At 40.3% G+C, this 252,457-nt stretch overlaps 5 protein-coding genes and 2 long non-coding RNA genes across 11 annotated transcripts; 5 read left to right on the forward strand and 2 right to left on the reverse strand.

Moving 5' to 3' along the window:
- Window positions 1-5,550: 5,550 nt before the first annotated feature.
- Window positions 5,551-35,187, reverse strand: LOC134751614 (zinc finger protein 300-like). The gene is made up of 11 exons (XM_063687092.1): window positions 34,948-35,187; window positions 34,772-34,875; window positions 29,820-29,967; window positions 28,974-29,156; window positions 26,786-26,979; window positions 24,421-24,532; window positions 23,817-23,937; window positions 13,766-13,853; window positions 11,661-11,910; window positions 9,105-9,235; window positions 5,551-8,565 (listed from the first exon to the last, which is right to left on the reverse strand). Exons 1-11 carry the CDS (start codon window positions 35,053-35,055, stop codon window positions 8,475-8,477), a joined length of 1,530 nt encoding a protein of 509 aa, XP_063543162.1. The 5' UTR covers window positions 35,056-35,187; the 3' UTR covers window positions 5,551-8,474.
- A 7,445-nt stretch (window positions 35,188-42,632) lies between these two features.
- Window positions 42,633-44,330, forward strand: LOC134751529 (uncharacterized). The gene is made up of 2 exons (XR_010128671.1): window positions 42,633-43,219; window positions 43,788-44,330. It is a non-coding gene; the product is annotated as an uncharacterized LOC134751529 (long non-coding RNA).
- Window positions 44,331-44,542: 212 nt separating this feature from the next.
- Window positions 44,543-104,883, forward strand: LOC134751507 (trithorax group protein osa). Of its 4 annotated transcripts, XM_063686928.1 has the most exons (20): window positions 44,543-44,898; window positions 67,691-68,374; window positions 82,845-82,986; window positions 90,629-90,760; window positions 90,928-91,059; window positions 91,525-91,623; window positions 91,911-92,104; window positions 93,136-93,363; window positions 95,704-95,773; window positions 96,665-96,794; window positions 97,116-97,336; window positions 97,798-98,010; window positions 98,211-98,618; window positions 98,957-99,167; window positions 99,429-99,504; window positions 99,713-99,804; window positions 100,144-100,483; window positions 101,411-101,639; window positions 102,101-102,172; window positions 104,086-104,203. In XM_063686928.1, the coding sequence occupies exons 1-19, from the start codon at window positions 44,858-44,860 to the stop codon at window positions 102,131-102,133; spliced, it is 3,675 nt and encodes a 1,224-aa protein (XP_063542998.1). In that variant the 5' UTR covers window positions 44,543-44,857; the 3' UTR covers window positions 102,134-102,172; window positions 104,086-104,203. The 4 variants fall into 4 exon arrangements, with proteins under 4 accessions (XP_063542998.1, XP_063542995.1, XP_063542997.1 ...); XM_063686925.1 differs by lacking the exon at window positions 102,101-102,172 and having other exon boundaries at window positions 104,086-104,883; XM_063686927.1 differs by lacking the exon at window positions 102,101-102,172 and having other exon boundaries at window positions 100,144-100,423; window positions 104,086-104,883.
- An 8,526-nt stretch (window positions 104,884-113,409) lies between these two features.
- On the forward strand, window positions 113,410-152,153 carry LOC134751519 (transcriptional activator protein Pur-alpha). Of its 2 annotated transcripts, none has more exons than XM_063686956.1 (10): window positions 113,410-113,550; window positions 124,155-124,202; window positions 133,070-133,182; window positions 135,739-135,903; window positions 136,469-136,647; window positions 137,803-137,926; window positions 140,041-140,157; window positions 140,942-140,992; window positions 141,868-148,332; window positions 148,446-152,153. In XM_063686956.1, exons 1-9 carry the CDS (start codon window positions 113,508-113,510, stop codon window positions 141,889-141,891), a joined length of 864 nt encoding a protein of 287 aa, XP_063543026.1. In that variant the 5' UTR covers window positions 113,410-113,507; the 3' UTR covers window positions 141,892-148,332; window positions 148,446-152,153. The 2 variants fall into 2 exon arrangements, with proteins under 2 accessions (XP_063543026.1, XP_063543027.1); XM_063686957.1 differs by having other exon boundaries at window positions 137,821-137,926.
- On the reverse strand, window positions 118,917-119,280 carry LOC134751531 (uncharacterized). The gene is made up of 2 exons (XR_010128673.1): window positions 119,074-119,280; window positions 118,917-119,011 (listed from the first exon to the last, which is right to left on the reverse strand). It is a non-coding gene; the product is annotated as an uncharacterized LOC134751531 (long non-coding RNA).
- A 9,153-nt stretch (window positions 152,154-161,306) lies between the features above and the next one.
- Window positions 161,307-189,028, forward strand: LOC134751487 (fez family zinc finger protein erm-like). The gene is made up of 2 exons (XM_063686905.1): window positions 161,307-161,411; window positions 186,908-189,028. Exon 2 carries the CDS (start codon window positions 186,924-186,926, stop codon window positions 188,016-188,018), a length of 1,095 nt encoding a protein of 364 aa, XP_063542975.1. The 5' UTR covers window positions 161,307-161,411; window positions 186,908-186,923; the 3' UTR covers window positions 188,019-189,028.
- A 39,393-nt stretch (window positions 189,029-228,421) lies between these two features.
- On the forward strand, window positions 228,422-233,462 carry LOC134751582 (zinc finger protein 271-like). The gene is made up of 3 exons (XM_063687057.1): window positions 228,422-228,837; window positions 229,610-229,798; window positions 231,637-233,462. The coding sequence occupies exons 1-3, from the start codon at window positions 228,762-228,764 to the stop codon at window positions 232,365-232,367; spliced, it is 996 nt and encodes a 331-aa protein (XP_063543127.1). The 5' UTR covers window positions 228,422-228,761; the 3' UTR covers window positions 232,368-233,462.
- Window positions 233,463-252,457: the final 18,995 nt, after the last annotated feature.

The raw sequence follows: 252,457 nt of genomic DNA on the forward strand, positions 1-252,457 counted from the left end.
ACGAACGTTTCCCAGAAAATACGATGGAAAACAAAAGATTAAGATAATTCAAGTAGGCATATTACAATGCGCTTATGAACGTCAAATAAAGCCACACCGACTCTAACTCTACACCTCTGCCCCGAGAAGATTTAAATCCCCCCTCAATTGGAGGAGGGTATCTCAATATGGGACCGGCAACAAACTCGGCGGGACACATCTTTTCAAAACATTACATCTTATAATTAACATGCATTACGAGTAAATAAGAAAAAATACAATAGAATTCATGCAATGCATACAGTAGGTACTTTTCTTTATAGAAAATTTTAAACATCAAATCAAGTATCTCTTTCAGAAAATATATATTTTTTTTGTAAAAGGAAAAGAAAATAAAATTAATAAAATTAATGAGAGAATATATTATATAAATGTTATGAAATACCTACATAAAATATTTGATGTGCTTTCTTACCCGAGCTGTGTCACCTATAACTCTAATACACATAATACAATTATTTTGATTGCTATTTGTTTTTATTAGTTTCTGCTTTGGACCATGCATGTTTTGTCTATCAAGTACTCGTCCTCGACTGTAATAAGCCTTCAAAATCAATGACTTTTTTAAATAATTCCAAGTAATTCTTAAGAGCTGGAAAGGGTAATCTTAAGAGCCCATCACTGTGCACACTAGCGCCACTGCTAAATAATTGTGATTATTTAAATTTAACGACAGATACTTAAAAAAGGAGGCCACTACGTACTGTATTTTGTATTTAAGTACCTTTTGAATACATTTTAATAGTTTTAACGTTGCTAGATTCGTCAATCTATGCGCCCAAAGTTAAAACGGCCGTTTTTGTTTTGAGTTCATAGATCGACGAATCCAGCAACATAAAAACTAGTTTGATGTATTCAAAAGATACTTAAATACAAAATACAGTACGTACGTAGCGGCCCCCCTTTACACCTACCTTTACAGTGATGGGCTCTTAAAGTATCGTAATTATGCACTACATCCGTACTGGCGTTGTGATGCTGCTCAAAGGTCTGATACAGTTATAAATTATTTACAGATTAATTAAGCAGGAGTTGAGAGAGAGAGTTAATTGTGTCTAATTAATTTCGACACAACATCGCAAGCCTCGCTACTGCTTAACTATTGTATTGTATATTGTGTGTATTATTTGTATGGAGGAAGTAGGTACATCACATACCTAATAAAAGCATTTTTTGTAGTTTTTTTATTACTTTCTTTTTTCCAAGTAATGGATTCAAAAATATACAATTATTAGCATGTAATAATCAATTATGTTCAGTATTTTCTCGTTATTTCAAAGTTTGCAAATTTTTATGAAGATTTACAAAGATTTTTCCACTTAGATGATCTCTTTCCAAAAGTAAATAAAACACACATTTGTTGGTGAAAGTTATATTTACGTGATAAAACATATCACAACATGAGGCACTTTACGGTATTCACACTATTTACATACTAAACACTAAACCATTTAAAAACAAACATAAGAATCTTAAGCTTTTAGGTATTTAATTCTTAAATAAGTGAAGTATATTAATTAACTTATTATTGACTTCGAACAACGGAGAGGTTACATAATGTGTCTGTTGCCGACTGTCGTAAAACTTTTTTTTTAATTTCTTACATTGACAAAATAAAAGGCGTGACCACGCTAACTTTGCACAAACTTGGCAGTAAGAATGCACACACATCCCTGTAAGCTTGACGTAGCACTTGGCATGAAAACTTAGCGTGGCCCGACTCTGTGTGACATTGTCAACCTAAAGGAACCACATTGACCACATTATCAGATATATCGATGTTTCATATTGTCAAATACCATTGTTGACAGAAAAATCAATTCTAATCATAGCCCGTTAGAGCGCTTTCACATTGTCAGATCCGATATCGGATGTAGGATCCGACATCCGCTAGGTCAGGCCGCGGGGGCGCGTCCGGTCCGGGCGCCGTCTATAGCGGTCACGCACACTACAACAAGCATTATGCCTACACATACGCACACAAACAAATAGTATCGGTCCGACAGCTGACGGGGGGCTCCGACATGGCTGAATTTATCGGAAGCGCCTTTCCGATATCGGATGTCGGAAGGCGCCTATGACAAAAACGGTTGCAGGATTGCCATTGGCATTAAGTCCGCCTTTTTTGCGTTATTTATCGTTTTTAGGGTTCCGTACCCAAAGGGTAAAAACGGGACTCTATTACTAAGACGTTCCGCTGTCCGTCCGTCTGTCTGTCTGAGTCCGTCTGTCACCAGGCTCTATTTCATGAACCGTGATAGCTAGGCACTTGAAATTTTCACAGACGATGTATTTCTGTTGCCGCTATAACAACAAATATTAAAAAGAGAATAAAATAAATATTTAAGTGGGACTCCCATACAACAAACGTGATTTTTATGCCATTTTTTGCGTAATGGTACGGAACCCTTAATAAGTAATAATGATTTATTCAATGCAGAAATAAATACAGAGAAACACATATCTTATATTTTACTTCCTTCCGACATCCGATATCGAATCGGACAATGTGAAAACGCTCTATCCGAGCGCGGCGTAAAATATTCACACATATTCACAAATATTTACACATCTATCCACACTGTTGCTTATAATTTCGATAACGACTGTTGTGGACCTTATCTAGTTGCGATAAGGTTGTATTTTTAGTGACCTGATATAGTAAAATGGTACGTACGCATATTAATTATTAAACTCGTGAAGGTCGTGCGATTATAACTTACATAATTTAACGTCTTTAGTGCGTTTTTTGTGTTTAGAAACAAACAATGTATTTACGATACACGTAACCAGTAACAGTATTTTTCGTATAGAATCTTAATCTTTTTGAAAGTCGGTAAAAAACCGTAGACTGTATCCTATATCAGTCGAGACTTAAAACAAATCGATTTATCTTACTCATCAAAATCAACTCGGTAGCAGGGGTCGGAAACCGGTATTTGCTCCATACAAAAATACCGTTATTATTACGTTCTTTTTCGTTCTTTTGTTTATAATTTCATTTTTAATGGGACATTTTAATAATGCAAAATTGTTTTCTAAATACGTGATTCAGTCCTACGTAATGAGCATAAAATAATTCAAAATATTGGCTTATTTCAGGGTTTTTTAAAAAAACCGGTTCCGAGCCCTGCTCGGTAGTTTCAATAGTTGGGGAGACTTGGTCACCTAAATTATAAAATAAATAAAATAGTCAAATAACTATCCTAAAAGAAAATAATCGCTATTATGTTCTGATTTTGACAACTTAGAAGACAGGGTCGGTTGCACCAAACCATCTGTCACCGTTTTACCGTTTGCTACATTTTATTGTATGGAAAGTTTCATAGTTCTCTGCTGCTTAACGTTAATCAGTATTTTAATTATGGTTGGTGCAACTGGCCCTTAGAATTGCTATTTTAGATCTATTTTAAAAATTTAACTTATGTAACTTTATAATAGGGAATATTACGGAAAACTCTGCGTAGAGGACGTCACTAGCACAATCACAGGGCTTACCGCGAAACACGAAAATCGAAATTTCGGTTTCTGCCTCTCTATCAGTCTTGCTTATTCGATTGATAGAGAAATTTCGATTTTCGCTTTTCGCGGTAGGCCACCTGTAAACAAACCGCCGTGATGCATCAATGTCATTAGTGAAAACTAGCCAAAAAACTGTTTTAGGCCTAGTATGTATAAGTTACTCTATGTTTAGGTGTGTGCACTGGTGCTGCACTCTGGCGGCAGAACATTGCAGTAATACTCCCCATTGAGGGGACCAAGCACAGATTTAATATATACGTTAGATGACGCAAATACCACGATTTGTATTGAAACCAAGCGTGCCGACTTTTTCATACAAAATTTACGCAAAATATAATTTTAAAATGACTTATCTGAGGAAATATGTTCTTGCCTTTGGGTGCTCGCAATTTTTGGGTTGTTGCAGTTAATTATCATGCAACGAAGCATTTTTGAAGTTTTCACGGACGTTCGGCTGCAACAACTGACGCGCGTGGACTGTAAAAAAAAACCGGCCAAGTGCGAATCGGACTCGCGCACGAAGGGTTCCGTACCATTACGAAAAAAAACAGCAAAAAAATCACGTTTGTTGTATGGGAGCCCCATTTAAATATTTACAGTACATATGGTGCTACTTTCTCGGACTAGTGCGTAAGAGAGCACTTTTCGTGCATATGTCGAAAGTTTAAAGGGCCATATGTACTGTAAAACGTTGTACGATACACGTGCGAATAGGTAATTCGCAACTCGTGTCGATTTAAAACACTCCCTGCGGTCGTGTTTTAATTTATCGCCACTCGTTTGGAATTTCCTCTTTTCTGCACTTGTATCGTAAATAACTATTATATTATTCTGTTTTTAGTATTTGTTGTTATAGCGGCAACAGAAATACATCATCTGTGAAAATTTCAACTGTCTAGCTATCACGGTTCATAGCGGTTCATGGCCTGGTGACAGACAGACAGACGGACAGACGGACGGACAGACGCACAGCGGAGTCTTAGTAATAGGGTCGCGTTTTACCCTTTGGGTACGGAACCCTAAAAAGCGACAGTCAACCTCGACGCTTGGTCGGGGTTCGGACACGCGAAGTAGATGCATTTGCGTCTTCTGTGGGACCAAGTCTCCCCTACGGTGGATCACACAACATAAGCATACACTACTATGTATGTAATACTGTACAGTCAGCAACAGAAGTTGCTAAGCGGGCGAGGTATTCAAAATGATCTCGACGCGACTTTATTGTTAAGAGAATAAGAGCGTGTCGGGGTAATTTTGAACACCTCGCCCGCTTAGCAACTTCTGCTGCTGACTGTTTGTACATACACATATACAATGGATAAAACTTCTTAATAAAAGGCCTCTGGTACAATAAAATTACAGTTAAAGGAAACGTAAAATCATAATTCATTTAGCTTAAACAAGTAAATAATTCATTAGACCCTTCCTGACTTGTCCATAGAACGCAGCAGTTTCTAAGTCAGGAAAATTCTTAAACACCTAATTAGTAACAAAATTCCTAAAATAATTTACAGTCATTATATGCGTCATTTTCAACCAAAAGGGTACTTATTGTCGGTTTGTCAATGAGGCGCTATTTCAATATAGTTTCAATTTGAACCCGGGTTTTGGTTTTGGACCCGGGTATGTCCTTAAACTACGTCCAAAAGAGAGGCATGGGCACTGTGAATGACCTCTCGCTTTGTGTGGTAGGGCACAGGACAGCGGATGTCATTCCAGATCTAGAGCAGAGCCCAACTGGGGAGGTACCTCCACCTTACAGAAAACCGCAGCCAAATAACACTAGACCCTACTAATAGTGTTGTGTTCCTGCCGGTGAGTAAGGTTGCCAGAGCTCGAGGGAGAGGAGTGTTAGGGTCGGCAACGCGCATGTAACTCCTCTGGAGTTGCAGGCGTACATAGGCTACGGAGACTGCTTAACATCAGGCGGGCCGTATGCTTGTTTGCCACCGACGTAGTATAAAAAAAAAACCTTATCGACAAGCGACAATGTGGTACCTTTTGCTTGAAAACGTCACGTTATACATAAAAATCGTAATATCACAATAAGTTTTTACAGTATTTACAAAACCATATTCAGTTTTAGTTGTATTATTAACATTATCATTCATTGAATGAATTCATTCATCAATTTACATTCAAACATGTAGTTTTACGTGTCGAGTTATTTTACTTATTTTTCTTATCATGTGAAAGCTAGGAGTATATAACCAAACGGAGTAGCCATTAACAGGCATTCCCCTCTGTCGAAAATAGTCGGCCAATGGTCATACACAATGTATGGACTGAAGTTTATCTGACATGGCTATTTTTACGTTACGTATACATTTGACGTTCCCATCCCCCGCAAAAATCGGCAGACTTTTTTGTACAGCAAATTACAGACTCCGGAGGCAGTCTCACAGTGTAGCAGTGTGGAAGTTTCACATGATAAGAAATATAAGTGAAAGTTTCACTTATTATTCGTTTGCGATTGGTTTCACAGTGTAACCAATTGCAAACGAAAAGCCAGACTAGTGTTCACTTTTGGACCGTTAGCTAATTTTTTCATCTTATCTAAACCTAAGGGTGGTATTGCATCTGTCCAATATTTTTGTCCAACGTGTATTTGCGTCTCACATTTTGCTTAGTGAGAGAGTGAGATGCAATGCACACTTGACCAAGAAATTGACCAGGTGAAATATCAACGTAACAAACGGTTCCGATAATTAAAAAAAAAATTACAATTGAAATTGAATTGAATTAAACGAATCTACAGACTCAACAATTGTGGTTGAACTGAGCAATGCAATTGTTGTAATAAAATATGTCAAACTAATTAGCTTACTAGTTACATTAGTGTTATTGTGATTAACCCCATTTTAAGTGTTGTCCCTATTCACCCCAGCCATCCCTATTCGCCCCGGTTGACGGTACTACGTTGATTCTCAACTCAATGATTAGTCTATAGTATTTTGTGATTTCCGTTGGTTACTCCAACAAATTGTTCTGTCTGTAGATTCCATAGTTTGCGGGTACTTTTATCTTTTATAAGTACCTCAAGGAACATTGTCAGAATTAGCTCCATGCATGAATTTATTTTTATTTTTGGATTCATAATTTATATCGTTGGAACACCGGAAATGATAAAAATACTTTTGTAAACCTTAACATTATTTTATTAAAAAATATTTAAAATGTTGAAAATTTTTGAGCGGTTGAAACGCTCATAATTTTTGGCGCGAATTCGACAGAGCGTGATGACGTCACACGTTGGGCGGCCCAACTGACGTTTGCTACTAATGACACTAATCTGTCGAACGCGTGACGTCACGTGGCGTTTCGAGCGTTTCGCTCACTAGCTTGTCGCGGGCAAATTTTTGTACTTTTTATTTATAATTTTAAGTGATTAAATGGTAATTTAAAAACTGAAATGCATTTGTAACAAACATCCGAATAAAACATATTTCGTTCAAATATAAACTTCATGCATGAGGCTCATTGTGACAACACGTATCGAAAATATTAAAATTGGGTTTATTTCATTCCGTGTAAAAGGATTTATTAACTCTTTATTTTCAGCGTGCAGTTAAATTAATACAAGATTGATATGTATTGACACACTTACACACTACATCATTGTTAATATTAATATATAGCCACACACAGCTTTGGAACCATCATACCAAAAACATAGAAAATATTATACAAACTGAGATATACCAGTCACATGGAGACCCACGCCTAAACTCAGTTATATATTTTTTTAATTAAAGGAAAATGGAAAATATTACCGCTTCTGGCAAGATTTGAACTTGCGACCTTTTGTAACACCGGTCCAATCGTCATAACTAACTGAAGCTTACCAGAAGAGTGTGAATTTGTCCATTTCGTCCTTGTTGTTTACCCACCTTAGTGAATACATAAAATAGAGGCGAAATACCTGTTTTATATCTTATTAGAATGACAGTCAGATTGCTGACTCTACTACAAATACGTAAAGTCTAAGAAAAAAAGTGTGTGTCCCCCTAGTTTGACATCCAAAATAGATGGCGCTGTACTGCGTCATATGTTTTATGGTCACTTAAGTCAAACTCCAACTTTTGACAATCAAACAGATGGCGCTGTACTGCGTCATATGTTTTGTGGTCACTTAAGTCAAACTCCAACTTTTGACAATCAAACAGATGGCGCTGTACTGCGTCATATGTTTTGTGGTCACTTAAGTCAAACTCCAACTTTTGACAATCAAACAGATGGCGCTGTACTGCGTCATATGTTTTGTGGTCACTTAAGTCAAACTCCAACTTTTGACAATCAAAAAGATGGCGCTGTACTGCGTCATATGTTTTGTGGTCACTTAAGTCAAACTCCAACTTTTGACAATCAAACAGATGGCGCTGTACTGCGTCATATGTTTTGTGGTCACTTAAGTCAAACTCCAACTTTTGACAATCAAACAGATGGCGCTGTACTGCGTCATATGTTTTGTGGTCACTTAAGTCAAATTCCAACTTTTGACAATCAAACAGATGGCGCTGTACTGCGTCATATGTTTTGTGGTCACTTAAGTCAAACGCCAACTTTTGCCAATCAGAGTACTGTGAGCAGCAATAGTTGTTAAGCGGGCGAGGTGTTCAAAATGATCTCGACGCGACTTTATTGTTAAGATAATAAGAGCGTGTAGGGGTAATTTTGAACACCTCGCCAGCCTAGCTACTTCTGTTGCTGACTGTAGAGCGCCATCTCGATTACCTGTCAAATTCGAAGCACGAAATTGTCTTAGATTTTACACATGTTAATCAATGTATCTTTGGTGTCTAGTTTTTTTCAGTCAGCTCATCTTGGCCTAATCGCCGTCAGATGGCGTGTCGTGTGGCGTGTGGCGTGCGGCGTGTGGCGTGTGTCGTGTGGCGTGTGGCGTGTCGCTCGTGCTAGATGCAGGTGGTCTTGAGATGCATGGAGAGCAGCCCCTTGGCCACGAAGCCGCGGCCGCACAGCGCGCACGAGTAGGGCCGCGCGCCGCTGACAATCAAACATTCATTACGCATACGTTTGCGCTTGTTCTGCCATCTTGTGGCCTAAATTCGAAACTTAACATTCAACTTGACATTCGCCAATAAATAGGGCTTCGATGCCGCCCGCTACGATTCATACACACGCTAGTTGACGCCGTACGGTGTCGAATTCGGTGAAAAAATATCAAGAAACTACGAGTACTCCCATTAAAACGAGCGGTGCTGCCGATGCTGCCCGTGTATTAAGGGCGATAAACAAGAATTTACGACCGAGTGTGAAATGAAGCCCGAAGCCTAAGGCGAGGGCTTAATAAACACGAGTTCATAATTCCTGTACCGCACACAATGTTTTTCATCATACTTGTGAGGAAAAAAAGGGAAATAAATAAAACTTCTGCCTAATTTCGTACGTACGTTCCAGCCCGAGGTCGAAATTTAGGATTTACAGACCGCGTCGTCGGAACGTGTAATAACACCTTTTACGAGCAAGTGTGATGCAAACGACTAGTTAGGGTGCAACGGAGCAATTGTGGAGCGTGGCCTTACCTGTGATATCGTTCGTGTATGACGAGTGTGGAGCGCTGACTGAACGCCTTCCCGCAGTGACTGCATACATGAGGTTTTTCACCGGAGTGCACGCGTTCGTGTAGAGTCAAGTTGCATTTCTTTACAAAACCCTGCAAGGAGCGATAATTAATTTTTCAACACACTTGCTCAAAACAACGTTTTTCTACTCGTCGATTATAATCTGTGTATTACAACTTCACATGCAACACTACAACCTTACACTTTTCAACGTTGGATAGTCTATGGCACTTCCGACTTAAGCATAAGAATTTTATCGATACAGTTTACTTAATTATAAAAATTTTGAAAATAGAACTTCATACATTTCCATAAAATATTTATTGTTTAAGGAGACTCGATTCAATGCAAATTAGTCTACTTAAACACGCTGCTGCGTCGCATTTGCTTTGTGATTGGTTGGCCAACAAAAACATTTTATTTTATGTTGTAGTACAAACAATTGCTTCAAAAGTTAGAAACGCGCATGTGACACCCTTCATATAGCAACATCCATACCCTACGAAAACCGCTTAGCGTTGCTTGTTAGTCTCCATAGGCTACGGTGGCCAAAATCAAGAAAAAAACTGTTTTAAAATTGAATTTTGCGCGGTTCAGGTACCAGGGCCTCATGAGTTACGAGGAGGAGTCGTTGACCAACCCGCCGGGGGCGCCGGGCCCGCGGCGGCCGCGGCCGGGGCGCGTACGAGTATGAAGGTATCGCGGGCCGCGGCAGCTCGCGTATCTTAGCTGTAGATATACTTTTGGTTTGTTTACCTATATGATTCTACTAGTTGAAAGTATTATTTTTTTGTCTCGTAGAAAAAGTATTGTATACAATAGTGATATAATCAAGCTTTTCAATCTCGTACCTTAACTTAAGCAACTCAGCAAGCTTCGTTGCTTAAACACGGTACTCGACTGAAAAGCTCTCTATTATATCACGATTGTATAAAATACTATTTTATTCCACCGATTTTTGGCTCATAATCCTAGATATTAAACACGCGTGCTCTTTCAGTGTATTATTCCACTCGTGCTTTTTCATAATATTATCCGACTGAGTTAAAAAGCTAACTGATTGCTAATCATATGCATGGAAAGGGAGCCTTCTTTAATTGGTCGGACTGGCGGGCACGGGCGGCCGGGGCGAGGGCCGGCCGGCAGTACGAGTATGACAGATGCAACACACAATACTAACTGTAAAAACTATTAAAATTTGATTAATATGAGTTGCTTTTTTTTCTCGCAAGTGTGTTGAAAAACGTCGTATGAAACGCGTGTGCATCGGTCATTACACACATCGGCTTATTTATTGCGCGCTCGCTTACAGCTCGCGCGCACAATATCGCCTCGTGTATGATGACCAACTTAGCACACTTGTATCATAATGTACTATTAAACGAAACTTCAGAGGCATTTTAAAAGACAACGCTTTCCCACAAATAGAAAGCTCCCTTTCCCACTATTCCCGCGCAGACGCCTACGGAGTAAATCATTTTTCATTTCATTTATTTATTTAAGAAACAAACAGTCTTCTATAGTTATACATAACACTGGAAATTTTCTTAAAGCTAGACTTACAGTTTCCTTAATGAGAATATTTTAACATCATGTTTAAGAGGCCGGTGTCGATTTTAGTCGCAAAAATGTAAAATTGATAGATTTTGTCGATGAAATTGTATACCTTTTGTTACCAAATTGAAATAACAAGTACTGGTTTCTATTAGCACGTCTTCTTATCTTGCCTTTTATCAGATCATTTTTTTGAAAACAGACTCACTAAATTAGTAATGATTTTTTTTCTGAAGGACGCTTAGATAAACGCGCGTAAAGCACTGATTTTGTCGCTCTTATTTGTAAATTTCGTAAAGTTTGGACTGCTGAAAATGGTAAATTTGTATTACACATATTCTGTACTTGACTTTTATCAGATTACTTTTTTGTTATATGACTTAGAGTTCGAGGAAATGAAAGTTAAACGAATTCAATTTTCTCCAGAAATTACTTCAAAACAAGTGACAATTTCTCCGAAAATCTACTTAATTTCAATGTAATTTTGATACCTAAACAATCTACAACATTTGCTGAAACTATTCTTATACATCAATTTGTATAATTTACCACCATAATTTTTTGATGAATTTTTAAAAACTGCCCCTTCTCTTCATATATTACCGGTGACGCACGCTCGCGACCTCATTATTAAAAGGCATGATGAGAAAACGTGCTAATAGAAACCAATACTTGTTATTTAGATATTACGTAACAAAACGTGTATAATTTCAACGACTAAATCTATCAATTTTAAATTTTTGCTCCAAAATCGACTACGGCCTCTTAATAAAGTTTCTACAGAGTAAAACAGAGCTATTTGTGCAAACAAGAACAAAAACAATAACAACAATAATGAAAAAAAAATGCAAGAGTATCAGGGTGTTAACAATTAAATTGTATATAAACTGAATAATAAAAAGGTTTTATTATTCTTATTACTACTATTAATCGGTAGTTACGTAGGAGGAGGAAGTACGGTACCTTGCCACAGGTCCCGCACACGTTGGGCTTGTACCCCGCATGTATCCGGAGATGGAACTTGAGATGCTCCCTGGAGGAGAGCGCCTTCCCGCACACGGAGCACAGGAAGTTCCTCTCCCCGCTGTGCGCGCGCAGATGTCTGCGCAGGGAGTTGAGGTGCGCGAACTCGCGCGCGCACGTCGCGCAGCGCAGCGCCAGCGCGCGCGCCGCCGCCTCCGGGTGCGCGCGCGTGCGGTGCGCCAGCAGGTACCTGCGCGTGCGCATACCGGTCACAATCTGTTTATCACCTCCTTAAACCGCCACCGATGACGTCCCTAGGTCCCTACCTATACCTAGCTATGGCGCCATGCGCGTGCGCGCCGCTATAGCTCCGCTTGCGGCGAGCGGACGTCTCCGGAATCTCATCTATCGAAGGGTCGCGTGAGCCATATCTTTTGTTATTGAGAGAAGTGATTAATAGTGAAGAAATAGGCAATCGTTGTGACGATTCAATTTCGTAGCTAAATATAATTTGTTTTTAATGTGCATTTGTCGTCAAAATCATTGGTAGTATTTAATTAAACGGTTATCTTGTTCAAACTTATTTTTAGTTCATGCAATCCTGTCTTTTACCTTATACTATTATATCTACTTACTACAAAAAAAGAAAACCGACTTCAAAACGGATGAAATAAAATATTACTTAAAAAGTATTTTTTTTTAAGTATACCGTCAATCGGGGGTGAATAGGGATAGCCGGAGTGAATAGCGACAAAACTTAAAATAGTAGATAGTTATTACGAAATTGTCAGGTTAATGACATTTTATGTTTTGTCCCTTTTCACCCCAGCCCGCCCTATTCACCCCGGTTGACGGTATGCGTTCCCAATTGATATGTTTGAAGTCGGTGCCGAGCCAAATTTTGAAGCATACCATGATTTTGATGCGATTCGATAAGGATGCGGCTATATAAGTATGTACGTAGGATTGCCTTACGCGACGACAAAGAAAATGAACGTACTAGAATACACCTCCGAGCACACGGTCGAACCTTCTTGGCGCAGTAGTGTAAATCCAATGCGTTTTATTTGCCATCGTAGATATTTCTAAAAGAGCATTTTTTAGGGTTCCGTACCCAAAGGGTAAAAACGGAACCCTATTACTAAAACTCCGCTGTCCGTCCGTCTGTTTGTCTGTCACCAGGCTGTATCTCATGAACCGTGATAGCTAGACAGTTGAAATTTTCACAGATGATGTATTTCCGTTGCCGCTATAACAACAAATACTAAAAACAGAATAATATAAATATTTAAATGGGGCTCCCATACAACAAACGTGATTTTTTTGCTGTTTTTTTTTTCGTAATGGTACGGAACCCTTCGTGCGCGAGTCTGTCTCGCACTTGGCCGGTTTTTACAAATTTCCGAACAGTCCATAGCACGCAAGTGTGAGTTTGGGACCGAGTTATTTCCCGTCCTTTATCCAGCGGATGTATTTCAAAATATAAAACAATTCAAAAAATTTACCATCATGCCAAATTTCACCTAAAGCAATTAAGTTGTTTAGCCATGAGAAGGTAACAAAGAGGCAGACAGAATTACTTTCACTTTTATGATAGGTATTAGTGCAATTGTAATGGGATTTATAGACATTTACTACTACTGGCATTAAGTCTGCCATTTGTACATTGTTGTATATATTTTGTGCAATAAAGTTTAACTAAATAAATAAAAAAATAACCTTATCTATCAATATTAACACGGTAGTCGACTGAAAGGCTGTCCATTATATCACGATTGTATAAAATACTATTAAAAACACGCGGAAAAAATAATCCTTTATCAAATATTCTAATTATGTATGCACGGACATACCTCAAGTTTGAGAACAAATCAAATTATTTTTATCAAATATTTTGATTTGTGATTTGTGTGTTTTTAACATCCTACTAATTCTATACTTATAAATGATGGAACGGAGATGGCGGGACGACTTAGACACCTTCATTGGTGGCCGGAAAAAGCGCAACAGCGGGAGTTGTGGAGATCAAGGGGAGAGGCCTTTGCCCAGCAGTGGGACACTTTAACGGGCTATAAAAATATATATACTATATATATAAATGGTACCTCATATAGACGAAGCCCTCGGGGCACAGATCGCACACGAAGCGCTTCCCCGGCGTCGCGCCCTCCGCCTCGCCCTTGTGCGTGAGCCCTGAAATCACACAAACGTCCAATTTACTATAGCTTTATTCCGTTTTTTTTTTTCAGATTAGAATTTTTCTAACCTCAAAAGTGTGTTTTTTTTCCAAAATGCTAAGATTTCTATGAGCGCAATGTTAGATGCGCTACAATAATATATAAACGTCAATATAATTCAGCGAATAGTTATTCAGATTTAATTTTGGAGGAAATAAGTCACCACTACTTTTGAGGTTATAACATTTCTAATTTGAATAAAACGGGGTATACTTATTCCATTTTATATCAACAATTGCCACAACAGTGCAATAACAATGATAAACTGACAATATATAAGATCTCTAACGGTTTTTTCATCACTGTGACGAGAAACGAAATGGTATATAAAACAAATTCCAGACAAACATTAGCCAGATACAATCTTGAATCTCTTTCCTTAAGACGCTCCTGTACCGATTTAATTTTCTTATTCAAAATTTTCAATAATTTAGTAGATGCCCCTGAACTTTTGCAAAATATAGATTTACGCGTACCCCGCAGAACAGAACGTAGTTGTCGCAATAAAATGTTATTTAGCATCAAAAGCAGCAGAACTAAACATGCGCAGCACTCATACATTAAACGCACATGTAGGTTGTACAATGAAAAGTGCCAAAACGTGGACATATTTAGCAGCTCATTGAGATTGTTTAAGAAATTAGCTTATTCTTCTTTGAGATAAAAATACCCGATTCTAAATTTAAGAATTTTTTTTTTTTTTTTTTTTTTATGTGATGTTCAGCAAACGAGCAGACGAGCCGCCTGATGGGAAGCAGTCATCGTCGCCCATGGACGTAAGCAACATCACAGGAGCCACTTAAGCATTGCCGACCCTTGAGAACCCTAAATACCCGCTTCTTGAAGAATCCCATGTCGTAGCACAAAGGAAATACCTCAGGAGGCAACTCATTCCACATTCTGCACGTTCTGGGAAGAAACGAGCGGGATGCCCGCTTATTCATGGTGTGCCATGTGTCTAAGAAGTGAGGATGAGCTTTGCTCCTTTGGCGGGAGGTGCGGTGATAGAAACGAGACGATGGCACCAGATCAAAAAGTTCTTCGGAACATTCCCCATTGTACAGACGGTAGAACATGCAAAGAGAGCCAACGTCTCTCCGAAGACTAAGAGGTTCTAAGCCGTCAGTAAGTTCGGAATTGCCGACAATACGAACTGCCCGACGTTGGATGGAGTCAAGGGGAAGGAGCTGGTATTGTGGAGCGCCAGACCAGAGATGAGAACAGTACTCCATATGGGGTCGAACCTGCGCTTTATATAACAAAAGTCGGTGACCCGGTGTGAAGTACTGTTTGGCTCTGTTAAGCACCCCAAGCTTTTTGGAGGCCAGTTTGGCTTTTTGTTCCAGATGACTACGAAACTGGACTTCGTTCGTAATGTCGACACCAAGTATCCCGATACTTTTAGCGGTGGTAAGGGGAATGCCCTGAAACTTTGGCGCCGTGACAAATGGGGTTTTTTTGGCGGAGAACGCGCAGACTTGTGTCTTACTGGGGTTGAACTGGACGAGGTTACGTCTACCCCATTCGGAGACCTGTTCAAGGGACGTCTCGATCTCAGACACAGGTCGCATCCTGCACTCCGACACCTGCTCAGGGGGGGCGTTTGCACGACCTGTATAACAGCTATCGCCAGTGCTGTCGTCTGCATAGCAATGAATATTGTTAGTTAATAACATATCATTGATATGCAGAAGGAACAGGGTAGGCGATAGTACAGATCCTTGGGGTACTCCAGCGTTTATAGGTTTATAATCCGAGCATATTCCGTCAGTGACGACTGAAATGCTACGCCCAGATAGAAAGCTGGAGACCCATGTGCACAACCCCTTAGGAAGCCCGTACGAGGGAAGTTTGGAAAGAAGTGCCTTATGCCAAACCCTATCGAAGGCCTTTGCGATATCCAGGCTAACAGCCAGTGCCTCTCCCTTGCTCTCTATGGCGGTGGCCCATCGGTGAGTGAGGTAAACAAGAAGGTCTCCCGCGCCGCGACCACGGCGAAACCCGTATTGCCGGTCGCTAATTAGCTGGTGGTCTTCGAGGTACTTAAGGAGCTGGTTGTTTACCACACGCTCCATTACTTTAGAGAGCAGGGAGGTGATCGCAATAGGCCGATAGTTGGAAGGGTCGGTACGGTCACCCTTTTTTGGTATAGGGTGAACCCAGGCAATCTTCCAGGAAGACGGGAAGATTTCGTCATATATCTCGTCACACATGTGGTGCGGCATGAAATAGTAAAAATTAAATTAAATTAAACTAAAAAAAAATGAATAAAAAAAAGTACTAAATTGTTGCCATCTTCTTCTTCTTAATAATTTTCTACAATTTCTTCTCGGACTATATCTACAATATGCATGTCTTTTGTACTTAGTAATAAGTTTTTATTAATATTTGTTTACATATAGGAAACTATAGGTCTATTACTAGAAAAATGTTACTTTATAAACTCATCTGTTTTGTAAGACTGTTTGTTTCTTCATAATAAATAATAATAAAAAAATGAAAAAAAAATCCTTGACTACATCAGGGATGTTGCGAATATTCGCATCCGCATCCGCAACCGCGGAACTTCCGCATTATTTTCAACATCCGCATCCGCATAAAATCGATGCGGAGCTTAATGCGGATGCGGATGTGGAACAGGTAGGTACAGGACGTCTTAGCGGCAGCGTAAGTGCTAGGTAATTTCGTCATTAGCCACTAGGAAAGGAATCTCGTTTTGTTTTTGTGATTCGTCGATCGTTTAGCCTATGACGGACAGCGATGAGAAGTGAATAATTTGTTTTATTTGGACTTTAGTATATTAATGCGATTGTGGAGCACCTATATTCATGTTCAAATGCTAAAAGTTTTTTTTTTTTTTTAAATAAAAATTACTAAAGTTTAAAGTTTAATTTGACGTTTTTTATGTGCCTAATCTCGACATCCGCGTCCGCGGATGTCAGCCTTCAAAAATCCGCGTCCGCATTCGCGGATGTCAAAAAATCGGCATCCGCAACATCCCTGCTCCACATCGCTATACCGTTTAACTGACAAACTCGGGGGCACAATATTTTCTCAAAATTAAAATTTTATTGATTGTATATATCAATGAATTTTTGCGTTTCCTAAGCCACTGTTTTTGAGTTTATTGCAGTTGTAAATAGTACAAGATTTTGGTGTCGCCATATAATAAAGATAGGTTTTACCATACACCGTAATAGATGTCATATATTAAAGAAAAAAGTGACGAAGCCCTCCAGTGGGGAAGGTCGGCCGGAGTGGTGGGTTTTGGTGTTACCGTGTTTGAGTATCTGGTGGTGGTCGCGGAAGGTCTTCTCGCAGCGCGCGCAGCGGTAGGGGCGGCGGTCGCGCTCCCAGTGCCGCAGCCAGTGCGCCGCCCAGGCGTCCGCCTCCATTATCTGTGCAGCGGAGCGGTGGGTGGGTGGGTGGGTGGTGTTACCGTGTTTGAGTATCTGGTGGTGGTCGCGGAAGGTCTTCTCGCAGCGCGCGCAGCGGTAGGGGCGGCGGTCGCGCTCCCAGTGCCGCAGCCAGTGCGCCGCCCAGGCGTCCGCCTCCATTATCTGTGCAGCGGAGCGGTGGGTGGGTGGGTGGGTGGTGTTACCGTGTTTGAGTATCTGGTGGTGGTCGCGGAAGGTCTTCTCGCAGCGCGCGCAGCGGTAGGGGCGGCGGTCGCGCTCCCAGTGCCGCAGCCAGTGCGCCGCCCAGGCGTCCGCCTCCATTATCTGTGCAGCGGAGCGGTGGGTGGGTGGGTGGGTGGTGTTACCGTGTTTGAGTATCTGGTGGTGGTCGCGGAAGGTCTTCTCGCAGCGCGCGCAGCGGTAGGGGCGGCGGTCGCGCTCCCAGTGCCGCAGCCAGTGCGCCGCCCAGGCGTCCGCCTCCATTATCTGTGCAGCGGAGCGGTGGGTGGGTGGGTGGGTGGTGTTACCGTGTTTGAGTATCTGGTGGTGGTCGCGGAAGGTCTTCTCGCAGCGCGCGCAGCGGTAGGGGCGGCGGTCGCGCTCCCAGTGCCGCAGCCAGTGCGCCGCCCAGGCGTCCGCCTCCATTATCTGTGCAGCGGAGCGGTGGGTGGGTGGGTGGGTGGTGTTACCGTGTTTGAGTATCTGGTGGTGGTCGCGGAAGGTCTTCTCGCAGCGCGCGCAGCGGTAGGGGCGGCGGTCGCGCTCCCAGTGCCGCAGCCAGTGCGCCGCCCAGGCGTCCGCCTCCATTATCTGTGCAGCGGAGCGGTGGGTGGGTGGGTGGGTGGTGTTACCGTGTTTGAGTATCTGGTGGTGGTCGCGGAAGGTCTTCTCGCAGCGCGCGCAGCGGTAGGGGCGGCGGTCGCGCTCCCAGTGCCGCAGCCAGTGCGCCGCCCAGGCGTCCGCCTCCATTATCTGTGCAGCGGAGCGGTGGGTGGGTGGGTGGGTGGTGTTACCGTGTTTGAGTATCTGGTGGTGGTCGCGGAAGGTCTTCTCGCAGCGCGCGCAGCGGTAGGGGCGGCGGTCGCGCTCCCAGTGCCGCAGCCAGTGCGCCGCCCAGGCGTCCGCCTCCATTATCTGTGCAGCGGAGCGGTGGGTGGGTGGGTGGGTGGTGTTACCGTGTTTGAGTATCTGGTGGTGGTCGCGGAAGGTCTTCTCGCAGCGCGCGCAGCGGTAGGGGCGGCGGTCGCGCTCCCAGTGCCGCAGCCAGTGCGCCGCCCAGGCGTCCGCCTCCATTATCTGTGCAGCGGAGCGGTGGGTGGGTGGGTGGGTGGTGTTACCGTGTTTGAGTATCTGGTGGTGGTCGCGGAAGGTCTTCTCGCAGCGCGCGCAGCGGTAGGGGCGGCGGTCGCGCTCCCAGTGCCGCAGCCAGTGCGCCGCCCAGGCGTCCGCCTCCATTATCTGTGCAGCGGAGCGGTGGGTGGGTGGGTGGGTGGTGTTACCGTGTTTGAGTATCTGGTGGTGGTCGCGGAAGGTCTTCTCGCAGCGCGCGCAGCGGTAGGGGCGGCGGTCGCGCTCCCAGTGCCGCAGCCAGTGCGCCGCCCAGGCGTCCGCCTCCATTATCTGTGCAGCGGAGCGGTGGGTGGGTGGGTGGGTGGTGTTACCGTGTTTGAGTATCTGGTGGTGGTCGCGGAAGGTCTTCTCGCAGCGCGCGCAGCGGTAGGGGCGGCGGTCGCGCTCCCAGTGCCGCAGCCAGTGCGCCGCCCAGGCGTCCGCCTCCATTATCTGTGCAGCGGAGCGGTGGGTGGGTGGGTGGGTGGTGTTACCGTGTTTGAGTATCTGGTGGTGGTCGCGGAAGGTCTTCTCGCAGCGCGCGCAGCGGTAGGGGCGGCGGTCGCGCTCCCAGTGCCGCAGCCAGTGCGCCGCCCAGGCGTCCGCCTCCATTATCTGTGCAGCGGAGCGGTGGGTGGGTGGGTGGGTGGTGTTACCGTGTTTGAGTATCTGGTGGTGGTCGCGGAAGGTCTTCTCGCAGCGCGCGCAGCGGTAGGGGCGGCGGTCGCGCTCCCAGTGCCGCAGCCAGTGCGCCGCCCAGGCGTCCGCCTCCATTATCTGTGCAGCGGAGCGGTGGGTGGGTGGGTGGGTGGTGTTACCGTGTTTGAGTATCTGGTGGTGGTCGCGGAAGGTCTTCTCGCAGCGCGCGCAGCGGTAGGGGCGGCGGTCGCGCTCCCAGTGCCGCAGCCAGTGCGCCGCCCAGGCGTCCGCCTCCATTATCTGTGCAGCGGAGCGGTGGGTGGGTGGGTGGGTGGTGTTACCGTGTTTGAGTATCTGGTGGTGGTCGCGGAAGGTCTTCTCGCAGCGCGCGCAGCGGTAGGGGCGGCGGTCGCGCTCCCAGTGCCGCAGCCAGTGCGCCGCCCAGGCGTCCGCCTCCATTATCTGTGCAGCGGAGCGGTGGGTGGGTGGGTGGGTGGTGTTACCGTGTTTGAGTATCTGGTGGTGGTCGCGGAAGGTCTTCTCGCAGCGCGCGCAGCGGTAGGGGCGGCGGTCGCGCTCCCAGTGCCGCAGCCAGTGCGCCGCCCAGGCGTCCGCCTCCATTATCTGTGCAGCGGAGCGGTGGGTGGGTGGGTGGGTGGTGTTACCGTGTTTGAGTATCTGGTGGTGGTCGCGGAAGGTCTTCTCGCAGCGCGCGCAGCGGTAGGGGCGGCGGTCGCGCTCCCAGTGCCGCAGCCAGTGCGCCGCCCAGGCGTCCGCCTCCATTATCTGTGCAGCGGAGCGGTGGGTGGGTGGGTGGGTGGTGTTACCGTGTTTGAGTATCTGGTGGTGGTCGCGGAAGGTCTTCTCGCAGCGCGCGCAGCGGTAGGGGCGGCGGTCGCGCTCCCAGTGCCGCAGCCAGTGCGCCGCCCAGGCGTCCGCCTCCATTATCTGTGCAGCGGAGCGGTGGGTGGGTGGGTGGGTGGTGTTACCGTGTTTGAGTATCTGGTGGTGGTCGCGGAAGGTCTTCTCGCAGCGCGCGCAGCGGTAGGGGCGGCGGTCGCGCTCCCAGTGCCGCAGCCAGTGCGCCGCCCAGGCGTCCGCCTCCATTATCTGTGCAGCGGAGCGGTGGGTGGGTGGGTGGGTGGTGTTACCGTGTTTGAGTATCTGGTGGTGGTCGCGGAAGGTCTTCTCGCAGCGCGCGCAGCGGTAGGGGCGGCGGTCGCGCTCCCAGTGCCGCAGCCAGTGCGCCGCCCAGGCGTCCGCCTCCATTATCTGTGCAGCGGAGCGGTGGGTGGGTGGGTGGGTGGTGTTACCGTGTTTGAGTATCTGGTGGTGGTCGCGGAAGGTCTTCTCGCAGCGCGCGCAGCGGTAGGGGCGGCGGTCGCGCTCCCAGTGCCGCAGCCAGTGCGCCGCCCAGGCGTCCGCCTCCATTATCTGTGCAGCGGAGCGGTGGGTGGGTGGGTGGGTGGTGTTACCGTGTTTGAGTATCTGGTGGTGGTCGCGGAAGGTCTTCTCGCAGCGCGCGCAGCGGTAGGGGCGGCGGTCGCGCTCCCAGTGCCGCAGCCAGTGCGCCGCCCAGGCGTCCGCCTCCATTATCTGTGCAGCGGAGCGGTGGGTGGGTGGGTGGGTGGTGTTACCGTGTTTGAGTATCTGGTGGTGGTCGCGGAAGGTCTTCTCGCAGCGCGCGCAGCGGTAGGGGCGGCGGTCGCGCTCCCAGTGCCGCAGCCAGTGCGCCGCCCAGGCGTCCGCCTCCATTATCTGTGCAGCGGAGCGGTGGGTGGGTGGGTGGGTGGTGTTACCGTGTTTGAGTATCTGGTGGTGGTCGCGGAAGGTCTTCTCGCAGCGCGCGCAGCGGTAGGGGCGGCGGTCGCGCTCCCAGTGCCGCAGCCAGTGCGCCGCCCAGGCGTCCGCCTCCATTATCTGTGCAGCGGAGCGGTGGGTGGGTGGGTGGGTGGTGTTACCGTGTTTGAGTATCTGGTGGTGGTCGCGGAAGGTCTTCTCGCAGCGCGCGCAGCGGTAGGGGCGGCGGTCGCGCTCCCAGTGCCGCAGCCAGTGCGCCGCCCAGGCGTCCGCCTCCATTATCTGTGCAGCGGTGCGGTGGGTGGGTGGGTGGGTGGTGTTACCGTGTTTGAGTATCTGGTGGTGGTCGCGGAAGGTCTTCTCGCAGCGCGCGCAGCGGTAGGGGCGGCGGTCGCGCTCCCAGTGCCGCAGCCAGTGCGCCGCCCAGGCGTCCGCCTCCATTATCTGTGCAGCGGAGCGGTGGGTGGGTGGGTGGGTGGTGTTACCGTGTTTGAGTATCTGGTGGTGGTCGCGGAAGGTCTTCTCGCAGCGCGCGCAGCGGTAGGGGCGGCGGTCGCGCTCCCAGTGCCGCAGCCAGTGCGCCGCCCAGGCGTCCGCCTCCATTATCTGTGCAGCGGAGCGGTGGGTGGGTGGGTGGGTGGTGTTACCGTGTTTGAGTATCTGGTGGTGGTCGCGGAAGGTCTTCTCGCAGCGCGCGCAGCGGTAGGGGCGGCGGTCGCGCTCCCAGTGCCGCAGCCAGTGCGCCGCCCAGGCGTCCGCCTCCATTATCTGTGCAGCGGAGCGGTGGGTGGGTGGGTGGGTGGTGTTACCGTGTTTGAGTATCTGGTGGTGGTCGCGGAAGGTCTTCTCGCAGCGCGCGCAGCGGTAGGGGCGGCGGTCGCGCTCCCAGTGCCGCAGCCAGTGCGCCGCCCAGGCGTCCGCCTCCATTATCTGTGCAGCGGAGCGGTGGGTGGGTGGGTGGGTGGTGTTACCGTGTTTGAGTATCTGGTGGTGGTCGCGGAAGGTCTTCTCGCAGCGCGCGCAGCGGTAGGGGCGGCGGTCGCGCTCCCAGTGCCGCAGCCAGTGCGCCGCCCAGGCGTCCGCCTCCATTATCTGTGCAGCGGAGCGGTGGGTGGGTGGGTGGGTGGTGTTACCGTGTTTGAGTATCTGGTGGTGGTCGCGGAAGGTCTTCTCGCAGCGCGCGCAGCGGTAGGGGCGGCGGTCGCGCTCCCAGTGCCGCAGCCAGTGCGCCGCCCAGGCGTCCGCCTCCATTATCTGTGCAGCGGAGCGGTGGGTGGGTGGGTGGGTGGTGTTACCGTGTTTGAGTATCTGGTGGTGGTCGCGGAAGGTCTTCTCGCAGCGCGCGCAGCGGTAGGGGCGGCGGTCGCGCTCCCAGTGCCGCAGCCAGTGCGCCGCCCAGGCGTCCGCCTCCATTATCTGTGCAGCGGAGCGGTGGGTGGGTGGGTGGGTGGTGTTACCGTGTTTGAGTATCTGGTGGTGGTCGCGGAAGGTCTTCTCGCAGCGCGCGCAGCGGTAGGGGCGGCGGTCGCGCTCCCAGTGCCGCAGCCAGTGCGCCGCCCAGGCGTCCGCCTCCATTATCTGTGCAGCGGAGCGGTGGGTGGGTGGGTGGGTGGTGTTACCGTGTTTGAGTATCTGGTGGTGGTCGCGGAAGGTCTTCTCGCAGCGCGCGCAGCGGTAGGGGCGGCGGTCGCGCTCCCAGTGCCGCAGCCAGTGCGCCGCCCAGGCGTCCGCCTCCATTATCTGTGCAGCGGAGCGGTGGGTGGGTGGGTGGGTGGTGTTACCGTGTTTGAGTATCTGGTGGTGGTCGCGGAAGGTCTTCTCGCAGCGCGCGCAGCGGTAGGGGCGGCGGTCGCGCTCCCAGTGCCGCAGCCAGTGCGCCGCCCAGGCGTCCGCCTCCATTATCTGTGCAGCGGAGCGGTGGGTGGGTGGGTGGGTGGTGTTACCGTGTTTGAGTATCTGGTGGTGGTCGCGGAAGGTCTTCTCGCAGCGCGCGCAGCGGTAGGGGCGGCGGTCGCGCTCCCAGTGCCGCAGCCAGTGCGCCGCCCAGGCGTCCGCCTCCATTATCTGTGCAGCGGAGCGGTGGGTGGGTGGGTGGGTGGTGTTACCGTGTTTGAGTATCTGGTGGTGGTCGCGGAAGGTCTTCTCGCAGCGCGCGCAGCGGTAGGGGCGGCGGTCGCGCTCCCAGTGCCGCAGCCAGTGCGCCGCCCAGGCGTCCGCCTCCATTATCTGTGCAGCGGAGCGGTGGGTGGGTGGGTGGGTGGTGTTACCGTGTTTGAGTATCTGGTGGTGGTCGCGGAAGGTCTTCTCGCAGCGCGCGCAGCGGTAGGGGCGGCGGTCGCGCTCCCAGTGCCGCAGCCAGTGCGCCGCCCAGGCGTCCGCCTCCATTATCTGTGCAGCGGAGCGGTGGGTGGGTGGGTGGGTGGTGTTACCGTGTTTGAGTATCTGGTGGTGGTCGCGGAAGGTCTTCTCGCAGCGCGCGCAGCGGTAGGGGCGGCGGTCGCGCTCCCAGTGCCGCAGCCAGTGCGCCGCCCAGGCGTCCGCCTCCATTATCTGTGCAGCGGAGCGGTGGGTGGGTGGGTGGGTGGTGTTACCGTGTTTGAGTATCTGGTGGTGGTCGCGGAAGGTCTTCTCGCAGCGCGCGCAGCGGTAGGGGCGGCGGTCGCGCTCCCAGTGCCGCAGCCAGTGCGCCGCCCAGGCGTCCGCCTCCATTATCTGTGCAGCGGAGCGGTGGGTGGGTGGGTGGGTGGTGTTACCGTGTTTGAGTATCTGGTGGTGGTCGCGGAAGGTCTTCTCGCAGCGCGCGCAGCGGTAGGGGCGGCGGTCGCGCTCCCAGTGCCGCAGCCAGTGCGCCGCCCAGGCGTCCGCCTCCATTATCTGTGCAGCGGAGCGGAACGCTTATTTTATATATTTTCTATCTAATTAGGCGGAAATGAAACCAAAGCTAAACATTTGTTTTAAAAACCTACATTTAAGTATCTAAAGTATTATGGAGTATGGAATAAAATATGTATTGAATTTAATTGATATAAGTACTACTAAGGTGCGTCGGGATAAGATTGAACGGGTTTTTCATGAGGGGTAAGACAAACAATCGTCCGTATGCCGAAGCATTACGGGCGACTTTCCATCTTACTTCGCATGAAAAACCCTTTCAATCTTACCCCAACACATCTTAGTAAATAAATAATAAAAAATATAAATATCTTATCCAATTCTTCATATAAATGCTCAAGAAATTATAATTTGAAGTATATTTTTCCAGAGATAATCGGACACGTCCCCGGAGGTGGGGAAAAGAATAACGAACATAGCAACAAGACGGGGTGTTGTAACAGTGTTGGTGTGTGTAGTATGTACCTTGGAGCACCGGGGACACCGCAGCGGGCTCGTGTTGGGCGCGGGGGGTGCGGGGGGCGGGGCGGGCGGGGCGGGGGCGGGCGCCTCCAGGCTCGCCGCCGCGCCGTGCTGCCTGCGACACCACACAAGTACAACGGTGACGGTGACGGTGACGGTGACGGTGACGGTGATCAACGCATGAACGCACCACATCACTACTGAGGGTCTCCCGCGAAATATAAAAATACAAATTCTGTCTCTCTATCGCACTTTCATATTCGTGCGATAGAATAACATGTAACGAAATTTCGAAGTTCGTTTTCGGCGGGAGCGCCTCTAATGACAATAAATGACTTTTTATTTTTTAATGTCCCGCTGCAAAGTTTCCAAACCTGCGATATTTATACAAAGGAGAATATGGGAAACTTCTCATATTTTGCATGAAAATTGAACATTTCCATTTCTAAAATAAAACCTGCATAAAAATTATCCAAAATAATTTAAAAACTTCTCGCACACCTGTAATGCTGAAACATACACCGGCCCTGTCCGACTGTCCCGTAGAAACTTGAACATACTAGTATACCGGCAAAATATTTGAACCGTTATCATCGATTCGACGTAAAACGTTTGTTTAATTTTAAAAATCGTTATTCAATTCAATTTTCTTTATTTCAATTTAGGCATTAACATAATGCACCTATGAAAGTCAAAAAAGAACAGTTGTACAAAATTAAAATTAAACATTCATCCAAATAATCACAAATCACAACATACATTACAATTTACATACTTAGAAAATACAGAATTAATTACCTATTTAACAAATTATTAGTTATTTTTACTTCTGCCGGTTCCTCCGCCTCCTGTAGGCCGAGCACATGATTGGCGCGACAGTATCTCGCCGCGAGATAAACTACCCGTCTTTTACTAACTGTATCAATTAAAGGGGGACGGGTAGTCTATGTCGCGGCGAGATACTCTCGCGCCAATCATGTGCTAGCCCGGCTGGTTGCCCATCATCAATTTTATCCGTTATTAACCTACATGTAGTTTTTAATCTCAATTCGACTCAATTCGTAAAAATTACACTCTCTACTCATTTTAATAAGTAGTAGCCAATGTAGTAGCGGATTTTTTCCAATGCAATGGATCGAAAACGGCCTAGACATATGTGGGCTAAAGGCAGCCCCCATAGGCAACACTTAGCCATACTTCACAAGGTACATACATAATAAAAATAAATCATTTTTAACTGAAATAAATGTCATATACGAAGGAAAATATGACCAAAGCCTCTAGTGTCAAGAGCTGGAATCGAACCAGCGTCCCCCGTTTACCGGACAGGTGCCTGAACCGCTCAGCTATCCGGTCACGGTGGCATGGGTCGAAATTTCTAAGTATATGACAATGGGGTTGGCAACTGTCAAAGGTTTGCAGAGATGGCGCCATCATAGCTTGCCCCTTTTTCTATGAGATTTGGCTTAAAAGGCTGGCATCCAGGGCATTAAAAAAACAAAAAATTGACACAATTCTAGGGACTGACAGGGCAAGCTATGCTAGCGCCATCTGCTAATTATTTTGACCGGCCAACCATTTCCCGAAGGCTTGTGGCACCCCCTGGCCATCTCTAAGGTGACACAGTGAAAGTATTCTATAGTGGTAGAATATTTTCATAGAAAATAATTTAATTTGTTCTTAGAGTAAATCATTTTTCCTATAAAACATATCCCGAAATCGCGCATAAAAAATGTGGTAATAAAATATGTCGATATTTTCAGAGACAGCCTATTTTTGTGTTCCGTACAAAACTTTGTTGACGAAACACTTACGGGATCAGTTCGGTCTTAGAAATTATGGGAAAGATCAGATCACTTAGTAAAAATTTTTCAGTATAACCTCAAAATCCACCGAATATTTGAAAAACCGGCCAAGTGCGAGTCGGACTCGCGCACTAAGGGTTCCGTACCAATACGCAAAAAAAACGGCAAAAAAATCACGTTTGTTATATAACAACCACATGCCCCCATATGCGAGCCCCACTTAAATATTTATAATATTCTGTTTCAAGTATTTGTTGTTATATCGGTAACAGAAATACATCATCTGTGAAAATTTCAACTGTCTAGGTATCAAGGTTCATGAGATACAGCCTGGTGACGGACGGACCGACGGGCGAACAGTGGAGTCTTAGTAATAGGGTTCCGTTTTTACCCTTTGGGTACAGAACCCCAAAAAAACACCCCAGATAAAGCACAACGAACCTATAATGCTACAACATATCCCCGCGACTGGTCCCACAGTAAAAGTTGTTCAAATCAGCCAAACAGCGCAAAGCTAAGGAAAACACCAACTAAGATTATTAGTTAAATGATATGTAACAAACCTGTAATGTTGCAGCATCTCCCCGCGACTGCAGCACTGCGCGAAGCAGATGCAGCAGTCGAACTTGTCGTCGTCCGGTTCACGCTTGACCACCACATCTCCTGGTATATCCTCTGGCTCCTGTTTCACCACCACCGGCTCTAGGGAGAGCTCCGGTGGCAGCTCAGGCAGCTGGCCCATCAGCAGGTTCCATTCCTGGAGAATATAGAATATTTTAATAGTCACACAACATATTGCACACAAGTTTATTAAAAAAAAAAAAAAAATATATATATATATAAATGTTTATTTTTTTATAAAGATCAAGAATTACAACATTCCTAGCTCCAATCTTATATTTTTAAGATTATATGGGCTAAGGGATATGGGGATGCAACCCCTGCTTACATTATTAAATTTTAATTAAATATTTTACACATTTATACATTTATGTTTATCAGCGCTTTTTTAACAATAGCCTTAATATTACTAGGTTTCTTGATTATATCTTCAATTACATCTCTGGGAAAGCTGTTTAGAGTTTTTGGCACGTATGAGGACCAAGTCCTATTACCATATACATTATTATTCTTAGTAGTCATGAAATTAGGTTCATTGGGTAAACTGCGAAGGTTATTTTGTCTACTATATCTATTCAGCTCTCCCAAACGATGCTTGTATTCCAGGATTACAGCCAGTTTAGCCTTATCATACACACTTAGTACCCTGCACTAATTAAACAAGTTTTCATAATTATTTATATATTGTTGTTTTATTTTTAGCGGAACTATAGTTTTTAATATTCTAATCTGAAGTTTATGGATTCTTAGTAAATAAGTTTTATAGGTTCGCCCATAGCTGGATATGCCATAGTTAATTATGGAATCGGCCAGAGCAATATACAATAATCGGAGAATGTTATATGGCATTTTATGTTTAATTATACAAAGATTGCTGAGGATTTTAAAGCTCTGTAACCGTAATGGCAAAAACGAAACAGTGGCTAATTACTAACCAATTATACCATTATGCCCGATTCACATCTATTACAGTGGCATTCCAGTCCAGGGATGCTGCGAATATTCGCATCCGCATCCGCAACCGCGGAACTTCCGCATTATTTTCAACATCCGCATCCGAATAAAATCGATGCGGAGCTTAATGCGGATGCGGATATGGAACAGGTAGGTACAGGAACGTCTTAGCGGCGACGTAAGTGCTAGGTAATTTCGTCATTAGCCACTAGGAAAGGAATCTCGTTTCGTTTTTGTGATTCGTCGATCGAGCACTTTAGCCTATGACGGACAGCGACAAGAAGTGAAAAGTTTGTTTTATTTGGACTTTAGTATAGTAATGCGATTGTGGGGCACCTATATTCTAGTTCAAATAATGTTTCGTTTTTTTTTTAATAAGAATTACTAAAGTGTAATATTTGACGATTTTTATGTGCCTAATCTCGACATCCGCATCCGCATCCGCGGAAGTGAACCTTTAAAAATCCGCATCCGCGGATGTCAAAAAATCGGCATCCGCAACATCCCTGTTCCAGTCCACTGATCGAATCCAGCGCTGGAATGCTACTGGAATAATGTGAACCGGCACTGGAATATAATCATTCCAATCATCATTCCAGTCCAGCGACTGTTCTACTTTTGATTCTCGTCCAATCCAGCACCACTGGAATAATGTAGACCGTCAATCCAGTGCTGGATTAAACGTTAAATAGTGAAAACATATTGTTTTTTTGGCAACAGTCTCCATAAATTCACTGGATGACGAAAATGATTGGATTTAATGTAAACGATAACGACTATATAAGCTGTCACTTATGTTATGTTAGACATTATAGATCTATACTCAAAGCAAGTAGTTTCATATAACGTCCAACAGTACATGGCGACCCTGCCAGGATGACTGGAATGATACTGGAATGTCTGGAGTAAATGTGAACGGGGCATTAGTACCAATTTGTCAGACTTAGTGCCAGTTGCACCAAACCGCCTGTCACCGTTAAAACGTTTGTAAAATTTTATTGTATGGGAAGTTTCATAGTTTACAACTGAGTGACGTTGATCAGTCTGTCAAAATGTGGTTGGTGCAACTGGCTCTTACAGTCGTGTTTGCCGCTCTCGCATTGGCTTTGAAAACATCTCTCTGACACTTTGTACTTATAATATGTAATAGACTCAAAAACCCATTGATAATGATACCTTCAGTTGTTTTTTCCTTTTCCGCCCCCGTTTCTCCGCGCCTTGGACCTCCTGCTTAACTTTTTTCTTCTTCTTCAGGTTGACTAGAGACAAGTCGTCGCTGTTGTCTGAGGGCACGCACGCGCCGTCCTCGTACACATGATCATCTACTTCTACCTTTACTTGCGTTTCCAACTCTGGCTCCTGTAAGAACATCAATATTGTACGAATACTTATCTTAAATCGTACGTAAATGGTAAATTTCATACTTAAGGTTTGTATTGTGGGTAATGTATGTACGTATAGTGACGGCCAAAGTGGCAAAATATCTTTATTTGATGCTGATTGTACCTGACGACGACATATTTTTGAAGTACAAAGATAAAGGTTTAATACAGAGTTTTAAATCAGCCTATTTCCTGTGGTGCCAAAGTTAAGGCTAATATTGAAGATGGCGCTGTACGGCCCTGTATTGTACAGTACAAGCGTCATCTCTTAAGGCCACCCTACACTAGCGTCTTTTGAGCGTCAGCGTGCAGTCAGCGCTATGGAAAATAGCGTTGCTGTGCAGTTGCGCCAACGTTGCGTCGAGCAGCAGCCATAGAGTTGACTAGACGCTGACGCTCGGGAGACGCTAGTGTAGGTGGCACTTATAGCAGCCGAACTATAGGAGGATTTTTTCTTAGACTTCCATCTCTTACAATCAATAACACTTTGGTTGGACGCATAATCAGCATTAAAAGGCGTTCTCTTACCCAACCCCGCTTGCGGCGGTGGGGGGAGAGGCTCGGTCCGCGTGGATGATTGGTAAAGTCATTCTAGGTCGTCCACGCAGACTTATCGATAAAGGCGTTGGCGGTGTCTTACCCTTTTGACGGGGGGGTTGAGGGGTGTTTGCGGCGGTGGGGGGAGGGGCTCGGTCTGCGTGGATGCCTCGCAGCGAGGGCTGTCCTTGCCGAGCGTCAGGTCAATGTCATCCACTGGTAGACCAGAGGACTGCAAGATGGCGCGCAGCCTGAAACACGAGTTACATATATCAAACTTATTTTATGCAACTTGCATTCGTTAAAAACTATTTATTGTAAGTCATCATCATCATTCATCATGTGTTGCTAGTTTTTTACGTATTATATTTATATTTATAGTCGCTATAGATGATGATCAAGTAGCGGAACTGTAGGAGTTGAAAATAGAGTTCCGGTTACTCTGGTTATAATATTAGCTGAAAATCGTTGAGCATTAGACTTTACGTTTGCCGCTACATCAGCGTAGCAGTACTGAAAGTTCCGCTACTTGACGCTAGATGTCGTTACGAAATAAGGCGCGTTTTGGTAAGAAAACTGATGTATGGAGTTACCACTCTTCCTTTACTTATATTTCTCTATGGTCCAGAGAGGGAGAAGCTGCAGGTATTGGGGTGCCCCTGCCCATAGATGAGAACAGCATTCCATGTGTGGGCGAACCTGCGCCTTATAAAGCTGTAGGCGGTGGGCCGGTGTGAAATACTGTCTAGAACTGTGTCGAGCACACCGAGCTTTTTTGAGGCTAATTTGCTAGTAAAAATTAACGTGTAAAGTAAAGACGATTACCACAAGGAATTTCGTACATTAACCCGCCTGTTCCTTTCTCTATCGCACGCGCGTAATTATATCGCTGTACCGCTCGCACAGTGTCATTGACCGCCGGACAATATGCGCGTGCGATAGAGAAAGGAGCGGGCAGGTATGTACGAAATTCCTTGTGGTAAGCGTTCTTTTTCTTTACGTGCATGAATGGCATATGTTAATAGAATATTAAACTTAACTAACATAGCGGTTTCACTCACGTGTTTTTAGCGCATAACATGTGGCGCGAGTGACTAAAAACACGTGAGTGAAACCGCTATGTTAGTTAAGTTAATATGTCTCACGATAGTTTAAATTCGAGAATATTAAACCATCAGAACATTCAGACTATAAAGTCTGGTACTGAGGCCAAAAGGTTAATCATGTGAATGGCTAATTTTCCGCATACACAATAGGACTTAAGGAAACCTAAGCATTACTTTTTTAATTTTCTACAATGTTTGCTTGTTTGTCTATCAGTTGCCAATGTCGGTTTTAGCTGAAATTTATACCTTCATAATTATTGTTTTTGGCAAAGGTCAGTTGGACAGAGAAGAAAACAAATGAAGAGGTTTTACGCATGGTAGAAGAGAAGAGGAGTTTGTTGAGAACCATAGAAAATAGAAGAGGAAAGATGCTTGGACACCTGCACGACATGACGAATTTATCAGAAACATAATTAAAGGGAGAGTTGAGGCAAGGAGACAGAGGGGAAGATCAAGGAGAACGTACATAGATCAAGTAAAGGAAAAACTCAACATCGTGTCGTATCAGGCTGTCAAGGAGAAGGCAGAGTACCGACACACATGGAAATCGCTCCACCGACAAGAGTCTAACTCATAAAATGTGAACGCAACCATATTAAATGTATATGAAACCGATATGCATGACGATACGTCAGACAAATGTGAACCGGGCTTTACACAAATCAACCTAACCATGCAGTAAGCTCAGGCTTGTGTTATGGGTACTTTACATAAATAAATAGAATACATTCGTAACACAGGAACTATGATACCAATTTTATGAATTATGATACCATAAAGCTGATTTGATGATGGGGACCAGGTCTTAGAACTCACTAGCTAGCCGCCCCATATCAAAACATGCCAGGACAAATGCAATTTTGATTTGAGAATCTAAAGAGTCAAAATACAATGGAATGAAAGGCCTTTTTAGGCTTTTTATACGTCTTTGGGCAGCTAGAGGATATACAATTCAACTCTTTCAATTAGAGATTTAGAGCTAGTTACAATGAGGGCTAACGCGTATGAATTCGCCGCTAGGGGCGCTAGTGTAGATGGTGGTCTTTTCCATAGTTTGAAATGTCAAATGTCACTTGTCACTTCAATGACTGACAGCTGTTCTTTAGTCTTTTGGACCACCATCAACAGAGGCGCCAACTGGTGAGCAAAAAAACAATAGCCCTCATTAATTAATGTCGTTAAGAGGCCGTAGTCGATTTTGGAGCAAAAATTTTAAATTGATAGATTAAGTCGTTGAAATTATACACGTTTTGTTACGTAATATCTAAATAACAAGTATTGGTTTCTATTAGCACGAGAGCAATAAAAATATATAATAAGCTACCTACAGAAATAAAAAATACACAAAAAAATCACTTATTTACAAATAAACTCAAGTCCCTTCTATTAAAAAAACCATACTATACCATCGAAGAATTTATGCAGGATGATCTATTATGATAGTAAACAAAGTTCCTATACTTAGAAAATATTAAAAAGCAATAATATAACGTTAAGAAGTGTTATCTGTAAGTACTAAATGTTATATTTAATTTATTTAGTATTTAGTTAATGTAGTTTTAAGGATAATAGTCATACCCTACCAGGGTGCCATGTGATCTTTTTTAATTGTAACATCTATTGTATTGTTTTTTTTTTTATTTTTTCAATTTCAATTTATTTATTTCCTTTAAGTACAATTTTAATTTACATCATGTTGTTCATAAGAGCAGGAAACGATTCCTCCGTACTAGTAAAAACTGTATGACGGCAGGAAGCACCACCTCTCCCGGATCACATTTAATCTTATCTAGCAGTAGGTATACATGTATTTGCGCAGTACTAGATATATATATACATATATATATGTAATATTGTATAAAGATGACAAGAAAATGAAAAAATAAAACAGGTTGCAACGAAAAAAAAAAACAAAGCAAATAGCATTGGAAATAAGTGTTTGTGTATGTGCGCGCGTGTGAGTGTATTGTACCATGGTTTGCAATAAACGACTTACTTATACTTACTAATGAGGTCGCGAGCGTGCGTCACCGGTAATATATGAAAAGAAGGGCCAGTTTTTAAAAATTCATCAAAATGGTGGTAAATTATACAAATTGATGTATAAGAATAGTTTCAGCAAATGTTGTAGATTGTTTAAGTATCAAAATTTAGTTGAAATTAAGTCGATTTTCAGAGAAATTGTCACTTGTTTTGAAGTAATTTCTGGAGAAAATTGATTTCGTCTAACTTTCATTTACACTACTTCAAAGTCATAATAATAAAAATGTAGTCTGATAAACGTCAAGTACAGGATATGTGTAATAAAAAATTACCATGTTTAGCCGTCCAAACTTTACGAAATTTACAAATAAGAGCGACAAAATCAGTGCTTTACGCGCGTTTACCTAAACGTCCATCAGAAAAGCAAACATTACTAATTTAGTAGAAACCAGTACTTGTTATTTCAATTAGGTAACAAAAGGTGTATTTTACCGACTAAATCTATCAATTTTACATTTTTGCGACTAAAATCGACACCGGCCTCTTCACTTGAATTTTATAATTGATGTCATAATAATTTAAATTTATTTATTTAAGACAACACTGGCCCATAATGGTTAGTAACAATTAAGATTAAAAACTAAGTGTTAGTGAAACAAAGAACAGAAAGCGACAAAACAAGAACAGACAGCAATAACATTCTACAACTATCACCTAATAGAGGTTATCACACACTCAAAATGTAATAATAAATTTGAAAATGGTGTTTATAATTTATTACATAAAATGGACTGTAAGGTGACTTATTACACTCTTCACATCACAGAAACATGTTATGAATTCTTGTAATGACTATAATGAGAACAGTCATAATAATGGCCAGATCAATAACTATTTATAATGCGATGTACAGTGCAGACCAAAACAATAGTGTAGCCAAAAACTAATAAGTTTAAATTTACATATGTAACTCGACAGTTTTACCCCTGCAAGTACTTATAATTTTAGCCAGAGATTCCTGAACAACATAAAGTTGATATCTCAGTACATAGGGAACTGGTATACTTCATCCTACAAGGGAGTTGGCATATTTTTTTTTTATTATTTTACAGGACCTTTATACTGTTGTACATATCGGCCCTATTAAGTCCGCTTCTTATAGTTTCAGAACTTACAACCACAGAATCCATATGCTTAAGTAAATATTAAAATGATTATAACTTCAGCCAGCCAAAAATTTAATAAATGAAAAAAAAAATATTGAGAACCCCTGGGAAGCTATTAATGGAATACTTTCAATCTTAGCCTTTTTTTTATTTTAAATATCACAAAAAATATATGGGACATTATTACACTAAGCAAACTATTCCCACAGTTAGCTCAGAAGGGTTGTGTTGTTGGTACATAATATATAAAACTCTATAGATGAGTCAGGAACCCAAATGCCCACCGCACAAAAAAATATTCTTACCAGAATTTGGACGTAGGACAGTTACAAGCTGGAGAGCTTATGCAACTATGCTACAGGTGTTAAAATAAAGTTTTTAGGTGTCATGCTCTCAACTCTCAAGTCATTAAATTAAAAGTACTTAAACCTTAAAGGATTTGAAACACTGGATGCGTTCTGCGGTCAGCGATCAGGTCAAACCCGCATTATGTATGAACAACATTGACAGCAACCTTTGAAGTTGGAGGTTGACCTGACCGCTGCCCGAAAACGCATCCAGTGTGGCAAATCCTTAAGACCAATAAATTAGTATTCTTAATGCAGCTTGGAAAATAAAAAGGCTAATAAAGAATGGCTTGGTTGCAGAAAGCCATTTAATTGTACAAAAAATTATGAGGTATTTGGTTTTGTCAGTTAAGGAACTGACCAACATTAAGTTACTAGTTCCTGAGGGATATCGCTGTACCTGAAGAACGTCAGTAATATAACATGAGCATTCTGTAGCAAAACTGCACTTACCTATGCTGCACCTCGATTGTCTCATTGCAGAACTGGTACAGGTCGTTGACCCTGCAGCTGCAGCGGTCGCACACCCGCTGCGGCAGCCGATCGCTCCGCACCACCTGCACATCACAACTCGCAGGTTAAGCATTAACATTCACATAAAAATAACACGAACCGACCAAACTATTTACCTTTATCGGCAAGAAAAGAGACATTTTTAAGTACAAAGCGTTTTCCTCGTCAAATAAATGATTGTTTACGAATTTTGTAGAGCAGCATAATCTACATATTTCATCCATTGTTTAATATAAAAATATAAACGGCTCGTAATGTTTATTCCTTCGAAAAGAAAGTGACAGATTGTCTTGCACGGCCATTTGTCAAATATTGACCTTCAAAGGCCGATGTTGCCAGCGTACGTAGAAGTATTAATCGAGACCCTCACTTCTATTACGAGCGTACCTATTCATATATTATGATGTTGTAGTTAGATATATAAAATAAAGTAGGAGGAGATGGCGGCGCGACGATGGGACGCTGCGCCAAACTTTTGATTAATGAACAGAATGTTTGTGAAGTTCAACGTGGATAACAAAATATTCAAGACAATGTTTCTGTTTTCGCTTATAAATCTAATACAAATCAATTTCAACCTTTTTTTTTAAATCTCATCACATATAGTTTGTAAAAGGACTGTCTCATTTTAAACATAGACATAGAGAATCATACTATCTTTGTCTTACACTAGTACTAGCACTGTGTGTTCTTATTTACTGACAATTTGGTTTGACCAACTATAGTTTTCAATTAATGCTACTTATTTAGAACACGATGTATTAAATTAGAGGATTAAATAGAGCTAGACAAACTGTTGACATTTTAGCACTAACTTTGTTTTTATTAAGCCCAAATATATACTAATTTGGTTTACTTTTTCATATTTAGACTAGTGTATTGTATGTAAATAAATTATATATTTATTATTAAAAGTATTAAAACATATGGATACCATACCATACATAACGTAGAATATTTGTCTGTTTTTTTACTTATTTATTTATTGAATGTGTTCGTTTTCGCATCAAACTGAGTACTTAAAGGTAGATAAGATAAGATAATTTTTATTATCTGTATTACAATACAATACATAGATATTCCTGAGCGACAAATCATTCGCTTTACTTATCAAAAAATTTTTTTTTTGTTTTCCAAAAGAAGAAAAAGATCCTTAAAATTTGTGGAACCGTTTAGATGGTTTATTTTCTTAAATAAATAATAAAAAAGCCTTTTATTTCGAGTCCAAGTTTACATGGCATTACATTAAAACCCCCTCCCTCCTTCCCTTCCCCCTCCCTCTTCCGCCCTGTTGTTATTTTTCTTAGGCACCTAGGCTTTGAACTTGGATAGGTTTTATGACAAAAATCTTCTATTTGCTCATACAAACTCCTAATATGCTCACAAAAAGATTGTACATCAAGTAAACTTTGGCCCGTTATTTTCTTATCACCTATTTCCTTCTGTAACCCTTCATAAACTTGAAGATACTCAGAATATATTAAGAATGCTTCCTCTAACTTTAAATTAAGAACCTCTGGCGTCCTTCTCTCATAGCTGAGTTTAACTAAATTCTCTTTAATGTGTTTTAAATCACTAAATAATTCTTGTTGTTCTATTACAGTTTATAATTCTTGTAACTTAATTAACATGTCAAACATTTACTACAAATTATTCTGTATTTTAATATTTCTTTATCTTAGCTTGATCCTTAAAATATATCAATTAAAAATAGTTATGACTTATGATTTTAAGTAAAATAGCATTACGCACTAAGTAGTTACCTTAAGTCGGATTTTTTACATACTAAAATATGCACATAGTAGCCTTTAACTTTACCGAATACGCGCACTTCACTGTTAACACTGTAATCGCCTTAAAGTCCTGAAGCTGGTCCTGGTCCTGGTGCTACGTCACTCTTTGTCCTTTCCCGCTGTATAGGAAACACCTCGAGCAGGGCCGTAGTGATGGCAGTGAGTCTCACGGATATCACAATTAAAAGACCGGCGAAGATTGTATCGGATGATCATATCTCTTGACCATCTGTCATGGCATTTTTTGTATATTTTGTAGCAGGCGTAAAGTATTCCAATGGCTAACAACGAGCAAATAAATTTTCTCTCTCTCTCTCTCAAATCACGATCATAACTATGCTGATCGATGACAAGTGATTCTTCATCTCATGAAATGTAGATTGTAGCATCATTGCTTGATTTTCCTGCTGCGTTTTGGCTGATGATTACATTTTCCTTCTCTACCCTTGAGTTTCACATCGTGAGAAATTATTTATAACAAAATAAACACGATATAGGAGAGTGTCGGCAAACGTCCTTTAATGCACTCCGCACTCGCGGCGGCGCCCGAACCCAACACCTCACGTGGCAGGGTCGCCATGTGATACGGGAAGTTGGTAGAACAAGTAAACAACGTGAATGCTGAATAAAGACTAACTATTTATTGAATAAACAGGATATTTTATAGTATTACAAAATACTAAGGTTGCAATATTACTTAGGTATATACTTAAGTACTAACTCCTCACAATATCACTGATTGTTATAGTTTAGCGTTTATATAATTGAAGTAGGTATGTCATTTTGTATTATTTCTTACAGCGTTATAATTTTATTTCAAAGCAGCAGTACTGTAATTAACTGTTACGACTTAAATTGGGTAAAAATAAACCTATAAATTACTAATTTCGTCATCATCATCATTATGATTATTAATTTATAACCTTGAAATGGACCTGTACAATCATTATTAGAACAAAATAGGTATGTTGTAAGTTCTTGGAGCAAGCATTTTGCACGATAGTAGGCGATAAAGGCGTCGACTACCACTTATCTTTATCTTTATCGTGCGCCTTCAACAAATAAAGTGTAAAACGAGATAAGGGCAAGGTACCTCTGTGACTGATGTGATACCAACGCTCGATTCTCACAATTCTAGCCACCTAAATATTCGAAATATGATAAATATCTAAAAACTAAAATTTACATATGGGCCAAATTTTTTGGTTTCGAAGTTACACATATTTCTAGTAAATATGTAATAAATGTATGATTCCGTATTTATACACCATTGATTTTAGATTGGGCCTGTGATGATTGCACTGACTGACTTACAAATCTAGAAAATGACTTAAGACATGTAAACTGACTATGGCAACATAGTATATATTTTTACTTACATAGGGTAGGTGTGTCAGATTACGTCCTCTTATAGGCAGGCATCGTAAACTGCGAGCGAAATCTATTGAAGTCCTAGGCTTGTTACTTAGTCAAGTCAAGTCAAAGTACGTCATTTCAATGGATTTCGCTCGCAGTTTACGATGCCTGCTTATAGGAGATGCCAACTTTGAAATGCGAGAAAAAATCTTTAAGTACTCTTTATTAAATGTGTTATATACGGAAGAAACAATATGGAATATGTTGAAGACTTCACATACCTGGGACAACTAGTTTTCTTCAAAAACAGACTCGACAAGGAAGTAGACTACAGGATTAGTAGAGCGTGGCGAAAATATTGGTCTCTAAAATCAATCCTGAAGAGTGATATGGCAACGGCCATAAAGAAAAAGGTATTTGATACTGCTGTCCTACCTACCTTAACTTACGGTGCCCAAACCTGGAGCCCCATTGAGAAACATAGCCATAAACTGAAAATCTGTCAAAGAGCTATGGAACGGTCAATGTTAAAAATTAAAATTAAGGACAGAATCAGAAACGAAGTCATAAGAGAGAAAACTGGAGTAAAAGATATAATATACGCAATAAAAAAGAGCAAATGGGCCTGGGCTGGCCATATATGTCGAACAACGGATAACCGGTGGACTAAACGTGTCACAGAATGGTCACCAATAGGAATAGCAAGAAAGCAAAAAATACCAAATAAAAGATGGAGAGACGAGCTAGTGAACTTCGACAGATACTGGTGGAGAACAGCACAGGATAGGAAGGAATGGGAGAAACTGGGGGAGGCCTTTTCCGCACAAGCGACATGCAAATAATAAACCAATATGAAATTTTATGTAATTGTAAAAAAGAAGCATGAAATAAAGGCTATTACTATTACTATTACTATTGGTTTGTATTGCCCATATTGTCTATTTAGGTTAATATTACTTAATCTTAAATAATATTTAAGGTTTATTTTATAGAAAATATCATTTGAAACAGTAGTGTTATTTTAGTTTCCGTCCACCTATGAGCTAGTTTTCGTCCACGTATGAGCAAGTTTTCGGCCACTGCATTATTGAGTTGAATTATTAGTTGGTTTTATAGCTTCTGCCCTCGACTTTGACCACGTATAATGATTATTTTCGTGATAAACCTAACCTATATCCTCCCTCGAGACTTGAGCCATTTTCATACCAAATTCAACAATCTGTGGGACTTCTATTTTTGGTATAAATTAATTTAAATCGGTCCAGAATCAATGGTACAAAATACGCCAAGCTCCATCCGTGGACGAAAACTAAATATGTAATTCATAAAATTAGTAGGTTCTCGTCTCTCTTCTCTAACATTTCTTTAAAAAAACATCATAAAACTGATTAATTTTGGTTTAATTATACTTCTAAGTATACATATGTGCTAAAAAAATATAAACCTTTTTTTTTTTTGTTTTATGGCCTCTGAAATACGAAGCTGCAACTATGTAGGTAATATGTTTTTTTTTAATTCACTAATTGCGAAATATCATTTTTATGCAGATAGATCTATTGTTTAGACATTAGGGATTGTGCTAAGGTAAGTTTATATTCAAATTATACGCAATTCTTTGTAGCAACTCCGCCAAGTGGACGGAAAGTTTCCGTCCACTTGGCGGAGTTCCGTCGGAAACTAGCACTGGACGGAGTGGACGGCAAACTAAAGCAATTACCCTATGTAACATAACATACTTGGATTATTAAGTGCACCAACACAGTTACGTCGGCTATTTTATTTGCTTTCATGAAACTGCTTATCTAATGACACAGCAGGTAGTAAATAATTTAGAAAAAATCGGCCAAGTGCAAGTCGGACTCGCGTTCCAAGGGTTCTGTGCGTGTACATTACACAATTTTTAACAATGTACATTTTATTTAATGTGAAAAGTGAGATGTCTAAAAAATCCGTAGGGGTCAGATCAAAAACTAAGTAATTAAGTCCGACACGCTTGACTGCACATTTCTAATCCTGTGATCTATAGGTAAAGAGCTATTTTGTATAATTTTTTTTTAAATTTTAGACCTAGTAGTTTCGGAGATAAAGGGGGAATGGTCTTTTTTGGCTATTTTCTTAAATAACTTCTAAACTATTTACTTTAAAATATTGTTTTCGGTTACCGCGATAGTTACTCATGAAATAAAACTATGAAAACGGATTATATCGCGTATATTGAATTTATAATACATCCCGACGTTTCGAACCCTTTACAGCATTCGTAGTCAACGGGTGACGGGGTAATATACGCGATATAATCCGTTTTCATAGTTTTATTTCATATTTACTTTAAAATTACAAAAAAAAATTGAAATTCTCATAACGAGCTCTTTCATTTCATATGTAACACGATATAGTTTTAAAAACTTTATTTTTAAATTCTCTCATTTACCCTCTAAAAGTAGCCCCCATGTTAAACATTTATTTGTTTACGTTACTTGTCCGTCTTTGGGTCACAAACTTACGTATGTATGTGTACCAAATTTCAACTTAATTGGTCCAGTAGTTTCGGAGAAAATAGGCTGTGACAGACGGACAGACAGACAGACGCACGAGTGATCTTATAAGGGTTCTGTTTTTTCCTTTTGAGATACGGAAGCCTAAAAACATAGGTATAGTATGTATATGTATAGTATGCATACATACTAAAAATATTTACTTTAGTAGTATTTCATAAACTTAGTAAAACTATGAGCGTTAATAGTAATACTTATCTTAGTTTAAATTGGTTAGTTATAATAAGAGAAGTCTGCAACGATCTTGATAGCACACGCAGTGCAAGTGTTATTTTAAACGTCAAACTTCTATGAAATTATGACTTAGAAATAACACTTGCACTGCGTGTGCTATCAAAATCGTTGCAGACTTCTCTTAGTCTAACTCTAAGTTGTTACAACTATTTCGAACACACACGAATGTTGTATCGTAATATTCGTAATATGTGAAACGAATGTTTACATAATTTTAACCAAAATAGTCTGGTCCGTATGTCTGATTAGAACAAAACTAAGTACCTACTTGGTTTAAATAAAAATAAATCTTTATTACATCTAGGTCATTCGAAAACATTCTTGCTATTTTTATGTGATAAAATATCAAGACCTGTTCATATGATAAGGACTCTAAAATATGGGTTCAGGTGTGCCGGGTATCACTGATAGCGCGGGTCATCGATACTTCAGCCGCACCTACTCCTGATATTTCGTGGGTTTAGGCGGTGATTCATTATAAACAAATTATTATTACTTTAGCATTGTCAAAATTTCTAAAACCATATCGGGTAGTCGTCGAGCCTGTCTTTTTATCTCATTGCCTCGAACGGCCCCTGAAGCAGGTCAAAGCAGGAAACCTTGAAACATTTGATAAACACAAGATGGAAATCGATTTTCCGAACTTGAGTCAACTTTGCAATTGAGCAAAACGAGCGGCACATACGCTCACTTCACGCCGGTGAACTCTGGCTTAACTTTAACCCACATAACAAAGTTGAATGTAAACACAATACGGCAGAAGTTTCCGAAGTTCCAGTTCACGGCCGCGAGGCGCCGCGGCCCCCGGCGGCCCCTGCCCCGGCTCCAGCCTGTGCCGCGCCCCGCGCACGTCCGCCCGCGGCCGCGCTGTCCACCCCCGCGACTCGCGCATCGCTCGTCACCCCCTCGCTGAACTTGCAAAGTCGTTATTTCTACCACCCTTTTCTTCAGCACAGTCTATAAGCTTCATTGAACAATAATTTTTAATTGATAACGATTAACGATGAACCAATTAAATTTGTTTTACAGTTTTAATACTTTGGTCACGCTCACGCACATACATATGTACATTGTACATCCTTCAATCCAAGACTACGATCCCTAGAAAAGTAGGGTATTCGAATTTGCACGTGCAGGGATTTCTTTAAGATCTAGATTCGGAAAGCAAGGAGATATTGTTGGAAAAAGTTGTGTGAAGTTTACCGATCTGTTATTTAACATAATTATGTTACAAAAAATAAAACATTCATCCAAAACAAGTTGTTGAAAATGTATTTACTTACCTATTTTGCTTGAAAATTTCAATTTGAAATGAATCTAATTTATTACATTTAATGTAATACATTTTTTTAGACCAACAGGCAATGCCTTAACTTGGATGTGTGTTTCAGTTACACATTTGTGGAGATTTATGATCGTTACCTGTCGTGGTTAACTAATAGTTAAATAAATAAAAAATACTGAAAAATCCAGTGGGAATTTAAAATTTTAAAATTTCATAAATATTTCCTAAGAACGTGCTGCAAATGAGCACACCTGTCTTACGCGTCCCAGAAAGCGCGCACCTCGTGCCTTATCAAATGACACCGTTTGATACGCGTCTTACTACCTTATCTAACATGTCGAAATTCTTTCACGTACCACACATCCTAATAGTAACACGGCTAAATTTCAGTTAATACTATAATTTTGAATACATATAATATATCTAGAACGACTAGAACCCAGCACTTTATACTGAATAGGTATATAAAGATAAAAGTCCAGAGTAAAAAGCATGACTCATGGCTGCCGAATTTATTGATAGGATAGATTATATTTTTAGATAAGGCTTTTTATGATACGTGACTACATTGCCAGGGATTACTTTTAAAAGTACTACATGTAACTTTGTGACTAGAAAGGTAAGCAAATTATCTGTTGACTGTTAGATATAACGTAATAAACGTGTATCTCCAGCGTAAACACGGCACTAGTCATTGCGACATTTGCGAAGAAGCCGCCGCCGTGAGCAGATAGCGGGCTCTCGGCTTTGGTCCCGGACGCTGCTTGCTACAGCTTCCTGCTTGCGCCTGGCCAGTGCCAACTCCAGCGCCGCTCACGGCCCCGGCTGTAGCGTGCGCAGTCCTGATCGTTATAGATAGATAACGTATAGCTATTGCAACGAGGCTTATCATCGATACCTTACTTATTGGTGGACTGAAGTGTTTGCGCGACTGATACGGCTGGCGAGGACCAATCGATTCCCTCGATTCATCGAATCTTATCACGATCATGGTGAACATTCGTACCTCGTGTCAATTCCCCGATATCGTATCAAAGATATCGTAAATGTATAAATATGGGCCCATCGATCGATCCGGTCTCTGTCCAAGTACAAGCTGTGTAACGTCTGCCTGTCAGGAATAGCTAAGTGTAGTGTCCCGGTTTGGAGTCCTGCGCGTCTCCTGGTAAAAAGTGTTTCTGTAATAAGTGTCGTTTCATTTTTCTTAACATATTTTTCTAAAGTGGGCAAAATACTCTATTTCCACGTTAAAATATACTTCCACCCTCGTGGCCGCAGCTGAAATTTGTACAACATTTGGTCGTTCCCAGTTATTCCTCACGGCGAGTAGGTACTTAAAAATGTTAATTGAAATGGTAGTCACATAATTAAGCTCTGAATTAGTTTCAATGTATAACAAAACGATTACGTAACAACATATGGTGGTCCAATGGCACATGTGTTTGCTCATTCCGCACGTCTTGTCGTGCTGAATATGGTGTATGTATGTATTATTAACAATACTTTACAATTTAAATGCTTTAATTATAAAATCGCGAATACATTCACTATGGAGCTACGTAGGACCGCCGACGCGACAGGAAAAAAATAGGTGTTCTTATCAGAGAACGTTAGCCGCACCTTTTCAAGCGGTGATAGCGGGCGCGCGCTTCGAATCGAGCGCTCACTCCGATTGTCACATCAGTCTCATACGCTGCATAGTGCCAAGGTCTAATAGTTTCTCATGTTTGCAGTTTCTAGCAGAACCGCCGGCTTCACGTCTGAGTTGGACAGGGGATCTAGACAGTTTGACGTGGAATGCTGCCAGATCTATCTTTCCAGCTCACGCGTGGAGCCGCGAGAAGTCTGCTGCGTCTCACCGCATCAAACTCTGAGGACAACGCGCAAGAAGTTGAGCGAGTGAAGGGTTAAGTGGAGGTGTGATCTCTTCACTTTTTTTGGTTAAAGTGAGATTCAACTCCTCCAACTTAACCCTGGCTTGCACGATCTGCACGGACGAGGCGGACCAAGTTATGAAGACCAATTTTATTGATAATTATATTTTTCGTCGCAATTCTTGACAGTTTTTTCATGCATTTTGTAATTTTTGTTTTATGAGTGATTTGAAATGTGTTTGTAAAAAAAAACTTATTTGATACGTAGTTTATTTGTGTATGATTAAACTTAACGATAACAAACCGCACCATATTATTATAATTACATATCGTTAATAAAAATTCTTATAATAATTGTTATTAAAATATCCTAATTTATTTTAAATATGACATGACATTTAATTGACACTTGTTTTATTTTATTATTTTAACCTTAAGATACAACACTCAATAAGGAGTCCATTTTACTGGTAGTAGCACATTATTGAAACTTTGGCGCCACTGTGCGCGCTTGAGTATTATTCGAGACCCAACGCCCTGTAGACTAGTCTGAAGTGTATCACAAATCACTAGAAAAAAATCACAACACCCAAAACAAAAAATGGGCAAAAAAACGTTGGTAACACCGGTGCGCTAAAAAAGCTTGCAAACTTCACGCACCTAACCTGCGCTGGACATCGACTCGTCCGTATTCTCTAAACTCTGGGAAAATGTATATTGATTTTTCAAAGAAAAGTCAACCGATGTAACAAAACACCGTTCGCGGAGTGTTTATACGCGTTTAGAAGCGTCGCGGTCGATGTGCTGTGTCGTCGAGATGGTGCGACGGTGTATCTCGGCGCGTTCCCAGTGAGATCGGAGTGTGTTGCGTCGCGCGGCCGACGGCCCGACGGCCCGGAGCCCGGCCGCGGCCAGGGCCTGGGCGCGCCATGGACGCCGGCGCTGCGGACCCGCTGCGAGCGGCCAGGCCGTGAGTATCAGAGCCGTGTGCCCAGTGCTGAGGCACTTGTGCCGATGTTGCGAACCACACCGCCGCGCGGATTATTTCGGTCGCCGCGAGCCCATCCGAGGTTGCGAAACATCCCGTGCGCTTTCCGCGGTCCGCGCTCGCCTCTCGACTCTCGTCGCAGCGAGCGGCGGAGTCGCGGGGCTACATTCTCTCGCTCGGAGTGCGTCGTCACGGCCTCCGTGGCGTTGCGCCATTTCGAAACGCTCGCGTCTGTCCTCCGTCCTCCGCCGCGGCCGCGTTCCGAGGAGCGAGGACACGGAGCCGCAGGGCTGATAGCGATCGGGCAGCGCGGCAACCGAGCGTGACCGCGCGCGCTCATGCCCGGCGCCCGACATGAATGAGCGGCCCAGCGGCTCGCCACCGCTGGGTAAACATCGTAAATCAGAGCCGTGTTTACAGTTTTTGCTCGCCCCGTCTTTGTCCGGCGCGGGCGGCGCCGCGCGGCGAGCTAGTGCGCGCTAGCCCGCCGAGCGCCCGTGTCGCCCGCGGCACGTCCGAGTGAATTATGGCTAGGTGCATATACGCCGTGCACTACACTACACTACACATACCTACACCGCACGCATAGCTATAGCTGTGTGCAGCGAAGGCTGTACCTACCTACTCAAACAAAGCATTTCGCCCACAAATCCATAGTGCGGGGCTCCCGCGCCGGACCTCGCCAGTCGCACAACCGCGCGCCGCTCCCGACCCCGGTCCCGGTGATGTCACGCGATATTACTGAGTTTTCCAACATCTGTGACTGTCAATTGTTAATTTTAGTCTGCATTTTGAGGTTAGGTTGTGATTTGTGCCATTAATGCGAGTCTCGCTCGTGTCGGGGCCGTGAACCGGGGCCAGGGCCGCGTGCGGAGCCCTGTTGGCTCGGGGGCGCAGCCTCGCGGCACGCGGGCGTGGAGTGTGCAGTGTTGGTGCATTTTTTAGTGTGCAGTGATGGCAGTGAGAACATAGTGCAGTGACAAGTGCTTTTAGTGCCGGATACCACAACATCAGTGTGGAGACTTTGGGGGCCCATGTAATACAGGCCGTCCTAATGCTCAGGTGAAGTTGTAGCTTGTCTGCCAGCGGTCCCCGACCGTGTCAGGCCACTCCCTGCTAATACAGCTAAGTTGTGATACTAACCAAAAGAAAAAGCTCATAAACACAGTTGCAAAGTGATTACATCACCTAGTTCTTGCTAAAATCCATTCTTTCTCTCTTAGGCGTATGTTTATATATACCTAACAAAATCCTAATCTCATGATAAAACTTGAATCACTTGAATAGAAAAGACAAAAACATAAATATTTTCCGATAAAGTTATCACTTGTTACTGGTTCCAACAATATCCACAAGGAAAACAAATGCCTTTTATAATAACATTTAATGTAATTACTTCCTTACAAAGTGGGCAAGTGGGAACCTAATATGACAGGACTTTACTAGGAAAGAAACAGGACTGATATCAATATATTTATTGTACAAATGACACATTCTATTATTTACTATAATAACTTTATTCAGCATTGACCAGTGATTTTGGTTAAATTGTTCATACTAGTACAAGCCATTAGCTATGTTGAGTATACACCCAGCTACCTTCAGTAATTGTGGGAACACTGTCATTTTCATTTAGCAGCATAGGCATGGCATGTGAAAGTGATAGCAATACTGAGCATTGTTATGTCACAGTCACACATAAATGAAGCTTTTATTGACCCAGGTAATTTGAGTTTTTCTGTTGTGATTTTTATTTAAACAATTTACAAACATTTAGTCTCTTAAAATTGCTTTTTGCATCTATTATTACAATAAGTTTTGCCTGAATATCATCCAGAAATTGGCCATTTTTAAAGTTGTTTTTGTATTTATCCATTAGACACATTTTATGTACCTTTTTAGGGTTCCGTACCCAAAGGGTAAAAACGGGACCCTATTACTAAGACTCTGCTGTCCATCTGTCCGTCTGTCACCAGGCTGTATCTCATGAACCGTGATAGCTAGACAGTTGAAATTTTCACAGATGGTGTATTTCTGTTGCCGCTAAAACAACAAATACTAAAAACAGAATAATGTAAATATTTAAATGGGGCTCCCATACAACAAATGTGATTTTTTTGCTGTTTTTTCCGTAATGGTACGGAACCCTTCGTGCGCGTCCGACGACCGGCTTTGTTTTGTTACAATATAAGTACCTATCATTCTTTATGAAAATTTAAGTTTACTGCTCTGTTCCTATAATAGTTATTAGTTTAGGTTATGTAGTACAGTTCTCTACTTTCTAGGTGTAAACTTTGTTTTTAAATGCCAGATAGTAAAATCACAATTCAATTGGCTGAGCTGTTTACCCGATCTGCCAAATCCAACTGTAATTTTAGTTCAAAACCAGACAGATTGGATAGTAGATTAAGAAATAAAACTGTTGTCAGTATCTGTGAAAACAGAGCTTAAATAATTATAAAACATACTAGTAAATAGTATGTTAATAATAACTAAAAAATACTAGGTATATTTAATTTTTCAACAGCAATATACGTATATTTAGTAACAGCAATATTCATACATACACAAGTGATTTAATGCGACTATTATATGATATATATGATAAAATATGAGCAGGCAGCATGTCATATGACCCATTAGAAGTTTTCAATTGCATGTAACACAACACTATTCAAAACAGTCATGAATGTAACATCACTTAAGCCAATTACTTGGGCATAAAATGGTTGTTTACAAACATTGATTAAACCACTGGACTGTCTGGCGAGTGTCTGTGGACTATTATCTTTTTTTATCGGTGTCACCGTACCTTTGAGCAGGTTATGTATGGATTTAAGTTGGTCGTTTGTGGGCTAGTGCTTATGGTCATTAGTGCTTTAGGGCCACCCGCAGGGGTCTTATAATAATGAATTGGAATTGTCTATGGATTGGTCCGACAAACTTATTTTGTCAGTATAGTGGGATAAAAAAAGACTATACTCATCATCACTCTTTTTAGGGTTAATAATGTTATAATATTAGCATAAGAAACTGGGTGACATGCAATTCTTTCCTAACTACATATTATGATAATTGTTGTTAAACAATAACCACAGACCATAAACAAAAACTGGACAAGAGTCGGACTCGCCCAATGAGGGTTCCATACTTTTTAGTATTTGTTGTTAAAGCGGCAACAGAAATACATCATCTGTGAAAATTTCAACGTGTCTAGCTATTACGGTTGATGAGATACAGCCTGGTGATAGACGGACAGAGAAGTCTTAGTAATAGGGTCCTCTTTTTACTGTTTGGGTACGGAACCCTAAAAATCAGTGGCCACATCACCATACTGAGAAAGAATAGGTATTTCTGTTAATCATGAGATTCATGAGAGTAAAGCTGGTAGCTCTAAAATAACCTAACATTTACTCTTCTTGTGTTGTATATACATAAGAGTAGATACTCTTCTTATACATCTATAGTTTCTGGTTTTATTGTCATGTTACCTACATAATGATTTTTATTAATTTCGTTATATCATTTTGTAGATAAAGATAAGGTTCATTGAACTTTTTTATTTAATTTTAATGACTTGTTTAATTTACATAAATTTAAGACAGTTGCAATTTGCAATAATAAAGATACTGACACAACACACAGGCAAACAGTTCCTTGAAATTTGAAACAGATTCTTCAAATATTGTAGGGCTCTAACGAAAAAGGACTTTTTGATAATCGACTCCTATAAGTTTTTAACAACTACCTATATGGAGTTAGTCGCAAACGAAGGCTAGTATAGAATAAAAGTAAGAAAACATAAAGCTCCCATTGCCACATAAAGCACATTACTCATAAGCATAACAATAAAAATAAACAATGAGGCCATACACAAACAATCATACTTATCTCTCACAGATAAGGCTGTATTGATAATACTTATTAATGTGTACCATGTTGCTCAGCTTTTGCTTTGTCCATGAGTTGCCAGCTTGATGTGGGCAAAAAGCTTTTAAATATGCTAGCTTTTGTTTCTACAAATACAATTCAGAATCAGAATCAAATATTTTATTGGTGTTAAACTTAAAACTAAAATTACATACAAAAGTATAACTAAAATCTAAGCATACATGAAATAGGTAAGAGTTAAAGTTTAGTTTAAGTATAATAGATATAGTTATCTCTTCTTCTTTTTCTTCCTATAAGGTTAGGAAGAAGAAGAAGAAGACGTTATGTGGGGTCGGCACAACATGTTTTGTCTCTTCCATTCTCCTCTATCTTTCGTCACCTCAGCACTCACTCCTTTCTTTCTCATATCCTCTTCCACACAATCCATCCATCGCTTTTTGGGTCTACCATACGCTCTCCGTCCATCAACAATCATCCCTAACATTCTTTTGCCTATATGGCATTCATCCCTCCTCATCACATGCCCATACCACGCTAACCTACTACTTCTTATCTTCTCCGTTACTGGTGCTACTTTCAAACTTCCCCTAATATACTCATTCTTAATCCGATCCTTCCTTGTCACTCCACACATCCATCTCAACATTCTCATTTCCGCTGCGTGCACTCTTCTTTCATCCGTCACTTTCGTCGCCCTCGCCCAGCATTCTGATCCATACATTACAACAGGTCTCACGATCGTCCTGTAAATTTTCCCCTTAAGTTTAAGAGGCATTCGTGGATCGTGGATATAGTTATCTGGTTTTTCTTAATCTATGATAACCGATTCTCCACTCTTCCTTATTTTGCACTAATCTGGTCTATGTTTTAGTCCTTCCAGCCATGTCTGTGATTTCATCGGACCATCATTTAAATTGCCCACCTCTTTTTCTTTTTTGTCCTCTAGGGTGCCATAGTGTTACAATTATGCTCCGTTTATCTCCTCCTCTAATAGTATGTCCAGCCCACTTCCATTTCAGTTGTTTTGTTTTGTATGTAATATCAGTAAAGCCTGTTTTGTCTCTTAATTTCTTGCTACTTATTTTGTCAATTCTTCTTTTCTTTAAGATGCTTCTTTCCATGCCTTACCACAGTTTGAACCCAGTACCTAAGGCTTCATAGGCAGGGTCACTACCAACTAGTCTAGGAGGGCATTTCTGGAAGACTGACATCAAATATTTGTGCCATTTTCAACCAAAAGGGTACTTATTGTCGCTTGTCAGTAAGGCGCTTTTTCCATATAGCTTCAATTAGAAATCAACCTTATCAACAAGCGACAATTTGGTACCTTTTGGTTGAAAACGTCACATTTCTCTATTTCTCCACCAAAAGGTATTCTATCCTTTTCTTTCTCCGAATATTTCCTATTTTGGAGCCTTGGGGCTACACAGCTTTTTTATTTTGGCAAAACCCAAACATTTTTTTGTGAGGAAAATAACAATTTTGTTCATATTTATATCTCGCTCTAGCATATAGCTGTCTCCTGCTCTTGCAGGCCTGTAATAAGGACTGAGCAGGTTCTAGGTTTAACATTCTTGCTAAATGTTACCTAAAGACCACACATTGACATTCATTTATTCAACTTGCAACATGCATGACATGGCGAGTTGAATAACAATAATACAAATTATTTAGGTACAATAAGTTTGTTTTCACAAAATCATAAAATAACAAATACATTGTTCAATTAAAGGAGTTGGTTTTACGTGAGATTTTGCAAATGTTCAACATGATGTAACAAGTCCCAGTTCCAATATACTACTGAGAATTAATATCTTGTGAAGCAAGTAAACTCAACGTCAAAGATACGCATACTCTTTTGTATAGTATTTTTCAAACTCAATGGGTATGTTGACAGATGTCATCTCAATACTATTTTGCGCATAGACATAGTATAGTAGTTATAGACATGAAACCGAGCGACCAGGGGTAAAAGAAAGACATATTCATGTATTGACAGGTTAATGTATGGCAGCTTAATCCTTTTTCTCTTTCAATCTTATAAATTTCGATATTTCGCCATCGCCTCCTACCTATGCTGCCATAACCCGACCATGAAAAAAAACCCGGTCGGTGATAAGGACAAAGGCACTATTTTCTCTTTCCTCTTATAGGAATCGCAATAAGACTATCTTTCTCTATCAAAGAGTGTCAGGCCCTTGATTTTGCGAGATTTGGCGTTTTTAGGTTATAAATTATACGGAGATGACACCTGTCACCCTACGCATCGAGTTTGAAAAATACTATAATAAGGTAAAAATTTTAAACACATAATATTGTCTTCGGTTACCGCGATAGTTAATCATGAAATAAAACTATGAAAACGGATTATATCGCGTATATTGAAATTATAATACATCCCGACGTTTCGAACCCTTTACAGCGTTCATGTTAATTTAAACACATAGCTTTGATATCAACTGTACAGTTGAGTTCATAAACAACTTGTAGGCCTTGTAGCAAACATTCCAAAAATATATGTACACGCCTCTATTAACACACTACACCATTAAATAATAATAAATAAATTTTATAGGACATTCTTACACAGATTGACTAAGTCCCACGGTAAGCCCAAGGAGGCTTGTGTTATGGGTACTCAGACAACGATATATATAATATATAAATACTTAAATACATAGAAAACACCCATGACTCGGGAACAAATATCTGTGCTCATCACACAAAATAAATGCCCTTACCGGGATTCGAACCCAGGACCATCGGCTTCACAGGCAGGGTCACTACCCACTAGGCCAGACCGGTCGTCGATTGACAATAATGTCGTGTGAATATATTTTTTGGACTTGTTAGAGTACTATTAGTTATTCTGTGTTGTTAGCTACTACTCCATCTTGATACTTAAAACTTGACCTATCAGTTATGAGTTTTATCAATACTATAGCTGTTAATACACACATAATAAACCATTTTAATTTGCCAAGTAATTTTTATAACATAAAAAGATTGCAGATTATGGATGGTATAGAAAGGATCGCAATCTCTTATGGCAGAATTGTTGTAAAAGTGACCGCGTTAAGCTTTAAATAATAGTTCTTAATCTCTCCGTTGGCGCTAGTTAGGCTCTGGGACATGAGTATAACATGAACCATATAAGGCAACAAATAACCCGACCAAATTACGTAGGTTGTTTTTGGTAGTATTTCGGTGTATGGTGGCGCCGCCTAATTACTGTTTTTTGATGGACACTTTTCATACATAGAGATTTGGCTCCTTTATACAGTCTCCATGTTGCAGATGATAAACCGACAGCTGTAAACTCAAATAAATATGACAGCAGTACCTATATTATCCGTCAATGGCTGGTTCTTTGCCCGTGCGGACTGCTGTAGTTTCGTACTCAAAGGGTAAAACTATTACTACACTGTCCGTCTGTCTGTCTGTCATCAGGCTGTATCTCATGAACCGTGATAGCTAGACAGTTGAAATTTTCATAGATGATGTATATCTGTTGCCGGTAGGCGAGTCCGACTCGCACTTTTCCGGTTTTTGACAGTTTACAGCTGTCGAATGCCAGTTCACATTATTCCCACGGCGTGCGTTGTCGCTTGTATTCTCCCCACCATGTACTCACGTAGCAGTGATATTAACTTAAAGCACATGTGACGATTGTACAGTTTACTCTATGCCATTGGACTTTAACACTAGTCCTATCTTTTTTACTTAGGTATTCTTTTAATTATGCAGTCTCTTTTGCATATGTAGGTGTATGTAAACAATAAACATATTGTGAGCTGCCGTGACGTTGGAAGCATTTTTTCGTTTGTTATGTTGGGGTATGCCATGTCTATAGTTATAATACAAATTGGCACGTAGCTAATATCTCCCCGCGTTCCCTTGCGCCGTGACCCCGACCCCGAGCAGGTATCGCTCACAATGTTACATGTATACCTATTCCATGCCGTATTTAAATATGACATTTCTTTAACAAAATACTCAAAATGCACAATGCGATTATCATGTAAATTGAAAACGCATATTTTTGTAGGTATGTACCATACAAGTCTAGCTTACTCTGCACCGACATTGACAGAACAATGTGTGTATAAACCGCTTGTTCTAACTGGATTCAACTCTAGTAAGTATCTAATCTAAACTCTGATTTATAATTAAATTTCAATAATCTAACCTCACTCTTTCTCTTTTCCGTATATTTTAAGAAACTAAACAAAGCTAAATACATCTATATTTATTTTAAATGCTAGAGTATGCAAAAGGGAAATTTGAGTTAACTTCTTTACATATTTTCCATTATTACGAAAGAAAAAGGATCTGAGTGAGGTTAGTTTTTTGGAAATTAATTACAAATCAGAGTATATGTAGGGTCAATGAATTTAATCTCAGTACCATTTGGTACCTTCTCACTTTGTCACAGTGACAATAGTAAGGTCCCTAGCGACTTTCATTTCATATTCATTGTTACTGTGACCTAAGGTACGAAATGGTACTGAAATTAAATTAATTGACTGTACAATATATAGCTCTATGATCACATCACAACTCGTAATGTACGATTTCCACCGACCGGCTGAAGTCGGGCCGCGCCGGAGCGCATTTTTAATGTGCCTGTAAGGTACGCTCGCACACCGAATTCCCGCGACCTTCACCAGGTCGTCGCTCCATCTCGTTGGAGGCCTACCGGCAGTTCGTCTTCCGGTACGCGGACGCCACTCCAGAACCTTACGGCCCCACCGGCCATCAGTTCTGCGAGCAATGTGCCCCGCCCACTGCCACACACTGCGGCACAGGATCGGTCGGAGTGGCGAGCCTTGGGGGAGGCCTATGTCCAGCAGTGGACGTCTATCGGCTGACATGATGATGATGATGATGATGAAGGTACGCTCGCTACCGTGCAAACGATTGATATTTTGGCTAGGCACCCTGATAGCACATATGTGACGTTTCATGGGTAAAGGTACCTTATAGCGGTTGGCGCTTAGGCTATTATTAAGGCCGTTCCATCGGTTTGCCGTTGTCTCTGTCAAATTTCGCAAGAAAGAACGGGAAAGAGCATGCGCGCCAAGTGTCCATTTTGATCGAATTTTGTCGATTTTTATTTATTTTAAAAACGTTACCCTACAATTTCGAAATTCGAAAGCTATGAAGTTACTATTTAAGTTAAGATAACTTTTTTTTTGTTTATAGTATCACATAATAAATAACCGAGTAAAGTTGGATTAAAAGTCCGAGTTAGCGGTTACTTTGGGAATTAATTGTATCGAGCCAAGTGTCATAATTCGTGTATCGGAAGCTATGATATTAAAGATAATATAGTCAAGAACTACATATATTTTTTTTCACGTCTACGAATATCAACGCCTCTTAGAAAAACATGATCATATAAGGAGATTGTTCGCCTTCTGGCTCAGGGAACCGCCTTAAGGGGCCCACTGACTATCAGTCCGCCGGACGATATCGGCCTGTCAGTTGTTCGGAACTGTAAATTTTTTGTTCTAACTGACAGGCCGATATCGTCCGGCGGACTGATAGTCAGTGGGCCCCTTTAACGACGCTCCAATCCTAAAGCTGGCCATACACACACACTGGGGTATGCCTGCGTAGTTTTGCTAACTGCACAGGTAAAACGTAGCGTGTGTGCCATTCGCCTGCGCAGTTTTCTAACCAGCTTTACCGGTGCAGTTGCCGCTGTAAAGTGCCTTTACACGTGGTACGTCACATATAAATAAACATAACTTTCATAATACCGATTGATCGCGCATTCACTCAAATAGCAAATCTAATCGCTGACAGCGCCGCGAACCGCGAAACATCTGCCCTTGACATTTCTCACGTGACATATGACGTATTAGTACCTATACTATACATGACTGATGTATACTATAGTATTGCAATTGATCGATAGGTTGATATTTCAATTCGGACCCATTGTGCAGATTTCAAAAGAAAGTGCTTTTTTTATTACGTAAGTAGGAAAGTTGACCAACAAGCATTATGACTAAGCGAGCGAAGCAACTTCAGAGATGTAACATGCGCGTTGCCGACCCTTCTCATACAACGGAGTTTCGTTCTCATTTTAAAACTACTTGTTGGATAGTAATAAAACTTTGCACATACAATGAAATGAGGTATATCTAGGTCTGTAATTAGTTTATATAGCTCTAGTATATAAAATAAACGAAATAGAGCAAAAACAAGTTTTGTATTAAACACTTAAATTCGCTGTTTTTCCCCGTTCCGTTTTTCCCAAAGGGTAAAAACGGAACCCTATTACTAAGACTCCGCTGTCCGTCTGTCACCAGGCTGTATCTCATGAACCGTGATAGCTAGACAGTTGAAATTTTCACAGATGATTTATTATGTTGCCGCTATAACAATAAATACTAAAAAGTACGGAACCCTCGATGGCCGAGTCCGACTCGCACTTGGCCGGTTTTTTATTCTGTTGTTTGTGGCTGTCTTCTGCCACATTAAAGGTTGCTGTCATAAAAACTCTTCAAATGTTTACATGCCTACCATACCCTCTACACTACACACACGGCATATTAAACTTTATCTCGTAGCGATAGAACACAGCACGGCCGGTCGAAGGTAGCGGGCCGAAGTTTGTAACATCTAACAATGTTTACTCCCGTAATGTCTGTTAAGGAGTTTGACCTAGTTGCAGGACTTACACTTGCATAGCCCTGACAGAACAGAACCTCTTTCGCTTTAGAAGAAAATCTAAGAAAACTATTTTAATGCGTTTTTTTGTCACAAAATTTCATCTTTGATACAAGCTTTTGTCGTTGACTGTACTTTTCTTACAGCAGGCAGCTAATACTAAACGAGACAATTTTAATAAACCCATATCGCAGAGGTCCCATGGCCACCTCCTGTTTCCATCATCTCCATGTCATCATAATATTGCATTGTCATCCGATTAACATATGTATGCAAAATTTCGCTTTAACAATTAGCTTCCAAGATTTGACCCGCACTAACTGACATGCATAATTGCATACTAACAGGGCAAGTTAAATAAAAGCTTGTAATCAGCCATCCAGCTCGCGAGCAAGTCCTTTGTGCAGATAATCCTTAAGCCCAGTCAACGCACGCGCAGGTTATCAGTGTATCTGCGCCGTTATCTGCGCAAGTAGGTCGCTCGCTTGCGACACTGCAGCGGGTCGCTGTAGGTATAGGTATGCTTGTTGCATGCTTGCAGCGAGGCGTGGGATCGATGGAACTTAAATGCTAATTTGTGGTGTGTCTATGACCTCATTAGTGAATTCGAACAAGTCCATGATCCTATCAAAGCTTTTATTTTCAGTTGATATATCGTTACCTTGCATACCATAAAGGAACATGTTGGAACCCGGCGACGTGTCGCGACTGCAGACAGAGTATTGCCTCTCTCACTCGGAACCAACCGCGTATGGCGCTACCGTTCGGCAGTCGGAGTCGAAATTTTAACATTTGTAAGGCTTTATTTTCAGTTGATATATCGTTACCTTGCATACCATAAAGGAACATGTTGGAACCCGGCGACGTGTCGCGACTGCAGACAGAGTATTGCCTCTCACTCTCACTCGGAACCAACCGCGTATGGCGCTACCGTTCGGCAGTCGGAGTCGAAATTTTAACATTTGTAAGGCTTTATTTTCAGTTGATATATCGTTACCTTGCATACCATAAAGGAACATGTTGGAACCCGGCGACGTGTCGCGACTGCAGACAGAGTATTGCCTCTCTCACTCTCACTCGGAACCAACCGCGTATGGCGCTACCGTTCGGCAGTCGGGGTCGAAATTTTAACATTTATAAGGCTTAGAACGCACTGCGGTTTTTTTCTTGCGATTTCAGTATTTTAAGTGCGTGCGCTTATGAAGCATGCCGTACGTTACACTTTTTGCGGTTTTGAAACCGCAAAAAAATAATCGCAGTGCGTTCTCTATTACAGCGACAGACGCGGCGACGTTAGCGACAGCGACGACACGTCGCCGGGTTCCAACTTGTACTTTAACAGTATATTTTGGTATATATATTATATATTCAGAGTAATAAAGATAAACAGGTAGAAACCCGCGCGACGGCCATATTTCCGTCGCAAGTTTCGCGCGGTGCGCCATATCCTTTGTATCCTTCTAATCTGGTTTTACGCCCTCTCCTGCTTGCTTTTAGTAGAACGTTGCGCGCGAACAGGCACCGAGCCCTAGGCAAGGGTTTGTTCGAGGTCCGAGCCTGGGCGTAGGGTTACCACGTCAACAATTTTGTAGGTTTTGTCTAAATACTACTAGCAGTAAAGAAAATAGTCATAATTCTCCGTTAACTTTTCAGGATTTTCCTCGGGTTATCCTATAGATAGGTTAGGTTAGGTTTGTTTTATGGCAATCCTGAAAAGTTACGCGTTTCTGAGTAAAACCAAATCATGACTAATGATAATATGACAATCATTACATTATGACTTTCAATAATTATGTCAAATAATAGAGACCCTCATATCGCATCTCCAGCCCTATGTACCCTTTTTATTACATAACATGTGGTGTGAAAATTTAGCGTAGTCAGACTCTTCAATACGTCTCAATTAGCTGATTATATCCGTAACAACAACGTATTCATTTACTGCTCATAGGGCGTCCGCTAGTTGACGCGGGTACACGGAGCGGGCCGTAATCACGCGGGTGATTAAAAAAAAAACCGGCCAAGTGCGAGTCGGACTCGCGCACGAAGGGTTCCGTACCATTACGGAAAAAAACAGCAAAAAAATCACGTTTGTTGTATGGTATTATTCTGTTTTTAGTATTTGTTGTTATAGCGGCAACAGAAATAGGTACATCATCTGTGAAAATTTCAACTGTCTAGCTATCACTGTTCATGAGATACAACCTGGTGACAGACAGACAGACGGACAGCGGAGTCTTAGTAATATGGTCCCGTTTTTACCCTTTGGGTACGGAACCCTAAAAAGTTAAGTTATTAATTTAAGTAGGATTGTAGGTAAAATCCGTCGCACGCGTCCGCGCCAGTTAGCGTTGCTCATACTAGTTTTCGTAAACCCGCTCACACGCTACGTGCAACCGCGCCACCTAGCGGACGCTTATACATATAGGAGCTTAGTGAGACTACTCGAACGGAAGACTTTTTAGGTTTGCTTGACGGATGAGGAAAAGTCCTAAAATCCTGACGAGTGATGGACACCCTACTGGACGGCTGCATCGATCGATGCTAGGTTTTCTCTTTAGTTTTTGGTTTGCTTTGACGGATGAGGACAAGTCCTAAAATCCTGACGTGAGGTAGACACCCTACTGGACGGCTGCATCGATCGATGCTAGGTTTTTCCCCCCTCAGCTAGCCGTCACTTTGTTTGTTCTTGTACATGCTTTCTTGTAGTTAACTAACATGCAAGCGATAAAGACAGAATATAAAAAATAGTATACTTGTATCGCTCCAACCTAACAAACATTCTATATTAAATACAAGTAAATTTTTGAAATAATAACCCAACCCAAGCGACTACGTTTAGTCGCAAAAAAACTCTTTTTTAATACAGTTGCTCAAAAAGTGCTACTTTTCGTGGCTGTTTAGCGTGCGGAAAGTTGGTTTTCGCGAACTAGTGCTTTTTACTTTTCCAATTTTTTTAAATTTATACTTGTTCCAATTCATGACTACTTATTGATTAGTTTCCTTTAAACGTTGTAATCACCATAAAAACCTACTGTTAATGTAAAGGGGCCCACTGACTATCAGTCCTCCGGACGATATCGGCCTGTCAGTTGTTCGGAACTGTCAAATTAGATACACAAATAATCGTAAATAACGATATTTAGGTAATAATAGTACAATGTTTTAATATTTACAATTGTTTCTGTCTTATAGAACATGCATTTGAAAAAATAACTTTCATTGAAGTGGGTTCAATAATAATAACAAAATTTATTCTGGTCGAATATAAGCTAGAAAAACACCTCTTCATAATGTCAATGTCAATGATGTCACAGAATTAATAATATAAAAAGTTTCGAATTCAATTCCTTAATACTTGTTGCTTTTCTTATTTTTTCGCAACTGTATTAAAAACGTCGTTCGATACACATGCGGATATGTCATTCTTCACTTCATTTCGGTACTCGTGAAGTAATGACATACTTTCCGCACTAGCATCGAAATGTACTATTTTAGGGTTCCGTTAGTAAACTATTAGTTTCATAGTACTTAGTAGGTTTAGCCTTTGTCACTGGCGGCTACAAGCTTTTATCTCTGACTGTACTTTTCTTTCCACGGGCAACTAATACTAATCGAGACAATTCTAACAACCCCAAACACAATTAGGTTGCATTGCGTAAATAAAAGCTTGTAAAACTAGAGCCTCGAGGGGCCCCCGCGTGTGCCCTTGGAGGCCCAGACCAGACCCTTGTCATGTTAATTTCTTGAAGGCACCCTTAACCACGTGACACCAGTTTGTACCTCCGTTGAAAACTATAAATAAATGTGTACCATCGTCCACTATATAAGGACAGTGTCCTTAGGACACAGCTGAAAGGTCTCGAGGTCGAGGCTTGTCAGTTTTTTATACTGTTATCAACTTTGATTAGGGTAGCCGATTTTTTTTAAACTACCTGATGTATGTAGTATTTTCGATAATATGATGTGAATAATGACAAAAATGTTTTAAAACGCATTGCTCATAACAATTTGTGATAATCCTCCTCAACACCTCACCGACTTAACTTATGCTGCTGACTTTACAGTATTGTCCGACCGAACCGTTTAGGTTTCGGCATAAAATTCATGTTTCGGCCAAAAAAATTCGAACCTTTCGTCCGCGCCAAACTGCATCTCCGCTAGTGTCTGGCCGAAGTTCTGTCGGTATCGGTTTAGGCATAAAAATCATGTTTCGTCCGAAACTAGAACAAAACCGAATCCTCGGTTTCGGCAAAAATCCGGTTTCACACATACCACATTTAAAATAAAATCATTTCAAATAAATTTATTCGAAGATAAATTCAATCACAAATAGTGCGTTGACAATTTTTTTATTTAGATAAATTATCTAGATGAAGATAACTTCGACATGCTGCGCCGACCCCAAATATATGGGATAAGGGCAAGCGAATGATGATGATGATCTAGATGAAGATAACTGGCCTCGTTTGTTATTGAAGTAAGCTTATAATCATGGAGACTATATAAAGGAGCCAAATCTCTATGTATGAAAAGTGTCCATCAAAAAACAGTAATTAGGCGGCGCCACCATACACCGAAATACTACCAAAAACAACTTACGTAATTTGGTCGGGTTATTTTTTGCCTTATATTATGGTTCATGTTATACTCATGTCCCAGAGCCTAACTAGCGCCACCGGAGAGATTAGGAACTATTATTTAAAGCTGAAAGCGGTCACTTTTGCAACAATTCTTCCATAAGAGATTGGCATCGTTTCTATACCATCCATACTTATAATAATAAATTTATAGAATGTCACGTCGTGTCAAACCGTCACACTGACACTGTACTACTGACATTCATCTTTTATTTAAAATCCCAACTAATTTATCTAGATAAAAAAATGAAACTAATTTAGATAAATTCGAAATAACAATTAAATGACGGATTATTTAGTTATTTAAAATAAAGATGATTTAGTTATCTTCCCGGTTATTAGTAAATAGATAATTTTTGACCAACTCTTGGGTAAGAGAAACATAGTTTATGTTGCTCGGACCAAGAGAGACAGTATGAGGATTGCCTACAAGTGTTTCTCTATCCCATCCCCATCTAACCTTAACACGTTCTTGTGTCAGATATTTTTGCGCGCTTCGTTTCGCAAGATTATCGCAGGTGACTAAGACGACCGTTCAAGTGTTCAGACTAGACTGCATGCAAATATTGACCTAGAAAAGCTTTTAAATTGAGTTATTACTTAATTGAATGATTGAATCACTTTCGCCCGGCGCGGTACCGACACTACCGACACCATCACAACTGATCCGAGTTGAACCCGTGGCTTTGTAATAAGGTCGAATTGTAAGTTAACAGTTGACGATGATAACAGATTACTTAACAACGATTACGTGATGATTTACTCGCCATCCTTTCCGTAGAGAACTTGTCAGTTGCGTTGCAGAATTTGCAGATTTAAGGAAATTTTCCAAAGCTTATTTTATCATACTGATAAAGTGATAACCGGTACTCTTTATATATCTCACACACAATATTTTACTCTATTCTTCTCGCGTCGAATGAACTATGACAGTTCATTTTTAGGCTTCCGTACCCAAAGGGTAAATACGGGACCCTATTACAAAGACTCCGCTATCCGTCTGTCTGTCACCAGGCTGTCTCATGAACCGTGATACCTAGAGAGTTAAAATTTTCACAGATGATGCATTTCTGCCGTTGCCGCTATAACAACAAATACTGAAAACAGAATAAAATTAATATTTAAGTGGGGCTCCCATACAACAAACGTGATTTTTTTGCCGTTTTTTTTTAATGGTACGAAACCCTTTGTGCGCAAGTCCGACTCGCACTTGGCCGGTTTTTGTGTGTAGCAGCTGTCACGTGAACGTGGACCCATGACCTACCAAATGGGTAAATTAAATTTTCAGGGTTCCTTTTAATTTTGGCTTTTTAATATGTTTGAATATCCTGGCGAAAATAATGGTGAGAGCACTGCAATGCACTGCCAAATGTTTATTAGTACACGCGAGCGGTGAGAGCGGCTGAGGGTGGCGCGGTAGGGGGGAGGGGGGGGGGGGTTTCAGCAGAAATCGACTTTCCCGCGCCCGGAGCCCCCACTGCACTCTGGCTGTACCATTGTGAACCTTTTCACGGTGGAATAAGATCCTCTAGACCGGGCAAAAGGACTTAATGCGTTTTGATAAGAAACTCTATGCTGTAGAATATTCTGAGAGTTGAAACTTTATTGCGTTGAAATAAAAACGGAATTAGAACTTGAAGGTGACGGGTACGTTTAGCAGTTATGGCACTAATGTACTCTGCATGGAACCATGGCAAAATAAAAAGATGTGGGGAAATGTCTATATAATGATCTCATTTGGACTTCACATTGACGTACAATCACAGACTTTAATTGTTGACCCATCTCAGGTTCAAGCTAATTTGGTTGTCAATACTAACGGTATGAAATGTCCAATGTAAAGTGAACCCTAAATGGTTCAACAATTAAAGTCCGTGACTGTAAGTACTTCGCTCAGACACAGTCAGAAAGGAAGAGCTTTGCTCCTTCTGGTCCATCGACCTTCTGTAAGTGGAGTATGTGTACAAACAAACGCAAGAGTTACTGTTATATCTATATACGAGCTGGCAACTCAAGCAGTCTCCCGCCAATATGGAGGGAACTGTCAATGACATCAAGCGGTATCGAACCTTTAAGTCTAAGGAGAGACTTCGCCTCCTTGTGTGTGTTCTACCGCTTGTACAATGGGCTGTGCTCTGAAGAATTGTTTGACATGATGCCAACGGCCGCTTTCTATCACCGCACCGCTCGCCATCGGCAGGGTGTTCATCCTCACACCCTAGCACCTAAATGGTCGCGTACTGTGCGGTTTAAGAGGAATTTCCTCCCGCGTACGCTTCGGCTGTGGAATGAGCTCCCTGCCGAGGTTTTCCCGAGGGGCTACAGTATGGGGTTCTTCAAAAAAGGAGTGTACAGGTTTTTAAAGGGTCGGCAACGCGCGTGTAATATCTCCGGTGTTGCAGGCGTTCATAGGCTACGGTAACTGCTTACCATCAGGCGGGCCGTGTGCTTGATTGCCACCGACGTGGTATAAAAAAAAAAAAAAACATCTCTCTGTTTTCGTGTGATATAAAATAAAGCATTGTATATGAAATATTATCTGGTCGTATTAATTAATTACACCAAGTTAATTAGAGATATAACAGTTACAATCGACGAAAGAGCATCTAGACCAGTGGTTCCTAACCTTTTTAGTACTGTGACCCCTTTGACTAACTATTAGAAAACTCCATTTTACCTCTCCATAATTATTAATATTTTTTCTTATAGATAGGTACCCCCGTACCGTAAAATGCCAGTTTTACCCCCACATGATAGACGGTCTTCTCCACAGCATTGATCTTACTTTATATTAATTATCACAATTCCATATAATCCATATTACATTAAATACTATGAAGTAAGGATAAAACTGATATGGGAATAAACGTCGCTTAAACCAATTTTTATATTAATCATACTCAAATAGTATTTTTTTTACCTAAAAATCAATATACGCTTAGGTAAAAGAAAATAATGTAATCGAGCGTGTCTTTTTTGTTTTGCCATTTTTGTGTTATTTCTACTCAGAATCACGAGCTCTTTCGATCCTAATGGGATAAAAATGTCCCAAGGTTTTTTCCTATTGTATTACCATTTCCCCATATATTCCGTATGACGGTAACACAAAGGAAAGTTTGAAAAATGTATGGAAATTTTGGGACACTTTTTTTTCTCCGATAACGATGAAAAGGGCTCGTGATCCTGACTAGAAATAACACAAAAGTGGCAAAAAAGTTCACATAAAAAATGGCAAAAAAAAGAAACGCTCAATCTATCCAATAACGTAAAAAAAGTAAAAGTGACGCGTCAGAGGAGCGTCTCGCGGCGGGCACATTATAATTAAATTATAGGTACATAAATGGAGCGCTTGAATGGAATCATAGCGTAGTTATTACTTACTAACATTACATAGTACGATCGGGCCCATTTATTGTTATATTAGTCTAATATTATTAGTGTGTTGCCCTGAATGCCCTGGTAACCCATACGACTTGACAGTTCGTGGACTAATAATATTGGTTCGAGAAATGGGCCCCAGATGTTACTCTTACGGACATGGCTACATGTTTGTTTTATAATGTATTCTATGTAAACTGAACCGTCGAAACATACCTAAATATAGTCTCATCCAATTAAGAGAGAAATAATTGAATCTATTGAATAAGAATGTAAAAATGAATAAAATCTAATGTAAAAATAACAGATTTGCAAGAAGTCATCCCATAAATGCTTCGTGAATAAATTTTTGTACGGAGCGTCTTGCGGCGGGCACGTTAGAATCAATGGGGTTGGCAGGTCGAAATATTTCGCAGATGGCGCCAGCATAGCTTGCCCTGTCAATCCCTAGAATTGTGTCAAATTTTTGTTTTTTTAAAGGAATTTTATGCCGGGCAAGCTATGATGGCGCCATCTATGCAAACCTTTGACAGTTGCTAACCCCATTGGAGCGCTTGAATTGAATGGAATCATGCAGCGCGGCTATTACTACCATTACATAAGTAATATAGTACAATCATCTGTTATTCTTACCGGTATTATGGTTACCTACATGTTTGTTTTATAATGTATTTAATGTAAACTGAACCGCCGAAACGTACTTACCTAAATACAGTTTCATTCAATAGAGAGAAAGAATGGAATAAAAAAAAAACTAAATCTAATGAAAAAAAGTCAACACGTCAAAGGAGCGTCTCGCGGCGGCCATATTAGAATTAATTGGAGCGCTTGAATGAAATCGTTCAGCGCGGTTATTACTAGTATTACTACCATTACATACATAGTAGTCATAGTACGATCAGCTGTTACACTTGCATGGCTACCTGTTTGTTTTAATATACTGCTACTATTTTATGTAAGCCGCGCATCGTTTACAACAGTTTTCGTGGAAGAATGGATGGAGAGCGTGTAGAGTCCGAATAAGCTTACTTTGCATCGACTTGCAGAACAAAATGAGGGAGTGCCGTTATAAACGACATAAATAAATACAATGACAAAACGGGACAGAGGACGATTGTGGAGGCCTATGGTGTTGGCGGAGGATGCTAAGGATTAGCTGGACGGAAAGAAAGACGTATATACGAAGGGGTACTGAGCATGACAGGAGCAGGGTTCGAAAGGATAATTGTCAATGATAGTTATCTTGATAATTATCGTGATTTTTATGTCTGATAAATAAACTACTAAAGTACTAAAGAATTCAAAGAAAAAAATATAGCACCTGGGATAATTATCCGATATTTATCGACGACGACGACGACGATCCGATATTTATCGACGACGACGGAAAGAGGCCCGACGGAATGACCCTTATTCCCTGGCGGATGGGACGGCCACTTATCTGGGATGCAACTTGTGTGGATACTCTGGCGCCGTCCCATTTAGCCGCTACTTCATTGAGGCCTGGCGGAGCGGCGGCAGCAGCTGAAGCTCTAAAGCGCCGCAAATATGCTGGACTATCGAGCAATCACTTATTTGCGGCGTTTGCGGTGGAGACTCTGGGACCTTGGGGTCAGGAGGCACTAAGTTTATTTAAATATTTGAAGAAGATGCTCCTAGACACCACCAGAGATCCTAGAGCTGGCTCATTCCTTGGCCAAGGGATCGGAATTGCACCCTTATGGGCACCCTTCCGCAAGGATCAGATCTGGAGGACTTTTTTAGTTAGTTCTAATTTAGTTGTAATTTATTTTATAAGGTTTTAGTTTTATTTTAATTTAAGATTAGTTATTGTATTTTAAATGTAATTTGTATGTGATGTAATTGTTATTGTGGAAATTAAATCTAAAAATAATTAATATATTATCGGATATATATATCGCGATAATTATCAGACTATAATTATCTGGATAATTCCGAACCCTGGGCAGAAGAGAAGTGATGCCTGTTAGACACAATAGCTAATAGAAGGGGCAAGATGGTTGGCCACCTGATACGGCACGCACGATAGATTTTTTTTAAACATCCTGGAGGGCAAGATTAAGGGGAAAAGACGCAGAGGAAGGCCCAGGCTCACATATCTCAGCCAAATAAAAGATAGTTTCTGTCGTGTCGTACGAGGGAGTTAAAAGGCTGACCCAGCTAAGAGAAGTGACGATTACTCCACCGACAAGAGCATAGCTCTTATTGATGATCTTGATTAAATAAATAAAATATCTGTATGTGCTGATCTAAGTAACAACAGTTTTTTTTACATAAAAAAATATTCCTTTTGTCCCCACTATTTATGTCCGTGTATCTTGTTTGTTATAAATGTCATAATACCTATATGTCAACCGCAAGTGGCAACAGCTCAATTATAAAACTGGTACCAACCCAGAACGGGACAATTTATTATTAACGTCGCAACGCTTCGCTCCCACGCTGCTAGGTGCTAGGGACAGGGACACCTAGCTAGGGGGAGAAAAAGACGATCCCACTCTGATGTCGGCGCGGCGTTAGGTAAAACCTGCACCTTTGGTAATAACCTTTGTTGCAACCTGCAAACTTGATTGAAATGTTTCGAGTAAAGTTCGAGTGTTATAAGGTAGGAGAGAAATGCTATGGTAATTAAAATGCCAAGACCGTGCTGATCTAATGGTTCTTGTTATTGTAAACGCTGCAAGAATCAAACTATGAGAAAGGATTTCAACAATTGTTTGCTGAGGATGCACTAAGACTGAAGATACGAGCATATATACTGAATGCGGAGAAATTTCAAAAAATATTTGAATTCATCGCGGACGATCGGCTCAAAAACATGAAGAACTGGGCTCTTTTCGCTCTTATTCATCTGACGTCTCGTTTCGCCATTCTCCGATTTAGGTCGGTTTTTTTGCCGAGACTCCCGACGAGAGGCACTTAACGAGTGTGTACACTGTACAGACGGCATTATGGTGGATCTTGTCAGTAAACAGCGTGGACACTGGTAATTGAAAGATACCGATTATAATAGCAATAAAGTAATCATGGTATGAATAAAACGACGATAAAACGCTCGAAGAATTACCCCTCTTATTAAAATTACGCTTCCATTAAACGAAAGTGATCACATGTTACTTCGTCATTATTGAGTATCTTGACATGTAAATGATTTTAATTCTTATGCTGTTGATGTTTCCAAAATTTGCATGCCAAATGGCAGTAGTTATTGTTACTCACTATATTTGTAAGGACACCTTTCTACATATTACATATTCTTGCGAATAAATTATTCTATTCTATTCATCAATATTCCATTCATACAATGTGTACCATCGTGTCGTTGACACAATTTTACCATTTGTCGCCCTTATTTCAAAGGCATACGGTCTACAGACGTTCATTTAATGGTTTCGATACTGCCAGAATGAATGTCAGTAGAATAGCCGATGCCCATCGTCTTAAAACGTGTAAATAATAGTCTACAGTACATCTGGTGCTACATTACGACACCATGTGCTATAATAAGCACATTATGTAATTACGTGGAAATTTAAAGGGCCATAATGTAAGTACTGTAAAACGTTGCTACGATACACGTGCGAATAGGTAATTCGCAACTCGCGTCGATTTAAAACACTCCCTTCGGTCGTGTTCTAAAATTCCCCATTCGTTGCGAATTTCGCACTTGTATCGTAAATAACTATTAATAAGCAGGTACTTTTATCAATAATAAACGACGCGACGTGTATGTTTGTTTGTTTACATTAAAGGCTGTTCAACTCGTGTCGTGTTTTATTTTTAATCTTATTGATATTCCATAGGTGTAATACGGCGCTATATTTAGAGCCGAATGTGTGTCTGATTTTACGGGCTTAGAATCTGGGTCGGCTGATGTACATAAGCGAAAGTGTGTCATCTCATCGATAGCTACATTAGCAACCTAACCTAGGATTCGGCAAGCTTTGAAGAGAGCCAACTGCAGTAAAAATCATCAATATACGAAAGAAAAAGGTTTCTAATTTTCTATAGAATGCGAATAATTTTATGAAGAGTCACATAAAGTTGTGTCATCATTTTTAGAGGCAGAAATCATTGTCAGTTTTTTGTACACCTTGCTTAGCTATTTCTGCTGCTCACTCGAGTGAAGTAATTATACTAAAGCTGCAATCTTGTGTTTACAGGGAGGAGGGCTCAGAGAAGAAGGGCTCGGAGGGGCAGGACGATGGCTACGAGACGAGCAACAGCGGCGAGGCGCGCCGCAAGCCCTCCAGCGCCGAGGGCTCCCCCGCGCCCGTCGCCCCCGCGCCACCCGTCCCACACGACCCTTCCCCCGCCCCACCCACCCCGCACAACCCCTCCCCCGAGCAAGAGCTCGAGCCGGAACCCGAGCATGAGCCAGAACCTTACGAGCTGATGCAACGCCACTACCCTTACAGACATTTCGAGCAGCCCCAACCGCAGCCCGATTACCCATTCTTCCCTAAATACTCGGACCCTTACGGGTTCAAGCGCGAGCCTGACGCGCCGTACGACATGTCACATCACGGCCACCACTACCAGCCGCAGCCACATCCACACCAACACCCTCATCAACAACACCATAAAAGAGATGAAGACATGTATAATGGTGTTAAACGTGAATGCGACGACCCTTACTCGTTCGTGGAAGAGGACGCGATGTGCGCGATGCTCGGCGCCCCGCAGCACCACACGCTGGAGCCGCACCAGCACCACCAGCAGATGCACCAGCACCCGCACGCGATGCATCCGCAGCATCCGCAGCACCACATGCAGATGCATCCGCAGATGATGCTCAACCAGCCGAAGAAGAGAGGGCGGAAGAAGAAGATTAAGGACGAGAATGGGTGAGTTTGTAGTTTAAGGTAGTAAACGATTCTGGTGGCGGGGTGGCCATTAAACTCGGTCCCCACTGGCTTGCCTAATTTTAAGGCGGTCGAGCACTGGATTAAAAAAAACGAGAGCCACATTAGCTCCAGATTGCCCTTATCATACTAATGTTATTTTATTGACGCGCCGCCACTGAACTACAAATTTACAGTCTAGGTTAGGCTAGGGTAATAGGGTTTATTTTTTAAATTTCTCAATTTACGCGAGACACCATCTTATTGTAGTAGAAGTAGGGTGTCCAGCGGGAGATTTCCGATTTCAAAATACAAAAACTAAATTTTACATGCACGTCCCAGATTACCACTTCACGATGTCGCATCGTATCGTAACATTATAGTCTTTAGGTGCGTCAAAATCTATAGTACCTAGCCGCAATACCAACTGACGACTGAGGTCATGTCATAATGCCATCTCTTTCACTCACAAGGGTCACTCACAGGAGATAGCAATACAACCTCGTAAACCTCGTTCGCCAGTTGGTATTGCGGTAGCGAACGCACCGCGAGTGCGCACGCATGTTTGCTTCAGATTGCGCGCCTAATTAGCACAACCCAACCCATGCAAGGTTCGCTAATCGCGTAATCTACAGCAAACATGCGTTGCGTGCGCAGTGCGTGTTCGCTAGATCTGGACATGCATTTATTTTACTATAGTAAGTACCTATATACTTACCTGGAGCGGAAGCGCTGGTGGCCTAGCGGTAAGAGCGTGCGACTTTCAATCCGGAGGTCGCGGGTTCATACCTCGGCTCGTACCAATGAGTTTTTCGGAACTTATGTACGAAATATCATTTGATATTTACCAGTCGCTTTTTGGTGAAGGACTAATCCTAACAAGGCCTAGTTCCCCCTCTGGGTTGGAAGGTCAGATGGCAGTCGCTTTCGTAAAAACTAGTGCCTACGTCAATTCTTAGGATTAGTTGTCAAGCGGACCCCATGCAGGCTCCCATGAGCCGTGGCAAAATGCCGGGATAACGCGAGGAAGAAGAAGAAGAGTAGGTTTACTTACCTACCTGACTGTAGATACATAGTGTTGGTCTCAGTCTAAATTTTAAGATCGCGACTGCGCTAAAAAAAAATTTAAGATCGCGACTCTGCGCTAAAAAAAAACTTTAGTACTTCAGTTCAGTTTTGTAAGTTCCGAGTAGTCCTTAAGAGCCTACGATAACGTCATACGATTGTTCGTTCCAAATTATAAATACGAGAAATTCGTACCGTATAAATGAGCCTTGAACTTGCCACGTCAGTTTTACAAGCTTTTATTTTGTTTCACCTGTGTCCCGTTGTCTGTCTGTAATAAAATCTTGCAAGTTAAATTTGACCCCCTTCCCGGTTTCCGATGAAGGTGAAAATTTGCATTCCTATGTAAGTTGGGTGGCAATGCAATATTATGATACCATCGAGCTGATCTGATGATGGAGACAAGAGGTGGCATAGGAACTCTGTGATAAAACAACGCGAATCTGGCGAATCGGTATCTGGTCTAATTGGGTTTGGGGTTATTAAAATTGGCTCGAAGAGTATTAGCTGCCTGTTGAAAGAAAATTACAGTCAGCGATAAAAGCTTGTACCAAAAATGAAATTTTTGCCGAAAACTCATTTACTTTAAGTTCACTCAAAGTTAATCTGAAAAAGCTTTGGCTTTCCTACGAACTGTGATTTGGTTGAGTGCTAATATATATATTTTATTTATATATTATATATATATTTATTTATTTAATATTTATTTAGTACTATATATTTATGTATGCTAGTACATATTTATTTTATTGCATAATGCTATTGATGTATTTTAGTTATTCGTAGACGTTAATATTGTAGTTTTCCTTTTTAAATATTATTGTACGTTCTGTAAGTTTGTCTATCTATCTAATTCGAATTTTCCACTCATTTACTCTAAGGTTAGCTGGAAGAAATCCCTTATAGGGATAAGCTCGCCTTTGTACCTAAATTTATATGAATTTCATGTTAACAATTTTTGTTTTGTACAGTAAAGTGATTTACTACTACTACTACTACTACTTTAACTACCAAACTCGTAAAGAACATAAATTATAATTACATCAATATTCCGTAGTTCTGTAACTTCTGTCGCGTTCGCGTTAGGTTCAGAAAGCGGAAGGATTATAGGCGGTCGTTATCTGTCGGCCTCGCCGCGTCACGTTCACATTCACACTTGACGTGTCGACTATCATCACGTAAATTTATACCTTTTTCTTACAGTAATAAGGTTCAAATTCGAGTAACACACCGTCAGACAATAGGGCGTTTTTCGTAAAGCTGTGCGTTTTCCTCGTCGCATCCTCGGTATCTGGGCTTGTTATTCGCAATGAGCGAGCATACGTCTCTGAACGTGAACAGAGCTATCTAGGAATTCGAAGTTCTATCGTCATCTCTATCGCTCTATGTAGAACAAGACTCTTGACAGGTACTTTACAACACGAATGGTATACAGATATATCTCGATGTGGAAAATAATTAATAACAAGACAGCCAGATACATTAGGAGCGTTGTGTTATCCGCTACTTATTGACGCTGACTGTACAATCGTCCACAGTTAACTGACAATTCTTAACCTTAACATTAAATCATTTTACGGTTTAGACTCACTTGTCATAATAATATAACATGTCGCGCGAGTGACTAAAACAAGGGAGTCTAAACCGTAAAATGATTTAATGTTAGTATGTCTCACAACAGTTTAAATTCGATTAATTCTTAAGCTTATTGCATTTGCATAAGGTCTATCGATGATCTAAAGGGGCCCACCGACTATCAGTCCGCCGGACGATATTGGCCTGTCAGTTGTTCGGAACTGTCAACTTTTTGTTCTAACTGACAGGCCGATATCGTCCGGCGGACTGATAGTCTGTGGGCCCCTTAAGTGTTTATGTTGCTACGACGTTAAACGGAGACTAAGCACTTAACTATTTGATGAGCATTGTGTTCGTGAAGCGATCGTAACATGTCTGTTGTTGCTCCGTGCAATATAACTATAACCTGTACCTTATAGCAAGGACTATATACCTACGTGTTACGTACGTATCTATTGTATTAGCAAAAAGGCCTCTGAAGCCAGGATCGATAAACGTGCTCTAACTCCCGTACTGTAGTCCCTATTTCAAAATGATCTTGATTCATTTTGAAATACGTGTCTGGCCCTCTTATAATAGAATCTGGTCACAAAATTTGTGACCAGATTCTATTATGCATGGGTTAAGAATTGCGACCTGTAGAGGAGAACATCCGCGGACATACGAAAGCAAAATGCCCGAGTTAAAACTAAAACGGAGACCTTTGTTAACAAAATGTATCGGCATCAGATCGGCATTGAGTCCGCCATTTGTACATTGTATTTATTTTGTGCAATAAAGTTTAAATAAATAAATAAAATGTACCTTACTAACTTAATAATATAAATATGTATATGTACCTCTTAATAATTTAACTAGTATGTTGTTTGTTACAAATTTGACGTGTTAAATGTTTATTTTATGAATAAAACATTGAAATTGAAAACGCTACGGTCATTACGCTCAATAAATGCAGTTTGTTTTCATAGATTCAGTTCATCGGTTTCAGATAGTATAGTCAGACAACAAAACCGTTGTACTGTCAATATTTTCAAAATACTTAATCAAAAATCTATAAAGCTTATAAAAAAAAGTCCCCCGTCGCGTCTGTCTGGGTTTTTTAAGGTTTTGGGTAACCCGTGCGAAGCGAAAAATGCGCGACATTGCAACAAAGCAAAATCTTAAAACCCCCGAGTTTAAACGGCGAACTAAATTCCCAGATTCCGCATACCAAAGACAATACTATTTATAGTCAAAGAAACTTGCCAACGTTCCCCGAAATCCAGGCGTTACCATTAGTCCTTAGTGCTCACAGTTAGTTTAGTATCAAAGTTGGCCTGAGAATGTTCGCAAATTAGCTCAGCTGATCGCTGTCAATTCGCAAATTGTAACTTGCGGGTCAATTCGAACGTGCAACTGACATCAAACCCATATTTGAATCATATTAGAATCATATTAGAGGGCCTACCGCGAAAAACGACATTTCGTTAACTGCCTCTCTATCACTCTTGTATATTTTAGCGAAAGACAGGCAGATAACGAAATTTTAATTTTCGATTTTCGCGGTAGACCTATCGCTTACGCTCCGGAACGATCGGATCGAAACACAACTGTCACTGTCGCACTAAAGGCTGGCGTCCACTAGACTCGCCGAGGCGAATCGAATCGCAATAATTCGCCTTCTATACATTTACTATGAATGGTAAATTCGATTCGACGCGCCGCGGCTCTTCGTCAATAGACGCAGTTTCATAGTAAATGTATAGAAGGCGAATTATTGCGATTCGCCTCGGCGAGCCTAGTGGACGCCAGCCTTAATATGGAAGAGTGATAGAGATACACAAAGCGTTTTGTTGTCGTAGCGATAGCGATTGTCACCCTGGCTAGGTCGGCAGCTGTCATTCGAGCGTTCATTTCGTACTGACTTGTATTAATGCGAGCGAGACGCCCGTGCGAATGACATCTAACTGACATGATTCCAATATCGGTATGAAGCTAGATGCACGTCCGAATTGGCCTGTAAAAGTTTGAAACTCGCTGCCGCTGGGACTGAAACGTCGTATAAAAGTTGTACGAGAAGTGTTTATGTTGCTTTAAGTTCGGAAAACTGGCACGTGGCGTGAAGGTGTTTGTGTTGGAAATTTCACAGATTATCTAATTTAATCTTTTGTGACAGCGACAGACTACGGAAGTAGATGGTGTATAAAACATAATGAGATAGCGAAAGAAGATGCAATCGCTCTATTGGTCTTAATATTAATACCTATATGTAACTAAGAATTCAAGGGCGGGGATCTGTGTGAAAAATATGTGACACGCACTTATGGCTCTACACTACTATGACTCTACAAATAAGAACGTGTCAGATATTTTGCGCCCTTCGTTGTGTAACATACTATTGCAGGGACCAGTTTTTCAAAAGCTTGTCACTTGTAATACAAGCGGATGTCACTTTTTGACAGCTTTTGTTAGAAAGGGACTTCCACTTGTATTACAAGCTACAAGCTTTTGAGAAACGGGCCCCAGGTGACTGTATACTCGTCACAAGTTATGTGCTTCAATTTTAGAGTACTTACAGTAGTACAACGCGCTTAAGACAATTCTGAGGGGACCTAACAAAAAAAGCGTCTTAAACGGAAAATCGTATTAAACGTAAATAGAAAAACTAGTATTATTCATGTAATTTGTTTATTTAGAATGGAAGACACAACAAAGATTATAAATCGACATTAGGGTACTTAACATAATTTTACCTACATAATTGTAGTATTTTTGTGAGATAAATAAATTCTGTTTATGTTGGTATTAAATAACAATAAGTTCTGTTTTACTTAAAGTAATTATTTATTTTAGTTTGACGTAGAGATTTCGATGCATTTGCTATAACAAGATTTTTAATATAATTTAATTTATGGATCGCGTCTTCGCTATTAGCCATAGACGATACAGTATAACGTCTTAAAGCGGCCACAACTGAACCACAGAATAACTAATAGTACTGACAACATTTGACAAAATTGGAGGTGTTACCTCCTGTTCATGAGCTTCGTCATCATCACTAACGGCCCGGCCACGCCATCGCGCGGCGGCGGCAGCGGCGAGCGGCGGCCATAGGTGGGAACGAAAGGTCCGATCGCTTGTCTCGCTCCAACCTATGGCCGCCGCTCGCCGCTGCCGCCGCCGCGCGATGTCGTGGCCGGGCCGTTAGGGTTGCGTTTTGGGAAGAATGTGTTGCACTCCGTGGTCCATAACGGTCAAACAGATGGCATCATACTCACGCCGATAAGGACCCAACAAAAGATATTAGACAAAACAAAAAACCCGAGGCAATAAACACATTAAAAAATATTGCATAACGGCGTATTGCATAACAATACGATGGTTGTGTCAATAACAGAAACGTGCAGATGGTCCACCCGCATACATAAGGTCGACATTAATGCAAGGTGAATAATATATACTAATAATATAATTTTAGATGGTGTATTAAGTGGGACGTGAGTCGTATTAAGTACTTCCTTCATCTCCTTCACGCACTAGGCAAAATTGCAATAGGATGAATATATCTTATTTAAACTTATAGCGACGGCAGTAAACTGTAATTGTCTTTTCCCCTCACTAGCTCGGAAAGTTGTCGTTCATCCTTCAATACAAGCGGGGAAAAACGCGTTTTATCCACTAGTGAGGAAAGTAATTTGACCTTGGATGGAGCGTGTTTAAGTAGCTTAACAGATAACGAAACGTAAAACGCTCATGATAATGGTTCGTTCGATATTAATTATCATTAAATAAATGGTTTGAGAATCTAATAAAAAATACCAAATTTAGCTTTATTTAATGATTTTAAGTCATAAACCTTAAAATTCTATAAGAAACGTTTGTTTTTTTTATAATGATGTTAAATATAATTCTGAACGGACAAGTTGAGTCGATGCAATTTCAAAACGCATCGTTGACATTTCATACATCAGAAATGTCAACATTGTCAACAATTTTTTTACTTAAAACCTTTTCTCATTCACTTGCGTAAAAATACACAACTTCCAGAGTTTTCTGTTATAATATCGTAAAAAAATGAGTGATTCCAGTGATGAAGATGATCTAACGCCTGTGGATGTGGCACTTTCCTCGCTATAGTGAGGTGAAAAGTTTTGTGTTACACACGGGCGCAAATGTATTTTACTGCTCTTGTTTTAATTTTACACTCGCGGGTAAAATACAACTTTGCACCCTTGTATAACAAATAACAATTTTTTTCTCATTATTTGTTTGTTGTTTTGTTTTTTCTCTCATTGTTTGTTTGTTGTTACGTTAATGTTAGTCTTAAGTTAGTTATACGCTAGGTCCCTACCGAAAATCAGCGCTGCGGCCAGCCGTGGCATTACGCTGAGTGGAGGTCCTTTTTTTGTCCGCTCCTTTTATACACTCTCTTAATATGTAACCTACCATCATGTGACGTTAATAAACGTATTCTATTCTATTAAAAAATGTATGAAAACAGGCCTAAAGTTGCCGGGACCGGCGTATAATGGCGTATTATGCTGGAAATCGTATAAAGTACAAAAATTTGTTTCTGCAATTAAGAGCAAATGAACAAATAATATAATATAACTCTGCTACTATTAGGGCAAATAATATAATTGATTTTGATAGTTTACTATTGTAAAATTAAGTTATATTAATGCATGTCACGTTTGTGGTTTCAAATTCGCATTGTTTAGTTCTTTAGCACTAGATCTAGAGATAGTTTAACAAACAAGTCTTGTCTGAGCAACCATAATTATCTAATTTCAGTAGTGGAAACTGTTTTGGCTTATGTATGTATTTAAGTGTAATTATCTATATGTGTCATTTTTCGCTGTTTGTTTCCCATTATCAATAAATAAAAAAAAAAAAAAGCGGGTTCTACTGTAAATACCTATAGTTATAATATCATTGATAGTAATAAATAATAATGTAAAGCGACGTTGGTACTGCAACCGGTCCATTCATCCACCTGTGGCCCGGCTATAAATATACAGGCGCGGAAATCGCGAAATTCACGAACCGATGTTCCCGTTCCGATGAACAGGGGTGAGGGTCGACATTTCCAGAACTATGCCTTACTTTCAACTCTTTCAAGCTAACAATTATATTATCTGTACGATGTAACTTGTCTAAATCAAGTTATTTGTAAAGGAGACTCGATATTTTCGAACTAAAACAGATGCGCTCACTCAAAATATTTATAATATTAATATTTTAATACGGTTTTAAGATATTATTCTGTAAGATTCCGTAAAACTAATACCCATACCCAAGTATATAGGTAATCCAAAAGCTCCCAATTATGGTCCAAATTATCTTCGTTCAAGTGTAGTGGGATTTCTGAATGTCGTAGTCGTAGTTCTATGGCAAAATTCATACTAATATTATAAATGCGAGTATGTCTGTCTGTGTGTTACTTCTTCACGCTTAAACCGCTGAACCGATTTAGTTGAAATTTGGCATAGAGATAGTTTGAGTCCCGGGGAAGGACATAGGATAGTTTTTATGTCGGAAGTCATGAAGTCAATGAAGTCATGAAATAAAACTATGAAAACGGATTATATCGCGTATATTGAATTTATAATACATCCCGACGTTTCGAACTCTTTACAGCGTTCGTGGTCAACGGGTGACTGAGGAAAAATTACAAAATGCAAAAATACCCACATACTAAAATAATGAACAATCATAGACTACAAACTCAGTTTGTTGCCGGTCCCATATTGGGATACCCTCCTACAATTTAGGAGGGAATTAAATCTTCTCGGGTCCGTGGTGTAGGGTTGGAGCCGGCATAGTTTATTTTTATCGCGTATATATATATATCTTTACTTGAAAAATAATTATAGTGTATAACTAGCCTTATGAACCGATTTTGCATGTACAACCAGCCTTAAAGTTTGTAGTCTATGATTGTTCATTATTTTAGTATGTGGGTATTTTTGCATTTTGTAATTTTTCCTCAGTCACCCGTTGACCACGAACGCTGTAAAGAGTTCGAAACGTCGGGATGTATTATAAATTCAATATACGCGATATAATCCGTTTTCATAGTTTTATTTCATGAGTAACTATCGCGGTAACCGAAGTCAATGAAGTCAATTGAGATATTTAATGAATTGCCTGAAAATGGCTGTCAAGCAATTAAGCTTATGCTCAAATAGAATTATTGCTATTACACTTTATCCAGGCGATAAACTTACTCTAGCTGCTGTTATTGATTCCACGTAAGACGAAGTCGCGGGCAAAAGCTAGTAACTTTATAAATTGAAGAATTTCCTCCCGCGGACGCTTCGGCTGTGGAATGACTGGAATGAGCTCCCTGCCGAGGTTTTCCCGAGGGGCTACAGTATGGGGTTCTTCAATAAAGGAGTGTACAGGTTTTTAAAGGGTCGGCAACACGCATGTAATATATCTGGTGTTGCAGGCGTCCATAGGCTACGGTGACTGCTTACCATCAGGCGGGCCGTATGCTTGTTTGCCACCATCGTGGTATAAAAAAAAACAGACAAAGCCAAAAAGAACATTGGTATTTCGTATTGATACTTAATTTCGTATTGAACTTGTGGGTGGACCATGGTTGTAGTACGGGACTATACTCTACTAGCTTTTGCCCGTGACTTCGTCTGCGTGGACTTAGTAACCGCAGCTAGAGTAAGAATAGCGCCTGGAAAAAATCTCATAGCAATCTAAATTTGAGCATATTATGCACACAAATTAGCAGGCACTTCGTTAATTATCTCAATTCCACCCCGCTTTTCACTTTCTTAAGGGATGATTTTCGGGATAAAAACTATCCTATGTCCTTCTCAGGGACTCAACCTATTTCTATGCCAAATTTCATCTAAATCGATTCAGCGGTTTAAGCGTGAAGAGCCACACAGACAGACAGACTTTCGCATTTATAATATTAGTATGGATAGTATGGATAGTTGGGTAGTTTACCGGCTCTGTTAGAAAACTTACAAGATTCGTCATTCGATCCCAACACGATCTCCAGAGAGTGCCGTATCGTGGAGTGGGTTTGTGTAGGGCTCTCGGGTCGCGGGGTCACCGCCCCAGACTAATTGTGTCACCCGGAGCACCCCGCAAGGTCGACGAGAGCTATTTCATTTTTTAAACTTTAAAAACTGGACGCTGGGTGTTTATAGAGTACCTAGGTAGTGTGTCTAATAAATTACATAGGCTACGGAGACTGCTTAACATCAGGCGGGCCGTATGCTTGTTTGCCACCGACGTAGTATAAAATAAAATATGCACCACATTCGCTTGACAATTATGACGCCTACTATAAACTTCATATTTCATAGGATTTTGAAGTGTATGGCGTCACTTCCAGTTTCCACACTATCGCTTTTTGTATGATAAAGGAGGCAAACGAGCAGACGAACCGCCTTATGGTTAGTAATTACTGTCGCCCATGGACACCTATAGCACCAGGAGGGTTGCAAGTGAGTTGCCGGCCTTTAAGGTGGGAGTACGCTCTTTTCTTTAAGGACTGCGCACTGTTGAGGACTGTCAACCATCTAGTGGTGGTGGTTGCAGACTTAGCCCAGACAGACATTCTATGGCGGCAAAATTATAACACCGCTGTCAAGAAAAATATCGCTAGTGTATCACAATTAGGTCATGTCACGGAAATGATCGGTTTCAAAGATAATCACTATTGAAATACTTTCTCTTTCTATAAGTCTAAACCACGAGTTATGTGAGGCGACGTTTGTTCATATCTTTAAAAAAGGACTAGTTCCTAACAAGATACAACAGAGTACAAACAACTTTGAGTAGTAGTCTTATGCTGACTCCAAGGTCTCCAACAAATTGTATAGAGCTCAGCTTAAAGATCCGAGTCTAGACCAGAAGAAACTGCCGAAGGTATCGGGATTGTCTCAGGAGTAGGAGTATTTGAACGTTTCTGCCTTTCTGGTCATGTTAATCAATCAATCTTTAGGTAGTATGGCTCCATCGATACTGTCGATGATTTTGCCAACGTCAAAGTGGGATCCACGTGGGATCGAATTAATATTTCAGCCAGTGTACGGTAAATAATAAAATAATGGGCCTCTAGGGCTCTAGCCAGACACGGTTAGAGGTAGGAATACCAAATGCTCTTAGAGCACGACGTTGTTCGGTAGTTATTATTTGTAGTTGACTCGTAAAACCGATAGCTGGATTTTACGAGAAGCACGTGGACTACCGGCCGTTGACTCCAAAATGGTGGTTAAACACGCTTTGAGATTAATTCTCCATTCACTGCACACTACTACATTAGATTACTGTATAATAAAGCTATCGATATTACACTTTAAACAATATTAATGAGCAAAAAACAAAGTAATTAATCACGAGGCTACTATCAAGATGGCGTTCGAACCCGAAGTCTCTGGTCATGTTAAATAGCATCAGTTGTCACTGTTGTCAGATCTTATGGCTTCATTGACAGGTTTAAGCTATATTGTTAACCGACAGTGAACCTGCATGGCGTCACACTCTTGGATAAGATCCTTAATGAGTACATTAGGGGAAGCAAGTAAAAATAATAAAAATAATCTGATTAGTTCTCTAAGTATGTTTCGCTCGTTATATTCTACGGGCCCAGTCGACTTCACCAAGGGATCCCTACACTATAATCTAGCCGGATCGATACATAGAGCTCGCGATCCCTTGACGGAACCACTAGACTCTACTAAGGGATCCCTACACTACACCCTACTCCCTCGCTAGCCCGATCGATACCTAGAGCTCGCTACGCTAGAAAAGGTTTTCTGCTACGCTTCGTACCTACCAAAAACAATACGAAAACGGAGCACATTTCGACAATACTTGGTTTTAGAATAAACCGGACCAGTGCGAGTCGGACTCGCCCACCGAGGGTTCCGTACCCAAAGGGTAAAAACGGCCCTATTACTAAGACTCCGCTGTCCATCTGTCTGTCTGTCACCAGGCTGTATCTCATAAACCGTGATAGCTAGACAGTTGAAATTTTCACAGATGATGTATTTCTGTTGCCGGCTTGCCGCTATAACAACAAATACTAAAAAGTACGGAACCCTCGGTGCGCGAGTCCGACTCGCATTTGGCCGGTTTTTTAATATTTGTTATTATAGCTGAAACAGAAATACATCATCTGTGAAAATGTCAACTGTGTAGCTATCACGGTTCATAGATACAGCCTGGTGACAGACAGACGGACAGTGGAATCTTAGTAATAGGGTCCCGTTTTTACCCTTTGGGTACGGAACCCTAAAAACCGGCGGCGAAGTTATTTGCAAAGCTAAAAAATCATAGATTATTGCGTAAATGCGTACTTAAGGAGGTTCCCTTCCCTGAGCCAGAAGGCGAAAAATCTCCTTATATGATCAATATGATCATATTGTTCTAAGAGACGTCGATATTCGTAGACGTGGAAAAAATATATGATAATAAGTATAGTTCTTGATTATATTATTTTTAATGTATAAGCTTCCGATACACGAATTATGAGTATTCGCTCGATGCAATTAATTCCTAAGATAACCTCTAACTAGGACTTTTAATCCAACTTTACACGGTTTTATGTGACATAAACAAAAAAAAGAAGAAAAAACAATCTTAACTTAAATAGTAATTTTACCGCTTTCGAATTTCGATATTGTAAGGCAACGTTTTTAAAATAAATAAAAATCGACAAAATCGATCATAATTGACACTTGGCGCGCATGGTCTTTCCCGTTCTTTCTTGCGAAATGTGACAGTGATAGCGGCAAACAGATGTAACGGCCTGAAAGGCCGAAACACACGAGATGCATGTACGGCGATGGTCACCTGCGTAGAGCGCGAGCACAAACCATTTGTAATGTTTAGAATGATATGTCAGCTGTCACATTGCTTGACAGCTAACAAATAATGCCAAACATCAAAGTCGGCTTGTGCTTGGGCCTCAACTTCTTTCTTAGAACTTTGATTATTAGTAACGATAATTAAATTGAAATAGCTATCATAAATCAAACACATCAAAATAAACATAAAACCTTCCACAACCGCGTTTTTAAATCACAATACACGCTCCCCTTTCGATCTTAATTCTAAACGTATGTCCCCTTTACCCACGTAACCGATGTTGCGTCTCGCTTGCGCGCGTCCCACGCCCGCGATTGCGAGGGAGATAGACGCCGCGGTGTTTACGAGATATTTCTGTCCGTGCCACGTGGATACTGCTATTAACAGATACGTTGGATGCTGATTAAAATATTGACTAGAATCCGTTTTTCGCTTAGAAGGAGAAAAATTCCGTTTTCACCCCTTAGTGCAGGGGCTTCAAACTTTTTGTCCCGAGGTCCCAGGCTAGGTCCCCGCTTTCTTTTAAATTCTATGGAATTTGTCTTTTAGCGGGCCATAGCTTGAAGACCCCGGTTTGGAGTTAGTAGAACTTTCCAACTTTTGAAAGAAGGCTTTCAAGTTTCTAAATCTAAGTTTAGAATATGTATTATCTGTGTCAATATCTATGTAACGGGACTCGTTTAAAGTTTTTTATCTGGTGTTTCCCTTGAGATTCGTGCAATCGAGGATTCGCTGGATTCTTGTAGAGAGAGTCCAGAAATGGTACATCTCAACTCAAGACAATCATATACAATTGACCCACTCCCGAAGTTTACCTTGTGCGTGTCGTCATCTCTAATCGTTCTATTTTAGCCTGCGGCACAGAATACGTGATAATACATACTATGTACGTACCCACAGAATTCTCACTGTCTAATGGCTTTACAGACGTTGCAATAAATCGCATGCGATTTTTGATACATTGCCGACTAAGTAGGTGTAAATGAATTCAATCGATCGAACAAACGCCGCAACTCATAAAAAATCGCATGCGATTTGTTGCAAGAGATTGCAAGTTGAAACACAAGTGCAGTCCTTAACAAAACCTATGAGTGACAGTAAATCAGTTGTCCCTCGAATCACCAGTCTTAGCTATCTTATACAATAGATGATTATATTGGTCTAAGTTCTTAGAGCTCGTTCCCACTATGTCGGATGTCGAGACGACTTTTAATCGGGTGTCGGCGCCTCTGTTCACACTAGTCGGCTGTCGGGACGATTTTTAATCGGGTGTCGGTGCCTCTGTTCACACTAGTCGGCTGTCGGCCACGACCGCAGCTGGTGCCATTTGAGGTTCTCATTTGACGTGCGGGAGGCGCAGGGGGTGCGGCGCGGGCGGGGTCGGTCCTACATCCGACATCATGTGAACAGCGCCGCCGACACGATTTTTTTCCGGACGGAGGGCTGACAACACGATATTTTATGTCGGATCCGACACAAAATCGTTGTCGTTCGTGTGTGAACAGCTTTATATAAAATGTTCTGCCGCTACGACACCCGGTTAAAAATCGGACCGACATCCGACATAGTGGGAACGGGCTCTTAAGTGTACATTTTTTGGCGGTCTTGAAGTCACAATTGCAGGATCCAAATTCCTAAGAGCATAGTGTCTCCTATCCTATAGAAGGCAAAAACTATACACGTGATGGGCCCCTCTGTGTATAATAATATTAATAATCTATGCATCCATAATAACAGACGCACCTAGTTAATCTTCAAAAAGAAAGTTTGGCTTGTTGAGCGGTCGTTCTATAATATTGAAGAATTTCTGTCTGCGAAATTTTAATGAAAATATAAACCTTCGCAATTAGCCAATGTATTTTAATGAATGTGTTATAATATTAATTTTTAATGTTATTTGAACTAGAAGTTGACATGTAATTATATATACCAATAAAGAATGAGTATGAGTATAAAGGCTTAAGTATTCATTTATGAGGATTATAATAACGCATGTGTTTGTTTTCAGGATGGAGATAAAACTAGAGGGCCAAGAGGTCCGACCGGTGAAGGAGCGCAAGAAGCACGACCGTTTCAACGGCATGAGCGAGGAGGAGGTGGCGCGCCGCACGCTGCCAGACCACCTCGCCGAGAACCTCGACATCATCATTGTGAGTACGATCGCCAACACACAAGAATATACCTGCCGACACACACACACACACACACACACACACGCACGCACGCACGCACGCACGCACGCACACACACATCAAACACACACCAACACTGAGGGGGAGACGAGCGAAGATTGGAAGAATCAACTAATAGCATTGGTTATAATTCATCGGAGCGGAGAAGATATGTGGATTACAGCGATTGCTATTGGTTGGTCCTCTCATCTCCGCTCCTCTCCGCCTCAGTTGAAAAGAAGCCTTTGATGACCTTTCCGCGCCAAAGCTAGAAGATCCATACCACCTATAACATACACATTATAATGGAATAAATTATATGATATGAATGATATGATGTCCACCGCGCCGCTGTGTAAGCTTTTAACACGCTTTGACACTCGTAGCTTTGATCTATGTATAATTGTTTAGCGTATACGGATCCCAATAATGCCAACATACCATTCGCATCTTTATAGACCATTTTGATCTTTGTACAGTCTCCATCAGATATATCGGAGCGGCCGAGGCGTTCACAAATATCTGAACGCTCCTCTATTGTTTGGGCGTTAGAGCGCGTGTTCAGATATTGTGAACACCTTGGCCGCTCCGATATATCTGATGGCGACTGTACACGGAGAACTAGCGCCGGCAAAAATAGTTTTGGGCGCAACAACCATACCTCTTAGTTTGACACCCAAAATTGATGCTACGTTACATTTCGTGAGAGAGTGCAATCATACAGTAGTTCACTTAATACCGTAAGGTTGCCAAGCTAGCGATATTGTGTTCATGCGGCGAATGACTCGATGTGATTACCTACCTACTACAACTTATGAAAACGTGTGACAGATCGAGAGCTTCCCTTTTGATGTTCAAGCCCCAATTACTCCCATTAGTAACTCGTGTTACATGCCGTGTTGCACTTGAAAGTTTAATCAAATAGTTCAGTAGTAAAATGATACCGATTAGGGGTGGCGCTGTTTAATCTCAACGCCGAAATCACCGCGAGTTGTCACATCACACGTCACACCTTTAAAGAAGCAACTAAATACTATTAGTGGCTGTGTGAGCTGTAGAGCTCGCGATATGCTTCATAAGCTTAAAAAAATAAAATACCGGCTAATATGCGAGTCGGACTCGCGCACGAAGGGTTTCGTACCATTACGCAAAAAAACGGCAAAAAAATCACGTTTGTTGTATGGGCACCTCACTTAAATATTTATTTTATTTAGCTTTTAGTATTTGTTATTATAGCGGCAACAGAAATACATCATCTGTGAAAATTTCAACTGTCTAGCTATCACGGTTCATGAGATACAGCCTGGTGACAGACGGACGGACAGCGGAGTCTTAGTAATAGGGTTTTTCCCCTTTGGGTACGGAACCCTAAAAATACTTACGAGCCATTACCACATCGAAGTCACAATCGTCTTAAGTGCCATAAACCCTGCTGGCACTTAAGTCCTTTATGCTTATTTCCGCCATTTTGAACATTTTCCAAATAACGAAACGACAGAAAAATTCCATCTAATTACCGACATTGCTCACAAAGTACCATATGACCCGGATTGGACCCGGGTATGTCCTTAAACTACATCCAAAAGAGAGGTATGGGCACTGTGAATGACATCTCGCTTTGTGTGGTAGGGCACAGGACAGCGGATGTCATTCCAGATCTAGAGCAGAGCCCAACTGGGGAAGTACCTCCACCTTACAGAAAACCGCAGCCAAATAACACTAGACCCTACTAATAGTGTTGTGTTCCTGCCGGTGAGTATGGTTGCCAGAGCTCGAGGGAGAGGAGTGTTAGGGTCGGCAACGCGCATGTAACTCCTCTGGAGTTGCAGGCGTACATAAGCTACGGAGACTGCTTAACATCAGGCGGGCCGTATGCTTGTTTGCCACCGACGTAATATAAAAAAAAATATGACAATGACATGCATGTCGCAGAGTATGGCTAACCATTTGGTTTACCATTACCACGCGATTTTAGCAGCTAGACCTTGTGCGGTAGGTCATACTATCGTCATCAGTGTCATCACTGACGAACGTGTACCTAATATACCTATTCGTATTCTTATTTTATGATATCGTCAATTGTAAAACAACATTTTGGTGCTACTTTACCGCACTAGTGCGATAATAAGCTCATTACGCAACTATGTCGAAAATTTAAAGGCCCATAATCCATTTGGGGCATTTTCTATGAAAAGGGACCTTATCGTCGATGGCGCTTACGCCGCACAGCTTCGCGCGGCATTGTAAATATTTATATCGGAGCATCGTTTATAATGGCGTAAGCGACATCGACAATAAGGCCCCTTTTTATAGAAAATACCACATATGTACTAAAACGTTTTACGATACATGTGCGAATAGGTAATTCGCAACTCGTGTCGACTTAAAACACTTTGGTCGTGTTTTAATTTATTGCCACTCGTTGCGAATTTCCTATTTTTCGCACTAAGTAACGTAAAGTACTATAAATGTTTTAATGTCTAAGTGTTTGTGGTTTTGGTTTAGGACTGTATACTTGCATGTGGTTTTAAATAAATTAATTTAAATCTGAATAAATCTAAACATTAGCCTGATATACCTTATCTCTTTGCAATCTTCTTCTTCTTTTCATCCTGTTACCCTCAGCTAGGGTTAGGAGTTTCTTTGCAGTAGGGTTTATGAATGAACCATCGTAGGTTCGTAGAATGAGCAGTAGTTTCTTTTTGAAGATGCTGCTGTCAGTCCAATAGTTAAAGTTGTTCAGTGACTAATTGTGACATTTTCAACCAAAAGGTACCACATTGTCGGTTGTTAAGGCGCTATTTCCATATAGCTTCAATTCGAAATCAACCTTATCGGCAAGCGACAATGTGGTACCTTTTGGTTGAAAACGTCACAATTCATAAGCAATTTTTGAAGCGGTAATATAAGCTTACAGTATTTAGGGCAAAGTTAATTTTCCCCACTATGCGGAATTAGAGATTATTTGTGCCATTTTCAACCAAAATGGTACTTATTGTCGCTTGTCAGTAAGGCGCTATTTCCATATAGCTTCAATTAGAAATCAACCTTATCGATAAGCGACAATGTGGTACCTTTTGGTTGAAAACGTCACAATTTTACAGTCAACGTCACAGTATTTAGGGCAAAGTTAATTTTCCCCACTATGCGGCATTAGAGATTATTTTATTGATTTGTCTGAGAGAAAACTTAGACACGCACGTGGCCTCTTCTTAAGGTGCAATACTTACCTGTTTACATTCAGGACCTTGTGTATAAACATACCCGTTTGGAATTCACGCCATTGTACCTACGAAAGTTCACGGAAAATTTAAATAATATGTAAACATGCGTTACAGTGTTACCGAAACGCGGAGTAAAAAAACCTAACCAGAGTAACGAAACCTGTGTACTCGCTCGTGCCAGTCGAGAACTGCGAAAGTAAAGTAGGTAAATATCGTTTATTGCACCACAAATTCAGAAACAAATTTACTATGTAAAAATACTCTTAAGGGGTAAATGAAATGAAATGAAATGAAATGCGTTTATTTGCTTAACATTATGTACAGATAAGATGGTAGAGTCAAAAGTATTATGTCCAGATAATGTCAATACCTTATAATAGGCATGCAAAAAAAATTAAAACTTAAAACCTATTAACATTATATTACATTATATTACATATTTACACAATCAATTACATTAATTTATTAAACATTTACATTTACAAATTGATGGTATGTATATATACTTAAATAGCCCTTAAAAATATTGTCATTTTATAAGATTTATACAAAAAAAAAAAATGGCGAAGCCTGTTGCAGATATCATCATTGGTATATTTGTGACGAAGCATGTCGCCGATTTGTATTTATAACCACCGGACGAAACCTGCGTTGCGGATTTCTTAAGGGGCCCACTACCTACTATTCTTTAAAAAAATAAAGTCATTGTCATAATATGTTGTATGTCATTATTGTATGTCATATTATGTCATAATATGTTGTATGTCATTGTCATAATAAGTTTTGTATTCTAGCCAAAGTAAAACTGTACGACAAACCCCCTGGTTTCCCGTACAGTTTTAGTCTGTATAGTAGGGCGGCGGAACAGGTTTTAGATTACTTTCCGTTCATGTCATTTCGGATATGGGTAAGTATGGTATTAATGCATTCAGTATAATGTCCTGAACACAAATATATGAGATGACAAGCGCGAAAGTGGTGGGGGTAGTTACTGTGATGTCATAAAGTCGACAGTACAAAGTTTCTTCTTTTTTTAACATACTAAGTGGGGTACCAAATGAAAGGGCTTTGTGAGTAGATTACAAATATATAACATACTATGATATTTCACTACTTGGTCTAACAAATTAACAGGGTTGACGTTTGAAATGCTTTAAATTGGAAATGAATAAATGGATTATTTCAAATTATATACCTAAAAATAATTAACCGCATATATCAGAAAATTAAGAAAAATACATCAAGTTGAAAAACACTATTTATTTCTGTTACATTGAACTGTAACTTTTATTAAAGCAAACAAAAAACCCGAATGTTTACATATATTTTAGAAATGGTCTTTTCACTAGCTTTCGTTTGGTACCCATATGCACAGTGCCACTTGTAGCGTTAGGTATCTAGGGCAGATGAGTGACAAGGCCTAGGCTACAAAAATAGTGTTTTATTAGGGCTTAAACGCGTGGGTCGTTAGCCTTTTTGGTGACGGCACTTGGATCGGTGTGTAGCTGGATGTTACTGTCCTGGCCTGGCGTTCCTGGCGTAGTGGCAGCCCGGCGTTTAGCGCTGGACAGCGAGAGGAGCACAGGCGCGGAGGTTGAACGATCAATTAGCCGTAGGGTAGACCCTGGAATTGTATTCCACTGTGTATATATCTATAGTACGAAAAAAAAAACATTCCCGCCCTCCACAAACGCTTTGCGCCAAAGAGAAGAAATTTCGCCAGTGACCAGTGAGGAGCTGAGGAGTACATATTTGTGTTCAGGACACTGAATGCACTGAGACCAAATATACCCATATCCGAGATGACATGAGCGAAAATCTAGATTTTTCGAGAAAATGCCAATCCACTACTAGAGGCGTTCTTGAGTCTAGGACGCCCACATTGAAACGGGATACAGTACAGTATTCGCAGTTCAAATTTGACACTTTTCGGTTGGGTGTTACTCTGGTTAAGACTTGCTTCATTAGTCGCATCCATATTCATTTTTCACTTAATCCTCAAGGTCACAGCGATTGTTATAAGGTCACCAGTGAACCATGTTCTACGTTCGAAGGAGCGATAATATACCCAAATATATCTTATAGCAAGGCATCTTACGATATATTTTACGTATTATTTGACAGAGCACACACAAAGCTGTATAATATGTATTTTGGTATATTACGATATAGCAATGCATCTTAAGATACCTTAAGATGTTATATAGCTCGGTATATTACGATATAGCAATGCATCTTAACATACCTTAAGATGTTATATAGCTCGGTATATTATGATATATTTTGGTATACTTCGTCTTTCTCACAATGTAGGTGCTAGACAGACACCGATATATATTTCGGTATCGTTGTCGTGTGTGGTGCTTAGCTTTACTATAAGATGATGTCGGTATCTTACGGTATATTAATATATATTATCGTTCCGTCTGTGACGAACTTAACTGCGTGGCAAAGCACATGTCCTGCTCGTAATAATAATAATACAAGCTTTGCTTACTTTAGATCTATGTAAAGTCGCCATCTGATATATCGGCTAGTGTTAAAGCCTTGGCCGCTCCTATAGGTATATCTAATGGCGACTGTAAAATTGTTCTAGAATATATGTTTATATATTTATTGAAGGCTAGGCTAGGGGTCATATTATACCAGAGCTATGAGACTATAGAAATCTGTATAGAATAGGGCCTGCGAATGTTACCTCCCGCGACCTCTCGCCCAGACGCCCTTTGCTGTCACGTCCGCGCCTCACGGCCCGGCCCTAGCCTATACCTATACTTCGGGTTTAGGGTTCCGTTGTCCGTACTCGCGGAACCCTGTTAATAGACTCCACTGTCGGTCTGTTAGCGTATCTAAAGAACCGTAATGTGTTTTCTATTGCCGCGATAACAAAGTAGTAAAAATGATTAAATAGTAAGAAATTAAAAGTAGCTTATTTTGAGTTTAAAATAACCTGCCTTCTCTTAGTATAATACTTATTTTCATTCCATGGAATTTCTCGCCCGCTTAGTAACATTTTCTGCTGACTTTACCGAAAGAATATTAGCCTCTTCTTTCAACCATCTTCGTCTCTTTCGTAAAACTATTCTTTCCTTGCCAAGTAAAACTTTTATCGAAAATATCACTATTAAAAGAAACATTTCAATTTAGTTATTAACACTAAGCCACAGATGTGAACGTTTACACGCTATAGTCGAGGTAGGTGTCTCCAGTACTAACAACAACACGAGTACTAAGAAACCTTAACTCATTGCAATAACGGTCACGAATGTTCAACTATAGGTCGATGATGACACCAACGCTTCGGCTCGACTTATTACTAGCGCAATAAGGTCGAATATTGATGAATTGAGCGTGAGAACATGACATGTCGCCATGTTCTTATACGGAGGCGACACGTGGTGTATCAACCCTTCGGCAGGTGGCGTAATTGTTAAGCTGTATTAGATCTATAAGGGTTTATTATGTATATTGAGAGTTGTCCAGGATGAAGATTAAAAAAAAAAGATAGTGGAAAAAGAAGTAATGCACTTATGAACGTCAAATAAAGCTACGCCGGCTTTAACTCTACACCTCTGACCCGAGAAGATTTAAATACCTCTAATAGAACTAAGAAGATTACCACCGGCTAATCAAATTTGAGGATTGCTCATCTTATTCTACGTTATATAAGAAAAATCTTGTCAAATTGATGTGTTTGAAGCGCTGTTACTTAAAGTCTCCGAAGACTTACACGGTGCGAGTTTCATCACATTGCGGTATTTGATAAATCGATTCGAATGGTTTGTTTGGAGCTTCCGTCTATCTTATTAAAGTAATTAGTACTGTAGATAGGACCTTGGGCTTTAACAGACCTGCTAGCATGAGTTGCGTTCTCGCGCGCGACATCTAGCGCAACTTCAAGTATGATCTCGCGCGCGAGAACGTGACTTCTAGCCGGTTTAATTCAAATAACAATTCATATAACCTAAGTGTTTCCACCCACCTGGCTTCGTATGTTTCAAACCGATCGTGATAACCTCTGCGTTCTCACGAAAGGGCAAGCCGTTTCTATCGCACTGCTATCGCCCTTATTTCGGGACAAATCCATAACCGTGGGTATCGGACGTGTGACAGATCGGCCCACATATATACGTGAAATGTATTGGCTACGCAGTACGGTGACGCAATACTGACGCAGGTAATGCGTTATCCAATGTGCTAGGTACAAGATGAAAAGAACGACATTTATATGATTTGGAAACATCCATCCATCGTCACTACCTTCTGGTCCCTCACAGTCTCGAAACATCATAAAGACGAGAGATATGAATTCACCAAAATTTCCTTCTGTTCTCTTATAATTTCCTCCTATTTAAGTTTTTATTGTGAATAATATAACGGTTTTTGTATCATTGCAGATCGGCATCAACCCCGGGTTGTTCGCGGCGTACAAGGGGCACCACTACGCGGGCCCCGGCAACCATTTCTGGAAGTGTCTCTATCTCTCCGGGTTGACTCGGGAACAGATGAGCGCCGACGAGGACTACAAGGTACTATCCCTGGGTCGTCACAAGGGGCACTACCCCCTAGATATACCCAGACAACCATTTCTGGAACAGACAGCTTTTCAGTCCTCCTAAACCATTTTTTCATTGTCATTAAATCCATAAACGTTTAGGTTTTCATTCGAAGAGTAATATTATGTTTCGTTTTACAGTTGCTGAACTTCGGCATCGGGTTCACGAACATGGTGGGTCGCGCGACCAAGGGGTCCGCCGACCTCACGCGGCGGGAGATCAAAGAAGGCTCTGCAGCTTTACTGGATAAACTGCGCGCCTTCCGCCCCAAGGTACAGTACAACATGAGTGAGAATTCCTTCCTTACTCATCCATGCTTTTGAGGAAGATTTTTTTTCATGTTTATTGTTGATCAGCGGGTAAGATGAGCGCAGAAGTTTTGAAATGAAATGTACGAAAACTCATTAAAAAAAAACAAGATGAAACTTTACACTTTCAAATATTTGTAAATAACAAAAACTCACTAAAAGCCAAAAATCCACCTGGGTTTCATTATGAAATCACAGAATGAGTCCCGATATTCCATATACGTAAACAAATATTTTTCATGTTTCACAAAGAGTTGACTAGTTAGTTCACTATCTCGCCATGTAGAGCAGAGCAAAACAAAGAGGCACGGCCGTACCATCCTTTTCTCGAAGCCACTTAGGCCATTTTCAACATACTGTAATTTTGTGATTGTATTGTCTGGCTCTGGCTTGTGAATGTTTATTTAATGTGTGCGTGCGTCGTTGCAGGTGGCGGTGTTCAACGGCAAGCTGATCTACGAGGTGTTCTCGGGCAAGAAGGACTTCTGCTTCGGCAAGCAGCCCGACACCATCGCCGGCACCAACACGGTAACACAACCTTTGTGCACAACATAAATGTGGTGTATTCCTTAATCTAGCCATTTTCATATTACAATGCGCTTATTAATGTCAAGCAGGAAAACTACCAACGGTTGTATTCTCTCTGATCCAAGGAGATACCAGCGCAAGAAACTCACTGCGACTGTGAAGCAAGCAAGCTTGTAAAGTTATTTGTCGGCGTTTTGGCTCGACTTAAGAGGGGACGCGACTAAACCTACTTCGTCCAACTTGTCAGGGCTCATAATATGCGTTAGTAACCTGTAGTTTTTCCGCAGTACATGTGGGTGATGCCGTCATCTTCGGCACGCTGCGCGCAACTCCCTAGAGCGGCCGACAAAGTACCCTTCTACGCGGCGCTCAAGAAGTTCCGCGACTACCTCAACGGCCTCGTGCCTCACATCGACGAGGCCGAGCTCATCTTCCCCGACAACACCTCCCGCCGCCCGCAGGAGGAGATGGAGATACGCAGGTAATTAACACGAGGCCACTAGCCCGCAGTACAGCGCCATCCGTTTTGGATGTCAAACTACGGGGCACGTTTTTTTCTTCTTAGAGTTTACCTCTCTGTTACAATGAATTCTCTTTGATTTTAGTAAATATAAATAGAATTGTAGCTAAATTTTTGCACCATTTAAACTGTTTTTTTTTTCTACTCTTCGACTGTAATTATTTAATTAAGATTTAGTATACCAAACTGTAATTGGGTACTTTTCATGTATGGGCTCCCAACTCAATTATAATATTCATTCCGAAACGGTTTAGTCAACTATAATGAAATTGACCAATCATAGCTCGCCGTGGTCAAGAGGACGAAACAATAGCTCAAATTATTTATTTATTTTAGGTTGTATAGTGGAAACAATTGCTTCATATGTCAGAAACGCGCATGTGACACCCTTATTATAGCAACATTCATAGACTACCAAAACCGCTTAGCGTTGCTTGTTAGTCTCCATAGTCTACGGTGGGCAGAATCGAGAAAAAAACTGTCAAACAAATTGAATTTAGCTTGAGCAAGTACCAGGGCCTCATGAGTTACGAGGAGGTGTCGCTGACCAACGCGCCGGGCTCCGGCGGCCGGGGCGCGTACGAGTATGAAGGTATCGCGGCTGCCCACGTATCTTGGCTGTATACTCTTGGTTCGTTTACCTATATGATAATTATTTTTGTCGACTCGTATAAAAAGTATTTTATACAATAGCGATATAATCAAGCTTTTGAATCTCGTACCCGAGAATGCGACTCGGCAAACTTCGGGGCCTTAACACGGCACTCGACCGAAAAGCTCTCCATTATATCACGATTGTATAAAATACTATTGTTTATTTAACTTTTATTACATAATAAAAAAACCCTTCCGGAAGGCATTATATTCTATCGGCGCAAGCATTACAGTAAGCATCGGCGGTTTTCGTAGAAACGTAGTTACGTAGCACAAACCTTTCCCCGATGCACCGAATTTGACAGAAAAAAAAACTATACACAAAGAAACGCCCTCAGACTCACCATGGAGCCCGAGCCCGGGGACACCATCATCCTGGAGGACGGCACGGAGGTCCCGCTGAAGAAGAAGCGCGGCCGCCCCAAGAAGGTGAAGCTCGAGAACGGCGAGGTGGCGCCGCCGCAGCCGCGCCAGCCCCGCCAGCCGCGCCAGCCCGCGCCGCCGCACGACCCCGCCGCCGGCGACCTGCCGCCCAAGAAGAAGAGGGGGCGGCCCAAGAAGATCAGGTACGGACGTCTACTTCCACGCTCACACTCAAACATTACTTCCAACCTAAACTTAAACAGTATTAACCAAGGGAATTCAGCTTCGGCGCAGAAGCTGAATTCCCCCCGCGCCTCGTTTCATCGCATCAGTTTTGGGATCACTTCGGTCTTGCAAATCAGTTTAAAGGCTCATTTAGACGGTGCGAAAACTCGCTGCGAGTTTCATTACATTGCGGTATTTGATCGGTCGGCTGAATAGGGTGTAAGCTCAATAGTCCGCAGTGTAACTAAAATCGCATGCGAGTTCGCGCGCCGTCTAAATGAGCCTTAATGCGTTTTTCTAGGGGAACGAATGACGTAAAGACCTAAAATTTGGCACAGTTATAGCAAACTAACTATAGTGGGTCAAGAGCAAATCTTGTCAGTAGCAATGTAAAGCAAACTAAAGTGGGGCAACACTCAAAGAGCAGTATTCATGCAGTATTGCGCTAAGAAAAGCGGCAATGTACATCGAACCAAAAAACTGTTTTTTTTTTCCCGCTGAGCGCGCTCTTCGTACGTCAACTCAAATTGCCGATCGCGGTTTAGACTTTATTGAAACATTTTGAAATGGTTATTATTATGGAGTAAAAACGATGATAATATTGTTAATCAATAGGTGATTAACAAGTTTGACAAGATCAAAAAATATGTAGAAACGGATTATGTTGGGAAAAAAGAATGTGAAACAAATCATTGCTTCCGCAGGTACATATCCTACTGGATTTTAATATTTTAGCTTACTGGGCGGTTCCATCCCCTTAGATCATTTTGTAAAACTAATTTATTAAATAAAGAATTTTGTATTTGTATAAACCACTGAGCAGCCACCGGTAGGGTATCACTGTAACTATTCCTCTCACGATTACAGGACTTATTAAATATCAAATATATGGACTATTTACATTTTGATATGATTTTGTTTTAGTAAACTTAGAAAACATAGATAGGGAGCAAACAGAATATCATTGCGATAGGGGGCTGTTTTGGACGCCAGTTCAGAAACTGAAGAAGCTCGAAGATAATAAATATGCCACTTGTTAATGTAAATAATTGTACTTTTCCTGAAGAATGTCACATACCTTTGTAAATTTTTTATATGGTTGTATATTATACATATTAAAAATAAAAACAAACAATTGTTGTTTTGGTGTTTATTTCTTTTAAAGGTAAACAATATATACCTAACTTTAGCTTACACTATAATTCAGGTCATTCATTGAAATAATATTATTAAGTTACCAATATTACAAGAATAATCATACCCGTAACCATTGCTCTCAATATTTTTGTTAAATTTCAAATAATAAGTTTATTTTTCGCCTTGGTTGCGTTGTACACGTACATAAACCGCGTTGTCTAAAGAGAAAATACTACGAACGCCTTATATTGGGCGAGTTTTAATCCTGCAACAAAATATGTGAGGATTAGATTGATGTTGCGAATGAAAGGCGATATATTCAAGGTTCTTAATACTGCTTAAAAAGTTTACCTTTGTAAAAAGTCGAATCAGTCGCTGAAAATATTAGACATGCCCATATGTGGACGATTTTCAGAACTCCATTTGTGGTCTTATTGGATATATTTAGGCATACTTTTAAATTTTATTTATGCCTTTTAACCCTAAAACAAAAAAAACAGCACATAATCTTAAAAGTTCAGTTCTTCCCAAGTTCTTCCAATGTTCTTCCAGTAATTATCATAACCTCAAATTTTAGAAATGTTTACCATCAATGAGCATTATACATTATAGGCACCTTAACTTCATTCACATTTGCACAATCTTATTTAATATATTGGTACTTAATGGTGACAACAAAAATTCTCTTATAAAATAGAGACGATTCAGAATATAAACAAACAAGATGGCGATCCACATTCCACAGATAAGACACAGATGACACGCGATTTTGGAATTATTCGAACACAGTGTTGCTAACCCACGATTTTTGAAATTTGCCGCCTTTTTCTACTGACAAGATTTATGTGACCTACTATACTACTACTAACACCGTGAATAAGTCAAAACGGCATGTTTATGGTCATACCAGCGAAGCGTCCCGCCCCGTCGTCGCACGGGATACACAAAACCTTAACAAATTATGACGGATGCGGCAGGGGACTATGTTTTATAAGGTGTATGTAGCAGTGTTGGCCGAACGTTAATTGCAATTAACCATTAACCAGTACAAATTGACCGGACGGTTTGCATTAACGTTTCGGCCAACACTGGTATGTAGTGTAAAGCTTGTTTCCATACATTTGGCCTGGGGTGTCCATGACTTCTTTTCGAATACGCACCAATGTAATATTTGTCATTAGGCCCGAGGAGCAACAGTTCCTGCTGCAACAGCAGCAGCAACAACAACAGCAACAACAACAGCAGCAACAGGTTAGTGATCTTGTGTTGACGGAGAGTGCCTGTCAGGAACACGCATCCTCCAAAGTCCCAGTCATTTTTGCAGTTTTGAATTTGGAACCTTTTATTCCAATGTAGTTCAAAATACGATTTAATTTTGTCAGTCCCTTTAAAAAGGGACATCGGACTTCGGAGGATACAGAATAACTAACCTGACTGAATGAGGATAAAAATGCGCAATCGTTTGGATTTCATGATCCGTGTGAACAAGTTTGAGGTTCGATATAAAAAAAAAGTGCAGTGTGCGTGTAATCTTTACGCTCGATTGAAGTAAAATTTCTTCGACGTTTACGATACATATCACTGAAATAGTTAAACTTCAACTTAATATAACAAGTAAATATCATATTATAATTGTATTTATTATTCATATCCTTTACAAAAATGATATGATGTTATATTCATATTATTCATTAAAAATAGGTATTTGAATGTCATCATATTTTTTTATGTATGAAATTATAGGTTTATGGTAAGGTAACTGAAATGTAAAACGTTTTCTCTAAATTTTCAAATTTTTTGAAAATCAGCACCTATCGTTGTACCGAAACGCGTTGTTGATTGAAGTGGAAAAGTATTTATTAATTTATAGTATTTTGGTATTTACTTTTATGCGATTACTAATAAATTGTAATAAAAACTAAAAATGTTTGATAAATCAAAGGCTTTTTTACTCGAAATACAAAATTTGAAAGATCACACGTGAGATTATCGGTCGAGACATCTCACCGGGGAGTTCAAAAAATCGTCACATAATTAATGGGCAGCCCCTTCTCTCGTAGACAAAAGCAACCGTCATTCTGCCTAACGGCATGCGTTTGTTTGTAGGTGTATGATATGTTAAAGGAATGTTTGCCCGGGCAGGGCATGCTGCCGCAGATGGCGGGCGCGCTGCAGGACCAGTTCCCCGCCGCGCCGCAGCCGCAGCCCCAGCCCCAGCCGCAGAACCCCGACATGGACATGATGTCCGACTACCCGCCCTACTTCCAGCACGGTAAGCTCCACCGGAACGTTTACGAGTCAAGAGGAAAGGGGACTAAAGGGGCCCACTGACTATCAGTTCGCCGGACGATATCGGCCTGTCAGTTGTTCGGAACTCGGAACTGTCAAATTTTTGTTCTAACTGACAGGCCGATATCGTCCGGCGGACTGATAAGTCAGTGGGCCCCTTTAGACACGTCACGCTTCTCCTTTCAAAAGTAGTCCCCAGTTTCATTTCTGGAACATTACTTACACAAAATATGCCAACCCCATTGTCACATTTGTCAGCGTGGTGAATCAGGGCGGGAGTGTTGACGTGTTATTTTGGTCGCAGGCGGCAACATGGAGTCCGGGATGGAAGTCGCGGCGCCGCTCGGTCTGGCGCGCTACTCGTCGCCGGGGCCGGGCGGGGGTGCGGGTGGTGCGGGGGGCGGCGGCGGGTTCCCGGCGGCCTCGCCGCGCGGCGTGTACGCGTCGCCGCGCTCCGCCGGGTACTCGCCGGGGCCGCCGGGGCCGCCGGGGCCGCAGCGGCAGCAGGGCACGCCGCAGCCGCAGGTCAATACCGAGTTCCCTCCCTACCGACACACGATCCTCGACCACCGTTTGTTCATACAAACGGAGTCCCCATTTTCCTCCCTATCCTTATATCCCTATCATTTTCTTCTTATAAAAGTTAGAATCTGGTCAAACGAAAGTAAAAAGTAAATCGTCCGAATCATATCGGAAGTCGACATTATTGATTGCATAGTCCGGTCGACCCAATTTTTCATAGATATTTAAATCCGCTCCTCCTGCTCTACTCTGTTATTATTTGCATTCGAGTCTCATAGGAAGGAGTTTTATAGAGACCCCCCCCCCTAGCGTCTTTTCAGCGTCGGCGTCTAATCAACGCTATGGAAAATGGCGTCTCTGCGCAGTTGCGCTAACGTTGCGTCGAGCAGCAGCCGTAGAGTTGATTAGACGCTAGTGTGGGTAACCCTAATAGTGTAATAGTAACGTGTAACGTTTCTGCGCAGTACCCGTCGTCGCCGGCCGCGTTCTCGGCGCCGTCGCCGCCGCGCAGCAACCCGTACGGGTCGCCGGCGCGCGGCGGCGTGGTGGGCGGCGTGTACCCGGGCCGCAGCCCGCTGTACGCCGCCAGTCCGGCGCCCTACAGCCACGCGGCCGGCTCCCCGCACGTGCGCCTCGAGGACGGCTACGACCACCGCCAGCCCGAGCCGCAGTCGCAGGTACGAGACTCTACCGACGACACCGGCACCAGGCCACGGAATGCACGCCCTCTCGCGTGCACGCGCGACACTCATATAGTTTTGATACTGAATAAAATTACTTGTTTAATTAGACTTACTTCACTCCTTTCACCGTTTAGGTATCGTCGGATAAAGAAGCTTTATTACTCCCGACATTGACGAGCTGTATTTGTCCACAGACCCCGCGGCCGTACTCGCGCTCGCCCGCGCCCCTCGCCGCGGGCGCCGCCTTCCCCGCGGCCTCCCCCGCCGCGCACTCGTACACCCCCTCCCCCGCGCACACCCCCTACAGCCAGCACTCCTCCCCCGCGCCGCGCACGCCCAACGCCGCCTACCCCTCGCACCCCTCCCCCGCCCCGCTCCCGCCCCTCCCGCACCGCTCTACGGGCAGCGCCGGATCGTTCGCCGGGGAGTTGTCCAGCGATATCGGCGCGGCGATATCTTCACCGAACGCCTCGCCGGGACTCACGTTGGACTTCGAGCCGCCGCACGCCGGGGATAGTGGCGAACGGGAGCGATCGCCGCTCGGATCTACCGACATGCATCCGGGCAGCGGCAGTGATGAGTCGCTACAGGATTATAACAAGGTCGGTTCGCTGAAACACGCATAACGGTATTTATTTTTCATATCGCTATACGATATCACTAAATGGTTTATTCACTTGTGAAATAGCCTTTTAGACAGACTCGAGGAATACATTTTTTAATTTTGGTATACGATAAAGAACTCTAGACTATACTAGAAGATCACCGCGCAAGTAATTCAGCAATAGTCTAAGATAAGTTGTAGAACCTGGTGTTGGTTTTACTACCTGACCGGCGCCGGCGCACTACCGGCCGAACTGCATATCCTGGGCACGGCACCAAATTGTAACGATCCCCTTTAAAATTTCCGATGTTGAACCTTTATGTTATCTCTCAACAGACGAATTCCGGCGTGAGCGAGATGTCGCCGGGTGGCGGCGGCGGCGGCGTCAGCAACGTCGGCGGCGGCGGCGGCGTGGCGGCGAGCTCGTTCGGCGCGGGGCTGTACGACGGCGCCGAGCGCCTCGCCTACCCCCACCCCCACCCCCACCACGCGCCGCACGCGCTGCACGACCCCGCACATAAAGACCATTACCACTACCGTGACCAAGGTACGATTTACATTAACTGCTCCTGTCACTTCTTTCCCGATAACAAATTAACAATTATAACAGGGATAATTTCAGTACCGCATTGCAATCTACGTCATCTACCTCACTTCTCAATTTACGCGGACCGGTGAAAGCAAAGTTTGTTACGAGTATATCAATCATCGACAGATGTATTAGATCGTGTGAATTATGATACTCTTGTGAAGGTAGTATCAGTTGTTCCGTTGTACTAAAATTAAAATTGTATTTATTCCGTTTTAGGAAGCAACATGGGTGACAGTCCACGATTAGACCACTTACAACAGCATCCCTCCATGTACTCTAGCAATTTTAATAGGTAAGATTTAGTTTATAATAAAATTATGCCATCATTATTATTAATGACACTACGTCGATTTGAAGTTTAGATACTTTGAGAATGTGATATTCCGTTTTGTGTTTTAGGATTTTTTGTAAATGGGTAAAACGAAATAAAGGCGCAATGAAACCGAAGCCTTTAAACTGATTCTACGAAACATGTGTGATTGATACCATTCTGTGTTCAGATCGACGCCGGAGGGCGGAGGTGAAGGACCGTTCTCTCCACACGCGCCCGCTTTCCGCCCGCCAGAACACACGTCGCACTCGCGACCACCCGGTATGTATTTACTATGAACATTTGAGGACCACACGTTTCACTTACATCGAGCGACTTAACCCCTATTTTAGTAGCTGTAAGTCTAAAGATGGTTTAATGGATATAAGTGGACGAGTATAACTGTTGTACTATAAGGCAAAGCCGCGCGCATAACTTAAATTGTCATATCATCGGTCCCGATCGCCTTCGAAAAGTGCGATCCAGATTAGGCATCGTACAAGCGAGTCTGTATAAAGACACAGCACCAGCATATGCGCAAAAAAGCGACGATCGTCTATCTTCACCCACCGTTCATTAACACGACCATCTCGATATACTATAACAGTGTAATTTTCCCAGGATCGCCGGGCGAGTTCGCGAGCGGCGCCAAGCCGAAGCCGCAAGACGTCGCGTCCAAGTCCCTCTCGGGGCTCGAGTCGCTCGTGGACCAGATCCCGTCCATCGCGGAGGGTGCGGGGGTGGGGGGTGCGGCCGGTGTGGGGGGTGTCGGGGGTCCCGGGGGCCCCGCCGGCCCCGCCCCCGCGCCCGAGCCCGCCGCGCCCGTGGCCTCGCTGCCGGAGTACGCGCCCGCGCTCTACCCGCCCTACGGCTACGGCTCGCCCGCCTACGCCAACAACGGGTCAGTATCGCCCCGCCCCGCCCCGCAGCAGCAACTCTACTACGGCTCCTACAACAACGGGTCAGTCCCCCGTCCCCCGTCCCCCGTGTGGTGCGCTTCTAGCCCGAGGGCCATGGAACGCATGCTCGCTAAAGCTGACCAATATATGTGTGGCGGTCGGCGTCGAGCGAGCGTGCGTTTCGTGGCCGAGGTGTCGGGGCTTCTAACTTTAATAGCATGACGCCGAGTGAGGTATGGTGTATGGTGGATTTGTGGTCTACGCCTGATATGGTTTTATTTAAATTCTTTAGAGTTTTTTTCTACTACGGCTCCTACAATTACGGAATTACGTTACGGATTAGTTTAACTGACGGGTTGACCAACTTGAGCTTCTAACCTTAATCGCATGCCAATTGCCAAAATATGGTGAATGATGGGTTGGTGGGTTTGTGTCAACAAATTAGATTTAATTGCATTTTTGTGTTAAGTATGTGTTTCTAATAAATAATTGGCGCCCTTGCGCAGAATGTACAATGTACATATAACAATGCGGTTCATATTATTCTAGTCTAACGAATAAAAACATGTAAAGAACACATTATGTCGCATGCACTAAGACCGAAGCGAGACTCGTATTTCGCTTACGTCCCGTTATTGCTACCGACACTATACTGACTTGTGTGGCATTCAAAAACATCAATAGACGATATCGTGGTCACGGCACCAAATTGAATCAATTTCTATTATGTTTTATTGAAAAAATATATCATAAACTGATAAAAACATGAAAACAATTATGAAAGTTTATAGTAACATTATTCCTTTCTTTAATTACAAGTCAAATAAGAACCTTAAACACAATCACTAATCACAAAAAATAGTCTAGTAATAAATGTATGTAATTAACGGTGTTTGTATTGTTAGAAATGAAACAGCAGTAATTAGCTTCGTATCGTATTGACCTACTCGTAACTCGTAACGTGATGTGGTATGTGGGTATGGTTGCAGGTACGGCGCGCCGTTCGTGGGGTACGGCGGCGGCTGGGGCGGGCAGCTGATGCGGCCCACGCCCGGCTACCTGTCCGAGTGGCAGTACGGCTACTCCGGCGTGCCGGGCGTGCCGGGCGTGCCGGGCGTGGCGTCCGTGGCGTCCGTGGCGTCCGTGGCGGGCAGCTACGCGCCCTACAACGCGCCCTACTATAATGGATACGCGCCGCCCCCCGCGCATCATCAGCAGGTGAGTGTCGACGCCATTATTGTTTTTTTAATGTTATTCTTAGAAGTCTGTAGATATTTTGGAATGCTTTTTTGTTTGATCACATTTGAGATTAGGATCGAATTAGGTTAATATATATACACGCACATTACATACATGCATACATTTAATTTTAAATAAATAATTATTTTATTTTATTTTATTACATTACAAGATAAATACAGTAGCGGCAAAATCTATCATAACTGTTGATTTTATATATCTATTCACGATAACGGCATCAGCTATTCCGACTTATGAAGATGAAAATTTAAATCAACAAATTTTTTGATAAGTAACTTCAATGACACATACATAAAAATGTCCTTAAATGGATTGTCCTATTCAGAAATATTTAAAGCATAACTATAGGTAGCAAGTAAAGGTTGTGGGCCACACACGCAGTTTAGCATCTCCCAATGTGACGTTTAACTACATTCCAGTCTCTCGCGGCGCACTTCCCCGGCACACAGTAACTGCTCGTTTCTGCTCAAGTTTTATTTGCAAACCAGGAGGTATGTATAGTACAAGTATTAGGGTCATATACGGATTGAACACGGTTATGGCACTGACACGGATCGGCACGGCTCTCCGGCGAGTGAGCGAGGCAGCGCGTATCACACGTATTAGCATCCCGCTCGCACACCGGAGCGGCTTGCGGATTCATATGCAATGTGAAGACCGCCTACAGATGTAGTGCTTAATTAGTTACCATCATATTTTTACGGAAACTTACGAATGTGTCTTGCTATTTCAGTCAGTCTCGGTACAAAAAGTACTGACATTGACTGAACTAGCAAGACCAATGTAAACGTTTCCGAGAAAATACGATGGAAAACATTTATGCACTACATCTGTAACTCATTTGTCTTTTTTATTCCTGAAAGTTGAAGGTTAAAAATTCCCGAAAGCTATGATAGAGCAATTTTTGTGTAAGACTTTCCTTATACCTGCTAAAACAGCATTGCTTTGCTATTGCGCTAAAAAACGAAATTATTTAACGCAATAGCAAAGTAATATTGTTTTATCAATTAAAAATGAGGGTCCTGTATCCATAGATTTCTTAACAATCGGGAACAGAGGAGACAGTTTTTGTTCTTACGTCTGATATGATCCATAAAGCAGTTTATACCTACTAACATTTTTATGGTTGGGGATTATTCTTATGGCATCGGTTGTTATACTGAAAGGTATTGTTATATCAAATCTGTAGATGCTTTCTTCAGCTCGGCTAAAGGTCAATTAGACAGATCGAGTTAAGGCGATAGTGGAGGACCCGCGCGAAATCGCCTTTTCAGACAAACGTAGTCCTCATGTTCCTCTCTGGATATTAACATTATTGAAAATATTTTGACGCAATTCGTTGTATATCAACCACAGCTATTCCCCTACGTTTGATTGTTTTCCAATTTTCATTTATTATAAGAGTTAGGACATCAAATTATGTAAAAATATTTCCCATAATATCAATATCCAGAAAGCAAAATGGGGACTACGTTTGCGTATGGAGAAGCGGCCGTCCCCTTTCCTCTTAATATTTCCAGTTTGTTCTCCTTATACGTAGTTAATTAAATGGTCTAACGGATTTTTGTAAAACCTAGCCGTAGAAACTCTTTTAACCCCTTTAAGTATGGAATATGTTACGAAACAGAAGTGTTGTCTGACATATTTACGCTACCGACAAAATTGTTTTTCGCAAGCGGCAGCTTTGTATTTAAACGAAGGAAAGAGAACGGAACATTCCAATATTTCCAATAGTATCGCTTACGGAACTGTTTCTATTAAATGTTTACTGCATCATAATTATAGAGCTTGCCTTTTATAAATTACTTATAGCTGCTATCATTGCCATATGAGTTACGTAAGCGACATTTTGGTGGAATTCATCCATGATAGAAAATAGTGTTTAAATTATGCTTCTTAGAGTAGTTACATTATTAAGCGAGGCGCTATGCTAAATTATATGCATATATAAGCTGTGCACTGTGGGACGACGCTATACTTGTGGTTGGACACGAGAATTGCTGCTGCTTTTCGAGCTGTTTTTCAATGATTACTTTTTATGGTGTTGACAAAGAAATAAAAAAATCGTAAAATTTGGCAGGGACGTCCAGGCCGCGTAGCCAACATGCCAATCGCTTACACTCCGTAGCGAACGAAACGCAACTGTTACTGTTGCACTAATATGGAAGAGTGAAAGAGACACAAAGCGTTTCGTTGTCGAAGCGCAAGCGATTGTCACCTTGGCTAGGCCGGCTGAACACAGACCAAATCCTTACTAAATTTCATAGATTTTTGTTAGGACAAAAAAGGTTATCGTCGAAAAATAGTAAGTTCTCATGTCCAACCACGTGTGTGGCGTTAATAGGCCCTAACTCGTGACAGTTGTGAAGGAAACCGTTATATGTGATATGTATGGTTGTTGCAGGCGCACTACCTGTCGCCGCCGTCGCTGATGGAGCTGCACAAGAGCGGCGACGCGCCCGCGCCCGTGCCCGCCGTGCCGTCCGTGCCGTCCGTCGGCTTCGGCGGCTTCTGCTAGCCGCGTCCGGCGCCACGCCGGCGCCGGCCCGGCACGGACACGGACACGCATCCGGCACGGAGAGAGCTTCATTTTGACGGAGCGGATATGATGTAGCAAAAATTAAATGTCATTTGGGAGAGGATTTTATCGACGTTTTTATGCATCGATCAATAATTTGATCGTGACTTGAATATTACTGATTGATCTGTGATTATAGACATATTCGCTTGGGTCGTAAAAACCTAGTAAAGTGCACGGTCAACGAAAATATTACACATGTAATAATAAACGATACAATTTAGTGTCACTCGTAATTTCGTTAGTTTTACCAGACATAATGCCAATGTGTTTAGATCTGATATTATCATATTACAATCACTAGAATTTTTGAATATAATTTACGTGCGGGATAAGTTTTCAACTATCGAGACTGTGTTGATTAAAACTAAAGACAATAGAGTTTCGGATGTATAATATAACAGTCGATAGAGTTCTTGCTCTTCCTTGTGAAGTTTAATATTTGCGACATCCGCGCTCCGTTCATAGCCCTTATTTGTAAATATTGTATCTTTTGTCCATCACATTTTGTATTAGGTAGATTGTTTTCGGTCGTTCGCCGGCGGGGCGGCGTTGCACTGTAAGGGGATATTCGGAGTCTTGCCAGTGAAGTTTCGCGTTCTAGTCACTTACTAATTCGTGTGGGCTAGTCAAATTTGGAAATAATGTCATCGCCTCCCCGCGGGCAGCCGAGCTCGGCCTATGATGCGTATACTTTATTTTATTTAGTTTAGTTTCCGCGTCGGCGGTATTTATAAAGCGATTTTAGCATTTTTATATACAACGGAATATATTTTTACTGTCGCCGCTTGTCGGCCATTTTGTCGTCGCGGTCGGTGACCTCTCGTGTACACTTATTAATTAGTGTCTTTTTTTGAAATCTCAACGTTATATGTACTTTTAATTATCATCAGTTGTTTATGCGATGATGTGCGATTTCTATACCGCCTTTAAAAATTAAGTATAATGAAAATATTTTTTATTTATTTATTTTATTTATATAATGTATTACTCGCGCCTCGCGACAGTTGCTCGATTACAAGGTTTAAGTCTAGAGGTGACCGACCGGACAGAGAAGTTACCGTCCGCCGCCGCGCCGGACCGTGCGGGACCGTACCGCGCCGTACCGGGCCGTACCGGATCGTGTCGGACGGCGGACTCGGGGCGTCACAACTCTTGTACAAAATTCTTAACTTAGTGAAATGAAGTCTTTTCTTTGCACAAACTATTAAAGTCTTAAGTATAAGGTAAAAACGAAATAACATACGTAAGAAAGACATATACGTTAATGATAGGTTACCGGGAGGTACATATAAGAGGGCGCCGAGCGGCCGCGCGCCGCGGCGCCGAGCGAATGTTCGCGCCCGAACATGTTCGCGAGCCGCTCGCTCCGGGGCACGGTCGGAGCCGTGAGACTTGACATGACAGTTTTTGTATGAAATTAGGGTAAATATTTACCTGTAAGGGGCGCTATTCTGTGAGACCCGCTGCGTTGATCGACAGTGTACAGTGTACACTGTGTGATGTACGATGTACTGATGTGTGTCGATGTACGCGACGTTGTCGAATGTTTAGAGAATACCGAGTTAGTATTAAGGAGTCGGGGCGAGCGCGACCGAACATTCGCGACGCACACGTCAAAAGGGAAATATTGTTTTTTTTACATGAAATCAACAGGGTATTTAAGATTGCTTAAGGTTTATAATTTTATATTTATTATTTGGTGCGCGCGTTAGTGTTATCCGCCATGTTGTTTGTTCTCGAATAGTCGTGGTGTATCGACGGATACCATTATTTTTCATTTATTAATATTTACGCCATAAACATTTGAGTACATTTTACCAAGGCCCCGTCGCCGTCCCCGCGGCCGCTAGAAGAGTTAAGTACATAATCGCGTTCTCAATATTTGAGGTCACATAGTTAAGGAACTAGTCTGTAGGAGCGCTGACAGACGAGCGGCGGCGAGGCCTCTGTACATAACGAGTGCTTTATTACGCTTTTTTGATATTATATTTTTAAATATTAATTTTGTATTTGTATACGTTTGCTTTTGTACAATAACAATTTAGTTGTATTTCGTGTATGCGGTCGCCGCGCACGTCGGCCATTGCTCTCAATTAAAAACTAGCTTACGTTTTCGTTGCAAATCCTTTTTTTTTTATCAATCCTTGTGCTTGACAAAAAAACTAGATTGCTTCATAAAAAAACTAGTTAAACACCAAGACAGGCGAACTGCGTTTCAACTGCAAGTTGTACGAGATTGTACCTGGTTATGCGGTTCTGTGGCTGGCTAAAAGCTCTCGTATTTACAATTAAAATAGACAAGTTAAAACTAATAGCAAAAGTAGTATTCAATAAAAGTTTGTAACGAAAACGTGATCGAGTTTAACCGTAAAATAAGGCCAGTCGCAAACGGACAGTATTAGCGCGGCCGGCACCGCATCGTCTGCCGGTGTGGTTGCACCTTTATATAACAGTTGTCACATATGCCAGCTGGCAAGGCGTTTCGGTATTACTGTCAAATTGCAATCTTTATAGTATTTTTTTTACTAATATCTTACATTTTTTTCTTATGTATCACTAGCTAGATAATTTAATAGGATTAGGTTGTGAAAGCTTTCTATTAGAATTTGCCCAATGTGGTATTCAACGTATTTTGAGTAATAACTGCAATTTGACAGTATTGCCGTTTTGACAGAAGGCCTATAGCGATGCTGCCATCTTTCTAGTTTGGTGCTAGAGTTTCGTCGAGAGACCCCTCTACGTTCACATCTCACATTATCACACAAATTGTCTTGTAAAAAAAAACCACAACCGAATACAGAACGTTCTTGGAATTGAAGTCTGTTAAAAATCGTTAGAATTTACTTTAAACAAAGCCAAACCTGACAGGGAAATCAGTATAATTATTTAGATTACAAATCATTATTTTATTTTATTGATTCAAAAAATTTACACAACATTACAGCGAACTTACACTGTGACATTTATTAAAGACATTTTTATTTATTTATTACGAGCCTATTGTGTCCCACTGCTGGGCAAAGGCCTCCCCCCTCTTCTTCCACTCCTCCCGGTTTTGAGCTACATCTGGCCAGTCGCTCAAAAAGGAGTCCAAGTTATCCCGCCATCGCCGACGAGGTCTGCCGGATCCCCGGTTTGACTCATGGGGCACCCACTCTGTGGTTATTTTGGCCCACAAGTCATTCGGCATGCGGCAGACATGACCAGCCCAGTCCCACTTTAACTTGTCCGCTTTCCGAGCTACATCTATTATTTGGGTATTTATTAAAACTACAGTATTTATTAAAACTAGGAACATGATAACATGATACAGTCTAGCCAGGACAAACATAACAAATGTAGAAAAGAAAAACTAATACAAGACAGAAGATTCACGCTAATACATTTTATGTTAAAGCACTTTTACAAGGTTTACTTTTATTAGAAAGTAAACCTTGTGCATTCGTAGGGCGGGTCTCTCGACGTCGGCTTTTCAAAACCCTCGAATAGTTTGTGATCGTTGTATTATGAATTCACAGGATAGAAAAAACTTTATATTTTTGCATGTTTTCTTAAGGGGCTTGTCAATGTAAAAAAATATTACAAACTTATTGCAAATTGTTGAGCGTGGACGCGGCTACGTTGTACCTCTCGCGTCGAGATTGACATTTCCTTTAAGTCTCGTAATAAATATGTTTATACCGAAATTTTATTACTTAAATGCTGCATTTCCAAATAAATTAATGAGCTAAATAAAGTTCTAGAAATATCTATAAACATTTTACGTGATAGCTACTCCATATAAAAACGAACTGTCATAGAGACATCTTGCGGCGCGAGTGGTATAAATTAAATTATGAGAACTATATTGTTTTCGTTTTAACTGTAGCACGCAATTAGTCCATTTTTAGCGCAAGTTTCTAATCCATTAAACCGCGCAAAAGGATCTGCACGCTTGTTTAGATTGTTTTGATTTTATGATGTTAAATTATTACTTTTGTAAATCCCTTTGAAACCCACAGGTCTACTTAGGCGGTCGGTAAAGTCGCGCGTTGACTTACTAGGAGAAGGTAGCTCAGTATAAGGATTAAAACTATCCGAATCGGCTTCATGCAGCCGAGCCTCCTGTCCGTCGCTTACCGTAATAACATGCCAACCGCCTCAGTTATACGATACAGCTATGGGCGCTATAGGTAGCAGGAATTGTTGGTACTTACGGCCGTTGGAAGGGTTCGGTCCTTCGCCGCGGCGCAGAGGGACTACCGCGAATACCGAAGTTCGCCAATTGCGGGCATCTTTCTCTGACACTCGGATTATGCCTTAATTGGAGTAAAAGGGAAAGATGCCCGCAATTTGCGATCTTCGATGTTCGCAGGAGGCCCTCAGGTAATTACGACATAATACAAGTCCGAGCTTCGACGTGTGGAGTCTGTTTAGTGGTCGTCGGGTTATCGGGTAGCCGTAAGTCTGTCAACGAGTTAGCGTTAGGGCGCTTCACTATTTGTACAGTGTGTATATTTTTGTAAAATTCAATCTTAAACTTGTGGCAATATATTAAAACTTAATCTTTAATATTAAAAGTTAGTACAATTGTTATCCGGGGGCGCGGGCGGTTGTGAGTAGTGCTCCCGCGCCGTGCCAAACGACGAGCAATATGCGACGCTGAAGCAATACGAGTGCGACTGAGTGCGTTGCGTTTCCAAATTACCTTCATAATCTCTTTGGTACTAGTCGAATGTCAGTGATCAGGATCACACGTAGCCATAACGCATTTCGCTTCGCTGTAACACGGGACAGGGGCGGTCGCCGCGGCTCGGTGGCTTATCCACTTTTATCGCCGTAGATAACTATCAAAAATATGTATTTTTGGGTCCTTTTTTCAAGTTACTAATTCTAATCTAAACCGACATTGTTGATAAGGTCTCTCATTCATCGAGCACATCTCAATATTAGTGTTGCCGGCTATAAAAAATAAAGGCTTGATTTCAATTTCATTTATTTATTATCTCACGTAAGTTTATAGTAACATAATATAGTGTGACATAAAATAATAGAAATTAAATAAAATAGAACTAAAAAAATTCCTTACTAAATTGTTGCCATGTTTAAGCATTTTACATAAAAAAATGTGACAGTTACGTAGGAAGTGGCGCCCTCAATAATTTTCTCCAATTTCTTGTCGGTCTATACACGGTAAATATTAGATGCATAATTAACAAATTCAAAATTCTGACACCACATAACACCATTGATGGTGAAGGACAATATTTTTTCAAGCTGTCACCTGAGCCTATGCAGATTTGACTACGTTCTTTTCGTTCAAGTTCAGACCTTTCATGAATGAAAGTCGGTTATGTTTAGGGCGATAAAAGTGAAGATGGCGCCGCGGCGACCGCAGCTTGTAGGTATAAGTTACCGCCACCGGCCAGACCGGTGCGGGGTTCGATTCTAGCTCAATTTTATTGATACTTAATTATTGTAACGTTTATTGTATTTGCTTGTTATACACCGTTAATTATTACCTGTAAGGGGCCGCCTGAGCGTTACATGAAGTCAAGTGGTTTTACGCCATTTTGATAATGGTTTTTACCAGCGAATCTTAAGGTCGTAACACACCGTCGCACCGCACCAAGAAATTGTGCGACGTACCCATAAGTAAGAACGAGAAAGAGATATCACTTTCTCGCTCTTACTTATGGATGCGTCGCACAATGGCCGTATGCTTGTTTGCCTCCGACGTAGTATAAAAAAAATTACCTTGGTGCGGTGCGATGGTGTGGTACGCCCATTATAATCGCTGGTCAGAATGTCAGAGTGAAAATTGGTTAACGCCGGGAGCGTTAGGTACTTAATAAATAATCATGAAATGCTCAGAAGGTTCTATAGTTTGCAACGCAGGCTAACTTACTGTTTTATAATTTACTCTCCCTTTGAACACAGACTGCCGTGTTGTGTATGTTTAGTAGTTCTGTTATGTCGGCGACGACTGTTTACTCGTTTACTCGCATTTCTGACGGTGCTTGTGTTTACGCGGAGGGTCCTGAGGCCGTGAGGCTCTACCACGAAAATCGAAATTAGTTTATCTGCCTCTATCGCTCGAATACGCAAGAACGATAGAGAGGCAGATATTTCACGGTAGACCCCCTGGTTCTGCCCGGATGGACCCCGCCGCACGGACCGCGCGGCGCGACTATAAAAGGCGCCAATTGTCTCTTTTTGTAAGGATTACTCCGAAAATTAGCCTAAGCAGGTCAACTAAAATGCCGCTTATCTTGTGAACGTAATAGGTTGATTTAATTATAAGATTCCTGTCTACTAATTTAGTACTTAATTTATACATTTTTATTTGTAATGAACTTACACTAGAGATTGAAAACGGGTCTTTTTTATAGAAATTCCTATACAAAGAGACCCGCTTTGATTCTTTTGAGTGTATGATAAGATGGTGCTACACCCTCCAAGCGAACTAGACGGTCGACTAAGGCCTTTCTACACTTAAGTTTCTCACCACCGATACTTCGGGATTTTGTAGAAGAATCACTGATAATAAAAGTGTAAATTACCTTTAGTCGGCGCCTCGTGTCCGCATTTTCCTATGTTGCGATACTTTGTCAATTATCAGGACAATCTCGGTGTCGTAGGAGTACGATGTACGAGTAGGAGCAGTGCGTATGCGTATAATATAATAGTAGATATGTCGCGGCGCGCGGTCCCGTCCGTCGCAACGTTTCGCTAGGTAACATAAAATACGTTTGTACAGTTTTAACTATACTTCTCGTAGTGAACTAAGCAAGAAATATTTTTAGTATAATAAGATCTAATCGAATTACATTTTAGTGTATCATATGAAGTACTCGAGGTTTTTCAAAATTACTTTTAACTTTGTATGGTCCTTCGTGAGTTTACTTTAAATAAATATTAATGTCTCATCTGAAACTGACTCCGTGGAATTTAAAATTAGAAATTAAACTGAAAGAATTTTAAATAATGTAATACAATATTAATAATGGTTAAGTAATGTATTATAAATAGTGATAAGGTAAAAAGTTATTAACATTGTATGGAAAAATTGTGACAAAATTATAGTCATTTGTAATATTCATTGTTGTTTCATTCCTAACAATAATGTGATTTGTTAGCTCCCTTCCATTCCTGTAAACTAAAATCATCCTAAAAGGCCTAAAAATTAAGATTCTGGCAAACAATATACCTTCAAGCTTTTATTGCCCATTATACTTTTTTGACAATCAAGACGATTCCAACGAGCGCTAAGCTAATATACTTACTATACTCTTTGGCTCTAAAGCCTCGTTCGGACTACGTTATAGTAATTTAGTCGAGTGGCGAGTGTTTGTGACTGCATGCTCCATGTGCATGCAGATTGCAGACCCTTTAGGCATGCAAAGTCACAAACACTCGCCACCACTAAATTACTAACGCAGTCCGGACGGCTTTAGGGTGCGTTCCCTTATTACAGAGCTAACATAACATAGCAACCCCCTAGTGTCTGGCTTGATAATAGGCAATAAAACTCTCTCTGTAACTACGAGTAACTATTACATAATTATTAGTTACGTAGTTGTGCTCATTCAATCAGAAACAGGAATTTAGGTCAAACACGACTTACACAACACAATCATGAAACGAGTTATAGTTAGTTGGCTCAATAGAAAAAATCACGAATACATCTCATTTTCATTTATTTTCAGATGTATATCATGTGTATATCGTTACCAGTAGGGCTAAGATGGTCGGCTCTAAAGTCTTTATCATTTGTCACCATGCCTGAGATGCCTGTCACGTTCTTACAAATATGTAAGTGCAAAAGTGACGCATGGCATGACAGGTGATAAAAATGCGATCATGATACTTATGGATGGTATAGAAACTATAGAGCGATGGCGAGAAAGAGATATCGCTTTCTCGCTCTTACTTATGGGTGCGTCGCACACGCAACGCTTTTTAAGCTCTCGTGCTAATGGGGCCTAAATCGCGGATTTCAAACCGTAGCTATTTGTGGTGGGCTGGTGGGCAAGCTGTGTATGTGTGTGTAAAAATGTGTATGGGTTTGGGTTTTTAAGGATGTAGACTTGTCGATTTTAATCATGTTATATATCGATAATCTCCAGACAGCGATTAATTGAAGCCTCGATATCTCGACTAAAAATAAACATCATAGAATTGCTAATGGACAACGAATACTTTATTATATACATATATGTATAACAAAATAACTAAATTATTGCGGAAAACATATTTTAGTTGGCGTTAGGCCCCATACGCAACGCTTTTAAAGCTCTCGTGCGTATGGGGCCTTAATGTAACTTAATACATATTTCCGCTGTTGATTATTGTAATATCAAATTCACAAAAACATATTGGTTGATGAGAATATATAAAGTTGAGTTATAATGGTTATCTGTTCATTTTAGGTGGGTAGTTTAAATCCTTTCAAGTATTTTTTTAAATGCCGATAGTTCATCTTTAGGAATATTATATCTATGGGCCAACCAACCCCATTTCAAGCCGTTCTCTAGGGCCCTCCACACTCGTGCGCGAATCGCGGCGCGAAGCCGCGTAGTCTGGAGCATATCATTTTTCTGAGGGAGCGGTCTTCTGGGTTAAGGGAGGTATTCCATCCGTCCAATTTCTTGGTCCAATGTGTATTTGCGTCTCACATTTTGCTTAATAAGAGAGTGAGACGCAATGCACATTGGACAAAGAAATTGGACGGTAGAATACCACTAAGAAAAATAAATTGTCTATGGTTTCTTTGTTTCAAAATAAAATTGTATTTAATCTAATTTTAGCTCCGAAATATGTAATTTTGTTTATAAAAGGCACAAAAACTACTTTTAGTAGGAATTTATATTTAAAAAAGAAACTTTTTAACAAGTAATGACAAAGGATGTCACAACCGCAAAATGTAAATTCAGCTTTTGAATGCATCGTCTAGGCTCTTTATAGAGTCGCAGATACTGTACACGAACAAAATCCTTTATTTTTCTTTCATAATTAAAGCAAAACTGAAAACAAGTAAAACTATAGCAATATTGAATTAAATCTAGAATATTTCGGGCATATTTCATGTTATTATTATGTATTTTGACTTATTTTGTTAAAATATAAAGAGCATCACTTCTTGACGTAAAGTTGCCACTATAAAGAACCTAAGTTTGATGGCTTCGAAAGCATAGACAATTCCAGTTGACCGAGAGCGATCCGAAAAGATCGCGGATTGCCTGTAGAATTCGGTGTGGATTGAGATGTCGGATATCGGCAGCGGCGACGAGGGGCTTTCTAGTCAGAGTACGTATATATTTACAGCGGCGCAGCGTTCGGGACGCACCCCGTTTCGCGCCGTTTCCGTAATTCGCCCGGGCAGATATTCTTCCCTGTCCCGTCGTTCAAAAGTAAATATTTCATTGTTCCCGTTTCAAAATGGCGAATTCGGGTCTTCAAGCCGTCTGGCACTAAGGGTCTCGGGGGCCGAGCAGGCTGCGGGGCCGCAGAGCCCGCGGGAGGCGCGGGGCTCGGCCGGGGACCGGCTGGGCTACCGCCGTCTGAGGTTGACGACCTATCGATTTTTTTGTCTGCGACCTCTCGCCGTCGGACGGCAGCGGCTGACGGCTGGCGGCCGGGCGGGCTCGGTGGCGGCCGGGAGGCTGGCGGGGCGGGCCGAGCCCGGTCCGGGGGCCCGCGGCGCCGACCACGCCGCGGCCCTTTGTGTGCGCAGCCGAGCGGTCAGCTGACGGCGCGCGCCACGCTAGGTCAGTGCCCGCCGAGCCCCCGTCTCCCGTCTGGAGCCCCATCTGACCATCGTCAACATCGCGCCAGACCCGATCCCACTTTTTCCAATAAGAATCTGATTAGACCGGAGGTGTATTTCTAAGTGTTGTGTAGTGACATTGTGTGAATTACAGCAAGTGCCAAGTGAAGTGAATTGAAGTGATAGTGAGGTGTGAAGCCAGCAGGTCTTTGTTCTAAGTGAGGTTACCTGCCCTACCTGCTGTGACATTGAGGTATTGAGGACACAGTCCATTGCGCAATAGTGAAAGTGTGTTGCTAGGCAGAGCCTCCACGGTTCATGAACTGGAGCGGAGGGAGTGGCCTCTTGGCAACAAGCTGTTGATCCTGTGCACACCACGAGTTCCACACAGGGAGTACCGGGTCCTAGGTGTACTTATATTAACCTAGATGCGTCTGCTTGGTGACTATAACCTAAATTTTTAAGTAAAAAAGTAAAAAAAGTAGTGCCAAATGACAGTTCCAATCATCATTAAAGGCAAGTAAACAATGGAGTGCTTTACAAATTGTTGCACAACACACAGTAATTATTATTTGGGGGCACAATTTATTTATTACTTATTAGTGGCAGATACTGCAGATATCAGAAACCAAAAATTCCAAATCTAACCTAGTAATGCAGTAAGAATTTGAGACAAAAGCAAGTTTCATCAATAAAAGTTAACAGTGATAGGTGATCTATTTCTTCCTAGTTGTGATATTAGCAATTCAAACTATTATATTATATTATTATATACGAATGCACAGGCAGCTTAAAATAGCTGATACGTGCATATCAATGTCCTGCACTTGTGCTATTAATTCAGATAATTAATGCTATCACTAATCCATACTAATATTATAAATGCGAAAGTGTGTCTGTCTGTCTGTTACCTCTTCACGCTTAAACCGCTGAACCAATTTAGTTGAAATTGGTATCGACTTCCGGGGAGGGACATAGGGGAGTGGCGGCCTCAGGACAGAAAGTGGGCCCGCAAACGCCCAGTACACACCTGGAGGCGGAGCATAGAGAACGAGCTGCAAGCCGTGGGACTGAGCTGGAGCGAGGCCAAGAAGTTGTGGAGGCCCTATGCATATGGGGTGCCCTAGGACATACAACAACAACATAGGGTCCGTAGTTTTTATCCCAGAAGTCATATGCATACTCCTCATCCTTTAAGGGCGTGAAAAGGGGGGGTGGAAGTTTGTATGCGGAATCAATAAAAAGCAGATTGGATAAAAAATAAGCTACCTAAATTACTAACACCACGCAGACGAAGTCACGGGCAAAAGCTAGTGTGCTACCACACGATTCGGCAAGAAGTGTTTCCTAGGGTTGCTAGCACACGGGGGTTTGACAAGTTTCTTAGAGTGTCCTTCTCAACTTTAGATTCTGGCTTGATATGTATAGGTCTTTAATATTTGGAACATTGTAGTGTTATATCATATAACATTGTAGTATTATATCCTCTTTGGTACCAGGTTTCATTCATCAGATCTGTGTCATCACCAAAGGCCGGAATTCTGGTGGCAGTTTGAATTGTCATTAGGGAGGGAGTTCTTATTTATCAACTTTCCATATACCTATATAGATACAATTTAGATTACAACATATTAAAAAAGATTAAAAGTAGATGTAAATAATTTAAATTTAAATAATGTTTATTACTTCAGTGGTGGCAGCATGGTGGCATTCTTATCGCCTGTCACTATGCCTGTCACTTTTTAGGGTTCCATACCCAAAGGGTAAACACGGGACCCTATTACTAAGACTCCACTGTCCGTCTGTCCGTCTGTCTGTCTGTCTGTCACCAGGCTGTATCTCATGAACCGTAATAGCTAGACAGTTGAAATTTTCACAGATGATGTATTTATGTTGCCGCTATAACAACAAATACTAAAAACAGAATAATATAAATATTTAAATGGGGCTCCCATACAACAAACTTGATTTTTTTGCTGTTTTTTTCTGTAATGGTACGGAACCCTTCGTGCGCGAGTCCGACTCACACTTGGCCGGTTTTTTCACTTACATACTTGTTAGAGTTAGAACCTTAGAATGTGACAGGCGATAAAAATGCGACCACGCTTAGCCTGCAGTTCCCTTTATTTTAAACTAGCTTTTGCCCGCGACTTCGTCTGCGTGGACTTAGTAACAGTAGCTAAAGTAAGTGTAGCACCTGGAAAAAATCTCATAGCAATCATTAAAATTAAAAATTAAAAATTAAAAATTGATTAATTTTGTCCTTCGCTGCCTGAAACACAGGAACTCCTAGTTCAGGCATTCGTAAACCACTTTCCTCTACTAACAACTCTTAGTCTTTAAGATGAACCTCTGTACAATACTTTTTTCAATAAATTATTTGTATTTGTATTCAATTTGAGCATATTATGCACACAAATTAGCAGGCACTTTATTAATTATCTCAATTCCACCCCGCTTTATACTTTCTTAAGGGATGATTTTCGGGATAAAAACTATCCTATGTCCTTCTCAGGGACTCAACCTATCTCTATGCCAAATTTCATCTAAATGGATTCAGCGGTTTAAGCGTGAAGAGGGAACACACAGATAGACAGACAGACTTTCGCATTTATAATATTAGTATGGATTTCACATTCATAGTAGTACTAGTAGTAGTAGTAATCACTTTATTGTACACAACACAGGTTTACAAAAATAAATTATAGTAATGGAAGTACAAAGGCGAACTTATCCCTATAAGGTATAGGTACTTATCCCCATAGTCTGTTTTAGAGCTAACAAATATTCCATTAGTTTCTTTATAAAAGAAAAAAGTAGTCATCTTTTTTTATATTACTTCTTTTACGGTCAAATATCCATTAACTGTTGTTGTTCAGAACGACATGGAAATCCATGAAAGAGGCATATGTTCATCAGTGGACGCAAATGTTCTGAGAAGAAGAAGAGATCCATTAACTATAATAACTTTATAATATTGTATCAATATATGTGCCATTTTCAACCAAAAGGGTACTTATTGTCGGTTGTCAATAAGGCGCTATTGCCATACAGCTTCAATTTGAAATCAACCTTACCGACAAGCGACAATGTGGTACCTTTTGGTTGTAAACGTCACATATGTGTATCGGAGGTTGATAAATGAGAACTCCCTATGACAGTTCAAAAATACCACAATAATTCCGGTCTCTGGTCACCACCATTCTAGCAACACCAATATTTTAACTGTTCAATTTTAGCTCTCAAATTAATAATAATAAAAAGGTTCAAAAATAATAAATACAAGTTGTAATACAAACATACTCATGCATTTTCTTGTAAAACATAAAAAAGGATAAATAATCAATAAATTGAAGCTCAAAGATTCTATATTGACTAGAAACAGTTGGCCAACATGTGTTTCAGTCTACGGTTGAGTTGAGACTAAAGTCTGCAAAAAACAGGTTTGACGTTTTTTTGGCGTCTGGCGGCGGTCTGTAATGGGATTGTCTGCTGTCTGCTGTCAACGACCCACCTTGAACTACTTACATAACCACATTACTGGCCACCAAGCCTCTTTTCGCAAATTATTTTCAAGTTATACTTTTCCTACTTTTGAATATTACTTAGTTAATTTTAGGAAGTTTTATTACCAAAGAAATCGTAATTGTTTTTCTTTAGGATGTTTTACAAAACAGGTTATGTTGGTTTTCCCTGAGACAACTATTAGAAAATATGTAGATTTTTATTCTTTTGTTTTGTGTTTTATCCACAGACCTAAAATTTATGCTGTGGTTTTATCAATATTTGTTTTTGTTGTCTGCCTCTGGCTGACTTCCTGACTGACTTTTAGAGTTTGTAATTGTTTGGTTATAAATGTTATGATCAGATGTTGTGTTTTTTTTTTCATTATTTTGGGGATGATAACAGATGTTCAGTATGGCATTGAATTGAATTTAATTTATTTACTTAAACCTTATTGCTAAGTAAAAATTGTACAAAAGGTGAACTTAATGTCGGAACCTTCTAGTTCCCAGAGAATGAAATATGTTTAAAAACACCTTTTATACCTGCCTATATAGGTGCATGTCTATAGACAATGGTTCCCCTTCTTCTTTCTTTGGCATATTTTTTTTTGTAATAATTTTATATTGCATAATAACTTTAGGCATAATATACTGTTAGCATTATCTCACTTGGTATTGGATAGTTCCGCATACGTAATACGTACTCTACGGATAATTTTTATTGATCAAAGTATCTTTTGGCATAAAATTAATTTTCGAATCGAGACCTGGCATCTGTTTCATTTTGCATAATTTTATTTGTAATAATTTATTTTTGCATAATTCGCTATTAAGCATAAAGTACTACAAGCATAAAATCTTATGGCATAGAAAAGTTTTGCATTCATACTTGCAAGACTCGTATATGTTTGTAGGCCGAATATTTTTTGGCGGAAATGAATTTGCCAAATCTTTCGCAGTATTGAATTCGCATAAGTTTTCGAAGTATCTTTTTACAGTTCTAACCTTACCTAACCCACTTTTCTGGCAACTGTTCGTTTTCTTGGGGACGCCGTTTTCACCTAACCCACTTTCCTGGCAACAGTTTGTTTTCGTGGGGTCCCAGTTCTAACCTTATCTAACCCATTTTCTGACAACAGTTTTTTTTCGTGGGGTTGTATTTCTAACATCCCACTTTTTTGGTACCAGTTTGTTTTCGTGGTGTCGCAGTTCTAACCTTACCTAACCCACTTTTCTGGCAACAGTTTTTTTTTCATGGGTTCACAGTTCTAGTCTAACCTAACCCACTTTTCTGGTAACAGTTTGTTTTCGTAGGGTCGCAGTTCTAACCTAACCTAACCCACTTTTCTAGTAGCAGTTTGTTTCTGTAAAGGTCGCAGTTCTAACCTAACCTAACCCACTTTTATAGCAGCAGTTGGTTTCTGTGAAGGTCGCAGTTCTAACCTAACCTAACCCACTTTTCTAGTAGCAGTTTGTTTCTGTAAAGGTCGCAGTTCTAACCTAACCTAACCCACTTTTATAGCAGCAGTTGGTTTCTGTGAAGGTCGCAGTTCTAACCTAACCTAACCCACTTTTCTAGTAGCAGTTAGTGTCAAACAAGTAATCATCGAATTAAATGCACGCACATTATTGGCTGCTCGTGTCACGTGGACTGATTTCGCTCCGCCTGCAACTCTGCCGATTTTTCAAATCAAACGTAATCCACCTTAATCAGATTACCATTCCTTTAATATGCATACCTCTCAATTAAACTGCTTAAAGACATGTTTTTTTCTACCAACCAATTATTAAATCTTGCTGTCTAAGTAATTATTTTGCAGCTCGACTATTTATTAAGCAGATAAATTATAACATTTACAACTGAAGCAAATCAATTTTAGTTATAAATATAATGTTGACCGTTTGTGAATTGTTTGCTGAACAAGAGTTGTACTTCGATTTTTATTTATTGCCAGCCAGCAAAATGATTTAATGGCAATTTTTTTTGCAAATCAGTTTTAAAAACGGCTGGTCAAATAATTACTTTCCAATAATTCGACTATACAAACTACAAACCGACACTTTCTTTAATTTTAACATTCGTTACGACAGCGGACAGATGCGTAACGAATGCGGTCATAGAAGTTATGCCAAATAGAGGGAATCGAAATACGTTTTCTGCAATGTAAACATTCGCCTAAAACCTATCATGCTAAACAGATTACGTCAATCACGTTTCGGACAATTGAACAAACGCAAAATAAAAGTATTCGTATCAAATTCGTAAAAAGACTAGGACATGTAACTTTTATAATACCTTTTAAGTAAAATCATTTTTATGTGCAAATAAATGATTAAGATTATGATTTAAAGTAGGCCAAGATAATAATAGTCTATTTAAGATTCGGACTCGCAAACATTCAGGGTATTGTATATTATACAAACTGAAGCTTTCAGCAAACATTCGTCAAAAAACAGTTCTGTCAAATAGGTTATGCCAGATGCGTTTCGGGTCACGGAAGTTATGCCAAATGGACGGAGCCCATAGATAACATAATATCAGTGATGGATATATGACCAGAATGAGATTTAATTCATTATCATAAAAAGCAGAGAGAGTAGTATGGCAACAGATTTTGCCAGATCTGGAGATAAACACTAGTTGGCTGCTGTTTTTGGGGTCACCTACATCATTATCTCGATTATAAATTCCTGAAGTCTAAAGTTAGCATTTTTCTAGGTCACTACATTTCACATAGATTAGACCAATGTCACATCCTAGTCCTACTACTCGTACCACTACTCTTCAACATATTTTAGTTCTTTATAAATAGAATAGAAAAGAAATAGAAATAGTTTATTCGTGGCACATTATAACACAAGAAGAACCAAAAGCGAACTTACACATAACATTATAACACATATTTAACATTACATTACATGACATGACCGATATTAGCCACGACATGGTCCCGACTCAGCATGGTGTTAGCCTGGATAGGCCAACAACTGGATAGGCAAATGGGTTACTCAATTTTAAATAATAACATTGGCTAATATTTTTAGAAGTAAATAGTACTGCCAGAAGAAGCTAGGCAGGCGAGGCATTCAAAACTTTGTTGAGAAATAAGATAGTGACCCTCCCCGGGTTCACCCGGGTCGCTCAACTACACTTCAGAATGCCTTCATGAAGTTGACCGCCCCAAATCAAGTGCCCGCAAATGGCATATCTATAACGTTAGTTCATCCCCTGAGCTCCCTGCCGAGGTTTTTCCGAGGGGCTACAGTATGGGGTTCTTCAAAAAAGGAGTGTACAGGTTTTTAAAGGATCGGCAACGCGCGTGTAATATCTCCGGTGTTGCAGGCGTCCATAGGCTACGGTAACTGCTTACCATCAGGCGGGCCGTATGCTTGATTTCCACCGACGTGGTATAAAAAAAACCTTAGTTCACGTTAGTTCAGTATATTAAATCGTTAGGATCCGATACTAATTTTTTTATTCGTGGGGCAGACCACAGAGGCAGCTACTATTGATGCTGACTTGACTGTACCTTTCATAGTTATTTAACGAACAAATGATTAAACGTTTGGGCAATGATGCGAGGATGCGCGTGCGCGGTTATTACGAGGCGCCTAGCAATTAGTGCGGGGCATTGCGTGCACGCGCACCTGCATCACTTGCTGCATTTTTAGGCGCGGACTTAAATATGCAATTATGATAGTATTAGCACCACCAGGGGCGGTTATCAAACACACTCTTAGAGCTTAAAAATAACTATATCTTTCCCATCGTAAGGACCCATCGAAATATAGTTGTTTTGTGTACTATATATGTGGTTTTCCATGCTTATGCTTATCAGAATTTCTATTGAAATTTCAGATGAAATCGTCCTTATTGCACAAGCATAAGGACCCTTCTGTGTGGAAAGCCACATAATATCTTAATTAAAAGTATTTAGCACACTAGGTCAAAATAAAGTATGTACATACTATATAAATATATAATATACTTAGGTTGGCAACCCTATTAGAGATTACTGTCAAAGTCGTAAGACGGGCATAGCCATTCATATATGGATGGTATAGAAAGGATCGCAATCTCTTATGACAGAATTGTTGTAAAAGTGACCGCGTTAAGCTTTAAATAATAGTTCCTAATCTCTCCGGTGGCGCTAGTTAGGCTCTGGGACATTAGTATAACATGAACCATATAAGGCAACAAATAACCCGACCAAATTACGTAGGTTGTTTTTGGTAGTATTTCGGTGTATGGTGGCGCCGCCTAATTACTGTTTGTTGATGGACACTTTTCATACATAGAGATTTGGCTCCTTTATACAGTCTCCATGCATTCATACACTCCAGAATGGAGGGTATTGAATGAAAGTTAACATCTCAGTGCAGCAGGCGACCTTATGCAGCGAGACAGCAATACTGCCGGTGTCGCAATACAATCGCGTGGCTGTTTAAACGCGCGTTTGAAGCGATGCATAAAGTCGCAATGTGTGTAAAGGCCCTAAGGCGAAAGATCGCTTACCATCGGGTGATCCGTCTGCTCGTTTGCCTCCTATTTCATAAAAAAAAAGATGTATAGTTATCTTTGATGTGAACTGTTGGAACACGTCACAGTATCGCGGCTATATGTAGAACGTGTCATTGAACTTGTTAGATTTGCCTCTCGAGGCCGTTCCGAGTTAGTTTACTCTACGAATCCAGTGTTAACTAGTAGAAGCAATTCTTGGGTTGATTAGGAAGAAAAGTTCATATACTGTACAGGCGATATCAATATCATAATTAAAATAAAATAACTATACCTATGTTAAGGCTGTCAATGCTGTCATATATATATTGTATAACTGGGTGATTTTGGGGTCGTGATCCTGAATGTCAATAATGTATCAAAAAGGTCATACTGAAAAAGGTTTCACATGGGACTAATAAGAAAATCGTGAAAAAAATATTCCTATGGACGGGTATATGTTAAATCTACTTAGAGCTCTCAAGGTTTGGTTTTTCGCAAGTTTGTGGTTAGTTCAGAGGTTTATAATAAGAGTTTTTATTAATAAGTCTTAGAATTTTTGATAAAATAGTTCGTTCTCCGACTTTTTTTTATCAAATACATTATGGAATGAAAACACCTAAGCGAAACAAGTTCGTGGTTGTTTGAATCGGACTTGTAACTTCGAAATGGTTCTACTAATTTTGTCGTGGTAATTAGGTCGTGTATACATATTTTTGTTACGTTGCCCGTGTCGATAAAGTCCAGAATTAATGGCCATGTCACCAGACAGACGCTACAAGGTTATTACTGTTATTGGTAATAAATAATAGTCTCGCTAAATAAAGCGATTCAGCTTGGAATTGTTACAAAATGTATTGTTGTTGCCAGTTTATTAAACATGTGTCCTTTACATTCAAGCGTTTTATTTATTTCCCCTTTCTTTTGTTTTATTTTGTCCCATAAGAAATCACACATACATATTTGATCTGACGCAAATTTACGAAATGTATGATTTCAAAACATTATTTTTCCGGATTTCTTAGTTTGTCCCATAACAAAAGGTGGTTTTTTATGACCCCACATACTAAACAAATTCTGACCCCACAACCCAAACATGTGATCTGAGGCTTTCCTATTTACTGCCCTAGGTTTGCATACTATTTTTCTGTTCGACGGGGCCGGAAAACATAACTTCGTTTACCACAGCGGGTCGAAAGTTGACGCTTTCCGGCTGGAGGGCAGAAAAAGTTGTTACATGCTTACTCAACGATAAAAGTGTGTTCAGTTCATTATGAACACCTTACCCGCTTAGCAGCTGTTACTTCCTGTACTTGACGGTACCCGGATTACGTTTTTCCCATACAAAATGGGGAATGTTACCGGGAACGGCACAACTCTAGTTACTGTCCGCGCGCCAATTCCTTGCATTCGGAGGTCGAGGAAGTGGAGAGGTGTGCGCCGCGCCCGTACGTACAAAATGACACCACTCTGTCATGACGCCCAACATTCCTAACATTCCTCAGCCGTGCAACGAATTCGCGCGCGGACAGTACGTTACAAGTTACAAGCCGTAAATAGCAATTGCGTGCACATCAATGTAAAACAGCTTATACTTGATACGAAGACGAATACGCGCTTATTTAAAGCCAAAGTGACTTAATTCCTTTAGATTAAGTTCGTTGACCTCGCCAATTGATTGCCAATTGGAACGACTATTCAGTTGTCACCTCAATGGACAACACTATATAATGCTATGACATAAGGGCCAACTACACACTGGTCTTAAATTAAGGATCTGATTTCTCTATGGCATCGTTTTTGTTACTTTTCATTTCTTGCTATCAAATGTGACATGTAAGTTGGGTGACAATGCAGTAATTATGCTACCATCGAGCTGATCTGATGATGGAGACAGGAGGTGGCTACAGGAACTCTGTGATAAAACAACTCAATTGTGTTTGGGATTGTTAGAATTGTCTTGATGAGTACTGTTACTGTTGCCTTTTGAAAGAAAAGTACGGTCAGCAATAAAAGCATCTAACAAAAATGAAAATTTGATCGTATTTTTTGTAAAATAGGTATGTTTGTATAGCACAAAAGACGGAAATGAGAATCAAGCTCAAATGATTAAAATTAAGTATTTTTTTTTTCATTTCAGAATATCATGGTCAAGGCATGGACGCGGGAGGGAACAATTTTGACTCCGGTGAGTGTTTTAACTTTTCTATTAACACGCCTGATACAGGTCACACTGAGAACGCGTTAACGCACTGAGCGATATCGCTCCGCTCATCGCAACAGATACAGGTGTATGTGTGTGGATCTCCTGTGCACGTGCAGTGTGCAACTGTTACTTGTGTTAGCCAATTTAAAATACTGTTAGTACGAAATTTCTAAACCCCTGACATACCTATTTAAGTTTGCAAGCGATTTTGAGGCATAAATAGAAAACCTCAAGAAAAGAGCGTAGGTACTCCCATCTTAAAGGCCGACAACGCACTTACTACTCCTTTGGTATTCATGGGTGACGGTAATCGCTTACCATCAGTCGTTTCGTCTACTCGTTTGCCACCTATATCATATAAGAGGTTATTAGCAACATTAGTTTTAAATAAATTAGAATGTACTTTTCCCCTTACTCGTGGAAGGCAAAATCAATAACATCTGGTCGCTCCCTTTGATAGCGCATAGATTACCCCTTACAGACTATGCGTTATGGTTCCTCTACACGATGCATCATCATACTGTAATGGCCCGCTAAGATGGGCTAGCGTGTAATAGAGAGGGTAGTGGTGTCGGATGGCTTATGGTGCGGCGGAATGGCGATGGGATGGCCGCGGTGTCGGTTTTTCGTCCGCACATTAAAGGTAATGGGCCAGCGATGGCGCGTACGCATCTACACGTGGCTCATTCCATAGTGCGTGCTCTCAACCATCGCATGGCTATCTCACTGGCCCAGCGCTGGGCCATCGAGTAGAGGACCCATTATGGAGTTTAAAAAGACCGCCGGCCGGAAAGTTTGTCAGCTTTCTACAGATGACAGACAGCTGCGTTCGCCATTTTTAACTTAATTCAGTTAAATTCAGGGGTCCCCAAATTTTTCGACCCGAGGCACATGGTCAGGTATACGCATCCTTTTCGCGGGCCGTATCGTATGGAATTTGTCTGCATTCGCGAGCCGGATGGGCAGGCTCACGGGCTGGATTCAGCCTGCTTAATTAGCATTAAATCATAATTAATTATGTTATAAATTGTATCGTGGGCGTTCAATAATTCAAGATACGGAATAAGTTTTAGTATAAATTTTCATAATAATAAAAAAATCGAACTTGGGTGGGTGGGTGGCAAAATTAAGTAATTCTAGATTTCTTTTTTTACTTTAAAGCTACTTTTACCTAGCTCTATTTATTGTGAATTTTATAGATATGTTCTTGGTTAAATTATTATTTTACTTGGACGAGACGAAGTTGGGCACCAGCGGTGAAATTAGGGTTCTCTACAATAGATAGTTTTGCCAACCCTTATTTTCAATTAATTTCGACATTGATAACGGGGTTTTGTGGAAGGCGAGTCGTCTTACATTCATGCTCCGTCTGTTAAGGAAGTGATCTGTGGGTGGGAAAACTCAGGCTGAAGCGTGCTCAGTGCGAAATAAAAGCCTTACACGTTTTCACATTCATTTATAATGCTTAAATTATCTTTGAGTTTTGAAGTCCTGCAGAAATATGGTTTGGCAAAATTTTCATTTTTGGTACAAGCTTTTATCGTTGATTGTACTTTACTTACCATATAGTGCACAGGCAACTAATACTCGTCGAGACAAAACCCCAAACACAATTAGGTTAAAAAAAAACTGTTTATTTCATAAGAGGTTAGGTACAAACACTCGTCAGTTACAATCTATATATTTTGAGATGTTTTGTTGCGTTGTTTCATCACAGTTCCTATGGCCACGTCCTGTTTCCATCATCAGATCAGCTCGAGGGTACCATAATATTGCATTGTCAGTTGCCTGTGAAAAGAAAAGTACAGTCAGCGATAAAAGCTTCTATACGAAAAATGATACCATTGGAAAAAGTTGAGAAGTTTCCAAGACTTCCAAGTGGAGAACATCACAATATTGGAAGCATTCCGTCGGCACATTAGTGTTTGGTATTATAAATACAGTCCATATGAAACTTTTTGCCTGGAATCGGATACCGGTATTTTTTGTATGGGAACGAAAACGGTATTTTTTCGTTCTTTGTTAATTACTCCATTTCTAATTGGGAAATCTAATAATACGAAGTCATTACCTAAAAATACAACTGAGTCCTACATTTCGAGTATAAAATAGTTCGAAGAATATGGCTATTTCGTAGTTTTTGCTAAAAACCGGTTCCGATGCCTGCTTTTTGCACTGAAATGCGATGAGCATGCAGTGATGCAAGTTGTATGTAATGTAATCGATCGCGATTTCTAATTGTCCGTTATACTCATTGTTTGTTTCGATCCCATTCGGTTATGAGTGTGGCAAAAACCTTGGCCGTTTCCGCTCTAGAGATCAAGCTCTAATAGCTGTAAGGGCGTGCTGCCACTTTCAATCCGGACGGAGGTCGCGCGTATCAAACCTCGGCTCGTACAAATGAATTCCGTATAGACACGAATTTTCTGAAGATTTGCAGGTATAAGAGTTTCCTTTTCTATGACAAATGGTCAAAAATAGGCACTGAAAAAGAATCGCCTCTTTAAACCTTCTCGACGCCGTGTCAAACAAAAAAGCTGTCACTCGGACGCCACGCCACCGAAGTGTCAAAACTGAAATTGAACTTTAAGCGAATGCACGTAGACATGTTGCTCTGTGTTCTGTGACGGATTAATCGGTCTTTGGCGTTGGACCTGCGCTGCCGATATATCTGTCATTGGCGTCCAAAAGGTTAAATGCCGAAAAAAAGTAGCAACACAGGAAATAAAATGCGTCTGTACGGGCCAGGCCGTGGAATGCTCCAAATGGGATTGTTTGCTAAGGTCGGACGGACATGGACATGGACACCCTGTATTCTCTGGTTGTACAGTCAGCATTCAACAGTAGCGGATGAAACAACGCGCCAAAAGTATCTAGCATCCCAGATAACTTTTACTAATATAGATACATTTCTAAAATTTTCCTTCAAAAGTATATCTTTTACAGAGTGTTTTCATTGACAATCATTACATTTCGACTTTCAATAATTATGTCAAACAATAGAGACCCGTTTTACAGTCTTAATTGTTCTATATATTATAAAGTCATCACTTTTTGTTAATTTACAATCAACGTGTGTGTGTGTGTGTGTGTGTGTGTGTGTGTGTGTGTGTGTGTGACAAGCGCGATTAAAATAGGCATCTAGAAACATATTATAATGCCAATATAATACACCTGTTATCAGACAAAAGGTACCTTGTCGGTTCAGTCGGTTGTCTTTAAGGATGATTCAAAATTACATTCTGACAGTCGACAAAGGTGCCGTCTATTAATTGCGTGAGGTGTCTGAGGATTTTTTGATCTCCCTCCCCGTTTGGTGAGATGTCTTGAGATCTGCCTCGACTCGCTCCCTCCCACTCCTATCTCACGTGAGATCTTACAAAAATTGAATGTAGGGTATAACTCTTAATTTGCATTTTTATTTTTGTTAAGAGTAGTGGAGGGTTGTGTCAGATTTCACCATATTTTAGTCAAGAAACATATTATGCTAATTTAATTTAATTTTTGCCAGAAAAAAAATACGTGATGTTTACCGAGACCCTCGACCGAGACGTGATATTCGGCTTGACCCGCCCTGAACACCTCAAGTAATGATAAGTAATTACCTTTTGCCTGAAAATGCCACATATTTTTGCGTGCGTCAGCGTATATAATTCGTAGACGACTGTACAAGACCTGAACCCGAGTTCATTGACCTGTCCCATGACCAGCGCTCCCATTGGTCGCTCCGCCTTAAACTCCAGACGGTGCGAACGTTTATTGCTCTTCGCCATCAGCATCGTTCAAGCATTGACAATTATTATATCTTATTGCCAAAATATAGTCCATCACCGATGTTCAATGAATCAATGTTGACTAACCTCCTCACTTCCTCAGTCCCGATTTTCTTGTAAAGGGGCAAAATCAAATCCAATTTAAAACTATAATGAATGAAAGAAGTTTTCAAATTCCAAACTGCAAAAATGACTCATTGATTGTATAAGGTGTGTAAAATCTAAGAAAAAGATCTGCCTCGAGTTTAAAGTGGCCCACTGATTAACAGTACGCCGGACAATATCAGCCTGTTAGTTGTTCGGAACTATCAACTTTTTGTTCTAACTGACTGGCTGATATCGTCCGGCGGACTGATAATCAGTGGGCCCCTTAATACCTGTAGATGGCGCCGTATGGTGCCATATGTTTTGCGAGGACTGAACTGTCATATGTCAACTTTTGACAACCAGAGTGACCGCATAGTGTACGGACGGACGGAGTCGAACAGTACAGTGGCATTTAGGGAACATACCTATACTATACCGTGTCACATTTTTAGGGTTCCGTACCCAAAGAGTAAAAACGGGACCCTATTACTAAAACTCCGCTGTCCGTCTGTCCGTCTGTTTGTCACCAGGCTGTATCTCATGAACCGTGATAGCTAGACAGTTGAAATTTTCACAGATGATGTATTTCTGTTGCCGCTATAAGTACAAACACTAAAAAATACGGAACCCTCTGTGCGCCAGTCCGACTCGCGCTTGGCCGGTTTTTTAAACCCCTTCCACCCCTCGGTGACCGCTATGTCCGTGTCTGTGAACCTCGCAAAATTTGGCTAAGGATTGACAAAATCCTGTACATACCTAAATTGTGCCCCTTATCACATAATAAACGCAAACATAGCAGGCCCTAGTGACGAAATTTGACGTATTGAATAATCTCACAGCGGGCGTTGATCCCATCTAATTTTAACCTGAGTACGCGTCAGCCTTGTGTCATTGCCACAAGGCTTGATCTTGCCTGTACAACGGTATAAAGTTTCACCCGTGCAAGCGTACTAAAAGCGCTTAGGCGGTTTTCACATTGGACGCGGAACCGTGTCATCCGCGCGATAACCGCCTAACTGATTACAGACTTTAACTCGTTGTAAGGGTTAGGAATGGTTAGTTACTGATTTGACGATGGTTCCTAAGCACAGACCACCTCAACTACTAGACGGAGCACATAAGACAATCGAGGTCCACCATACATAAGCGATCCCTCACTAATTTAGTATGGGAGCGCGGCCAGTTATTTCGGTTGCGCCCACAATTACGACCAGGGGGACGATTTTTAGGGTTCCGTAGCCAAATGGCAAAAAACGGAACCCTTATAGATTCGTCATGTCTGTCTGTCTGTCCGTCCGTCCGTATGTCACAGCCACTTTTCTCTGAAACTATAAGAACTATACTGTTGAAACTTGGTAAGTAGATGTATTCTGTGAACCGCATTAAGATTTTCACACAAAAATAGAAAAAAAACAATAAATTTTGGGGGTTTCCCATACTTGGAACTGAAACTCAATTTTTTTTCATCAAACCCATACGTGTGGGGTCATCTTTGGATAGGTCTTCAAAAATGATATTGAGGTTTCTAATATATTTTTTTCTAAACTGAATAGTTTGCGCGAGAGACACTTCTAAAGTGGTAAAATGTGTGTGTCCCCCCCCCCCTGTAACTTCTAAAATAGGAGAATGATAAAACTGAAAAAAATATATGATGTACATTACTATGCAAACTTCCACCGAAAATTGGTTTGAACGAGATCTAGTAAGTAGTTTTTTTTAATACGTCATAAATCGTAACCGCAATTTACCTTTCAGTCACGTTTCACATAAAAAATACATTGTTAAAATTATGTAATAATAATACGGAACCCTCGGTGCGCGAGTCCGACTCGCACTTGGCCGGTTTTTTTTATTTAATTTCGATCGCTCGATTTCGCCACTCGAAAATCGGTGGAAAATCTCGAAATGCTAGTTTTTGGCCACTCGTTTTCAATTCTATTCGTAGAATTTAAATACCTAGTAGTGGAGATAATATATTACTGAACGAAATACACGAAATCGAGCGGTCAAAATTCAAAAATCGGCCCCCAATTCTCGTTTAAATCAAAAATATCAACAATAATTTAGCTTTGGGGGAATTGGGTGTGACTGTGTATAAAATGGCGTAAAATATAACTTGGTTGTGGTCGTCGTGGGGCTCAAATCGTAGCATTTTAAAATTACACCTATGTGTGGTGATGGTGACCTCGTGCTCTTTGTAAACGCTTCATAATGCGGTGTCTGTGTATTAGTCTGTCTGTGTAACTGTATTCCTAAGTGTTATGTTTGTTCGGTTCGGTTGTAGACGCAGGTGCTATAATTTTATAGGAGTCTGGGTGTGCCCGTGTGCTTATTGTCTGTCTGGCGTACATACAGTCAGTGTCAGTAGTAGCATATGAGACTAACAGTGTACTTCTTTTTTGGCGAAATTTATTTCGCCAAATTTCACTTGGCAACCAACTTTTCGCCAAAGTTTCATTTGGCAAACCAATCGTTGGCATAACCTGACTTCGCAACCATTTCATTTTCCAACCCCATACTTGCGAAATGAAATTGACGTACTAGGTTGCGTTAGGTTAGGTTGGATTATGTAAATTTGCGAAATGAAATTTCGCCCAACTAAAAATATGGGATAAATAGTTTGGGAACTGAAAGTTTGTCAAGTTATTTTCGCCGAAACATCAGTAAACCGAGACTAATATCTATATGTCATAAGTACCGTTCTCTCAGTTATTAGAATTAAAGGAAAAGTGGAATAACTTACCGTCTTTGGTGAAACTCGAATTCGCGTCCGGGATAGCTGCCCGCCGCTCTACCAATTGAGCTACCGAGACTTACCCGTTGACAGCGAATATAATCAATATATCCTTATTAATATGCGCCTTAGGAAGGCGCGTAGCCACATCTGCCGTAAGAGTACATCATAAACGGCTACCGGAGTTCCAAGTCGTATTGGAAATTCACCCAGTAACGATGTGCTACCCCATACTACATTAATATTGTATTACGCAGTAACGTCTGCAGACTATACCAACATGCCTTATTAAAATGCTACTAGCGACTATACAATTACAGCTGAGATAATACTGTCTAGGACACGTATAGTTGATTAGTTGATTGCCCTATTCATCAGAACTACTGATTAAACATATCTTAGACATAGAACGTTTTTATTCAACATCACATGAAATGGCAGAGTTAACATATAGCGTAGTACATTACACGATTGTTACGATTAGTACCTATTACACGAATCGATTTGAATTAAATAATACCAATTAGGTAAAATTATACCGGAGTCTGTTTTTGCTAAGTTTGCACTGACTATGGTCAATGTGGGAAACACCGGCATATAACATTTTTGGTTGGAAAAACAGTCATAGAGAAAAAGCTTTCGTAATTGTACATGTACTTCGCTCAGATACAGTCAAAAAGGAAGAGCTTCGCTCCTTCTGCTCTACCGACCTTCTGTAAGTGGTGTATGTGCACCATTCGCACTTGACAGACTGATCACCGTCACCCAGCGCGCCGCGGCAGTTTACTATGAAACTTTCTATACAATAAAATTTAGCGAACTCTTTAACGATGACAAACAGTTTGGTGCAACCGACCCTTAGAACAATTTTGGAAGGTGTCATGTACGTTTTGAAGTGGCATCATGCCTATAGCGCCGCGCCTTTTTCCCGCCGTCTCCGTGTAATTCGCGCCTTATGGTTTGAACCCACGACCTCCGGTTTAGAAGTAAGTACTTCTCAAGAAAGTCCATCGTTATTTTTATTTTTTTACGTTTAATATGAACTAGCAGTGTCTATGGTACTAAGCTAGTACTGCTAGTGAACATGGACCAAAAATTGGAATGCATTCGCACTTAGAGTATGAGTTTTTTTAAGTAGGAAACCTTAAGAACCGGGCCTTCTTTGGCGCAAGTACAGTCATGGACTTTAATCCCCATACTACATGGAGTCATTTAAGGTTTATTTTACATTGGATATTTCGTACAGTTAGTATTGACAACCAAATTAGCTTGAACTCTAAATGGCCCAACAATTTAAGTCCGTGACTGTACCAGGTAGGTTAGCTAGGCAGGTTAGCAAACCATAAGTTTTATATAACGTTCTTTCGAGTTTCAGGGACGATAAATTACTTAGTATATTAGACTTGAATGTCGCGCATCATAATCAATCATGTAGGCAACGGCTAGGTTGAGGAGATAACAGTTTTCTGGCCTGTATCTAGATGCCTAATCGCCTAATAGCCCTGGATGCCTAATCGATAATGCCTGGGCGGTGGTATTTACCGACATCTACACTTGGCGCCGTGAGTTCAGGTCCTCCTCCCAACGCAGCTCGCTGAGCACTGCTGTGTCCGCGATCGCAGATAACTTTGTTATTAAATTGTTGTTAGTTAGTTTCAACAAAAAGAAGTATTCGATGAGTTCGATCATAAATAAAATAGGCATTTTTAGAAACAATTTTCATGTTAACAGTTTTTGTGAAAAATAGTTACAAATCTTTAATGGTGCATTTTAGTAGACCTATGTTCGTGATTTCTTTCTATAGAGCGAAAGTTGTTTAATCAGGTTTCAAATGAATGAAGTTACTAGAGAAAGGCTTCAAGGTTGCTGTTTATATTTTTTGGCAACTGTATTATGATCTAAAAAGCGCTACGATTTTTCAAAAACTGCTGGCCGAACCCACTGTACCTTAAAAGATCCTCAGGCTCTATCTAGAGATATATTTGCTTGCGAAAAAGTATTCCCATCTCTTTCTAATCAGTCTTGTGCCAGAGTCGGGAAATGCTACCTGGCGCGGCTTGCAAGGTGACAAGTTAGCTTTTTATAGGCCGCGGACTGGAGTCACGAGACCGGCGGCGCGACAAGCGGAGCAGCGGCGGCGTGCGGCCATCACCGCCGCCGCCGCCGCCGCCGCCGCGTTGCCGGTCGCTTGTAGCCGTAATATTGCAAGAGCGTAACGTTCGATAGATAACTGAAGTGGTGTCCTTCTATTGCAGGTCAGCAGCCGCAGGAGCAGGAGTTAGCCACGAAGATGCTCCAGATCCAGTCCAAGCGGTTCTACCTCGACGTGAAGCAGAACCGCCGCGGCCGGTTCATCAAGGTCGCGGAGGTGAGTTCATAACATGTGGATGTGGCCTTCCTGTAACTCATTTTTGAGTTGAGGACGGTGTGACAGGTGTTTGCGAGACGAGTAAACTAGGAAAGTATAGTGAAGTAGGATAAATACTGCGAGTATAGTTGAAATTATCTGAGGTAATTTTTCTGGCTCAAAGCTTATTCTGTTAAACAGAAGGCATTGTTTCTTTTATGCCGTGCAGCTAACTACCGAATCCCTCACGAGTGAAAAGGACGAGCTCGGTTCTTCTACTTTTTCCTAATTGGCACTGTGGCACACGCCACCGAATATGCCCTTAAGAGGATAGGGGACGATCAATTCTCCATACAAACGTAGTCATCATTTTCCTACCTGCATATTGACATTTTGGAAAATATTTTAACACACTGTGGTGTATTTTAATCATAGCTAAAAAATCAAACGGTCGAGCCGTTTGATTTTTAAGATTTTTACTTTATTATAAAAGTTAGCTTTTAAAAAATTATATGAAACCTGTTTTTCGCTCCTAACTTAAAATAATAAAAAATCGAAAAAATCAAACGGTCAAACAGCTATGATTAAAATACATCAAATTGTGTAAAAATATTTTCAATAATGTTAATATCCAGAGAGGAAAATGGGGAATACGTTTGTATGGAAGACCGCTTTCGAGGCGTTCCCCCCCTTTCCCCATCCCCATTAATTTTGTTACGCCTATTGTACGTTTAAAATTTCAAAGTTCTATTCTACCTATAACGGCTTAGGTATCTCAGTAATAAAACTGGTGTATATTTAGCCAAGCTATATACTATTATTGGTATCGATATATTCCAGCAATATATGATTGAGTTCGCCGATATTATGTAAGCTGATAGCAGTATCCGCGATAATGATCAGACGTACTTAATATCAGCTTGATAATGAATAAATGTATTGTTACATTACATAAGTTATATTATGATTAAGGTATATTCAGGGAAGTTCGCAAGGTAATGTCAATGTCCAGAGAGGAAAATGGGGACTATGTTTGTATGGAGAATCGGTCGTCCCCTTACCGAGCTCGGTCTGCATACACACACACACACAGCCAAAGAGACCCCACACATTGCCATTTGTGTTGCGCTCCGATTGCCACGATATTTGATACCGAGTTATCGATACTCGACGGAACCGTTTTACTTATAAGTAAAAACGCAATTTCAAGAAACATAAAAATATACATTTGCGAATGATTTCCAAGTAAAACGGAGATGTTTTAGAGAAAATTTATACAAAGATTTAGATTTATTTATTTCATAATAAATTACATTGTTACTTTTAGCTTTTCTTTAGGAATTTCGTGGCCTTTTCCAAGAAGCAGGTGTCATTATAAAATGATGTGACGTCGGCATGTATAATCAAGGACACATATCTGCCCGGTCTCCGAAAATATAATAACGTATGTTATATTGCGTATGTGCCGAGCTCCAGGTGGTGGAACAATACAAGTACTTGGGCTTGCTTATAGATTATAAGTTCTCGTGGCAGCCACATGTAAATGGCTTATGCAATAAACTAAGAGCAGTACTTGCAAAATTCCACCATCTGAAGTTCGTTTTAAATAGGGCTACTATGTATGCAGTGTACTATGCTCTAGTGGACTCACTTTTGTCGTATGGGCTGTCAAGCTACGGCCGTACATTTAAAACGTATCTAGATAAGATAAAGGCATTGCAGATTAGATTCATGAAATTAATGGTTGACGAAAAAACTAAATTTAAATGTAAAAGTACTACCTATGAACAACTCTTCTTAGAATGTAAAATTTTAACAGTCCATGAACAAGTCACATTATTATTAGCTTTGGAACAAATGTGTAATGATGAGTTTAAAATACCTATTGTCAACCAAAGGTTAACGAGAAACAGAGATAGTAATAAATTGCTGGTACCTAGGTTTACGAATTACTTTGGCCAAAGATGTAGAAAATATTTAATCCCTATGATCTGTAACGAGTTGCCGTCGGATTTAAAGACCACAAGGATGACAAAACAAACATTTAAAATGAAATTAAGTTACTTTTTATTAAATAAAATAAAGGGTCAAATACATTACAATACATAACCCTTATAATACATTACATTTGTAAACTGTACGCTCAGATTGGAAAGTTAACCCCTTACTTCATGTCAAAAATAAAATAAGTATTTGGTTAAAAGTAAACTTTAATAGCTAAAAACATAACAACCATATAAGGCTGCGCGTGCAGTAAAGGGTTAAGTAGGTAAGTTTAGGTTTAAGATAAAGTTAAGTTGCATATCAACAGCACAAACGCAAAGGAGCCTCGTCTGCCAACAAACCACTGTGTGGTTTGGCAGAAGAAAATAGGTATTTAGTTGTAAGTAAGATCTTTGAATAAACGTTTTTTTTTTTTTTTTTTGAAAGTCAGTCAAAGGCACACAGTGGTTTTACAAAAAAATAAATATATTTTAGATGCGTGAAACACATGTCTTTGCTTTGCATGATGAGATTACCGAATCAGTTACCTATAAGAATATGTGAACGATGGTAATAATGAACTGTGTTTTCCAGATCGGCGCAGACGGTCGGCGCAGTCAGATCTTCCTGGCGATGTCGACGGCGGCGGAGTTCCGCGACCACCTGTCCGGGTTCAGCGACTACTACTCGTCGCTCGGACCCCCCAACCCGGACAACGTGCCCGACGACGGCAAGCTCAAGTCGGAGATGATGCTCAAGGTTAGTTCCGCGACCATCTGTCCGGGTTCAGCGACTACTACTCGTCGCTCGGACCCCCTAACCCGGACAACGTGCCCGACGACGGCAAGCTCAAGTCGGAGATGATGCTCAAGGTTAGTTCCGCGACCACCTGTCCGGGTTCAGCGACTACTACTTGTCGCTCGGACCCCCCAACCCGGACAACGTGCCCGACGACGGCAAGCTCAAGTCGGAGATGATGCTCAAGGTTAGTTCCGCGACCATCTGTCCGGGTTTAGCGACTACTACTCGTCGCTCGGACCCCCTAACCCGGACAATGTGCCCGACGACGGCAAGCTCAAGTCGGAGATGATGCTCAAGGTTAGTTCCGCGACCACCTGTCCGGTTTCAGTGACTACTACTCGCCGCTCGAACTCCTCAACCCGGACAACGTGGTCGACGACGGCAAGCTCGAGTACAAATGCTGCTCAAAGTATCTTATCTTGAAGATTTGCGGGCCCTTGTGCGGATACACTTCGACCCGAATATAAATTGATCGTATTTTTTTCCGGTTATTCATATAACAAGTGTGTTTTTGTTTTCGCAGGACAACAGGCGTTACTACCTCGACTTGAAAGAGAACTCGCGCGGTCGTTTCCTCCGCGTCTCGCAGACCATCACCCGCGGCGGCCCGCGCTCGCAGGTGGCGCTGCCCGCGCAGGGCATGATCGAGTTCAGAGACGCGCTCACCGACCTGCTCGACGACTTCGGCACCGACGACGGCGGGTGCGTACCGGTACCACACACACACACACACACACACATAGACAAACAAACAGACACTATCACTCGGCGTATCATACACTTACCCTCGTATTCATAAAATTTAAATATTGTTGACGAATTACTTTTTTACTTTATCTGTTCACGACAAAGCAATCTGGAGAGAATAAAGGCTGGGATAGGGTGGGTCACTGATTGTTTACTGAATCTTTGAATCTGATTTTAAAGTGATGATTATAGAACATATGTACGTCCCCCGGGATTATAGTCACTATATTTATGTTGACAAACCATTTTGTCAGTAGAAAACACGCGAAATTCAAGCTTAATGCACACAGGGCGTGCGCGGGGGGCGTGCGCGGGCGTGCGTGTGACCAAGCGGGCGCGCGGCGCAGTGTGAATGCTCGGCGGCGGGTCCCTATTATCGCACGCCCGACCCGCGCACAACCCGCGCCCGACCCGCGCACAACCCGCGCACGACCCGCGCACAACCCGCGCCCGACCCGCGCACGGCCGGTCCCGCACCCGCGCCCGGCCCGCGCTTGCGGCCTGTGAGTGGATGCTCATACACAACTAGCCGATGAGACGCCCCGATTGCGCGTCTGTGTGCGTTGCTAACCTTCAAAGTTAAGCTTGACTCTTCGTGTTTGACAAAATTGGTTTCCCAGACTAAAGATAAGCGTTATTTTTCATTCCTTCTTTGTGGCATACATACATTTGTGAAGCTTCTTGCATGGTTACTCTAAATTATTACCAACACAACAATGGAGGTAGTACTTACAGGTACTCTGACTTAACCAGTCTTTTGCGATGCGTCCTCTTTGACCGCCTCAACCCAAGTGAAGTGAACGAGTCTGTCCCCGTTACTCCGTGCCCCACCATTTGCTAAAACTACTGTGTTGCCAACAGTATAATGTTACTTTCCCAGCTACCCCTGTATTAATCGGGGTAACGTACTAATGTTGCTACAGTAGAATTATTATTTAACTGCTATCTTAAATGTTTACATAAATAAATCATGACACATACATACATAAATGATTAATGTAGATGATTTAAAGCTAAATATTCAGCCCTCTGTGTTACAATCACAAAGGGCTATGTTCATGTATGGACGGCCCCCTGATGCGAAATTAACACAACACAACGTTGACGTAGATCCGTGTCGGGTTCCAGCTTCAAGGGCGAGCTGCCCGAGGGGCGCCACCTGCGCGTCGACAACAAGAACTTCTACTTCGACATCGGCCAGAACAACCGCGGGGTCTACATGAAAGTCAGCGAGGTAACTTTACACACTGAACGAAAATAAAACATGGAACCATTCTGTCCGTGTCCGCTCAAATATAGCATTTATAGCCCAACGTAAACTACCCGAAGGTGGGCGGTACTTACAAACTACCCAATTAGCCTCATGCATGATGTTTATATTTGAACGAAATATGTTTTATTCGGATGTTTGTTACCGTTATATCATGTTACAAATGCATTTCCGTTTTTAAATTACCATTTAATTACTTAAAATTATAAATAAAAAGTACAAAAATTTGCCCGCGAAAAGCTAGTGAGCGAAACGCTCGAAACGCCACGTGACGTCACGCGTTCGACAGATTAGTGTCATTAGTAGCAAACGTCAGTTGGGCCGCCCAACGTGTGACGTCATCACGCTCTGTCGAATTCGCGCCAAAAATTATGAGTGTTTCAACCGCTTAAAAATTTTCAACATTTTAAATATTTTTTTAATAAAATAATGTTAAGGTTTACAAAAGTATTTTTATCATTTCCGGTGTTCCAACGATATAAATTATGCAATTCATGCATGGAGCTAATTGGCAACCTCAGTTCGACCGAGATGACATGTTTCAAACGCGACTTCCATGTTTTATTTCCGTTCACTGAGTTTACACAATTCTATTATTTACCATCCCATCGAGAAAGAAAGAAAATGACTTGGCTGTCGCCTCCTCCACATTAGAGCTTGGATCTCGCAGATATGAACCGTGAACCAATGAGGAAAGTAGTGTCCTGCTAAAGTTAGCCACGAACAATCTCGCACATCGACCTGCCTGTTCCTATCTCTATCGCACGCGCGTAATGATATAGCTCTCCCACCGCTCATGATGGCGGCGGTCAATGCCACTGTGCGAGCGGGACAGCTATATGGGCAGCAGCGTGTGCGATAGAGATAGGAACACGTGGATTGATGTACGAAATTGTTCGTGGTTAAAGCGTCCTTACTAATCTTAATTGTAATTTATTTATTCTGTAAGATAACATTTTGTAATTTTTAAATAGATTTTCGTTCTCTTGACCCATTTGTTTTACAAATAAAACATTCTGATTCTGAGTACACTATTTTTGTCCCAGGACAAAAGTACTATAAAAACCGGCCAAGTGCGAGTCGAACTCGCGTTCCAAGGGTTCCGTACATTACACAATTTAAACAATGTATTTTTTATGTGAAACGTGAGTGTAATGACTTAAAAAAACCCGTAGGGGTCGGATCAAAAATTAAGTAATTAAGTCCGACTCACGCTTGACTGCACATTTCTAATAGGTTTTCCTGTAATCTATAGATAAAGATCTATTTTGTGTATTTTTTTCAAAATTTTAGACCTAGTAGTTTCGGAGATAAAATGGTCATTTTTTGCCTATTTTCTTGAATAACTTCTAAACTGTTTATCCTAAAATTATAAAAAAAATATATTTGAGATTCTCACAATGAGCTCTTTCATTTGATATGTAACACGATATAGTTTGAAAAACTTTATTTTTTTAATTTTCTTATTTAGCCCCCAAAAGTGTTTGTCCCCCCCCCTCCCCCATGTTTATAATTCATTTGTTTACGTTACATGTCCGTCTTTGGGTCACAAACTTACACATGTATACCAAATTTCAACTTAATTGGTCCAGTAGTTTCGGAGAAAATAGGCTGTGACAGACGGACAGACAGACAGACGCACGAGTGATCCTCTAAGGGTTCCGTTTTTTCCTTTTGAGGTACGGAACCCTAAAAACGGGAAACCAGCCGCTTAATCGTGGATCAAATCCATTTTCATGCACAAAATGTGGAGGGCTCTATACATATAGGAATTTCACATTTATGATGGCACTTCCTCGCTCTGAGGCCTGCCAAGAAAATAATTGACCGAAGCGTTAGCGAATGTCTCTGCTTCAGCTCGGGCGAAAATGCTTTCGGATGTCCGGATGTTCTCCTCTACAGGTCGCAATTCTCAGCCAATTCTCGTGAAATTTTGTGAACAGGTTCGATGATTAAATAGTTTTTTTTTGATGATTCAGTTTTTGGATTTGTTCAAAATGGCGGAACCATGGGGGTTCGAGAGGTCTACGGCTCACAGAGTCTACGGCTAGGTCTGACTAATGATGTGTGTGTTGTAGGTGAAGAGCAACTTCCGCACAGCGATCACGGTGCCCGAGAAGTGCTGGGCGCGCTTCCGGGACATTCTAGCCGACTACACCGACAAGATGGGTCGCGCGCACCCCGACACCGTGCAGGTGAGTGTGTGTGCGTGCGTGTGTGCGTGTGTGTGTGTGTGTGTGTGTGTGTGTGTGTGTGTGTGTGTGTGTGTGTGTGTGTGTGTGTGTGTCACGTGTAGACGTTCGCCAGTGCCACCACCGAGGTCGTACCCTAAAGCGGAGTCTTCAAAGTTCATCATATTGTGTGCATTGAATTTAGTTACAGAAGTGGACACGATTAGGTTATTATTCAGATTGCGGTTCGGTCGCCGGCCGGCGGTGGGGCGATAGGCGACATTTCGAGGCGGTTCTTACATTCCACTCGAGTAAACGTATGGACGACCATGTACGCCGACTCGGCGCCCGTCGCTCCTCGGCATCCAGTCTGCAACTTCAAAGTCGGTTATATTTTGACTAAATGCTTCAATGAAGTTTGGTTAGTTAGAATGTAGAGTGAGATAGTGCATAACGAATAACGGTTTACTGATGTTTCGGCGAAAATGACAAACTTTCAGTTCCCAAACTATTTATCCCATATTTTTAGTTGGGCGAAATTTCATTTCGCAAATTTACATAATCCAACCTAACCTAACCCAACCTAGTACGTCATTTTCATTTCGCAAGTATGGGGTTGGGAAATGAAATGGTTGCGAAGTAAGGTTATGTCAACGATTGGTTTGCCAAATGAAACTTTGGCGAAAAGTTGGTTGCCAAGTGAAATTTGGCGAAATAAATTTCGCCAAAAAGGAAGTACACCCGAATAACACGTAACGAAGTGTGGTGCCAGCATTATATGTTTGTTTGTTTGTCTGTCTGTCTGCAGGGCGGCGGCACCGCGCGCGCCGGCGGCAGCGCCGCGCCGCACCCCGACACAGTGAGTATAGTAGCCCCACCCCCCCGCCCCCGACACAGTGAGTATGAGTAGCCTCCCCCTCCCCGCGGTGTACACGACAACTTGTAGCACCACTCCTCTCCGCCCCCGAGTGTAGTGGACAAAATGCTATTTTCTTATCAATTTTTGAAGAAAAAAGACAGCCTTTACTTTACACGATCTGGTGTGCCGAAATTAATTATTCAATTGCCCTGTGAAATTACTGAGCCGAGTGTAATCTGAGTGGAAGCTCGAGTGGCGGCGACGAGCGGGGCGAGCGGCGCGGCGTCCATATCAAACAAATGCAAACGTACGCGAGCGGCCGCACTGCACGCTGCTCGAACCCCTCGGACGCTCGACACGCCCGGCCGAATTAGACTATAGGGGTTATGTCTATCCTTCTGCCTGATACTGTCTACTATCTTACTACTAAAAACATCAGGGAAATGACATATCTCGGCCCGTCCGATGAAAGGATAGATATAATAGGGTCGTTTCCACATGTTGAATTTTATAATTAAATCTAGTTAAATAGATAGAAAATGAGTAATTTGTCACGATAAATTGGAAACTTAAAAAATATATGGGAAAAATTAATAAATACTTCAATTAAAAAAAAAAATAACTTGCAACAGGAAAAGAATAATGGTACCATTCGATTCCTTACATTTTATTAAAAAATGTATTGTATAGCAACAATATACATAAACGCAATATTTCACCGACAAAAACGCAATTTCCCTATTTTCCACGGCTTCTAATGGAGCCCACTGACTATCAGTCCGCCGGACGATATCGGCCTGTATTTAGTTCTAACCGACAGGCCGATGTCGTCCGGCGGAGTGATACCGACCGTCGCTGCCCCTCGCTTGTTGCAGGAGTCGTTCGACGCCCGGACTTGATGCGGCGGCCCCCGCAGTCCGCGCCCGCGCCCGCGCCCGCGCCCGCGCCCGCGCCGCCGCCGCATTACTACCGCATTATGTGTATATAGTACTTTATATACGTAGCCTGTTATATATAACTCGCGGCTCGCGCGGACATTCCGACCTCTGTCTCATCCTCCGTTCTGAGCGTTCATAGACGCGTTAGTTGTAAGGTATTAATGTGATAAAAACACCTTTTTGAGCTTTATTGTTTTATCTTTTTTTTGTGTAATTGTAATTAATTTGTCAAGTATTAGGGCGGGAGCGCCCGGGTGCGGTCTCGTTTCGCGTTCGTGGCCTTTTTCTTTATGTCGTCGCCGCATTGAATTTTCTGTCAATGAATTACTTGAATGAAATGTGACGCCGGCGAGCGGGGCGATTTTGAAACGTTAGGAAACTTTGCGCCGGTCGCGGAGTCCCTCGCCTGAAAATTACGAAATAAATGCTCCTAAAGATTACGCTCTACGCTGACGCTAGCATGAGAACGTCATACGTGCGTTTGACGCTCGACGCCGCTAGCGTCAGCGTCGAGCGTGATCCCTTGGAGCGGTTTTTCGTAGTGGAATTTGTTAATTGTGATCGAATCCGCCCCGCGCGGCCCGGGCGCTCCCGCAGCGCGTAACATAGGATATAAAAATTGGTAAATCTAAAAAGAGATTTTGAAAAATGTAAAAAAAATCAAGTTCAACAATCGTGCACGCCTGGCCGAAATCCTAACGACATAATAAGGAGTTACGTTGATGTAAAATGCCACTTATCTAGTTCGTAGGGGTATGTTTTTTTATATGGATTATTTAATGATACAATGATAGTGTTTTGACTGAAAACGAGGGAGCTCGCGGTCCGTCGATGAAATCACTAAAATTTATTAAAATTAAAAAAAAAATGCTGATTACATTTTGTTTTACAACTAAATTTAAAGAACATACAAATGTAGCTTCTATGACAATATGTATGTAAGACATCAGGATGACATTAGTGATCATGTGCTATGAACTCAATATGCCTTTATTTTGAACGGAAGTGTTCGTCAGTACCGCGGGTTCCCTTTTCGTGCACCGGGTGTTTACAGGGGGCAGGGCCGAAGCTAAACGACACTCACGACATGGCGGTCAATATCATGGCTCTACTTGAATGGGCCTTCGGCGGTCAAACCGTCGGGGCATATGTGAAAGAATTTAAAAAAGATTAAATCTTAGGCTTTCATATGTTAAAACTAAAAGCAAGTACGAGTATACTATAGAGATGACAACGTAATAATAAGTTTGAACAGGATTGTCTTATGGTACTTTCAATAGGAATAAATAAGTTCAAGGAAAATATAGAAATAATCATCACTTAGGCCAAGATTCAAACGTGCAACCTTTTGGAACATCGGTCCAATCGCACTAAACCAACTGAGCTGCTTTTTTCCATTATTCAATTTAAAAAAAAGTAGTATTGTTCGCACTTATCTGCTTGATAAAAATTACTCTACGTTATACTTGCTTTCAATTTTAAAGTGATATTTGACGTTATCGTTAGTGTCGCCCGCTCGGCTATCTCGAATCATTAGGTAAGCTACGCAAGCTGTGATATGTGGGTACAGCCGAGGGTACAACTTTTGTACTGCGCTGGGAGGCTCGGCCGCACACTCTATTCCAATGGGGTTTTCTAAATTGTGGGCAAATGCCGCGGCCACAACACGCTCCGGACGAATTACAAGGGAATAAGAGAAATGGCAAGATTAATGTCAAAACAAATCAAATATCATTTATATTCAGGCAACTAAGGCTCATATAAAATCCTTAAATCGTTTTGGCGACACAGTTTTCTGTTGCGTCACCTGGGCACTGTTGCATAATAAACTACAACTAATATTACAAGCGGAACTCCTTTTCTAATATGTGAAATTAAAAAAGGAGTTCCGTTTGTAATATTACTTGTAGTTTATTATGCAACACGGCCCTGTTCCTGTGTAGAATAGGATTATCGTGCGAGTTTTAGTTTTACTTCTGTTTAATATTTTGCCGTTGAAGTAGCTCGGCTGGTATCACTAGCAGTTTTATAATAAAATCATACTGCTGGTGACATATAACCACCACCTGGTGGACTCTGCCTGTGAAGCCGATGGTCCCGGGTTCGAATTCCGGTAAGGGCATTTATTTGTGTGATGAGCACAGATATTTGTTCCTGAGTCATGGGTGTTTTCTATGTATTTAAGTTTTTATATATTATATATATCGTTGTCTGAGTACCCATAACACAAGCCTCCTTGGGCTTACCGTGGGACAGTCAATCTGTGTAAGAATGTCCTATAATATTTATATAAAGGAAAATAAGAATTAATGTGCATACAGGGATCGTCAAGGGTCGTCGGTTGCTTTGGTGTCACCACTTTTATTCATCACCTGAATTTTGAATGTTTAATTTGATTTTTGAATTATGTAGATGACATGTTTTCGTGTTTTTTTTATAAAACCAAACTTGGAACAATTCAATATAAAAACTACAACATTTTCAGTCGGTGTTAGCGTCGAGCGTAAACGCTCGGAGCGTGTTTCGTGGCCCTAGGGTTAAGGCTCTAAGAGCAAGGGCGGGTTTTGGACTGTTTTTATTTTTCCGCCTAAGGGTGGTGTTCCACCTGGCCGAATTCTTTGCTTAATGAGAGAGTGAGAGGCAATGCATATTGTACATTGTACAGGTGGGATGGGATAGCACCCGGTACCAAGCGGTACAGCCGCGGCCGAGCCGGGTAGGTTAAGGCGTAGGCACCCCGTGTTAGGGCGTGCTTTTATTGTTGTAAGTTCATCTGTACTAAGAATTTCCAGAAACTAGGTTATTTCTACTCAGAATCAAGAACAATATAGATTCTAATAGGAGAAATAAGTGTCCCAATTAAATTTCTACTATTTTTGACTTTCCATTGCGTTTCGCCGTAAGAATCTTTGAAAGAAAATTTGTGGCGCTTTTTCTTATAGTAGAATCAATAGAGCTCGTGACTCTAATAAACTCAAATTTCTGGGAATATTAAGAACACGCCTGTTACAACAATAAAGAAAATCGCCCGTTGATCGCACTCGATGGGCCCGGTTTTTGGAACCTTTCGTGGCGAGTCGCGGGCGGACCCGTCGAACGCGTGGCGTGTGCGTGTGTATATATATATATTTGTGTGTGTGTGTGTGTGTGTGCGCGGGACGCACGCGGACGGCGCGGTGCTGTGTTACCGGGCTTCCGGTATGTTACGCGGCTGTTCCATTGTGTTATGCGACGGATCCGCTGTGTGACAACGGTTCTGCCGTGTGACGTGGATGTTACGACTATCCGCTCGGTGACGGGACGGTTCTGTTACGTTCCGTGACGCCGGTTCCGATCCGTGACGCGACGGTTCCGTTCCGTGTTCCGTCGGTACCGCTCCGTGACGCGGGCCCGCGCCGTTCCGCTGTAGTTTAAGTTCAGCACTACACCGGGCGTCGGACGTGCCTTTATTTACTAATTGTCTTATTTTGCATTTTTTTGTTTTTTCTTTACAATAAGTGCATCACCCGTTTTCACCCTCTAATGGTAGCTCCGCGCCGGCGACGGCCCGCGCGTTATGCGGTTATCATTGATGCGGACCCGCACGCCGCTCCGGGGTGCGAGCGAGACAGCGCTATGCACCGTATATACCGTCCCGCGCGCACACCGGAGCGCCGCGCGGATCCGCATCTGTGAAGACCGCCTTATCTCGTTATAAATGTAATATTATGTATATCTACGAATTCGAGTCAGGTTAGTAGTATCTCGTGTTTAAAATTTTATTGTGTTACTAAATGATAGGGTAATGTTTTTTTATTAGTGGTACGTTGCCGACAGTTGTGATGTCTCCGATCCTTTTCCTCATCGCTTCGCTCGTCGCCTCCGGACCCAGAAGGGCCTTCACTAGCCTTTACCTCACAGTAACTAAAGTACTAAATAAGAGTCAATGACTATAGAGACTATTGTGCAAAACGAAGTATAAATGCATATGTCAGCTTGAAGTCAAATTAAATGTTGGCTGGTCTGGTTGGCTATGCTATGGTTTATGGCCTGCGATGCGACATGCGACGCCGGAGCGCCGGACGCGGCGAGCGAGCGGCGAGTCCTAGAGTACTTGACCTACGGAGCTATAATAGAGTAGCCTGTAAACTATGCAGTCATCTCCTGGAGACCATAAATACTAATAGTGTGGGATAAGTTCGTGACGTCCGATAAAATGTTACATATAGAAAAAAAAAAGATAAAATATATAAAAAATTAATCACATCTCTATAGTAAAATAGAAATATATTTGCCGGCGGGGGCGGCGCGGGGCTTTGTGCGAGCCGCGGGGAGGTGCACTCGCCTCCGGGGGCGCACTCGCCTCCGGGGGCGCACTCGCCTCCGGGGGCGCACTCGCCTCCGCAGGGTGCGCTTGCCTCGCGAGGCGACCGGTGTGCCTCCTCGCGACTAGTGGCTTAATTTTAACAACAATTTATGGTACAAAATGTAATTTTAGTTCCATAGACGTTTAAGATCTACAGAGTTTATATTTAGAGAAAAGTGATTAAAACCGACTTAGCATCGTCGATAAATATAATTAATGTTACATATATGTGTATCCGAGTGAGGAGTGACATAAATTTAATGTTAACATAGATCTATATGTTGTGAGCTAGTTATCGCGTGGTGATTACGTCGGCTGCAGGCCTCGATGCGCGCTCGGCCCCTCCCTCCAGGAACCATCTTGTAGTCGTTAGTCAGTCCCTGCTCCCTGCTCCCTGCCCAGTGCCCACCATTGTTCTGTCATCCCGAAAACACTTGTGTACTAATGCACACCCTTCCACATGAAATTTTTCTTATTAAATGAATCACACATAAACTTACTCCCCTCTTCAGAATTTAATAGTAACGGAAACATCCTTGTAGCCACTAAATCTCCGATATGTGAATTGATAACACTTTTTCCAAGAACCTTTTGTACTACTATTTTTAACATGTGGCATGCTCTTCTAGTATAGATACCAACCATTCTCTTAACGGCGGGAGTGACCAGAGGGCGTAGCCTAGATGACAACCGTCTATCGACAAATTCCGATTGAAAAGTCAAAATATATCGGGATGGCAGATGCGATGACAAATTACGCGATCATTTCATACATTATTTAAGTTTCGATTGTCATTTTCTATGTATATTCGGTTGTCACTTAGCTAGGCCCCTAGTAGTATTAGATGTGCAACGGCACGTTCATGGCTAGACACCAGTCGATGTGTAATGGTTGGGTTGGGGCCCGGCGCCGGCGCGCGGCCTGCGGCGAGTACAGCGCTGCCCTGTGATACCGCCCCCGCACCTCCCACGCAAGCTTTCACTTCTTCTGTATGCGCTGCGCGAACGCCTGCCGACAGCCGAACGAACATTCACTCACCAATTACAATAATCGTTTGACTATGGTCGAAAGATTCTAGGCTATTTGATTTACGGCCAAATACGCGATTATCAAAGTGAATTTGAAAAATTAAGAATATATTCACGCTCTTGTGTTGTGTACGACTCATCCACTGAGAAACCCAAGTGGTTTCACTGTGAAACGCTCCGTATCCGTGTTCCCTCGGTGACACGGATCCGTATGTGTGTCGGGCGGCAGGCGCTCGGCGCAGGATAGTCAATTAATGTAGCGGCCCCGCTCCCCCGCCCGCACCGGCTCTAGCTACGGGACGACAACACCGCGAAACTATAAAACAAAACAAAAAATCCCAAAAAAAACAGAGTTATAATAGTACGTTAGTTTTAATTATATTTCTGACAAGAATCGATGTTTTACTAAAGTTTATTTACGCGTTCGTCTGCGGCGGCCCGCGGGCCGCCATGACCGAGCGGCATCGAACTCACGCAATACACGATTTTAACTACACGTAAGCAATACCACAGTACCTGAATTAAGGAAGAAAAAAAGTATAAAATGTAATAGTACGGAAATAGTGGTTGAAGCACGCCGCATCGCGGCGTCCTGCGGGTTCGATGGACGTTCAGTTTAGTTTCGGGTGGTCGATCGTACTAAGGCTTCTGTAATTGTTAAATATTATTGTCAAATAAAGTAACGGATCTTGCAACGTTCGTATTTGTAAAGCTGGAGCGCTCACCGTTATGTTCAGCCACTGCAGTAATCTGGGAGCTGTCTGAATCAGTCGCGAGACAAGTCGGTCGACGAATCGGCAGGTTAGCGGTTAGGGTAAACGGTTGTAGGGAACACGAGCGGCGACGCGCGCCGGCTCCGTGCCGGCTCCGTGTCGGCGCCGGCGCGCTCCGTCGGGACGAGGGTGAAACAGCTTGACTCTTTCATAATACAGAAAAAAATTAAGGAACATGACATCAGTTTCCGTTGTACTTTGTCCGAAGACAGACGTGTATGTAGAAGTGGCCGCGCTGGCCGCGACCCGCGTGGTGTTATCAGAGGACCTACCGCGAACCACGTTCGACGTGTTGCCTTTCTGTTGCACTTGTAAATTCGTATGTAAGTGTGACAGGGTGGCAACACGTCGAACGTGGTACGCGGTAGGCCCTCAGATGTGGGGAGTGAAGTTGAACAAATACTGCCAATCGATTGTAGGTTTATAATAATAATGAATAATGATTTGTAGAATTAAACGATTTCGAAATATTGTGTCCCGAATATTTCATATTTTATGTATAGTATCGATAACGGTGGCTAAGTGCCGTTCAAATATTCCGCTTCGGAAAACGTTCAGTTTCGTTCGTGCCTTCAGACTTCACAAAATAACTGACAATAGCATTGCAATCGGTTAGCGACACACTGGGAGTTTGGACGGACAGGGCCACCATGTAAATGTTTCCTTAAGGCGAGGATGGATACAAACTGTGTTCTGTAGAGTACTGAGCGACAGGGCGTTGACTAGATAGCAGGCGCCGGGCCGCCGTGCCGGCTCCGGCGTGGATCCGGCGCGGATCCGACGCGTGGGCTCGGCGCCGTAAGTAATTTGGTGCGAATGGGGTTAGAAGAAGGAGCTAAGTTGTAAAAAAACTAGATTGCTATATACATAAAATTAATTAATGTCATTAACGGGTCTAACGCGATACAATTTCATTTCTTTTTTCCGATGTTTTAGCTAGGTTGCACTAACTGTGGTCACGGAAGACTAACGTTCCAGCAAAATGTCAATTGAGTTATTGGTAAACAACACTAAACTACCCGACATAAGTTTATATAAATATTCGACAGTAGACAAGCAAAATTATCTACCCGTTTCTGATTAATGTTTATTGTCCACGGCACGACACGCAACACTAACAATATCCGCACACTGGTCCGAAGATAGATCCCTTGGTTGGTTAATGACATTAATTATGTGTACAAAACGCGAATTTAAAGCGTTATATACATAAAATTGTTAGGTTTAATAGTGTTGGCATATTGGGTGTTGTGTATGGGGAGGTAGTGACGAACGACTGCTCTTGAATTCTCGATTGTCGTGCCCCGTGTGAATGAAATGGTAGTTAGCTCTGATTGATTGAAGCTTTTACGAACTATTCGATTTGGCACCCAATATGCACAGGAAAAGTAGTTGGTAATTTTTGATATCGAGAATTCGGCATTGTGGGACTGATGGGGCTCATATGATGAGGATAAATTTTGTTCGGATTATTTGAATTATTCTAAAATTTTCAATTCGTGTGTGACACGGCTCGCTTCTCTCTGAGACTGGTTCGGTGTGTGCCGGGCGGGGCCGCGGCGCGACTCCCGCGCGATTGCCGGACGACAGTCGCACGACTGTCGCGCGACTAACGCACAGTCGCCGCGTCGCGCCGCGGCATCTGACCCGGATGAGATTTTGTATCCAAAGATTGTATAGTGTGATGTATAACTTCCTATAGGTTTATTATTATTATACTAGTATTTTATACTTGTTATTTTTCTATTGTTTGACACTAGTTCGTATCGGAAATGTTTGGAACATTGTCAGATCTCCAGATCGATTTTAAAATTTAGCTGTTATAATATAAGTTGTGTACCGAAATTGTCGAGGCGGCCGCGACGCGATGCGATCGTGTCGCGGCGCGTCATATTATATCACTATGTATTTTTTGGGATGAAGGAAGTTATGTGAGCGCGCGCTATGGCATAAAATGTTATCGCGCTGTCGTCTGTCCGTTGTATTAAATGCATTAAGGACCTAAGCTTCGGTAATGGGTAAACAAGTACGTAGTTAATGCTTTAATTTTTCGACTAATTATTTTATTCCTCTGCACGAAAATTAGTCATCCATTTATATGGATGACTAGTTTCTCAGTGGAACAATATACATTGTAAACGATTATCGCCTTAATTATGTACATTTTCATCCCCTATCGGGCAGTGAAAAAAATTTGCAAGTAAAATTGAGGGCTGATGTGCGCGCAGTGTGTGAGCATCGTTATATATACCTAAGGCCCTGACAGACGGCGGCGCGGCGCGCTCGAGCGAGGAGCAGTTAAACTGCATGGTGCTTGTGTAGGATACTTACTTACGATGGATATCATTATATTATCTTTTCTTATACTAAAATTGTGACGCCTATTTTTTTTGTATACGATTCGAATCGATGGAACGCCGCAAGAGAATGTCCATGTTTCTAAATTTAGTATTTGTTTCTTTCTAACTTCATGCCCTTTTGTGAGCGACACGTCAATGTTATAAAAACCAGACGTGACGCAGGATGGAAATGTGACGGTTCGGCGCGGCGTGACGCACGTGACGCAATGACGCATGCGACAAATAAAGCTGACGTGTTAACTCTTCAATGACGCATTGTGACAAACCGAACATATGTAACTTGACAGTAAATATGACTTGTGACGCAGGATTTGTAACATTCTGAACAAAACGTAACGTGTTACAAAACTATATGACGCATATTCAGATTCAGATATTTATTGATAAAATTATAAATAATATTACACGTCATACAGCATACACATCATTATCACAATACATTTACATAATTATCACAATATACAATTCATTGGGAATAAGACATAAAGACAAGACATAAGACATAAACTACTATAATGCAGCGACTTGTGGTTAGATTTTTGTTGCCAAAATTTTTGTTCCCCAATAGCTTTTATTGTTCCATTCGCGTTTTTCCCCATTCTGCTTTTTAACCAGCGTTAATTTTTTCTGTAGTTATTTAATCACGCGTATGTCCCAGTCGCTTTTTTCCCTAAAGAGTAATGTTTTCACGATAGTCACACTAAGTCGATAGATATAACGCACTTACAACCCCTCTGGTGTTGCGGGTGTCCATGGGCGGCGGTAATCGCTTACCATCAGGTGATCCGTCTGCTCGTTTGCCTCCTATTTCATAAAAAAAAATGGGTAGGTTAGGTTCGTTAGGTAGCTTCAGATGCACGAAGGGCATACCGCCCAGAAATAGGAGCCCGCGTAGCGGGGCTCCGTCGGCTCAGGCTAAGAAGGGCATGTTCTCGGAAATATTACTCTTTGGGAAAAAAAGCGACTGGGACATACGCGTGTGATTAAATTAACTACTGAAAAAAATTAATGCTGGTTAAAAAGCAGAATGGGGAAAAACGCGAATGGGACTAAAAATCCCGATTTTTTTTTTTGGGGAATTCATCTATACAGTCAATGCATCTCTGACCTATAAAGAAACTTATGACATCTAATAATAAAATGTACGTACGAGTATATTTGACGATGAAAATGACTGACTCCCACTAAATGGATGAACACATCAAACATGTTTTTTTTATTTTTTTATTTATCACAATAAATAAATAAAAAACATGTTTAATGTGTCATGTGACAGGTGGCTTTCCCTTCTTCATGAAAAACTAGGCACGAAAAAATGTAAATAATGCAAAATGACTCAGAGTCCGACTAAGCTAACTTTGCACCGACTTGTATAGAACAAAGTGAGGGAGTGTCGTTATCGACAGCATAGTTTCAAAGATATTTGACATTAATGATGACATTGAGACACTTTGTCATTGCATATAGCATGCAGTTAGTTTGGTCCGAACCTGATATTGAATTGAGTCACATAAAGAATTAACTCTTAACTATAAAAAACTGTTTTTCCTTCACATGACATGTGCGATGTGCGTCATATGAGGCAGGTGCGTCACGGGCGTCACGGCGCGCCAGCCGAGTGTCGACATACACGAGTATCGGAGCGCGGCTGCGACGCGCGGTGTGCCGTAGGAAAGTTTTACGATAAATGGTGAAAAAATAAATAAATTACAAAAAGGTTGGTTTTGTTATTTATAGCCCCGTACCCCCGTACCCCCGTACACTGATTATAATCGACAAGAGTCCGTTTTAACTTACTTTGCATCGACTTGAATAGAACAAAATGAGGGAATAGGTATGTGTGGGTTAGTCAACATATGTAGTGGTTTATCCGTTATAAGAACAGAAAAGTAATGAACAGTGAATAGATTTTTTACCTTACGCCCATGTTACGGTAGCGAAACGACCAAGCCACATATTTTGACTAAATGGGGCATTTTCTATGAAAAGGAAAGGTTGTCGATGGCGCTCACAGCGTCTCGCGGCATTGTATTCCCTTTCCCTTTTTATAGACAATACCACAATAAGGTGCAGTTTGTGAAGTTAGGGCGTGTACTATATATATAGTGTGTATATTTACATGAGATCTGATAACATTTTGCTATTATTGTGGTCTCGTCTTGGCAACATTTTACATGAAAATGTTTTTGGAGGGATCTACTTCCTATCTAATTCAAACAATTTCCATTCACGACGGTAGCGACCTCATACGAGAATGAGAACTTCCTCCTTTTGAAATCTTGAAGTCGGTTAAAAATATGAATTTCCTTAACGCGTACTGCCGCCGACAGGATTTTGCCAGGGCACTGGGGAGTAATTTAATGGTTTGCTACTGTTGCTATGTGCCTCAAATGGCCCTATTGGTGTACTTTCTTTTTGGCGAAATTTATTTCGCCAAATTTCACTTGGCAACCAACTTTTCGCCAAAGTTTCATTTGGCAAACCAATCGTTAGCATAACCTTACTTGCGAAATGAAAATGACGTACTAGGTTGCGTTAGGTTAGGTTGGATTATGTAAATTTGCGAAATGAAATTTCGCCCAACTAAAAATATGGGATAAATAGTTTGGAAACTGAAAGTTTGTCAAGTAATTTTCACCGAAACATCAGTAAACCGGCGCTATTATATAGGCACCAGAATCATTTGATTGTGATAACATCTAACCAAGGGGCGGAGGTACGTTTGAAATCGTTTAAAAACTCGCCGGGCACCTTTTGGAGGGAGGGAAATTCGGTCCAGTAGATTGACGCTATGCACAAACATACTCTAAATAGGTACCTACTAAAATCGGAACTTCCCGTAGAGGCGTAATCCCTACTTATGCAATCGTACACGCCGGGAAGAAGTTGATAACTCGAGATATTTTATTGAAGAAATTTGAACTTAAAATAAAATAGCATAAGGTTCAAATTTCTTCAATTTTTTCCCGCCACTTATCAACTTATTCCCGCGGTCCCGCCGTGTACCGTGTACGGTTAATTATAAATGCGAAAGTTACTTTGCCTGTCTGTCTGTATGTTACTTCTTCACGCTTCTACCGCTGTACCAATTTAGATGAAAATTTCATATGGAGATAGTTTAATAGAGCAAAATGATAGTTTTTATCAATCATATAATTTTATTACGCAGTCGAAGTCGGGGCAGGAGTTAGTAACCTAATAAAAACCTACGAGTGTATGCAGCGATTCACAAGCGGTACACCGTACACCCCGAAATTCCTTAAAATGCTGCAAATTAATGGTGTTAAAAGCATTAAAATAGGTACGATTGACCATTTGAATCAATTTGACCCGTAGAACAAAAAAATAGTGTCATCTTTTTTTGTATGGGAAAATAAATGTTCGGAAACTTTTCGTGTGGTATCAAACGGAAGCGCTTTTTGAGCCGATTCGTAAAATATGACGTCATAATCCCTCTCCTTTTGTTTGGTTCTATATACGGGTCAATTTGATTCAAATGACCTAAATATCAATCGTACCGATTTTCATGTTTTTAGCACAATTTGCAGCGTTATTTGGCGTACCGCTACCACTATTATGAAGTGGATATCAAACTTATCGGGTTTGTGACTGAAATAGTCTGTAGAGGCGAAACGGGCCATATCTTTACCATCACAGTTCACTGGGGAGCTATTGAGACTCGCCGATAACAGCAAGGGTTGATGATGGACCCCTAAGTCAGGTCAAAATCGTAAATCGAAATTAGGTATGTTATTTGCATCTCTATCGTTTGACATTTCAATGTGCAAGAGTGATATATAGATGTTTCGATTTTCACGGTAGACCCTCAGAAATATCCCTACCTAAGGGCCTACCCTGTACGGTCAAGGCTTTTAATTTAGGGATATTTCTGAGGGCCTACTATGGCTACTATTGTTTGACTGTACCTACATTCGAATATCGGAATATCGTTACCTGCCTCTATCGCTCCTGCTTATTCGAGGGACAGAGAGGCAGATACACTAAATTTTAATTTTCAATATTCGCGGTTGAAAATCGAGGGCTCAACTTATAATAGTGTGAGTCGAGATAGTGAATGGCCCAGCCAGCTGATCCGTTGAGATACTGATCTCTTTGATGACGTCGTGTGATGGAAAAGTGTTCATGAATTAAGTTTTTAACGCCGTTAGATAAGGGTTTCACTGGAACACAGTGTAGTGAAATGGAGGTGACCTCGTACATAAAATGGAAAATCGAAATTCTAAAATTGCCTATCTGCGTCCGGGTCATAGGAAGAGTCACTTTGTCGGCTTTCTAGCACTAATGATTACGGAGCAAAGCGTCGGACGGAAAGACAGACAGACGGACATGGCGAAACTATAAGGGTTCCTAGATGACTACGGATTACGGAACCCTAAAAATCATGATAGATATAAAGGGCCCTTAAAACAGCTGACGTACTTATAACCAGTGTGACAAGTGTTTGTTTTTAATTGAAATCAAAACCGAACATCAAAAGTGAGTACGAGTATATAGGTCACAAGTGGTCACAAATCAAAGATTCGCCGACATCGTTAGACCCGTATTACTGATCAGAAAATATTCATACGGCAAAGTCTTTATGACCTTGATTCAGGGTTTAATATCGCTTGGATTTTGTAGTTTTTCCCCTATCTATTGGGGCAGGCATCAATATGGTAAAAGGAAGTCCCGCGTTTGGGGTTGCGAGGTGTAGAATTTTCTCGACATGGTAGAACTTTTGGTTATTTTTTCAAGATTTTATCGTAGCATAATATGATGGTGGCAAAGTGAACGATTCATTCGAAGGTGAACTAAGTCGAATCAGGCTAAAACGGCTGGACCCTGGGGTAATGAGGCTCTGGAGCTTTTTAGGGAGCTAGGCAGGCGTTCCGCTCTGGGTCTTGGCTGGTCCAACAAGTGGGAATGCTGCCAGCATAATGGGAACTTTCGGGTCGGGCTTGGTGCAGGGTGGGGATGGGCGTTAGTTTGTAGATGTTTTTGACGAAGCTTGTTGCAAAAATTATGGTTTGTCTTAGTATTAACGTAGAATGCTCGGGTGATGCTTGTGTGGATTACATTTTTGTTTTTACGAAGCATGTGGCTGATGCTGTGTACCTACCTATATGAACGTGAATAAAATTTACGTTTAACTATTACTATCATAAATTGTAAACATAAATAAATCTTGACACTATGTTCACGATGACAAGTTAGTAATCAGTAATAATCAGTGTTTATTGCTTTCATAGGTTATACAAGTTGGTACATTAAATCTAACTTAATTACTATGGCTTAAAGCTATCCCTAATGCATTGCTTATAATGACCATGCATCATATTATATTCATACATATAGTTACATCTTTCAAACGGTTACAAATATTTTTAACTTGCGATATCGAAACTACTAATACTATATAAATACTAGATACATGTTTTGTCACAAAGAAATGCAATTATTTAAAATGTCATGTGTATTGCATGCTCAAATTACTTATATTTGTTCTATTACAAATGTATATCATTGAGATATTCTTGAATAGTATAATATGCCTTAGAGGCTAAAAAGGTATACAATGCAGTTTTAAATTCTTTAATGTTTTCTAGTTTTAGGATGCTTAATGGCAAGTTATTAAATATTCGGGGCGTCATACCAATTATGCTTTTAGACACAAAGGCGGTTTTGGATGACTTCTAATTATTTTTTTCCTGATGAGGTTACGAAGTGGCACTTAAAATCAAATCTCATGTTCGTAATTTCGTATGTAGTCGTGTGAAAAGGGGAATGAAAAATCAGGCTTTTTCCAAATGGCAGCTGGTAACTCCTGGCACGCACGCTCGGAGAGGGAGAGGGCGGCGGTCTTTGATCTCGCTCTCGCTTCTGCTTATTTGCCTATTAAAGGATTTGCTTAATTGAATTGACTCTCGGCGATCCACTTTTGTCCCCCGCGCCGTGTGCTGCAGTGAGACGTCTTCAACTAGCGGCTTTCTTTCATTTCCATAAGTAATGACAATGTGGTGTGTTTATTTGATTTATTTAACTCTTAGTCCCACGAGTCGTAGTAGGTAGATCAACGTTGACTTTATCAAATGACAAGGAGCTAGAGACTCGTATTGGCAAAGCATCCACGACATTTGGAAAGCTTTACTCACGCGTCTGGAGAAACGAAAAGCGGTCTATTAACACCGAAGTCCTGGTGTATCAGACCTGTGTTTCATGTGTTCTACTATACGCATCGGAGACCCTTACAACATATGCCAAACAACAGCGAAAATTAAATGCTTTCCATATGCGTTGCCACAGATCCATGTTGGGAGTCACTTGGAGAGATCATATGAGCAAAAAAACTGTGCTATCTAAAACGCCTTGTTCCTCTATAAAAGCAATCCTAAAGCAAAGACGGCTCACTTAGTTTGGCCATGTACATATATAGAATGGACCCTACCAGTCGACGTCAAATCGCAAACGCCAGGAGGCCGGTTGGACGCCCTAAGCTAAGCCTAGATTTAAGGACTTCTGCAAGAGGGACCTGATCTAGCTACTTCGATATGCGACCTCACAATTGGGAGTCAGACTTAAATGAGACCAGAGTGGCGTCGAAATCTCAAAGCGGGTGTAAACATGACAAGGACTGGTTAGAGAACCTTAGGCAGAAAAGACTCCGCGCTGCGAGACCTCCTCCCTTGGACTCTCGTCATGTTTGTGATTGCTGTGGCAGAAGATGCCGCTCTGGTATTGGACTCTTCAGTCATCTGAGACGTTGCAATCAACCTCCCCATAACACCTGATTTTACACGACGCTGCAACAATCATCTGCTATATATATATATATATATATATATATGTCGTGGCCAACGATGATGATGATGAGTCCAACGAGTCAACGAGTAGGTACGACGTAAGATAGAAGAAAGGAATAAGAAATCCCATCAAAAACAGTCAAACATCAAAAACACAAGTTCAATATTTTATTTAAGAATATGCATCGTTATGACTTCGCCGGCAAAAGAATTGAGATCTATATGGGTGCTAAGTTCTAGTTCTCGTGGGATGTAGGTAATTAAAGTTCATCAGGATCTGATTTTACGTGCAGGCTATTATATATTTGTCTCTTACTTTTCTAAAAATTTGTTTGTTGGTTGTTAAAAAAAATACTTTTATTATACTACGTCAGTGGCAAACAAGCATACGGCCCGCCTAGTTGTTACTATACCACAGTTAACACGAACCGTAGTGTGCCTCCTCATTCCCGCTCGTCGGCGTCTGTCTGTCTGTCTGTCTGTCGGGCAGACAGCGGAGCCTTTGACATTGATTTGATTGCGCCTCGATCGGGGCGGAGCGCCTATTTTAATTAATGACTGCGCTGCACGCTCGCAATCACAAAGCCTACAGTGAAAGAGCGAGTCGAAAGAGTGTAGAAAGCGTATCACGCTACTATATATAAGCTCTATACATATAGCACCGGCCCTCTCCCAACACAAAAATGTTGCTTACCGGGAGACACGCTCCCTTAAATTATAAACATCTACAGTTTTATGACATCAAATACATTTGTATTTTTGCCAGCGACTTCCCACAGAATATATGGAACGAACGGTAGTAAGTATCTATATACTTTCGCACTTAGGTATAGTATTTACCTAAACTCTATTTTTATTATAGGTACCCCTAATTACCTAGTTACACCCTATCCAACCGAACAATTTATTGTACTGCACTGTACTGTACAGTGCAGTCGGCAGAAGATTGTATAATCGAGCTGTCATTCTGGTATATTGGATTAAAAAAATCTAAATTTAGTATCTACATAAACATAATGTCTCCTTTTATTTCTCTTAAGTGTAAGTACTTATTCATTATTCAGAAGTACTTACCCAAAGTATACGTAACAACAGAGCCATGGCTTTCATAAAACAAAGTGAATGAAAACGCGGCTTGAAGAGATTTATGCGGAAGGGCGTTGTCCTAACGCGCGTTTATTATAATCAGAGGAGACGCGATTCACCAAGATAAAGATGTTGGTAAAACCAGTTTATATTTCTGAAGTGATAGTACTATTGTCAATTTTTAGGGTTCCGTACCTCAAAAGGAAAAAACGGAACCCTTAAGGATGACTCACGTTAGACCGGGCCGTGTCCGGGCCGGAGCTTCCGGCGCTTTGTTTTCTATGGAAAGCATCACTTGATCACCTGTCATGTCATAGAAAAGTAAGCGCCGGAAGCTCCGGCCCGGACACGGCCCGGTCTAACGTGAGTCATCCTTTATAGGATCACTCGTGCGTCTGTCTGTCTGTCCGTCTGTCACATCACAGCCTATTTTCTCCGAAACTACTGGACCAATTAAATAGGAAGCTGAAGTTTATGATGGTGTCTGCTCTGCCGCTTACTAACTATCTAAGCTAGTGGAGATTTAGGTTATGAGATGGACTCTACTCAATCTTGACTGATTTGGTCATTGTAGTATCTTCAATAAAAAAACACAATTTAGGACTCAAATTATTAATTTTCTGTGTGATAGGCATGATATGTAGGTAGCGATATGACATTTGACCTTCATTAGACGTTGCACACTGTCCTACAGTCAAGCAACTATGGATGGTATAGAAAGGATGCCAATCTCTTATGGCAGAATTGTTGCAAAAGTGACCGCTTTCAGCTTTAAATAATAGTTCCTAATCTCTCCGGTGGCGCTAGTTAGGCTCTGGGACAAGAGTATAACATGAACCATATAAGGCTACAAATAACTAGGGATGTACCGACTAGTCGCCGACTAGTCGGGAAAGCCGACTAATCGGCCACATTTGTAGTCGGCGACTAGTCGGCCAAAATGGCCGATTAGTCGGCCTATTCTTAATTACAGAAAAAACAGAACATAAACGATATAAACAGCGAATATCAAATGATAAATATCTATTTGGGTTGCGTACGAAATGTTTTGTTTTGTACATACACAATTATCATTATCGCAATGTCGTCGCAGACCGTATCATACTTTGTATTTGGTTGCATTTACGAAAGTAGGTAATATGAATTTTAGGTAATTTTATTTCTATTACTTGAGGTGTCTTTAATTAAGCTGCTAGGTAGGACCTACCAACCTCACAAAACGCGGGTCTCATAAGGAAATTCTATATAACTCAAGCCGCAGAGGAATTATTACTGTTATGAGTAATGGCGGAGCACAATGCTCCTACAGCCTATGGTCACTGGGGATGGTAATAAATAGTTGAATTGTTATTCCACACGACCAGTCGTTAAGTCTTTACATCGGCAGGAAACATCTTTCAATTAGTAATTTGATAAATATCGCGACACAAATGGTTTTTGCTGTGTTGGACCAGCTATAGAAAATAGTGAATTTTTATCGCGGTAGACCCGTTAATATCATTAAATATGTGTACAAAACGCGAAAGTTTAGTGTTACATAATAAGACAAAGTTATTGCAGTGAAAATCCCTATGTAAACTTTATAGAGAAAGTAATGATTACGGATTCGGCCGACTAGCCGACTAGTCGGCCGACTAATCGGCCACCTGAGCGCCGATTAGTCGGCCAGTCGGCCAAATCACTAGTCGGTACATCACTACAAATAACCCGACCAAATTACGTAGGTTGTTTTTGGTAGTATTTCGGTGTATGGTGGCGCCGCCTAATTACTGTTTTTTGATGGACACTTTTCATACATAGAGATTTGGCTCCTTTATATAGTCTCCATGCAAGCAACATTGATTTATGTACCATTTTGTTGTCAGATGTCAAATGATTCTACATTTCACTCTCTCTTTTGTTCACTCTAGGTCCTACTCCTACTCGTAGGTAAACCGCGGCGAGGTCAAGTTATAATAGCGTTGCCTGAAGAGTTGACAGTGAATACTCGTAGCGGCGGCGCATGCAGTAACGATGTGAGACATTTGCATCGTAAAGGCGCTCTCCACTTATCGGTTTGTGATCCGTTTGTTTTACTGAACTTTTGATTTGATAGAAGAATAAATTAATAACAATTATGAGTTACTTGGGTTACCTTTGTTGTTTCTACACACAAGGATGATTGGTACAGAAATATTGGGTAGAAAATAAAAGCAATCTTTAAAATGAACGCCTCTCCATTACATTACATACAGTGTGCAAACCGCATCCTAAATATAGACCCGGAACCATAAACCAGCTGTTGGATCCGGATTGCGAACATTATATGCATAGGCAACTTTCCAATCAAATAATACAATCATCCGCAAGGTTCAAGTACCTACCTATAAATCATACGTTTATAAACTAATTCAAAAAGATAATAATTTTATTTCTACACATTTACCTAATTAATACCTTACTAGACGTCATGTAACAAGTATAGTACTTATAGGAAAACCTTTTTATTTTAAATAAATAAATATTATGATTGACCTAGTCCCACACTGACTTCAATAAGGCTTGTGTTGTGCTCACAAGAGGACGGTAATAATAATACATAGGTATATAAAAATAATTATACATGTACATATTAGAAAACATATATTATTTCGCCGTTCACCCACAACACAAAGGCAGCCTCTGTCCTTTGCTACTCTGCGCGCGCTGCGCAAACCTGGTGAAGCGCTCGCCAAACACGATGCATAATGCACCCGCAGACACGCCTAATGAGAGCGAGCGAGACGCCCGCACACGCCCCTCACTCGCCAGACAGAGCACAAAGATATGCGCACACAAATGCGCAACAGGAGGGACAAAGACGGAGATATTTTGATCGTGAGCACACGAGAGGGAGGGGCGAGCTGATCTATTATTGAGGCGGCTGCATGTGGCTGGGCAGTGCAGGGGGGAGTGGGGGGTTGTTTGCCACGGGCCACTTTGCTCGGCACACCAATTCCGGTCGCCATCTTCCGCGGGTTGCGCATTTACCGTCGTACACCATAAACCATACCTTAGCAGTTGACCTCAGTGATAGTGATGTCAAGTGAATGAGTGTTTTGTGATTAAGGTGGGTGGTTTTTTTATTTAATTACTACTTAATAAAAAAAAAAGCAGAAGTGCCATATCTAACTCTAGGTACCAGTTATATTCCCGATATAATGAAATGCCTAATATTTTTTTAAGCTGAGTAAATTAGTAATGAACCCATTTACTAGCCATCAATTTTTGACAGTCTGAAGTGCGGAACAAAATTATATAGAAGATCCGTTGGATCTGGATAGTTCCATATAAGTTAGATCCGTATTGCAAATCCCTTGATATTATATAAGCAATATTATTGGGTACATAATGTATACATTTAACAAGAAACGCTGGTCTCGTAGTCTGTAGTAGTGCGCTACGCCGTAGCAAATGTCTACGAGTAAGCTCGGTGGGCAATTGCCTAAAGCCGGAATTTACAAATCGATGGAAACATATTAAGTTAATTCCAGTTCATAACTAATACCAAAGAGGATAAAATAAGATAGAGCGGTACTGTCATAGTAAATTTTGTAACCGCTGTAAATTCACTGCCATCTATCGGCATACTTTAAAACTAAAAATAAAGATTTATAAAAATACGTTAAAATGTATTTAAATATGGATAAATGATTTTTTTATTTGCATTAATTATTTTTATATGATTTAGACCCATGTTTCACTGATATGCATTAAAATTATAAATAACAAACGAAACCGTCAACACCCTCTATACGAGAGTAGGCCAAAACTAGTGGCGCCCTCTGATCGAGAATCAAATTTTCGTGATTTTCGAGGCACGTTTTTTCCTTAGACTGTGTCCATCTATTACGGAGTTATATATATCTTTGCTAATACGGTAGTTACACCTACTACCTTCTTACCAGATTTTTGTTCGGTCACACTTCATAGATTAAACCATAAGCACAGCACAATTCACAATTTCGCAGCATAATTCTAACGATCAAACGTACCCGCGCCTCCTCCACATACACCAGACACGTACTCGTACCAACACACAGCAGGCCTACCGCTATAATCGAAATTTCATTATCTGCCTCTCTATCACCCTTGCATATAATATTCGAGTGATAGAGAAGCAAATAGACAAACGAAGTGGTTGAACAGTTCCGGGTTCCGCCGCCAACCGAAGATTAGCGTAATGCCGTGATAATGACCGCTAATCCTTCCGCAAACACCATTGTCACCGACAACCCGACAAACTGACAAATCGGCATACTCTTTGCCACTATATCAATGCATTCCTAATAGCTGTCATGAATAAACTTACCTTACAGGGTGAATTTTTAGGCGTTTATTTTTAATTTTTGTTCTTTACGTAATATCTGCATCAGCTTTTTTATAGCCAATTACATATATTATCAATTACTTATTGAACCTCTAATGAGTACAAGTTATAATAATAATAAATTTCTTTATTTCAATAACACAACTAAAAGTTACATTACTTATAAATAGGTAAGGATGGAGGTACATACATCAGTCTGATTTAGGTACGTAAATAAACTAATTTAGTTGTAAAGTTATACATTATGAGAAGAATGAGTCCTTTACTCCCCGTACTAGTTAAAACTGTATCACGGTGAAGTAAGATTCGTCACCCGCAAACATAATATTATTGCATAGGATTTATGTTAACAGTAGTTACAAAAGTGTAAACAAAAATAAAATTTGAATCGTTTACATTTATGAGACGAACAAATAATATCAGTTGACGGTATCTTGCATTATTTCTAGCATGCCGGCATCAGCAGTTATTGATAGATTATGTCGAACTGTTAGATTTTTATACTATTGTCACACTCAAAATATGCAATCCATTATGCGAAAAGAGAAGAGTCGTTGAAGGTAGGCGAACCCATACATTCTAGGACTTCTCTTTCCGCACAGACTGACAGACTCTACGTATGTCACACAGTATGTATAATTATTAAAATCATGAGCAATTATATTATTTTAATGCTAATTTGTTCTGTTAAACAACACATTAAAACAAATAAATAAATATGAATTATATTTATTTTAAAACTTCACTCTAAAACTTTAAACATACGTACGTACTTAAAATGAATCACTTAATTTTAACCATAAAATGGTATTATACCTAATAATTGAAATTTGTGCTCTATAAAAATTTCACCCTGTATTACCATGTCAGGTATTTTCTGTAAAGTTAGCGGCCATGCTTATGAGGTACGTGAAGATCCCACAAAAAACGGAGATTATCGTCCGGATATTCACACCACACCAGCCTTAAAGGGTTGTTTGTATTGTCACTGATATGTTTGTGTTGCAAAGGAAAGATTACAGCAATTTGTAAGTAGGTAGTATATTATGAAGATAAGTCTTTAAGAAGTTACGTTAATAATCTTATAGTTGATAAGTTTTTAAGCAAAGGGGTGAAGTATACATATAAATAATTAACATTTAATTACCTTATTCCGTGCCCTATTCCATTTGAGTTTATAATTTGCGAGAAGATGGTTTTGCTTAATTTAAAGACGTTATAGAATATCAAATCCTGTTAAGTAGTTAGTGAATTTATGATATATTTAAGGCAGAATGCGCCGCGAACTTCGAAAATAGAAATTTCTTTTATCTTTCGCTCATGCATAATTCGTTTTGTAGAAAGTGGTGTAAGTTCCGGAAATACATGAGTTTTTTTAATTCAATTAATTTGCTTCTTTGCAAGCCTCGTTCTTGATATCGACCATCGTTCTTCCTCGTCTTTCCCAGAAACAGAAAAAATATTACGTCTTGGCCCTTCTTGAGAATATTTACTGAATCCTCATTATTTATTTGTGACTTAAAACGCCCAAAACTGGTAGGGGAGACCAAGGAAAGTTGACACAAATTCTACTCTTTCGGTCATAATTAACTCTGTTGTATTAGAAGCTCGAAGTCTGTATCACCTGATAGCAAATTTCATAACCATATTACCGCCCAAAACAGAAACACCATATTGTACTTGGAACTATTTAAAAACATTTGTTTTCTGCATCCATCCAATCTGTTTCAACTCTACTAATACCGAGGTAACTTGAAACAGGCACTGAGGTAAGTTGACAAACATCTATAATTTATAAATTTAAACAATAAATAGCAAACTAGTGTCAGTAAAATATTTTAACCGGTAACCGCCAGCTCGATTTAGAATTTTAGTTTTCAATTTTGTTTTTTAACTAGTAGTTTATAATTTTAAAAATAAAAATATGCTACATTAACCAATATTTTCGCTGAGTAAACTACTTAGTTGTTAATGACTGAAACCTTATGAAATACACATATTTTTCAATAAACTTTCAATTGGTAACCAAAGTGCTAAAATTAAATTGCAAGATACGATTTTAACAGTCTAGTATGAATAGCCTCTACCAAACTCAAACAAAACATTGACGAGGTAAGTTGCAACAAGGTGTTTCACGAAACTTACCTCACCCTTCTATTTTTCAACTGTTTACAGTTCTTTGCACTTTAGATTATATATAACATGGACTTTACTTAAAAACGTTGATAAGTCCAAATATATGTTAAAAAGCACTGCCAGAATTCTTCAAACATATATCGGAAAAATGCCAAAACTGATAAAGATACGGCCTTGAAAAAATGTCAAGAAACTTACTTTTAGCAATATAGCGGTGTAATAGCTCAACTGCTCATCTGAGGCCTAAACCGTGTATGATGAAGTTGGTTAGAATGGAAAATGGAGCATTTTTTTCTTGGGAGTCATACTATAGTTTCCGAGATATGGACGCTGTGTCAACTTATCTTTGTCATTATTTTGTGAATATTTGCTTAGATGTGTATTTCTGAACTCTGAAGCCATAAGAAGCGGACTTTACAGGGCCGACATGTTGAATATGTAAAGATCCTAAAATAAAATGCAATAAATATAAAAAAAGTGCACTGCACCATTTGTAGCTATCACCAGTATTCTTTACTATCGGGAACAGAAAATCCAAGGAAGAACATTTATTTAATTTATTTATCTTAATATACATTGTGTCGAATATTAATTTTATCTATAACACTGTGTTTATTGTGCCATCAATGTTATACCTAATTAAAATAGAAAATGCTGTCGAACCGTGGAACCTAACATTCACACTTAAATTATTTAATGACGATTTGCTACTTCGATGCCGGTGAATATTAATTTCTTTTTTTTCCTTTACGTTCAAAATTAGCTACCCCTCAACCCTTAAGGCTTAACCCACCCAAGGCTCAAACACGATCCAATATACTCATTTGCTATCAACAAAGCCCACACAGGTGATTACCTCCGCGCTGTCGCCTCGCACCTGGGGTGACGTGTCACCCTGTCACCACTGTCGCCCACGTCACGTGTGAGGGCGGAGTGAAGGGTTACCTTCAGGATGGGTTACATTTTTAGGGGTGTGCAAATTAGCAAGTTGTCTTTGATAGGTGTTGATATTTTTTATTGGCGTAAAAGGATTTACTCACCCTCCTGTGTTTGACCCCGCTTTATAAGCAATTATATTTCAGTGTATTTTAATTGAATGCCACCTCAGCCGGCCGTTTTAATATTTTGATATGTAGGTAGGTATCGAGTAATAACGCCTTATGTATAATGGTATATGTACCATAATTGTAATGGTAAAGGTTTTGTAGAAATTTATTAAGGGCGCCAGGACGTCGCCATGGGAAGGATGATATAAAATAAAGCAAACTAATTGTGTTTGTGGAAAGAAGAGTACAGTCAGCAATACGCTTGTACCAAAAATGTAATTAAATTAATCTAATGGAATTACGTCATTGCCCGAACGACTGTGCCATGTGATTTATGTTTATGTATATCCTTAAAGGTTTATGTACAACAGACCATACGTGAACTCAATAAAGAATGATGTCAACCGCTCGCCCTTGATCGCGGCGGCAAATATTAGATCGTGCGCCGCGTGACGTCACCGTGCGCGCGCGCCGGCGCCGCCCATTGTTCGGGGGAAACTGCGGAAAATGCAATTACGGACTATGAGAGGGCGGCCACCGCGAATGTCGAAGTTCGTAGATTGACTATCTGCGTCCCTGTCATTCGGCACATGTTACAGTGATAGCTTCGTACACGTTATAATGTCGCCTTTGCGAAATGTTTATTTTATTTCATTTCATCAAGGATTTTATCCTTCGTATATTATATTAAGTGATTAATAACATTTTCTCGATAAATAGGTAAGTAACTTACTTACTTAAAGTAAGTAAATATTCGTTATTCTACCACGTACAAAACAAATTCAAAACATCGCGATTATATACGCGATATAATCCGTTTTCATAGTTTTATTTCATGAGTAACTATCGCGGTAACTGAACACAATATTAAATTCAAAACAGATTTACAATGTAAATAACTAAATAAAGGTTGCAACAGGCGGTTTTAACGTAGTGGAACTGAAACTTTACAAGTACGTAAGACTAAGTACATTAAAATGTATGGTAAATAAGTCAGGTTTACAGGATATTAAACAGTGGCGTAGCGTGCACTAATCTAGCCGCGGACGCGCGGGTGAAGTCGCATCTGTCGTCGTGAAGTAGCTTTCTTTCAATATGTATTCCGGAGATAATAAAAAGGGATAACTTCTGCGAGGCCCCTATTATATAAGTGCGAGGCCGTGGGCGAGGGCCCACTTCGCCACTATTATTAAAATTTACATTCCTTCAAATTACGATTGCATAAAATCAAGAGTTTAAAAAAAGAGGCATAAAAAATCCAAACACACACTCCCAGTGAAAGTGTCGTAAGTCTCTTTCATTCTTTTCCAAAAGAGCAAAAAAGCTTCCGTCGGAAGTGTCAAACGTAAAAGTTACCGATGCGATCATCATTGTCCAATAGATCATAGACTAAACGTAGACGCGGGCAACGGAGCGGCATGGCTTTGTCCACTGGAGTACAATATTGACTGGACTATAATGCGGTTTGCGTTCGCGCAATCGTAATACCGGAAGCCTCTATAAAGGGTTTATTATTTGCAATCACAATATCAATAACGCTAATGTGAGCAGATTTTTTTTGAACTGACGACTGTGGGTTTGAATCCCAGACGGTTCCTTTTTTTGCGTTATGAATACTAATATTGTACCTTAGTTTTCGCGTGTTTGCTATAAATTTATCTATCAATTTTAAATATTTAGTACCTTCAACAGAAGCATTTTTAGCATATAGCTAACACGATATAGTACAACAGAACTATTGGTATTTTTTTTACTACGGCTCATAATTTCATAATTTTAACAAAAGTTTGCGTTTGTGTTACAAAAATAAAGAAAAATATTTTGAAAATAAATAAATAGTTTTAAGTAAATAATTGTAGTTTTATAATTTCAATGACATTTTGTAAAAGATGTAAGTAAGAAAAATATTCCTTAAAAATCTTTGCACGTATTAATTTCAACGTATTTTTGGGCCACCTCCACCTTGTACTTAAATCAATTACATTTCCTGTGCCTGTATTTTTGAAATGATAAGTGGTAAAAGCCTGACTTAGCTTAGCTGGTTACAAGTTCAAATAATGTTCGATTGTGATGTCATTACTATTTGTGTCACAAGATGAAACAACAATATTTCACGTTTGTAAAGTAATCATTCGAATAAGAACCGTTGTATTTATCCGAAAAGAATTTTTATATAATGTATGCGCGTTTTATCCAGTCTATAATTAATTGTTGCCTATGAAATATGATTTAAATTGAATTCTATTCAAATGCAGCTATAGGGATGTCCTAAAAAGACTGCAAAGTTGAAGGACCTCTCTTAATAATACAGCTGCACTGCTAATTTCAGGTATAAAATATATAAACATCAAACATAAGTACCTTATTACATTCTTAACAAACCCAACCGATCTTTTCAAATCAATTCCATCAATGCCTATTTTTATCAAAAGCCCATTTATCATAATTTTTGTCAATCAATAAAATCATGACCGTAAACTCGAATTCAAATGATTTGTCAACATTCGGATAATTTCCTCTCCACGTCACCATAATCCCGTCAGCTGACAAACCCAGCAATAAACAATTTTGGGATCCCAATAATGGCCGTCACATTACTGGCGCCCGCGCCCCCAATCTTACACCAAACAATTGACTCTCGACCAACAATAAAGACCTGCATTCGTTTTGGAAACACACCCTCGCGAGGGTCTCCTCAAACTGGTCTTTAGTAATGACCTCTACCGACAACATAGGATTATCGGATTGGGAGCGAGACAGCTACACTCCCTAGTATAAGTAGGAGAGGGACGGCGTGTCGCGGTCTAATGAGAGTCTTGCCTTGACAGATGTCACGGCGTTGTTATTCAAATTTTTGGGTTGTGAGCGTTTTGCTTTTGGCGGCGCTTCGGAAAGCGAACAATTAGTTTATTTTATTTGCCAAGGAATGGTGTTGACGTGTAAGTAATTTCTAATTTGTAAGGATTTATGGTATTAATGGAATATTATAGATTAATGTAATGTTAGTAAAGTAGTGTAAAAGCCTCGAACTGTTTAACTTTAAATGTTGGTGTCTTAAAAAACCCGGCCAAGTGCGAGTCGGACTCGCGCACGAAGGGTTCCGTTCCATTACGCAAAAAACGGCAGAAAAATCGGTTTGTTGTATGAGAGCCCCATTTAAATATTTATTTTATTATGTTTTTAGTGTTCGTGGTCAACGGGTGACCACGAACGCTGTAAAGAGTTCGAAACGTCGGGATGTATTATAAATTCAATATACGCGATATAATCCGTTTTCATAGTTTTATTTCATGAGTAACTATCGCGGTAACCGAAGACAATATTATGTTTTTAGTATTTATTGTTATAGCGGCAACAGAAATACATCATCTGTGAAAATTTCAAGTCTGTATAGCTATCACGATTCATGAGATACAGCCTGGTGACAGACGGACAGACAGACAGACAGCGGAGTCTTAGTAATAGGGTCCCATTTTTACCCTTTGGGTACGGAACCCTAAAAAGAGAATAATATCGTCACAACTGGACGAACTCGAGGCCAATTCAATGTAAGTACATTTGACAACAAATTGCCGTTTATACACTACGTTTGACAAAACCTGCGGTATGGATTTAGGTCATGGTTTGTGTTTGACATCTAAATGATGTCAATTTGTTCCCATTCACCCTGCGTCTCGTTCGCGCCTATACATGTATGGACAAGTATGAGCGAAATACATTTAAATGTTAAAGTGTACGTTCAAATTGGTCTCGAGGCCTATCTAGTTACTGTATACTAAAAAGATACAGATCTAGTTCGGCTCGTAGCGCTACGCCGTAGTCCGTAGACTCCGTAGCAAGTAAAATGTTCGCGTGTAGAGTAGGTATCTTCGTCTTATAATAGTTATAATAATGGTTTATTATGATTCGGGCATCTAAAATATTAAACAGGAACTTTCATTGGGCATATAATAATATAATTTGGCGGTGTATTAATATTTTAGCGCCAATAAATTTATATTAGCCTCAAATATAAGCATCATTTTGTTTTATTTTTATTTTTTTATGAGCCTAGTTTAGTGTCCCACTGCTGGGCAAAGGCCTCCCCTCGCTTCCTCCACTCAACCCTGTCGTTCGTAGCTTCCCGCCAATCTGGATAAAATGCGTCCAAGTCGTCCCGCCATCTCCTTTTCGGCCTACCTGCTCCTGCACCCCGGCCTGCACCATCTATGGTGTTCCGTGGGTCCCACTCGGTAGCCATTTTGGCCCACCTTTCAGGGTGCATGCCGCATTATTAAAAAAATGGCAACAAAATCAAGCCATCCAAAAAATATATAGGGAACTTGAAGTGTCTAAAATAATAAGTAGGCAACTAATATTGTAAAGCGTATGATTAAACATTTTAGTTGTCATCTAGTTGTTCACACCTAATTAAGTAATCATATTATGATATTTTTTTGGCTATTTTCTTAAATAACTTCTAAACTATATATTTTAAAATTACAAAAAAAAAATTGAGACTCCAAATGAGCTTTTTTTATTTGATATGTAACACGATACAGTTTGAAAAACTTTATTTTTAAAATTTTTCATTTACCCCCGAAAAGTGGCGCCATATTTAAAATTCATTTGTTTACGTTACATGTCCGTCTTTGGGTCACAAACTTACGTAATATGTGTACCATATTTGAACGTAATTGGTCCAGTAATTTTGGAGAAAATGGGCTGTGACAGACGGACAGACAGACAGACAGACACACGAGTGATACTATAAGGGTTCCGTTTTTTTCCTTTTGAGGTACGGAACCCTAAAAATACTTTGTGTAATGTACGGAACCCTTGGAACGCGAGTCCGACTCGCACTTGGCCGGTTTCTTGTATTAAATGACAGCTTATGTAACGATTACCGATATACAAATTTTGAATGTGCATTTAACTTTATTTGCTAACAAAATATTTTAAAAGAACTTCATTTTTAAATTAATAGATATCCGTTTTCTTTTTAAAATTGCTTCATACATGGTCTCTAATATATATGCCAAATAAATATTTGGTACCTGTCTAAAAATAAAGTAAAGCTGTAACGGCATTAAAATATAACTCATATTGATACACTTCCCGGTTTCCAATGAAGCTGAAAACTTAAATACATTATAGTATGTAAGTTGGGTACAAAATAATATACAGGCACTGCCTAGTGCGGAGACCCCTGGAATGTCTGTAACCTTTAGCTGAAAATAAATGATCTTTATTCTTATTCTTATTCTTGGGTGACAATGATTTTATTACACACTCGAAGAACAAATAAAATTACTTTCTATGAAAATATTCCAATTTGTGTTTTTTTAAGTAAACACACTACTATTTAAACTATAAACCGAAATAAACACACACACTTAACACAGATTTTATTACACACTTTTATTTAGCTTCACTGCGTATAAACTATATTTGACAGGGTACCCATTAAGCCCTCAGGAAACTGCATATACCTACTTAGAAAAAATCGACCCATACTGCCGTGACCCGTGACCCGGGTGGCCGAGGGGCTGAGAGTTGGACCAAGCTAACTCCGCAGCGTGTTTGATAGCTGCACTGCACAGAGCGTGATAGAAGTGTTATCATAAACGTCACATGATATGAAATTATATGTTTTAAATACCACTTCTACAGTCTGTGCTATCAATTCGCTGTAGTTTGCTTGGTCTAACTCTAGGCATATGCCGCGATAGCAGCTAGAGGACGCTGGTTCGATTCTAGCCCACTGGTCACTTTTTCTTCGTATATATGACATTTATTTCAGTTATTTATTCATCATCATCATCATCATGTCAGCCGATAGACGTCCACTGCTGGACATAGGCCTCCCCCAAGGCTCGCCACTCCGACCGATCCTGTGCCGCTCGCATCCACCGAATTCCCGCGACCTTCCCCAGGTCGTCGCTCCACCTCGTTGGTTATTTATTCATATATTTATATTTATTCATGGTACTATCGAGATCGAGCTGATCTAACGATGGACAGTGGACACGGGAGGTGGCCATAGGAACTCTGTGATATTGTGTTTGGGTTTGTTAGAATTCTCTCGATGTTGCCTGTTGTTCGATTAGTTGCCTGTTGAAAGAAAAGTATCTTAGGTAGCCAGCGATAACAGCGACCGGCGCAGACCCCGTACCTACTCGTACTGTCCCCACCAGTGACCCGTTTTAATATACTATGTCAGAGATAGATGTAGATATAGATGCATTACTAATTTCAAAGCTGCAGTTATCTCACATCTTATTCATGCGCCTATCGATGCATCTACAAGTGCCTTCCGTAACTCTAACGTGTCAATTAGTTAAGTGATACCCAACTACTCCAAATTCAATTGAAAAGGCACCTTACAATTTAGACTGTCAAGTTCAAAATGCTTCGACAGCGAACTGCGATTGTTGCAAGTTTTGTTTAATTAAAAATCAATCTTACTCCAACTGGATAAAGTACCTTTTGGTTTGTATTCGCCTAGTGAAGAGCCTCGTCAAAGAATAATTTGATATCGGACCGTAATCAACTCATTTTGTGCTTTGTGGATGTTATCTTAAGGTGCAGATTGCGTTGGGGGTGTGAAGTGGTGGGGCCTGCCTAATCTGCGCATTATCTAGAGAGGATTAGGGAGCTTATCTGCTGGTCGGGAACAGTCTCTAGTACTCTAGTAGGTACTGGCGAGAAACTGCTTACACAGGTGTAACTATGCCCTAGATATTCGTGATATTGTAATTTACAAACTTTTATTCATATTCAATAGGTCTTATTTATATCTTAGGTTACAACATGCACCCGTTAGGGCATAGCAACACTGTTACTTAAATAATAATTACCTTTCAGATATAATTTCTTCTTTTCTCGTTTTCCTGAATATTTGGCCTGATACAGACAATAAAAAAATGCCAGTGTCATATTTTAGCAGAATACTGATACCACGCAGGGAATAGATATCTCACTCGATAGTAATTAGCTCGATTCGTTCAGTATAACAAATTACACTGTCACTGCAAAACTACAAACAAGTTGTATGGAGACAAGCTTGTATGACAAACTGTGATTTTCATGCGATGGATTTTATACTACTCATAGACAATATTTTAATAGTTATTTACGATACAAGTGCGGAAAAGAGGAAATTCGAAACGAGTGGCGATAAATTAAAACACGACCGCAGGGAGTGTTTATATCGACACGAGTTGCGAATTACCTATTCGTACGTGTATCGTACAACGTTTTACAGTACATATGACCCTTTAAACTTTCGACATATGCACGAAAAGTGCTCATTCGAGAAAGTAGCACCATATGTACTGTAAAATTACTTTACGGTACATATGGTGCTACTTTCTCACACTAGTGCGTAAAAGAGCACTTTTCATGCATATGTCGAAAGTTTAAAGGGCCATATGTACTGTAAAACGTTGTACGATACATGTGCGAATAGATAATTCGCAACTCGTGTCAATTTAAAACACTACCTGCGGTCGTGGTTTAATTTATCGCCACTCGTTTCGAATTTCCTCTTTTCCGCACTTGTATCGTAAATAACTATTACATAAGTTAAATTCTGGATACGATTTCGCTTTCGGCTCGTTTCATAAACCAAGACTAGTATTTGAATGCCTTTCATAATTTAGCAGTCACATTAACTAATAAAATGACTTTGCCAATGGGTATTATGTGTGGGCGTGGGCGGTTACCTCAATCACTTTAATTACACCACAAATATTGACAGCCCGCTTCATTTATTAAGCATTTGATTGACAATACAGACTCCACAAAAACGCGCAAAAATTACACAAAACACAAGTCAGACAAAACTGACACCTGCCATTGCAAATTGACTCTTCTCCCTTAAATATTTGGGTATGTATTTGAACGTAGTAGAGTACAAAAGGAGTAAGTGCGCCTCCTTCAGTGCACAATGGTAGAGCGGTGGCATTGTTGGTGCAACAGCGACACCTGGCGGGGGAATCGGGAAACAATACCGTGTTGGCAGCCGTTCAGATTATTATAATGTTTAATTGCATTTTAGAAAACATAACGGCCAATTTACAACTATATGAGAACAGAAGAAACAAAGTACCTAAAGACGAAAGTAGACGACTTCACGAAACTGCATATTTGTTCAAACGTAGTCCTCATTTTCCTCTTTGGATAATAACATTATAGAAAATAGTTTTTACATCATTTGATGATGTATGATGTATCAACCTCCGTTCGATTTTTTGCATTTAATTGTGTAATTTTTTTTCCAAAATAGTCAGAGAGGAATATGAGGACTATGTTAATTTGTATGGAGAAGCGGCCAACCACTATCCTCTTAACATAATACCTATACACACACAAAAATAAACAAACTTCATGTATTTATTATGCAAGTAGGCTTCAAGGGCTCTTTCACAACTTAACAACACATAGAACAACATTTACAGTCACCTAAACTAGGTATAGTAATGAAATGAAAACTACAAAACTACACTTATAATAATCGTAAAACTTTTAAGAGAAAATTTAGAGTATTTTCGATATTTCACTTAAGACCTGTACAATTTCGTAAAAAGTTGAACGATCTAATTCGTCTTTTGTGTTTTTGACGTGTTTAAAAGATTCTGCAATTGCTTTTATTATTTTAATTAACAAATGAAAACTATGTATTTTTCTGCAATTAGGTAGGCCTTTTCTTAATAAGGTTAAGCGGTTAAACCGTTAAGCCAGTGTCAAATTGTACTGGTAACCATGGTATCTCCAAGTTTAACCGGTAATCAATAGGGAATATTACGCGAAACCCTGGGCAGGGGGCGCCACTACCACAATCTGAGGGTCTATCGCAAAACAAGAAAAATCGAAATTTCGTTATCTAACATCTCTGTCACGTGACTGTATATTCGAGCGAAAAAGAGACAGATAGCGAAATTTCGGATTCGCGTTTCCCGGTATATATAGGTAGGTTCTCTGTAAACAACCCGCCTAGCGCCTTGATGCATCAATGTCATATTTTATTATCTCTGAAAACTTGTCAAAAACCTGGTAGGCACAGTATGTATAAGTTACTCTATGGTTTACTAAACGGGCTAGTGCTGCACTCTGGTGGCAGAACATTGCAGTAATACCCCCTATTTAAACATAATTAATAGTTTATTATATTATACTCGTACCTCGTACATACCTGATATTTGATAGTAAGTATATTGACTATAGGTATTTCTTTGTAACAAGAGTACCAAGACTAGCAAGGTAGAGCTAAACCAAGATAAGTCTGCAGCGATTTTAATAAACCAGACTATGCAAGTGTTTAACCTCAAACTTCTATGAAATTTAATTGAAATTATTATATAAAAACACTAGTGCCACTGCCAACTTAACATCAAATAACTATTCAATTAAATAAAACAAAAGCGAAACGCACAAACAAAACCACACGTCTGCGCTAACCCGTTCCATACGCTTAACCCTTACAATGCCCAATCTCGAACATATTCGCTTGAGCTAACCCTCCGCTGATGCTTTGTGCGCTCGAGTGGCGCTCGCGGCTCGAAACGATTGAGATTTCACTGCAAATTAAAATTATTATTTGTGTTGTTTTAAATGACGTATGTCGTACGTGTATGTGTATGTAGGGCGTACTATTGAATCCTAAACGAAGCGAAGGATTCTATAACAGAATCCCGAGAGTAGCGAGGGATTCTAAAGTAGAATCATGAGCGTAAGTATAAAGTAAGTAAATATTTATTGCAAACCATGGTATGTACATAGATGTTATGTAGTTTCACATGGACCCCGGTGGGGTGTAGCATTTTTTCTTATAACTAGCTTATACACAATATTGAACAATGCATGTTAACAATTTTTGTTTTGTACAATAAAGTGATTTACTACTACTACTACTATACATAATTATACAAACTAAACTTAACTAATAATTTTAAAACTACCACGGGACTTAATCGCGTACAAACTTACGTCTATTTATGGCCTGATCTGCTAGCATGAGTTGCGTTCTCGCGCGCGACTCCATACATCTAGCGCGACTTCAAGTATGGACTCGCGCGCGAGAATGCAACTCATGCTAGACCGCCTGATGACTGGTTTAAATCAGTATAAACTTAACTACTTTCATAATGAAAACGCTAGGGTATATTTGTCTTCGGTTACCGCGATAGTTACTCATGAAATAAAACTATGAACCCGTTGACCACGAACGCTGTAAAGAGTTCGAAACGTCGGGATGTATTATAAATTCAATATACGCGATATAATCCGTTTTCATAGTTTTATTTCATGAGTATAATAGGTTTTTTTTTTACCAAATGTGTCTTGAGTTTAGTTATGAATAAGTTTTTGCTCTCAATGTTTTTAATATCGGAGGGTAATTTGTTGTAAATTTGTATAGCTTGGTAATATGGACCTTTTTTGTATATGTCTAGGACTGGTTCCGGTGGGACAATGTTATCTTTTCTGCGTGCACTTTTGCAGAATTCAAACATATCGATATTGTTTCTGACGAAGGTAGCAAAAGCAATTTCCAGAATGTACAAAGAAGGTAGAGTCAATATTATGTTTAGGGTCAAAAAGTGCGGTTTGCAGGTGTCTGTCTGTGGGACGTTTATTTTATTTTATTTTATTTTATTTATTAAGTACATCCACATCGTATGTATTACAAATGTTGCATTACAATTGTGTCAAGGTACTTCACCTGATACAGTACGGCAATTAAGGAGTACATAGCGTTGACTGTGTATAATAGGACTGGGAACGAGATCTTAAACTATTAAAACTTTTAAAACAAATTATTTTTTTAAAACAATTAACTAATATATACATTATTTACAATTTTACGGCAATCTTTAAACAAATTAATAAATACTAATACTAATGGTTTACTACTACTATTTTCGTTTTGGCAATATCTTAGACGTTTACTAATATTCTAATGCATTTCTTTTGGAGGATGAATAAATCGTTCGAGACTGTACTATTTCCCCGCGTAATGAGGAACTCTAGTGTGTTCCGCCCAAGAAGAAAATAATTATGCTACCAAGTACAATCCTTCTGCTGTTCACATAAGTTTTACTTTGATCCCTCCTAGCGGGGAAGAAAAGTGCCACTTTGATGCCTCCTAGCAGAGAAGAAAAGGCCGTTTTTCGAATTGGTGATATGAAAAAGATCTTATTTCATTCAGGTGTACTGAAGGACAAAGGCCTATATTGTTCCATGGTTATGGTTACATGGTTTGTGAAAAAAGTTATCTCCCTAGGGAGTTATATCTTTTTTTATTATGTCACTAATTCATACAAACCAAGTAGAGTAAATAAGTTTTACTTTTAAAATACTGACGTTTATAATTTAATATTTTGTTTACGTTTAATAATATTTAATTTGATTAATTTAATAGCCGTTTAAAATATTTTAACATAATTTTCAATCGTGGCTGAATGCCGAAATAGGTCTGTGCCTTCGATGATGCCTAACCTGTCAAGAAATGACAATATGGCGGACGAATATTTGATATGCCACTCTATTTCAGAATTATTTCGCTTAAAATTTAGTTTTTCCTTCGCAAGTGTGATGAAAAACCGGGGGTAAGTTTCACTTATCCCCCTCATTGCACACTGTACTATTGTCTCAAATTGACAAATTTTTGCAGTTTGAATTTCTTTTTTACATCAGAAATATTGTAAACGATGTGCTAATATTTCGTGAAACGGAAAACGTTCCTTTGGTCCGATATCGGGGCCGACGTCGGCACACGGCACCGACGTCGTGGCCGATCGTTCGCCGTCCGAAGGCAGGATAAGTGTAGTGTAGGCAGTGTAGGTAATAATAATAACTATAATAAGCCCTTTACATTGGCCTGTCAGTCCTACAAATAGACTTTTTTTTATTTTATGGCCTGGATACCTGGATATAACCCTTTTAAGCCAAATCTCATAGAACTACATTTTAATAAACCGGATGGAGTACACGGGCCAAAAAGTGTGTCCACATGAGAAGTCAAAGTGGGCGGTTGCATCTCTTTCTAATTAGGGTGACCATAAGTCATATGTATGTGGGATATTAGGATAAGTTGGAATGTATAGTTTGGCCAAGATCTTTTTTCATTCATGCATAGGAAGTCAGAGAGAATGGATATAGTCATACTTGTTATGGCCATTTTTTGCCCGGATGCTGCACTTCATGATAAAAGCAAGCCGCTTTGCACAGTGCTAGTAGGGACCAAACTGAGTGATTTGACCCGCAGCAGCGCAAGTTTCACCCCTTAGGAACAGAGATGGCGCCACTTCTTTAAAAAATATTTCAAAAAATTCTACAAGCTAAACCAATGAACCGATTTAAATGTTTAATATCTCAAATGAAAGCTCATTATATACATTACTTTTAAAAAAATACTCAAAAAATATATACTGATTACTTTCGACAAAAAACGGCATCTTAAGTTTTTTTTTTAATCGATTGATAGTTTTTACTTGGTTTCTGAAAAAAAATGCATGGAACATGAATAGCTTAATGCATGTATATATTACTGAACAAATAACAAGTATTATAAAAAAAACCCGACACCGATACCTCTCATACTTCACGAAATATAAAAGTTTGAATGTGAGTGTAAATTTCTTCAAAATATATTTCAAAAAATTCTACAAGCTTAACTATTTGACCGATTTCAATGTTTAATATCTCAAATAAAAGCTCATTATATACATTACTTACAAAAAAATACTCATAAAACATATACTGAACCCACCCATACCTTTCATTCTTCACGAAATATTTAAGTTCAATTATGCACGTTCTTACAAATAAATCCTTTAAAAGAAATCTTCTACCGCAGTAAGTGTACTGGTTTTAATATGAAATGTGTCATATGAAAAGAAATCACCCAATTTATTTTAATAAATAAAAAAATTATAAATAAAAACTGAATAAAGTTTTTTTCTGGTGGTGAATTACAAAAAAATATAACAAATCTAAAATTAGGAATTATTTTTATTTAAAGTGACTACATTTGTAAACAAAAAACTTAAATGTCCTCTTCGGGTTCATATTTATTTATTGCAATCATGGTTTTATAGGTATTACAAATTCTTGGTAGTTCCACATGGACCCCGTGGGGGCATAGCAATATTACATGCATACTTAGAATCTAATCTTAAATCTATGTGTATAATATAAAAGTAGGTCAATTTAGTAGTTTTTATACATATAAGCCGAATTGAATCAGATAATTGTCAGTGTATTAAATACAAAAATAAACGGGCAACTAATTATTATTAGGTGATGTCAAATTATATGGTTCACCGGTAGATGTAAAACTGAAAAAGAAAAGTCGTTTTGTTAAGTACTCGTACCATTCCAATACTGCAAAATCACTGATCAGCTGTAGATTACTGTTGAATTATTTTTGTGCCTAGTTGATAACCATTAAACCTATAATTTTGTGCCAGACCTATAATTAGTGGTCAGCATGAAAAATAACCCTGGATTGAAAATTACATTAACTTACTTTTCATTTGTACAGCCACATTAAATTTGCATGATTTACACTGGGCTGTGCATGGCCAGCTGACGCGACGACACTCACAATGCATAGTTTCGCAGCCGGATTTGCAGCCACAATGGTCCAAGAGGCTTAATTGAGACCAAATCGCTGTAAATGCCGACCATTCCGGAGTCCAACTCTCTTTTTCCTCAGTCCATCCCCAAAAAGATGTACATGATATGGAAACTTCTGGTTTCAGAGCGTTTCCCCATATATGGCCCTCTTGGTAAGCTGCTCGAAGTGCATGTTTATAGAGAGCAGCTGATGTAGGTGGCAGGGTTGGCAGGTTCTAATTTCTCGGCCAAATCAGATTTGTTCCCTAAACGACGCCCTCCATTGACTGACAACGAAGGTGGGCAAATTTGGTTTTCGTAGTGGAAGAATTCGTTCAGATCAAGCTGCCTTTCTCTGGCCACTATAAAAAGACGGGAAAATAGGAGTATGTCAACTTTTTTAAGTTTATGATTTTGTCAGTTGTCAGGTGTGTAACTACATATTTTAATTTTAGTATAAAGTAACCCTAGATTTGTGTTATTGTTTGGCCAAACGGAACACATAAACGTAAATGAAGTTCACAAATATTTGTTTATTCAAAAAACAAGCTTTTGTCAAGCCTTTTTTTTTTTTTTTTTTTTTTTATAGAGGGGAAAATGCTTTTCGCATACCACCCAGGCGCGGGGACGGGCCTGGGATGGTTATGTGGGACTCCCGTATAGGCTCATGGGACCCACGGTTTACCCACCAAAAACCCCTCTTGACCACCTCAGGGCTATAAGGCGAGGCCACAGGAACACTGGAGCACTCTTCCGCAGCCTCGCCAGCGGCTGTCCGGACTCCGGACCCAACTCTGGAGGGATTTTGTTATTTTTTATTCCCCCTACCTCCCTAGTAGCGCGCCTTTTCATCAGCGTGCTCGCCATCCCAGGGACCCTTGTGTAGGCGACAGACGTCCCCGAGCCTGTCGCCCACAGGGACCCTTAAGGGGGAAGTCGGCGGTCATATGCCAGCCGCCGCCGCCCCACGCGCTTTCGGCGCATTGGCTGGGAAGCTGGATCGTTTTCCCTGCCGCGCTCTGCCATCTCCTTCTGCACCATGACCGCCTCGCAGAAGTCCAGCACAGCCTGCCACGACCTCTCATATTCCACCATGTTTCGGACCACGGTGGGCAGCGAGAGGTCATGGCCCACCACAGCTGTTAAAGTGCGGCGCTCCTCCTCCCAGGCTGGGCATACTTCCAGTGTGTGCTGGGCAGTGTCCTCCGGGCAGTCGCAGTGGTGGCATACTGCGGTCATTTCTCTCCTGGCCAGATCCTTTAGATACCTCCCGAAACATCCATGTCCCGAGAGGATCTGAGTCAGTCGAAAACTCATCACGCCATGGGTCCGGTCTAGCCACTTTTTGAGAACCGGGTGAACCGCTTCGATGGTCAGACGGCCTGCGCTGGGATGCGCCAGCCTCTGTTCCCAAACCTCCACCATTTCTAGGTGGATTGCGTCTCGTCGTCCTAGAATTTCTCTCGGAGCTAGCGAGTCTCCATTATGATGCGCCTCCTTACGCCAACGGTAAGCCGCTGCGAGGGCTCTCGCATCTAGGTCCCACGGTAAAGACCCTGCCAAAAACACATGCTGCCTCAAAAGAGATCGTGCGGTACCCTCTTATCACTCTCGTTGCTATTGCCCTTTGAGGTGCCCTAAGTAGGGCTACCTCCTTCCTTTTTAAAACGTCAGCCCAGATTGGGGCTCCGTACAGGGCCATGGATTTAACGACACCCATGTACAGCCGTCGACATGACGCTTTGGGCCCCCCCGTGTTTGGGAGTATACGCCCTAGAGCGCCAGCTGCTCCCAGCAACTTCGGCGTCAGGCGCTGGAAGTGGGGGCGGAAATTCCACCGGCTATCGAGTGTGAGGCCAAGGTATTTCATCGTGGACTCGATGCCGATCCGGGTTCCACCTACCACTATATGCGCATCCGGCGGTGGCGCGTTGCGGGGCCCGTGGAAGCATAAAGCTTCCGATTTTTGTAGGGCCACCTTTAACCCCAATCGCCGGATCCGACCGACGACGTGAGCGACTCCTGCCGTTGCCAGTATGGCGGCCTCCCTAAAGGTTTTCCCGCGAGTTGTCACCAAAGTGTCGTCGGCGTAACAGGTGAGGTTTATGCCTCGCAGGTTTGCGCCTCGCAGTACCCAATCATACCCGATATTCCACAGGAGTGGCCCTAGAACCGACCCCTGTGGAACACCGCAAGACATCGAGTATCCTGCCCACTCTTCCCGACCCGGGTAAGTAACGAACCTGTCCGACAGGTAGGCGTCAATTGTTCGCCTTAGGTATTCTGGTACCTGGTGGTACCGCAGGGCCTCCTTAACACAGCCCCAAGGCAAGGAGTTAAAGGCGTTGGCAATGTCCAGGGACACTGCCAAGACGATTTCGCCTCGGGACACCGCCTCGTCAGCGAGGGCCTTAACACGCTGAATGGCGTCGACTGTTGAACGGCCGCTGCGGAAACCAAACTGGCAGTCTGCCACATCAGGCCCGACACGGGCGAGGTGCTTGGTAAGACGGCTGGCTATTATGCGCTCAAGGAGCTTCGCAATCTCATCAAGTAGCACTATTGGGCGGTAGGCAGATGGAGAGTCTGCCGGTCGGCCTTCCTTTTTTATGAGGACCAGCTTGCCTGTCTTCCACTGCCGTGGAAACCTGGCTTGATGAAAGCAAGCTGTGAACATTTGCAGCATTCGTGACTCCAGAGCGTTGCTGGCCAAGACCCAGGCGCAACCCGGTATGCCGTCAGGCCCAGGAGCTTTATTTTTTGACTTGAGTCTTAGCACAGCTGCACCAAGTTCATCGCCAGACACGTCAGGTATCCCCTCCTCGTCACCTTCAATTTCTGCGGGGGTTGCCATTACTGGCGGTACGAAGTTATCGCAGGCCGGGAACAGCGCTTCCACCACATTCCGCAGTAGATCCGGCTCAAGACTTCGCGTTAGGGGGGGAGCCCAAGGGCGAAGTCTGTTTCGGACCATCCTGTATGGTCGCCCCCAAGGATCATTATTTAACGTTCCGAGCATTTCCCGATATGAGTCCTCCTTTGCCTGCTTTATAGCAATCTTCAGGCTTTTTGCACGCTCTCTATATGTTGCATATAATTCTGTCTCCCGGGCAGGATCTCGGAGCCTACGCCTTCGCTGATGACTATAAAGACGCCTCGCCGCAACGCATGACTCTCGGAGTTGTGCGAGCTCCGGAGACCACCAGTAGACCTGACGTTTAGGAGGAAGAGGCTTGGCTCGGGGCATCGCTGCATCACAGATCTTCGTCATGGCTTCGCCGAACCATTTCGCCACCTCCTCTACATCTATTGGATCCCCGGGAATCGGGTTCCATGCTTGGACCTCAGCAGCAAGAACCAATGCCTCTCTGTCTAGGCGTTTTAGCGCCCATCTTGGGCCGTCACCTCGCAGGGACTGACTAATTGGGCCGCTCGGAGTACCTGGGAGTGCGGAGACCCTGAACTGTATGTAACGATGGTCGGATAGGGACTCTACGCTCTCAAGCACCTCCCAACCCTGAATACGACGGGCCAAGGCAGCATTAACAAATGTTACGTCGACAATGGAACCACCCTGTTGTCGCACACATGTGTTGATAGACCCCTGATTGACAACAACCAGGCCAGCCGCAACCGCCCATTCCTCTAGTTCCCGCCCACGTGCAGCTTTTGTCAAGCCTGCCACCTACATCAGCTGCTATCTATAAACATGCACTTCGAGCGGCTTACCAAGCGGGCCATATATGGGGAAACGCTATGAAACCAGAAGTTTCCATACCATGTCCATCTTCTTGGGGATGGACTGAGGAAAAAGAGAGTTGGAATTCGGAATGGTCGGCAGTTACAGCGATTTGGTCGCAATTAAGCCTCTTGGACCATTGTGGCTGCAAATCTGGCTGCGAAACTATGCGTTGTGAGTGTCGTCGTGTCAGCTTACCATGCCCAGCCCAGTGTAAATCATGCAAAGGTGGCTGTACAAATCAAAAGTAAGTTAATGTAATTTTCAATCCAGAGTTATTTTGCATGCTGACCACTGATTATAGGTCTGGCACAAAATTATAGGTTTAATGGTAATCAACTAGACACAAAAATAATTCAACAGTAAATCTACAGGCACAAAAATTATCCAACAGTAATCTACAGCAACCAGTTCATGTATGATCGGTGATTTTGTAGTATTGAAATGGTACGAGTACTTCTCAAAACGACTTTTTTTTAGTTCTACATCTACCGGTGAACCCGAAGAGGACATTTAAGTTTTTTGTTTACAAATGTAGTCACTTTAAATAAAAATAATTCCTAATTTTAGATTTGTTATATTTTTTTGTAATTCAGCACCAGGAAAAAACTTTATTCAGTTTTTATTTACTAATTTTTTATTTATTAAAATAAATTGGGTGATTTCTTTTCATATGACACATTTCATATTAAAATCAGTGCACTTACTGCGGTTGAAGATTTCTTTTAAAGAATTTATTTGTAAGAACGTGCATAATTGAACTTAAATATTTCGTGAAGAATGAAAGGTATGGGTGTCGGGTTTTTTTGTAATACTTTTATATACTCAGTACTATATATATATTTATTAAACTATTCATGTTCCATAATTTTTTTTTATGAAATCAAGTAAAAACTATCAATCGAGTAAGAAAAAAAACTTAAGATGCCATTTTTTGCCAAAAGTATTCCGTATATGTTTTTTGAATATTTTTTTATAAGTAGTATATATAATGAGCTTTTATTTGAGATATTAAACATTAAAATCGGTCGAATAGTTTAGCTTGTAGAATTATTTGGAATATATCTTGAAGAAATTTACACTCACATTCAAACTTTCATATTTCGAGAAGTATGAGAGATATCGGTGTCGGGTTATTTTTAAAATACTTGATATTTATTCAGTAATATATACATGCATTAAACTATTCATATTCCATACAATTTTTTTGAGAAATCAAGTAAAAACTATCAATCGAGTAAAAAAACAAACTTAAAATTCCCGTTTTTATCAAAAGTATTGAGTATATATTTTTTAAGTATTTTTTTAAAAGTAATGTATATAATGCGCTTTCATTTGAGATATTAAACATTTAAATCGGTTCATTGGTTTAGCTTGTAGAATTTTTTGAAATATTTTTTAAAGAAGTGGCGCCATCTCTGTTCTTAAGGGGTGAAACTGCCGCTGCTGCGGGTCAAATCGCTCAGTTCGGTCCCTACTATCACTGTGCAAAGCGGCTTGCTTTTATCATGAAGTGCAGCATTTTGTTCATAACAAGTATGACTAATATATGTATTTGTTTTCTCCTCTGTAAAACGCTTCACAAAACCTTACTTAATTTAGTTTAGTCGTTATAAAAGCTGTTACTGATGACAGACAGACTGTCAGACGGACAGCGGAGTCTTATTGATAGGGTCCCGTTTTTACCCTTTGGGTACGGAACCCTAAAAATGGTCACATTTTTTTCATTTGTAGTCTGCCTCTTTCGCACTCATGGTATGTTCATATACGTAATGGCTTCTCTTTTGCACACTTCAGCTATTCTTTAAGCGTCATCGTAGTTAATTGCACCATTTTTTTTATTTGCCGCCTTTGTGTACTGACGGAAATGTGTGTTCAACCTATATAGAATATTATGTATAAATGTGTCTGTAATATTTAAGGATTTTGGATTTAAATTTTGGCAATTATATAGCTCTCATTACGTGCACAAATAAATCATTTATCTATCTATCTATCTATCAAACAAATAATAAAACATGCCGAAATAAAGATATACTTATTTAGGTAAACTTATTTTTACATTAAGTAAGTACGAGGTAATAAGAACTCTGTAAGGCCGATTCACATCGTGCCAACATCATAGTCACCCTAATGAGTTTGACAATGTTTTCTTGTATTTTTATCGTAAACTTTAATAGTTGAGGCTTACCTGTGAAAAGATATACCACAATCAACAAAACTTTAACTTCTGCAACCTTTCACACAACATCTTTTACCCATTTTATACTTTATTTCGCAAATAAATCTTGAGCGCCGCTATTCATGTATTTTGAAAATTTCATTATCAAGTTGGGGATACCAATTAATATTCAAAGTTACTACAATGTCTACCATATTAAAATTAATGTATTTTTTGTTGTGCACATGCTTGGTTAAATCAGTTAATAATATTGACAAATAATATTAATAATATTTAACTATTTACAAATACATGATCAAACGAACTTCAAAGTGAAGTTCGATCAGTATTATATGAGTAAGCTTCATTCTTCAGATATAAAAACCAGGTAGTCCTTTAACCTACTAGGCAACTCATCGCATGTTTAAAGTAGGTAGCAAAAACTTTAACTCAAACAGGTCTATCCCTACTTTTTCACCTAGTCTTGATGGGGATGGGGATTAACAAAATTAATGTATTTTATGTTGTGCACATGCTTGGTTAAATCAGTTAATAATATTGACATTATAACTATTTACAAATTACGTAAAAGATATGAGAACCGCACTCTGAATATAGCACTTAAATAATATAAGAAGGTATTTAATTTTAGTAGTTATTGATATAAATACTACCAAAATGGTATTTTTTTAACATTGGCAACATGTGCGAGTGGGACACCGCGACCCACTTTTGCTATCTCATGTGGACCGTTTTCTCTAGTCTGGTACGAACACCTTTCTGGCTCGGTGATAAGGTTCAATTTAGTATGGCAAAAAAAGTGACAGCTCGCTCCTGTTTAGGGTATAACTTCATGACAAAACCAGAGACAGCTAAAACCTATCGTGGCGCCTGGCGCCATCTTTCAAAACCTTTGACAGTTGCCAACCCCATTGACAACCTCCTTCTTTTTGAAATCATTTGAAAAGGGAATTGCGGTCCATACCGTTAGAAGCCCGCCCTAATTCAGCATCCGCGATCGTCACACAATGGAGCCATGTTTACTCGTACCTACCATCAAGTCCCCGAGGCGCTTTCCAATTTACTTAAAACAAGCACAATGATACGGAGCACTTTCGACGCCGTTGACGGGGAGGAATTGAAAGGGTTTGAAGGCAAAGGGAGGGAAAGTTGGTGTATAATATATGTCATGTCTAATTATATTAATATTGATATTACGATACGATCCCGAGCCGCCGACTCGATATTCATATAACCTCTAGAGGTCGATTCGAATGACACTTAATTTCTAAAATAATGTTAACTTTTACAAGTTATGAAGGGAATAGATGAACTATATACATACCTACCGGTCAAAATCATAACCCTTTTTTTGCTTTGCCGTTGTCGGATAAAAATAAAACGAGTCATCTTTACTGTTATTTTCATGGATTTTAAAATTTTCAGTTGAGTTCCAAGTCTTTAACCCGTACACCACAACGTCTTATGCTTGTTTGACTTTTAAATAAATTTGTGACAAAAAATCCTACATTAACAAGATTGCATTTGTCCTCAGATCCTTCACCCGCAAGATGCAGCCGTTCCAGACATCGGCGCGCGAGCCGCGCGAGCCCTCGCCCGACCGCGCCTCGTCCCCCGACACCCCGCACACCCCCGCCGCTCCCGCGCCCGTCCTCAACTTCTCCATCGCCCGCCTCATGGAGCCCGACCGCAAGAAGTCCGTCTCACCGGACCCGCCACCGCCTTTCTTGTCCTACGGAGCGCAGCTTCTCGACTCTGCTTTTAAGCAGTACATCCCGGCGGCGAGGAGACAACTGGTCTCGCAGTATCCTCTACTTTACTACGGACCAGACCTGGTGTCGTTAACGTATGCTCACCAGCTACAGCTGCCGCGGCCACCGCCAGCTTCACCGCCCCGAGTACCCAGCCCTAGACCCGCCACTGATGTTGTCTCTTCAACTACCGGTCCCACACCTTCCCCGGCTAAGAACAAAAGCTTCGCTTGCGGAGACTGCGGGAAAGTCTTTAATGCGCATTATAACCTAACCAGACACATGCCCGTCCATACGGGAGCGAGGCCATTTGTGTGCAAAATCTGCGGTAAAGGCTTCCGACAGGCTTCAACTCTGTGTCGCCACAAAATCATACACACGTCAGAGAAGCCACACAAGTGCCTGACGTGCGGCAAGGCCTTCAACCGCTCCTCGACGCTTAACACGCATGCGCGCATCCACGCCGGCTACAAGCCCTTCGTCTGCGAGTTCTGCGGGAAAGGTTTCCATCAGAAAGGAAACTATAAGAACCACAGACTAACACACAGCGGGGAGAAAGCATACAAGTGCAGTATCTGCAATAAGGCGTTCCATCAGATCTATAACCTTACCTTTCACATGCATACTCACAATGAGCGAAAACCGTTTACATGCAGTATTTGCGCTAAAGGATTCTGCAGGAATTTCGACTTGAAGAAACACACTAGGAAGCTACATTTGGGAGCAAGTTCATCTAATAACGACTCGTCACTGGACACGCAAGACGAGTCGACGCAAGAGGCGAGTCCGGAGGAGGCCCGCGCGGCCTTTCGGCCTTTCCTCGGATCCCCGTACCCTCGACTCTTAGACGCTCGACTTCCGGCGCCGAACACTTTCTTCTCAAAGCTCTTGTGACCCGCGGCTTACTTCAACAACTTCGGAGAGAACAACGATTGAGTTGGAGATAAAATGCAAATTAAGATTCTGTAAATATGTTTGTTAGTGAAAAGTTTAATACGGTGATTCTCGTGCTTCGGTGTATAAATTTACGAACGTTGAAATCTGCCTCATCACGCGTAACAGCCGTAACAGCGATTAAAAAACCCATTCAACTAACAAATGGCATGCGATTTTAGATAATAGCTGGCTAAGTACATAGGAGCAACGAATTCAATCGATCGATCAAAGCCAATCACATGCCATTATCGTGACGTTTAGAGAGACCATTAGGTTTCTCAAGCAAATAATTCCAAATATTAACTAATACGGCAGTTATGCATGGTGGGCCATAAATGTAAAAAATTACAGTTAATATGAAAGTGGAAATACCTACTCAATGTTAGCCGGTCCATTCAGATTAGAATCTAAATGCTAGTAGCTGTTAATGGTCGAATTGATTGTGTGATAAACTCATGATTTGTATATGTAGATTCATCGATAGAAAGAGACACAATTGAAAAATATATAATTAATATCAAGCATCAAGCTCTAAAAAAAAATGACCAAAATACGCGTCCTGGCCCTGGGTAACGAATTTGAAGTTAACGGCGACGGTAATCTTTTGGAAACGTTCTTAATTGAGAATATCTTCCATGTGCAACTGAGTAGTTTGCAGTTTTTGAAATTATGTATGAGTGAAATCAGGAGAAGAAATGTACACTACCTACCTACAGAGCTATACTTGACTACTTGAGTAACAAATAAATAAGTAAAAATATTCTTTATTGTTCCAATAACAATACTCGTACATTTTACATATGAAATTACTTACAATAAAATTTAGAAGAAAATTATAACTAGATAACAACAGGCGGTCTTATCGCTAAAACGCTCTCTTTAGATCGATAGCGAACCTTTGGATAGCGAGAAATGAAGAATTCATATCAAAAGCTAGCTAGAGCTAAAATATAAAAGAATGTTAACACGAGCACATACATTAATACCATGGCCATGGCATACATTAATACCATGGCCATGGCATACATTAATACTATGGGCAATGGCCCACAATATGGACAACAATGGTTGTCTTAAATAAATAAAAATTAAATTGAATTAATACACATACATATAACAAACAAACAAACAAATTTTAAACAAATAAAGTAGGTTTAAATATATATGGTATGTAAGTATGTATATATATTGAGCTCCTTAGAAATAAAAATGTGCTTGAAATGGACGTGTCCATTTCAAGCACATTCTGCTCGCTATGTAAGGAAATTGAAATTTTAATTGATTTATCCAATAAAAATAATTAATAATTCTCAAAAATCCTGTTCACTTCGATAGTGTACACATATATGTATTACAGTTGTAAGGGATTATGGAATAGCCCACAGCCACTTTTATTAGGTAATTACTTGACATATAAAGCGAGATGTATAAATATAATGTATTGATAGTAAATTAATGAATAGCTTCTACGAGTTTTAAGTGTTAACTCTTAAGATATAAGTAAATCTATCTAAATGGTTTACTTTAATGTTGGTTATAGTATGATATTGTGATGTAGTTGTACATAATTACTAGATATAGTCGAGCTGCAATATTGAATGTAATTAAAGATATTATACGTGTTTTTGGCTTTGATTTAATGTATGGTATATCTAATATAGAGACAGCACAGAATATGATTCCCTCTAAATCCTTTTATTCTTAAAATCTTGAACTTTAATTTAAGGGATGTCTATGTCTTGATAAATTTATTCTACCTACCTATAATAGTTTGTTATAAAAATTGTCTACGCTTCTACGTTTTAAAATTCGATACTCAGAAGTCCAGCTGCATACCTAATACCTACCATTATTTCTCTCGTCATTTATTCTGGCAAGAAAGTGCACAGCAGAATTATTGTCGCCCAACTATAATTATCGCCTCAACCACTGCGATGTGGGAACTTTAATATTACACACATTAGTTTGGCAAATGGCTCTCGACAGCGCAGTCTATAATTTGCGAACTGCCGAGCCGAGTAAGATGAAGCCGTTACATTCTGAACCAAAACGTCGCATATGCACAAGGGTGTTATTATACATTTATATAGAATATGCGAACATTCGTCTCTATAAATCAATTAAATAGGGTACCTACTTTTCTGTAGAAACTTAAATGGTTTAACAGTAGTCATAGAACTAAATTACGGAAAAAGACAACAAAAACAAGATCTTTCGAGCTATATTTCAATCAAGCGTCCGATTTTTTATATAGATTTTTATTCAGTCAGATCGATCACAAAATAAAAATCCATTGTGACGCAATTGAGGTTTTCATTTATACTCGTAAATCTACGTCCACTGTGCGTCTGTCGACATCTTTTTAGATGAGTATATTGTGGAAATATCTTAGCTTTATACATTTTGAATTTGAAGTTGTATGTTTCTCGGAGTTCCATGACGTCCACAGTGAGATGCGACGTTTCGGTGCTGTGTGTGACTCGAGGCGCAGTAATTGTCGCGCACGGACCCGCTGCGCATTGTGCGCGCGCGCCGCCTCCGCTGCGATTCCACTGACTCTCAAACTTTCAAGCATAATCCACTTGTAAGTAGTTCTATGCTGTTGGGACATGTGTCCCAAAATAACTTTTTTTAGACTTGATTTATTATATCCCAGATATAAAAAAATTACAGTTCGATTGCCCAAATTTGTAAACTGATCAGTCATTTTAGTACGAAAATGGCATATTATACTGGGTAATAAATGGGGATGTTGACTGTATTTACATAAAAATATTTTACACTGTGCATGAAATAAAGTACCAGAAAATTATAAAAAAAATAGACAGTAGTATAGTAACTATTGGACACAATGTCTATTTAATAAATCGGACAGAACTTTAAAGAGTATGCAATTTGACCTTGACTTGTTCAGTTTTTACTAGTACATATATTCCATAGTGGCAAACCGTTTTGAAAAAAAACCGGCCAAGTGCGAGTCGGACTCGCGCACCAAGGGTTCCGTACCATTACGCAAAAAAACGGCAAAAAAATCACGTTTGTTGTATGGGAGCCCCACTTAAATATTTATTTTATTCTGTTTTTAGTATTTGTTGTTATAGCGGCAACAGAAATACATCATCTGTGAAAAATTTCAACTGTCTAGCTATCACGGTTCATGAGATACAGCCTGGTGACAGACGGACAGACAGACAGACAGGCAGACAGAAAGCGGAGTCTTAATAATGGGGTCCCGTTTTTACCCTTCGGGTACGGAACCCTAAAAAGAAACTGATTTGACTAGTCAGGAAAATACTGACTAGTCTATCAGAACTCAGAAATGTCGTTTTAATCTAGAGATTAATATATCCTAGAGGATATAAAAATAAAAACACAGTTTTGTGTTAGTTTCGAATACGAGTACATATTTTATAACGCCCAATTTCATGAATTTATGTATCATCAAGCTCATCAAACAATGCAGTTGACTAAAACTAAAACTGCCTATTTTTTACATCTTAGTTCAGGCGTATTAAAGACATCGCAACTCATATATTTTCTAAGCAATTTGTATTTTTATTAGCCGAGAACCGTTAACAAACAGTTTGAGAACCACAACTTCACTGTAACCCGAGAGTCCCGCAATCACAATTATCGGCGCTATTTAGTGAAAATAATAGGAAATATCGCCCTTAATACAAAATAGCACAAGTCCTTATGAGTCCGTAGACACATAAGCCTTTATTGAACTGATCATACCAAAAAGAATGGCGAATATTACCCTCGACTGAGAAATGTCGAAAAAGTTATACAGGGTGAGTTTCAGTTGGGTCACGATTGACAAAATTGGATAGGTATCAATCATTCAATCATACAGTAACAGAAGGTGTTAGAACTATTCAGGTACAATGTGATGTGTATTTCTCTTGCGAAGGCAAGCGTGCAATTATAATGTCAAATCTAAAGCATGCAAAAAGTAACAAAATTGAAATTAAGACATTCGTCATCTTCCTCTAGTTATCCCGGCATTTTGCCACGGCTCATGGGAGCCCGGGGTCCGCTTGACCGCTTGAATTGAAATTAAGACATTAATATGAAAATAAATAGAAATTATCCGGAGAATTTTATTTTATAATAAATTAAAAATACAAAATAATTAGAAAAATTTGCATAGTCGAAAACTATAAATAGGTCTATAATGTATTATCTGAGTCTTCTGTGTTTTCTATGTAGTTATATATTATATATATCGTTGTCTACCTACAACACAAGCCTTCTTGAGCTTTCTGTGGGACTTAGTTAATCTGTGTATAAATGTCCTATAAGACTTATTTATTTAAGTATTTACGTATTATTAATACACACTACAGAACCCAACCAACCTTCATACATATATACCTTCAGTTAGCCGTCAGAGTTGAAGACACCGGTTCGATTCCGGCCTCGGACCGGAGGGCTTGGTCTTGGCTTGGTCCAGCTTGGTCACTTTTTTTAGTACTTATATATGACATATATTTCAGATTAATATAAACTTTTTTTAGGTGTTTTCCTCAAAGTCGCTTAAAATTAATTATAAATAGCAAAGAGGATATAATTTCGTAACCACTGTAAATTCACTGCCATCTATCGACACACTTAAAAACTAAAAATGAAGATTTATAAAAATACGTTAAAATGTATTTAAATATGGATGAATGATTTTTTATTTGCATTAATTTCTTTTTATATGATTTTGACCCATGTTCTTTCACTGATATGCGTTAAAATTATAAGTAACAAACGAAACCGTGAACGCCCTCTATACGAGAGTAGGCCAAAACTAGTGGCGCCATCTGATCGAGAATCAAATTTTCGTGATTTTCGAGGCACGTTTTTTCCTTAGACTGTATCTATCTATTACGGAGCACTTTAAGCTTACTTATTTATCTATGCCTAAACGGACTCCAGCACCTTGTTTACCCTCATCCTGTATAGTATACGCTTGTCTCGCGCTGCGCTTTTGAGCCGGAAGCAAGCTGCGCGGTGCGCGCGCGCCGCCGCCGCGCCGCCGCGACCCGCTCACAAAGACTCTCATTACTGCCGTTATTAAATACGCATTGTTGGCCGCTGGCTTTTTGATTCGTGGGACTGTTGTTTTTCAATGAGAGCATACGGTTTCATTGATGTGGTCATACGCGCTCTTTTGGCTTCTAGGTACAAACGGTTGACGTTATATTATATATATATTCTGATTGCGACTACAGCAGCGTTGCAACAACAGAAAAAGAGTGGTGTCACTGTCAATTTTCTTGTTAAATTGCGCTGTTATAATTGGCATATTGCTGTCGCGATTGGATTCAATCCGTCATTTATTTTATCAATAAATTTGACAGTAGATTAAATCACGCGTTACAGCAGTGGCAGCAGCATTCTTGATACATCAATAACGCTGCATCAAGTATGCTGCTGCCACAACCAGAATGTGACCTTTGTGCTGTTGTTCGGTTTGTTCGCTCCAAACGTAGGTATCTAAAGCAGGCCACTGACCAGCCTGCCAAACGGATGCCGTTACTAATGTTACTATGGATTCATCCAAATGGACGGCATCCAATTATCTAGTAGATACACTGACGGTCGATCCATTTGATACGTCCATAGGTGCTCTTGCTTCACTTGCTTGTGTGTGCTTTATCGGTACCGTATGCAAATGGATTTGTTACTACTGGAAACTGTGGTAGCCATTTATGTGAATAGGCTAAAAAAACCAAAAAGGACATGGACGAAGAAATTTAATGGTTAAGAAAAAGGCAATCCTACACTCAACAACAACTTGTTCAGCGCGGCATTTCTTTTATCTTTGTTGTGGTAGTCGTCGTTAATGACTTGCCATAAACATGGATGATTACGATATACTCCTCTATACGATTAGGATACCGTTTAAAAAACATTATACGTTTTTGACATTCACGGACCGATTTTGGAATGCAGCCACGCTATTTTGGACTGTTGGAAGGCTCGTCAGTGGCCACCTTAACTGTAAAAAAAGCGTAATATCAACGGTTGGAAATAAATTCAAGGTATGTGAGAATGTTTTTTTGATTAAGTAGGTTGAAAATGCTTTTGTCTTACGTAGCGGACCATCGGGGCTACGCCAATTTGACAAATCGAGCCTGCTTACAAAATATACCAGAATCGATAGGAAAATATATGAGACCTATGAGACATGTAGAGGAGAACAACCGAAAAAAAGGTTTTATTTTAATGAAATACTTTAAACACAAAAGAAGCCACTTGCTTCTTGAATATGGCTTGATGATGACAATAACAAACAATGGAGTGGAGGCTGAATGTCTTGCGGTGTTTTTTCGATTCTTGTAACCTAAAGAGAGAGGACAAGGAGCCCTTGTGTTGAGGGCACAATGATTACATTTTTTATTTGAATTTTACTCGTTAAATAATAAAGATTTTTTATTGTTGTTTTCAAGAAATTCTAGGCAAGTTGACAAAAGTAGACTAGTCGCTCTCGAACCTCCCATGGCTCCGCCATTTTGGAAGAGAATCTTGGAGAAATGGGAAAGTACACAATTGGAGAAAGAAAGGCAAAGGACCGGAGCTAATGGAAAAGCACTGTAGAGGGCGCCATGAGCCCCCACACCGGGTTGTAGCGCAACAGTAAGTTAGCATTACTCGTATAGTGCATTGCATTTTGCATTTAGATCCCTGAATTCTCTGGATATACCTTAAAATGAATTTATTAAAAACCCGTAGCATTTTACTGTAGGTATTTCACTTACATCAAAATGTTTCCCAGAGAGTTATGTTATGCACTTACACTAAAATGCATGTGAAAAACTTGGAATTGGTGGTATTATCGATAAATATAGTTTTGTGGATCGATGGAGCATCAGTAATTATGTACTTACGATACTATAAAAATCCGAAATTCACAAAAAAAAATACTTACAGTGTTATGCCTCTCATCAGGTACCACAAAATATTCTAAATTATTGACTAATATGATAAAATATTAGCACACGACGGAAGAAAAACTTATAATGAATTGTATAAACCGGCTTTTTACACTTTTATGCTGTTAATTTGACAAAACATCGTTAAGAAAATTTTGCTCGGAATATCATAATTACATGTGAAATGAGTATTTCCTTGGCCCCGTGACAATAACACTGCAACCCGGAACACTACAAGACACCATCTTCACTGTATTACTTTATTTAATAGTTTTCTTCCTGATTTTTGGATATTTATCAAAATAAAAACTGCGGTGATACGCTCTTGGCCATCCGCGGCCGTCGTCAAACTCAAAAAATTAATGGTCACGTTTTCTCATTTGTAGTCGACTCTTTCGCACACTTGAGCTGTCTTTATGCGTAAGTAAAAATGACAGGTTTGTGCTCGTTACAACACTACGGGATACGTACATAGATTATACAATACTACCAGTAGCAGATACGCTAATACTTACAACTCGCATGTCAAAACAGAGTCCCTACAGCAAAAACAAAAATCGAAATTTCTTTATTTCGTAAGAGCGATTTCGTAAGGGCAGATAACGAAATTTCTATTTTCGTTTTTCGCCGTAGATTATCAGGCCTCTTCGACGCGCTGGACCCGAGGCCCTGCCCAGTGCCCACGTAGGATGATATGCATCAGTGTCATTTGATGGTCAAAGTCCCTTCCTATAGCATAGAATAATTCATAAAAAAACCGGCCAAGTGCGAGTAGGACTCGCGCACGAAGGGTTCCGTACCATTAAGCAAAAAACGGCAAAAAAATCACGTTTGTTGTATGAGAGCCCCACTTAAATATTTATATTATTCTGTTTTTAGTAATTGTTGTTATAGCGGCAACAGAAATACATCATCTGTGAAAATTTTTACTGTCTAGCTTTTCGGTTCATGAGATACAGCCTGGTGACAGACGGACAGACAGACAGACAGCGGAGTCTTAGTAATAGGCTTCCGTTTGTACCCTTTGGGGACGGAACCCTAAACAGGAGTCATAAGAGCATACATTACCGTATTTCATCAAAAATCTGTTCAGAAGTTTGGACGAGAAAAGATAGCACGCAGATAGAGTCATTATCTCGTTTTACGTAATAGAGGTATATAAATCTAGTACGAGTATGTTACTAGTTAGTTCTTTGCTTGTTACAGGTATAAATCAATCGTAATATAAAGTCCCGAACAAGCAAAATATTTCAGAAAAGAATTTATAAGCGCACGCAGAATCAAAATTCGATTATGTTATGTTCACTGTTTTCGCGCAGCAAAGTACGCATGTTTGTAGGTGCTGTTGCTGCTGAAATGAACCCAAAATTATTGATTTAATCCCTAGCCATATAAGCGAATTATGTTGTGCGCCGACTTGGCAAAAGACAGAATTTGGAAGTGTCATCATAGACGAATAAATGTCAAATATGATGTACCCAAGAGTGGTGTATCTGAAAGATATAACATTGAATATAATATAAATAATATAATCCACTTGACGTGATGTCGTGGCAAGTTGGCAACATGTCACGACGGACAACTACGCCACGCGCCGCTGTGTTGTATTGTTATTGTAGACAGACACAAGTGTGACGGAAGAAACCAATTTGAACGTATGGGGCGCGGGCGGGGTGACACGTTTGCCAATACAAAAAAAGATGTAGTGCATAATTGTTTGCCATCGTATTTTCACGGAAACGCACGAACGTGTTATGCTATTTCAGTCAGTCTCAGTGCAATAAGTACTGAAGTTGACAGAAGTAGCATGACAATACGAACGTTTCCGAGAAAATACGATCTCAAACAATTATGCTGCTATGTGACATGAAAAAATATTTATAATTTTATCATCTAATATCACAATCTCAATTGGTGCCCCATTGCTAGCGTAAGCTATAATATAATCTGTGTGCCGTAAACAAGGGATATTTAAAGTCATTCAATTGTTAATCATATTCTCACGAAACTTTCATGTTTAAATTGATTCCTTTACGGGCATTTATAGCTATTGTGCGTAGTAGCTAGGTATAATCGTAACTTACGGTTGTCTTGATTGACAGCTTATGAGAGTTTTTATTGATTGAACAGGATTGAAAATGAACGCTCATGTGACACCCCTGAGTAGCAAGCGTCCATAGGATCTAATAGTAGTCTAGACCTATTTCCTATTTGCTAAGCATCTGGCAGGTTGTGTGTGTGCATGTTTGCCACCGACGCGACGCGACGCGGTACCTATAACTATAAAAAGTAACTATAAATATAAAAAGTAGGTAAACTATACATATAACTACTTATAACTACTTAAAATGTATCGGAATGAAAAAGTTGTGAACGAAAAATGAAGTGATGATTTAAGAATTATTCTCATTTGGTGGTTTCCAAAAGCCTGAAGTTACACAAGTTCCCGTAGTCTTTGAGCGAACCTTGATTCCGCGTTTGCAAATATCAAAATCAAGATCATATTTAAAAATTGGAACGCACCTCCTTGACGCGATTACCCGGCAGGTGAGGCGAGAGGGCTCAGTGCATATTGCCGGGCAACCCCGGCAACCCGCGGAACCCCGCAACCCCGCGGCAACCCCCGACCCTCTGAGGGGCGCGGATAATAAAACAAATCTGCGAACTCTTGACGCGCCGCGCGAAAGAGTGGAGAGGTGGAGGGTGATATCATAATATGCAACCTTTAATGCCTAATGGGTAATGGCACTAGCGTAAGTAGGTTTGTTTTTTGTGACCCGGGACAGCACGCTGTGCCCATAATTACAAAATAATGTAGGAAAATCCATGGATATATTGACCATGAAATTTATTAACTAGCTAGACTTAGACTTAGAATTTATACATGCTACACAAAAGCCAGTTATAACATTTATAAACTTCGCGAGTCCAAATAAGTCGTTTTACAGTATTTCAAATAACTGACTTGACAAACAAAAACCATATTATTATAACCGGCTCACAAAACTTCACGAGAATCGGTTCAATCGGTTGAGAAAGATCAGCAGAGGCGAACAGCCAGATACACTAAGGTGCAGATGAGTTCAGGTCCTTCTCCGAACGCAGCTGAGCACTGAGAGGAGAGCCGTGTGTGCGCTGCGTATCCCGGACCGCGGATAGCATTCTTATTGAATTGTTAACAAAAATAATCAATGAGTTCAATCAAAAGTCAAATTACACATTTTTTAAAGCAATTTTTAATGGTGCGTTTTAGACCGTTCCAGGCTTAAATAATTTTTTAACTTACAAGAGAAAAGCATCAAGATTGCTATCCATAGTTTTTGGCAACCGTATTATTATTATTTATAATCTTAAAAAGCGCTACGATTTTTCAAAAACTGCTGGTTGAACGCACTGCAAATTTTGCCCAAGCTGAAACTAGGGTTTGCTCTCGGGAAATACCGGTACCGAAAGTACCGGAAATTCCCGGGATTAAAAGCCAAGCAAAGAACCGGGATTAAAAAATTAAAATCCCGGTACTTTCGGGATTTTCGGGACTAACATTCCCGGTACAGTATTTGACTGTTTTCTGTTACTTAGCATGAAATATCATGTTTTTAAAGAAATGTATTTTATCAACCTAAGGCTAATACTTTTACGGCTGACCACACATTAAAATCAAAACAAAAATAGTCTATGGGTTTGACAATGCTGACAATATAAAATAGCGTAATTTGAAACTTTATGAGCATAAATGTTTCTACAATAAATAAGTTAATACGAATAATTAGTTATTTGTATACTAAATAGGAGTAAAATACTCCTTTTAATTCGAACACGGTATAAGAAGCTCATATGATAATACCATTTTTTAAATGAATTAATATATTACAGTGACACACATGCCTTGGTAAATTCTTAATTCTGGCTGAATAATGTCTTGATCCTTCGTATTGATAATTCTGTTATTATATGTACGTATGTAGGATATCACTGCCACAGCCCATTTTGAACGCATGCGAAAATGATTATTAAATGTTTTATACTTTTTCACGAAACTGCTTACAAATCCATATCCATCCATACTAATATTATAAATGCGAAAGTGTGTCTGTCTGTCTGTTACCTCTTCACGCTTAAACCACTTAACGGATTTAGTTTAAATTTGGCATAGAGATAGTTTGAGTCCCGGGGAAGATTTTGCCCATGTTTTTCATCAAAGATAGTAAAAATATCACGTGTAGTTTAGGATTAAACCAAATTAGGTATGTATATTATTTAGTAGTATTATAGTACGCAGAGGCAGTCCATACCATATCAGTTCATGCAGGCAATGGTTGTGTGGCTTTAAGACTCGTAATAATATTATCGTAAAAAAGAAGTGTGTGTATCTTCACTATGGTACTTTTTATATTGTACCATTGTCTAGAGAAAGATTCACGGTCCTTTTACGATTTTTTTACTGAAAATTAAGATAAAAACTGTTTTTTTAAAGGCAGTCCCGAAAATACCGAAAATCCCTGGCAATCCCGGTTCCATTTTAGCCTGGTACCGAAAATCCCGGTTCGATTCGCGAAACGCGTTTGTTTGATTACCGGCAGGTATCTTTAGACAAAACTACTTTGGGGCTGTCGTTGATTTTTAGCCTAACAGAGTCAACTAATTACCCTCTCAGAGGCTCGCTTGTTTGTAGGTACGGACTGGGATTTTTGTATATGCCTACTCTTTGCCGCTATTATGATCCGCGCACTGGAGTGTGGTTAACATAATGTTTATTGCATCCCTCGTGTTTGCGATGTTAATTGTTTGTTATTAACTGTTTATTTCAGTGTATTTATTAACTCCGAGAGTGCGGGCGCACTATCGCGGCCGATACGTCGAGAGCCCTTCAACTTTATTGAACTATTTTGATTGATTTGATTTTTTATTAAATATTTCTCTAGTGGTTTGTTTTGAATTAAACTAAAGTCAATTTCGAGTTGCGAGTGTTACGACTGTGCCTAACTAGTGTCCCGTTTTGAGTGGCTAGTCTAGTAACCTTCCAGTTAAATGTTTCATTTATGCTTAATTTTCTGGAATAAACAATGAATAAAGAATAAACAATAGTCCTACCGTACAGAAAGGACACTTCCTACAAAACCGATGTTTGACAACGATTCAGGGTCGAATCTTATCTGTGGTCGTGCACGCAAAGGGACGTCAAATTCTTCCAACCCTAATAATTGCTCGGAGCAATGCTGAGCCGAACGGAGCCGACTTTGCCCGAAAGGACGAGTGTCTTCTGAAAAAGAGACCCTCGCTAACGCGCGGTCAAATGTCATAAACTTTCAGTTTTCAGATTTTTTACCTTTGTATACGCCTTATAGTCTAGTCTACCTTGACGCCAAATGTCTAGTTTCTCCGTCATCTGGAAGTGGGTTAGGTTTTTGATCTATAACCCGTCAGTCACAAAAATGACGATTTTTAAACGTTAATTTATCAATAACTGTTTGAGCTATTTTTATTAAAAATTTGTATTTTAGACAAGCTATTAAGGAGCTTGAATAAATGTGCCAAAATGTGTGTAGGTTCAATGGGTTTCAAGTTGTGAAGGGGTCAAAAGTACCTCGAAATGCGGTTGCTGGGTCGCCAGTTTCTTTTTCTTTGAACTTGGCTAGACAACGCTACCGCGAGAACTAAAGTAAAACCTATTGCATGACCGCCCACCGTTGGGTGTGGGATCGGCCATGTGGCGATATTCCGCAATCCTGAGCGAGGTGTCGGGCCCACTTAACTATAGCCATGTCATGATTTTATTAACCTCACGAACTTGGGGACGGAAAAAGGCTAGGTACATTTCTTCTTTTATGTGAAAAATATTTCAGAAATTATTTACTGGAATCATTATAAAATGTTGTCCGTATGTCCATGGACATAGTATATCCCACCAAAAACATTTCATGTAAAATGTTGCCAAGACGAAATCATAAGGCTCGCACTGTCAAAAAGTTATCAGATCTTTTGTAGAGCCAAGCTTCTAACTCTACAGGCCCTAACTTCACAAACTCTACACCTTAGTTAAAATATGTGGCTTGGCCGTTTCGCTACTGTCACACATAGATGTACTGTCACATGGGCGTAAGGTGAAAAATGTATGTATGTATTCAACAAAAAAATCCAAGTAATTCGAATTGCCGTCTCCCCAATACACCCCCGCGAGGTAAACGCGGCAAAACTTGTGATTCCGCCTAAACGCGGTAAGTCCGGCTTACTTACGTTACGGCACAAAGACCATGCCCCCGTACCCCGTACTTAACTACTTAACAACTATACGATTATATCTCGCGTCCTCGTAAGCCTATTAGTGATGCTCCACACGCGGCGCGCGGGTGTCACACGGCTGTGTGTGAGTTTTGCGACAATTTGTCTACGTCCACCTAAATATACCTACCTAATCACGGGAAACATTTTTTCACCACACCAGTTTGTAAGGGCTCTCTTTATTCTTCAAAAACTGATGGGAAATTTGCACCCACTAGAGGGGCAAAGTAATTTCATGCAAGATTTGTGAGGTTTCCTCAAGTTGCCTGGTAGAATTGACTTTTAAGGACCAACTTGTAAAACAACGCACGTATTGTAACGTGAGGGTATATACTATAAGTAATGCATGCAGCATTACTAAATCTCCGTATACATTACTAAATCTTGCAGAACACATCACGATTTTAGTCGCTTTATAAACTCTACAAGTTCGTTCACTATTGGAAGCATCATTCATTCTCTATTCCGGTCGTTGCAGTAAGTTAGTAACTATCACATGTTTTCCAATACCTATCATTCAATTACAATAATGCGCAATAGAAAAATCGACTTGAATCCCGATTGAATTTACAAGCTTTTGTCACTACAGGGATTGTCCGCCCCCGGGCCGGGGCACATAATATGTACCTAATACAAAAATGCATTATTTCATTAGGTTTGGGTTTTTTGTGGTCGTTATGACACAATCGTATGTTACACGATTGTATAATGGCAGCACAGCCTCCGAATTACACCGGATCACAATGTTGTACCCATCTTTTGGAATTCCGTAAATATGTGGTTCAATGTTTCGAGTATTGCACAAACAATGACAAAAATTGTACTACACTGGATGAGAATCCGTTTAGCAGCAGACGCATAGGCTGCCTGTCCTCTGAAGAGGAACGAGGCAGCGGAGCCAACAGCGAGATATAAAACCACCGATTAATTGCAAAATCTTCGCTCCTCTTTGCACTATTGGCGAATTTTTACCTCGCTCACCGCTCCGCTGCCTCGCCAATTTCAAAATTGATAAGATAAGATAAGATGTTTATTTGTAAAAGTCATGTACATGAGATGTTATTGAAGTTATACAGGAAGCTTCCATGACACCCTGTCAGGGCACACAAATTGTCTTATATCTAGCTTATTACTAAATTACATTTAAATTTCATTTACAGGCCATGCATGCTATTATTAATAATTGGTTAGAGAGATTTTTTGTATATGTATGAGGTATAAATAATTACAATAATAAATTCAATGTCAATATTTGCTTAATTGCTATGCTTAATAGTTAATTTCTCTTACAGCGACTAGGTTTCCTCATTTAAAAGCTCCTCCACTGAGTAGTAACATATCTGTATGAGAAAAGTTTTTAATTTTTTGTGAAACTGTTTGTCATTTGGTTTCAACTTGATCTCATCGGGTATTTTGTTTACTACTTGGATACACATAAAATGGGGCCCGTTTCTATAGATGGCTAATTTTGAGTTAGGTATTTTTAGTTTGTTTCTATACTGGCTTCTAGTTTTGTATGTATCCAGTTTAGCTTCAAATAGATCGGGGTTTTTTCTAGCGAAGATAACGGCCTCCATTATGTATATTGCCGGAAGTGTAAGTAGCTCATATTGTCTGAAAAAGTTGTTAATTGTTTTCATAGATTTACCTTAGCGCGACCAAAATACTCGTACACCTGCAGGGTTTACAATATAATGATATTTAATCAAAGACCTAAAATAACCCTGAATTCGTTAAAACAAATAGTGTACAGAACCTTTCCCCACAGCTACAGATCGCACCCGCCACTCCCGCCAGCCGCCGCTAATCCCTCCAAGGTTCCGGCGGAACGTTGATTGTGTCCGGTTCGCGGTTGATCCGGAGCGTAATCCGTTGTCTGTTGGGCGTAATGCGGACCGGGACCGGAGTCGGACAATAACTAATACCTACACATATAGCGTAGAGCCTTTGTCGGCTTCTTTGGAGAGGTGTTACTCGTACGATGGAATAGGTTTTTTTGGAGATTTAAGGCGAAGTCCTGTTGTTTGTCGACAGATCAGGGGCACCCATATTCACATTTTTGACTTATTTACACACCTTTGCATTTAGATTATGGAAATGTTCTCCTCGAAGATGCTCAGAAATATGTCCTAGAGGCTAGCCGAGATAACAATCGTACATCGGCAAACGAAAAGTAATAATGTATCGGGTGACAGGACAGTTCACAGGAGTCACAGCATGCGCATGCTACCAACAGCTCCGTGACCATCTCCATACAATATTGAAGTTTATTGGCATTTTCAATCCACGATTATTGTCATCTTGGCGAGGCCTTCAGAGGTCGGAGGCCTTCAGACGCCGGAGGCCGTATAGTCAATCCTACCACGCCTGTGTACATTTCATTCAATAGCTTGACGTGACGTACGCGTTTTCGTTAAGTGCCATTTTGTATGGGATTTTGAGTTACCAAAACGTCCCGCTTGGCGCGCTGTTCAAACAATTAAAGATAGACATAACGCAAACGCGAACGCTCGTCACGCTGTTGAATAAACTTTACATTAAGCATGACAAACGCAACGAAAAGTCACGTTCACGCCGTCATCATTTCATACATTTTATGAGTTACGATTGTCGTTTTCTAAACTAGACGTTGCATAGCTAAGCAAAAGACGGTTTGAGCTTTGTAAATTGTAATGCAATGTCTTCTTGGAGATTTATTATTTTATTTATTTATTCAGGTAAATACACATAATATACAACTTAATTACAAAAGTACCGTTAAACCAGTAAGGTTTGTCTCGGTACACCATCCGCAGTAGATTTGATACAATAATAAAATATAACAACAACATAAGAGAGTTCATAACATGCTCAATTTAAGTAATCTATTATATAAATTACAACAATCCGACACCGTTGCACTGAGCGCATATATATATATATATATATAAATAATACCTATCTATTAATTTCATCTTATAAAGGTTATTAGTAATTATTATATTTTAAGCTTTTTTGCATGATTGAAGAACATACAGGACCTACAGATATCCAAATAACAAAAAATACAAACATTCACATAAATGTAATATTATAAATGTAGGATTTACAACCTCCCCTTAAGTTAACGCAGCATGCACCGGAACCGCCTTTGTGCAATCCGGATTACAGCGCTAATCTACGTCGTGCGGCTTACGACACTGCCCCTGTCCCTGTCTCTCTTAGGGCTCTGTTCTTGTCTGAGAGAAGGAGCCTGAACCACCGTGTGCACTTTAAAATAAAAGAAGAACATTTCAAATCGGTGCAGCCGTCTTCAAAAAAATGCCTTCCTATAACATTCCTATATAGGTACCTACCTACCTCAAAAGTACAATAAAAAACATAAGCTTTCGTGTCGTGAGTGATGCTAACACTAAGCCACAGATTAATAAATAGTTACTAGCTTTATTTAGTCACTAGCGCGACATGTTTCGGAAAGCCTAATTCTTACATAAGTCCATTTTCAAGCACTAATAGTGCGTAAGTAGCGTTCACCCGCGACGCATACCAAAACATGTCGCGCGAGTGACTAAAAACAAAAATCCCGACGAATGAAGAATCGTCCTTTTTAAAGTCACTTAGAAAGAAAGACCCCAATTCATTTTCCCCTTTCAGATACCTAACTGATGATCAACAGCTTATAATAGAAAACGTAGATACAATGGGAAATCCGTGTAACAAACTGCGGAACATCTGTTTATAGGGACGTTTTGGGGCGAAAAGCTACAAGTCCAATTACTGAGTGTCAACAACTGGGACTCGGGGCGGCCCGGGCCCGGCCGCCGCAGGCAGTGAGGGCGCTTTACATCTGATCATGTGATGGCTTTTTATTACCGATTGATTCAGTTGGTGATGGCGGGTGTACATGAGTACTTGTCATTTGCCATTAGTTAAAGCATTTTTGTAAACTGAAACGTGCTGAAACTGAAAGTATAGGTAGGTATAGCTTACCTACAAGTTCTCAGTCACATCGTTCCAAGTATTCCGCGCTCTCCGTGCCAGCTCTCGCGCGTGCCTCTGCCGTCTCATTACCAAACACAACTTCCTAACCCTCTTATCTCACAATCACCACCAACCTAACACCACCTTTAACACTTTCACACACGGACGAATTTCCAGTAGCAGTTTCAATACGGTTTAAACCCTATAGAAGGTAATCGCATGGATATTACTTCCGCGCGGCACGCGTCGTTTATTGGCATTGTTTTAGCCACGTTCTGACGTGGGAGCGAAGCAGTTAAGGGTTAATGATTGTGATCTAAAACAATGAGAATGGGTGATGGTAAATGCCTTCTGACTCAACCACGTAAAATTTTTAATTTTTTTACTTCAACAAGTTATCAGAAGAAAACCGAGTGATAATTTTCTATAAGTACTTAAGCGATTTTATTTACTATATAATGCATTTAAGGCATTAATCTATTAACTAATCAATAGGTATACTGCTTCTGCTATCACTTCATTAGCGGGCGTTTTGAAACCATACAGTTAAAATCCGGTATGGATACCGCGCCCCCATGAAATGGGTATGGGTATGGGGGTAAGGTACGCTTTAAAGACCTACGGGTCAATTCGAATCACATTATTTAGTTAGGTAGTTAGGTACATTATTTTTTCGTCCATGTGTACCCTTACAGTGTGCCTAACAGCATTTATACGTCATTATGACGTTAGCGACGTCATTATGACGCCATAATTACGTCATTGTTACGTCATTATGACGTCGCTGACGTCACTGCTACCTGGGTAAAAGCGTGTGTAAATTCAAATATCATTCTGATGTCAGTGTACTTTCAAATTGGCTTGCTAGTTTCATTTACGTCACGATATCGAGTAGCGGTCTAGTGGTAAAGCTCATGCAGAGATCGAAAGCCGCGAGGGCAACTGAAATACATATTTACCTACTTATTATTTATTACAGGGTGTCAAACTCAGATAATCAGATATCTGCATTTATGGCAAGATAACCAGTAATTACGTCCAAAATTATCAATACACTTAGATCTTGTCATCTTGTCATTATCTCTACTCGATTACCAACCTATGCCATTGACTATATCAGCTGTATGAAACTGAATTCCACGTTTAATAAAGTAATTAATTAGGGGGCATTAGCGTGAAGTGGAGCCAGCGATTAGCGTGGGTGAGCGCCGCGCCGCGCCGCCCGCGCCGCCCGCGCCGCGCGTGTCGCGTTATTACATATGGCAAGATTGGTAAAGTGCGCTCGGCCGGAAACGCGACGCATCCCCAATTTGACTATTAGAATAGAAGTGACGTCACAACTCACAATTAACGTGGCTACCGAATGGCGTGTAAAAATAGTTAGAATTTGGATTTTATTGCGTGGGAAACCCGATTCATAATTGAATGAGTTTCGGAAGGCACCAATGCAAGTGTCCAAATAGGAAATTATGTTGAGAACAATTATTTAGCGATATCTGTCTGTGTCAGCTTCTTTTGCGTTCTCCATAGTATATAATCATCATCATTTATTTAACTCCAGACAACAATGGTCCACAATAATACAAATTAAAAATTACAATTAAATTAAACTAGGTTATAAATTAAATTAAAACAGGTTATCAATTAAATTAAAATTACATAAATTAAAAAATTACACTAAATTATAAACAATCATTTACTTGCTGGAGCCCGTACATGAACACTTACACAGTGACTCATACACGGGCAATCCAGCCGGTCTGCGATCATGGCCAGGAGCCAGGACGCTGTTGCGGCTGGCGCGCACTCTGCTGAGCATCGCCGCGCACCGCTTGAGCAGAGTGGCGTAGATGCAATAATGTGATAAAATTAGATAGCACCGTATATTTGCCAATGCCAACACAATTTTTATAAATGTTGTTGAGTTCCTTAAAGATTAGATTTATGGAAATCACCCCCCAAAGGAAGAAGTGGGCTTAACAGTTTTGAACAAGTACGAGGAATAAGTATCGGGCCGAGACTACTAAGGCTAGTATTGTAAATAAGTAGGTAGTGGTAAAGTACCTAGGTACCTGACTATAGGGACGATGCAATGTACTTCTACTCAAATTAATACCTATTCAAGGTTTACCGCTAAACTGAGGTGGTTCATAAGAAGATATTATATAGTCAGCTACGGATTGGTTTAAGGCTGTATGAAACTTTTTTTATTTATGTTAAGTGAGCAATAATGTTAAAGATGCATAAATTAGTTATAGTCAAAAACTCAGCTGCCTTCTACTATTAGAAAATGATCGCGCAACGAATCAAGCCTGAGTTATGTGGCGCACCTAAGGACCTATACGAGTACCTACGACTGATTTACCGTTTACGTCACGTCGGCTCACGTCACGTAAAAGATTATTTCTTAATGGAGCTCTACACTACGTAGTAAATCTATGTAACGTTCCTTATTAAAACCTATCAAAATAATTGTGAAATGAAAACCTAGAAAAATAAAGTCCAAACTCGCACAAAATCAGTTTAATAAACACATAACAATAGAATCTATTCTGATGACAAGCGTTATGCGGGCGGAGCGGAGACTCCACACTCCACACGTCCACAGACTCCACACCGACCACACCCAACAGCTAACACAATAAACGGGTTATTAAAACTAAACGTCCCGTTATTGCTTTTTAACCGACTGCGGAGAGGGCGCGTTGTTTTTCCGTTCGGGCGAAAGTTTTAATCGCATTCATCAAGAATAATAATCTTAATGATAATAATTTGTTGCGTTGTGTTTAAATTATAAGGCTCATCCAGTTTTGTCCTAGCCCTAAGTTAGCTCCTAAGTCATTAATTTGCATGTTAATTTGTCTTGTAATAAAATGTTACTCTAACATTATTTTTATTTGCTATGTAAGTTACCAACACATATGGGTACATTATGCCTGAAATAAATGATAATTTAATTTAATTTAATCGGCTAAGCTGCAGAGGGCCAAGTGTTAAAGACGTATAAGTACCTATATATAATATTGTGGCGATTGTTATTGGCGACATTATTTTCAACATGATTTTTTATTGATGTTTGCCGTCCTACAGTTGAATCGTCTGGCGATAAATAACAGTATACCATGTTGGTTTATACAAACAGTACCTAGGTACTAGCTATCCTGTCTAGAAAATAAAATAACGACGTAGAAGTTCAAAAACATTATTTATAAATATGTACCTATTTATAGTTGTTCCTGAGTTATGGATGTGTTTTATGTGTTCTATCAGCATTTGGTCCGATATCTTACGTATAAGCTTTCAAGAATGCTAATTTGAAAATAACTACTTACTCTTTATATATTAGGTACCAACATTTTATATGGATTAACAGCAAACTAGACCGTATCCATATTTTTGAGAAAATCGATCTACCTACAATCAAAGCATACTCGTATCGTATCTAATCCTGTCATTATTCATAGCATCGCAAACGGATTTATTACGGCAAGCGATGGAAAATTAATGGGGTATTTACCGATGTGGCAACACAGCGCGAGGGCGGAGGGCAAACACACCCTATTACCCTTCCAACCTCGCGCAAACCTGTTCAACTGGTTTCTAAACCCTACTCTATACGTAAACTTTTTAAGTTGGTTTTTGTGAGTGTTGTGTTGTGTGTGTTAGGAGGTTGTGTAAGTAATGTGGGAGTACAGTCGACGGCAAATATTTGCGGGATGTAATCGCTTGGGGAATTGGGATCGAACATGTGCGGGATATTAATAAGGGAGGTTTGAGACTAGATAATTGGTTAATCTGTTAGATTGTTGGTGTCGCGATATTTCTATTTGACTACCTGTGGGTGATTGGGTGTGGCTGGACGAGTATAAATGGGCTGAAAAGAATGCTATAAAGAAGAGCGAGAATATATATGAGTTTCAGCAAAAAAATAAACGTACCTATACTATAGGTAACCACTTAACACATTTTTATTGCCAGCCCGAGCTACGCGCTACGAGCGTAGCCGATACAGCCGTTTGTAGCGAAAAGCGCCTACGAACAGAGAACTCCCCTGGGCACTCTGGGCAGTTACTGGCAGAGTTGGCCGAACGTTAATTGCAATTAACCATTGTGCACTGCCGTTACCGTTTACGGTTCAATTTGTACTGGTTAATGGTTAATTGCAATTAACGTTCGGCCAACACTGGTTACTGGCACTGGCACTAGTGGCACTGAATGTGTGCACGAAAGTTGAAAATGTGATCAAATTTACGTAGGCCAAATATAAATAGGCGCTTTGGTACTACTGTAAGCTTATAATTGTAAATGAATAAAAAAAAATCAGATGCCAAAGATTTTGAAGGCGCTCAAGTTTATAATTACAAGTACATTAATTTACCTACTACATAGGTAAGTACCTACCTACCTACCTACCTTTTTTTTTTTTTTTTTTTTTTTTCGTCAGAAAATGCTTTTACGCATACCCGGGCTTGTAGAGGGAGCCCGGGTTATGCAGGACTCGACGGGTGTATGTTGCCCGTAATACCTGCTAAAAACTGACGTTGGCCGCTTCGCTGGCTTTAGGTGGGAACACGGGTCCACTTGCGTATTCTCCGCGGACCCACCAGCAGCTGACTAGTAATGACTAGAACAATAAAGGGGGGAGAAATCACACTTCCCCCCCGGGCTGACCTAGCAGAAACGCGCTTTGCCGAGCTTCCACGCGCTTCCCGCTCGAGGGGATCAGCTTGGAGCGACGGAAACCCTCCATCTCCGCCGCCCGCTACCCTTATTTAGGGTGGGAGATTTCGGTCGTGCGCAGCGCGCCTCCTCCCTACTCTTCGACGGCGAGTGGAGTCTGCTTCCGCCGCAATCTCCCTTTCGCGCTCATTTTTCTCTTTCTGCGCCACCACTTCCTCGCAGAAGGAGAGCATCGCCTGCCACGCCGTGTCTTGCCTCACCATGGCAGCAATCACTGCCGGCAAGGACAAGTCCGACCCTACTACAGGAATGAGTACGGATCGCTGCGAGCCCCATGCTGGACACACTTCCAGCGTGTGCTGGGCCGTATCTTGTTCCGCTCCGCATTCGTGGCATTCAGGGGTTGGTTCCCGACCCACAATTTTCCACAGGAACCGACCAAAGCAGCCGTGCCCCGACAGGATCTGGGTCAGACGGAAGGTCAGGACCCCATGCCGCCTTTCCACCCAATCTTTTAGGACCGGGCGGATGGCTTCTATCGTACGGGAGCCAGCTATTGGCCGCTCTAGACGGCACTCCCAGGCTCCCATCGCGTCATTGAGAAAATCAGCGCGTCGAGCCTCAATCTCAGAGGGAGTAGGCCAATGATCTCGCTCCCAAGCCGCCACTCGCCAGAAGTAAAGTTCCGCCAGAACTTTGGCTTCCAAGTCCCAGGGTAGGGATCCGGCCAAAACGCACGCAGCATCAGTGGATACAGTGCGGTACCCACGCACCGTTCGCAGCGCCATCGCCCTCTGCGATCTCCGCAGATGAGCTGTGCACTGTCTGCCAATGGCATCAGCCCACACGGGTGCGCCATAAAGGGCTATGGAGCGCACAACTCCCGTGTATAAACGGCGGCACGAGGCCTTGGGCCCTCCCAAGTTTTTAAGTAGACGCCCGAGGGCCGCCGCAGCGCTTATCAATTTTGGGGCCAGACGCTCGAAATGAGCCTTGAAGTTCCATTTGCTGTCGAGCACAACTCCCAGATAACGCAGAGTTGGCTTGACAGCGATTGGGACCCCGCCGACAGTAATTTGGGCATCCATTGGAGGTGCTTTCCGAGGCCCGTAGAAGCAGATGGCTTCTGATTTTTGGAGAGCGACCTCCAGCCCTAACCGTCTTATGCGGCTTACGACTTGGGCAACACCCGCCGTAGCCAGAATGGCCGCGTCACGATAGCTTGGTCCCTTGGCCATCACCAACGTGTCATCAGCGTAACAAAATACACTTATTCCACGTTGGTTTTCTCCCCGCAAGACCCAGTCATAACCGACATTCCAAAGAAGTGGCCCTAGCACTGACCCCTGAGGAACGCCGCACTCCATCTGTTTCCGACCCCAAGTGCGCTGCCCAGGCCACTCCACAAACCGATCACTCAGATACGCCCGGATTATACGGGCCAAATGAGGAGGAACGCAGTGGTAGCGCATTGCCTCGTTTATTGTTTCCCAAGGCATGGTGTTAAAGGCGTTGCGAATGTCTAATGACACTGCCAGAACGACCTCACCTCGGGAAACAGATTCTTGGGCCAGGGTTTTGACACACAGGATGGCATCCACTGTGGAATGGCCGCTCCTGAACCCAAATTGGTTGTCGGCTAAGTCTGGCCCCGCTGTCTGCATATGCTTGATGAGGCGGGACGCTATGATGCGCTCGAATAGCTTCCCTACCTCATCAAGCAGCACGATTGGCCGATAAGCCGAGGGCGATTCTGCCGGGCGACCCTCTTTTTTCAGCAGGACTAGTTTCCCTGTTTTCCACGCTACAGGAAAGCGTCCCTGATCCAGGCACGCCGAAAATAAGCGAGTAAGACGCGGCTCCAGCTCCGCTATTGCGAGGGCCCATGCGCGGCCAGGAAGACCGTCTGGGCCCGGGGCCGTGTTTTTGATACGCATTCGCCGGACTGCTGCTCTCAATTCCTCGGCAGAAACCGCCGGCACTTCTTCGGTCTCTTCAGCACGCGGTGGCGCCATTGCTGGAGGATTGACATTGCCTCTGGCAGGAAACAGTACCGTGACCACTTCCTCGAGGAACTCAATTTCAAGGGTTTGCGTGAGGGGTGGGGCCCATGGGCGCAGCTTGTTTCTCACAAGTTTATAGGGCCTGCCCCAGGGATCCGCATTTAGTGTTTCGAGAAATTCCTCTCTCGCAGCATCCATGGCTCGGCCCATGGCAGTCTTGAGAGACTCCTTCGCTGCCTTGTATAGAGCATACAGGGTCCTTTCCGCCTCTTCATCTGGCCGCCGACGTCTCCTCTGTCTTTGGTACACCTACCTACCTACCTATATTAACGCGCTCCTCGCATCAGCATTGTCAGCAACGCGGAATGTGATGTATTTGCAAGTAGGTACTTATAGTTGGATGGATCTGTTGGTCCGAGAGCTGGTGGAAATTTGGAGTAGGTCCTTGAGGCAAGCTGAAAATTTGCCTGATGCTTCTCCTATCTTACCCTACCTCAGCACTACAAGTCTGGCTGCAGGGTAGCGGGTCTAAACCAACCTACAAATTTTTAAAGAATTTTTTTTTTGGTGCCCAAAAAAGGTTCTTGAGGCAATCAGTAATTTCTACAAGTGAAAATTGAATATCTAAATAGTCATAAAAAAATTATGCCAGACGATTAGGCCGGGTCTTTAACCTTGCCAGACGCGTGCAAAAAATTTTTTGAAAAAATTCAAAAAAGGTTCTTGAGGCAATCTGTAATTTTTACAGGTTAAAGTTAAGTAACCAAATAGTCATAAAAAAAATAAGCCAGACGATTTGGTCGGGGCCTTCTACCTGCCAGACGATCTAGAAAGTTACGTATGGCACTTACTCGTACGCAAAATTAAGTTTGTTCTCCTGTAGAAATGTATGCTAATACAAAGTTATTTTTGTAGTGCAGTAAATTAAAGGTAAAAGGTACAAATTTGGATGTACGATGTGATTATGATTATGAATATGTGTATATTTATGATAAATTAGTTAACGTAATATGACTGAATTTATAATAATGTATTGTAATGTATTGTAGCGACTAAAAATAATAGTGAGTAAAAACCGTACTTATCTAAATATTTTGAATGTATTGTAATTTAAAAAAAATACATGTATATGTAAAATAATACAATTTAAATACAGAATAGTAATGTGTTCTAATTATTATAATGTGTAAATTTTTTATTTAATTAATAAATGCTTAAACAATACAAATAATAATGAAATAATAATACAAATAAGATGATGATGATGATGATTGTTTCATGTCCAGATGTGATAGGTTATTAAGTGCGTGGAGTGTTAAAAGGGGGCGAGAATTTTATTATTTTTGCACTACAACGCACGGTTTAGAAGCTACAGCCATATATTATTTTCTTTTTTTTTATTGTTTTTAAAAATTTGGTTATTTTTGCGCTACTACGCACAGTTTAAGAGATACAGCCCTATAAAGCTTTTTTTTCTTATTTGTGATTTAAAAAAAATAGTAATTAGGGGTTTCCTGATGGGAAGCAAAAATTTCATAATTTTTGCGCTACGGCGCACGGTTTAGCAGATACAGCCCTATAACTTTTTTGTTGTTTTTTTTTGTGTTTTTAATATATCACTTATGGGTTCCTTGAAATGGAACGAAAATTTGATTATTTTTGCGCTACGACGCACGGTTTTGGAGATACAGCCCTATAAAGTTTTTTTTGTTGTTTTTTTTTATTTATTTTTTATTGTTTTTTATTTATCACATGGGTTTTTTCAAAGGGGAACGAAAATTTGATTACTTTTGCGCTACGACGCACGGTTTAGGAGTACAGCCCTATAAAGATTTTGTTTATTTTTGCGTTTTTTTTTTAAATATTAATTAAGGGTTGCTTACGCGGGAAAGAAACTGATTATTTTTGCATTACGACTGAAAAAAAAATTCAGCTGTTTAGCCTGTTCGCATGAACACAGATGCCATGTTTACATTAAAATTTAAAAAAAAAATACTTCCCGGCCTAGGCCTTCAATTTCGTATGCAATTCCGTTACAGTTCTCTCGAGTTGCTCCGCCCGAAACATGATACTTTGAAGCCTGTTTTGATGCACATGAGGACAATATCTGTGCCTCCAGTGTAAAAGTCGAGTTTGTCCAAATTACAAATTTTGGCAGTAAGAGGTTTATTTCATAAAACTACACCTTTTGTGTTGACACTCACAGCCTTACGACTTCTAATTGCTGAGATATCGATTGTGCAAAAGGGTTAAAGTTTGCCAAAATGCTATACTATTATGTTCAAAACGATTTATTTTCATATTATCTCGTTTAAAAAATCGGTATTTAAAAATCGTGTTACGAACGATGGTTAAAGTAAAGTTTAATCTTAGTGAATAAACTACATTTCAAGGAACATTCGGTGTAAAGAAATTAAAATTCACTTAGATCTTTTTCAACTACCGGGTCTAGTTCGTGAATAACGGTAAAAATTAAGTTTTTTATTATTTACAGACAATTTTTAGGACGTCATGATGTGTAAAGGGGTATAAATTTATTTACTTTGGTCGTTTTTCACAATCTAGTTTAGCTAAATTGAGTTAATGAATAGGATTCGCGGGGTGCCGAAGAGGGGTCGGCGGCGCGTACGCCGCTCGGCTCCCGAGACTCCCGAGAGTCCCGCTCGTGACTTCATGACGCATGCCAGCTTTTATAACTTCAGTGTGCTATAAAAAACTGAATTCACTGCGAGAAAATTAAACGAAAAAAAAAGGAAAATTCTTGTTCATAAGTAGAGGTAAGTGAATTCAAATATTAAAAAGAAAGTCCTGTATAAGAAAAGACAACTGGAATGAGACTGATTATGAAATAATTGGGAAACAAAACAAAAAAGGAAAACAAAGACGGGGAAGAAAAACCAAAAAGTACAACTGCCCTGTTGTACTGAACCATTAGCAATTTCAGCAGAAAAATTAAAGATACCTATTCACTCTTTAATTACATGAATATTATTATTTTTCATTTGGTTTTTTTACCATCGTACTAAAAAAATGCTATTTTGAATTCCCGAAATGGTTTCTTTACACAATACAAAAGTTAAAAAAGATTTTAGCAACACTAGAGAAAAGTGCAGTTTAACCTTTTCACACATTTATTGTTTTTGTGAAAAGGGATATAAGTTTTTTTTGACAGCCAATATTTCTGTTACTTTCACAAAAGTCAGTTCAATTTAAATGAAAATTTATAATTCATTACCTAAACTATCTAGTCTAAACTAAAAGCAAAACCCCAATTTTTTTAGAAAGAATCCAGAGAAAACACGGTTAGAAACGTTTTTCGGCCATACTGAAAAATGACACTTTTTGAGTTTAACCCTTTTACACTGGAGGCACAGATATTTCATTGCATGTTTGAAAAAAGAAAATTAAACGATTAAAAACGATTATCGTTCCAAAAACTTGTTATTTAACTGTCCAGCGAATAAAATAATTTAAATAAGTTATAGTGACGTCACAAAGTTTATGACTCCCCGTTCCCTTTGTCACAACATGTTACATTTTCTTGACACCCTCCCCCCCCCCCCTATACGTGTGATGATATTAATTTCATTTCATTTATTCATTTATTTCAATCAACTTAGGATCATAATATATTACATTATAACATTACATAAAATTATTATATTACAGTTAAGATTAAAATTAAAGTTAAATTAGACTAAAATTATATTAAACCCCTAAAATAAATAATTAATTATTTAATTAATTATTTATTATTTAATTATATTATATGACCCCTAAAGATGAAAAAAATACATGAACACAGCCATGCACGCCATGGTACATTAAAATTAAATAAAAAGGCATTCGTCATAACTAATGAACTACCCATGGATCTACAATAGAGATACAGCTGGACATATTGTCGCTAATTTCATAATATGTAATATGCCCACACCCTATTCATACCCATAATTCTATACGCATAATTATCATAAATATACACATCTTCATACTCACAATCACATCGTACATCCAAATTTATACCTTTCTATCTTTAATTTTCTGAACTACAAAAATAACTTTGTATTAGCATACATTTATACAGGATAACAAACTTTATTTTGCGTGCGAGTAAGTGCCATACGTAACTTTCTAGATCGTCTGGCAGGTAGAAGGCCCCGACTAAATCGTCTGGCTTATTTTTTTTATGACTATTTAGATACTTAACTTTAAACTGTAAAAATTACAGATTGCCTCAAGGACCTTTTTAGAATTTTTTGATAAAATATTTTGCACGCGTCTGGCGAGGTTAAAGACCCGGCCAAATCGTCTGGCATAATTTTTTTATGACTATTTAGATATTCAATTTCCACTTGTAGAAATTACAGATTGCCTCAAGAACCTTTTTTGGGCACCAAAAAAAAATTCTTTAAAAATTTATAGGTTGGTTTAGACCCGCTACCCTGCAGCCAGACTTGTAGTGCTAAGGTAGGGTAAGATAGGAGAAGCATCAGGCCAATTTTCAGCTTGCCTCAAGGACCTACTCCAAATTTCTACCAGCTCTCCGTCTATGTGTAAAGAGTGTATGAAGTTCTGTAAGAGGATGGATAAACGTGAATCTTCTGTCTTGTATTAGTTTTTCATTTTTGCATTTGTACCTAATATATAAGTACTGTTTGTCCTCTCCTGTGTCTCCTTAAAACTGTATCATGTACCTAGTTTGTATAAATACTGTCTGTCGTTCTAATATAATAAGTAGATACCTGAGCAAGCGAAAGATTTCAAAATTGAACCACGAACGTCGCGAGTCGTTCCAAAAGTGGAACCTTGAGCGTTGCGAGGGTTGAAACCCAAGAAAGGCAACGAGGGTTAAACCAATTTTGCCACCGAGGGAAACACAAAATTTTGCACCGCACCAACGCGAGGAAAATACTAACTGAAAAACAACAAACAAAATAAAAGCAAATGAAATTCAAATGAAAGTTTTCAAATATTTATCATTCAAAATCATCATTTAAAAGTCAATTCTACATTCTACCAGCCAATATAAGGAAACAACTCCATCAAATGACTTTGTCACTCTTGTGGATAAAATGCAACTTTCTCATCAGTTTTTGAACAATCAAGAGAGCCTTAACGAGCTGAAGTGGTGAAATAGTTATTTGTTATACAAGGGTGCAAAGTTGTATTTTACCCGCGAGTGTAGAATTGAAACACAAGCAAGCGAAAGGATTCTATAGGTGAACCACGAGCGAAGCGAGTGGTTCTAAAATAGAATCCTGAGCGAAGCGAGTGGTTCTAAAATAGAATCCTGAGCGTAGCTAGTGTTTCAACACACGAGAAGTAAAATACATTTGCGCCCGTGTGTAACACAAAACTTTTCACCTCACTATAGCGAGGAAAGTGCAACATCCACAGGCGTTAGATCATCTTCATCACTGGAATCACTCATTTCTTTACGATATTATAACAGAATACTCTGGAAGTTGTGTATTTTGTTTGTTTTACGCGAGGCGGTGAGAAAAGGTTTTAAGTAAAAAAATTGTTGACAATGTTGACATTTCTGATGTATGAAATGTCAACGATGCGTTTTGAAATTGCATCGACTCAACTTGTGCGTTCAGAATTATATTTAACATCATTATAAAGATACGTTTTTCTTATGGAATTTTAAGGTTTATGACTTAAAATCATTAAATAAAGCTAAATGTGGCATTTTTTTTAGATTCTCAAACCATTTATTTAATGATAATTAATATCGAACGAACCATTATCATGAGCGTTTTACGTTTTGTTATCTGTCAAGCTACTTAAACACGCTCCATCCAAGGCCAAATTACTTTCCCCACTAGTGGATCGCGTTTTTCCCCGCTTGTATTGAAGGATAAACGGCAACTTTCCGAGCTAGTGAGGGGAAATACTTATTTGTTATACAAGGGTGCAAAGTTGTATTTTACCAGCGAGTGTGGAATTGAAACACGAGCAAGCGAAAGGATTCTATAGTTGAACCACGAGCGAAGCGAGTGGTTCTAAAATAGATTCCTGAGCGTAGCGAGTGTTTTAACACACGAGAAGTAAAATACATTTGCACCCGTGTGTAACACAAAACTTTTCCCCTCACTATAGCGAGGAAAGTGCAACATCCACAGGAGTGATTCCAGTTGATGAAGATGATCTATCTCCATCAACTGGAATCACTCATTTTTTGACGATATTATAACAAAAAAAAACTGGAATATCTGTACTTTTACGTGAGAAGTTTTTAAGTCAAATTTTTGTTGACAATGTTGACATTTCTGACGTATGAAATGTCAATGATGCGTTTTGAAATTGCATCGACTTAACTTGTGCGTTCAGAATTATATTTAACATAATTATTAAAAAACAAACGTTTATTATGGAATTTCAAGGTATATGACTTAAAATCATTAAATAAAGCTAAATCTGGTATTTTTTATTAGATTCTCAAACCATTTATTTAATGATAATTAATATCGAACGAATCATTATTATGAGCGTTTTACGTTTTGTTATCTGTCAAGCTACTTAAACACGCTCCATCCAAGGTCAAATTACTTTCCCCACTAGTGGATAAAATGCGTTTTTCCCTGCTTGTTTTAAAGGATAAAAGACGGGTTTCCGAGCTAGTAAGGGGGAAAACTAAATTTCACTACACCAACACAAAGAAAATACTAACTGTAGAATATTAAACAAAATCAAAGCACATCGGTTCAAAACAAGATGAATGTTATTAACTATTTATAAATCAAAATCATCATTTAATAGTTATTTGTTATACAAGGGTGCAAAGTTGTATTTTACACGCGAGTGTGGAATTGAAACACGAGCAAGCGAAAGCATTTTATAGTTGAACCACGAGCGAAGCGAGTGGTTCTAAAACAGAATCCTGAGCATAGCGAGTGTTTCAACACACGAGAAGTAAAATACATTTGCACCCGTGTGTAACACAAAACTTTTCCCCTCACTACAGCGAGGAAAGTGCAACATCCACAGGCGTTATGGTATCTTCATCACTGGAATCACTATTTTTTTTACGATATTATAACAAAAAACTGGAAATTCTGTATTTTTACGTGAAAAGTTTCTAACTTTTCTAAGTAAAAATTTTGTTGACACGCGGTGTTGACATTTCTGACGTATGAAATGTCAATGATGCATTTTGAAATCGCATCGACTCAACATTATAACATCATTATTAAAAAACAAAAGTTTCTTATGGAACTTTAAGGTTTATGACATAAAATTATTAAATAAAGCTAAATTTGATATTTTTTATTAGATTCTCAAACAATTTGTTTAATGATAATTACCTATAATATCGAACGAACCATTATTATGAGCGTTTTACGTTTTGATATATGTCAAGCTACTTAAACACGCTCCATCCAAGGTCAAATTACTTTCCCCACTAGTGGATAAAATGCGTTTTTCCCCGCTTGTTTTAAAGGATAAAAGACAACTTTCCGAGCTAGTGAGGGGAAAAAGTCAATTCTACCAGCCAACATAAGGAAACAACTCAAAATTTGCATTTGATTACTTTACCTCACCTGTGGATAAAATGCAACTTTCTTATCAGTTTCTTAGGGTTCCGTACCCAAAGGGTAAAAACGGCAACCTCTACTAGGTATTACCTACTAAGATTCCACTGTCCGTCTGTCTGTCTGTCATCAGGCTGTATCTCATGAACCATGATTGCTAGACAGTTGAAATTTTCACAGATGATGTATTTCTGTTGCCGCTATAACAACAAATACTAAAAAGTACGGAATCCTCGGTGGGCGAGTCCACTCGCACTTGTCCGGTTTTTTGAACAACCCAGAGAGCCTTTACCAGCTGGTGTGGTATAGTGGTAAAAACTACATAAATTTCATGGTCAATAATTACTGCCTACAACTACATGATTGTATACACCAAGTAATCCAAGTATACACTAAATAAGAACGTTCAAAAACATATTCCACTACCAACATCACAAAGGTAGCAAAAGGGCGTTCGCTTAAATTATTCACGACCAAGTCGCACCGAGCACCTATACCCGTCACCCTCTAACCCACTACATTCCCCATATACCCGTCTCATGTTTTTGATGCGCTTTCGCCCGCCATATATGGTGGTCTCGCTCTGTGTTGGACGGCGCGTGTAAGTGCGTCTCGCTCTCTTTCATTAGGTTAGTCGTGATAGGTGTTTGCTCGACGTTTGGCAGTTGCGTTTAGTATGCATACAGAGTAAGGTAGAATTGTAGAGGCATCACGATTTACTATTTGTCAGAACATTATTAAATTATGTATTTGCCATTGTGGGTCACTACCCACTATTATACCCACTAGGCCAGACAGGTTGTCAAATCCATACTATCCATGTCTGTCTGTCTGTCTGTCTGTTACTTCTTCACGCTTAAACCGCTGAACTGATTTAGTTGAAATTTGGTATAGAGATAGTTTGAGCACAGAATAACTAATAGTACTACCGTACAGAAAATTCACTCCTTCACAAAAGCCAGATTTAGGTATAAAATTATACCTACACTCGCCGCCTGCAAGCAAAATTGAAACTTATAACCGCGCACGAACCGTGAATCTTCTTTGCGCGCCGCAGTTTTATGACCGAGCTACGAGTGTCGGCACGGGGTTGTCACTTGACAAGTTTTTGTACCTATACCTACTGATTTATTATTTTTATGTAGGAATAGAAAAACGTTGATTCTGTAAACATACAATTTTTAGCCGGAGATAGTATGTCTGATTCTCACGGAAGTAGGTATGCCACAGAAGTACTTATTCCTTTGAAAATATGTCTGTCAATATATTGACTATAGTCCGGAATTTAAAAAATATGTTTTTTAATACAGTTGCTCAAAAAGTGCTACTTTTCGTGGCTGTTTAGCGTGCGGAAAGTTGGTTTTCGCGAACTAGTGCTTTTTAATTTTCCAATTTTTTTAAATTTTTACTTGTTCCAATTCATGACTACTTATTGATGACTGTTAATATTAGTTTCCTTTAAACGTCGTAATCAACATAAAAACCTACTGTTAATGTAAGAATACGAAAAATATGCATATTTCATATTTTATTACTTACCTCTTTATCATTATAAGTATTATAACACGTTTATTTTTTAATGTTGAAAAACCGTTCTTAATAAGTTGTCTGAATGGAACGGAACGCCTGTCAAAGAAGAGGCGTATTTTCTTACTGCAAGAATGTTTTAAGTTTCCAAAGGCAACATTCGATATTGTTTTTATAAATATACGATACAGAAATAATCGTAAATAACGATATTTAGGTAATAATAGTACAATGTTTTAATATTTACAATTGTTTCTGTCTTATAGAACATGCATTTGAAAAAAAAACTTTCATTGAAGTGGGTTCAATAATAATAACAAAATCTATTCGTCGAATATAAAAACTTTTATAAAAAAAAGATAAACCGACTTCAAAAAGGATGAAATAAAATATTATCATTTTTAGGGTTCCGTGTTTAAGTATAATATGCGTTACCAACTGATAAGTTTGAAGTCGGTGCCAAGCCAAATTTTAAACCATATATTCATAGTGATTTTGGTGCAATTCGATAAAGATGCGGCTATATAAGTATGTACGTTGGATTACCTAACGCAGCGTACTACGTAGGCGAACAACACGCGAATGCGAAGCGGCGCGGCACGGCGCCTTAATTAATCCTTTGATACCTATAAGTATGTAAGACGCAGCGTTACACGACGACAATAAACGAACTTTCTGTACACCTCAGAACAGAACACACGGTTCAACCTTCATGGGCAAGTCCGTACCATGCTTGTCGGCACGTTAGTGTAAATCTAATACGTTTTGTCGTCGTATTTTTTTAAAGAGCATTTCTTACTAATTCTTGAACAGTCATAGCACGCAAGTGTGGGATTGGGACTGAGTTATTTTCTGTCGCTTATCCAGAGGACTACATTTCAAAATATAAAACAATTCAACGAACCTTCATGCAAAATTTCAGCTAAAGCGGTTCAGTTGTTTAGCCATGAAAAGGTAACAAAGAGGCAGACATAATTGCTTTCACGTTTATAATATTTGTACAATTGTAATGGGATTTATAGACATAAAGCTGATTATTTTTGACTGGTATTGTTACTACTTGGAGTACTTGGCTTGCCACCGACTTCAAACATATCAGTTGGTAACGCATATTATACTTAAACACGGAACCCTAAAAAGGATAATATTTTATTTCATCCTTTTTGAAGTCGGTTTAACCTTTTTTTTATAAAAGTTTTTATTTTTCCATTTTTAGTTTTAAGAAATTGTTAAGAGCGTGACGCATGAATGAAAAACATAATCATGTTTAACTGTAAATTCGTAAACTTTATTAAATAATCAGAATTTTCCTCGAGTCCGTCTGGGAAATCATTCCTGTCACTAAATCCATTCTCCGCCCCGCCACTGACCCAATCCCTCAAACCCCCCGATCACTCAACCTCACAGCACATCAACCCCTGATCACTGAACCCCTCGACCCTAAACCACCAACCCTTCAACCGCCATTCCCCGACCCCTAACCCCAGACCCCTTAACTCCTAACCCTAACCCCCAATCCCTTAACTCCCTCAGTCCCCGACCCATCAAATCACCTCCCCTCAACCCCCAACCTCAAACCCCCCAAACACTAATACCCTCTACCTTCACCTCAGTCTCTTTGGTTGTTTCCAACACTACCTACATCAAAAATCATAATACACATACGAGGGAAGTTATCAGTAGCCTTACCACGAGTTTGACATTGATATATTCGCTATCGTGTGCGTAACTTACTGTTTATGCATCTCGCTTGTACTGGCATATTAGTGTACAAAGTAAGTTACGAAGAATATTTAGTGTCAAACTCGTGGTCAGGCTACAGTTGCACTACCACAAATTGGTGGTTTTGGGGAGGAAATGCTTGAGTTACTTTAGAAAACACCGAAATTACCATGCACGTGCCTTTAAAAATTGAGGAGTTCCCTCAATTCCTCACGGATTCCATCATCAGCTCAAAACCAAAAATATTACGAAAACACCTTGGAGAGGTAACTTCTTTCCAACAGAAAAAGAATAACTCAAATCGGATCATGGGTTGGGAGTAATCGCTGAAATCATTATCATCAAAACAATCATCATTCATCAAATTGGTGGTTTTCGAGAAAAAATGCTCAAGTTGCTTAAGAAAACGACCAAATCACCATACATGTGCCTTTAAAAATTGAGGAGTTCCCTCAATTCCTCATGGATCCCATCATCAGAACAGCACCACATTAATGTGGGATCACCTTGGAGGTAGTTCCTTTCAAACAAAAAAAGAATTGTTCAAGTCGGACCACGGGTCTCGGAGTAATCGCTGAACATCCTACATTAAAAAAAATCATCATCACTATCTTCAAAACAATCATCATCATCAGATCCACTTCATCAAATTGGTCGTTTTCGAGAGAAAATGCTCAAGTTGCTTATGAAAATACCCAAATCACCATACATGTGCCTTTAAAAATTGAGGAGTTCCCTCAATTCCTCAGGGATCCCATCATCAGATCAGAACCAGATTAATATCGGACCAACTTGGAAGTAGCTCCTTTCGAACAAAAAAAGAATTACTCAAATCGGACCACGGGTCTAAGAATAATCGGTGAACATACATAAAAAAAATATATAAAAAAAAATAGCCACAACCTAATACAGAACCTCCTCCTTCAATGAAATTGAAGTCGGTTAAAAAGCTAGAAAAACACCGCTTCATAATGTCAATGTCAATGATGTCACAGATTTTTTATTTATTTTTTCTCTTTATTTAAGAGCTTGTCACCGAGGTGAACATGTCGCTCCATAGAAAACAGCAATACAATGTTCTTACAATTAACTTAATCTATTAAAATAATATAAAAGTTTCGAATTCCATTCCTTACGTGTTGCTTTTCTTATTTTTTCGCAACTGTATTAAAAAACGTGCGGAAATGTCATTCTTCACTCGTCCCGAGTCTTGCCACTCGTCTGCGGCTCGTGGCAAGATATCTCGGTACTCGTGAAGTAATTACATACTTTCCGCACTAGCATCGAAATGTACTATTTTCTGCTTCCTTGTTCTTCCGTTTATTCAGACATCCGTAAACAGAACATCATCTTTTATACAGATTAGATCGCGATTTAGGTTTCGAAGCCATTGCGTATTTTCAATTTTGCGCGAGCGCCACGTGACACGACTATCGTGCGAGCCGAGCGGCAGCCCACTGCCATACACCTTCCCGGGCGGTGCGCCGGCCAAATATACCTAAACTGCGCAGTGACACCCCCCTGCAAACATGACATGTCACGTACTTATTTGTTTGCCACAACCTCGGTTGTGGCAGCGGTGGAAAAGTGAAACTATGACAAGGACAAACAATAACAGCGCAGCGCTTTCTCTGCTACTCCTACTGAAAGATACATAAGACTATCCCGTTCGGTCATTTTCCCCCACCCCTCATGACCGATCCAGTTATACTAGATTCATGGTTCTGTGAGTTCTGTCCCTCACTGACGCACGCGTATAGCAACATCTATAGGATCTTACAATCTATGAAGAGAGACCATTCCACCCAAAGAGTATATAACCACTACGTTTTGAGAGACGGGACTTCCTTACTGGCCAATGGAATTAATTTAGCATACGTCTAGTGACACACGCACAATATGACACACGTCAAACGTCAAAAAGCGAAACGAATAGTGCTGTACGCACGCATTCCCAGAATTTATCGATAAATTTTCCGTGGTGCCTCTGGGGCGATACATAATAAATTATATTTTTATCGATTAAATAAAACAAATAACCTTGCAGTTTACAAAGCCTATTTCGGCCAGGTGGCAGGTGGTGGGGTGCTCGGACGTTTTTTAATAAATTGGCAGTGTTATCTTCACCAGAGAAAATGAGTCATTTTGTACATACATTAAGTAATAGTAAAACAGAAAACATAATATATTTTTTGTGCCACTCTCGCAGGTTATATTTGTCGCCCTTTTTTGTCTGATCATCGGCTGGAAATGCTGGACAGAATCTGCTACAAATGACGCTGTTTCACCGCCGTTTCACCGTCTGTAAATGAAAAATACCTAGTTATCGATAGTCATCAAGAGCAGCACTAGTGTTACGAACAAAAAAAACTTAACAATTGTTTAACAAATAAAGCATGCAATCGTGCTTTCACGTTACACGGGACTAAATATTGTCCAATTTCTTGTTTACCTACCGGTCAGGATCCAAAGGATATCTCGCCATAAACTTCCTTTCTTTATTTTCACATCGGTAGGCAAGAATTCCACAAATAGCACAAGTTCCTGGATCGTATTTTTGTAAATATGCACAATCCGTTTCAGTAAACGATTTTTATATAATGATAATTGATAACACGAATTAAAACCAAAAATACGACAAAAAGCTCGAATACTAACAGAAATTGTTGAAGCTCCCGAAAACACAATATGGCCGATACAGAGCAGATAAAAAACCGGCCAAGTGCGATTCGGACTCGCGCACCGAGGGTTCCGTACATTACATAATTTTAACAATGTATTTTTTATGTGAAACGTGAGTGAAAGGCGTGGGTGAAGAGAGTGCGGTTTACGATTTATGACGTAATAAAAAAACTACTTCCAAGTATGGGGAACCCCCAAAATTTATTGTTTTTTTTTTCTATTTTTGTGTGAAAATCTTAATGCGGTTCACAGAATACATCTACTTACTAAGTTTCAACAGTATAGTTCTTATAGTTTCAGAGAAAAGTGGCTGTGACATACGGACGGACAGACAGACAGACAGACAGACAGACAGACAGACAGACATGACAAATTTTTGCCATTTGGCTACGGAACCCTAAAAATGGCGACTGGCAGATGAAGTAAGATGGATACACTGAGAGAATGAGACGACAATATCCGCCATTACACCGCCCTCAGAATAATGACTAAAGCATAGAAGTCGGGCAAAAATGCTTCGCAAATATGTATACCCGTACATTACTTCCTTACGAATTAGATAATGTGCCGAAAAGAGATGCATATATGCTTGTTATTTCTCATTTACGTACGGTGTCATAAGTTTGATAATTTGCTAGGGATGTAACTGTGTCGACTTTTTATATCGATAAATTATGCATAAGTTTATGTGCCGTGTAAAAGAATAATCACGAAATTGGCAAATTTATAATAGTCTGGCTAATGAAAGTTGAACCTGAAAAAACGCGGCAATTTCAAGAAATCTGTAGCAGGCGGCTCGTTGAAATGAAATGAAATGCGTGGAATTCAAGGATTGCATAACTTTTATACTTTTTATAATTTTCATATTCTAAAAATCATTAAAAAGTATAAAAATTATGCAATCCTTGGAATCAAAGAGCCGCCTGATATGAGGATTAATGCATGTACCTAATATAGCTTTTATCTCATTTGCAGTCTACCACTCGGAACCGTCTAACTATACCTCTCGTTTTTTTATCATTAGAAAGAAGGCGAGCGATCTTAACGTGTCGTTTTATCGAAAAACACTTTGAAAATAAGTCACAACAAATATAATATACGATCATTTACATACTTTTGCTTTCATAAGTAAAATATTGCTATATTTATAAAAAGTGGAAATGGTTTACCGTTTTTTCTAATGCTAAAAGACTAAGTATAGTTTCTAGTCATGTACAGTCAGCTGCAGAGAAAAGGCACCCCACCTGCATACAAAGTTCTGTAAATTAGTATGGACGTGGGGTACCTTTTCTCTGCAGCTGACTGTACCAAATAGGAAATGAAAAAAAAAAACGTTCGTGTAATATGTATTTTTATTTAATAATAGGGAATATTTTGCGAAACTCGGCGTAGGTGGCGCCACTATCACAATCTGAGGGTCTATCGCGAAACAAGAAAATCGAACTTTCGTTATCTAACATCTCTGTCACTCTTGCGTATTCGAGCGATAAAGAGGCAGCTAGATAACGAAATTTCGGATTCGAGTTTAACGGTAGGTCCCCTGAAAACTTGTCAAAAACCTGTTAAAGGTACAGTATGAATAAGTTACCCTACGGTGCACTAAAAAAGCTAGTGCTGCAATCTGGTGGCAGAACATTGCAGTAATATCCCCTATTCCTCGTCCTTTGGAAATCTGAAATAAAAAGTTGAGTTTTGTGACCAACAATATTAATAAAAGGAACATTCATCAATGATCATTAATGTCTTTTTTATTAGGGTTCCGTACCCAAAGGGTAAAGACGGGACCCTATTACTAATACTTCGCTGTCCGTCTGTCTGTCACCAGGCTGTATCTCATGAACCGTGATAGCTAGACAGTTGAAATTTTCACAGATTATGTATTTCTGTTGCCGCTATAACAACAAATACTAAAAAGTACGGTCCCCTTGGTGCGCGCGTCCGACCCGCACTTGACCGGTTTTTAGTATTAAACTATAGTCTGGCAAACACAATCTGTCAGTAAGTAAGAACAAAGAAAACTATAGGTACAGTCGAAGGCAAAAATATCGATCCAGACAAATGGCTTAAAAATATGTGAACACGATTTTATTGTCTGAGCGTACACATATTTTTGAGACTTTGGGAATGTATATATATTTATGCCCTTGACTGTACTCATCAATTAAAATGAGACAGTCCTGGGCCAAACCATAAGAAAGCTGTAAATGTCGATAGGTTATTGATCTGAGGTCGATACATCACTATGCCAAAAATATAACCTTTCATACTTAGCAGAAAAGTTCGAAAATTTATGCAAAAATCTATATAGACTTGAATGCAAGTAATAATTACATAAACAATATATCGATTTCTATGTTTAGGGTCAGGTCCTATAAATTAATTTCTTCAAAATTGAACAAAACTCACCGATTAAAGGTTATCGGTTCGTGCGTATTTTCTTTTCTTCCTGTATGCGATTTACAGCCCTCGATCACACAAGACATTATCACAAAGGGAACTTCAAACCGTTACAAATAAAAACAACACGTTTTCCAACAATCTTTCAGGAATAGCAAGAATATAATTAAAATAAACCAAGATGACCGCTGAAACATCCCGAAATATTTCAACTAAAATAATACGACTATGTCAAGTTGTTACAGTTGACACCTACCTGTGAAATAACGAACTTATATTTTATTTGGCTGGATTATATTATAGAACCACATAGGACCATTTGACATTTCCCTCAGTTCATCTTATGACAATACTGAAAAAAACGAAAGAACTTGCAGATTGTTGTCTCACTCACTCATAGACAAAAAGTAATAGCGTGTTGTGAATACGATATCTTTTACCAAGTTTTTATTTTTGCCCGGCTTCTTTGCTTTAGTCATTATTCTGAGACACCGCCATTAGTATTATGCCTTTTTCAACATATTGTATTTTTGTTTCTAGTTGCGCCAGGCTCAAGCCAGGCTGATTCCACCATACATTGTGTAATCTATAGGATCCTACCATCGATGATTTGAAACGTCATGGAAACATTGGAAACGTCATATGATACGACGACTGCGACTCATACTCATATACCATATCCCATATGATAAAAACACTGCACGTGAACATAAAAATTACAATTACTTTGAGTAATTGGTTTAATTCTAATTCCAAAAACTAATTAACATTACAAACGCTAGGCACTTCATACATAAACAGTTTATTTTATTTTATTTGAGTGTCCATGGGTAAATCTACTTCAGTTTAGCGGTTTAGCTTAAACAAACAACTATATAATGTTGTGGTTGTATTGTATTCTCATTTCATTTACGTTATTGGCGTGCGTCTGTGCGTGACAGTGACTGTTAGTTAGCAATCAACATTCATCTGTGAGTGTGAGAGATGGAAGGAAACGGCATCGGCAGCACGTCCCTGGAGGCTCCGCGAGTCAAGGAGGAGCCCGAATATGTCCTAGACGGTAAGTTGTAACATTTATACATTTCCCATACCTGCCTTTCATTTACTACACCATTCAGTGAGGCCTACCTTACCTACCCTGCCCCCTCACAATAAACTGCCACATTGATACTTAACAGTGCGCTTTTCTTTATTATTATATATTATAAGCTTATTAGAAGATGTTGGTCATAAGTTGCTTTTAAAATTATATACTTTCAAATTATTTACTAGAGTATGCTATGCCATTGCCCTTGCTAGGATTAGGACTAGACTAGACTAGGTAAATGAAATTTATTTCATTCAAGTTAATACAGTATATGTAGTATACACCATAGGCTCAACTCAACTCAAGTAGATTTGTATTATTGACCGCATTTAGAGACTAAATTGTCATACAAAGTTTTCTGAAATCTGTGTTGTTTTAGAGATAGTGACATTTTGTGTAAAATTTTGTCTGTAATAACTCAGTGTAGATCGCTTTTTGGCTGTGACGCTGTCACTATGTGACGTGCCTACTGACCAACATTATATTTTTAAAGGAAACATGTAAAGAAAAACTTTATCTATTAGTTGTAATGGTGTTTTTTCGCCAAGATGTAAAAAGAAATAATGTAGAATGTTACATGCAGGAAACACAAACACTTCTTTTTTGCTTAATTTGACCAAAAGTAACACTTTTTGCTTCCAATTTGCATTTTTTACCTGGTGGTAAGGAATGTGTGGTTAAAATTTGTCGGGTTACTTAAGGCCATGACGTATATAGATTGATTGATAGACATTATTTGTTGCAGTGAGCATAAAGGTAGAACCAGAAGTAGACGAGGAGCCGCAGCCATTAAAACCAGAGCCTGCGTGTGTACAGCCGGAGCTGAAGGGTGCGAAGCAGGATACGTTGTGCAAGGATGGAGACCTGTATGCGGACCATGAGGTTAAACACAACCTGGTGCTGGGGCCCGAGGTGCTGCAGCGGTTGTGTGCTGGTAATACTTTATTATTTATAAAACATCATAGTATAAGTTACTGACAGACCATGCATAGACAAAACCGACAAAGGCCTTAAATTAAAATTTCTAATCCGAAATCTACCTCTAGGGCATAAGAATGAGAATAAAAGTCTTAGAAAGAAATGTGAAGGTTAGTAAGGAAATAAATTATTTACTTAATTTTTTTTTGACAACCAGTCGTGTTTGATTGCAGTTGTAACTTGTATTAAATGTAATAAAATAATGAAAATAATAAAAAAATATTACATGTTACAAGTTTTTAAGATGAACAAATTTTTAGAAACAAAGCATTATGATGAATATGATTATGTTGGTAGAATGAGCAAACTTGGAGAGTTTGTACCATATGTATTGATCATAAACGTCTACTAAAGTTGACAAGCCGCTAATAATTGTTTGTCCCTTTCCGACGTATTGGTATGATGGAAAGGGACAAACGATTATTAGCGGCTTGTCAACTTTAGTAAATTTAGTAAACGTTTATGAATAAGGGGGTAAGTGTAGAAAGGAATTATGCTGGTGGGATTGGGGGGGGGGGGGGGTTACACACAGAAAGACAAGAGATTTCTTTTTTGTGCCAGAAAGTTAAAATTCAAGAACCTAATTCCTGGTACCTATCCCTGGTACTTATATGTATATGAACCAAAATATTCAATAAAAGCTATGCATAATTCTGTGGCTGGGTTGGCAGTATAAAGTTGTACAAAAATATTTATTTATTTAATATTCAGTTCACTTCAAGTGCACATATCTGGACTCCGGAGTAGGTACAAGTAACTGTCAAACATGTTTTATTGCTGACTGTACCTACTACTTCTCTTTTGCATTTCTACCCTAGACTACCTAGAGTACCCAGTGCTTCTTGACCCCTTCCTTCCCAATGAGCATGAATTCGATTTGTATGTGTTTTTCTATTGAGGAGTTCCGTTTGATACTGACATTCCGGCTGCATTAGCATATTATTCGGAATTTTAATTTATTCGGGATGCTTACTGCCTAATATACATAGATTAATAGACTTATCTTAGTAGATAAGATTATCTTAGATTTGCATTTAGTAATGCAAATTACAAGCTTCCAAGCTTCGGGCCTCGGCTTAACTTGGCAAATTTTGTGCAAATGGCAAAAAAGTGGTACAAAAATTCCCAAAAAAAACCTTATCGAAAAATAGAATCAACCTTGTGTGGTAGGATAGCTGCCTTTGAGGATATTTAAAAAAGTTGTCGGTTAAGTCCTGTGTTGGCCAGTTCCTGTGTCTGACGCCGACCAATTTGAGGTACCATGTGGCAGCTACATTTTACCTCATTTCATTTCATTTATTGATTGTAAAGTCATGTACATACATTTTTTTATAATTAAGTTGTTACATCAATTCGGATAGTCAGTCCATGACGTCCTGACGTCCTGTGAGGACATACAACAATATAGTACACCGTAATCTAGGAACGTTATAAAATAAAATAAATCAATAACCATGCGAACTAACAAATCTACAAAGTCTCCTAAATTAGTAATGCATTAAAATATGTGTGTAAAAATAGTTAAAAAAAACGGATTATAATAGCTACTCGTAAATTAAAACTGTTGACGTATCTCTTGGTCGGCCTCACCGTAATATGTCAGTTTTTGCAGTCCGACCACATTTGTAAAAAACATTATTTTATTCCAATACTGAAAATATGATTTCTTCATTGGTTAAACTGAACTAATAATGCTTACCTTAACGAGTTAGAGTATCATAATATAGTCATAGTCTTATCCATGCCGACCTACAAAATACGACTAACAATATTTTCACCCAAACATCTTTTCAGACAAGCGCCCCGAAACACCACCCTCCGGGACCGGGACCGGGACCGGGACCGGGACCGGGACCGGGACCGGCACCGCGAGCGCGAGCGCTGACGAACACACTAAACCGCAGCGGGGTCCGCGGGGAACCAACACCGACTTGCAACATTCCGAGTCCGAGGCAATAGAGACGTACATGTGCGACCCCTGTGGCCTATTATTTAGGAAAAAACATTCTTTAATTCGCCACATCAAAGCACACCTGCGAGCAAATCCTAAAATGTTACCAAGTCACTCCAGCAAAAAGGTATTCTTTTGTGAAATATGTCACAAACAGTTCTTTCAATCGGGCCACTTCAACCGCCACATACGAACACACACGGGCACCAAACCGCACGTTTGTAACATTTGTAAAAAAGAGTTTGTAAGAATGGAGTGTTTAGAAATACACAAACGAATCCACACTGGACAGAAACCATTCTCATGCAAGTACTGTGAGAAGAAGTTCACGCAGTCTCATAACTTAACGAGACATATCAGAATACACACCGGCGAGAAGCCGTACGTCTGCGATATATGCTCGAAGAGGTGTTCGCAATCAGGTGACTTGAAGACTCATAAACAGATTCACGAGATTGATGAGAAGTATTCGTGCGATTTGTGTAACAAGAGGTTTAAGTGGAAATCTACTTTGAACAAACATAAACGGAACCACATTAGGAATAACACTCGGGACAAATCGGAAAAGGCTTAACTTGTTTCTTACTGGGCACGTGAAACATGAAGACAGGACTGCTCTCGTACGTGGCGACCCCTTCTATGTCGCAAACGTTCGAGGTCGACGATGTAATCGTCAATCAGTAATTTATTGCTTTCATAGGTACAATAAGGTCTTACATTAGAATGGAAAACAGCTATGAACCCTAGCTGTAAGGGCACTGCAACTGTTAGAATGCCATTCCATTATTCTTGGTTTTTATTAGTAATAGTGAGCTTTTTTGAATTTTTGTAAGTTGCCTCGAACTTCAAACAAACGTCATATATAATTCTGTAAGAATGCTCATCATATAACGGTAAATATATAAAAAAACAACATCAAACGTAATTTACATATTTTTGAATTAATGGTTAAAATATTTTTAATAATTATGACTGTTTTATTTACCTTCTTATTTATAATATTTTATTTTATGATCAAATTAAAATCAGGTAATCAAAGATTTTAGTAGGTGTCAAGAGGGGTTACTGAAAAGGCTCCGTCACATTGCCGCAGAAGCGTTCCGGAGCGGTGATGTCACATTGACCGCGGTGGGCGGATTGAAAGCGTTTTGACCGCGGACCCGCGTTGTAAGTTACCTACGGCTACGGCTACGGCTACGGCTACGGCTACGGCTACAGCTACGGCTACGGGTAGGCGGGCGGGGCGCACGCAGGCTGCACAACCGCTCCGCTTCCGATCCGCGCCAACGTGACGGGACTGACGGGCGAGTGACCGCGACCGCGCCGCTTCCGCCCCGCGACCACTCCGCGTAACGTAACTCATAAAGCCCGGTTCACATTTGTCTGACGTGACGTGCCGTGTTGTGTTGTGACGCATATCGGTTTCATACCTTTAATATGGTTGCGTTCACATTTGTCTGATGCACGCTGCGTGAACAAATGTGAACTGGGCTGCATTCCCAGTTGCGCGGTACCACGCGCCATCTGCGTCGGTTCCGCTACCACGTCAATGTGACATGTGACGGAGCCTTATGTCCTTATTTTTATGAAATACTTAAGTAACCAAATAGAACGTTTTTAACTGACATTGTAATCGTGAATATTTGATATTATATTATATTGTAATATTCCAATTGTTTTCTTTTACCATTTCTACTAAACTTTTCTAATTGCAAGGTCCAACCAAAGCCACGCCCAACGACTCATAAAATCCTCGGAAGACGGACCTGACCAGGCTCTAGTTGTATGCACAAAGAACCGTTGACCAGTTTTTAATATAGATAATTTTAGATTCAAGTCTAAATAAGCGCACTGTGTGTGTGTGTGTAACAGTAGGATAAACAGGTTCGCTTATTATCATATTATGTTATATAATATGACTTATATTATACCAGTGGGGTGACACATATCTATCTTTGGTGACACTGACCATTCTGAGTTCGCTGTGATAATGACTCAACCGGGTGAATTGACCAACTAAACTGTCAATTTTAAATCACGGATCAACGAACCACAAGAGCTACCTTACATTATAGCGAGATGATTTATGGGATTACAAAAATATTAAAGCATAACGAATATTGCATACATTACCAAATTGTTACAAATAGGGATACTGCTACTGACATCTATTGACGAGTAGAAAAACTAAAACGATGTTATCGATATATGGTAGCATACGTCAAGAATTTAAATTCATAATATGATATGAAACTAAAAATTTACAGATTTCGCACTTTCCGCAACTATAGGATGACATTGAAAATGAACATCAATAATATATAAAATCATAGATGGCCCTAGCAGTCTTAATATCAGCAGCTAAGGTATGGATTATGAACCAAAATTTGTCTTGGTCATGCAGGTCAATGAAACATGATTCAAATATAAATAATCATAATCATAGATGGCTCTAGTAGTTTTAATATCAGCCTTAGCTGAGAAAAGATAGCAAAGATAGATATAACTCCGTAATAGATGGATAAGTATAAGAAAAAAACGTGCCTCGGAAATCAAGAAAATTAGATTCTCAATCAGATGGCGCCACGCCACTACCTTTGGCCTACTCTCGGATAGATGGCATTGACGGTTTCGATTGTTATTTAACAATTTTAACGCATATCAGTGAAAGGGCATGGGTCGAAATCATATAAAAATAATTAATGCAAATAAAAATAAAAAATATCCTTTTTTTGATATTTTTAATTTTAGTTATAATCATGTGTGTAGATGGCAGTGATTTTACTGTGGATACAAAATTTACTATGATAGTACCGCTCTATCCTATTATGTCCTCTTTGGTATGGATTCTGAACCAAAATTTGTCTTATTAACAGGCCAATTTTAAACGAATTAAATATAAAGAAATAAAATGAACGACTTATTTTTCCTTGTTAAATAATTCAGCGAGCAGTGTATCCCTACCTACTTTATTTATATAAACTCTGCACATCGCATTTACTGACGAAACGATACATTGCCGCTCAAAAATTTTCAGAAATTAATTTTGCACTTCACTCCTCAGAATCGTGAAAGAAAACTTAAACCTACGTCGCGTTAAAATTTGCAGTTATATCAAAAATACACGTAGTAAATAAAGGGAACTAATTTAGAATAGAATAGAATAGAATAGAAAACGTTTATTGTAAAAATCTACATACAGCACCATACAAGTTTAAAAAGAAGAAGTAAGATCTTACACTACCACGTAAAATTACAAGTAGCTTATACTAACATGCAATGATTACAATATTGATGCTGCTATAGAGGCTACAAATGGACACCACTCAGCATATGCTCTAACATATAGGTATATGCTACAGCGCTGGTCTTCCATGGAGCCCAGGGCAAGAAGATAGCTCAGAACAGTAAAGGCAGTAACTAATAATTAAGACAAATTAGAAACAATATACAAGGAAAAATTTGAAAGTGGATGTGGAAGTGAGTGGTTTGGGAATATGTAAAAATAAATATAAAGAGGTGTAAGTCAAGCATGTATTTAGTTTAATATACAGGGTTACTTTTTAGTCAGTTAACAAAAAAAAACCCTGAATTCAGTATCGTTAATAGAACCCATTTCAATAAAAAAACATGTACTTTTTATTTTTACGATTTATTATTTTTATTCCTATTTTTTTTACAAATTATGCACACCCTACACACAGCTGGTTTTGGGGTCAATTTGAGTTCATGCGCGGCGCATGAGTGAGGGTGTGCGACGGGGGTGCGCGCGGCGGGGGAAAAATATCCATAATAATCCATAAATTTAAAGGCATCTTACTCGGTGTTACCGGTAGATGGCACTAGTCAATAAATGCAAGCTTAAGATAAATGACGCTGTTAAAATTTTCCTAAGAATCATGTGGAGATTTCGCAATTACAGTGGTTAGGTAAGGTTCGGAGTTAGGTTAGGTTTTGAGTTAGGTTAGGTTTTGAGTTAGGTTAGGTTTTGAGTTAGGTTAGGTTTTGAGTTAGGTTAGGTTTTGAGTTAGGTTAGGTTTTGAGTTAGGTTAGGTTTTGAGTTAGGTTAGGTTTTGAGTTAGGTTAGGTTTTGAGTTAGGTTAGGTTTTGAGTTAGGTTAGGTTTTGAGTTAGGTTAGGTTTTGAGTTAGGTTAGGTTTTGAGTTAGGTTAGGTTTTGAGTTAGGTTAGGTTTTGAGTTAGGTTAGGTTTTGAGTTAGGTTAGGTTTTGAGTTAGGTTAGGTTTTGAGTTAGGTTAGGTTTTGAGTTAGGTTAGGTTTTGAGTTAGGTTAGGTTTTGAGTTAGGTTAGGTTTTGAGTTAGGTTAGGTTTTGAGTTAGGTTAGGTTTTGAGTTAGGTTAGGTTTTGAGTTAGGTTAGGTTTTGAGTTAGGTTAGGTTTTGAGTTAGGTTAGGTTTTGAGTTAGGTTAGGTTTTGAGTTAGGTTAGGTTTTGAGTTAGGTTAGGTTTTGAGTTAGGTTAGGTTTTGAGTTAGGTTAGGTTTTGAGTTAGGTTAGGTTTTGAGTTAGGTTAGGTTTTGAGTTAGGTTAGGTTTTGAGTTAGGTTAGGTTTTGAGTTAGGTTAGGTTTTGAGTTAGGTTAGGTTTTGAGTTAGGTTAGGTTTTGAGTTAGGTTAGGTTTTGAGTTAGGTTAGGTTTTGAGTTAGGTTAGGTTTTGAGTTAGGTTAGGTTTTGAGTTAGGTTAGGTTTTGAGTTAGGTTAGGTTTTGAGTTAGGTTAGGTTTTGAGTTAGGTTAGGTTTTGAGTTAGGTTAGGTTTTGAGTTAGGTTAGGTTTTGAGTTAGGTTAGGTTTTGAGTTAGGTTAGGTTTTGAGTTAGGTTAGGTTTTGAGTTAGGTTAGGTTTTGAGTTAGGTTAGGTTTTGAGTTAGGTTAGGTTAGGTTAGGTTAGGTTAGGTTAGGTTAGGTTAGGTTAGGTTAGGTTAGGTTAGGTTAGGTTAGGTTAGGTTAGGTTAGGTTAGGTTAGGTTAGGTTAGGTTAGGTTAGGTTAGGTTAGGTTAGGTTAGGTTAGGTTAGGTTAGGTTAGGTTAGGTTAGGTTAGGTTAGGTTAGGTTATAGGGTCTATTCTCGGTCGATTTCGTTCAAATTTGGCATAGGGGCTTTTTTTTACCTAATCTATCTATGGTCTTTCGCTTTTGGTATTGAATCGCCCTGCGTCTGGTACCTCCCATACATTTTTTTTGAAAATTTGCGGTTTTTAATTTTTTATTAAAAACTTATAATAATTAGGTGTTTGGTTTCTACCCTACCCCAAAATTTCAATAATTGCGCATCGAATGACGTTTTTTACATTAAAATCGGATAATAAATAAAGATTTTAGACCCGGGTTAGATTATTTTTGCATTTTTTTAAATTTTTTTTTAGCGTCCAAAAATTTTGAAAAAAATATATAAGGTAGGCACACCGTACCTCGTGCACCTACTACGTGGTGCCGATAGCTCGAATTTCAAGTCCATTTTTTTTTATCTCTTACCGTTTTTGAGATATTAATTTTTTAGAGGTAAAAATATAGAGAAACATTGCTATTACCTTCATCAGGCGCCTCGACCTAATTTGTATGGAAAAAGCTAATTCCGACTCGAACTTGACCGAAATTCAGTTTAAGGAAAAATTCTGTATCTTCTAAACGGCTGGTCCGATTTTGATAGGACTTTCAACATTGGTCATGGGATGGAAAATGTAGTTTGACGCATCTGTCAAAACTGTCAAAATTGACAGTTTGACAGTTTTTGTCATTTTTGCTGAAAATTAACATGTTTTGTTATTGTTTGGTACTAAGTGACATAGTTTAATGTACTTAGTGTTGTTTGACATCTGTCAAATTTGACAGTTTGACAGTTTTTGCCATTTTCAGTGAAATTTCTAATTTTGGGATATAATTTAGCACCAAGTGACATTGTTAAGTGTAGATTTATACTATCTGTCAATTCTGTCAAAATTGACATTTTGTGAAATTTTGACAGTTTTGGGTCCAAAATCGAAACGGCTGGTCCGATTTTGATAGGAACTTCAACAGTAGTCATGGGATAGAAAATGTAGTTTGACACATCAGTCAAAAATGTCAAAATTGACAGTTTGACAGTTTTTGTCATTTTTAGTGAATATTAACATGTTTTGTTAAAGTTTGGTACTAAGTGACATAGTATAGAGTAGTTTGACATATCAGTCAAATTTGACAGATTGACAGTTTTGGTCATTTTCAGTGAAAATTATCTTTTTGGGATATAATTTAGCACCAAGTGACATTGTTAAGTGTAGATTTATACTGTCTGTCAAAATTGATATTTGTGACATTTTGACAATTTTGCATCCAAAATCGAAACGGCTGGTCCGATTTTGATAGGACCTTCAACAGTAGTCATGGGATGGAAAATGTAGTTTGACACATCTGTCAAAAATGACAAAATTGACAGTTTGATAGTTTTTGTCATTTTTAGTGAAAATTAACATGTTTTGTTAAAGTTTGGTACTAAGTGACATAGTATAGAGTTGTTTGACATATCAGTCAAATTTGACAGATTGACAGTTTTGGTCATTTTCAGTGAAAATTATCTTTTTGGGATAGAATATAGCACCGAGTGACATTGTTAATACTATCTGTCAAAATTGACTGTGACATTTTGTCTGTTTTGGTTCCCAAATCGAAACGGCTTGTCCGATTTTGATAGGACCTTTAACATTAGTCATGGGATGGAAAATGGAAAATGGAAAACCTATTAGGTTAGGTTATAGGGTCTATTCTCGGTCGATTTCGTTCAAATTTGGCATAGGGGCTTTTTTTTACCTAATCTATCTATGGTCTTTCGCTTTTGGTATTGAATCGCCCTGCGTCTGGTACCTCCCATACATTTTTTTTGAAAATTTGCGGTTTTTAATTTTTTATTAAAAACTTATAATAATTAGGTGTTTGGTTTCTACCCTACCCCAAAATTTCAATAATTGCGCATCGAATGACGTTTTTTACATTAAAATCGGATAATAAATAAAGATTTTAGACCCGGGTTAGATTATTTTTGCATTTTTTTAAATTTTTTTTTAGCGTCCAAAAATTTTGAAAAAAATATATAAGGTAGGCACACCGTACCTCGTGCACCTACTACGTGGTGCCGATAGCTCGAATTTCAAGTCCATTTTTTTTTATCTCTTACCGTTTTTGAGATATTAATTTTTTAGAGGTAAAAATATAGAGAAACATTGCTATTACCTTCATCAGGCGCCTCGACCTAATTTGTATGGAAAAAGCTAATTCCGACTCGAACTTGACCGAAATTCAGTTTAAGGAAAAATTCTGTATCTTCTAAACGGCTGGTCCGATTTTGATAGGACTTTCAACATTGGTCATGGGATGGAAAATGTAGTTTGACGCATCTGTCAAAACTGTCAAAATTGACAGTTTGACAGTTTTTGTCATTTTTGCTGAAAATTAACATGTTTTGTTATTGTTTGGTACTAAGTGACATAGTTTAATGTACTTAGTGTTGTTTGACATCTGTCAAATTTGACAGTTTGACAGTTTTTGCCATTTTCAGTGAAATTTCTAATTTTGGGATATAATTTAGCACCAAGTGACATTGTTAAGTGTAGATTTATACTATCTGTCAATTCTGTCAAAATTGACATTTTGTGAAATTTTGACAGTTTTGGGTCCAAAATCGAAACGGCTGGTCCGATTTTGATAGGAACTTCAACAGTAGTCATGGGATAGAAAATGTAGTTTGACACATCAGTCAAAAATGTCAAAATTGACAGTTTGACAGTTTTTGTCATTTTTAGTGAAAATTAACATGTTTTGTTAAAGTTTGGTACTAAGTGACATAGTATAGAGTAGTTTGACATATCAGTCAAATTTGACAGATTGACAGTTTTGGTCATTTTCAGTGAAAATTATCTTTTTGGGATATAATTTAGCACCAAGTGACATTGTTAAGTGTAGATTTATACTGTCTGTCAAAATTGATATTTGTGACATTTTGACAATTTTGCATCCAAAATCGAAACGGCTGGTCCGATTTTGATAGGACCTTCAACAGTAGTCATGGGATGGAAAATGTAGTTTGACACATCTGTCAAAAATGACAAAATTGACAGTTTGATAGTTTTTGTCATTTTTAGTGAAAATTAACATGTTTTGTTAAAGTTTGGTACTAAGTGACATAGTATAGAGTTGTTTGACATATCAGTCAAATTTGACAGATTGACAGTTTTGGTCATTTTCAGTGAAAATTATCTTTTTGGGATAGAATATAGCACCGAGTGACATTGTTAATACTATCTGTCAAAATTGACTGTGACATTTTGTCTGTTTTGGTTCCCAAATCGAAACGGCTTGTCCGATTTTGATAGGACCTTTAACATTAGTCATGGGATGGAAAATGGAAAATGGAAAACCTATTAGGTTAGGTTAGGTTAGGTTAGGTTAGTTTAGGTTAGGTTAGGTTAGGTTAGGTTAGGTTAGGTTAGGTTTTTTTTTTTTTTTTTTTTTTTTTTTTTTTTTTTTTTTTTTTTTTTTTTTTTTTTTTTTTTTTTTTATCCTCCAACATGATCGGAGCCTATGTTAGCGTGTATCTTTCATTCCAGTTCTCGCTTTTATTCTTCTCGCACTTTCATGCTTCATACTATCTTTCTTTCATTCATCGTCTTGCATTGCTTTTTCTGGGTGGGACTCCCAGCTACGTTTGCCTATTCTATACTATATATTTATTTCTTCCTTTAATTGTTTCAGGGATTGTACTTGGTGGTCCTTTCATTGGGGGTTGTAAATAATCAAGAATACAGTTGTGTCCATTCAAGGTGGTTCGGGTTTTACATTTCTCTCTGTAATTTTTACTCTACGCTATTTACATTTTTTGTTTCCTTATTCTATTATTTTATGTTTATTTTAATATACTTATTATATTAATCAAACATAACTTTCTTATCTAGTTTTGTTTCTATTGATTACTATTTTTACAATTTTTATACAGTATTTTACAAACTCCTCTTTATTTTCTCCTGAAATTAGTTCCCTTATTACCTCGGATGTTAGGTTGGTCGCTGTTCTTTGTTCGAAATCAAATCGTTCTTTTGCATGTATCGGACATTCCAGTAGTATGTGTTCAACTGATTCGTGTTTTGCCGGGTCGCAGATGCACGAGGGACTCTCCTTGCACCTAAAGCGGTTTAGGTATTCAGAGAATCCTCCGTGCCCTGTCATAAGCTGCGTCGTAACATTTGTTGGTTCCATTTTGCGAATTACATTGTATGCCGCCACTATGTCCGGGAAAAACAGCTTAGTTGTAGATGCGGTTTCGCCTGACTTATATCTGTGGTTCCATTCGTCAAGCGTTGCCATACGCAGGCGTCGCTTTACGTATGCGATCGGACATTGATCGTAGTCTGGTTTTCGTTTTGAGTCTGCAGCTGCTCCTTTTGCAAGCTCATCCGCTCTCTCGTTCCCTTCCAACCCCGCGTGTGCTTTAATCCAATGCAAAATCAATATTTTTCCTTGGAGAGATATTGTTTTCATATTTTCTCTTGCTTCCACTGCTAGGGGATGGAGGCATCCGTGATTCTGGATGGTCTGGAGTGCCGCCATAGAGTCGCTGTAGACCCCAAACGTTTTTTCCCTGTGCTTCACCACTTCTCTGGTTGCTATACACAGTGCTAGGAGCTCCGCTTGGTAGACGGTGCAGAACTTTGGTAATGTTAGTTTGCGCGTCCTTATTTCGACTTCTCCCTTCCAGATTGATAACGACGCCCCAACCCCACCTCCGATCTTGCTACCGTCCGTAAATATTCTGACCTCATGTTCACTATGTCTGTCAACGTCTTCTTGGTTTAAGAGGCGTATTACTTTTACATCGTCACGTTCAGCAGGGTGCGGTATTTTTGTTGCTGGTACCATTCTTTCTACTTCCCAATCGCCCAGACCAGGCACTGGCACCCCCTTCTTTGCTTCGTATAGGGCTGCTGCCTCTCGCACTCTGAGATCAAGTGGGAGTATACCTGCCAGCACAAGGGCTGAGTTAAGGGATACTGTGCGATATGCCTTACATATTTTTTGTGCTATTCCGCGCTGAACTGTCCCAAGCTGCTTTATTATTCCTATTTTGTTGGCTGCAGGGGCCCATACACTGGCAGCATACAGTATAATGGGCTCGACTGTAGCGACATATATTGTTTTGATTATTTCGGGGTTTAGTCCCCAACTGGTTTTGGCTGCTCTGGCTAGCCTCTTGTGTATACCTATCGCCTTCCTACAGACATTCGCTACGTGGGTGTTGAACGTCAGTTTGTTGTCAACGGTTACTCCTAGCATCTTGATTTCTTTGGACATGGTGATATCCGTTCCTCCCATGTTCAGACGTGGTGTGTCATATTTCAATTTCCTTGTGATGACCATTCCTACGGTTTTATGGGGAGCGAATTTAAGTTTGTTGTTCACACCCCACCTCTGAACATGTTCAAGTGCGGCATTTGCCTGCCTCTCGATGTCGTGAGCTGTTTTCCCGTCGAAGACCAGGACGACGTCGTCCGCGAATGCTTGGCACCATACGTGTTTTCCCTCTAGAGATTTTAGGAGCGGGTCCAACAGGAGGTTCCATAACATTGGGCCGCCAATCGAACCCTGCACACACCCTTTGCTTGTTTTCATGCTATATTCTTCTCTCAGGTACCTCACTCTAACCTTCCTGTCTTTAAGGTAGCTGTCGAAGACCTTTCTTAGGTCGGGTGGGCAATTTTCTTCAGCTAAGCAGACTCTGATGGCCGGCCACCAGGCGTTGTCGAAGGCTCCCTCTATATCCAGTGACACAACGGTGACAATTTTCTTCTCCTGTAATTTCTCTTTGATGTGTTGTATCATGGTATAGAGGGAGTCCTCGGTACTTCTTTGTGGCATGAAGCCAAACTGGCGGGCGCTTATTCTTGGGACAAGATAATGCTTGAGTCGAGCAACCAGGAGTTTTTCGTAAATTTTTCCGAGAATGGGGAGCAGTCCGATCGGTCTGTATGACTTTGGATTCGTATAGTCCTCTTTTCCTGGTTTTCTTAATGCTACGACTGTCGCTTCCTTCCAGGACAGAGGGAAGTGGTGGAGGCTCAGGCATTTGTTAAGAAGAGCCAGAAACATTTCTGGTTAGGTTAGGTTAGGTTAGGTTAGGTTAGGTTAGGTTAGGTTAGGTTAGGTTAGGTTAGGTTAGGTTAGGTTAGGTTAGGTTAGGTTAGGTTAGGTTAGGTTAGGTTAGGTTAGGTTAGGTTAGGTTAGGTTAGGTTAGGTTAGGTTAGGTTAGGTTAGGTTAGGTTAGGTTAGGTTAGGTTAGGTTAGGTTAGGTTAGGTTAGGTTAGGTTAGGTTAGGTTAGGTTAGGTTAGGTTAGGTTAGGTTAGGTTAGGTTAGGTTAGGTTAGGTTAGGTTAGGTTAGGTTAGGTTAGGTTAGGTTAGGTTAGGTTAGGTTAGGTTAGGTTAGGTTAGGTTAGGTTAGGTTAGGTTAGGTTAGGTTAGGTTAGGTTAGGTTAGGTTAGGTTAGGTTAGGTTAGGTTAGGTTAGGTTAGGTTAGGTTAGGTTAGGTTAGGTTAGGTTAGGTTAGGTTAGGTTAGGTTAGGTTAGGTTAGGTTAGGTTAGGTTAGGTTAGGTTAGGTTAGGTTAGGTTAGGTTAGGTTAGGTTAGGTTAGGTTAGGTTAGGTTAGGTTAGGTTAGGTTAGGTTAGGTTAGGTTAGGTTAGGTTAGGTTAGGTTAGGTTAGGTTAGGTTAGGTTAGGTTAGGTTAGGTTAGGTTAGGTTAGGTTAGGTTAGGTTAGGTTAGGTTAGGTTAGGTTAGGTTAGGTTAGGTTAGGTTAGGTTAGGTTAGGTTAGGTTAGGTTAGGTTAGGTTAGGTTAGGTTAGGTTAGGTTAGGTTAGGTTAGGTTAGGTTAGGTTAGGTTAGGTTAGGTTAGGTTAGGTTAGGTTAGGTTAGGTTAGGTTAGGTTAGGTTAGGTTAGGTTAGGTTAGGTTAGGTTAGGTTAGGTTAGGTTAGGTTAGGTTAGGTTAGGTTAGGTTAGGTTAGGTTAGGTTAGGTTAGGTTAGGTTAGGTTAGGTTAGGTTAGGTTAGGTTAGGTTAGGTTAGGTTAGGTTAGGTTAGGTTAGGTTAGGTTAGGTTAGGTTAGGTTAGGTTAGGTTAGGTTAGGTTAGGTTAGGTTAGGTTAGGTTAGGTTAGGTTAGGTTAGGTTAGGTTAGGTTAGGTTAGGTTAGGTTAGGTTAGGTTAGGTTAGGTTAGGTTAGGTTAGGTTAGGTTAGGTTAGGTTAGGTTAGGTTAGGTTAGGTTAGGTTAGGTTAGGTTAGGTTAGGTTAGGTTAGGTTAGGTTAGGTTAGGTTAGGTTAGGTTAGGTTAGGTTAGGTTAGGTTAGGTTAGGTTAGGTTAGGTTAGGTTAGGTTAGGTTAGGTTAGGTTAGGTTAGGTTAGGTTAGGTTAGGTTAGGTTAGGTTAGGTTAGGTTAGGTTAGGTTAGGTTAGGTTAGGTTAGGTTAGGTTAGGTTAGGTTAGGTTAGGTTAGGTTAGGTTAGGTTAGGTTAGGTTAGGTTAGGTTAGGTTAGGTTAGGTTAGGTTAGGTTAGGTTAGGTTAGGTTAGGTTAGGTTAGGTTAGGTTAGGTTAGGTTAGGTTAGGTTAGGTTAGGTTAGGTTAGGTTAGGTTAGGTTAGGTTAGGTTAGGTTAGGTTAGGTTAGGTTAGGTTAGGTTAGGTTAGGTTAGGTTAGGTTAGGTTAGGTTAGGTTAGGTTAGGTTAGGTTAGGTTAGGTTAGGTTAGGTTAGGTTAGGTTAGGTTAGGTTAGGTTAGGTTAGGTTAGGTTAGGTTAGGTTAGGTTAGGTTAGGTTAGGTTAGGTTAGGTTAGGTTAGGTTAGGTTAGGTTAGGTTAGGTTAGGTTAGGTTAGGTTAGGTTAGGTTAGGTTAGGTTAGGTTAGGTTAGGTTAGGTTAGGTTAGGTTAGGTTAGGTTAGGTTAGGTTAGGTTAGGTTAGGTTAGGTTAGGTTAGGTTAGGTTAGGTTAGGTTAGGTTAGGTTAGGTTAGGTTAGGTTAGGTTAGGTTAGGTTAGGTTAGGTTAGGTTAGGTTATAGGGTCTATTCTCGGTCGATTTCGTTCAAATTTGGCATAGGGGCTTTTTTTTACCTAATCTATCTATGGTCTTTCGCTTTTGGTATTGAATCGCCCTGCGTCTGGTACCTCCCATACATTTTTTTTGAAAATTTGCGGTTTTTAATTTTTTATTAAAAACTTATAATAATTAGGTGTTTGGTTTCTACCCTACCCCAAAATTTCAATAATTGCGCATCGAATGACGTTTTTTACATTAAAATCGGATAATAAATAAAGATTTTAGACCCGGGTTAGATTATTTTTGCATTTTTTTAAATTTTTTTTTAGCGTCCAAAAATTTTGAAAAAAATATATAAGGTAGGCACACCGTACCTCGTGCACCTACTACGTGGTGCCGATAGCTCGAATTTCAAGTCCATTTTTTTTTATCTCTTACCGTTTTTGAGATATTAATTTTTTAGAGGTAAAAATATAGAGAAACATTGCTATTACCTTCATCAGGCGCCTCGACCTAATTTGTATGGAAAAAGCTAATTCCGACTCGAACTTGACCGAAATTCAGTTTAAGGAAAAATTCTGTATCTTCTAAACGGCTGGTCCGATTTTGATAGGACTTTCAACATTGGTCATGGGATGGAAAATGTAGTTTGACGCATCTGTCAAAACTGTCAAAATTGACAGTTTGACAGTTTTTGTCATTTTTGCTGAAAATTAACATGTTTTGTTATTGTTTGGTACTAAGTGACATAGTTTAATGTACTTAGTGTTGTTTGACATCTGTCAAATTTGACAGTTTGACAGTTTTTGCCATTTTCAGTGAAATTTCTAATTTTGGGATATAATTTAGCACCAAGTGACATTGTTAAGTGTAGATTTATACTATCTGTCAATTCTGTCAAAATTGACATTTTGTGAAATTTTGACAGTTTTGGGTCCAAAATCGAAACGGCTGGTCCGATTTTGATAGGAACTTCAACAGTAGTCATGGGATAGAAAATGTAGTTTGACACATCAGTCAAAAATGTCAAAATTGACAGTTTGACAGTTTTTGTCATTTTTAGTGAAAATTAACATGTTTTGTTAAAGTTTGGTACTAAGTGACATAGTATAGAGTAGTTTGACATATCAGTCAAATTTGACAGATTGACAGTTTTGGTCATTTTCAGTGAAAATTATCTTTTTGGGATATAATTTAGCACCAAGTGACATTGTTAAGTGTAGATTTATACTGTCTGTCAAAATTGATATTTGTGACATTTTGACAATTTTGCATCCAAAATCGAAACGGCTGGTCCGATTTTGATAGGACCTTCAACAGTAGTCATGGGATGGAAAATGTAGTTTGACACATCTGTCAAAAATGACAAAATTGACAGTTTGATAGTTTTTGTCATTTTTAGTGAAAATTAACATGTTTTGTTAAAGTTTGGTACTAAGTGACATAGTATAGAGTTGTTTGACATATCAGTCAAATTTGACAGATTGACAGTTTTGGTCATTTTCAGTGAAAATTATCTTTTTGGGATAGAATATAGCACCGAGTGACATTGTTAATACTATCTGTCAAAATTGACTGTGACATTTTGTCTGTTTTGGTTCCCAAATCGAAACGGCTTGTCCGATTTTGATAGGACCTTTAACATTAGTCATGGGATGGAAAATGGAAAATGGAAAACCTATTAGGTTAGGTTAGGTTAGGTTAGGTTAGTTTAGGTTAGGTTAGGTTAGGTTAGGTTAGGTTAGGTTAGGTTAGGTTAGGTTAGGTTAGGTTAGGTTAGGTTAGGTTAGGTTAGGTTAGGTTAGGTTAGGTTAGGTTAGGTTAGGTTAGGTTAGGTTAGGTTAGGTTAGGTTAGGTCAGGTCAGGTCAGGTCAGGTCAGGTTAGGTTAGGTTAGGTTAGGTTAGGTTAGGTTAGGTTAGGTTAGGTTAGGTTAGGTTAGGTTAGGTTAGGTTAGGTTAGGTTAGGTTAGGTTAGGTTAGGTTAGGTTAGGTTAGGTTAGGTTAGGTTAGGTTAGGTTAGGTTAGGTTAGGTTAGGTTAGGTTAGGTTAGGTTAGGTTAGGTTAGGTTAGGTTAGGTTAGGTTAGGTTAGGTTAGGTTAGGTTAGGTTAGGTTAGGTTAGGTTAGGTTAGGTTAGGTTAGGTTAGGTTAGGTTAGGTTAGGTTAGGTTAGGTTAGGTTAGGTTAGGTTAGGTTAGGTTAGGTTAGGTTAGGTTAGGTTAGGTTAGGTTAGGTTAGGTTAGGTTAGGTTAGGTTAGGTTAGGTTAGGTTAGGTTAGGTTAGGTTAGGTTAGGTTAGGTTAGGTTAGGTTAGGTTAGGTTAGGTTAGGTTAGGTTAGGTTAGGTTAGGTTAGGTTAGGTTAGGTTAGGTTAGGTTAGGTTAGGTTAGGTTAGGTTAGGTTAGGTTAGGTTAGGTTAGGTTAGGTTAGGTTAGGTTAGGTTAGGTTAGGTTAGGTTAGGTTAGGTTAGGTTAGGTTAGGTTAGGTTAGGTTAGGTTAGGTTAGGTTAGGTTAGGTTAGGTTAGGTTAGGTTAGGTTAGGTTAGGTTAGGTTAGGTTAGGTTAGGTTAGGTTAGGTTAGGTTAGGTTAGGTTAGGTTAGGTTAGGTTAGGTTAGGTTAGGTTAGGTTAGGTTAGGTTAGGTTAGGTTAGGTTAGGTTAGGTTAGGTTAGGTTAGGTTAGGTTAGGTTAGGTTAGGTTAGGTTAGGTTAGGTTAGGTTAGGTTAGGTTAGGTTAGGTTAGGTTAGGTTAGGTTAGGTTAGGTTAGGTTAGGTTAGGTTAGGTTAGGTTAGGTTAGGTTAGGTTAGGTTAGGTTAGGTTAGGTTAGGTTAGGTTAGGTTAGGTTAGGTTAGGTTAGGTTAGGTTAGGTTAGGTTAGGTTAGGTTAGGTTAGGTTAGGTTAGGTTAGGTTAGGTTAGGTTAGGTTAGGTTAGGTTAGGTTAGGTTAGGTTAGGTTAGGTTAGGTTAGGTTAGGTTAGGTTAGGTTAGGTTAGGTTAGGTTAGGTTAGGTTAGGTTAGGTTAGGTTAGGTTAGGTTAGGTTAGGTTAGGTTAGGTTAGGTTAGGTTAGGTTAGGTTATAGGGTCTATTCTCGGTCGATTTCGTTCAAATTTGGCATAGGGGCTTTTTTTTACCTAATCTATCTATGGTCTTTCGCTTTTGGTATTGAATCGCCCTGCGTCTGGTACCTCCCATACATTTTTTTTGAAAATTTGCGGTTTTTAATTTTTTATTAAAAACTTATAATAATTAGGTGTTTGGTTTCTACCCTACCCCAAAATTTCAATAATTGCGCATCGAATGACGTTTTTTACATTAAAATCGGATAATAAATAAAGATTTTAGACCCGGGTTAGATTATTTTTGCATTTTTTTAAATTTTTTTTTAGCGTCCAAAAATTTTGAAAAAAATATATAAGGTAGGCACACCGTACCTCGTGCACCTACTACGTGGTGCCGATAGCTCGAATTTCAAGTCCATTTTTTTTTATCTCTTACCGTTTTTGAGATATTAATTTTTTAGAGGTAAAAATATAGAGAAACATTGCTATTACCTTCATCAGGCGCCTCGACCTAATTTGTATGGAAAAAGCTAATTCCGACTCGAACTTGACCGAAATTCAGTTTAAGGAAAAATTCTGTATCTTCTAAACGGCTGGTCCGATTTTGATAGGACTTTCAACATTGGTCATGGGATGGAAAATGTAGTTTGACGCATCTGTCAAAACTGTCAAAATTGACAGTTTGACAGTTTTTGTCATTTTTGCTGAAAATTAACATGTTTTGTTATTGTTTGGTACTAAGTGACATAGTTTAATGTACTTAGTGTTGTTTGACATCTGTCAAATTTGACAGTTTGACAGTTTTTGCCATTTTCAGTGAAATTTCTAATTTTGGGATATAATTTAGCACCAAGTGACATTGTTAAGTGTAGATTTATACTATCTGTCAATTCTGTCAAAATTGACATTTTGTGAAATTTTGACAGTTTTGGGTCCAAAATCGAAACGGCTGGTCCGATTTTGATAGGAACTTCAACAGTAGTCATGGGATAGAAAATGTAGTTTGACACATCAGTCAAAAATGTCAAAATTGACAGTTTGACAGTTTTTGTCATTTTTAGTGAATATTAACATGTTTTGTTAAAGTTTGGTACTAAGTGACATAGTATAGAGTAGTTTGACATATCAGTCAAATTTGACAGATTGACAGTTTTGGTCATTTTCAGTGAAAATTATCTTTTTGGGATATAATTTAGCACCAAGTGACATTGTTAAGTGTAGATTTATACTGTCTGTCAAAATTGATATTTGTGACATTTTGACAATTTTGCATCCAAAATCGAAACGGCTGGTCCGATTTTTGACATTTTGACAATTTTGCATCCAAAATCGAAACGGCTGGTCCGATTTTGATAGGACCTTCAACAGTAGTCATGGGATGGAAAATGTAGTTTGACACATCTGTCAAAAATGACAAAATTGACAGTTTGATAGTTTTTGTCATTTTTAGTGAAAATTAACATGTTTTGTTAAAGTTTGGTACTAAGTGACATAGTATAGAGTTGTTTGACATATCAGTCAAATTTGACAGATTGACAGTTTTGGTCATTTTCAGTGAAAATTATCTTTTTGGGATAGAATATAGCACCGAGTGACATTGTTAATACTATCTGTCAAAATTGACTGTGACATTTTGTCTGTTTTGGTTCCCAAATCGAAACGGCTTGTCCGATTTTGATAGGACCTTTAACATTAGTCATGGGATGGAAAATGGAAAATGGAAAACCTATTAGGTTAGGTTATAGGGTCTATTCTCGGTCGATTTCGTTCAAATTTGGCATAGGGGCTTTTTTTTACCTAATCTATCTATGGTCTTTCGCTTTTGGTATTGAATCGCCCTGCGTCTGGTACCTCCCATACATTTTTTTTGAAAATTTGCGGTTTTTAATTTTTTATTAAAAACTTATAATAATTAGGTGTTTGGTTTCTACCCTACCCCAAAATTTCAATAATTGCGCATCGAATGACGTTTTTTACATTAAAATCGGATAATAAATAAAGATTTTAGACCCGGGTTAGATTATTTTTGCATTTTTTTAAATTTTTTTTTAGCGTCCAAAAATTTTGAAAAAAATATATAAGGTAGGCACACCGTACCTCGTGCACCTACTACGTGGTGCCGATAGCTCGAATTTCAAGTCCATTTTTTTTTATCTCTTACCGTTTTTGAGATATTAATTTTTTAGAGGTAAAAATATAGAGAAACATTGCTATTACCTTCATCAGGCGCCTCGACCTAATTTGTATGGAAAAAGCTAATTCCGACTCGAACTTGACCGAAATTCAGTTTAAGGAAAAATTCTGTATCTTCTAAACGGCTGGTCCGATTTTGATAGGACTTTCAACATTGGTCATGGGATGGAAAATGTAGTTTGACGCATCTGTCAAAACTGTCAAAATTGACAGTTTGACAGTTTTTGTCATTTTTGCTGAAAATTAACATGTTTTGTTATTGTTTGGTACTAAGTGACATAGTTTAATGTACTTAGTGTTGTTTGACATCTGTCAAATTTGACAGTTTGACAGTTTTTGCCATTTTCAGTGAAATTTCTAATTTTGGGATATAATTTAGCACCAAGTGACATTGTTAAGTGTAGATTTATACTATCTGTCAATTCTGTCAAAATTGACATTTTGTGAAATTTTGACAGTTTTGGGTCCAAAATCGAAACGGCTGGTCCGATTTTGATAGGAACTTCAACAGTAGTCATGGGATAGAAAATGTAGTTTGACACATCAGTCAAAAATGTCAAAATTGACAGTTTGACAGTTTTTGTCATTTTTAGTGAAAATTAACATGTTTTGTTAAAGTTTGGTACTAAGTGACATAGTATAGAGTAGTTTGACATATCAGTCAAATTTGACAGATTGACAGTTTTGGTCATTTTCAGTGAAAATTATCTTTTTGGGATATAATTTAGCACCAAGTGACATTGTTAAGTGTAGATTTATACTGTCTGTCAAAATTGATATTTGTGACATTTTGACAATTTTGCATCCAAAATCGAAACGGCTGGTCCGATTTTGATAGGACCTTCAACAGTAGTCATGGGATGGAAAATGTAGTTTGACACATCTGTCAAAAATGACAAAATTGACAGTTTGATAGTTTTTGTCATTTTTAGTGAAAATTAACATGTTTTGTTAAAGTTTGGTACTAAGTGACATAGTATAGAGTTGTTTGACATATCAGTCAAATTTGACAGATTGACAGTTTTGGTCATTTTCAGTGAAAATTATCTTTTTGGGATAGAATATAGCACCGAGTGACATTGTTAATACTATCTGTCAAAATTGACTGTGACATTTTGTCTGTTTTGGTTCCCAAATCGAAACGGCTTGTCCGATTTTGATAGGACCTTTAACATTAGTCATGGGATGGAAAATGGAAAATGGAAAACCTATTAGGTTAGGTTAGGTTAGGTTAGGTTAGTTTAGGTTAGGTTAGGTTAGGTTAGGTTAGGTTAGGTTAGGTTTTTTTTTTTTTTTTTTTTTTTTTTTTTTTTTTTTTTTTTTTTTTTTTTTTTTTTTTTTTTTTTTTTTATCCTCCAACATGATCGGAGCCTATGTTAGCGTGTATCTTTCATTCCAGTTCTCGCTTTTATTCTTCTCGCACTTTCATGCTTCATACTATCTTTCTTTCATTCATCGTCTTGCATTGCTTTTTCTGGGTGGGACTCCCAGCTACGTTTGCCTATTCTATACTATATATTTATTTCTTCCTTTAATTGTTTCAGGGATTGTACTTGGTGGTCCTTTCATTGGGGGTTGTAAATAATCAAGAATACAGTTGTGTCCATTCAAGGTGGTTCGGGTTTTACATTTCTCTCTGTAATTTTTACTCTACGCTATTTACATTTTTTGTTTCCTTATTCTATTATTTTATGTTTTTCCTTATTCTATTATTTTATGTTTATTTTAATATACTTATTATATTAATCAAACATAACTTTCTTATCTAGTTTTGTTTCTATTGATTACTATTTTTACAATTTTTATACAGTATTTTACAAACTCCTCTTTATTTTCTCCTGAAATTAGTTCCCTTATTACCTCGGATGTTAGGTTGGTCGCTGTTCTTTGTTCGAAATCAAATCGTTCTTTTGCATGTATCGGACATTCCAGTAGTATGTGTTCAACTGATTCGTGTTTTGCCGGGTCGCAGATGCACGAGGGACTCTCCTTGCACCTAAAGCGGTTTAGGTATTCAGAGAATCCTCCGTGCCCTGTCATAAGCTGCGTCGTAACATTTGTTGGTTCCATTTTGCGAATTACATTGTATGCCGCCACTATGTCCGGGAAAAACAGCTTAGTTGTAGATGCGGTTTCGCCTGACTTATATCTGTGGTTCCATTCGTCAAGCGTTGCCATACGCAGGCGTCGCTTTACGTATGCGATCGGACATTGATCGTAGTCTGGTTTTCGTTTTGAGTCTGCAGCTGCTCCTTTTGCAAGCTCATCCGCTCTCTCGTTCCCTTCCAACCCCGCGTGTGCTTTAATCCAATGCAAAATCAATATTTTTCCTTGGAGAGATATTGTTTTCATATTTTCTCTTGCTTCC

This window comes from Cydia strobilella, chromosome 22 (genome assembly GCF_947568885.1).
Source record: "Cydia strobilella chromosome 22, ilCydStro3.1, whole genome shotgun sequence".
Classification (NCBI taxonomy): Eukaryota; Metazoa; Arthropoda; class Insecta; order Lepidoptera; family Tortricidae; genus Cydia; species Cydia strobilella.

Coding starts and splice junctions, on each gene's coding strand:
- LOC134751614 (XM_063687092.1), bottom strand. CDS start 35,055: ATGGATGAAATATGTAGATTATGCTGCTCTACAAAATTCGTAAACAAT. Junction 24,533..26,785: donor GAGATGCTGCAACATTACAG/GTTTGTTACATA, acceptor GTGGTGTCGCAG/GCAGCACGGCGCGGCGGCGA. Junction 9,236..11,660: donor TGTGCGGGACCTGTGGCAAG/GTACCGTACTTC, acceptor CGCTCCTTGCAG/GGTTTTGTAAAGAAATGCAA.
- LOC134751582 (XM_063687057.1), top strand. CDS start 228,762: ATGGAAGGAAACGGCATCGGCAGCACGTCCCTGGAGGCTCCGCGAGTC. Junction 228,838..229,609: donor GCCCGAATATGTCCTAGACG/GTAAGTTGTAAC, acceptor TATTTGTTGCAG/TGAGCATAAAGGTAGAACCA. Junction 229,799..231,636: donor GCTGCAGCGGTTGTGTGCTG/GTAATACTTTAT, acceptor ACATCTTTTCAG/ACAAGCGCCCCGAAACACCA.
- LOC134751507 (XM_063686925.1), top strand. CDS start 44,858: ATGGACGCCGGCGCTGCGGACCCGCTGCGAGCGGCCAGGCC. Junction 68,375..82,844: donor AAGATTAAGGACGAGAATGG/GTGAGTTTGTAG, acceptor GTTTGTTTTCAG/GATGGAGATAAAACTAGAGG. Junction 97,337..97,797: donor AGGGCACGCCGCAGCCGCAG/GTCAATACCGAG, acceptor GTTTCTGCGCAG/TACCCGTCGTCGCCGGCCGC.
- LOC134751487 (XM_063686905.1), top strand. CDS start 186,924: ATGCAGCCGTTCCAGACATCGGCGCGCGAGCCGCGCGAGCCCTCGCCC.
- LOC134751519 (XM_063686956.1), top strand. CDS start 113,508: ATGTCGGATATCGGCAGCGGCGACGAGGGGCTTTCTAGTCAGA. Junction 136,648..137,802: donor TTCGGCACCGACGACGGCGG/GTGCGTACCGGT, acceptor ACGTTGACGTAG/ATCCGTGTCGGGTTCCAGCT. Junction 137,927..140,040: donor TCTACATGAAAGTCAGCGAG/GTAACTTTACAC, acceptor TGTGTGTTGTAG/GTGAAGAGCAACTTCCGCAC.